This window comes from Budorcas taxicolor, chromosome 13, assembly GCF_023091745.1.
Source record: "Budorcas taxicolor isolate Tak-1 chromosome 13, Takin1.1, whole genome shotgun sequence".
Classification (NCBI taxonomy): Eukaryota; Metazoa; Chordata; class Mammalia; order Artiodactyla; family Bovidae; genus Budorcas; species Budorcas taxicolor.
In genome coordinates, this window is record NC_068922.1 from 16,425,557 (window position 1) to 16,630,482 (window position 204,926).

General features: G+C 42.1%; 6 protein-coding genes across 6 annotated transcripts; 4 read left to right on the forward strand and 2 right to left on the reverse strand.

Moving 5' to 3' along the window:
* Positions 1 to 11,172: 11,172 nt before the first annotated feature.
* Positions 11,173 to 52,878, forward strand: DHTKD1 (dehydrogenase E1 and transketolase domain containing 1). Its single transcript, XM_052651118.1, has 17 exons — positions 11,173 to 11,329; positions 15,728 to 15,883; positions 16,275 to 16,486; positions 17,379 to 17,573; positions 21,930 to 22,199; positions 27,996 to 28,167; positions 29,347 to 29,545; positions 31,147 to 31,459; positions 32,756 to 32,840; positions 33,346 to 33,485; positions 35,765 to 35,915; positions 37,798 to 37,904; positions 40,298 to 40,462; positions 47,358 to 47,440; positions 48,112 to 48,281; positions 50,100 to 50,185; positions 51,271 to 52,878. Exons 1-17 carry the CDS (start codon positions 11,173 to 11,175, stop codon positions 51,373 to 51,375), a joined length of 2,766 nt encoding a protein of 921 aa, XP_052507078.1. The 3' UTR covers positions 51,376 to 52,878.
* Positions 33,850 to 35,066, forward strand: LOC128058627 (actin-related protein 2/3 complex subunit 2). The gene has a single exon (XM_052651120.1). It carries the CDS (start codon positions 33,918 to 33,920, stop codon positions 34,818 to 34,820), a length of 903 nt encoding a protein of 300 aa, XP_052507080.1. The 5' UTR covers positions 33,850 to 33,917; the 3' UTR covers positions 34,821 to 35,066.
* LOC128058629 (60S ribosomal protein L30-like) lies at positions 38,626 to 38,994 on the reverse strand. Its single transcript, XM_052651121.1, has one exon. The coding sequence runs from the start codon at positions 38,992 to 38,994 to the stop codon at positions 38,647 to 38,649; it is 348 nt and encodes a 115-aa protein (XP_052507081.1). The 3' UTR covers positions 38,626 to 38,646.
* A 1,247-nt stretch (positions 52,879 to 54,125) lies between the features above and the next one.
* On the forward strand, positions 54,126 to 77,402 carry SEC61A2 (SEC61 translocon subunit alpha 2). Its single transcript, XM_052651119.1, has 12 exons — positions 54,126 to 54,207; positions 56,248 to 56,315; positions 57,599 to 57,664; positions 60,779 to 60,857; positions 64,044 to 64,175; positions 64,298 to 64,407; positions 68,229 to 68,382; positions 69,351 to 69,511; positions 69,827 to 70,024; positions 73,323 to 73,514; positions 73,960 to 74,036; positions 76,320 to 77,402. The coding sequence occupies exons 1-12, from the start codon at positions 54,201 to 54,203 to the stop codon at positions 76,504 to 76,506; spliced, it is 1,431 nt and encodes a 476-aa protein (XP_052507079.1). The 5' UTR covers positions 54,126 to 54,200; the 3' UTR covers positions 76,507 to 77,402.
* A 2,306-nt stretch (positions 77,403 to 79,708) lies between these two features.
* NUDT5 (nudix hydrolase 5) lies at positions 79,709 to 100,298 on the reverse strand. Its single transcript, XM_052651074.1, has 10 exons — positions 100,178 to 100,298; positions 93,486 to 93,590; positions 92,045 to 92,112; positions 86,804 to 86,853; positions 85,410 to 85,517; positions 83,783 to 83,878; positions 83,128 to 83,229; positions 81,678 to 81,686; positions 81,489 to 81,542; positions 79,709 to 79,897 (listed from the first exon to the last, which is right to left on the reverse strand). The coding sequence occupies exons 2-10, from the start codon at positions 93,543 to 93,545 to the stop codon at positions 79,788 to 79,790; spliced, it is 657 nt and encodes a 218-aa protein (XP_052507034.1). The 5' UTR covers positions 93,546 to 93,590; positions 100,178 to 100,298; the 3' UTR covers positions 79,709 to 79,787.
* A 364-nt stretch (positions 100,299 to 100,662) lies between these two features.
* Positions 100,663 to 145,494, forward strand: CDC123 (cell division cycle 123). The gene is made up of 13 exons (XM_052650942.1): positions 100,663 to 100,798; positions 105,409 to 105,480; positions 109,620 to 109,677; positions 110,120 to 110,152; positions 115,988 to 116,083; positions 118,308 to 118,414; positions 127,596 to 127,644; positions 128,008 to 128,083; positions 129,480 to 129,602; positions 130,516 to 130,544; positions 138,431 to 138,559; positions 144,101 to 144,238; positions 145,256 to 145,494. The coding sequence occupies exons 1-13, from the start codon at positions 100,725 to 100,727 to the stop codon at positions 145,280 to 145,282; spliced, it is 1,011 nt and encodes a 336-aa protein (XP_052506902.1). The 5' UTR covers positions 100,663 to 100,724; the 3' UTR covers positions 145,283 to 145,494.
* The last annotated feature ends 59,432 nt before the right edge of the window (positions 145,495 to 204,926 follow it).

Genomic DNA, 204,926 nt, shown 5'->3' on the forward strand with positions numbered 1-204,926 from the left:
AAAATAACCCTTATATACAGTTTATACAGGTAATATACCTTATATTAGTTTCATTGGTTACTTCATGTATTTGCCTTCCTACGGTTTTCCGCCCCAGAAGTTCACCCCTTTTTTTCTCTAGTCACCCTTTGTTAAAATGATATCTAACCTTCTGAGTCTAACTGCTTCATTGGGCTTTCACTTCTTTTTCGTGTAGCCCCATTCATGCAAAATTAAAAGCATCAGTTAAATTTATATACTTTTCCCCTGTGTTAATCTGTTGTCAGTTTAGTTCATACACCCCAGGTACTGAATCTAAAAGGGTAGAGAGAAAAAATTTTCCTTTCCAAAAAACATTTTCTTGGAAGAGAGAGAAAAACCTGTGTACTTATGCAGGAATGTGTAGGATTAAACTAGAGTGAAAAGAACAGAATATTTTAAAGACTGAGATTTCATTTTCAGGTGGCTCAGCAGTAAAAGAATCTGCCGGCCAATGCAGGAGATGTGGGTTCAATCCTTGGGTTGGGAAGATCCCCTGGAGGAGAAAATGACAACTGACTCCAGTATTCTTGCCTGGAGAATCCCAGTGACAGAGAAGCCTGGCTGGCTACAGTCCATAGGATCACAAAGAGTTCACTTCAGTTCAGTTCAGTTGCTCAGCCGTGTCCGACTCTTTGCGACCCCATGAATCTCAGCGCGCCAGGCCTCCCTGTTCACCACCATCTCCCGGAGTTCACTCAGACTCACATCCATCGAGTCCATGATGCCATCCAGCCGTCTCATCCTCTGTCGTCCCCTTCTCCTCCTGCCCCCAATCCCTCCCAGCATCAGAGTCTTTTCCAATGAGTCAACTCTTTGCATGAGGTGGCCAAAGTACCGGAGCTTCAGCTTTAGCATCATTCCTTCCAAAGAAATCCCAGGGTTGATCTCCTTCAGAATGGACTGGTTGGATCTCCTTGCAGTCCAAGGGACTCTCAAGAGTCTTCTCCAACACCACAGTTCAAAAGCATCAATTCTTCGGTGTGCAGCCTCCTTCACAGTCCAACTCTCACATCCATACATGACCACAGGAAAAACCATAGCCTTGACTAGATGGACCTTAGTCGGCAAAGTAATGTCTCTGCTTTTGAATGTACTATCTAGGTTGGTCATAACTTTTCTTCCAAGGAGTAAGCGTCTTTTAATTTCATGGCTGCAGTCACCATCTGCAGTGATTTTGGAGCCCCCAAAAATAAAGTCTGACACTGTTTCTGCTGTTTCCCCATCTATTTCCCATGAAGTGATGGGACCAGATGCCATGATCTTTGTTTTCTGAATGTTGAGCTTTAAGCAAAGAGTTGGACAAAACTAAAGCATTCAGGCAACAACAATAGCAAGTCTTAACAATCCAAACATAGGATTCCATTTCCCTTTATGTGATTTCCATTAAGAGTAATTCAGATTTTTAACACTGGGTGGTTAAAAACTTGAATTACTTTTGAATGGATAAATGGAGAGATAGACACTTCTTTCTTTTCTTTTTTTTTGAAGCAAGGAATACAACTTTATTTGGAAAGCTAGGCATCTTAGAAGATGGCAGGCTAGTGCCCCAGCGTATCATCTTATCTGAGTCTGAATGCCAGTTTCTTTTGTAGACAGAGAAGAGTAGGTGAGAAAGGTGAAAGTGAAAGTGATGTCACTCAGTCGTGTCCGACTCTTTGCGATCCCACGGACTGTAGCCTACCAGGCTCCTTTGTCCATGGGATTTTCCAGGCAAGGGTACTGGAGTGGGACACCTCTTTCTTAATGTGTATCAGGCATTTATCCACCTAATGTTTCTATTTGGTAGATACTGTTTTTCTTGTTTTTAAAAATGAGGAAACTAGGACTTAACATAGTTTAATAATGTGCCCAGTATGATACAGCTACTAAATAGAACCTCCATTCTGGACCATCTGATTCCAAAGTTCACAGTCTTATTTAATATTTCCTCTTTTTCTAGAGTGTTTTCTCTACCTTATACAACTGTGTACAATACCATACACAGGTTAATACAGATGGCTGTTTTACACAATCAGAATATAGAATAAGAAAAGACATAATTTTATAATTCTGTCCTAACAAGACCAACCAACACATAGACTAAAACAAGAATCTCTGCCTGGGTCAGTCCACAGTGTCAATAAATCCATATCCATGAAAGCAAAATGCAAAGGGAAGAGAACTGGGTTTGGTCTTCAGTTCAGTTCGGTCGCTCAGTCGTGTCCAGCTCTTTGCGACCCCATGAACTGCAGCATGCCAGGCCTCCCTGTCCATCACCAACTCCCGGAGTCATGTCCATCGAGTCGGTGATGCCATCCAACCATCTCATCCTCTGACGTCCCCTTCTCCTCCTGCCCTCAATCCTTCCCAGCATCAGGGTCTTTTCAAATGAGTTAGCTCATCCCATCAGGTGGCCAAAGTTTTGGAGTTTCAGCTTCAACATCAGTCCTTCCAGTGAACACCCAGGACTGATCTCCTTTAGGATGGATCTGGTCTTAGAGCCCTGCTAATGTCCATGGAACTAGGGCGAGTCATTTGTAACTTGTCTGTGACTCAGATACTTCATTTTAAAAATGAGTACATTAGACTTTATGATCCCTAACTTCATTATTTTAACTTAATTTTGGCAACGCACTTTGTCACAGCTTCCAAGTATTTAAGCATTCAAAAGAAAAGTGGCTACCTTCCTATACCAGGACAATATCGTCACATTGAGAAATATAGCTGGAAAGAAACAAAGGTATTACTCAGGGAGTCCTCTGGCATCACCTCAATTCTTGTGCCAGTTGCTAAGGGGAAGGGAAAGGAGTGAGTGTCATTTCTAGCTTATTTTTCTTCTGGAAGTTTCTACACTTTAGACAGGATACCGTATACATTATACTCACCTACATTTTCCCCACAGAAGCTGTAGAAACAGCCATTCCATTGTGTTTTACCCTCTTTCTTCCAGTTGAAGGGAAGACTCGTTTAAATAGGGATGTCACTTTGTATTAATGTTCTTATACCCAAGATTTAATATCAGTTTAATGATAATAATAAGCTAGTCATCGAAACATGTATATCACAATATGTAAAATAGATGACCAGTGCAAGTTCGATGCATGAAGCAGGGCACTCAAAGCTGGTGCTCTGGGACAACCCAGAGGGATGGGGTGGGGAGGGAAGTGGGAAGGGGAGGTTCAGGATGAGGGACACATGGGCACCAGTGGCTGATTCATGTTGACATATGGCAAAAACCACCACAATATTGTAAAGTAATTAGCATCTAATTAAAGAAATTAATTGAAAAAACAAGAAGCTAGTAACTATAGTTCTTTGAAATGATATGGTATGTTTTATCATCAGAACTGTTTATGTAGCATCTAGAAGAGGAAATGGCAACCCACTCCAGTATTCTTGCCTGTACAATCCCATGGACAGAGGAACCTGGTGAGCTACAGTCCATTGGGTCATAAAGAGTCAGACATGACTAAGTGACTAATAGACACAACTATAGTTCTAATTCTTTGGGCAGAGTGTCACAGCAGCCTGTGCAAGAGTTATTTGAGAGATTACATGATTGGTAGGCCAAGGAAAAACACTGCGTATACTGGAGTCAAAGCTTCCTAAAAATGGTCATGTGGGTACAGTGTTACTGCTGCTGCAAAGTTGCTTCAGTCGTGTCTGACTCTGCGACGTCATAGACAGCAGCCCACCAGGCTCCCCCATCCCTGGGATTCTCCAGGCAAGAACACTGAAGTGGGTTGCCATTTCCTTCTCCAATGCATGAAAGTGAAAAGTGAAAGTGAAGCCGCTCAGTCATGTCTGACTCTTCGCAACCCCATGGACTACAGCCCACCAGGCTCCTCCATCCATGGGATTTTCCAGGCAAGAGTGCTGGAGTGGGTTGCCATTGCCGTCTCCAGTGGGTACAGTAGGTGACCTCTAAAATGGTTCTCAAGATCCCTTTCTCCTGATCGTCATGCCCTTGTGTAACGTTCTCCCTCTGAGTGTAGACTGCATTTAGTGACTAACTTCTAGTGAGTATAATAATACAGCAGAGGTGACAGGATGTTACAACTAATATTAGTTTTCAAAAATACTGTGATTCATCTCCCCCATCCTACTGTACTCCCACCCCTGCCCACTCCCTAAGAGCAGTTGGCTGCCATGTTGAAAGCTACCCTTGGAGAGACCCACAGGGCAGAGAATCAAGGAAGGCTTCTGGCCAACAGCCAGTGAAGGACTCAGCCCTGCCAACAAATAAATGAATGGAATGAAAGTTGACTGTCCCCTGCTTGAGATTTCAGGTGAGATCATAATCTCAGCCTGACTGCAACCTTGGAGCAGTCTTGAGCCTGAGGTCCTGAGCCAAGCTGTGTTTGGAACACTGACCTACAAAAACCACAAGGTGATACAGGTTTGTTGTTTCAAGCCATTTGGTTGTGAGGTAATGTCTTATGCAACAATAGATGGCCAGTAGGATACTAAGCATTATTATTTTAACATTACATTTTGTTTTTGTTTTGGCCATGCTCTGCAGCATGCGAGATCTTAATTCCTCGAATTGAAATCAGGAACCCTTCAGTGGAAGCCCCAAGTCCTAATCACTGGAGAGCCAGGGAATTCCCATGTTTTATACGTATAGTTAAACAAATATATTTTCTAAGTATGACATATTTCAGACTTTAAATCTGGCCTTAAGTCTTCCTTTTCATAAACACTTCTTTTAACTCCATTGATTCCTGAATTAACCACGCAATTTGTTTTCATTCATTCATGCGTGCATGTATCCATCTAATTTTTCTTTTTTTTGAGATTTGTTTTTTAAGAGCAGTTTTAACTTCACAGCAAATTGAGAGGAAGGTACAAAGATTTCTCATATACTCCCTTCGCCCACATTTGCACAACCTCCCCCACTTCCAACATCCCTATCTCATTGTTGTTTTAATTTGCAATTCCCAAATGAGATATGTTATGGAACATCTTCTCATATGCTAATTTGCCATCTATTTATCTTCTTTGGTGAGTTGTCTGTTAGGGTCTTTGGCCCATTTTGTTTTCTTATTGCTGTGTTTAAGAGCTCTTTATACATTTTGGATACTAATTCTTTATCAGATATGTCTTTTTTTTTGAAAGACAAATACCATATGATATCACTGATACATGGAATCTAAAATATGACACAAATGAATTTGTCTATGAAACAGAAATAGACAGACTCACAGACAAAGAGAACAGACTTATGATTGCCAAGGTGGAGGGGTAGGGGAAGGAAGGATTGGGAGCTTCAGATTAGGGGATGAAAACTATTATGTATAGAAAAGATAAACAACAAGGTCCTATTGTGCAGCACAGGGAACTTATATTCAATATCCTATGATAAATCCTAATGGAAGAGAATGTGTATATATCTATAACTGAATCACTTTGCTGTACTGCATACATTAACACAACATTATATATCAACTATACTTCAGTAAAATTTTTTAAAATATGTCTCTTTTTTAAGGTTATATTTTAGGGCATATAAATATTTAATATATTAAATATATAATATATATTTAAGGTTCACAGCAAAATTGAGGGGAAGGTACAGAGGTTTCCTAATGTACTCTGAAGCACTACACATGCACAGCCTCCCCCACTGTCAACGTCTCTCATCCTAGTTATACATTTGTTGTGGCTGATGAACCTATACTGACACATCTTAATTACCCAAAGTTTATCATTTACATTAGAGTTAATCCATAGTGCTATACATTCTGTGGGTTTAAACAGATGTATAAAGACATTTATCCATCATTATGGTCAGATCCATCTTTTGCAAATATCTTCCACCCATTTGTGGCTTGTCTTATTCTCTGGACAATGTCATGCATCCAATTTTCAAAGTGTTACTATGAATCAATCACTGTATTGGAAATAAAATATAAAAATGAATAAAGCACTATTTCTGGCCTCAATGAAGATAGGCAGAAACTGATAGTGACAAAATTGCATGAGAGATCCACTATTATTCTAGCCCATTTCATTGTCCATGTAGAAGAGTCTGTCCTGTATCCTTACTTCTTTGGATCTTAACTGTAGCTTTGCTAGTTTTAACCTTCATCTCACTTCAGTGTCATAAACAACTCCATCATCTCAATCGCTTTCTTTCTTTAATAATGACAATAATAATAGTAGTAGCTAATACTTATTGAGCATCTTCTTTGTTCTAATCACTTAACTTGTGTGTTTTACATAAATGTTTAAATATTTTACAGGTAACTATATAGACTAAGAGTTTAAGGAATCTGCCTAAGGCCTATATAGTGAAGGGGATCAGGGCATGCTACCCCAAATACTCTATTTGGCATATTCATTATTTTAAGCTGAAGGCAATTGAGAAACTGGCTTCCCCCTTTCTACCTAAAAGTAGGCACAAATTTCCCTTTGTAAAAATGACATAGAGTTCCATTTGTAAAGATGACATGTTTCCTGACTCCCATACTAGTAAGAGGAGAATGATTCTTACCAGCAGAGATGAATTGCGTCTGCATAAGAAACCATACCAAATGCTAACCCTTCTCTACCATACCTTTCCTAGTCACTTTTCACAGTATACCATTCCTAGGAGCTCAAAACTTTTTCCTTTGCCTAGTGTCTTCTTCATAATATTGTATATTACTCTTTGTTAAAATGGTATATGAGGCCCAAAGTCTAGTCACCCCTTCAGATTTTCATTCCTTTCTCTTAAGCCCTCATGCATGAAAAATATTAACACCAGTAAATGTATGCTGTAATTTCCCCAGTGGTACAGTGGCTGAGACTCCATGCTTGCAATGCAGAGGGCATGGGCTCAATTCCTGGCTGGCGTACTAAAATTCCACATGCTGCTTGATCACACACACCAAAAAGGAAAGAAATATATGCCTTTTCTTATTTTAATCTGTCTTTTCTCAGTTTAATTCACAGTCGCCCAAAGCAGAACATGAATGGATAGAAGATAAATTTTCTTCTCTCCTACGTAATAAGTGGCAGGGCCTGGATTCAAATCCTGGTTTCTCTGACCCAGATCTCATATCACTATACCTATTCTTTATCTTTTGAAAACATATTAGTTCTGATAGAAAAGCATTATACAATTTTATACTGGAACCCACGTCTAAGAGTGCATTGCATTATTGTCTTCAATTTAAGGACTGGTGGGTAGAAACTGAAGATTGTATTTTAAAATGTATTACTTTATTACAAGGTTTGTTAAGGATAGAGGTTTTGGGGACTTCTCTGCTGGTCTAGTGGCTAAGACTCCAAACTCCCAATGCAGGGGCCCTGGTCAGGGAACTAGATCCCACATGCCACAACTAAGACATGGTGTAGTCAAATAAACTAAAAGAAAAAATAAAGAATGGAGGTTTTAGAAGGACAGATCTCTAAAATGAATAATGTTTTTATAATATAACAAGCACCATAGCGATAAGGAAGAGAATGGATAGTATTAATGTCAAGGCTAAAAATATGGATGTAGGTCCTATCTCTGTTGCTTATTAGTTGTATGTGCCTGGGATTTATCAACCCTCAAACATGCAAAATAAAGTTGCTGTTACCCACCTTAAAGAGTTTTCTGAGCTCTAGACCCATGAGTCCAACTATGTACCAGGTGTCTACACTCAGCAGTCTCACAAACATTGAGTATCAGAATGTCCAAAACAGAATTAATCCTGCCTCACAGCCTTCTGTTTGTCTTGTGCACCTTTATCTGTTAATGGCATCACCAACCACATAGTGGCTCAAGTCAGAAGCCAAGAGGTCTTGTCTCCCCACCTCCCCACTTAGTTTTCATATCCAATCACTGTAACCTATGTTCTTCTTCTTTCATTAACTCATACTCAAAACTTTTTACTCAGCACCTACTGGTGAATTACTGGATGTTTGATCTCACGTGGCTTGTGGGATCTTTGTTCCCCGACCAGGGATTGAACCCACACCCTAGCACCAAGTCCTAACCTTAGCACTGAATCCTAACCACTGGACCACCAGGGAGCTCCCCATATCAGCAGTTTAGATGGGACCTGTGGGTCACCAGTAAATTAGGTGCTGGGGACAGAGCAATGCAGTAGACAGACATAATCGCACAGTCTTGTCATTTACAATTTAGTGGGAGAACCACCCACAAAGGAGGCACATCATATTTATATTTAGCTTACATTAATTTAATCAAGTATGTAATTATGCATGGGAAGGTAGAGATAGAATCATTGTAATGCTCTAAGTGGGTAAAAATCTAGATTCCCACAATTATGATACATCTGGTACTCAAGAAATGTTTTTCAAAATTGTATAATAAAATAAGGAAATTTATGGAGTACTATGAGGGCATACAGTAGGAAGAACTAATTTACCCACGATGGCCAGGAACACTTTTTTTTTTCCCCAGAAAGTAACTCTGGGGCCAGTGGAGGAGGATAGGAATCTTCCGGGTGTATGTGTTATTGGGGATAGGATGGGGTCAGGAGGAAGAGCCTTCCTGGCAGAGGGAATAGGTTGTGTGAAAACCATGAAGTAGGAAAAGTACGGATGTCTGAGGAACCAAAAATAGTATTGCTGGTGCACAGTGAGAACCACAGAAAGTGTGGTTCTAATTAAGGGTGAAAGAAGAAGCAGGCAAACCACACAGACTAGAGTTTGCAAACACAAGCAGCTATAGGGTCCAGACAAGCAGACCACATAAAGGTAAGAGATGTGGGGACTGAAAACTGGCACCCACACACCCCATCTAGAGAGACCAGCAACCACTCAGCTCACGCTGATCACCATCATGGAGGACAGTGAGTGCAGTGTGGTCAAATCTCTAAGAAAAACCACAAATCAGAACTTTAATATGCAATCTTCCACATTTTTAATAAAAGCATCCAATTTAAAAAATTAAGACTTTCTGATGGCAAACAAAGCATATATTAGCAGTTTATTTTTTTATTTTTGGCCATCCCACGTGGCTTGTGGGATCTTCATCCCTCGACCAGGGATTGAATCCGCACCATAGCACAGAGTCCGAACCTTAGCACTGAGTCCTAACCGCTGGACTGCCAGGGAATTCTCCATATAAGCAGTTTAGATGGGACCTGTGTGGGTCACCAGTTTGCAGAATGATCATATTTTAACATCATAGTACGTCACAGACAACAGCATATCACGGACTCATAATGATGCACAAAAGTAAAAACGTCTGGTAGGCAGCATTCCATTTGTGTGGATCCTGGGTTCAGAAGAGAGGTTATACTGGTGATTTGTATTCGGTGTCATTCCTTTTTTATTGTTAATTAAAGTCATGAGTGTGAATGAAATTTTAAAGGAGAAAAGGTTTGTGTGTGAATGCCTGGCACATTGAAGTTTCTGGCTGGTTGTCCTTATGGCAACTCAAAAAACCCAAATACCTGTTCTCTCAGTTTCTTGACCCCACCTCTGAAAACACTCTCCCCACTCCACTTTAGCCAACAAGCTTCCTGGTCAGTATCAACATTTGCATTACCACTACAATGACCACTTTAAACATTTTGTTTGCTGTCTGCAACCTTCTGTTCCAGCTGAGATTCTCAGCTAACTCCCGATTTACCTAGTCTTCAACCTCATTGGAACTGCCAACCCACTGGCCCTTTCATTTTACCATCTACCCATTCTTATATTTAATAGCGTTTTTTAAATGTTAGGTTAAAGCCCATGTTTTATTATTTCAATCGTCCTCTAACCAATATCTTAAATGTCTTTGCATCTTGGCCTTTCTATTCCATCTGCCTGCAAAACTTCAGCCCTGAATGAAACCAGTTATCACCCTTCTGACCTCAGTACCAAGGCAGGAGAAAATCACAAAGCAGCAGAAAGTGCTTTCTCTCTATATTCATGGCCACCGAACTCAACGGGGTGAACTTCAAAACTTTAAAGACAATATTCTACCTTTACTACTCTCCTCGATAACAATTTCATACTATCTTCACCTTTGCACTCCCATTTCTCAATACACACCCAATTTGCCAGCCCCTTGGAATCACTTGCAATGCCTTGCAACCTCTTCTCGGCTTCTGGGCTCATGCTTCCCCTCTCTCCTTGGTGGGCTCCTCTCCTTACACATTTGAGTAACTCGTCAGTCTTCAGGATTCTGTTCTAGTGAGCCTTCCTGGAGGTTTCCCTGGCACACCTGTCTATGCTTGCAGGGCACCTGCACACACTTGGATTACCGTGTGTCTCAAGTTGTGTTTTGAGTTCAGTCTGCAACTGGACTGGAACCTGATTAGGGGCAGACACTGTATTTTATTAATCTCTGTAACCCAGCAGAGGGCTCTGTCTGTACAGTGGAAATATATCTTAGGCTCACATGTGTAATGTTCTTAGGAGTATGGGGGTGCAGCTGCTCAGGTAACTGGAAGAATGGATGACCAACTGGGAAGCATTCAGACCTCCCAATATTGGTAAAATTAAAGGTGAGTCGTGGAATAAAATAGTTTGGGAAACTGTGTCAGAGAGAGACCAACCAAGAATCTCAATTATCTAAAATCTTCCAAGTCCAGTTTTTTCTTCACTCCTATCGCTCTTGCACAGGCTCCTTCTCCCCTGTTTGAACCTGTCCTCCTCAATGTTTTTTACAAAAATACAAACAGAGATGAGATATTGATTTTCTGGCTCCTTCCTATGAACTTGGTCTGAGTCCCAGCCACCTTTCATGCAGTCTGTCGCTAATTTTTCCTTTCTGTGGGAGACTGCATGGTGCGTGTAAGTCTGCTTTGGAGCTTCCAGGACAGGGGTGGTGGGTGATCACTCCCGGAGGGAGACTGCAGCATACACAGATATATCCAGCATACACAGCTTTGTTACAGAAAGCCTGTACGCTCCCCTCAGCACTCCTCCTTTTCCCAAATGCAGGACTTTCCTCAGCCTCTAGGGCCTCGCGAGTGTCGCTGGATGCCAGCCGCGCGGCTTGGCTCGCAAAGAGTCGGACACGACCGAGCGACTGAACTGAGCTGATCTGGATTGGCTCCAGTGGCCGGGCCCTGGCCAATCAGGAGTGGGGGTGTTGTCTAGGGGGCGGGTTTTTCCCCTTGCCTCCCTCCTAAGGCCTCTCACCTCCCCCACGGTGGGTCCGCGCCGGAGCGACCTCCCTGCGGCCGCGGCCCCTGGACATCCCGCCTAGATCTCTGGGCCCCGGGGGCCTAGTGGGATATGGCCTGGGCCGCTGTGGCAGCAGCAAGACTGGACCTCCGCCGGGCCGCTCCGGTCTTCCTCCGGCGCGGCTACCAGACAGAGAGGGGTGTCTATGGCTACCGGCCGAGGAAGCCCGAGAGCCGGGAGCCCGAAGGCGGCCTGGCGCGCCCCCCAGGTCAGGATGGGATCTGGGCCGGTGGGCGTGGCGGCTGGGGAGGCAGGGGGTCTTATTTCTGGGCCCGGGGTGGGTGCTTTTGAGGGTTGGGACTTCTGGGGGCCTCAGTGTGCGAGCAGGCGGGTGGAGAGGAAGGAGAGGCCAGGGAGCAGAGAGGGACAGGCCTGTGTCTTGTCAGGGTCTGGGTCACAGAATGGTTCTGTGAACTCTTGTCTTTTCCATTGCTTGGTCGTAAAACGTGTGAGAACTTAGCTGTTTGCGGAGGCGGGGCTGCGGGAAAAGTTCTAAGACAGCCCAGCTCCTGAAGTTCACCCAAGGATACACGTTTTCCAGGGCTGTCTCCAAAGCCGGTGTGAGGGGGATCTTTGGGGATCGCGATGGTGAATAGGGTGAAGAGGGCGTTGGTGTTCTTGGACCTCAGCATGGTATTCCATTCGTCTCTTCTGTCTAGCCTCTTTAGGAGTTTAAAACTCTTTGCTGAATTCAGAACTATGCTACTCGGGTTTTAATGGATTAGGAGACGCGAATATCAGTTTTTGGAGGATCAGTTGCATCCTCATGTACAAGAGACCAATTTTGAGTATTTGGTTTATGCTCCAAAATTATTGTATGTTTATTCATCCTCACAGAATAGAAGATGAACACAGATTGGTCGTTAGAGGAAGGTCACTTGGCATTTTAAATTTTATTTGTTATTACTATTTGCTGTGCCATGTGGCTTATGAGATCTTAGTTCCCTGACCAAGGATTGAACCCTGGCCCTGGACAGTGAGAGTCTGAAGTCCTAACCACTGGACCACCAAGGAGGTCCAATTTGATATCTTTGGTCCAGTTATTGGATTAACAATTAGGATCCCTGCATCATCTAAACACCTGACCTTGGAGTAGTAGATCACATACTGAAATCTCAATATTGTGTTCTTGATCTCAGGAGACATTCAGAATAAAACTGATTTCTCTTTCTTGAGTGCAACAGGTTTCTTTAGGAACAGCATTTTGGTCAGCTAGATGTCTAATCCCTTGAGAGTAAGACTATATCTTATTTCACTTGACAAATGGAGTGTCTAATTTTGCATGTCAGTTTCCCTCAAACTGAAGTGTGTGTTCAGATCACTCTGAATGATGTTTAAAAGGCTAGTTCCCAGGCTGCCCTCCCTTGCCTCACCCTCACCCCAGTTCTCTTTCAGTGGCCTGAGATGAAGTCCAGGAATTTGTATTTCTGTGTCACACTAAGTGATTTTCTAGCAGGAGGTCTGTGGCCACTATGGCCAAACATCGTTATAGTCAATAAGGGATGTATCTATCAGTCGTGTCCGACTCTTTGCAACCCCGTGGACTGTAGCCCACCAGGCTCCTCCGTCCATGGGATTCTCCAGGCAAGAATACTGGAGTGGGTTGCCATTTCCAGGGGATCTTCCCAACCCAGGGATTGAACCCGGGTCTCCCACATTGCAGGCAGATACTTTAACCTCTGAGCCACCAGGGAAGCCCATATATAAGATGTGTTTGTCCAATAGAGCTTGGTCACATGTCTGTACATCCTTGCAGGGGAGATTGGAAAGCATAGTCTGTCTTCAGGGTGGCCACCTTCCAGCTAAAAGTTATTTTGAAAGAGAAGAGGAAAATAGATGTTGGAAAATAACTAGTATCACCACACTCAACCCGTTTGGCCATTTAAATACTCTAAAGTTTTCTTCCCACACAGAGAATGTATTCACAAACCCTAGTGAAAATGAACACAAGGCAGCTCCCACATCCAAGGTACACAGAGAAATGGGAGGAAGTGTAGTCCAGGTTATGGTGCCTTCCTCCTCCTCCTCCTCCATATGTTTATCTTGGCCAAGCAAGTATCAAGGCCAACATAGGATGAATACCTCATTTACTAAGGTTTTCACTGTAGTAAGCCTTCAAAGAGATCTTGAATTTGCTTCTGGTGACCTTTTTGCATGGCAGTGATTTCAGGAGTTAAAATTTGACCCATGATATGTGTCCTTTGTAGTTGGCTATTAGTGAAAGAGCTTGTACCTTAACCTCTGTAAACCTCAGCTGCCAAGTAAGCTTGAGTTCTATTTACCAACAATCCTAAATTGGGAATTTTGACATAGAATCATCATTAACTTTTTGGTCTATTTCCTTTATACATATGAAATATATATGCAAATGAAGAGTCATATATGAAGTATGTAGGGGCTAATATGCTAGATACACTGTCATAAAAACATATGGGTATAATACACACATTTTAACACAGCTCAGGTTCATATGATATATAGTGTCTTTTAGTCTTTTTTCTTCTAAACAAATTGGCACATCCAATAAGCATTCTCCTACAACATTATCTGATGATGATTTTTGGCCAGTGGGGATTAGTCATCAGCACCGTGGCATGTCCCTCAGATGACTGGGGTTTGTAGAGAGTTAGAGGGAAAGATCAGTGAGGAATGAGGAGCTGTTGACTCCACCCACCCTACTGGAGGGGCGTGGGTGTGGGTAATGAGTAATTGCACCATTTACTGGTGTCCTCAGGGGAAAACAGATTCCTGTGAAGACAGGAACAGAAGGAACGTTTAGGGAAGAGGTGAAAAACATAGGGAGGTCTGTTAATCACAGAACGGATGGAATTGTAGACGTCATAGTGGAAGGATCTAGGAGGTAGAGAGGGAGGAGATACGGGGTTGGGTCTGGAGGAAATGGCAATCCACTCCAGTATTCTTGCCTGGAAAATTCCATGGACAGAGGAGCCCGGCGGGCTACAGTCCATGGGGTCCAAAAGAGTCAGACACGACCAAGCACAGCAGCAGCAGCAGCAGAAGAAACCAGAGCAGTAAAATGAAGAGTGGGAGAAAACAGATGGTGAGGATGGGTGAAGGGTGTGCCCCAAAGTGGGAGGGTAAGGGGCCTCTCTCTCTTCAAGAATAGTAGGTGCTGTGTGTTCTTCGGGGTGAACGGCATCCTTTTGCGCCAGCTCCCCTATCCATGTTGTAGACTATAACTAAAAGCTTGGATTTTCAGTGAGAAACTGAAGCAGTGATCTCTTAACTAGATGTGGTTTGCTAAAGAGAATGTTTTCACAAGAGGGCTAGTAGGGACTTCCCTGGTCATCCAGGGGTTAAGACTCTATGCTTCTAATGGAGGGGGCCCAGGTTTGCTCCTGGATCAGGGACCTAAGATCCCACATGTGGTGCAGGTGTGGTCAAAACATAAATATATATATATATATATTTATTTATTTGTATTTATTTTTTACCTCTGCTGGGCCTTAGCTGCTCTGTGCAGGCTTTCCCTGGTTTCCGAGAGCAGGGGCTACTGCCTACTTGGAGTGCTCGGCCTTCTCACTGTGGTGGCTTTTCTAGTTGCAGGGCACAGGCTCTAGGCGAGAGGGCTCCGGTAGTTGCAGCGCTCAGGCTCAGTAGTTGTGGCAGAGGGGCTTAGCTGCTGCGAGGCATAAGGAATCTTCCTATACCAGGAATCAAACCCGCGTCCCCTGCATTGGCAGGCAAATTCTTATCCACTGTGCCACCAGGAAGTCCAATAATAATTAATTTTTTTTAAGAGGGCTAGTAAACTGTGGTGAGAATGGTGATGATAACCCTGTATATTTACCATTAACTTAATTCCACTCAGGATGTAATTTTATAGATGATATTGGAGGTTGTGGTCTTGAAGGATTTTCTTCCTAATTTTAGAAGGGCTTTCATGTGCAAAAGGGAAGAAAAGTAGCTTTTGGCTCAATATAAAATCATCTAAGATTTAAAAAAATCATCTAAGATAAAATTAGATTCATTGAAATATAGTGATTTCCCCTTTAAGAAGAGGTTGGAGAATTACTCATTTAAGGCTACAAATATGTTTTTTTTCTTTTTTATTATGTAGTAATAAGATCATTTCTAAGGTCTTTTTCCTCGTCTATGATTTCATGAGTCTATAAAATGTGTATCTGGAGGACGTGAGGAAGGAAATGTAACATTGGTTTTGCAGTTTAAACTGTCTCTGTTTTTTTTTATGTACAATATAAAAAATTCAAATAATAATTAAGAGGACTATAATTATCCATAATTAAAATTATAGCATTTAACAGTTATTTTCAATTTGAGGTGTTTTCTTTTAAAATCTGTCCATGTGCATAGTTATTTCCACAAATGTGCACCCATAATTCTGGTTCTTTCAGGTTATTTTTTCAGTAACTTTTGCTCTCAGGAGATAAATTTAAGGAAATAAGTGTGTTTTCCAGGATTCTGCTAGTTTTTAATCCTGAAAGCCACTGGCAGCTGTGGTGGGTAGGAATCGCATGTTAAAAATGTCCAAAGCCGCAAAGGCTTCTTTGAAAACTGATTTTGTGATTTGTGGGCATTTCCTAAACTGTATTGTTCTATTGTTGTCGTTTTTCCACTCAATCAGTGGACCATGGCCTTGCCAGGTTGGTGACGGTGTATTGTGAGCATGGGCATAAAGCTGCCAAAATCAACCCGCTCTTCACTGGTCAAGCCCTGCAGGACAATGTGCCTGAAATCCAAGCCCTGGTGCAGACTCTGCAGGGACCCTTTAATACCACAGGTAAAGGTCATCAGCTGTCAACTGTCCGTGTGTCAGTTAACTGCCAGTGAGGCGGGACTCCTTTCTCCGTTCTTGAAGAACTGCAGTCATGCCTGCTGGAGCTGAGGCTTCCATGGGTGTGAGGAGACAGCAAGGGGCACATTCAGACACTGTCTGGAAGAGTGGTGTTGAGGTTCTAGAATTGTCTTCCAACAGGGCCCATATCCTCTGTGTTCAAATCATATACACAAATGGCCATATTTTTAGTTTTGCCTTTAGAAAAATCTGGATAACCATTGATGATGACCCAAGTGATTTAGAATGAAATGCTCTGAATTGAGATAAGGATCTTGGTATGTTTTATATTTGGTTGACTATTCTTTAAAGCGACCCTTTTGATTCCATTTCGTAGGATTATTGAACATGGGGAAGGAGGAGGCCTCTCTTGAGGAAGTTGTCGCCTATCTCAACCAGATCTACTGTGGGCAGGTTTCTATCGAAACCTCTCAGCTTCAGAGCCAGGAGGAGAAAGACTGGTTTGCCAAGCGGTTTGAGGAACTGAAGAAGGAGGCATTTACCACAGAAGAGCGAAAACACCTATCAAAATTAATGCTTGAATCTCAGGTATAAAAGTAGCAGCTAATATCAAAGGAATTGTTCAGCTGTTTTTCTCCAAAGACTTATAAATATTGAAGAGAGGGAGTTAAGACATGAACTCTCTGAATGTAGCCACAATTCCCCCATGGCCTCAACACAACAGACAGTGTAACACACACCACTTTATTCTGAGTAGAAGGAGGTAGATCTCCAACCGCCAGAGCTGTTGGTTCTCTTCATAGTCGATGCTATGTATTTGTCTCTTCATAAAGGACTGCAAAGTCCTTAAGATCTGATTCCTCTTTTAATTACCCGAAGGGATTAATAAAGGAAAAAGGAATATATGTATAGGTATGGCTGAGTTCCTTCACTGTTCACCTGAAACTATCACAATATTGTTACTTGCCTATACTCCAATACAAAGTAAAAAGTTTAAAAAAGATTTTAAAAAGGTAAAATTTTTTAAAAGAGAAAGGAACTATACATGAAGGAGGCTCTCAGTATAGATTAATAGGATTGAATGTCCAGGACTGTGCACAGGACTTGAGCCTATCAATATGACAAGACCCCTGCCCCCAGTAACATGGGTGGATGGCTAGTTTGCAGCCCAGATGAAATACTATAGAGCCCTGAACTAAAACTCAAGTCCTGGAAAAGGCCTGGCTTTCTGAGGGGATTCCTACTGGGGTGAGTTCTTCTAGCACTTGAGTTGTTTCCTCAGTGTGCCCACTGCCGCCTGGTGTCCTCGGCAGGGCTTTCTTGCCAGGCTCTGAGTGACTTCTGTTCATCTCTGGGGTCTGCACTGAATAGACTCTGTTGTAGCTTCTTGAAGCAGTGCAGGGTCTCTTTAAATGTGTTTGGCTTTGACCCAGGTAGTCGGCTCTCCTGTAACTATTGTTTCTGACGTGGTGTTCCACAGGAGTTTGACCACTTTTTGGCCACCAAGTTTGCCACAGTGAAGCGATACGGAGGTGAAGGAGCAGAAAGCATGATGGGATTTTTCTACGAGCTGCTGAAAATGGCGGCTTACAGCGGAGTAACGGATGTTATTATTGGGATGCCCCACAGAGGGAGGCTGAACTTGCTGACAGGCCTTCTGCAGTTCCCTCCAGAGGTAAAAGGCCTTCTGTTTTTCCCACCAGTGATGTGCAATTGACTGAAACAAAGTGAAGCCGGTGGTGATAATCGCTTTTAGAAAACTGACTAATCATATGAGCCATTGGTCCAGGAGACAGCTTCAGTAATTGATGAAAACTGATGCTGTTGGACCTAGTATTTAGGTTGATTTTCCTATATCTCTTTACAGGAAATCTTTCTTCACTCAGGGAAGTTAAAAGTTAGTTTGTCTCCTAAGGATGATGCAAGCAGATAAATTATGTTTTTTGAAGCATGCTTTCCCTATTTCGTAAAAATCAAACAAACACAAAGATTTTATCTGTGCAGTTCGATAAAATTTCATCTTCCAGAAAGTCATTTTTACCTTCTACTTATTTGCAGATTATAGTTAATAGATTGTATGAAACTAATAAAATATTGTTATCTCAAGAGATCCTCCAAAGTGAGTAGTTTATTGGTTATTGGATCTTTCGTATTCTTGTTCAGTCCGACTCAGATGCTCTGTAAATCTCGAAGCGCTTGAGGGTCAGGACACAATATTCAATGACAAGGAACATCAGAGAGACCCAGTCTGATAAGGTTATGTCAATTTATACATGGGTAAACCCCACCACTATTCTTGGCCAGGAGATTAAAAACAATTATAAATGCTAGGTAGTTCCCCGGGGGTTCAGTGGTTAGGACTTGTAGCTTTCACTGCCAGGCTTGGATTCAATCCTGGATCAGAGAACTAAGATCCCACAAGCCATGTGTCACAGGAAAAAACAAACAAAAAATACCACATGTCCCAGAAACTCCACTCCTGGATATATATTTGAAGAAAACAAAAGCACTAATTTGGAAAGATACACGCACCCCAATGTTCTTAGCAATATTACTTATAATTGATGAGATACAGCAACAACCTAAGTGTCCATCAACAGAAAAATAAAGATGTGGCGTACACACATATAATGGAATATAACTCAGACATAAAAAATAATGTAAATTTGCCATTCGGAACAATAGGAATGGACTTGCAAGGTTTTATGCTTAGTGAAGTAAGCCACACAAAGCTAAATACTTCATGTTATCACTTATATGTGAAATCTAAAAAATAAAACAAACTAATGACTATAACAAAAAAGAAACAGATTCACAGATAGAACTAACTAGTGGTTACCCGTGGGGAGAGGGAAAATGGCAAGGGGTAATATAGGGATACGGGATTGAGAGATAGAAATTACTTTGTGAAAAATAAATAAGCTAAAGGCTATATTGTAAAACAGAGAATATAGCCAATATTTTATAGTAACTAAATGAACTAAAATCTCTAAAGTTTTGAATCACTATGTTATATACCTGGAATTTATATAATATTGTAAATCAACTATACCTCTATCCAAAAAATTTTCTTAATTAAAAAAATACACATGATGTCATGTCTAGGGGCCAAGTTTTACCTTTTTTGTTTATACTTCAGTGTTTCTGATGCTAAGAGATCCTTAATAAGCTTTGAAAACTCACCGTAGAAAAGGTAGAATACAACAGAATAAAATGACTGACAGATAGAGGTGTGCTTTGACACCTGCAGAAATTCTTAAACCAAAAATTACATTCCTAAAATATCCCAGACAAAGCAGTTACTCAAAAGCACAGAAATGATTATCAATGACCATACTTGTGAACATTCATTGGATCATAGAAAAAGCAAGAGAGTTCCAGATAAACATCTACTTCTGTATTGACTATACCAAAGCCTTTGACTGTGTGGATCACAACAAACTGGAAAATTCTTAAAGAGATGGGAATACCAGACCACCTGACCTGCCTCCTAAGAAATCTGTATGCAGGTCAGGAAGCAACAGTTAGAACCAGACATGGAACAACAGACTGGTTCCAAATTGGGAAAGAAGTATGTCAAGGCTGTATATTGTCACCCTTCTTATTTAACTTATATGCAGAGTACATCATGTGAAACGCTGGACTGGAGGAAGCACAAGGTGGAATCACGAATTCCAGGAGAAATATCAACCTCAGATATGCAGATGACACCACCCTTACGGCAGAAAGGGAAGAAGAACTAAAGTGCCTCTTGATGAAAGTGAAAGAGGAAAGTGAAAAAGCTGGCTTGAAACTAAACATTCAAAAAACTAAGATCATGGCATCCCGTCCCATCACTTCATGGCAAATAGACAGGGAAACAATGGAAACAGTGTCAGACTTTATTTTGGGGGGCTCCAAAATCACTGCAGGTGGTGACTGCAGCCATGAGATTAAAAGACCCTTGCTCCTTGGAAGAAAAACTATGAGCAACCTAGACAGCATATTAAAAAGCAGAGAAATTAGTTTGCCAACAAAGGTCCATCTAATCAAAGGTATGATTTTTCCAGTAGTCACAGATGGATGTGAGAGTTGGACCATAAAGAAAGCTGAGCACCAAAGAATTGATGCTTTTGAACTGTGGTGTTGGAGAAGACTCTTGAGAGTCCCTTGGACTGCAAGGAGATCAAACCAGTCAATCCTAAAGGAAATCAGTCCTGAATATTCACTGGAAGGACTGATGCTGAAGCTGAAGCTCCAATACTCTGGGTAGCTGATGTGAAGAACTGACTCATTGGTAAAGACTCTGATGCTGAGAAAGATTGAAGGCAGAAAGAGAAGGGGCTGACAGAGGATTAGGTGGTTGGATGGCATCACTGACTCGATGGACACGAATTTGAGCAAGCTCTGGGAGTTGGTGATAGACAGGGAAGACTGGCGTGCTGCAGTCCATGGGTCACTAAGAGTCAGATACAACGAGCGACTGAACTGAACTGAAATGAAGCCTGTGAAAAACACATTTCTTCCTATCCTTTGAGTTTGTATGCTCCTATTTGCAGTGAGGGCAGTAAGAAGCTTTTGGGTCATTTAAACCATTTGGCCAATTGAGCATAACATACTGTCTTTGGTAGATAGTTTGATTTGAGACCCAGCTTTGTAGCCAAGAACCTTTAAACCTTTGTAGCCAAGTAATTTCTCTTGCTCATGCTTTTTTTTTTTTTTTTAATTCTCAAACTCCTAATTTATCCCTCCTCTTCCCCTTTAGTAACCATAAGATTGTTTTCTATGTCTGTGCATCTGTCTCTGTTTTGTAAATAAGTTCTCCTTTTCCTTTTTTGTCTACATTGCGGGATCTTAGTTCCCTGACAAGAGACTGAGCCTAGGCCATGGCAGTGAAAGTGCAGAATCCTAACCACTGGACCACCAGGGATTTCCTGTATCATTTCTTTAGATTGCACACACAAGTCTTTTGTCATTTTCTGTCTGATTTACTTCACTTAGTATGAGAATCTCTAGGTCTATCCATGTTGCTGCAAATGGCATTATTTCATTTTATTTTGTGGCTGAGTAATATTCCATTATATACGTACCATATTTTCTTTATCCATTTATCTATCAAGGGACACTTAGGTTCTTTCCATGTGTTGGCTATTGCAAATAGTGCTGCTGGTGGACACTGGGGTGCTTGTACTAATTAGAGTTTTATATGCCAGATATATGCCCAGGAGTGGATTGCTGGGTTGTATGGCAACTGTATTTTTAGTCTTTTAGCTTGTTCATTTTTAAAATAGATAGTAACACCTATCTCATAGAAAAGTATGAAAATGAGGTGACAGAACGTATGCAGAGAAGTCCTTTGAGAATTGCAAAATATAGTTTCTTTTTTTTAATTTAAAAAATCAATGATTTATTTATCAGTTACTCATCATATTTTGTAAAGAGAACATATTTAGAATCTTTAATAGCACTTTGTTACTTTTCATGTTCAAAATATCCATACATTTTTCACAGTTTTGAAACTAAAATGGTACCAGCACTTACATAGATGCTACAACCTGAGAATCGCAAAATAGTTTCTTAGATGTCACTTGAGCTAAGTAGTGGATGTCATCCTGTGACTAAATGGGATGAAGTTCTTATTTTCCTTTAATTATAAGAATAATTCTTGTTAGCAATTCATGTATTTATATATTTGAATAATTCAATAACTCAAATAATAGCAAGTATTCCTGTTAATAATTTAACAAGAATACTAATTCTTTTGGAAAATGCATTCTAACAGATGCATTTAAGAAAAAAATTTTGCTTATTGCAAGGCAGAGGTATCATACTGTCTGCATCATGCTGGACTTGTCTTAACGTGTTAGAACTTCATTTGATGATGAACATCTCCAAATAGCTCCATGCATTTGGGCAGTTAGAAGTGTGTGCTTATCTTTAAATAATGCGTGTTCACAATATATATACAACATGTGCTGAAGTTTTTTTTTAGATCGTGTGATTTAAATGAACCACCTCTTCCTATTTGTTCTTGTGTGTTCACTCGGCTAAGCTGATGTTCCGTAAAATGCGAGGCTTAAGTGAATTTCCGGAAAACGTCTCAGCCGTTGGCGATGTCCTGTCTCACCTAACATCCTCGGTTGACCTGGACTTCGGTGCGCACCATCCCCTCCATGTGACTATGCTGCCCAACCCCTCGCACCTGGAAGCCGTGAACCCTGTGGCAGTCGGGAAGACTCGGGGGAGGCAGCAGTCCAGGCGGGATGGGGACTACTCCCTGGATGGTTCAGCTCAGCCTGGGGACAAAGTCATCTGCTTACAGGTACTGGGAGCTTCAGGAAGTAAGGTCAGAGGTTGGGAATACTGAGAAGAAAGAATGTCCAGTTTGGTAGTTGTCACGGCAGTCCGAATGGGGGTTGGAAAAGAATTTCCAGAGTACTGCAGAAAGGAGTGAGTTTATTAAGAACAAAGAGCAGAGACAATGTGGGCACTGGGAGCAGGGCTGGCCGGCACCTCCTGGCAGACCAGGGAGAGCCAGTAGGATGCTAGAATAGCCGGCTGGCTCAAGGGAGAGCCAACACTTTTGTGGGTTAGTAGTCAATTTTTATAGCCTCAAGACAAAGCAAATTCCTGCTGGAAGGGTGGTATTAGGTGATTGGTTAGGGCATTCGGTTAGGGTGAGCATGGGGTGGGCATTTTGACCTAATTTGGGGTCAGGAAGCTTGTTGGTGATGATCACGGGGGCTTTTGGCAATGGTTACAAAGGGGCTCAGTCAGCTTCGGAGGTGACCTTGGCTCTGGGTTCAGTGTCTGTGGCCTTGGGATAGGATTCCACAGTCATCATGATTGGAGACAGCACACGTTCCATCTTCCCAAAAGATGAACTTTTGGGAAAAGATTAGGGGGTTGTTTTATAAATTCATAGCAGATGTGAATATCTGCTCACCAGTAATCTCAAGGCAACTGACTGTGTTTTATTTTTTGACTGATATTTAAAAAAATTTTTTAGCTAATTAAAAATATATTTATTTCTATTTATTTATTTGGCTGTGCTGGGTTTTATTACAGCATGTGGGATCTAGTTCCCTGACCAGGAATCGAACCTGGGCCCCCCAGCTTTGGGAGCACAGAGCCTTAGCCACTGGACCACTAGGGAAGTCCCTAGTTAATTTTTTTTTATTGGAGTATAGTTGATTTACAATGTTGTGTTAGTTTCTGCTGTTTAGCAAAGTGAGTCAGTTACAGAGGTACATATATTTACTTTTTTAAAAGATTCTGTTCTCATATAGATCACTGCAAAGTACTGAATACTTTCCTGTGCTATACAGTAGGTTCTTATTAGTTACCTACTTTATATATAGTGGCGTGTATATGTCAATCCTGATCTCCCAATTTATCCCCTCTTCCCCATCAAGGCAACTGACTTTAGACGAAGGTCTTCACTGTATTTTTCCTTTCTTGAGTTATGAATTAATTAAGGGAGTATGGACTGACATAGCTGCTACTACTAAGAGGACAAATGTCATTACTTCCATGAAACTGTGACCCTCATGGAACCCACACACAGTATCTGTCTATCTAACAAGGCTGCAAGAGTCTGGATGTATTTTGCTTGCTTGTTTGTTTGCTTTAAAATGAAAGTCTTTGGCATTAAGGCGAACAAGACAATTGATTAGTGTACTAATTCCTCTGCCCCCCACCTTTGGTAACTCAACAGGTATATTTTAGAGGTGTAGATTGTGGGTCACGTTTTTCTTCTACAAGTATTCATTTAATATGAAACCTTTAATGCCTAGAGGATAATTAATCCTGGATATCAGTAACTGGGTCTTTACACCCAGTGAAAACAGTTAAATCTACAAGGCAGTAGAATATTTGTCTACATATACAATTAACGGGGGGCTTCCCAGATGGCGCTAGTGGTAAAGAATCTGACTGTCGATGCAGGAGACATGACAGATGCAGGTTTGACCTCTGATTCAGGAAGATGCCCTAGGGGAGGGCATGGCAGCCCACTCCAGTATTCATGCCTGGAGAATCCCATGGACAGAGGAGCCTGGCAGGCTACAGTCCATGGGGTCACAAGAGTCAGACACGACTTAGTGACTAAACCACCACCACCATGGAGTCTTTTCTCTTTTGATTTAAGAAAGGAAATAAAATTAGCGGATGACACATGGCTTTAGCACCAAGAACCCTAAGACCGTGATAAAACGATGCAAGTTATGAACAGACGTTATGTTCTTAGCAGTGCCTCTTCTGTGAGTCACCCATCTCTCTTCCTTGCTTTATGGGTCTCCTTTTACATCATTCACATCATTACCACACACAAGGCCCATCAGCCAGGAGGCCAAAGAGAGGAGTTTTCAGATGCCTGGAACCCCATGACCCTGTGTGGGCCAGCGTGTGGCTGAGGGCTGGACCTGACAGTGTAGTCCGTTGAGAAATGGCAAGGGTTCTGGAACCATGAAAAGCTGAGTTCAGATCCTGGCTTTCAGCCTTCCAGCTTGCCCTTCAGGCTTCCCAGTTGGCGCTAGTGGTAAAGAACCCACCTGCCAATGCAGGAGACATAAGAGACTTGGGTTGGGAAGATCCTTTGGAGGAGGGCTTGGCAATCCACTTTAGGATTCTTGCCTGGAGAATCCCATGGACAGCGGAGCCTGGTGGGCAAGGCCCATAGGGTCACAAAGAGTTAGACACGACTGAAGTGATTTAGACTTCCCTGGTGGCTCAGACGGTTAAGCGTCTACAGCTTGGCCTTCTTGCTTGATTCTGTCCCATCAGTTCCCTGGATCTCAGAGGTCAATGGAAGTGTGTTACATTTCCAGAGTGTTCTGAGGGTTAAACGAGAACTCAGTAAGTTCCTTAACCCAGGGGATGGGTTTGGCAAGGTGAGGAAATTAGTAGAAAAAATGGAGGCATCACAGAAGGTCTAGTCCTAGCCTTGTGAAATGCATACTCTTTCTGAACCTTGATTTTCTCACCTGTAAAAGGAACAGTAGAAATTCCTTTCCCTGGCCCCCCACACATGGTAGATGAATGGGTTAATAGAGATAATGTTTATAGTGTTGAGGAGGTAATGTAAGGGTGTTATTACTGTTCTTGGATACTCCAAAATGTCATTCATCTCTGTAGAACCCTATCTACAGGAAGGTGTGGGCTGGAGAGCTCATCAAGGAAAGCAGGGATTCCTTTCTTAACCAAAATGTTCTACTTGTATATACAAATTACTCTTCTAAGGATATTTTCACTCTCATTAAAAAAATTACCTTCCAAGGATTCTTTCTTCATTCATATTTAAGTCTTTTATTTCTGCTAATTAATTAGGGCCACAGTGGTTACCATATCAGATTAATTACAATGGACTGGTTCAAAATTGGGAAAGGAGTATGTCAAGGTTGTATATTGCCACCCTGCATATTTAACTTATATGCAGAGTACATCTTGTGAAATGCCAGGCTGGATAACTTGCAAGCTGGAATCAAGATTGCTGGGAGAAATATCAACAACCTCAGGTATGCAGATGATAACCACTTTAATGGCAGAAAGTGAAGAGGATCTAAAATGCCTCTTGATGAAGATGAAAGAGGAGAGAGAAAAATCTGGCTTAAAACTCAACATTAAAAAAACAAAGATCATGGCATCTGGTCCTATCACTTCATGGCAAATAGATGGGAGAAAAAGTGGAAACAGTGTCATATTTCATATTCTTGGGCTCCAGAATTAATGTGGACAGTGACTGCAGTCACAAAATTAAAAGACTTTTGCTCCTTGGAAGAAAAACTACAACAAACCTAGACAGCATATTAAAAAGCAGAGACATCACTTTGCCAACAAAGTTCTGTATAGTCAAAGCTATGGTTTTTCCAGTAGTCATGTATGGATGTCAGAGTTGGACCATAAAGAAGGCTGAACACGGAAGAATTGATATTTTTGAGCTGTGGTGCTGAAGAAGACTCTTGAGAGTCCCTTGGACTGCAAGGAGATCAAACCAGTCATTTCTAAAGGAAATCAACCCTGAATATTGTTTGGAAGGACTGGTGGTGAAGCTGAAACTCCAATACTTCAGCCACGTGATGCAAGGAGCTGACTCATTGGAAAAGACCCTGATGCTGGGAAAGATTGAGGGCAAGAGGAGAAGGGGATGACAGAGAATGAGACAGTTGGATGGCATCACCAAGTCAATGGGCATGAGTTTGAGCAAACTCAGGGAGATAGTGAAGGACAGGGGGTCCTTTGCAGTCCATGGGGTCCCAAAGAGTTGGACACAACTTAGCGACCGAAAAAATTAATTTATTAACTTTTTTTGCCACACCAAGAGGCTTTTGGGATCTTAGCTTCTCCATCAAAGGGATTGAACCCAGGCCTCGGTAATGAAAGTGCTGAGTCCTAACCACTGGACCGCAGGTAATTCCCCGTATCAGGTCATTTTACCCTTTTTTTTCAGATCATGTTAGTCTTTAATTGAGCATTTTGGCTGTTTTTTTTTTTTTAATCAAAACTCCCTTTATTTTTTTTAATTATCGAAGATTATAATTTTACAGTATTGAGAAATATAGAACAAAATATAATTATTGGAAGATAATTGCTCTACAATATTGTATTGGCCTCTGCCACTCAACAACACAAATCAGCAACAGGTGTACATACATACGTTCCCTCCCTCCTGAACCCCCCCGCCCTATCTCCCACACCTCTAGGTTGTCAGAGAACACTGTGTTGAGCTCCCTGTCTTATACAGTAAATTCTCACTTGCTATCTATTTTACATATGGTAATGTATATGTTTCCATGCTATTCTCTCCAATTATCCCTTATTTTTTACTTAATAAATTTTTAATTAAAATACATTTATTATATAACATCACATAAGATTTATGTGTACAACATACACCTTATTGATATAATAGCCTTCTATATAGCATGAAGTCAGTGGCACTCATACTTTCCCCTAAGATCTCCAATTCCCCCACTATTTGCTTTCAATTTTTCAAAAAAAAATTGACTCCCCTTTCTATCACCTTCCATTTCCCAGTTTTTTAAAATTTATTTATTGAAGTGTAGTTGATTTACAGTATTGTGTTAATTTCTGCCATGTAGCAAAGAGAGTTATTTATACACGTATATATACATTCTTTTAAAAATTCTTTTCCATTCTGGTTTATTACAGGATGTTGGATATAGTTCCCTGTGCTCTGCAGTAGAACCTTGTCAGGTCTTGTGCTATCATTATCTAGTAGATTTCAAAAGTTCTGGAAGAAGAGCACATTTCAGAGATTCTCTTATAATAGTATTTTGCCCTTTCCTCAAAGCCTCCTTTCATATGCTCCTCGCCGCCCCCCCCCCACCCCCGCCATGTTTGCTGTCAGTCATTCTCTTTTGTGTTCACAGTGGTGGCCAACACACCCAGTGGGGTGGAGGTGATGTGAGCAACACCCTCTCATTTGGGGGGAAATCTGACTGGGGAAGAGTGAGGGTTCGAAGTTATTTTGTTCCTTGCGTCTTGCAGGCCACTTTCATGATGGCTTTCCTAGAGCTGATTCTCCTGCGTCTCCCATCACCCTACCTTCCCTGGTGCTGCTGTGCACACTATCATGTTGGTGGGGATGCAAGAGGCCATGGGTACAGTTGATGATGTAAGGTGGAAGGAATAGGTCAGTTGGTCGTAGCTGCAAGAGGAAAAGGGCTGATTTAGCATCATTGAGAGCTGCTGTGGGAAGTTCTATGATGAGCAGATTTTTAGGAGGGGAGGGAGCGCTTTTTATAAACAGAGATACAGGGAAGGGCTTCCCTGGTGGCTCAGTGGTAAAGGATCTGCCTGCCAATGCAGGAGACATAGCAGACGCAGGTTCAATCCCTGGGTCGGGAAGATCCCCTGGAGGAGGAAATGGCAACCTACTCCAGTATTCTTGCCTGGGAAATCCCATGGACAGAGGAGCCTGGTGGGCTACAGTCCATGGGGTTGCAAAGAGTCGGTCACAACTGAGCGTGCATGTGGCATGTGGCAACCAGGGAGTGCTGAGAGCATGGTTGTTTTTTATTGCTGTTACTATTAGGTTACTAAACCTAAATGTCTCCACCCCTTACGTTCATTTTCTTCTCTCTCCCCCATGATCTAGGTTCATGGTGATGCTTCTTTCTGTGGTCAAGGGATTGTTCCTGAAACATTTACGCTCTCTAATCTCCCGCATTTCAGAATTGGTGGGAGTGTCCATTTGATTGTCAATAACCAGCTGGGTTACACCACTCCTGCAGAAAGAGGAAGGTCTTCCTTATACTGTAGTGACATCGGTATGTAACCCAGGGTAGAGCTGATGTTGTTGAGTCAAGTAAGAAACTCCTAGAGAAACTTATATTATAGTTCAGTCAGAACAGGGAACCTCACTGCTGGTCCCATTTTAATTTTTGGATCAGATATGATCAGCAGTCTCCAACAGTGTTGTTAATACTCCTTTCAAAGTCCGAGTGTGATCTTTCAATCCCAGGAAATAAGAGTAGAACTTAGAGGGTCCCATCTCAAATTGCTGATGTATCCAGTTGAATGATCTGGTAAAATCCAGAGATCAACACAGTTAGTACAACCGGAGTAATTGTCTTTAGATATTCAGAGTACCCAAGACCATAGTCGAAAAGGATGTGTTCAACCAATAAATCTGGCCAAAGGGTCTGGTTGGAAATCAGATGTGAAGAAGCAAAGGCATCCTATTTTAACCTGTAGAAACTGACAATATTAAAAGAAACACAGGGCTTCTTATTATTCATTCCCTATTTCATAGAATTGAGAGAACTGTCAGACGGTGAAAACTGTACTGTTTTTACATCCAGACCCTGGCCTGGTTGCCATTTGGGACTATCTATGTGAATTTTTTGTGATTAGTTAGAGATTTTGAAAATTCATTCTCAACCAACTCTTTGAAGAAATCCTTTTTTTCCCCTTAGGCTACATCTTTTAAAGACCTTTTTATCTCAGGAGGAAAGATAATAGTCATAATGATAATAACACACACACACATCCGTTATTAGGTACCAGGCTGTTAAGCACTTTATATGCATTAACTTACTGATGCTTTAGGACATCACTGGGAGATGGGAGCATTATTCCAGTGTCCCAGATTAGGAGACTGGAATTCATGACTTCACCAGGATCACACAGACACAAAAACTCTCTCTTGTCAGCTGGCCTCCAAAGTGCCGGTTCTTTCTTTTTTTTTTTTTTGGTGGTGGGTGGGGAGGTGTTGCACTGTGTGACTTGCAGGATCTCAGTTCCCTGACCAGGTTGAAACCTGGCCTTGGCAGTGAAAGCCCAGAATCCTAACCACTAGGCTTCCAAGGAACTCCCAAAGTGCGGGTTCTTAACACCCAAGCCAAACTACCCCTACAATGTGGGCTGTCTCCCCAGGAGGGCAACAGGATTTGGGGGTAGGTTCTTGGGGTGACTGGCTGGCTTCATTTCTGTCTTCTCTGCCTCAGGGAAGCTGGTGGGCTGCGCCATCATCCACGTCAATGGAGACAGCCCAGAGGAAGTGGTGCGGGCCGCGCAACTGGCGTTCGAATACCAGCGCCAGTTCCGGAAAGACGTGATTGTTGACTTGTTGTGCTACAGGCAGTGGGGCCACAATGAGCTGGACGAGCCCTTCTTCACCAACCCGGGCATGTACCAGATCATCAGGTACGAGGCTGAACCATCATGTGCCCTCTCCCCTACAGTGCTCACATTAGTATTTGTATTAGACTCACTTCAGGAAGGTGACCAGCTTTCCCAGTGTGCCCGGGACATGACAGTCTCAGTGCTCAAAATGGGACAGCCCTGGGCACACTGGGATGATTACCCTGCGGTCACAGGAAAGCTCCCCATGTTTTTCTAACTCTACATGTCTCCTCAGTGAAGAGACAAAGGGAATCTTAACAGCCTCACTTAGCAGGTGGGAGGACTGAACAGCCAGCTCTTGAGATTTCCTTTTTAGATGCTAGAAAGTAAAATAGATCCCTCTTTCCTGCTTAATTTCCTCATAGACATAAAGCAGAGCCTTTCTGGTCATAGGTGGCAGACTGCTCTTGGAGGAACAAATCTGGGTTCTCCATTGAGCTTTTTTTTTTTAAGCCACCCAGTTTTCTTTTTTCCTTTTTTTCTTTTCTTTTGGCTGCACTGTTCTTTCTTGCAACCCACAGGCTTTTCTTGTTGCAGCACAAGGGCTCTCTAGTTTCCCCATGGCATGTTGAATCTTAGTTCCTAGACCAGGGATCAAACCCATGTCCCCTGCATTGGAAGGCGGATTCTCAACCACTGAACCACTGAGGAAGTCCTTCCATTTAGCTTTAAGACCCCATTTTTAAGAATATGTCCTATCTACCTTTCACTTTTTTTAAGGATTACGGTGGTCAATGTGACCAGACTCTGTCATGTGAAATATTATGGGAATGCAGAGCAGCAGCATGGTTATTTCTATTTTTGTAAAATCCAGATGCAGAATAGTTACAGGCTTCTTCAAGCAACCTGAAACAGGTGTTGGCAAATTTGGTTCAAACTTTTTAAAGTAAAAGAATGCAGAATAAGTAGATAATGTAGGTCAGCCTCATAAATAACTGTCCAGAATTAACAATTGGTAAAAAACAAACAAACAAACAAACAAAAACTCCTCTACTCATTATTTCTGCCTGACTGTAGACAGAAGCTTATAAAGATAAACTTGTTTTCTCTAGATTGCCTGGAACAGGTGGTTACACACCATTACCTTTAAAAAACAAAGTTATTGGTGTGAAAGTCACATGACATAAAATAGACCTTTTTTTTTTGGCTGCTTGGCATGGCATATGGGATCTTAGTTCCCTTACACCCCCTGCAGTCGAAGTGTGGAGTCTTGGTCACTGGACTGACACGGAATTCCTTAAATGGACCATTTTTTTTTAACCTTTTTATTTTATATAGGTGTATAGCCAATTAATAATGTTAGTTTCATGTGCACAGCAAAAGGACTCAGTCATATATATATATGTATCCATTCTTCCCCAAACTCCCGTCCCATCCAGGCTGCCACATAACATTGAGCAGAATTCCATGTGCTATACAGTAGGTTAAAATGGACCATTTTAAAGTGAACGATTCAGTGTGAATTGTATTAATACAAGCACCTCCTCTGTTTAGTCCCAAAACATTTCCTACATACGTTTTTATAGCAATGACACTTCAGAATACCTTTGATAATAACTGTGTCTGTCTCTTCTTGATTTTTACAAACATAATTGATTTTTGTTTCCCTCCTCCTTGGACAGAGCGCGGAAGAGCATCCCTGATACGTATGCAGAGTACCTTATTGCCAACGGACTCACAACCCAGGAGGAGGTGTCAGAAATCAAAGCCTCCTACTATGTGAAGTTAAATGGCCATTTGACTAATGTGGCCCACTACAGGCCCCCTGCCACAAGCCTGCAGGCCCACTGGCAAGGCTTGGTTCAGCCGGAAGCTTGTATTACCTCCTGGAACACAGGTGTGCCCCTTGACCTCCTGCGGTTTATTGGCAAGAAGTCTGTGGAGGTGCCTGAGGAGCTCCAGATGCACAGTCACCTTCTGAAGATGCATGTGCAGGTAGGGAGCCCAGACACCCCCAGGCACTGTTTGTCCATCTCTCACAGTCGAGGAATTGCCATTGGTCTGGTCTTGTTGTTTGGCTGATGCTCTTGGCAGATATTTAATGTGAGTCATTAGTTTCTACAAACTGATCCTAGCTGAGTTTTGGTACAGACTGTCAATTAACTCAGATTTTGTCTACCTCTAACTTCTATTTTTCCTCCACTTATTTGTTCATTCATTCATAATGTCTAGGGACTTCCCTGGCGGTCCAATGTGCCAAAGTCTAATTTGCCTTCCAATGCAGGGGGGTAGGGGTTCCCTCTTTGGTCAGAGAGCTAAGGTCCCACAAATCTCACGGCCAAAAAACCAGAATATAAACAACAGAAGCAATATTATAACAAATTCAATAAAGACTTAAAAAATTGTCCACATAAAAAAAATTTTAAAAACCCAAACATGTCTTATACATCATATGTACAGTTACTGCATGCCCATTATTAAAAACACAGCCACACAGGAATGCCCATTTTGGTTTTTCTGAGCAGAAGACACTTTCATCTTGGGTAGGCAGGGGGATGGCTTAAATAAAATGAATAAAAATCAATACACATAGTCCCCAAAAGCAACATTTGGATCTTTAAACACATTGAGGTTTTACCTATTGTCTTGTGTTAAGCATAAATTGACATACACTGCTCTGGTTTGCCTGCAACTTAGTGGTTTCCTGGAACATGGAACTTCCAGCTCTAAAACTGGGAAAGCAAGGAAATATAGGCCTTCATCTTTCTTGAACTTGGATGAAGGCATGATGAACTCTGGATTAGTTTTAAAACACTAGCTTGGTTTGTAAGTTTCTATTATAGGTATGCTGCTGCTGCTGCTAAGTCATTTCAGTCATGTCCGACTCTGTGTGACCCCATAGACGGCAGCCCACCAGGCTCCCTGTCCCTGGGATTCTCCAGGCAAGAACACTGGAGTGGGTATAGAGACCATGAAAACAATCTGTGTACTCGCCATCCGACTGAAAGAGTAGAATATTGCTTATACCATACACCCTACTCTCCCCACTCTGCCAACTCCCTGCTACCTCCTCTCATCCATCCGCCAGGTTAACCACTCACCTGAGTGCCTGTTTGTTTTGCCTGCTTTCAAACATCATATACTTGCTGTCATTAACCTTCTGCACTTCCTGTTGTATTTAATACTACATTTTGGAGACTTAGCCATTGTTGCATTACATTTTTTGAACTCAGTGTGAAAAAGGATGTGAGCTCTTAAAAAAGTTTCTTTTCCCCTCCCTTTCAATTTTAGTCTCGAGTGGAGAAAGTGATGGATGGAACAAAGTTAGACTGGGCCACGGCAGAAGCTCTTGCGTTAGGCTCATTGCTGGCTGAAGGTACGACTTTTCTGTATAGCTGCACAACGGATAGGGGATGCATTATATGACATCTCTTATTCGTAATGCCTGCAGTTTTGAGTTACAGCTACCTTGTCTCGTTTTTATTGACTAGAGAGGTTCTCGGACGTGGTGACTCTTCTTACCTGAATACACTGTTTAATCTTAGTATCTAAGTCACGTTGATAACCTTTATCAGCAAATAGACTATGGAAACACAGGATTCAGGGCTGACTGTATTGGAAAGATATTTTCCCTAGTAATTGTAGGCCAAATGATGACTCTTCATTCTTAAACAATTCACTTTGACTACAGAGTTGTTTTTTTTTTTGACTACAGAGTTTTGAATATAGGACAGGTACATTTTAAGAAGGATAATCTATTAACTTAAGGGTGATTCTCAGGATGAGCTGGTGTATAAGAATTCAGGGTCATCAGGCCTTATTATGACTTAGGTTATTCATGGGAATCTGGATTTTTCTTTCTCCCTTCTTGCTTGCTTAAGGTTTTAATGTCCGTCTGAGTGGTCAAGATGTGGGCCGTGGAACTTTTAGCCAGAGGCACGCAATGGTTGTTTGCCAGAAGACAGATGACACTTATATCCCCCTGAACCATATGGACCCTAATCAAAAGGGGTTTCTAGAGGTAGGACATTTCGTTATCTAGTGTAACACCCAGGTGGCAATGATTGTAGCTACAGACTTCTTAGCGACAGATGTCGGTAACATCTGGACTTTGGGTTCAGTGCCTTTTGAAATGAGGGGGTGCTGGATGGATAGACAGTGCAGGTCGATCCACTTGGAATGGAAGTAACAGACTAGCAAGTAGGCTAGAGCTGTTTCACTCGGGCTACTTATCTGTATTCAGGTAAATGCCGAATGGATGCTCGTTTTGTCAATCCAAAATTGACAGTATAACCTACTTGTTGCTGAATTCATCAAAACAAAGCAAAGATGTGGATAACAGGCCAACGTTTCTTGACAACTTAAAAAAAAAAAACCAGAGGCTTGTCGGTGAGGCGGCAGCGGCGGCGGCGGCTCGGCAGGCGGGTTCAGGCTTCAGGGGCCAGCCGCCGCCATGATCCTGCTGGAGGTGAACAACCGCATCATCGAGGAGACGCTCGCGCTCAAGTTCGAGAACGCGGCCGCCGGAAACAAACCAGAAGCTGTAGAAGTAACATTTGCAGATTTTGATGGAGTCCTCTATCATATTTCAAATCCTAATGGAGATAAAACAAAAGTGATGGTCAGTATTTCTTTGAAATTCTACAAGGAACTTCAGGCACATGGTGCTGATGAGTTATTAAAGAGGGTGTATGGAAGTTACTTGGTAAATCCAGAATCAGGATACAATGTCTCTTTGCTATACGACCTTGAAAATCTGCCTGCATCCAAGGATTCCATCGTGCATCAGGCTGGCATGTTGAAACGAAACTGTTTTGCCTCTGTCTTTGAGAAATACTTCCAGTTCCAAGAAGAGGGCAAGGAAGGAGAGAACAGGGCAGTTATCCATTATAGGGATGATGAGACCATGTATGTTGAGTCAAAAAAAGACAGAGTCACAGTAGTCTTCAGCACAGTGTTTAAGGATGACGACGATGTGGTCATTGGAAAGGTGTTCATGCAGGAGTTCAAAGAAGGACGCAGAGCCAGCCACACAGCCCCACAGGTCCTCTTCAGCCACCGGGAACCTCCCCTAGAGCTGAAAGATACCGATGCCGCCGTGGGTGACAACATCGGCTACATTACCTTCGTGCTGTTCCCTCGCCATACCAACGCCAGTGCTCGAGACAACACCATCAACCTGATCCACACGTTCCGGGACTACCTGCACTACCACATCAAGTGCTCGAAGGCCTATATTCACACACGTATGCGGGCAAAAACATCAGACTTCCTCAAGGTGCTGAACCGTGCACGCCCAGATGCCGAGAAAAAGGAAATGAAAACAATCACGGGGAAGACGTTTTCATCCCGCTAACTCTTGGGAAAAAGAAGAGGAAGCGGCTGGCAACTGAAGGCTGGAACACTTGCTACTGGATAATCGTAGCTTTTAATGTTGCACCTCTTCAGGTTCTTAAGGGATTCTCCGTTTTGGTTCCATTTTGTACACGTTTGGAAAATAATCTGCAAAAACGAGCTGTGCTTGCAAGGACTTCATGGTTCCCAAGAATTAAAAAAAAAAGAATTCCACTTGATCAACTTAATTCCTTTTCTTTATCTTCCCTCCCTCACTCCCCTTTCCCGCCCCTTCTTTTCCAAGCTGTTTTGCTTTGCAATATGTTACTGGTAATGAGTTGCAGGATAATGCAATCTTAACTTGTTTTCTCTAAGTATTTGAGTTCAAAACTCCTGTATCTAAAGAAATACGGTTGGGGTCATTAATAAAGAAAATCTTTCTATCTTAAAAAAAAAAAAAAAAAAAAAAAAAAAACCAACCACTTCCATAAGCTTCTTTTATTCCCTAGGACTTAGCAGGCTTGATGAATTTATCTATTACCATGTATTTCCAGTCATTGAGTTAGATTCATTAGAGTCAAGAGCAGAGCCTGGGTCTTTTCATTTTTGTTTCTCTAACAACTAGCGTGGTACCTGGCACATGAAGTTTATTGAATTATCCTTTAAGGTACACTTAGTGGCGTATCATCTTTTTTCCCTACTCTAGCGATTTGTCTGAGAGCATGGGGTTTACTGATATTCAGTATTTTTAAAAAATACACTTGTCGAAAGCAAGATACCAGGAAATTACTTAAAGGACATGTAACTCAAATTTTCTTTAAATTAGTCTAAAATCCCCACCTTGATCAGTTATCTAGATTGGTGATCTAGATGCTGAAACGTCTAGTATTTCCCCCACCCAATCAATGTCTTTTATTGATTTGTGATTTGATATATGATATCAGTTAACTTTGAATATTGCGCTAGGTCAGCAACAGCCCCCTGTCGGAAGAGGCCGTCCTGGGATTCGAGTATGGGATGAGCATTGAAAGCCCTAACCTGCTGCCCCTCTGGGAGGCTCAGTTTGGCGATTTCTTCAATGGCGCCCAGATCATCTTTGACACGTTCATCTCTGGAGGTTGGTGTCTGGTGGACGAATCACACCAGTTGCATGGGGACAAGCGTATGGAAGGGGGCCATAGCTGTGGCCACAGCATCCCTTGCCCCACTAGCTGAGGGCCCGTCCTGTCATCCACTGGGGCAGAGCAGCTGTCAGACAGTTCAACATGACATTGGGAAGAGCATGTAAGCCTCTGCGAGCAGAAAGGCTGTGTCTCCCGGGGAGCGTGCTTGGCTCTAGGGAGTGGTGCCTATACTTGCTTATACTCCTAAGAGGTCTGATTTTCGGGTCTGCTTTTGGTGTGTGTTGAGGAACAAGCAGGCAGCGGTGACACAGTGAGGACTTGTGATCAGAATGAATGTGTGTGTGTCAGTTGCTCATTCATGTCTGACTCTTGTGACCCCATGGACCCCCTACCAGGCTCCTCTGTCCATGGGATTCTCCAGGCAAGAAAACTGGAGTGGGTTGCCATTCCCTTCTCCAGGAGATCTTCTCAACCCAGGGATTGAATCTGGGTCTCCTGCATTGCAGGTGGACTCTTTACTATCTGAGCCATCAGGGAAGCCTGATTAGAATGAATGACAGTCTTGAAAAGCTGCTCCCCACAGCCCAGGGTCACACAAGTATCTCAGAGTTGGAAGTTGTGCATCTTACTAGGTTTAATCATCACTTACAAAAGCAGTGCCTGCTCACTGTAGAAATTCCAAGTATATAAAGTACAAGTCTGAGTCTCCCCCGAGACCCTCCCCCGATTTTCTGGGGGGAACCACCTATGGATTTTGTGTGCACACCTCAGACCCTTCTCGTGGTTGCTTCTCTGTAACTTTGTGGTCCTGAGGAAGAAAGGAGGCTTGAGGAGACTGGACTTGCCATGTCCAGAGACTCTTCTAAACAGTCTCCTTCTCTTGATTTGGATCTCAGATTCTAGGGCTCAGTAGTTGTGACACATGGGCTTAGTTGCCCTGAGGCATGTGGAATCTTCCTGGACCAGGGATTGCACCCTTGTCCTCTGCATTGGAAGGGGGATTGTTAACCACTGGACTATAGAGAAAGTCACTACGTTTTTTTTTACCTGGAAACCTGCATCAAGCAAGTCCATCCATAGCATTTTTCAAATGGCATTTGCACACTTCTCGTCTCTGTGTCACATTTTGGTACTTCTTGCAATATTTTAAGCTTTTGCATTATTAGTATATCTGGGATGGTGATTTGTGATCAGTGATCTTTGATGTCACTATTGTGAAAAGACATTGCTGAAGGCTCAGATGATGGTTAGCAGTTTTAGGCAAGAAAGTTTCTTTTAATTAAGGTATGTGCATGGTTTTTCAGTCACAGTGCTCTTTCACATTTGCTAGACTGTGGTACAGTGTAAACACAAATTTTACACACAGTGGGAAACTAAACAATTCATGTGGCTCACTTTATTGCAGAGTCCTGGACTGGAACCTGCAATATCTTGGAGGTTTGTATTTTCCTCCTAAAGAGAAAGCACGTGCAATGAAAATGGTTTTGAGGGGGTCCAGCAGCAATGGCACCCCACTCCAGTACTCTTGCCTGGAGAATCCTATGGACGGAGGAGCCTGCTAGGCTGTAGTCCACGGGGTCGCTGAGTCGGGCACAACTGAGCAACTTCACTTTCACTTTTCACTTTCATGCATTGGAGAAGGAAATGGCAACCCAGTCCAGTATTCTTGCCTGGAGAATCCCAGGGACAGAGGAGCCTGGTGGGCTGCTGTCTATGGGGTCGCACAGAGTCAGACAGGACTGACATGATTTAGCAGCAGCAGCAGTGGCGGTGGCGGCGGCGGCGGTGGCAAACTAGCAGGTGTCTTTCTGCCCAGTCACCTAGGGTGGTCTGGCACCTGCGTTGCAGGTTCTCACGCCCACCGCTGCTTTACAGGCGAGGCCAAGTGGCTCCTCCAGAGCGGCATCGTGGTCCTCCTTCCCCACGGGTATGACGGGGCTGGACCGGAGCACTCATCTTGTCGAATAGAGCGTTTCTTGCAGGTATGTCCACTGCCTTCTAGATTCCAAGGAGAGTTTTCCCTGCTTCCTAGGTGCTCTGAAATAGAACTGTCTCCTGCAGACACTCCTGAATGTGAACCTTGGACTGTAAGACATCGTAGTATTTTAATGAAATAGATCTAATGCAATGTCAGTCAATATTTCTTGGAAATACAATGCTTCAGGCATGTTAGTATCATGGTTTCATGGCAGTTAAAGTTCTTCTTATGTGGCAAATATCAGTAGTTTCTGAGTCAAGCTGATCATTGGAATCATCTAAGGAGCCTTTTATAAACAGAGATACAGGGACCAAGGGCTTCCCAGGTGGCTCAGTGGTAAAGAATCTTCCTGCCAATGCAGGAGTCATAAGAGATGAAGCTTCTGTCCCTAAGCTGGGAAGATCCCCTGGAAGGGGAAATGGCAGCCCACTCCAGCATTCTTGCCTGGAGAATCCCATGGACAGAGCTGCCTGGTCGGCTACAGTCCATGGGGTCGCAAAGAGCCAGATGTGACTGAGGGACTGAGCACACTCGCAGGCACTAGGACCAAGCCGAGATCCGAGTAGTGATAGTATTTTCATAAAATGATTCATGACCATTAAAAATGTGAAGTAACAACCCAGAGATTACCATTATCTTTTGGTAAGAATCGTTACCAATGCCACTTAGTGCATATTACTTCCTAATTTTTTTTTGTTTTTAAAACAAGCTCTGGCCAGTTTTATTAAAGAAAAATTGTACATGATTTACTTTTCACCAGTCTGGTCTGGCATGCTTCTAGTAATATCAGAATCACCTGGATCAATGATAGCCAGTGTGCATACTCTGTAGTATTTTCCACATGCTGTGCCCAATTCAATATTATTGCCACTGTAGTGATGGACACCAGTTTTGGCCAACATGGCGTAATACTCTTTTTCAGATTTCCTCAAGGCTGGGCAGTTGTTGGCGAGGATGACCAGTTTCGCTTTGCCTTGTCTGATCATTTTCAGAGTCTGTTTGTACCCCAGCACGTACTTTCCGCTTTTCATAACCAGCTGGAGCCTAGAGTTGATCGACTCCAGTGACTTTTTCGTCTTCTTTGCGGCCACCATCTTCTTGCCTTAGATGCGGGACGCCCCCAACCAAGAGCAGCCGCCAAGATGGCCGGGGAGCGAGAAAGGAAAACCTAATATTTTATTATAAAAAATTTCAAGCGTAAAGAAAAGGTGGAAAAATTTTACGGAGAATATTCACATGCCCATTTGCTACATTCTGCCATTAATATCTTATTTTAATGTTTTATCATGTATCTAGTCATCTGTCATTCCTCTATCTATCTGTAAATCCATGTAATTTTTGCATGTGTTTGAAAGTAAACAAAGACGTCAGTACACATCGCCCTAAGTATGTGCATATCAGCAATTATCTTAGCATGCATGCAGATAAAATATAGATAAAGGTGATAGATTACTAGACAGGTAGATAAAACAGTAGATGGATAAATGCATATAACTGTTTGGTTGGTGAAGACAGATAAATAATTTCATAAAAATTAGATTGCAGAAATAAATTACAAGTAAATTAAAAGAATTGAGTGTGAAATACAAAACTGTAATTTTTCAAAAAAGTTTAGGAAATGAGTACGCAAAAGATACAATTTGGGAGTCATCAGTTTTGTTGTTGTTTTGGGGCATGCAGCCCGGCTTGTAGGATCTTAGTTCCCTGACCAGAGATCAAACCCAGGTCCTAGCAGTGAAAGCACCAAGTACTAACTGATAAACTGCCAGGGAATTCCTCTCCACTGCTTCTTGACTGCAGTTAGAAGACATGCCTCCACTTTCTGTCTCAGCAGTCTTCTGAGAGTTCATTCCTCTTCCTCAGTGTTTCAACCTTGTTAGCTGTTTTTATTCTTGTCTGTAAAAAAATTATCCTTGCATTTATTTCATCAGGCGAGTGAGATTCAGACAGTTCATCCTTCTAACATATTCCCCCCACAGGCATCAAAGTCTGTATTTTTCAAAAAGTCCCTTCCAGATGCTTCTTTTTTAAACTTTAATTATTTTTGGCCACACAGCTTGTGGGATATTAGTTCCCCAACCAGGGATTGAACCTGTGCCCTAGACAGTGAAAGTCTTAACCACTGGACCATCAGGGAATTCCCCCTCTTCAGATGCTTGTTGCAGTCCGCCATGTTTGGAAAGAACCACGTTAGAACACAGACTCGGCAGATGGGAGCCATCAGGTCTCTCCTGGTGAATTCTTCACAGGTCATACATTTACCTTCTGGTCTTCTGTGAGAAAGAGACACATCTCTCCATCTCGTGGAGATACCCAGTTCCCCTTAGCATAGCCTGTGCCCTTAGGATGGAGTGAGCTGACTCGACTGTTGGCTCCTTCCTCTCACTTCCCTCCCAGATGTGTGACAGCACAGAGGAGGGTGTGGATGGGGACACTGTGAACATGTGCGTGGCTCACCCCACCACGCCCGCCCAGTACTTCCACCTGCTCCGGAGACAGATGATTCGGAACTTCAGGAAGCCCCTCATCCTTGCTTCTCCGAAGACACTGCTCAGACTTCCCGTAAGTAGAAAAAGCTGAAGGCTGGTTTGTCAGTCTTTCTCCTCTGGCCATATTTTCCCCTGCATTTCCCTCTCTTTTGTACAGCTGGTTACAGTTCTAAATAATAGAAATGTCTCTTTAGTTTTAGTTGGCTATGCTGCTATGTCTCTCTTTTTTTTACCTTTTCAAGAATAACTAGAAATCCAGGTCGCTTGCAGTTTCATTGTTGTGAAGGACAGGCATAGCAGATATTATCACCCTGGAATCCCAGCCTGAGCAGAAATAATCTTTTAGAAAACATTTCAAAGTCCAAATGGTGTCAGCACTGCTACGTTTATAGTTGCAAGTTGGGAATTCAAAGTACTTTGATGAAAACAAGTGGTTTTATTCATTGACTTTGTGTATGTGTGTGTGTGTGTGTGTGTGTGTGTGTGTGTGTGTGTGTAGCAGAGTTTTATTAAAGTGAAAAGGGACAGAGAAAGGTTCTGACATAGACATCAGAATGGGGATGGAGAGTGCCCCCTTACTGACTTTTATTTAGACTTTTTTGGTGAAATGATTTATTACAGGTAGACTCCCTTTTGAACATTGTAACAATATAGCTCTTCTACTCCCTGGCTTCACAAGGGTACATTTTCTCTTGATTTACTCTAAGTGTTAAGCACAAAGGGGTTTTTAAATCACACAAATATGCTAGTTTTCAAGCGGCAGAATTCAGGATAATAAGTACTTTTAAACATGTATTTATGCCATCTGCTATCATTTTTTTCAGGTTTGTATGAGAGTCTGAATTAGAATTAAGTGTTCCTGTTTATTGGGATGCCACTGGTGAGGTGGACTATGTCGTTCAGGACTTGGCTGTACGAGACTGTTGTGTGCTTCTCACCAAGGTCAGAGAGTGTGTGTTTGGAAGTGACGGGTGTTGAGAGAAGCTACCAGGGATTTGGCTTCACGGTTGTCATTTTTGGCGGTTTCCAGCATTTGGAGGGGAGCGAGGTGACCCTGGCTCTTACTGTTGGTTGTGGGCACTGGAGCTCTCCCGGAGTGAGCACCCGCTTACATGTGGCACTCCAGGCACCTCATCTGTCCCAGCCCGGCCTCAGGGGTCCGAAATGAGGGAATGCTTCTCAGCTTCTTTCACCAATGGCAGCAGTTCATTTGTTTGGTCTACTTGTTTTGTTTTGGTTTTTTTCTCCTTTTATTTATTTATTTATTTTTTAAATTTTTTTAATTTTAAAATCTTTAATTCTTACATGTGTTCCCAAACATGAACCCCCCTCCCACCTCCCTCCCCATAACATCTCTGTGGGTCATCCCCATGCACCAGCCCCAAGCATGCTGTATCCTGCGTCAGACATAGACTAGCGATTCAATTCTTACATGATAGTATACATGACAGAATGCCATTCTCCCAAATCATCCCACCCTCTCCCTCTCCCTCTGAGTCCAAAAGTCCGTTATACACAGCTGTGTCTTTTTTCCTGTCTTGCATACAGGGTCGTCATTGCCATCTTTCTAAATTCCATATATATGTGTTAGTATACTGTATTGGTGTTTTTCTTTCTGGCTTACTTCACTCTGTATAATCGGCTCCAGTTTCATCCATCTCATCAGAACTGATTCAAATGAATTCTTTTTAACGGCTGAGTAATACTCCATTGTGTATACGTACCACAGCTTTCTTATCCATTCATCTGCTGATGGACATCTAGGTTGTTTCCATGTCCTGGCTATTATAAACAGTGCTGCGATGAACATTGGGGTACATGTGTCTCTTTCCATTCTGGTTTCCTCGGTGTGTATGCCCAGCAGTGGGATTGCTGGGTCATAAGGCAGTTCTATTTGCAATTTTTTAAGGAATCTCCACACTGTTCTCCGTAGTGGCTGTACTAGTTTGCATTCCCACCAACAGTGTAGGAGGGTTCCCTTTTCTCCACACCCTCTCCAGCATTTATTGCTTGCAGATTTTTGGATCGCAGCCATTCTGACTGGTGTGAAGTGGTACCTCATTGTGGTTTTGATTTGCATTTCTCTGATAATGAGTGATGTTGAGCATCTTTTCATGTGTTTGTTAGCCATCCATAAGTCTTCTTTTTTTTTTTCTTTTGCTGTCTTTTTTTTTAAATTTTATTTTATTTATTTATTTATTTTGATTTTTTTTTTTAATTTTAAAATCTTTAATTCTTACATGTGTTCCCAAACATGAACCCCCCCTCCCACCTCCCTCCCCATAACATCTCTGTGGGTCATCCCCATGCACCAGCCCCAAGCATGCTGTATCCTGCGTCAGACATAGACTAGCGATTCAATTCTTACATGATAGTATACATGATAGAATGCCATTCTCCCAAATCATCCCACCCTCTCCCTCTCCCTCTGAGTCCAAAAGTCCGTTATACACAGCTGTGTCTTTTTTCCTGTCTTGCATACAGGGTCGTCATTGCCATCTTTCTAAATTCCATATATATGTGTTAGTATACTGTATTGGTGTTTTTCTTTCTGGCTTACTTCACTCTGTATAATCGGCTCCAGTTTCATCCATCTCATCAGAACTGATTCAAATGAATTCTTTTTAACGGCTGAGTAATACTCCATTGTGTATATGTACCACAGCTTTCTTATCCATTCATCTGCTGATGGACATCTAGGTTGTTTCCATGTCCTGGCTATTATAAACAGTGCTGCGATGAACATTGGGGTACATGTGTCTCTTTCAATTCTGGTTTCCTCGGTGTGTATGCCCAGCAGTGGGATTGCTGGGTCATAAGGGAGTTCTATTTGCAATTTTTTAAGGAATCTCCACACTGTTCTCCATAGTGGCTGTACTAGTTTGCATTCCCACCAACAGTGTAGGAGGGTTCCCTTTTCTCCACACCTCTCCAGCATTTATTGCTTGCAGATTTTTGGATCGCAGCCATTCTGACTGGTGTGAAGTGGTACCTCATTGTGGTTTTGATTTGCATTTCTCTGATAATGAGTGATGTTGAGCATCTTTTCATGTGTTTGTTAGCCATCCGTATGTCTTCTTTGGAGAAATGTCTATTTAGTTCTTTGGCCCATTTTTTGATTGGGTCGTTTATTTTTCTGGAATTGAGCTGCATAAGTTGCTTGTATATTTTTGAGATTAGTTGTTTGTCAGTTGCTTCATTTGCTATTATTTTCTCCCATTCAGAAGGCTGTCTTTCACCTTGCTGATATTTTCCTTTGTTGTGCAGAAGCTTTTAATTTTAATTAGATCCCATTTGTTTATTTTTGCTTTTATTTCCAGAATTCTGGGAGGTGGATCATAGAGGATCCTGCTGTGATTTATGTCTGAGAGTGTTTTTCCTATGTTCTCCTCTAGGAGTTTTATAGTTTCTGGTCTTACATTTAGATCTTTAATCCATTTTGAGTTTATTTTTGTGTGCGGTGTTAGAAAGTGATCTAGTTTCATTCTTTTACAGGTGGTTGACCAGTTTTCCCAGCACCACTTGTTAAAGAGATTGTCGTTACTCCATTGTATATTCTTGCCTCCTTTGTCAAAGATAAGGTGTCCATATGTGTGTGGATTTATCTCTGGGCTTTCTATTTTGTTCCGTTGATCTATATTTCTGTCTTTGTGCCAGTACCATACTGTTTTGATGACTGTAGCTTTGTAGTAGAGCCTGAAGTCAGGTAAGTTGATTCCTCCAGTTCCATTCTTCTTTCTCAAGATTGCTTTGGCAATTCGAGGTTTTTTGTATTTCCATACAAATCTTGAAATTATTTGTTCTAGTTCTGTGAAAAATATGGCTGGTACCTTGATAGGGATTGCATTGAATTTGTAAATTGCTTTGGGTAGTATACTCATTTTCACTATATTGATTCTTCCGGTCCATGAACATGGTATATTTCTCCATCTATTAGCGTCCTCTTTGATTTCTTTCATCAGTGTTTTATAGTTTTCTATATATAGGTCTTTAGTTTCTTTGGGTAGATATATTCCTAAGTATTTTATTCTTTTCGTTGCAATGGTGAATGGAATTGTTTCCTTAATTTCTTTTTCTACTTTCTCATTATTGGTGTATAGGAATGCAAGGGATTTCTGAGTGTTGATTTTATATCCTGCAACTTTACTATATTCATTGATGAGCTCTAGTAATTTTCTGGTGGAGTCTTTAGGGTTTTCCATGTAGAGGATCATGTCATCTGCAAACAGTGAGAGTTTTACTTCTTCTTTTCCATTTTGCATTCCTTTTATTTCTTTTTCTGCTCTGATTGCTGTGGCCAAAACTTCCAGAACTATGTTGAATAGTAGCGGTGAAAGTGGACACCCTTGTCTTGTTCCTGACTTTAGGGGAAATGCTTTCAATTTTTCACCATTGAGGATAATGTTTGCTGTGGGTTTGTCATATATAGCTTTTATTATGTTGAGGTATGTTCCTTCTATTCCTGCTTTCTGGAGAGTTTTTATCATAAATGGATGTTGAATTTTGTCAAAGGCCTTCTCTGCATCTATTGAGATAATCATATGGTTTTTATTTTTCAATTTGTTAATGTGGTGAATTACATTGATTGATTTGCGGATATTGAAGAATCCTTGCATCCCTGGGATAAAGCCCACTTGGTCATGGTGTATGATCTTTTTAATGTGTTGTTGAATTCTGATTGCTAGAATTTTGTTGAGGATTTTTGCATCTATGTTCATCAGTGATATTGGCCTGTAGTTTTCTTTTTTTGTGACATCTTTGTCAGGTTTTGGTATTAGGGTGATGGTGGCCTCATAGAATGAGTTTGGAAGTTTACCTTCCTCTGCAATTTTCTGGAAGAGTTTGAGTAGGATAGGTGTTAGCTCTTCTCGAAATTTTTGGTAGAATTCAGCTGTGAAGCCATCTACCTGGGATTTTGTTTGCTGGAAGATGGTCTACTTGTTCTCTCTGTGAACAACCCTGTGTGTTTTGAGGTGGCTTAAGGAACATCATGGAACATTTGAGAAAAGTGAATGCAATCCCTTTCTTTCTTCCATTTTTTGCTTGTTTTTTTGGCCATTACATGTGGCATGCAGGATCTTAGTTCCCTGACCAGGCATTGAAACTGAGCCCCCTGCTTTGGAATCACGTGGTCTTAACCACCAGACCGCCAGGGAAGTCCCTTTATGCGGTCTTTCTGATGGGGCTCTCTTGACAGTGATATTTTGAAATATCAATGTGAAAGGGGCCAAGTCAAAATGTAAAGTTACTATAGTTTATTTCTAAGAATCATATACATCTGGGATTCTTGAACCCAACTTTCATTGTATCCTTAAGGTTGTCATCTGCTCCCTCCATCATACCTAAAAGGAGACTAATGATATTAAATACATATATATATGTATGTATATATGTTACTAGGTATTGAGTGAACAGTTAAAAGTTTTACTGAGAATTTCTTTTGCTGTTTGAAATTGAGAATAAGAGTTCATTTTCTGGCCCTAATGCTCCACCCCTCTCCCCAAGTCTAATATACAATTTATTAAACAAATAAGTGAAGCCTTCCTTGGGGAACTTAAAAAATACCAACAGCTATTCTATAGATTTTCAAATGAAAAACTATGGTTATTAAGTCATCAAATATCTTCATTAGACATGTAAGTCCTTTTGTTAGTGGAAAGTCAGCACTACCAGTACTGAATTCTGATTTCTTCCTGAAAATTGATACAGTGATCTAGCAGAATATACACAGCCAACCCTCACCATGGATGGCCTACTCAGAGGTGACTTGCCATGTGGCAGACATGACTCAGAGGTACACCCGCCAAGTGGTACCAAAACCCCACCCCAGTTTGGTACCTGACTCTGAACTCCAGCTCCTTTTGATTTCTGCTATAGGAAGTGGGGACTGACGAAGGACTCTGGTTCAGAAAGGAGAAAGATTGCCTCCTGCTATGTAGTCAGAGTGTCCCCTTTAGGGTTTCCCAGGTGATGCTAGTGGTAAAGAACCCACTTGCCAAGGACGGAGACTTAAGAGACTTGGGTTCAGTCCCTGGGTCAGGAAGATCCCCTGGAGGAGGGCATGGCAACCCACTCCACTGTTCTTGCCTGGAGAATCCCATGGACAGAGGAGCCTAGTGGGCTACAGTCCATAGGGTCACAGAGTTGGACACTACTGAGGCACTTAGCAATAGCTAATATTATGTTTTTAGATTATATCACAATATTCCAGCGTTTATATGGCTGTCCTCAATGACCTTGACTAAATGTCATACTCAGCTGGGACTAGACTATAAGGAAACTAACTTAGATGACAGCAGAAAAGATCAAATCCTTCACCTTGGGCTTCATCAGTTTTCTACTTTAAGTTCTTTACAAGTATTTATTTTGGGGCTGTACCACAAAATATTTATTTTGGGATCTTGGTTCCCTGGCCAGGGATTGAAACCCAGGCCCTTGGCACTGAAAGTGCTGAGTCCTAACCACAGGACCGCCAGGCAATTCCCAACAAGTATATATTGAAATTGAGCTTAGTAATAAAATTTCTTCTCACAATATTCTTATATTGTTCTGATTGATGGTTATGTTTATAAATTATCATCAAAATCCTAAAGACAGAAATAATTGCACTACCTTAGCTATGCTGGCTTACAATACAAATTCTATATAATGTTGCTTCTGATTCCCACAGATTAAGGCAGATTTTTAATTGATAATCCAGTTGAGTCATCAAACAGAAATTCTAATCGTTAAAATTTTATCATGGCACCAGACAAAAGGTAATAGTCTGTAACCTCAGAGAAACAATTTTATCCTGAAGTATGCAGAACAGATACTTCTGAGAAAGATACTATGTTTATCAGTACATATGTTTACTTATAGGGAGAGAATTTTGACACTAGTCCTTTGAAAGATCCCTTGTAAGTAAAAGCATCTTTAGCTCCTGTCCATTGGTTTATAGATTTGTGTCTTTTTCTCCCCTTCCTTAGGCAGCTGTATCAACTCTTCAGGAAATGGCACCGGGAACAACATTCCAACCTGTTATTGGAGATTCATCTGTGGATCCAAAAAAGTAATCTGAAGTGGAGCTCTATTTTCATACTCTGCAGTAGATTTGTGAAGAGTGGGAGAACTCGTTCATGTTAAGTGAACCAAGAGACCCTAATCTCTATTCTGAAACGTATAAGTCCTTTAAGTCTATGGTGTAGGAGTTAGAATATGCACAGAAGAGTGAAGTTTGGAGTGCTGCTGCTGCTGCTGCTAAGTCACTTCAGTCGTGTCCGACTCTGTGCGACCCCATAGACAGCAGCCAATCAGGCTCCCCTGTCCCTGGGATTCTCCAGGCAAGAACACTGGAGTGGGTGTTATTAAAAAAGGTTTCCCACTACATACCATGACTGAAACCCACTACAGCGCCTCCACTGCTTCAGAGGCAAAGCATTTCAATCTCTGTGGTCCCTCCTTTCTTCTGCTACAATTCTTACCTTTAAAAAAAAAAATTAATTAATTATTAAAAAAATTTTATTTTGGCTTCTCAGGTCTTAGTTGCAGCACATGGGATCTTTAGTTGCGGCAGGTGAACTCTTAGTTGCAAAGTGTGAGACCTAGTTCCCTGGCCAGGGGTGGAACCTGGTCCCCTGCATGGGGAGATGGAGTCTCTGCACTGGACCACCAGGGCAATCCCTACAATTCTTATTTTAAGATATTTCTCCCCCACCCAATTGTCCCTTTCCTGCCCAACAGGGTTAAGAGTCTGGTGTTGTGCTGTGGCAAACATTTCTATGCCCTGATGAAGCAAAGAGAATCTTTGGAGGCCAGGAAGCATGACTTTGCCATCATCCGAATAGAAGAACTCTGTCCTTTTCCACTGGATTCGCTGCAGCAAGAGATGAGCAAATACAAACACGTTAGAGGTAAAATAAGATATCTGAAATGTATTTGGAATATCTCAAATGAAAAGCTGCTACAGGGGAAGTGAGAGTTACTAGAAAGTTGACTCTCATGGAATCTGGAGATGTGAGAATAGTTCAGCTAAAGCCACTGTCTGCTTGTCTTTTCTGGTGTCCCTTTCAGTCTCCCTCCCTCTCATATATGACATCTAATTTCTTGAGTTTGGAGGAATGTGATACTATCAATGCTACACTATCATTTATGATAAATCCAGTATGATTGTAAAAGATAAGCCTTTTCAGCAAGTGGGGCTGGAATAATTGGATATCTATATGCACCTAATACAGAAATTAACTCAAAGTAGATCACAGACCCAAATGTAAAGCTGTAAAATTTCTAGAAGAAAATGGATGAAAATTTTTGTGAACTTGGGTTAGGCAAAAAGTTCTTAGATATAATACGAAAAGAATGTTCCAGAAAAGAAAAACTGGATTTTACCAAAATGAAAAATTTCTGCACTGTGAAAGGCACTGCAAAGAATATAAAAAAGACAAGCTGAAAGCTAGGAGAAAATATTTTTAAATATTATACATATCTGACAAAGGAATATCCAGAATGTTTAAAGAGCTCTGAAAACTCAACAGTGAGAAAACGTATAATCCAGTTTTTCAAAAGGTGCAAAAGAATTGCAGTGGCATTTTACCAAAGAACCACATGGCAAGTAACCATATCAAAGGATCCTCAACATAATCAGTGATAGAGAAATGCAAATTAAGCTAAAGTGAGATATGACTACATACCAATTCAAATGACTAAAATGGAAACAAAACAATATGAAGGACTGATAAGGATGCAGGGAAACTGGTCCCCTCAGTCACTGCTGGTGGGGACACAGACTGGTCCAGTCACTCTGGAAAACAGTTTGTCAGTTTCACATGCAGTTACACACAGAGGTACTGTACCACCCCGCAGTCCCACTCCTAGGTATTTACCCAAGAGAAAGGAAAAATCCATGTATGAATGTTGATAGCATCTCTATTCATAATTGCCCCAAACTGGAAATGATTCGAACATCCTTCAACTGGTGAATGAAGATACAATCTCTTTGTGCATCCCTACAATATCTTAATCCTCAGCAATGAAAGAGAGTGAACTATTGCAGTTGGCAAAATCACCAATGGATTTTTGTAATTCATGGAAGCCAGACCCAAAAGGCTGGCTGTGTGATTCCATTTATCTGCTTGATCTGGAAAAGGCAGAACTTTGTGGATAGAGAAAAGATCAGTGATTGCTAGAGGCTAGGGGTGGGAGGAAGAGTTGAGTATAAGGGACAGAATGAGGGGATATTTGGGATTGAGAGCATTGTTCTGTATCATGGTGGTGATGGTGATGGATATATGACTATGCATTTCTCAAAAAAAAAAAGATAACACTGTGCCATATTAGAAAGGTATGTATTGAGGATATATGTGTGTGTTTGTATGTATGTGCATATGGCTCAGATGGTAAAGCGTCTGCCTGGAATGTGGGAGATCCAGGTTCAATCCCTGGGTCAGGAAGATCCCCTGGAGAAGGAAATGGCAACCCACTCCAGTATTCTAGCCTGGAAAATCCCACGGATGGAGCCTGATAGGCTACAGTCCATGGGGTCACACAGAGTCGGACACGACTGAAGTGACTTAGCAGCAGCAGCAGCAGCAGCATATATATACATATATAGATAGCATGTATGGTATGTGTATGTATGTGCACACACACATACATATTGTGTGTTTTTGTGTGTGTAGTATGTTGTATATACATTTACTTGCTGTACTGAGATGAAATTTCTTCTTTTATAGATGTTATCTGGAGTCAGGAGGAGCCTCAGAACATGGGTCCTTGGTTTTTTGTTTCTCCAAGGTTTGAGAAGCAACTGGCCTGCAAGGTAAAAGCTCTTCCTTGCAGTGTTTTGTGTGTGTCCCATTTCCTCTGGAGTGCCAACAAATAGGTTTATCCCCTATTATCAGTCCAAAGTTCTATAAAGATAAACTAAAATATAAAATCTAGTTTTAGGCTCCTCTTTCAGACTAAACTTCTGAGTGTTCAGCAAGTTGTGTATGTGTACCTACTAGTATTATGTTAAAAAAACAAAACAAAAACACTGATTATACTCAAAAAGGTAGAAGACCTACCTGTTGGCTACCTTTCCCATTAGCCTACTCAGCAGCATTCTTGTCGCAAAGATTAGTAACCAAGCCCCAGGGGAGGAGAGCCATGAGCTGGCTTGTTTTACAATAACACTTATTCCAGGCCCACCTGCAAGGCTGGTAAATATCAAAGGCCAAGTTCTTAGTTATGTTTTAGGAAGATAAACACAAGAGAAGAACAATCATGCTTGCTTCTGTTTGTCTTTCTATTCTGCTTTGTTTAGAACTCAAGTCACTTGATATCAGCTTCAGTTCAGTTCAGTCGCTCAGTCGTGTCCCATTCCTTGCAACCCCATGAACTGCAGCACGCCAGGCCTCCCTGTCCATCACCAACTCCCAGAGTTTACCCAAACTCATGTCCATTGAGTCAGTGATGCCATCCAACCATCTTATCCTCTGTCGTCCCCTTCTCCTCCTGCCCTCAATCTTTCTCAGCATCAGGATCTTTTCAAATGAGTCAGCTCTTGGCATCAGGTGGCCAAAGTATTGGAGTTTCAGCTTCAACATCAGGTATCAGCTTACCAGGCTCCAATCATTTTCACCTGTGAATAGTTCTAAATTAGAAAACCCTACAGCTAAAACCAAGTAACAGTTACTTAAGAACAGGACAAATTCCTGAATGTGTCTCACCTTATGCCTGGAATTTAGTTTTCAGTTGTGACACAGATCTCCCTGTAATCTAGTTTATGTCATTCACTACTTTCTAAAAGGGTGATTTATGGTTAAACAGCTTAAGAGAAATACATTCGTGTCCCTGGGCGAGCTAAGCAGAGGTATGATTGATTTCAAATGTCATTTTATTTCTTTTCTGTTTCCACAATAGCTCCTTCTTGTGAGCCGACCCGCGTTGCCAGTACCGGCTGTGGGAATCGGCACCGTTCACCTACAGCAGCATGAAGAAATCCTTACCAAGACCTTCACCCCATGACGTCCTTTGAAGAAATACTACTTCCTTGTAAGAAAACTGCCATGAAAAGAAAGGCTTGTCTCCTCCAATCGCTAGGTACCATGAAAAGATTGTATTCCTGGAAGACGTTGAGATTGATGAGGGTGGAGGAGAGGTGAATCTAGAATACATGGCACAGCCAAAGGAATTGTTCTTTGAGACATGAATCCCACAAGTCGCTTTCCTCCTTAATGTACCATAATGTTATATTGTTTTAGATCAGAGTGAGTTGTAGAACTGGGTCCTGATCTAGATGTCTTTAGACTCTCCTCTTTCTGATTAACTGTATGTACCCAGGAAAAGTTCTTGAACAGGAATTTATTGTTTCAAGAATCCCATGGACAGAGGAGCCTGGGGGGCTACAGTCCATAGGGTCACAAAGAGTCTGACACAACTGAAGTGACTTGCAATTTTCTTTTTTGGGGTTGATCAGGTCACTCTTTATTGAAACACAACACACCTGCCAGGGGAAGTCCAAGGACATCTCTGGAACAGGGGGAGACCCCAACAGTTCCTTATACACGTACACCCAGGCATATAGTGTGAGCCAGGGTCCCACTGCTGTGTTTCCTCCAGATTTTCTTACTGCGTGTCACTTTCATGAATCTTCCCTTCTTTATTCAAAGTCCTTGAGTACCTATATTTTAATTTTATGTCATCTCTGGTGCTGCTTTCCAGCCACTGTGAAAAATGTTTTATCAAACACTATAGCAAAACTGTATTATTCCTGATTTGTGTTCTTCAGGATCACGATTTTACCCATTATCCTTAAGTATTGGTCCTATTAAATATAAATCTCTGGGTGTAGGATCCTTAGCACATTATTATTGAATTGTAGCTACAGTGAAATTGATTGGTGGTCTACTTTGCCATAGTATCTTTTTTGTCCCCCTTAACTATTCTTGCCGCAATACCTTAATATTTTTAATAAACGCTGGGCGGTGTCTGATATGGGGATTTCAGCCACTGGTTGATCAGCCTCGCCTCTAAAAGTCCCTGCTGTCATATGATGTTTATTTGTGGCACTTAAGGATCACTTTGATGGCAGGAACTTCCCAGTGTTAGGTGCTTCGGGGACTTCTAGAGATCACCAATCTATTCCCTTATTCGGAAATTAGGCTTAGTACTGGAGAGTATAACTAAACATCAGCAAACTTCCTAGCTTTATATGGCTTGGTGCTGCAGAAACTACCATATACCATTCTTGTGCCATAATACTGTTTTTTCAGAAATGGGAGAATACCCGAGGCCCTGGAATACCCTCTCCACCTTTACTGGCAACTGTCAGTGTCTTTTAGAACCAATGTATAGGTTGTTCTGGCCGCAGCAGTAGATTAGTGATTCACATCGTAAATCATAAATCATGTAACTTAGTACCATGAATGTCAACCAATAAAATCACAAGGATCTATTTAATGAGAATGGTTATCAATGTTGTATATTAAACTCGAAAAAAAATAAAAGCACAGGGTCATCTTTTTTTCAGATCTCTTGATTTCTTGAGTTAAAATATTTCAAAAGTCTAAGCACAAAATTAGATGGAAGACTAGAGTTTTTTAAATTTAGATCTCTCCAAATGTCTAACCTTACACCTCCCAGGTCTGTTTCTTGTTAATCTTCAAGTTGAGCCATGAGATATATCTTCTGTATCTTAGCCTTCTTACTCTCAGTCATCACTGCAACATGCATCATTATTTTGAATTACCTTTCAGGAAGGGACTGTTAGTTCTCCATAGCAAGTTGCCAAACCAGTTAATTTTGGAAGACTTTTTATTAAAGTATATTACTTTAGCGTTGATCCCCTGCATCTTCTCTGACTCATATGAAGAACCAGCTATAATGGACCAAAAATAAGAAATGATCCTGTAAGAGTAAAAAGGTGTTTCCTCAATCCTCAATACTCAAGACAGCTGTTTATTGAACACCTGTTGCAATATGGCGTTTTTCTTGACATTAGAAACACGTGCAAGTTAAAGATAATCCGTGTTGCTCATTGTCCTCGTTAAGAAGTAGGAGGAACTAAAGTTTGGGTTAGTAGACTGCTAAGATTATATGCTTTCCCTTACACTATGCTGTCCACGAAGGGACAAAAGAGACCAGACAAGGCAGACAGGGATTTGGGTCGGGGGGAGGGGGCGCGCTGTCCAGTGGTTAAAACTCGGCATTCCAAGGCAGAGGGCGATGTTCCATCTATGGTTGGGGAACTGAGATCCCTCAAGCTGCTCAGGAAGGCCATAGTAGAGAGTGAAAAGTTCACAAGCTATTAACTACAGACAAATTTCTGAAAACGTCCCAGCAGTTCCAGTAAGATGGAAGCAGAATTAAGTTTGTTTGGGTCATGCATGCGGGCTCTGGAGGCATCTCGGCTCCAGTCCTGGGGCTCGAACCCGTCCTGCGCTCCTGGGGCGGTCGCTCGGGTTGTGTCCTGACTCTAACCCCCGGGCCTCCTGGGGGTCGAGGTCAAGGAGACAGCCCTTGCTGTACCCTGCGCTCGGAGAAGTGCTCACAGCGTAAAGACTGGGCAGCCCTGGCCGCATAGAGGGTCCCACCTCCTGGGCTCCGCAGAAGGACGCCGGCGGTGGCCATGGCAACGAGGCGGACGTCATCTGCGCAGGCGGCCTAAAGCCAGGCTGTCGTCAGAGGGTGGGGCCTGGCGGGGCGACAACGCGGGTCACGTGGGAAGGGGTGGAGCCTGCGCGGGGCCGGCCGGAGCGTGTCACGATCGGGCGCCGAGTCGCGAGCCGCGGGACCCTAGCGAAGGCCGCGCCGAGGCCGCCGGGCCCCGCCGGGCCGCCCCAGCCGCCGCCATGGGCAGTGAGTAGCGGTGGTAGGCCCTTCCCGAGGCGCGGGCCCCTACGGGCCGCAAGCAGGGGGCCGGGCTCCGGTCCGGGGTCGCCTAGCCTGTGGGCCGGGGAGGCGAGGGCCGCTGCGGAGGGCGCGGGCAGGGGGCCTCAGCCGAGGCTCCTCCAGCCGTGCGAGGCCTAGCTCGGGCCGGCTGCGGGGCTAGGACCGGGAGGCCTGGGTCTGCGCATCTCCGTGGGTGGCGTGGAGCGGAGGACAGCGCGGGGAGGCCGTTGGTTTTGGGGGCGGGGAGTTAAGGAACCAGGAGACACCTGGACCACTTTTAATTTTTCAAGAGCTTAGGAAACTCATATTTTTATTCCCAAATCACCCTTGGAATATTAGTTGTGATGAATGAAGCTCCCTGCCTTGTTTCATTTTTTAAAAAGTGATGCACGGCATGTATTTTAGGGGAGGAAAGGAAGCGATTGGTGGCCTAGCGTTTTCGTTAAATTTTTCATTCCAGTCATTCTGTAGCGTTTACTGAAAACTCAACGTGTCAGGTCGTGTACGCCTTAGGGACAAGGCCCTAAATAATGGGAATCTTTTGAGGGCCCTCTCCCATACCCTCAACACCATGTATCTTCACAAATATACTGACATAGCTGTTGGGGTGATTGTTAGATGAACGGATTATCGCAAACCCAAGCCGCACGTACACCCCCATTGGCCTGCTAACTAGTGGACATTTGAAAGGAATAGGAGACCCTTGGTCTTGAATTTGCAATATAAAGCATTACATTCTACAACACAGGAAGAGTGAGGTGGCAGACAAAAAAGCATTGCTTGAACATGAATATTCCGACACAGATGACCATAAACCAAGATATCTGGGAGGGTAGCTTAGGTTGAAGTGGGAAGGAAAAGGGTAGGGGGATTCTAGGAAGTTTCCTGATGGGATTGACATTTGTTTTGTAGTAGAGATGAACACTCATAATATTCAGATTTGCTTTCGAAGTCGTCTTAAATGGTACTTGGGTAACAACCTGCTTGTGAGAATTTATGAATTCTTCTGTCAAACATAAGTGGCTGCTGTCACTTTGAGAGATTTTATTAAAAAATGGTAGAGTCAAATCAACCATACTTCAGTAACATAAATTTAGCAACAACAAAAAAGATGTTGTAGTCAACTGTTGGCTAACTGGCTGAAGTGTTAATTGCTCAAGTCAGTTTTAAAACGGTTTCATGATGTTAGTACATAGAATCCTGTGTGTGTAAGGGAAGAATGATCTTAACTAATAATCTAGTTGTGGATTTTTGTGTTTCTGCACATTACAGACATTGGCAGAGAGTGAATGATTATCATCTTCATCCTCCAGTTCTTTGGCAGGACTTGACTTCTCAAATTATAGCCATGCCAGAAGAGAGTGCCTATCCTAAAGTTTGGTCTATCTTACTTTTATACATTATGAGTTGTCCGGGAAAACAGTACTTTCTAATGAAATATAGTCATCATTCTCTGGGCTGAGGATTGAACATACACAAGTACTTTGAGGTTTTCTTATATGGGAGAGCGTCCAAGCAGTGAATAGTGACTTAATGAAATGAAGTAGAGATTGTATACAGTACTTTTAAAAACCTATCTAGGCAATTCCCTGGTGGTCTGGCTAGGACTTGGCACTTTCACTGCTGGGGTGTGATGTTTCTCACTTACGCATTTCAGCATCTTTCAATCCCAAATTGTCAGTCCTGCAGTTTCAGCTCATTTCTTGTACTTGCCTCCTTTTATGGCCTGTTTCCTTCCATAATGCATGTTCTTGTTGGTTGACTGCTTTTGCTCCTTTTGATATAGAGATGCTGACTGAATTACTCCTTTTCTGTATATGTAAAGGGGTGGGATTCAAGCATGAGGAAGCAAATTACTTTGAAATGGAGAGCATTATATTAATTCATTTTGGAGGTGGGAATGGGATGGATTGCCATTAAAAGAACATTTGTATTTGACTCCGCAAAAATAAAAATCTTTTTTAAAACTTTGTAATAGGGGCATTTATTCTTTTTTCTTTTTAACAGTCAAATTTTTAGAAGTTATCAAACCTTTCTGTGCAGTTCTACCAGAAATTCAGAAACCTGAAAGGAAAGTAAGTATAATATTTTTGTAATATAGAGGGTAGCTAAGTGACTTACAGAAGGAAATGGCAACCCACTCCAGTGTTCTTGCCTGGAGAATCCCAGGGACGGGGGAGCCCGGTGGGCTGCCATCTGTGGGGTTGCACAGAGTCGGACACGACTGAAGTGACTTAGCAGCAGTAAGTGACTTACTTTGTTAAACTAGCTACATTGATTTATTTTCCTCAACCTTTTTCTGGTTGTAACTGGAAAAATGCCTGTTCCTTCTCTTCGCAAGAGGCATAAAAGTGAATAAAAGTAGAGTAGACCTTTTAAATCTAGATAGTTTATCTCATGGTTTCAAAAACAACTGTTCTCTAAGTTGTAGCATTTCCAAACCTTATGTTTCTTTGGCCTGTGTGTTAGATAAGATACAGTATTCTCCTGCCTATTATGATCCACCACACTAGAAATGACCCAGTCTTTTGGGTCAGTTTTCATGCATACCAACTGTTTGACATAAATGGATTGCAACTGGGCAGGTGTATACTTCTCATTTCTTGATTCATTCAGTTCAGAGGAAAAAAAATCACGGAAATGCATTCAAAAGATAGGGACTGCATCAATTTGTTCTTCCATCATTGTGGACTTTTGAAAGTAAGGCATTTCAATTCTGGAAATATTGTTAATCCCAAAAGTTCCCAGACGTTTCTCTTTTACTGTACTTTCAATTTCTCATGGAACTAACCAGAATAGGGACTAGAAAGAGATAAGTAAGACTTTTGTTAAACTTACTGTTTTATAATATTCAGAAATATATTTCTTTTTTTAACTTTCTTTGAGGTTATAAAAATAGTTGTTCCCGTTACATGTAAGGTATACTAAGAAACTATAGCTTTTCATAGTCTATGAAATACCAAATAATATTACAGGCAGGAAGACAAATAAATACTGTATGATATCACTTATCACAATAAGTGATGGCTTTGTATAGTATGGTGTTAACTGAAATATGTAAATATTGGATGTGTGTCTTTTTATCCTTTTCAGTTTCAGCTAACGTGGTGCAGTGTATTAAGGCCTGCTTGTATTTAAACTATAACACTTAATTCTCAGATCCAAGTACAGAAAGATGCTTGAGAAGTTTAGCTGTTTGCTTTAGCTGCTACTCACTAGGGTGAGAGTATTTTAAGAGTAAATAATAAGAGCATGTCATGATGGAGAATGTTGGTTAAGCTTTAATATGCATTTTTGATTTTTTTTTACATTTGCTGTTTCTTGATTTTGATTGGTAGTTTTTTATTTTGTTGCACAGATCCAGTTTAGAGAGAAGGTACTATGGACTGCTATAACTCTCTTCATTTTCTTAGTATGTTGTCAGGTATGTAACCAAACTCTGAATAAACGTCTGTACTGTTATTCTCAGGTCTTGGTTGGTTATAATTTGAGAAGCTAATTTTAGTTCAAATAGTAAATACACTGAATTATTTTGAGCATTATCTTTTTAGAAAATTATTTATTGAAGTATAGTTGGTGGCTTAGACTGTAAATCATCTGTCTACAATGCAGGAGACCTGGGTTCAATCCCTGGGTCAGGAAGATCCCCTGGAGAAGGAAATGCCAATCCACTCCAGTACTATTGCTTGGAAAATCCCATGGACAGAGGACCTGGTAGGCTACAGTCCATGGGGTCGCAAAGAGTCGGACACGACTGAGTGACTTCACACACACAGTTGATTAACAGTGTTAGTTGCTGATGTATAGCAGATACTGAATATAGGATATTGAATATAATTCCCTGTGCTATACAGTATTTGTTTACCCACCCAATGTATACTGGTTTGCGTCTGTTAATCCAATACTTCCATGTCATCCCTCTCCCCCAGCCCTTGATAACCACAAGTCTGTTCTCTATGTCTGTGAGTCTGTTTCTGTTTTATAAATACGTTGATTTGTGTTACATTTTAGATTCCACATATAAGTGATATCGTATGGTATCTGCCCTTTCTGACTTACTTCACTTAGTATGATAATCTGTGGGTCCATCCATGCTGCTGCATTCTTTCTAACAGCTGAGTAGTATTCCATTCTCTCTCTGTGTGTACAGCCCATATCTTCTTTTATTCATTCCTCTGTTGGTGGACATTTAGATTGCTTCTTTGTTTCAGCTATTGTACATAGGAGAATCATCATTTCAATCTGAGTTGATAGTGAAATGATACTTCTACTGTGTATTTCTTTTGGTTTCCTAGTGGGTTTGAACATATTTTTTCTTTTTCTCTTAGTTTTCAGTTAATGATCTTTATTCATTTTCTTCTTAATAATAAGTGTTAAACCTTTGACAGGTATCATGCAAATATTTTTCCTTTTTGTTTGCTTTTAATCATGTTGTAAATAGCATGTTTTAATTATAAGTCCTCCAAAGCCAAATCATTGTATTACTTTGCTTCTACTGACCAGCCCTTAAACGTTTTGGGTTGCTCCCATGTCTTGACTATTGTAAACCGTGCCACTATGAACATTGAGGTGAATGTATCTTTTTGAATTAGAATTTTTACCTTTTCTGGATATATACCCAGGAGTAAGATTGCTGGATTATATGTTAGCTCTATTTTCAGTTTTTTGAGGAACCACCTGTTTTCACTTTACATCAAAGTATAGGAAGGTTCCCTTTTCTCCACGGTAAAGATTTTAACTTTTACTTCCTTTACAAATGATATTGAGCAGCTTTCTCATGTACTTACTGAGTATTTGTTCATCTTTTGTAAAGTGTTTTCTCCCCAGATCTTTTTCCTGTTAAAAAAAATTGCATTATTGTCCCATTAGTGAATTATATGCCTTTTAAAATATTTTCTGGATACAAGTCCTTCATCAGACATATGTATTGTGAAGATTTTCTCCAGTATTCTTCTAAATAGTTATCCCTTTTATGTTTTGGTCTATGGTCTGTTCCAAGTTAATTTTTGTGTATGGCATGAGGTAAGGTTAGGGCTCATTTCTTTCTATATGGACAGGCCAGTTGAAAAGGCTATCCTTTCTCCATTGAATTAACCTTGGCATCGTTGTTGAAAATCAGTTAGCCATTTAAGCATGGGTCTGCTTTTGTACTCTCAGTTATATTCCATTGATCATATTCCATCATTATGGTAAACCATAACTTTTGATTACTGTAGCTTTAGACTGAATCCTGTAATTAGGTTGTAAAAGTCACCCAGCTTTGCTCTTTCTTCTCAGAATGATTTTGTCAGTTCTCAGTCACTCATTTGAATTTTAGAATCAGCTTGTCAGTTTCTTTAAGAAAGCCTACTGGGATTATGGTTTTTATTGCTTTGAACTTATTGAATCTTCTAACCCAAGGGTCTGCAAACATTTTTTCTGTAAAAGGCCAGGTGGTAAATAGTTTGAGCTTTACAGCTAGAACCCAAGAAAACCCAACCTAACTTGGAAGAAGTAAGAAACCTAACTTGAGTTATATTTCTTGAAGTGTCACATTTCTCACGACTTTTCCTGCCCTTAATTAATTTACGTATTTTATGTTATTTATTATTGTTTTTTTTTTTTTAATGGATTTACAGAGTTGCCAAGCTGTACCTTTCTGTCTTTCTCATGCTTAGGGATTTCTGTCCAGGACTGGTGATTCTTTCCACTGAATCTCCAACAGGTTTATTTTCCCTTCCCAGATGCAGTTTAAGGGTTTGGGGTCTGTTGTTCTCCATAGTGTTTTTTAGCTTGAGAGAATGGAGGGAGGTGAGATCAGCTGAGAGAACTGCCGTAAATGCCACCTGGACTCTGCTCTCTCACTAGACTTTTGTTAGTGTCTTCTTGTGAGGGTCCTCTACCCAGCAGATGCTATTAGCAGCCCCTTCAAGTTGGGACAACCAAAATTGCCTTCTTAGACAATTCCCAGATATCCCCTGGGGGACTAAGTTGCCCCAGGTTGAGAACCACTCTTTTCTACTTATTACCACAACATAAAAAACATCCTGATCCTGATACAAGCTTCATAGTATAATTAAAAAATTTTTTTTTCATAGTATAATTTTTAATGGCTGCATTCTACTGTGTATATTGTCTTCAGTCTTCTATTTGGAGCATGGCCTTGGCTGTCATTGGTACCCATAGCTTTGCAAAATTATTCTGTGACTTGGTAGTTATATCCTATACTTTAATGATAAAGAACATTTTCTTTAATTGCAAAAACATGAAATTTATCATCTTAACCATTTTACGTGTGCAGTTCAGTAATGTTGCATATATTCAGATTGTGTGTAGCACATCTCCATACTGATAAGGAGTATTTACCGGTGAAAAGTACTGATTTCCATTGTTTATATTTTCCCTAAAAAACTATACATTTAAAGTATTCTTGTTTGGTTAGAGAACTTGAGAAGTAGTGTTTTTTTTTAAGTATTGCAAGTATTGAGTGAATGCATTATTAAGTTCAAACTTAATTTGTATAATACATTTTCATGAACTATTTTATGTAATCCTATAGATACCACTGTTTGGAATCATGTCATCAGATTCTGCAGATCCTTTCTACTGGATGAGAGTTATTCTTGCATCCAACAGAGGTATGTGCTGCTTTTCTTTTGCCTTCATACTAGTGAGATGGTCTTATATTTTTATTGAATATTAGTATTTCTTCTATGAGTGGACTTGTTATAAATCATAGGAAATGACTGAGTGGTTTAAACATAAAACTGAAATTCATTGGAAGGATACTAGTTGTTTTTGAAATCCAAAGAGGAGGTAGAATAGCTTAGCGTTGGGGAGAGAGAACCAGGCAGTCTTCAGATCTCAGCATCAGGGGCTAGCTGGGAATCTTGTCTTTGTGATTTAGCTTCAACAGCTCCTGGGTTCTTCGGTTCTCAGTTCATAATTCCAGGTTACCACGGTTTACACCTGACCCAGCCAGCCTTGTTTAGAGTTTCAGGATTACTTAGTACAGATTTGGGTGCTGGGATTTCCTCCTATGTTGGTATTTTCCTGAGAAAAGAACATTACTGGGAGTGGCTGTTCCATTTATCTCTTTTTTATTTTTTATTTTTATTTTTGGAAGGGATGTCTATATTCTCTGTATTGTACAATACATCCTTGAGCCTGTCTTCCGCTCTGTAATTTTCAACCTCCCACTCCTCAACTCCTTTATTGTGCTCCCTCCCCCGAGCCCTACCCTCTAGTTTGTTCTCCATATCTGTGGAGAACAAACAGTATCTCAGTATCTCCATAACTGAGACTGCTTCAGTTCAGTTCAGTTCAGTTCAGTCACTCAGTCGTGTCTGACTCTTTGAGACCCCATGGACTGCAGCACTTCAGGCCTCCCTGTCCATCACCAACTCCCGGAGTTTACTAAAACTCATGTCCATTGAGTCATTGATGCCATCCAGCCATCTCATCCTCTGTCATCCCTTTCTCCTACCGCCTTCAATCTTTCTCAGCATCAGGCTCTTTTTAAATGAGTCAGTTCTTTGAATCAGGTGGCCAGAGTACTGGAGTTTCAATTTCAGCATCTGTCCTTCCAATGAATATTCAGGACTGATCTCCTTTAGGAAGGACTGGTTGGATCTCCCTGCAGTCCAAGGGACTCTCAAGAGTCTTCTCCAGCACCACAGTTCAAAAGCATCAGTTCTTCTGCGCTCAGCTTTCTGTATAGTCCAACTCTCACATTCATCCATGACTACTGGAAAAACCATAGCTTTGACTAGATGGACCTCTGTTGGCAAAGTAATGTCTCTGGCTTTTTAATATGCTGTCCAGGTTGGTCATAACTTTTCTTCCTAAGAGCAAGTGTCTTTTAATTTCATGGCTGCAGTCACCATCTGCAGTGATTTTGCAGTGAGACTGCTTATTTTGTTATATTTACTAGTTTGTTGTATTTTTTAAATTGCGCATGTAAGTGATACCATATGGTATTTGTTTCTCTGGTTGACTTATTTTACTGTTGTTATTTGTTCATTTTAAAATCCATTTGTGAGAATTCTTTGCCTCTTAAAGATTTGAGCTCTTTATTACTTGTGTTTGAATATTTTTCTTTTAACTATATCCTGTCTTTGGCCACATGGATGTTTCACAGTTGTAGCTAATCATATCATCCATCTTTTTCCTTGTGGTTTTTAGGTATTTTGTCATGCTTTGAAAGGCTTTTTCTTTTCCAAGATTATGAACATATTCACTCCAAGTACTTGTGCTTTTTACCTTTTATGGTTAAATTTTTAAATGTCTGGCCTTTATTTTGTTGAAAGTCATGAGATAGGGAATATAGGCTTAATTTTCTATACATGTCTAGTCATTTGCCAAGGTCCATTTATTCTTCTTTTTCCTACTGAGTTGAAGTGCCATATTTCCTAAATGAAATGTTCATTAAGTTTGATTGGATTAATTTTTGGACTAGATCTGTTTGCAGTTTAAATTTTGGTGATTTGATGTAAAAAGACATCTACCCACCTGCCTACTAGCTTTAACAATGACATGTTTTTATCTCTACCATTAAAGAAGTATTTGAAAAACACATGAAGTCCATTTAAGATGAAATCTTTCTCATATTAAAGGTACCTTTTCAGCATTTATAAAAGTCAGGAATTAAGGTTGTGATGTGACAGAATGACCAATGGAAACATGGTCTTGGCTATATGGAATGATTAGTTTTGCATATTATCTTACACGCTTGGTGTATTTGGTTTTCTTTCTTTTTTTGTTTTTTTGCTAAAAGTGTAATGCTTATTTTCTACAATGAAAAATTTTAGAAAATAGAGGCAAAAAAAAGAATAAAAATTACCCATAAACCCACTGAGTAAAAATAACAATAAAAACATCTTTAAAAAATTTATTTTATTCAAAAATAGTTGATTTACAATGTGTTAATTTCTGCTGTACAACAAAGTGATTCACTTATACATTTGCATACTTTTTTTATATATTTCTTTCCATGATGGTTTATAATAGGATACTGAGTATAGTTCCTTGTGCTGCACAGGAGGACCTTGGCGTTTTACCTTTTCTATATAGTAGTTTTCATCTGCTAATCCAACCTCCCAGTCAATCCCTCCCACCCCTCTCCCCCTTGGCAACCACAGGTCTGTTCTCTATGTCTGTGACTCTGTTTTGTAGATAAGTTCATTAATAGTACAAACATCTTGATAGCCAAACTAACAGGAGATGATTTTCTATTTAAATAGTCAATCAAACTGTACATGCTGTTTTTGAGTACTTTTTCCTATCCAGTATGTCATTAACATTTTTATGCCATTAAATATTCTACAACATTGATTTTGATGACTTTTTATATAATTTTAGATTTTGAATTGAAAGAGACACAACTATTCTTAAGTATCATTTCTTACTAATTTGGTATTTAATTTTTGGACTTAGTATATAATTTTAAAATTCTGCATTAAAATGTTTAGTGTAAATTTTAAGAACAGTGATTTTGGACAAAAATCTTGGACTATTTCTTTCAAATGGTTTCTTTCACAATTTAAGTTTAGAATTTACAGAACTTTACATTTTTGTGGTATTTATAGTAATTTTGAGTCAATGTGTTGTGAGATTGTGTTAATAAATGAGGTTTTTTTTAGCAATGTTTAAGGAATGACAATTTTCTTGTAAACTTTTAAGCATGTATTTCAGTAGACATAATTTTAAGGACTGGGCCACTTCTAAACTAATCTCTATTGGGTATGTGCTATGTGTGCTAAGTTGCTTGGTTGTATCCGTTGGGTATAGTAAAGATTATTTACTTCTTTCCCCTTCATTTACAGGAACTTTAATGGAATTGGGTATCTCCCCAATTGTAACATCTGGTTTGATCATGCAGTTGTTAGCTGGAGCCAAAATCATTGAAGTTGGAGATACACCCAAAGACAGAGCCTTGTTCAATGGAGCCCAGAAATGTGAGCATCAGTACAACTAAAAAGTCTTTCCCAAATTTGAGAATTTTGTGGTAAAGGTGTTTTTCTGGTCTTTCTTTATCTTTGGTTGTAAGTATGTCCTCCTTTCCCCCCATTTTTGTCAGTATTTGGTATGATCATCACCATTGGGCAAGCCATTGTGTATGTCATGACGGGCATGTATGGGGATCCTGCTGAAATGGGTGCTGGAATCTGTCTCCTTATCATCATTCAGGTAAGAAATCCAATGTTTCATACAGAGATAACAAAAACAGTTTTCTTTTGTAACAGTTCTTTAGATGACTAATATAGTCATTTTCTTCCTTTTGAATTATTTTACTTAATTACATTTTGATTATTGAAGTGACATATAAGTTATATTGATGTAAAAAATTAAAATTTATTGCAATCAAGTGTAGACATGTAATAAAAGAATTATGGATCTGTCAGCCGTATTTCACTGATCCTAAGATGCACCTTTTGATGTCTCTGAAATCAGGATGTTCTCTTAGCCCTGATGGTCTCTTAGCAGTGCCGTCAGCCAGGCGGTCGTTGGGACGGCCACTGCCTGCATGTGTATGTCAGCTTGGCCATAGCTGTTTGTATCGTCCTTACATCACTGGGTTACGTACATTGTTGATAAAACACGATGTTGGGTTTACTTGCTTTTTAAAATGTCTTGCAACAATCTGCTGTGATTTGTTACTGAACAGTTACTGTATATAAACAGGCACAGAAAGAGCAAGCTAGATGATAAACATCTAAGTCTAAACTTTTTTATAAGCAGACAATAAAAATTCTTTATAACAGGTTATTGTCATAGTTTAACTGTAGTATTTTTTCCTTTCTTAGTGGCACATAATAATGTTACAAATAATAATATCTTGTAATCAGTGAAATACCATATAAGCACACATGTATATATCCTGTGGGTTTTTTAAATGGATATGTTGGAATAGAATTTTTAAAGGCCAGCATCATTTTTCCTCCACTGAGAATCTTAAAATGTGTAAAGTTTGAAAGATATTTGAGGACTCCATTTCTCTAATGCAGTCCTTAAAAATCCTTTGGAGAAGTTACCCAGGAATGCATTGTTACTTAAGTTATCTAATAGTATTTACTGTATTTTGAAAAGAAGCTTGTGTAAGTTAAACACTGAACATCTAGGGTCCTAGTTATCTAGGAAATGCCTCTTGTTCACTCTATGAAATTAGGATTAATTTAGGCAAAAATTTTTTTAGTAGTCAAAAAGATCAAGATCAGAAAAATAGTTTAAAACTAAAACACTCTTTTACTAGTGTGTGTATGCATGTATGTATATATGTATTGAGAAATGTCACCATTTTCAACTGGCATGGTTAACCATCTTTTTTAATAGGAAATCTTACATGAGAAGCAAATCATAGTAAGAAGATTGTATAGTGAGTATGAATTAGACCAAGGAGAAAGGGATTGTTAAGGTATTTATATGTTATTCATTAACACATATCATAGGGCTTTTCTAAATGAAGTGGAAATATTTTGTCTTTTTCAGGGGAGGCATTTTTAATGGACTGTAAGGTAGTTTTCTGAGCCCCTAGTGAGTTCCCATTTGGAACAAGGTACATTTCTTTAAAGGATAGCTTTGTCATTATTTCTTCATTTAAAAAACACCTTGAGTGGCAAACTTAAAACCCCTGGGAATTAGAGGAAGAAGTGTTGCAATAGATGGGGAGAGAAGGTCCTCTGGAAACTGGTTTTAGTATCTTTCAGTACTTCAGCGGAAGGATGCTGAAACACCAGTTCTTGCCTTTTTTTGTTTCTTGATAGCATTTGCTTTATGACCATAGTTAGAATAACCCTGCTTTTTAAAAGACACTCAGAATTGGCATCTGTCTAGCTCTTAGAACATTATACATCAGTAAAACTTTTTTAGTGTTTCAGTAAGGGCATATTTATATTCTTAAGGAACTTCAGCTGACCACTTCTAGGGTAAAGTATTGACTTCTTGAATAGTGAGTTTTGAATTTGAATTGATAGAGAAAATGGAGTTATTTTAATTTTTCAGTACCAGAAATCAAGGAGGAGTTAAATTTCTGGAACAAAGCAAGTAAAGTGGGTATATACTAAGTTGTTTACATAAATTCAGGTGCACAAATATTTGTCTTGTGGTTAATTCTTCTAGTGTTAATGTATAGAGAAATTTTTCATGTTTGATGGTACATATGGGTAGTGACCCATTGCCTCTTTTTAAGGCATTGCTAACATTGAAAATGAGTGGATTCACTGAAGAGATATGATTGGATCAGTGTGTTTTCACCTAGAGATTTTGAAAACTGTTTGCATGCTGTTATGTAAGGTATTTCTCACCTTAATTATTATTGTTTCGTTCACATGGTCAGTGTTTTTCCACTATTGAGTTTTGGGATCTAAATAGGGGGTCTTGAATACAGTTTTCAAAAAGAATAGACAGTATCAGTGTGCATGGGACAGAGTAGAGGTAAGTATTATTTTGTCCAAACTGAGTTGTGTGTGTGCACACGCACGCATGAACAAGGCTGAGATGTGTTATTTTTATACACACTTTAGAGGTTCATATGTACTGAACACTCTAGAAAAGCATGCAGTTAGTATTCAGGTTTTTAATCACTGTTCCAATCAATGAGATGCTTTCAATTCTGATTTCTCATTCCCTTCTCATAGGCATGCATGCTTTTTTTTTTTTTTAACCATCATTTATCTTACTCTTTCAGTTACAGAAACCATTTCTCGTTTATTTTCCTATAATTCCTTTGTCCAGTTAGAGAAGCATGAGTTTGATTTTTACTGGATATATACAGATCACCCTCCTGTCTGACGGGCATGGGTTGTGAACAGGGTTTTGAAGAATTACTGCTGTTTCAGAGCTGCCTGTGTGGCTTTAGGCAGATGGTTTAATCAGAAACCCATGATAGCACTTTCTGGTTAGCCAGTGGTTTGTGGACCACTATCGTGCTCCATGCGGGGTGGGCTTCTGTATTTCTGATGAGGAGTATGTACCTGTTACATAATCGTGGTCAAAGTAAAATCTCAGTAGTTAAGTGCTAGCTTGTCTTTAATCTGGTCAGATTGGTAAACTTGGTTTTCAAACAGTAAATGATTCGTGAGCTCTCTTAGAAGTTTTGAGAGTTTTACCTTTTTTACAGTCCATTGAAATTCAAACTGAAAGACTGTAAGTAGACAAATTAGGCTCTGTACAGCCATTGAAATGACAACTCAGAAAAAGAGAAAACAGAGAAAATGTAAGGTAAGCATACTTCCAGCGGTGTACTGGGAGGGAGTCATTTGACCACAGAGGTCACTTGCAAAGCTATGGATTATTTCTGATTGGTACATACTTTTACTGAAGTGTCTTCTCCAAGAGGAAAATTAAGAATGTTCAATTTCACAAAAAGTTAGTATGCTCTCATTTTTTAAAAAAATTATAAGCTTAACCTGGTGAACCCTTAATTGTCTCAGATTTACATTTTGTCATTGTATGTATGCATTTTTACATTGTTATAATCTGTGGACATATTCATGGTCTACTTTTCAATTCCTTCTGTGTATATTTTATATTACATATAATACACATATAAAATATATAATACTTAAAAAATGTATCAGCATAGTTCACATGCTCTTCCTTTAATGGCCTGTAATATCACATCTTGTTATCGTAACATACTTCATTTGGTTTTTCTCTTCCTTGAAACTATTTGGAATGCTCTCAGTTTCTTGCTGTCATAAACACTACAACTGTGAACATTTTTGTTTCAGGGTACTCCTCAATAGGCTTTATTTAAACATTGTAGAGAAATATAAATATACTTTAAAAGTCAAAATGTCAGCTTTATAATGTGACAACATTTCCAATCCTCTGATTTGCCGAACTGGCTTCCAGTGAGGGTTGAAAGATGCAGAGAGTCGTAATAGTGATACTGCAGTAGCTAGGTTGTAATGTTGAAAATGCCTGTACTTTGAAAGTAGTCCATGGTGTTCACTGCCCCTTTCTGAATTTATTCTTGCTTCTGCTTACTTGCATTTCTTTCCCCACAGTTGTTTGTTGCTGGTTTGATTGTGCTGCTGTTAGATGAGCTGCTACAGAAGGGTTACGGCTTGGGGTCTGGGATTTCCCTCTTTATTGCCACCAACATCTGTGAAACCATTGTCTGGAAGGCCTTTAGTCCCACTACCATTAACACTGGCCGAGGTACAATGCACAGGGACACAACTGCATGGGTTTGGCTGGATGTGTGCTGAGAGGAGCACAAGGTGGGGGAGCAGGTGGACCTCCGATGCCCTGCTTTGCTGTCCCGGGCAGCAGTGGATGGCAGTGCCAAAGTGAATAAGCGGAGATTGGTGGAGTATGAAGTATTACTCCAGAAAGAATATCGAAATGTTAGCCTCTGCTCGTTTAAAAATTAAGTGATTGCAAACACTTAAAAAATCTAATTGTCTAAGCCATTGCTCCAGAAGTCATTGATTTTGACTGATTTCAGCACTTGGAGCGGATACAAAGGTAGTGGAATGAGATTTTTCAGATGGGTAAAGAAACGTCATTTATTGTGTCATCAGAGAGCACGAGTGCTTTTGCTGCTGTTCTCCCTGGCTTTATAATAGCACCTACATTTTGAAATACTTAATTGACTTTCACCTCACCCACCTGCACTTCTCTGAAATGCCATCCAAGATTTGTAATGGTTGACATCTGACCTGACCCCAGCCTTCAGACAGGCAATAGCAGTGATGGCTTATTAATGTACTTGGTAAAGGGAGCTTGAAGGCCACCCTGGTAGGGGAATGTTGATCTTTTCATTCTGACATCTGTTTGCTGCTTCGCTGCTGCTTTTCCCCGTCTCCATCCCCCTCCCCCAAAGTAAAGGCGAGGCCAACCATTATGAACTAAACATTTGCTTTGGTTTATTCTTCTTTTGACTGTTTTCATCAAGAATAGTCTCTTGAGAAAACTTCAAATTTACACTAGCAAAAGGAACATTTGCCTCAGAGATGTCAGTATTTTTTAGAAGCTCCACACATGGCTGTATCATCAAGTAAACTTAGTTGAATTATTTTGACTGCTGTTTTCTGCCCTGTATTGGAGCTTCAGGGTTGCTTGTTTTGACTTTGGGACAACTTTCGGTGATGAGGCTCCAGCTGATTTCTGTCTTGATTCATCAGGTACGGAGTTTGAGGGCGCAGTCATAGCGCTCTTTCATTTACTGGCCACCAGGACAGACAAAGTCCGAGCCCTGAGGGAGGCTTTCTATCGTCAGAATTTGCCCAATCTCATGAACCTCATTGCCACAGTTTTCGTGTTTGCTGTTGTTATATATTTTCAGGTAAGTATACCATCTTTGTTGAAGTAAGTGGGGTGTGGATTTTTATTCTGCTCTTACAAGAAGAGCATGCCATTTGAATATTAGTAGCTAACAAGTCAGCATTTCAAATCTAGTTAGGCAACTAGAGTTCCGTTGTTCAGTAGATGCTGAGCTGCAAAGTATCCGTGGTTATGAAGTAGAGAAGGATTTCTATTTCTGTGTGTGTGTGTGGAAGAGAGAGTTTGCTAGCACCATCTGTGCAGATTTCCTCCTGTGACTGTCCGGATTTGTGCTGTGTGCAGTCTCTCTGACTCACTCCTGAGCTTCCTTTTTCAGGGATTCCGTGTGGACCTGCCCATCAAGTCAGCCCGCTACCGCGGGCAGTACAGCAGCTACCCCATCAAGCTCTTCTACACGTCCAACATCCCCATCATCCTGCAGTCCGCCCTGGTGTCCAACCTGTATGTGATTTCCCAGATGCTCTCAGTTCGATTCAGCGGCAACTTTCTAGTAAATTTACTAGGACAGTGGGCCGTGAGTATTTCATTGTTTATTCTAAGTATTCAGATTTATTGTAATTTGCATTTCATGCTTATATTTTTACCTGAAAGAGGTAAGCCATAATTGAAGCACTTGCTGTAACATTTTCAGGTTCATTTATCTATAGCACAGTTTATCATTTATTTGGAAGTTGTAAACTTGTAAGCATTGTGAAACTAAGACTGGAAAACAATACTTTGTATTATTGTACATCTAAGATTATGCCAAAGCTTTGATTGTGTGGATCACAATGAACTGTGGAAAATTCTGAAAGAGATGGAAATACCAGACCACCTAACCTGCCTCTTGAGAAATCTGTATGCAGGTCAGGAAGCAACAGTTAGAACTGGACATGGAACAACAGACTGGTTCCAGATAGGAAAAGGAGTACGTCAAGGCTGTATATTGTCACCCTGCTTATTTAACTTACATGCAGAGTACATCATGAGAAATGCTGGGCTGGAAGAAACACAAGCTGGAATCAAGATTGCCGGGAGAAATACCAATAACCTCAGATATGCAGATGACACCACCCTTATGGCAGAAAGTGAAGAGGAGTTAAAAAGCCTCTTGATGAAAGTGAAAGTGGAGAGTGAAAAAGTTGGCTTAAAGCTCAACATTCAGAAAATGAAGATCATGGCATCCGGTCCCATCACTTCATGGGAAATAGACGGGGAAACAGTGTCAGACTTTATTTTGGGGGGCTCCAAGGTCACTGCAGATGGTGACTGCAGCCATGAAATTAAAAGATGCTTACTCCTTGGAAGAAAAGTTATGACCAACCTAGATAGTATATTCAAAAGCAGAGACATTACTTTGCCAACTAACGTCCGTCTAGTCAAGGCTATGGTTTTTCCTGTGGTCACGTATGGATGTGAGAGTTGGACTGTGAAGAAGGCTGAGAGCCGAAGAATCGATGCTTTTGAACTGTGGTGTTGGAGAAGACTCTTGAGAGTCCCTTGGACTGCAAGGAGATCCAACCAGTCCATTCTGAAGGAGATCAGCCCTGGGATTTCTTTGGAAGGAATGATGCTAAAGCTGAAACTCCAGTACTTCGGCCACCTCATGAGAAGAGTTGACTCATTGGAAAAGACTCTGATGCTGGGAGGGATTGGGGGCAGGAGGAGAAGGGGACAACAGAGGATGAGATGGCTGGATGGCATCACGGACTCGATGGACGTGAGTCTGAGTGAACTCCGGGAGTTGGTGATGAACATGGAGGCCTGGCGTGCTGCAACTCATGGGGTCGCAAGGAGTCGGACATGACTGAGCGACTGAACTGAAGAAGCAATTTTACATCTCATTTAAGTGACCTTTTAGGTTAAGATTACAGTTGCTCTTATGGAAATGATTCCCTGTTTTGTAATCTTACTCCACTCCTGTCTCGAATAATGTTTTTTTCAAAGAAACAATTTGCTGATTATATGGGAGTCTGAAATCATCCTCTCCTGCCTCCCCTGTGGTTTTTCATATTCCAAACGGCAGTAAACTAGTCTGTGATGAGCTGGAGAAAGGTATGTAATTACTAGTGAAGAAAGAACAGAGTTGCTAGAAATGGAATCCAGTAAATTCTGCCTTCCTCTTCATCATAGCTCCTTCTGAAGTACTCCAGCCACATTGTGATCAAGATGTGAGTTATTGTAGATTGAATTTTGACTAGTTAAAATTTTCAACTGACCAAGGAGTGTTTTTCCCTCCTAGAACTGTAGAATTAGAGATGAGTAAGATCCTTTATTGTTTTCAGTGTGTGTAATTCTAGAATTTGTATTCCCCTGAAGAATTATATTTTTTAAGTCATTCCTGAAGTATGGTGCTTATTCTGTGCATTTGTCTTAATGTGCTACTTTTGTATTATAAGTTGTAGTGACATAACTTTCTGCTTTTGCTGAAAGCTATTTTTTAAAATATAAAATTTAATAGGATGAGACTGTAACTTGAATGCCAGTTGAAAGAAGTAGGATTGCCTTTACCCATAATACAGTTGACCCTTAAACAGCATGGGTTTGGGCTTCAAGCGTCTACTTAGACTCAGATTTTTTTCAGTAATAAATGCTTCAGTACTGCACCATCTGCAGCAGGCTGAATCCTGTGATGCAGAGGAGCTGTGTACACAGAAGAGTAACCATAACTTATACATGGATTTTGCCTGCGTGGAGGGTCAGTGCCACAACCCCTGCAACTGTTCAAGGGTCAACTAGACTCCCCACTCATTTTACAGAAATTGGATTACCTGTGGTGGGGGAAAGGGCTGTCCCTCCCCTTAAGAGTTGATGTGCGTAGTAAGTAACTTCAGTCATGTCTGATTCTGGTGACCCTATGGACTGTAGCCTGCTTGGCTCCTCTGTCCATGGGATTCTTCAGGAAAGAATCCTGGAGTGGGTTGCCTGGCCCTTCTCCAGATCTTCCCGACCAAGGATTGAACGCATGTCTTATTATGTCTCCTGCTTTGCAGGAGGGGTCTTTACCACTAGCGCCACCTAGGATAAACTTTGGCAGTAATTACTACTATGATAATTTCACAGTAATAAATCTATACAACTCCACTCAGTTGTATAGATTGTGTTGTGATCTCAATGAGATTTTCTTTAAAGAGAATTATTGGGAAGTTTGTCTATAAACAGGGCAGTTGATTTGGAGTTAGTGATTCTTGGGGCATAGTAAAGGAATCATTTGGAAATTGTAATTTCAGGAACATTTTAATCATTGCATCCAAAAATTGCTTTCCCACCCTGTATGCCCAGGACTTTCATTTAATGTAAACAAATATATGCTAATCCCATTTCTTTGACTGTAAGAATTCATAAATGTGTGAATAACAAAATTCAATTACAGATATTTATTAAAAGAATTCTTTATAATAAATATCATAGAGTTTAGGTAGCGATGTGTTAGTCTTGTGTTAATATTTCAGTTGATTCCATTCTTCGTAGTGAAGTGAAGAAATGTGTGTGTACTCTTACGTAATTCAGAAAATTTCATATTCTAAATGTCAGAGATTGATGTAAATGTAACCATATTCGTGTCTTCAGGAAGAGAAGGAAGTCTTCTCATAGTTGTATTACAATGTTTCTTAAGAATTGCTCTTTCCTTAGTATATTCACAATGTTTTTATGTAATAGACACTATATAATTTTGTTAAGACTGAAGATATTTTAGATACAAAAGTAAATCCTTAAGTTACATAGAATCATAAATTGTAGGTGCTTTGAGCTTAAGACATTGTTATACTTTCTGAGGAGTTTGAAAAGTCACAGAAATGTGACCATTTATGCTTGTTATCCTTGTTCTGTAGGATGTCAGTGGGGGAGGACCTGCTCGTTCTTACCCAGTGGGGGGCCTTTGTTACTACCTTTCTCCTCCTGAGTCCATGGGCGCCATATTTGAGGACCCTGTCCATGTGGTTGTCTATATCATCTTCATGTTGGGATCATGTGCATTCTTTTCTAAGACGTGGATAGAGGTGTCTGGTTCCTCAGCCAAAGATGTAAGTATTTGGTTTATTTGAAAATGAAAAAAATTCATAATTTTTAGGTGTCAAATGATAATAGATAAACTTACTTTTGTAATTTAAACTCTTAATTCATACATTCTTCATGAGGTAATATCACTCCTAAGGAGTTAAAAACTAGTTCCTGGAAAGTGAAAAATTCTTAGATTTTTACAATGGTTTGTGACCTTCTAAAGCTCAACCCTGCCCAACAGAGTCTTATTCCTTAGTTCCCTTTATGGAGGTGACAAAAAGCAGATTGGGAAACCTCAGCTTAAGATACACATAACGTGCTTGTGCGGCACCGTAGCCAGGGAACGATGTTATGACAGTACCTACTTCAGCCTTCTTATAGTTTACTTGTTAGTATATGGAAATCACGTCTTATAGAACCTGGTAGTAAAATAGAGTTTGATTTTAAAAATTGTTTTTCTCTTCACAGGTAGCTAAACAGCTTAAAGAACAACAGATGGTAATGAGGGGCCACAGAGACACCTCCATGGTTCATGAGCTTAATAGGTAAGGAACCTATGTTCAAACCAGTGTTTGATAGGCCGTGGGGCAGGGAGGGTATTACATACAGTGCACATGGACTTGGTTTTTTAATCTAGCTTCCATTTGCTGTCAGATATTAGTTTTTAAGTTCATATTTGAAGCATTTTTCTTCTGCTTACCACAAAAGAATCAAAATTTAACACAAAATTGAATTATTCTCCACATCAAAATTGACACCTAAATTACTGTTTTAATTGAAATTGTGTTCCCTTCACTACTCACCCTTTGTTAAATGCTGTAGGTCAGAGGTTCCCATTGTTGATTGGCTGCACTAAAAATCACCTGGGAGCTGTTAAAGATTATTGCTATCCCACCTGTACAAGTTGAGATTTATTTTGTCTGCAGTGGGTCCCAGGCATCAGTTTTTTATTTTTTGATAACTTTTTTGAGATATAATTCACATATCCTGTAATGTAGTCATTTGAAGTATATGGTTTAGTGGGTTGTTTTTTTTAGTATACTTTGAGTGTGTAATGATTACAATTTTAGAAACATTTCCATCACCCAGAAAGAAACCTTGTACCCATTTAGTTATTCCCCATTTCTGCCCAGCCCTCCCAACTCTCAGCCTCAGGCGTTTTCTTTATTTTCAATGGATTTGCCTGTTCTAGACATTTCATATAAAGGAAGTTATATGTGATCCTTTGTGAGTATCTTCTTTCACTTAGTGTAGTATTTTCAGGGTTCATCCTTTGTGAATAATATTCCCTTGTATAGCTCTAACTGTGTTCAGTCTATCCAGTTGATAGAAATTTTGTTTCCACTTTTTGGCTGTCACGAATGATGCTGTTGTGAACATACTTGTACAGGTTTTGTGTGGATGTATGTTTTCATTTTGCTGAGTGGAATTGTTGGGTCATGTAGCAACTGTGTGTTGAACGTGTTGAGATACTGCCAGACTCTTTCAGAGCGGCTGCCCCATTCTCCATCCCACCCCCCAACTCTGAGCCTGTCCTCACCAGCACTAATTCTTACTTTGATGTTAGCCACCTCATGGGTATGAGTGTTATCTCATAGGGGTGTTCCTTTTTCATTGTGGTTTTGATTTGCTTCTCCCTGATGAGTAATGATGTTCAGCATCTTTTCATGTGTTAATTAGCCATTTGAGTATGTACTTTGGAGAAATGTCTCTTCCATCTTTTTGCATATTTAAAAATTGTAATTGGGTTATCTTTTGTTTCTGGGTTTGTAAGATTAAAAAAATTTATTTTGGATGTTTCTTGTCAGGTATATGATTTGCAGACATTTTGTTCCAGTCTATGGGTCATCTTCCCACTTTCTTGATGGCATCCTCTGATGCACAAGTTTTTAATTTTGATCAAGTTCAGTTTTTCTATTTCTGCTTTGTGTTGCTATTGGTGTTGTAGCTAAGAAACCAAGGTCACAAAAATTTATCCTCTTACGTTGGTATCTGTGACCACTCTGAGCCAATTTTTGTGCTTGGTGTGAGAAAGGGGTTCAGATTCCTTCTTCTCCATGTAGATAGCCACATGTTCCAGAAGTGCTTGTTGAAAAGGCATTGGTATTTTATTTATTTAGAATATAGACTGGATATAGAGAATGGTAAAGTGAGCCTCTGGGTCTCAGCTGCATCCAGCTTTAGTTGTTAGCATTCTCCCATTCTTGTTTCCTCTACCATCTTCCCCATCCCCCCCCTTTTTTTTTTCCTGTCTGGAGTATTTTAAATACAATCTCATTATATTTTGTTTGCTTTCTAAATTTTTGGCTGCACCCCAGGGCTTGTGGGACCATAATTCCTCCACCAGGGATCAAACCCACGTCCCTGCATTGGAAGACAAAAGTCTTAATTGTTGGACCACTGGGGAAGTCCCACAGTCCCATTATTTTTAACAGTTCTCCAGGTGATTCCAACATGTTGCCAAGGTTGAATTACTGTTAAAGAGGATCATCCAAATCTTATCACATAAATTTGCTACTTAGGAAAACATTTTTAAATTCACTGCTTATCTAAGAGAGGGAGCTAAAAGGTTACCCACTTACAAACAATACTAAATATTCCACTACTGAAGTGACAGTTGAGGATTCTCCTCTTCTGGCATGAAAATCATGTATTGCCTTTCTTGGCTGTTAACTGGTTTCTTGAAATGAGTCCAATCATGCCCTTCATCAGTTTTCATCAGCACGTTAACTGGGTGCCCCCAGATGAGCCGTCAGTACTACGGACAGTTCCCTTTAGTTGAATCACTCTTCCGCCGCTCCGCCTGACTCAGGGTTTTTGTCTTCCAGGTACATCCCCACAGCAGCTGCATTTGGGGGCTTATGCATCGGCGCCCTGTCGGTGTTGGCCGACTTCCTCGGGGCCATTGGCTCTGGCACTGGAATTCTGCTTGCAGTCACTATTATTTATCAGTATTTTGAAATATTTGTTAAGGAACAGGCTGAAGTTGGCGGGATGGGTGCTTTGTTTTTCTAAGTGTTCCAATATTTCTTTTTGTGTGTGTGAAAGGAAAAATATTTGGACGCATTGTTTTTGTCAGATAATGCTGGCTCCCCTTTCCTTCTCTCACAGTTTGTTTTCAAGTGCTGACTGCCCCATTCCTGAAATGGGCACGGAGCTAAGCCTGTGTGCAGCGTTAGTACCAGCTGCCTTAACACTGAAGTTTACATTACTCATTAAAATACATACATGCAGTGTTGCCTGTGATGCTGGAAACCAGTGTACCCGCCTTGCCATGTTCAGTCGTGACGGTGAGATGGTGACGTGGATCAGTTTTGCACACGACATTCAAAACACTCAGTTTCCCCCCACTTGTTTAAAAATAAATGTAGTTCAAATTGCCACTTTCCAGTATTTTTGAGCTTATTTAACGAGTTCTGGAGCATTTATATCTAATCTATATTTTAGATATAATTACTTTTTATACTTTTTTAACTCATAGTATCCACATTCCCACCCTCCCCTGTTTTATTTGTTCCTCTGCAAAGCGGCCACTCCGTCCAGGGGGGGCAGAATCAAGCTTTCAGTCCCATGTGTCACCAGAAACAACTGCTCAGTTCCTCTTGTTTTCCACTCCTTTCTCCTCCTAGGGACAGCACAGCCAGTGCTGTTTTGCAGTATTGGCTATGCCTTTGAATTCCAACAGGTCACTTGACAATACCCTTCAAGATAATATGCCCCCATTTTTTTTTTTCTTAAATTCCTAAAGCAAACATCAAATTCTCAAGCAATGTCTGTAGTTCAGTGGAGGGGTGAACGACAAGTAATTCATGCTAGGGATTTGTGTATGTTGTTGTACTTTACAGCAGCAACATGGGTGTAAACAGTAGACAATAAAATTTTATTTAATAAAACTTTCAGTTGTGTTGGAAAAATAAAAGTCTGATATTAAAAGATTTCTAAGATTACTTGCATAGATCCATTGTATTCATACAAAATTCATCCTGAGGTACCTATTGCAAATGTATTAGTTGAATCCTAAAAATATGGAGAGACAGTGACCAACAAAATAGCACTGAGTTTTGGGACTGACATTTGGAAAGAACAGGGAAAAAATGTTCTCAGTGTCCCAGTCTCTATTTGAAGCAGCAGTTTTTCTTACAAGTAATTCATTTTTATTGTGCTTTTTAAATTGTCCAAAAAGATCAAACTTAATTTTTCAAGGATGTCTTTCTCATTAGTATGGTTTTCTGTCAATGGCTGACTTTCTTAGTAGGTACAGGAAGTTTATCTCCTGTAGCTGAGGATCACAAAGCCAACTAACTAATTTTAGGAGCAGGGAGGCAGAGAAGATACAGGCGGATAGAACAGTAGGTATGTCCATTGGAAAGCATCTCCTGGGGGCCTTGGACCACTGTTACCATGGAAATAAGACTCAGTGTTACAGTTGTTTATCCCCAGAGAAGGTGGAAATACTGCTTTTAATCTAAACTTTCAACTTTACCATAGGGCCAGCCAGTGAAAACAGACCGCCACTTCTCAAACCGACCAAATTTCCAAAGCATAGCCTTTGATATGGAGAACATAAACTGCATTAGGGCTATCCCTTCTAAACTGTGCCCTTAAGAAAAGGGAAAGGCGCGAAGGACAGGTGGGTTACAAGTCTCTCCCCTGCACCAGCATTTTAGAGTAGCTGTATCAGTGCCATGGGAGTGGTCTTGCAAGAGTTGGCCTGTTTGGAGACGGCTCTGTGCTTGGGCCTGCATATTTTCTGTATCCCTCAGCGCCTCCTGATTTTGAAGGAGTAACGGCAAGAGCCTTGAGTCCTCAAGGGACAGGACTACAGTCTCTGGAGAATCATGATGCCCATGATTAAAAATAAGGACTTTTTTTTAAAGGCAGTGGGGGAAAGCTACCATTAGAGCAACTAGTTGGGCCTGAATCTTCACAGTATTCAAAACAGAGGAGACGATACATAAAGTTCACTGGTTCCACAATTCTTGCCATTCTTGTTTAGGACATACAATATAAACATCTAATTTTGCTCATAAAAATACCTCTAGGTTAGACAGTGAACCTGCAGACAAACTATATCCTGGCATTTTTGTCATTAGTCCCCTGATTTTATATGGTTATGAGGGGCCTGGCTGACCTCTGGGTCCAGGGCTGGAGACGAGATTCAGGGGTAGCCAATGAGAACCACCCAGAGAATTGTGCACCTAGCGGGCAGTAATGCTGGAGCCAAGCTCGAGAGGCAAGAAGATGGCCAGTGACACTGGTGGACCTTGAGGGTGTTGGGGGGCAGGACGCGAGCCAGAAACAATCCCCCGTATTTTCCTTTAAAGAGCATACATACTTGCTAACCATGCTGGCTACACACCTGGTTCAACACCAAGTGAAAGAAACAAGTTGCTCAGTCGTGTCCAAGTCTTTGCAGCCCCAAGGACTGTAGCGCACCAGGCTCCTCTGTCCATGGAATTCTCCAGGCAACAATACTGGGGTGGGTTTGCCATTTCCTTCTCCAGGAGATTTTCCCAACCCAGGGACTGAACCTGGGTCTCCGGCATTGCAGGCAGATTCTTTACCATCTGAGCCACCAAGACAGTGCCTCCAATCATGTAAATCTAGGGATCCTAGGGATATGGTATTTAGAAACTAAGTACTTTTTGAGGTGAGGATAAGAAATGAGATTCTAAAGTATACACACATGCTTGAGTAGGGCCCTGCATTTTCATTAATGAATCGACCATTTTTCACTATATAAGAGCTGGTCAACCGCCAGCAGGTAGGTGGCTCTTACAGACGTCCAAGTGGAAACATCACAAATGTTATTCCTATCTCCTCTGCTATGCAGATTAATTCCATATAGTAGATAATTCAGTCAGAAGAGGCCAAGAAAGTCCCTATACAGATGTGGCTTAAAAAAAAAAAACTGACAACTTATATGGTTACTTGCATACATAGTTTTTAGTAGGGACTGGGAAGAAATGACCTAATTTGGATATTCAGGGCTATTTCCTATGTATCTCCTGGATTAGATTAGAAAAGCAATACCTGAGGTTTCTTTTTTTTTAAAGCTGGATTTAACATACCAGCATTCTGTATTCTTCTCTGTTAATATGAAGTGGAATCTAGCATTTAAATGATGGCTACAGCTTACCTGTAATTACAATTCCATACCACCACATGCATTCTGTGTTGTTTTATTTTAAGAAAAAGCTAATTTCAAATCTCCATTAGAACTAAGCTGATTATGAAGTCTCAGTGAAGGAGGCCTGGTGTCCTGTTTACAAAAGGACGGCTACTGTCCTTCGGCCTTAAAACTTCAGGAAGGGCACCTCAAACGGCTTCGTGTTTGCGTGTTTCAATGCCAGAGCGTAGGAATAGACTCTGGCGTCCACCATCAGATGTTCTTCAGCTATCAGAGCTAGAGGAGGTGAAGAGCATAAGTCAGATAACCAAGTCGAAAACGGATAATACCCCTTACCAGTCAGCCAGCGTTCACTGAGCAGTCACTGTGTGCCGTTCCTGTGCTAGGTGCTGGTGGTAACGGTGATGAACAAGACACTTTCTGCCTTCAGGGATCTTACTCTAGCGGAAGAATACAGCATAAAGCAGGATTATGTCTCCAGCATGAGACAAGAACAAGGAAGAGTTGGAACAAGAAAAAAGACAGAAAAGCACATAAGCCAGGTGATGATTTTAATGTGAAAACAGCGAAGGTTTTAAGTTTACAGATCCATCCATCACCTCGTGGATGGCTCACTGCAGGGTTCTGCTGCTTTAAACCACCCAGCGATGATGACTCACGCCTCCTCTCCACTGTCAGGGACACACGTGTTCCACGTGGAGGTGAAGCTGTGTATTCAGAGGGACTGGAGTGAGGTCTCGGAATCAGACCTCAAGGGGCTTTCGTGAGGACTTCTGTTTTACTCAGATGGCAATCTGCCCCTTGTTTCCCAGCCACTTGCTCAGCAACAAGCTCAGCGACCGTCTGACCCTCAAAGACAGGGTTCCGTCCTGCTCATCTGTGCCAGCTGGAGGTGGGGTGGGGGTGGAGGAACGCTGAAAACTATCCTCATAGCAAACTGAGCTCCAAAGGCCTTCTTGCCCACTTTCCAAAAGTAACTTGTTGAATATGAATAAAGAATGATTACTATATTGTGATGCTAGTAAAGCTGGCTAGTAAAGGGGCTTTCTTTGCCCCTCCCACTTCTATATCTATAGATTCCTCTCCACCATCCTCAATATTCCGCCCCCACAAGGCTGGAAGGGAAGTTAGCTGGAAAGAAGAGGAAGGAATTTTTTAAAAGGGATATTATTCTAATATAAAAAAAGAAAACATAATAGACCATAACCTTCCAGCATCTGTGTGGCAACATTATCCCGTTTAGTTTTACTCCTGGCTTCTCAGAGGCAGGGGCTGTCTCACTGTTCCCATTTAATGAGAAAAGCTAAGGGACTTGTTCCAAGTTGTAACTAATACACAGTCAGCTGAGCCTCAACCCAGTCTGACCTGTGGGCCTCAGAGCTGTGCTGCCCGTGACGGTGGCCATGACTCTGACTTGACGTGGAATGTTTTGTTATTTTCAAATGCTCTGCCACCCAGAAAGGAGACCTCACAGGTCACCTGCAGTTTTATAACAGTTTCTAGGTATTTCATGAGGAAGAACAAGGGAACAATTACGTTTAGTACCCCATTTGTTGGGGTTGCTGCTAAGTCGCTTCAGTCGTGTCTGACTGTGTGTGACCCCACAGACGGCAGCCCACCAGGCTCCCCCGTCCCTGGGATTCTCCAGGCAAGAACACTGGAGTGGGTTGCCATTTCCTTTTCTAATGCATGAAAGTGAAAAGTGAAGTCGCTCAGTCGTGTCCTACTCTTTGCGACCGCATGGACTGCAGCCCACCAGGGGATTTTCCAGGCAAAAGTACTGGAGTGGGGTGCCATCACCTTCTCCTTCGTTGGGGTTAGGGGTGGGAAAAACAGAGAAAGTCAGGTGATAATCAAGAGTGCTTACCCTCAAGTCTATTCAGCAGGTCATTCTTTGGTAAGGAAATTACTTCCACAAATTCTAAACAAACAAAGTACAAGTGAAAACAGAGCCAGACACCAGGTGAGCCCACCCGAGCAACTCACGATGATGCCTCAGCCACTCCCGCCGCAAGATGCGGCGCACAAGGTCAGCCCCCGGGGTGTGACGACGTACCTCCATCTCCTGAAAACACACAGTAGAGGACATTTCAGCAAGGCCCAGAGTGGTCAAACACTGCATGGCTTTTGTGCAAGACATGACAAGGCTACAAGCGTTCAACAGAAACCTGGGTCTCTACTAATTTCATTTATAAACATGGTTAAAAGAAAAAAAATCCCAACAGTACAATGTTATTCTTCTCCAAATCAAATGTTTTAATAGCCAAGTTTAAAGCATATTCTGTGAGATATATATACACATTTGTATATGTATTTTTAAACTGTTAAAACATATATAACATAAAACTTACCAATTTGACCATTTTTGAAGGTACCAATTCAGTGGCATTGAACACACTCACATTGCTGTGCAATCATGAGAACATTTTCATCATCCAGTAAAGAAAGGTGGTGCCCACTGAATAAGAATTCCCCATCCCCCACTCCTCGGTGACCTCGATTCCACCTTCTGTCTCTATGAAATAGGTAGGTATCATAATATACAGGTATCTCCTATCAGTGGGATCACACAATATTTGCCCTCCTGTGTCCAGCTTAATTTCACTGAGCACAATGCTTTCAAGCTTCATGTATCAGCCTGCTTCACTGCTTTCTGGCTGAATAATATTCCACTGTTAGAATGGGCCACGTTTTGTTTACCCCTCTGTTAATGGACACTTGGGTTGTTTCCACCTTTTGGGTATTGTGAGTGATGCTGAATCACGTATCTACTGGAGCCCCTGCATGTGATTCTTCTGGGGATTTACCTAGGGGTGGAATTGCTGGGTCACAGGCTAATTCCATGTGTAACTCTCTGAGGAACTGCCAAACTCTTCCTCAGCATGTTACATCTGCTGGTTTGAAAATTGAGCACTTGAAATTAGCTGCGATGGGAATCTGGCAACACTGAGGAACTGAAAGGGCTGGGAAGTGGAAGACCTCCACTCTGACACATGAAGTATGGTGCAGTCTGTATCATCACCACCCTCCACGGGGCCGGGACAGCACATGGAAATGACAGGCATTATGGCCTCTGAATCCAAGCCTGCTGAGAAACATGGGGCAAAGAATTTCCCCAAAGCGTCACTAAACACGGAACTCAATAAGGAATAGGTAATATGGTGCTGTGCCATAGCATTCCTCCATTCTTACAGTATAGCTGGGAGACAGAAATCAGAGTGATTCTGAAAATTTTCACTGTTTACTATTTAACGTCCATAGCTCTTAAGTGGGAATAAACACCATACAGAAAACATGAAATACATAATTTAACATTTTATATAAAGCATAAAAATCAAGGACATGCTGTGAGAAAAGTGTTAAATATACAAGATTAGAAAAATAGCCAAGTGTGCCGACAAAGCATCTGTGAAAAGACCATTATTCTGTTAATAGAAGTCAAACTAGTAGTATGTTAAGATACCAGTGCAGCGCAACCACTGTCAACGCAGCCAGTCCACACGTACCTGGCTTTGGCTTAGGCCTTACATTTTCAGCGTCATCTCCGTTGATAGTGACGGTCACAATGTGTGCAGTACAGTTTGACAAGCCTGGATCCATGCACACAGCTGGGGAGAGAGGCAGCGGGTCACCTTTCCGGACTCTAGTGAGATGTCATTCATCACTGAACTGTCTGGAGGAACAGTCAGCTTGTGACTCATCGTTAACATGGAAGTCACACAAGAGAACTAGTTTCTCCTATTTGCTTAGTACACACGCTGCTGTCAGGCTGCAAACCATGTGTGTAATCAGTACTCATTTTCCCCCGAGTTCCTGAGGAAGTTTGATAAGTCTGAGGAGTTAGAGATAAAATCCTTTCACCACATCAAGAAAGTCCCTCACTAACAAGTGTGGCATGTGGGTGAGACAAGTAATACAGCTTAGAATGAACCCTGAAAGGCACCCTAATTTTTCTCCAATTTCCGGTCATTTTTTTTTCAGCTGTGCTCTCATGGTGGGGATGGGGAAGCAATTCACTTACAGATGACTAGCCTTCATCTAGGCTGTCTGCAGGGAATTAGAAACCATCTGAATTCCCAACATAAAGAACAGCCAAAGAATCAATCCTTTCACACCCAGAACAACCGATCATTTGGCTGGTTTTGTGGCAGTAGCACGAACCTGGAGAGCATTCAGCAATATCGCCCTTGTAGCCAGTTTCTTCCTCGAGCTCTCGAAGAGCAGCTGCTTCTGGGCTTTCGTTGTCATCGATGAGACCTGCAAGTCCCAGGCACGTGAGAGGCGGGACAGGGAACCCCCTGCTGCTGAGCTACGTGCCAAGAACCAAGAGGTCTGGGAAAAGTGGGCGTGCAGATAAAACTGCCTCAGGTTCTGATCCATTATAGAAAAACTAAAGGCAGAAGAATACTCTGGGCAGATTTAGTAAGTTCTGCTTCTCGTGTTTAGCCCTGGATGCTTCCGTGAGCACCTCAGCATCAACGCTGCGGTACAGCATGACCTCCTGCGCCAGCGGACTCAGCTAGTGTGGCCGGTGCGGGTTCTGGACGAGTCACATGACCACAGTGCAGGCACGGGGACAGTGTTACCCATCTTGCTTTCCTCCCTCAGAGCCACGTGGAGGCCCTGTAGGGAATCACCAGTTGTAAATGTCTCCTGGGCAGGAGAAGATGGGAAAGGAGGGAAGCAAAGGCCAGGGGTTGGCGTGCGGGAAGATGAAGGTATCACTAGTTCACTGTGAGGACGACAGCAGCATAGCAAGCCCTTTTTTCTGAAAGGAATTCTAAAAATGCCAAGAAAAAGTGAACATGGGTTAGTCAATTACTTTTTTCTTTTTTAAACTAAAATGGCGTATCTGTTCTATTTTTGGCTGCACTGGGTCTTCACTGCAGCACGTGGGCTTTCTCTACTTGCAGCAGTTGGGGGCTACTCTAGCTGTGGTTCGAGGGCTTCTCACTGCAGGGGCTTCTCCTGCTGCCAGCTCCCAGGCTCTAGAGCGCAGACTTCAGAAGAGCTGGCGCCTGGGCTTAGCTGCTCCACAGCACGTGGGATCTTCCTGGACCAGGGCCTAAACCCCTGTCCCCTGCACCGGCAGGTGGATTCTTAACCAGTGGGCCACCAGGGAAAGTCCCTCAATTACTTTTAAAGTTCTTTCTTCAGTGAAATGGCAAGGAAGTGAGAAAGAAAATAAACCTGTTACTTAATGTGTTATGAGATGCACTGCAAATATAGAACTTAAACCACTAACAAGAAACGAGACCTCATCTCTTCAGACGGAAACAACCCAATGAAGACCTAAAATATGTACTGCATTCAATTTTAGATACATTCTCTTAACGAATGAAAAAATACTCGAGGTGAAATTAAGACAATTTCCTTGGCCTGCTTAGGTATGGGAGGATCACGGTATCTTTTCCATTCAGTTTTTAAAGAGCTGGGCGTAGTTACTGCATAAATTTGCCAGAGGCAGATTGCAGGTGATGGAAAATGAAATACTTTTGACAAATTAAGGAAAAGCAATGACCCAAAAGAGGCTAGAAAGAATGAGAAAGCATGTTGCTACAAGGAGGGCAGGTGGCCTGGAAAAGTGAGCTGTGACACCTCCATGGATTTGCAGATCACTGGGGTGTGGCCTGGAGGCACTTCAGTGCATCAGTGGTTTCGTTTTACTTGAAACCACATGGACAGATGAAAAGCTGTTAAATATTTAAACACCACTGTCCTCAGGCTCTGCCTGGGCTTAGTCCCACTGTCCCCCAGGGGTGATTCTCTGCCCAGTGTTGTTACTCACCTGCGGGGAATTCTAGGCAGTAGCCCCCCATTGGGGGTCGGAACTGCTTCACCAGAATGATGCATTCGTAGTGAAGGGTTCTCTGCAACACAGGGATGATTGCCACACCTGCCAGCAGGAAATAAAACCAGGGAAACCCCAGTGGAAGGTCAGCAATGCCAGTGACTTTTGTTTAGAGCAGTCTAACTGAAAGCCCACCTTTTAAGAAACACTGCAGCTGAAGTCTTTCTTGTATTTGCCGTTAGTAATAGGAAGTTAATTTAAGCTATAATATTGGCAGTTAACTTTGGAAGTTATTCTCATTAAGAAAAACAAGAAAAAAGAATGATACTTCCATGTTGTTTAATTTTCTTTTTTATAAAATAAAACTTTATTTTATAAAATAAAAGATTTTTATTGTCATGATTTCTTTAAAATAAAATCACAACTAGAAGTAAACATTTAGCCCAGGGTCCTAGACAAAATTTCAGTCTCCATGAACCTCTGTGGAGACCATTTCTCACCTAGCTGCAGCCAGGCGGCCACTGAAGTTATGTTGATCTGTGCTCTTAGATTTCCTTTAAGCAATAAAGAGAGTAAGTTCCATTGTTCATGGTATATGCCAGCTACACTGAGCTTTATTGTTTTAGGATAAAAGAAAGGCCTTTTCTCCTAAGTTATTTGGCCTTCACACCAAACCAAACTCAAAGGCCACTGGATTCTGGAAAACACAACTGCTCAGGAGGACCATTCAGCTCCTCTCACTTTCCCAGCATGAAAACACAGCAGCTGCAGCAGCTACTCTGTCTGCTTCTAGGAAAACCAGAACACAGAACAAAGTGGAAAAATGAGAAAGACCTATTGCCCAACTTCCCCTAGACCAGAGGTGGTTTTCAGGACTGTTTCTGGGATATTTGTAGCCAAAGCATTCATGCCTGGAAGGGAAGGTGGACTGAAAGAATAGTCTTTCCCTAACTCCTTGCCTCATTTCCTCAAAGCAAGTGGTCACTACTATAAAGCACACAGCAGTGCCAAGTAAGATTTCCAAACTAAAGGCTCTCACCTAGATGCTCTGTCCAGAACACAAGGGCATTTCTAGACGTTGTAACACATCTCGACATGGTGTGTGGTTTCAAATTACACTGACTTTTGTTTGGCTCTGAGTAGGATTACATCTTCCCTCCAGAAACACTGTTCTGAGCCTACCTAACAGGAACCAGAAGTTACTTCTAAAAAAAGCTCGATTTAGTTATACAGTGTTGCAAACAGAACACCAGAGTTAAGGATGAAAGATCATATGTGAAGACAACCCTGCTCTTAAGTCATGGTTATAGTAAGAAACCATCCTACCCCCAGCGCCCACACTCGTGTAGGGACTTGCTTTGGGGAAAGTTCTAACAGGTCTGCACTCATACCGTCAGCCGACTGGCCTTTCCTGGTTGTCCGCTTCACGGTCTCCCACGTTCTGTTCGGGCAGAAAAGAAAAGTCGAAAGCATTAGTGCTGAAGAGGAGACTGTTCTTAGGTCTTGTGTGTGTAACCGCACCTTACAAGTTCGAAGCATGCACGTGTGCTGAGGATAATGGCCAAGAACACCACACAGTAAAGAGTGGTATTGAAAAAAGAGCCAACTGTGCTTTCCCACAGCTTCAAAAATTACCGAGGAAATCCACTGCTGACCACATCTAACCCTCTGCCTCTGAATGGAGGGCCTGCTCGTCACTTGAGCTGCCTTTCCAATCAGCTCGCAAGTCATTTACTTGAAACACTTCAGTTTGGATCACGGATCTGCGGTGAGTAGCACAGCTGGTGATCAAGCTTTGAAGGCCACAAAGCAGTCAGTGCCAATCCCGCCCCTGTGCCAATTCCAAAGGACACTCTGCGTCATGCGAACCACTGAGACAGTTATGTACAGGGGAGATTTTAACACCAGTGACCCTGAACACTCAATTTAAGAAATTTACTATTTACTAACTGAGGAATTAATCCTCTTAGGTAAGTGTTCTGCTTTGCATCTGTGAGATACCATCTAAGAGGAAAACGTTCCCCAGAAGAACAAGCGGGGTGAGGGGTTCCTGGTCCCCTCTTAGGGTCTTATTCCTGACCAGCTATTTGTCTCAGGGAACCTGGTACTGACAACCCCGTTACTCGCACAATCCTGCTGTTTAAAGGGGGTTGGGGAACTTCTTCCTCACTCTCAAGCCTTCAATAGAGAAAAGCAGCAGTTAGAGATGGGGGTAAGGAAGCAAACAATTCTGGATTTAAAAGGAGGAAGACCTCCAAGTAGGCCCAGGGGGAGAAAGGCGTCCACACCTGATGTCGGTCTCCCTACAGCGAGAGTGAGTATAAGAGCTGCTCCTCAGAGTAACCCTCATACCTTCTATCCGGTTGTCCTTAAGGCGTGGACCTTGCCACATTTCTATGAAAAAATGTCAGATATTTAATCCAGTTTAAAAAAAAAAAAAAACTTCCTGTAAATTAGATCTTTTAGTATTGTACCCAAGTTCTAAAGGAGAAATATGTCAAAATGAACGGGTGACAATCAACAGGACCACCATGACAACTCACAGCTGCCAACATTCCTGTTAGTAGCAAGAAGCCAACCAACAAGCCGTTCTGAGCAGTCAGTGATACAGATCGCAAAAGACAGAACACCTGTTGGCCCAGTCCTCTCTCGGTCTCTTAGGGTTAGTCCTAAAGACTGAAGAAGATAGCTGGGAGAAGCACTGAAGGTCCCATCCCAAACACTAGGAACAAGGGAAGCAGAGAGAGGAGCGTCATTATAGTGGTTAAGATGAGGTAAATGAGCAGTACGGAGCCACAAAATAGATATGTATTTATTAGAAATCCTAGAACAAGGGCGGAGAAGGTGACGGCACCCCACTCCATTGTTCTTGCCTGAAGAATCCCAGGGACGGGGGAGCCTGGTGGGCTGCCGTCTATGGGGTCACACAGAGTTGGACACGACTGAAGCGACTTAGCAGCAGTACAAGAATGTCCCTGAGAGCTCCAGTCATCTCAGAGGGACTCGGAGAGGAGAGCTGTCCACCTAATTGAGTTAGAAACTCCGTGTCTCCACTTGGTCACTAGGTGACCCCACAGTCGCGACCTCTTGGTGACTGTTTTCTCACCTGTAAAGCCAGGGAACTGAGAGTGTGTTGTCTCAACAGTCTCTGGTAGCTTTAGAATTCTGATTCTGGTTGACTTGTTGCTGAGTCGCTAGGTTGTATCCGACTCTTCTGTGACCCCATGGACTGTAGCCCACTAGGCTCCTCTGTCCATGGGATTTTCCAGGCAAGAACACTGGAGTTGATTGCTGTTTCCTTCTCTGGCGGATCTTCTTGACCCTGGAATCGAACCCACGTCTCCTGCACCGGCAGGCAGATTCTTTACCAGAGCACCTGGGAAGCCCTCCAGTTGAGTTACTGTTTCTAATATTTGTTATAGGAAAGCCTGATTCATTTTCTTCCCTCTAGGCAACCAACTCCAAGAGGTAGGCCGGACACCAAAGAGTGAGCTCAGCTCTGTCCTGAATGCCGACAAAGAGGCATAAAATCAACAGCTCTCCCCAGATCAATTCCATACCCTCGTCCATGAAAGAGTGGGACAAAGAATTCTCTAGCTGCAGTTTTATTTTGTACATGCAGTATTTTATAAATGTATAAATCATAGTCTGCTTTAAGCGCTCTGAAGCCTGACAATCAGGTATGAGATATTAATGTCTCACACGAGAGCTTCTGGAGGCCACAGGGAGCCCTGTGCATGGACGGATGGGAGGAATGTGGTGTCAATAGGCTCATGGTGTGGAGTTTGGAGACCCCAGAGCCCACACGTCCTGCTGGAGGACAGTCTCCGGAGGTTGAGACCAAATTGTGAGTACTTGGAAACAGGTCCCATGTGATTCTGAAGCACATCCCTGATGAAGTGAGGATGGGGAGCAGGTGCAGAGCTGGGGGGGGGGGTGACGATCATCACGTACCCTTCACACTGGCCAGTGTCAAGGGCTCTATTTTGTGCCATAAGCTTAACTCAACAAGAAACAGAACCAAGCTGATCCAGATAGGCTGGGCTCTGAGCTCTGGCTGCGTTTTCACAAGTGTAAATGCACCTGTCATGTCACTGAGGCCTGGACCTTGCGGCATCTCTGGCCTAGTCCTGCACAGCCGGCTCACTGCTCTGTGGATGGGGCGAGCTGCGACCAGCTTTCTCACCTTGGGTTGGACCGTGCTATGGACATCTTAATGTTCCCCACAGCTCTCCAACACTGGACCTTGTTACTATTCTTTGCTACTTTAGTACTATAGCTAAAAGTTATTAAAACCACCAGCAAGTCCACGTACTTTAACACTTGCTGGGAGCCAGCATGGGGAATCCCGCCCGTGGCAAAGGTCATGAGAAAAAGGGCCTGACAAACGCAAAGGCAGGATCAGGCCTCAGGGGTCCCCCTGGATTTTCTGCAGCATCTACCCCCAAAACCAGAGTCTGCCTGCTTTACTGTGTTATGCTTCCCACCTACTCTTCTAACATTACAGGGGGGCTGTCCCCCCACCACCTTTTTCTGGAAAAAGTTACTTTAGAGCTTTTAGATAGTAAGTATCCTGGGCATAATAAGACTGTTTCAATCCAAAAACCCCTCTGATGGCTTTCTAGCCTGCCTGACGGGTTTGTCAGGACTCTTACAGCTGCACATGTGATTGTTCGCGGCCTCCTGACCGCTAGAGGCACAGGAAGCTTAAAACATCCTAGGAATGTAGGGGTTCCGAGGAGTCAAAATCATTAGAATAGAACTGATTAAGGGTTTCACTGTTGAGCCAATACTTGCTGCCAAGTTTTCGTATCTTTTATTTGTAGATATAGTTGGTATGTAGGAAAAAACAGGCAGTAGCCCTGGCATTAGCAACATTAGATCTCTGAGTCAAGTACTTTCTTTGTTATAACCCACTGCACCTTTGTTCTACAGGAATGTAACTTTACTTAGTACTTTGAGGGTGATGCAGATTAAAGAAAAAACACTTCAAGGGAAAATGAGTTTTCTGGTTGATAAGACATCTAGGAAAAGAGCCATAAAAATGTTAACAGGCCCCCATGGCCAGAAGATGATGTAAAACCACCTGAGACCTTTTGTATACGGAAAGATATGCAAAAAGAAAGCCTAGTCTCAATAAAGGTCAGGGCTGCTGCCCCTGCCTAACTCTGCATATTCCATTATTTCTTTATGTACAATTTGGGGTATATAAGCTGCTTTTGAAAATAAAGTTGTGGGTCTGGCACCAATGCTTGGCTCTCCCATGTCATAGTTTTCTCCCTTTTCAGGCTTAATTCCTGTCTGGAACACAGAGGCTCTCCGTGTCTACTTATTTGCCCTGGCTTCTAAGACCCACGCGAGAGGGAGCCCAAGGCGGGGTACCCTCTGCTATTCAAGCGGGCACTGGTGGCCTACGTATACGGTGCAAGCCCCTTGTCTCGGAGCTTTATTGGTCTCCTGTGTAAACCAAGGAATACAGCCTCTTTTCCTCTTTTCTCCTCTATTTTCTCTCCTCTACACTCTCACTACACTATTCTTCCCTTATCTCTCTATATCTCTAAATAAATAAATCTCTCCTCGCCGACTCCGTGCCCGCTTTGAATTATCCTGGATCCACCGGGCCTGGACCCTGGCAAACACTGATGAGAGATGTATTTATTACCTTACAAAGAAATTCTGTATTTTCATTTGATCACTTAGAAAACAGTTTTTATATTAATGAATTTATATCATATAACCTGGATACTAAATTAAGCAAAGTTTTCCTACTTTCTCATTCTCCTTTTTCTATTTCACTAAGTAAATGTTTCTTTTAACACATTTTTCTCGATAGATATTTAAAAAAATGCTGAATAGCAAAGTTGGAAAAAAGACCAGTCACATAGCTGCCATTAATATTTTGCTACAGTTTTCTTTCTAACCTTTTCTTACACATTATTTGGCAGAGTTTAAAAAGCATTAAAAAAAGCATATATCCAAAGCTTATGAACTTTTCTCATACTACCAGGTTGTCTTCATGATCTGCTTTGGAGATGGCTGTACAGTTTTTAACCAAGTAAATATACTGTAATAATCATTTTTCTCTTTTTAAGATGTTTAGATGTTATTTTTAAGATGTTCAATCTGTCCTTTAAAATAATTATGATGGAAATTTTTTCATGCACAGATCTGACAGCAAATAATTTTCTTAGCACAGTATCAAGACACCACAGGGGCCAGACTCTAGGAACTCCCTCTCCACTCCCACATTTCTTTATGGCAATTGGTATTTGCTTTACAAAACTTTCCCCCCTCAACTTACCTTTCCACGAACAAGTATAAGCCTGCACATTTTATCCCAAACCCAGCAGTGTTTTCTCTTACATTCTAATTCAGAAATGAAAAAACTGGTTTAAGAGAAGGAAATAACCCGTACTGTTATTATTCTGCTGCTTTATTAGCTGAAATTAGGCTTGGCCCAAAAGTTTTAGGTTCACCCTAATCTACTTGAGAATGGTATTAAAACAGCTCAACTAGATGCTTTAAGACAGAGCTTACAGTGAGGAAAAGATCAACGTTCATGCCAAACACTAAATAGAGACCCCAAGAGCCCAAATCCTAAGCATTTTACAAAAAGAAAAAAATTAGTTTACCTTGTTTTACCAGTAGGATCTCGGTAAGTTGTTTTTTCAAGTTTGACCCATTTTCCTTCTGAAATTAACTAAAAGGAAATCAGACAGTAAGTTGGGAAACTTTCAAACCGAGCTGTTTTTAATTTGTTTTATCCTTTCAAATTTTTTGTGGCTCTCAATGATGATGTTTCTCCCCTCAAAATCTGTGTCCAAGTTTTCAGTTCAAAGTAGTATAAGCTGTTTTTCTGATGGTAGACCCGCTGTTCTGTGGAATTTTGGAGGTAGGACTGAGAACTGCAAAGAGAACTCACGAATTCTGGGGTGGGGGCAGGTCTGAGGAGGAAGGGGTTTTCTGGGATGCTCCTAACCTTCTCTCCTCCAACCTGGGCCCAGTCACACAGGTGTGCTTCAGGCTGTGAAACTCAGTGGCATCTGACTGCCAACGACTACACAGCAAGCCGACTCTAGGGACGCCGTGGCCAACAAGCACATCCCCCATAGTGACAAGGGTTCACCAGCCAGCCGGAAGGGCACCCAGCATCATGAGACACCGAGGAGGCTAGGCGGCCAGGGCTGCCTTACCTACAGACCACACTAAGTGAGTGCAAAGGCTCCCTGTGGACATGAAGCAAGTGGCCTTTTCCTAAGTATTCTATCTTTCACTTGTCGCCAGCAGCAACCTAATAATTATTCAGCAGATCTGTTCACAGACAACACAGAAATACTTTTAAATCAAAAAGAATTCCAGAAAGGTGTCAAGCTCAGAGTTTCAAAGATGAAGGATTTAAAGTTTGTCCTCTGCAATGGTTCTTGCAGGAAGAGACTTTTTAAAAGGTAAACTGGATAACGTGCAAGACGTATTCAATATGTTAGTTGTGGAATTTAGACAACTAACAACTGGGGTTTTTCTTGTCCCTAAGCATGCATAATGAGGCCACAAATAGCTAACCTATGTGATATTTAGGACAAAATGTCTAAGCCTTAAAATTCATCTATGATTTATTCTTCTATCCAGGGAAGCTTTCAATGAAAACTCAATCAACAAGGTCCTACTGTACAGCACAGGTAATTATAGTCAACATCCTGGGATAAACCATATGAAAATATATGAAAAAGATGTGTGTGTACATATATATATTTAACTGAATCACTCTGCCATATAGCAGAAATTCACCCAACACTATAAATCAACTATATTTAAAAAGATAAGTAAAAATTGAGAGTTTTAAAAATCAACAGTTGAAACCCACTTTAAAAACAGCCTCAATTTCACTGATACACACAATGAAGAGACACCACTGCTACCACACAAGAGTGAAGTGTTCCTGAGTCCTTAAAAGGAGCAGGGAATCTGTTTAAAAACTACCCTGAAGAATTGAAAACAATCATTTGAAACTGCAAATTCCTTTTAAACTCAGCTTTATGTGGCGAAGGGGAAGGGAAGTAAGAAGACAATGTATACCTCCTCTGAAATAATAGACTGTTCGGTATTTCGAGAAGAACCTGCTGTTTCTTGTTCCATTTTCACACTAGTTGATCTTTACAGTCCACAGGCAAGAACGTCACGCTGTAAGAGAAGGAAACTGGTTTAGGCTACATTAGTTTTTCTGAATTACACATATGTCCACAGGTCACTGGTCAAAGTATTTACTTAAATGGGGGAAAAACCGGGGTCATCAAAGCTGCATTCCTCTGCTGAAGGTGGGGGAGAGCTGCCAGCTGCCCCAAGGTGGAGATGGAACAGGAAACGCAAGGCCTCGGGAACAGCCAGGAAAGAACAGAAAGCGGCCCAGTGAGACCAGCCCACAGCCTGCCGTGCCTGAGGTCTTCAGAAGACACTTTCCAAGGAGAAACAGAACAAAGATTGTTCGTCATGCCCCATGCCCGCCCCTCAACTGCCATCCCTTATCAACCCTTTACAGTGAGACTTTGTATAATATGGGCTGGCTCCTTCTCTTTCCCATTTATCTCTGTGTTAAATGTATATACCATTTTAATTGAAAACTGCATAGTTCAGTGGCCCATCCAAAGTTTCCACGTGCATCAAAGTCACAGCTGCACAAAAGGAGTTAACCAGAAGCACAATCTGTTAGCAGAGAGCCCCGTCCAGGTGGCTGTGGGCTACGGCTTCTGTTGTCTCTCTTGCGCATCCCCTCAATTCCTGTATCCTGAATGTCTGGAAATCTTTTTTCTACCCCCAAAGTTGATTGACAACCTGGCTGCAGATACAATTACAGGCTGAAAATCATTTTTGGAGACTCTGCTCAGTGTCTTGCTTCTGAGAAGCAAGCTAGCTGCTGAGAAATCTGGAGTCACTGATCCTGGATCCTCTTCAATGTGACCCCGTGTTCCTCCTCTGGAACCCACAGTTGTTGATGTCCAGTGATGCTGATGTCACTTGTAGAGGATTCCAGCGGGTCCTTTCAACCTGGAAACTTCATTCTGTGCTTCCTTTTATTTTTAAATCTTCATTTATTTGACTTTGCTGGGCCTTAGTTGCGGCATGTGGGATCTAGTTCCGTAACCAGGGATGGAACCTGGGCCGCCTGGATTGGGAGCATGGCGCCTTAACCACCAGACCACCAGGAACTTCGCCATTCTGTGCTTCCTTAGCTGAGTACTTCACTGATAATCTCCTCTCTGTTTTCTCTGTTCTCTCTTTCAGGAAATAATACTTAGCTGTTGGACTTCCTGAACTGATCCTGTCTCAGTAACAAAGTAGTAAGCTACATGCATGCTGAGATATTTAGAGACCGTCCCACATATTAATTCTATGAATACAGCAGAAGAAAACAGGCAGCTGTTCCTTTGAAAGTAACCCAGATGGTAATTATTAGGTGAACTTTTAACTGGCATTGATTTAGATCAAACAGTTCACATTATTATAGACAATTAAAGTGGCAGGCTGCCTTGGATGGAAACGTACCACAAGTTAGTTACTACTTGTCTGCACCTGAGTGCTCCACACCCCGAGGAGAGAACTTTATCCACCGAGATTTTTATCTTCTCGATTTCCATTCCCTTCTATTTATAACATATATACCAGAGAAGGAAAACTCCCCCCCCTTTTAGTTCTGACACTTAAGAGAAAGTGACTCTCAGGCAACCAAGCAATTCCATTCAGCGCACAACAAAGTCTGTCTTGAATGGTACAAAACATTTGGATTAAGTCAAAATGTTCACCTCCTTTTAAAGTGACTCTGACCCAAGCTTCTTAAAAGTAGAGAAATGTAGTCCTCAGAGGTACAAGCACCACCAGAAGGGCAGACAGGAAGAGCCAGACAAACTAATTTTCTCTATGAAAAGATTCTCAGTCTGGATCCCCAGCAGACAAAATGGTCAGGGACACATAATTTAGAAAAGCACAGAGGTCCTCCCCTGACCCCCACGTGAGTATCTTTAGGGCAAAAGGCATCATCTAGTTCCTTCAGATTTACAGGGAACTTCAAGGTATTTGCGTTATTTGCTGAGGCCCCTTATGTGTCTCTTTACAGCTGCCCTCAGATCTGCAGAGACTGTTGATGAGCCAAAAAACTAAAAAAGCCCTATTCTCATCCACTGCTCGTCTAACCAAGTTAGCTAGATTCAAGTACAAAATAGTCCCAGCAGCAATCAAAAATCAACCCTTGATCAGCAAATGCTAGGAAAAAAGCTAGAAGCAGTTGTTTCAAACGGATTGTATTTTTAAATGTTTAAGCTAGAATCTGAGGTCTAGAAAAACAAAAAACAAGCTCCTGACATAAATTACAAAAAAAGAAAGAAAAAAAGTGGCTAACGGGGCTGGGTAATTACCTGGAATGCAATCAGCCCCAAGGGGAAACAGCTATTTGTGGCAATCTATTGACTGTGTTTAAAAAAAAAAAGGGGGGGGATTTAAGAGTGGTTTCAGAAAAATACTCTCTACTGCTCAACTCCCAAAATGTCCATGATTATGAAACCACCTCAAAAATATTACTGAAACAAAAAGAGTATTACTCTCAGCACCATTTCAGTCAGAGCCAGAAGCTGAATGGTGCAGTGTGGGGCTGGTCACCACAAACACAGATTTGCAGAAACCAGTCAGCGTTCTATGCTTGGCTGCACCTCAGGCTCCATCACACAGCCAGAGAGCTTTCCTAAGGGACTCCGTGCTATTTCGAGATTTAAAAGTTTAATTCAAACTGTATCCACTTCATTAGCTAGAACTGAAGGTCATCTACACTCTGCCAGTAGGTGTATGTTATACATAAAAAAACACAAAAACTTCCTTGTAGCATGGACACAGGAGCCTGGCGGGCTACAGTCCATGGGGTCGCAAGGAGTGGGGTATACAGCTGAGCGATTAGGCACACAGTACACCTAATGTTGAGTGTTCTAATTCACATAATATGTTTTCACCTACTCTGGTTAAAGAGGTGACGGTCTATGATGTGCCAGATGTATGATTTTTCCAGGGCACAAAAACTGAGGGAAAATGTCACAGGATTCTTAGAACTCCTGTACAGTGGCGGGCAGCAGCGTCAAACTAGCTCTGTGAACCTGGACAGTTCAAAAGTTCAAGTGTACTGCAAGTACAAAGTGACCACGATTCCTGCCCCAGGGGACACTACACTTGAGCACACAAACAGCCATAAAGGCAAATGCCTGCCAGAAAGATAATGTGATGCCAGGGTGTTTTAAAGGAGGCACAAGTCACATCTACTCGGGAGGCGGGGGAAATAGTAAAGACTTTTAAAAAAGGTGACTGTTAAAAGGCAGTTTGATACTAAGCTATGATCTAGAGACTAAGAAGGCCGGGAAAGCACTCTGAGAGGAGGGATCCACATGAACAAAAAGCAGAGATACTGGCTGGGGGAAGGGTTGAAAATTTACAGCAAGCTCTGTGGCTCTCAACCTTTCCCTCCCCACTTCCTCCCAAAAGAAAGCCAAAAGCAATCCCTTGTGTAAGGGATGGTGTTAACATTTATAAACACATTTCCAAGGGCTTTGGCTGGACACCCACCCTTTCCCCACATTTGCTGACAAACAAAGCACTCAGCAACCCCAACTGGCACACCACAGACTCCTGTTGCTGCGCGTGTTCCTCCTGGGGTCGGGAGAGAGAGAAAGGACCACCTTTTTACTACAGGTGGATTACCAAGCTAAGTAAGAGTAAGATTCAAGCAGTCAAACTGAGATTCTCAGAAGCCAGACTGTAGAGTATGCACCCAGGCTCCTCATCATTCAATTATCACCATACCCGGGTCCCTGCAGTTTGCTGAGGTTGCAAAGTGAAACAAAAAATCAGAGCAAGAAATCACACACTGGTTAAGCTCCCCTAGCTAATAGCTGAATATTGTAAATACCATCTAGACTCAATCAGGCAGTTTTATAAAGAAATCAATAAGGCAACTTGAAAGAAATTAAGTCGGAGATCAATTTTTGCAAAAAATTACTTTGTGTTGATAGATATATCTAAGATTCCATTCTAAGTTCTTTCAGAATAATTACAGAAAAACCACTTGATTTATAATGAACAAAATATCATTAATGTAGTTACATTTAATATTCTTGGTTATAATTATAAAACTTCAAAATTCTTAGCTTTTTAAAGGATTATATATATGTTGTTGTAGGTCACTAAGCCATACCTGATTCTCTGTGACCTCATGGACTGCAGCACAAGGACGGCTTCCCCATCCTTCACCATCTCCTGGAGTTTGCTCAGATTCATAACCTTTGAGTCAGTGATGCTATCTGACCATCTTATTCTTTGCCGTCCTCTTCTCCCTTGGCCTTCAATCTTTCCTAGCATCAGGGTCTCTTCTAATGAGTCAGCGCTTCGCATCAGGTGGCGAAAGTATTGAAACTTCAGCATCAGTCCTTCCAATGAATATTCAGGGTTGATCTCCTTGCCATCCAAGGGACCATCAGTACTTTTATATGTATGTATGTGTTGCATCGCAGGGCAATCAGGGATTCCGACCAGGGATCCAACCTGTGCGCCCTGCCATGGAGTCTTAACCACTGAACCACCAGGGAAGTCCCTGAAAATAACATTTTGATCAGTACTTCTTTTGTACTATCTATGGTAAAATTTTGGTATCCACCTCAGATCAATTTGCTTTAAGTGAGTTCTTTGCTGACAACGATTATCCTTACATGAAGAAAACTTCCTGTAGTTATTTTGACCATACAGGAAAGCCACTGAAAGTATTCTTTCGTTTTTCAGCAGGTGAGGGGTTGGATGGGCAGGAAAGGAACTAACATTTTGCTGAAATTATACTACTTGACGATTTTTGATCATTTATCAGGTGATTTACAATCATTACATTTAGTTCTGGTTAAGCAAGAGTGAACTGACTGTACTTACTCTTGGGAAAGTTAACTGGTTATAGTCATATGGCAGTAAGACCAGTGAAGGACCTCTCATAATAGCCCAGAAAAGAGAGAACACAGGTTTGGACTACAGTGGAGCAATAGTGAGCAAACAGATTAATTGCTTGCAGAATTAGACTGCAGAATAAGACTTTTTGCTTTTCTTACAACAGTTTCTGCGGATGCCAAAGCTAATTCTAAGAAGAAGAGGATCTTAGAGGAAACTGGGAGAAAGGGGTGGCGCAAGTTCAAATTTGGACACACTGAGTTTGAGGTGCTGGTAGGATATTCAAGTGGAGAAAACCAGCAGGCGGTTGGAAATACTAACCTACAACACGAGTCATGTTATGGATTCAGAGAAGGAAATGTTTTTTCATTATTTCATTTGGAATTAGTCAATAACCCTCCCCCCATCACTTTGCCTACTTTGCAACTGAAGAACAAAGGTGGGTCAGTAAGCAAGTGCAATTTTAAGCAGATATCCAAAATGTGCACCTTAGGCAAAGGTGCCTGGGGACAAGGACAAGGTAGGCAACTCTAAGAAGCAAGGTGAAGGTGAAAGTTGCCCGGTCGCGCCTGACTCTTCGTGATTCCACGGACTGTAGTCTGCCAGCCTCCTCTGTCCACAGAATTCTTCAAGCAAGAATACTGGAGTGGCTTGCTATTACCTTCTCCAGGTGATCTTCCCCATCCAGGGCTCAAACCTGAGTCTTATGCATTGGCAGGCAGGTTCTTTACCGTCTGAGTCACCAAGGAAGCCGGTAAGAAGTAAGGTTAGGTTTAAAAGGTGTTTCTCAGCACCTCGTTAAATTTTTTAAAGTACTCTACATTTTGGTCGCCTTTTGATACTCTCTTGCGGAAGGATAAGAACACAGACGATAAGGTGATAGGGGAGGAAGAGGAGGAAAAAAGAATGATATTACAAATTCGACTAGTATTCCTTACGGTCTTATGAATCCAGCACGGTTTGGATACGAATACAATCGGGCTGTGTTTTTGCAAGCTGCTACGTTTAAGAGGATGGAATAAATGAACTTGACGCTCAAAAGCGACACCTCACCTCACCTCACCCCTCCTTTCGTCTGTCCTCCAAATTTACCTCCTCTTACAACTTGGACTGCAAGGAGATCCAACCAGTCCATTCCAAAGGAGATCAGCCCCGGGATTTCTTTGGAAGGAATGATGCTGAAGCTGAAACTCCAGTACTTTGGCCACCTCATGCGAAGAGTTGACTCACTGGAAAAGACTCTGATGCTGGGAGGGACTGGGGGCAGGAGGAGAAGGGGACAACAGAGGATGAGATGGCTGGATGGCATCACTGACTCGATGGACGTGAGTCTGAGTGAACTCCCGGAGTTGGTGATGGACAGGGAGGCCTGGCGTGCTGCGATTCATGGGGTCGCAAAGAGTCGGACACGACTGAACGACTGAACTGACTGACTGACTGACAACTTCCAAAGTCTGACTCCCGGGATCGCAGAGACGGGGCTCTTTCCCTCTCGTTCATAGCCTTCCCCACGAGCCAAGCGGGGGCCGTGACTCCCTCTGCAGATGCCTCCACCGCAGCACTCACACTCACACCTCACTGTGATGTTTGCAGTTTTCCGGACTCCTAGGAGCCCAGCTCTTCCACCCTAGTCCCTGGTTTGCCTCTGAACTTGCCCCCCTCCCCCAACCCCGCCTCTTTCCCCGCCTCGCGGACGCAAACCGGGTCCGCAGCCCGGTACGAGCGCGCGGCTGTCCGCAGGCTCCAGGTGTGCGCCCCCCGTCTCCCGCCAGGAACCCCTGCACGTGACTGACCCGCGCCCAGTTACCTACTCCCTGGCGTGCGGCGAAGGGATGCGGACTCCTTTAGGAAGGGGGAGGAAAGGAGAAAGCACGTGTCCGAGGAAACGAGGCTCAGGAGGTGCAGCTCTACTGCAGGAGTCGCAGCCGCACCTCGCGGCCAAATGAGACGGAGGATGCGCGCTCGGCCCCTCGCGGCACCCGTAGCAGCCCCCGCCGGTGACCTTGCCGCAGAAGATTGCCTTCCGGGGCAGAGCCGCCGCTAGGCGACAAGCGGTGCGTTTCGCGATTTACAACCCTCTTCAGAACTCTTCCAGAATTCCTCTCCCGCGGCCAGCACTTTGTGTTTGTGTGTACACTAAAAGCACGCCCAAGGTTCTTTTTCTCTGCCGCGTGTGTGTAGTACACTAAAAGCACGCCCCAAGTTTCTTTTTCTCCGCTCCTTCCGCCCTGCCTCACAGACCGGAAGTGTCCTTAACCAAACCAGCTCGGCGGGCACTTCCGGGACGGGAGACCAGGGTTCCGGGAAGGTGCAGGGAGGAGAGGGAAAGGCGGCGGCGGCGGCGGCGGCGGCTGGAGAATGAAGAAGGAGCATGTGTTGCACTGTCAGTTCTCCGCGTGGTACCCGCTGTTCCGAAGCCTCACTATCAAGAGGTGAGACTGGAGGTTACGCCGGAGCAGTGGGCAAAAGGGGACTGCAACATTTGGGGCGAATCCCAGCTCCATCAGAAACAAAACAAAAAACTGCAGGCCCGGATGGGAACACCAGGGCCAGATTTCGACTTCCCAGTGGTCTTTTAGAGTCGGGAGAGGAATGAAGTCGATCCGTGTTTGCCGTGCGTCGTGTTGTGCGTCAGGGAGGGTGCTGGACAGGTAGGAGGGCCACGTCGTGGCTCAGTGAAGGTCAGAGGCGGGCTGAGGAGCAGGTGAAGCTAGTTCAGGCTTGGGAGTTCACCATTCCTGCCTTTAGAATTGCCAGTGGGGTAAGGTGTTCAGCGAACTGGGTGGTCTGGACTTTGCCTATTGACTGACCCTCCAGGGGGTGGGGCGTGGGGGCTTAATAGCTTTTGGTCCCTGTCAAATGAGAATAGTGAGACCCAGCCTCAAATTCTATTGTCAAGCTCCAGTATGATAGTGTTAGTGGAAAGCATCAGTAGAGTATACTGATGCGAAGAGCCAGCTCCTTGGAAAAAGACCCTGATGCTGGGAAGGAGTGAAGGTAAAAGGAGAAAAGGGCTGCAGAGGATGAGATGGTTCGATAGCATCACTGACTCAATGGCATGAGTTTGAGCAAAGTCCAGGAGACAGTGAAGGACAGGGAGGCCTGGCATGCTGCAGTCCATAGGGTCGCACAGTCAGATACGACTTAGTGATTGAACAACAACAGCAAATGTATTGTTAGGGAAGGAAGCCATCTGGAAGAGGAGTGGAACAGTATTTGTTTTCTAGTTCTCTGGCCCACAACAAGGAATCCATGCCCTGCTTGCAGGGCAAGCAGAGGATTAACTGTTTTCATCCTTCACCCGGTCATTCAAGGTAATGTAGGCAAGGCAGCTAGGAGAACATCCCAAAATGTTCAAAAGCAGTTGTGACATCTGGAGTGTGATGCAAGGGTAATCTTTCCCATGCTAAGGTGAATAGCTCAAAGAACTGCGTATCTGTGGGGAGGACTTTCTGTCTTTTGCCCTGTTCCCCTTTGGCCCTAGATTACTACTAATTAGATAGCAACCCTTCCTTCCTTTTTATTTTGGGTGGGGAGTGTGAATACAGAGAGGGAAACTTCAGATCCTGAGTATTTGGAAGAACATAAGGAGGTTATTCATAAGATAGTTCTTTTCCATCCTGTTATTCATACATGAAATGGGCTCCCAAGTTATCCAGGGTGTGATGGAGGTTAGAGCAGCTCGAAGGAAGATAAGCTTTGCATTTGAAGATGGTTGGAGTAGCACTAAAACAAGGAAGAACTTACACAGCAGCAGCGGACGTTATCTTCCTACATGATGTGCCAATCCTCCATTATCTTGCATAATTGAAGTAGGCTTAGGGTCTGAGATGATGCTAGAGTTATTTGTGTCATGGTGTGACAGAAGGTACTTTTGTGAACCGGTCAGACATTTTCACACAGAGTTCACTCAGAAGTGTCTTGTATTTTGTGTGCAGACACCTTTTGTCAACTCAAGGAAATTTTTCTTTGCTTCAGCAGTGAAGTATAATGGTCAAGAATTGGACTCTAGGGTCAAGACCATCTGTCTGCCTTGGGAATTTTGGTTCCATCAGCATCTTGTGAAAATGGCTTAATCTCTGTAAGCCCTGTCTGGAAAATTGAGAAAATAATAGCATTGTCATGAGAGTTAAATGAGATAAAGCATTAAAAATGCTTGGCACTCTTTTTGACATAAACACACAAAAAGCTGCTTGTTTTTAATGTGTTTGATTTAACCAGAGCTTAAAATAGTTTTAGTTCACTTAAAATATGTGCCATTCATATGAAGCTGGGAGTGAAAAGTAAACCAAGGAGGGGGATTTTCTTACCAGTTCACAACTGAGCTGTGTTGCCTGAGAGTATTCTGTGTCTTTGCACTGTAACTCTGGTCTACTTAGTTCTGTGTAACATCACGGGGACGCAACACATGGTACGGTGTCCCTCTACGGCCCAGGTCATTCTGGTGGAGTGGAGTTAGGTTTGTCATTGTCATTGTCAACTTTAATGCCAAGAGACCATGGACTCAGCCTTATTATTTGGCGTTTATTAATCATGGTTCAGAAATGATTATGCAGGTAAAAATACAGAATTTTTTTTTTGACACGTCCTAGAACTTTGACTCAGGACTTCCCTGGTGGTTCAGACAATAAAGCATCAGCCTGCAATGCAGAAGACCCAGGTTCGATCCCTGGGTTGGGAAGATCCCCTGGAGAAGGAAATAGCAACCCACTCCAGTACTCTTGCCTGGAAAATCCTGTGGAAGGAGGAACCTCGTAGGCTACAGTCCATAGGGTCTCTAAGAGTCGGACATGACTGAGTGACTTCACTTTCACTTTCACTTTACAAATAAGTAGCTAGGTGACTTTGGGTCATCCACTCTACCTTTCTAAGTGTTTCTTTCCTCAAACATGAAAGTTATGAATAATCTCCTAAAGGCTCTTGTAACCTCCATTCCATTAGAGTAATTTGTCTGTGTGTATAGAATTATATCGACTTGATGGAATAGGTCATTACATTTCTTACATCTTTCAGTTGGGCCTCGTGGATTCTTTTTTCTTTTAAAATTTTATGTATTTATGTATTTCTGGCTGTGTTCGGTCTTTGTTCCTGCGCCAGCTTTTCTCTAGCTGCAGTGCGCGGGCTTCTCATTGTGGTGGCTTCTCGTGTTGCAGAGCACGGACGCTAGAGTGCCTGGGCCTCCCAGGCGCCAGAGTGTGGGCTCAGTAGTTGTGGCGCTGGGGCCTAGTTGCTCCACAGCCTATGGGATCTTTGTAGACCAAGGATCGAATCCCTGTCTCCTGCACTGGCAGGTGGATTCTTTACCACTGAGCCACCAGGGAAGCCCCAGCCCTTGTGTATTCTTGGCTGCATAGTGAATTTTAGTGACAAAAAAAATTTAAATTAACAGTTGGGTTAAGTATGCCGGGCCATGGCTTGTTTATGGCCTCAGTTGCTCAGGCTCGGTTCCTTTTTCTTGCGAGTTTTGGTGGCGTTTGGTACGTCTGTGCTTGGTGCAGCGCTTACGTTACTTGAGGTTTTTTTTTTTTTTTTCCCTTTTGTAGCTTTTCCCACTCCTAGACATTGAGTTCTTAACTAAGTCATCTAGGATTCCTCAACTAACGTGACATAATTCAGGGTCACATCATTAGGGTGACTTTGGAACTGTGACCGCAGGACGCAGGGACTCACGAGAACTGTCAGTGTTGGCTCATACCTATAAGAGCCGTAGACCCTCCAGAAAGGACAGATATGCAGAGAATTCACAGTGGAATCAAACAGTACGTAGATGTTTTGAACCCAGTCAAGGGGTGATGCAACCCGGAGGGAATGAGACCTGAGAATTAGTTCTCCGACCAGGGATTGAGCCCAAGTCCATGACAGTGAAAGCCCAAGTCTTAGCTATTGGACAGCCAGGAAATTCCCTAGAGTTATGAAAATTTAAAGCAACTTTTAAGTTTCAAAGGCTCACTTGAAATTGGTTAAAATTTAGCAGCTTTACAAATAGAATAGTAAGATTTGTTAGTTGAATTTAAAAGCCTGAAGAAGTAGGCTTTTGAATGTGAAATTGTAACTTTGAGAAATCAGATGTTAATTTCTAAAACTGAAGTAGCCCATGAGGAATCTTTCCTGTGTAATCTTTCCAAAACCGTCTGTAATGTTACAGAAAACTTAATAAATAAATGAAGCGTACTATTATGAGTCGATGGTTCCTCTGAACGTACGTAGGCCGCCATCGTTTTGAGTTTTTAGAAAATACATGCCTCACAAGCAAAGTAAGAACGTTATTTTAGGTATCTGTGCCAGAATTTTTCGATGATTTATCATTGCAAAGTAAAAAAACCAAATTATCCCATCCGTTTTTCAAGTGATATGAAGTATGGCTTTGCCATCCCTTAATTATGATCGTCTGAAAACAGTTCACCTGAAGCATGCCCAGGTAAGCAGCCGTGTACTCTAGAGATGAGGTGAACAGAATGCCGTCATAGTACATCCCTGCGTACTGTGAATTTTCGACCTTACACTTCCATTGCCAACCAGAGGTGCCCGGATCTTAAGCCTGCTTCCACCCTGTATCTTAGAAGGTGGTCAGGTGCTGTTGATCTTCTGATTCGTTTGGTCATTTCCTGTGTTGCTGCAAATACCTGCGGGCCTCCATTTTCTTAAAGGCACATAACCCTTGTACTCACAATTCTTTTGAGCTTGTTGCCTTCATACTGTGATTTCAGTCTAGTTCTTTGGATTTGGCTGTTTTCGGGATTTTTTTTGGTTTGGTTTGGTTTTTGTTGTTGTTGCTGTTTTTTTTTTTTTTTTTTACCTCAGAGTCAATAAGGGTAATTACATGCACCTAATTTAGTTTATTGAAACATTTATTCATATTATTCTAATTTCTAGTCTGCTGTTGCCAAATGTCCATTATTAACATTTCCCACTTCATATTAAAATAAAGGGAGCAAGTAATTCAGAAATTGAGTTTGGAACTTTTTCTCTCTGCTTGTGGTTGGTCTTTTAAAATGATGCCTTTTTTTTGGTATGTGCATTTTTTTTTTTTTTTTTTTTTTAGTGTCATTCTTCCACTTCCTCAGAATGTGAAGGATTATTTACTCGATGATGGAACTCTGGTGGTTTCAGGAAGGTAAGGCATGTCAGAAAAATGTTCTTTAAATTTTAGCATAAGGAAATGTAATGATTCAACCTCAACAGTTAACGTGTAAAGTAAGTACATTAGCTTTGGCCCCATTCTCTCCTTTTTTTCTTTCTAGTTACAATTATGTGCTGATCTTTGTCCTTCCTATATTCCTTGTTAATTCTCAGTTGATAAGATTTTCAAAATTGAACACATCCTCTGCGAATAATTACAATCTGTAAAATCGAGTAATTCCTTCCTTCTCTTCCTGTAGAAAATGGGTATGGTAACTATTCCTCTTGTTCAAGCAGTTCTTCTGTATATAAAGGAAAGTACCATGCTTCAGTCTTTTTAGTACAAACTTGAAAAAGTTTAAGAATCATGTACTTTAATGACATTCCTATTTTTTCATTCAGATCTCCGCTCAGAAGTCATGTTATCTAAGTGTTCATCCTTCACTTTCCTTTGTAAAGTAGCTTAATGGTAACCCTTGCTGATGTCATTCTGTTTTATGGAGTTCTAGGTTGGATATAATTTTCTCTTAGAATTATTAAAAAAAATTTTTATCAAGCTAAAATACACATAAAATTTACCACATTAACCATTTTTAAGTGTACAGTTCAGTGGTATTGAGAGCAGTTATAATGTTGCAGCCATCACCGTGATCCATCTACAGAACTCTTGTTATCTTGTAAAACTGAAACTCTGTACCCTCTGAACACTAACTCCCCAACCCGCCTTCCACCAGCTCTTGATAACCAACATTCTGCTTTTGGTGCCAGTGATTTTGACTACTGTACGTGCCTCACATAAGGGGGATCAAGCAGTAGCTAGCTTTATTGCGCGTAGCATAATGTCCCCCAGGTTCATCCGAGTTCAGCACGTGTGAGAATCCTTGTTAAGGCTTAAATACCACTCCATTGTATGGTTTACCGCATTTTGGTGCATCTGTTTTTTTCTCCTGACCTCACTTAATTTTTCTGCATAACTCTTATTTCCCTCCATCATTCCTTTAGTCATTCTATTATAATGCAGTCTTCATGAGAACAGAGACGTGGGCAACTGTGTTCCCAGCCCTTGGAACAGTGCCTGATATATAACAGGTGCTTGACAAACATTTCTTAGGTAAATGAACTCAGAAGTATAATTAGAATTGTGTGTGTTTTATGGTAACACTAATTTTACCATTTTGTTGTTTAGTCACTGAGTCGCATCCGACTCTTTTGTGACGCCCTGGACTGTAGCCTGCCAGGCTCCTCTGTCCATGGGATTTCCCAGGTAAGAATACTGGAGTAGGTTGCGTTTCCTTCTCCAGGGGATCTTCCTGACCAGGAATCGAACCCATGTCTCCTGCGTTGGCAGGTGGATTCTCAACCACTGAGCCACCAGGGAAGCCCGGCTTTACCATATATATTATATATCTACATATATTTTTTTTGGTCTGATGGATCTTCTGTGTAGCTTCCTGGATTATAATTCTGTTTCTGGTATTCTCAACCTGGTAATAACCTGAAAATTAATAGTTTAGAGCCTCACTGATGTGGAATAATTGCAGGATAAAGCAACAGAATAGATAGGCGAGTCTCAACTTTGGGATATTTACAGACATAACTTTATTATTTTCCAATGTAGAACACATAATAAGCCTACAAAATGGGAGTGTAAAGAAAACGCCTCCTGACAATAGAAAGTGCTGAGCAGATGTCAGTGCTCTGAGCATGTGGAAGAGCTCCTACAGTGTATTTCATTGGCCAGACGTGTCTTCTCTCTCTCTGGAGAGTCCTTGGTTTCTGACCCAGGCGTCTACTGTCTTCTGCCAGATTCCATGGCACCATGGCAGGCTACTTGTTAGCTTGCAAGTGGGGTGAAATCTCGGAGCCTCGCTAATGCTCAACACTGGGCGAGTCTTCTGCTGGTCCTTCTGAGGTTACTCAGTTGAGGTCAGCTACTGCTCCTATAGTCGTTCGGTGGCTCGACCTAACTGGATGGTTTTAGGATGGCCTCACTCCTGTCTGGCAGTGAATGCTGCCTGTCAGCTGAGCTTCTCTTTCCATGTGATTTCTCATTCTCAAACTCCACTCCATTATGTGGTGGAAGCAGCATTCCAAAAATGAGGGCAAGGAAGCTGTAAAGACTTTGACACCAAGGCTTAGATCACATGGTGTCCCTTGTGCTGCGTTGTTGGTCCCAGTGAGTCTTGAAGCCAGTTTGGATTAAAAGGGTGGGGAAATAAATGCTGTTTCTTGATGGGAAGGGTGGCAGGGTCACACCACAAATGGCGTGTCAAGATGGGGAGAGCTGTGGCCGTCTGTGTACATCATCTAAGGCTCTTGTTGTTTTCCCCATTCGCTGTTGCGTGTACTTGCTGTGGGCTCTTTCATTCTAGAGACGTATGTTTCTTGGTTTTAGAACTTTTAGAAATATTGTATCTTTGATCATTTCCTCTTATTCTTTTGCTTCTCTTTCTTTCTTTATAGATGTTAGAACTGCCGGGTTAATTCTCTGAATTTTGTCATTTCTCCTCTGTTGTCTCTTTGTCATCCTAGTTCTATTTTATGGAAAGTTTCCCTGATCTTGCCACTCATTCTATTGAGCTTTTAAATTTCAGCTACCATGTTTTTCCTTTTATACGAGTTCAGTCTTGTCCTTTCTCATGAATGCAATATCTTCTTTTATCTTTGAAGATATTTGTGATTTTTAAAAATATTTTTCATCTGTTTCTTTTACTGTCTTTATTCTGTCCGTGTACTTTTCCTCCTTTTAATTAAAAAACTCTTTTCTCATCTTGGAGCCTTTTATAGGTCTTCTAATGATTGTAGGCCTTTATTCATATTTAAGAGTGAGGGACACACACACATAAACTTTGTGTACTAGTGTGGGGCTTGTTGACTACGAGTGCCAGCAATCAACAGGAATTAATGGCAGATTCCCAGATGGCAATTATCTGTAAGTCTTTCCTCTGGGATTGCCTAGCATCTACAGAGACAAGTCCTCTAATCTGTCTATATCAGGGAACAGGGAAGGAAGAAGGGGACTAGAGGTGTCACTCTGAATGTGACTTCCACTTGTAACTGTTGTTTTGTGGCATTTCACCCCCGCATTCATTTGGGGCATTATGCACCTTACCCTCTGGTCCATGGAGGGGGAGTTGCTGGGGTGTGCCGGGTGAGGAAGACTGGACGCGTCTTCTTGCTCCTGTATGTTCTGTACACGCATCACCCCTTTCAGAGTGGAGCTGTGGGCCCATCATGTATGATAGCTCCAGGGGCAGCCTGTTGCTCACTGGGTTACCCCCTCACCGGCTTTCTCTTTTCCAGACTTCTGTTGCCTCTTTGCAAGTGTCTCTCTTTGGTCCTTTTTGCCCTTGTGATATTTTAAATCTCTTTAGTAGCATTTCAAGAGGGAACCTAGGGATGGGTAAGTGTCCGTGATTAACCAGAAGCCTCATCTTTCCTTTCTCTCGTAGTTGCTTGGTATAGAGCCTCTGCTGGTTTCTGTTCTGGTTAGTGCTGATTTTTTGATGCTGTGATCGAGTTCTTTGTAGCCAGTGGTTTGTGGCTGAGTGCTGAGAAGGGGCAGGGGCAGGGGCTGAGGTCTTTCAGCCTCTCTGCTTTGCCCCCAGGGGTGAGGATTGGCTGCTAGCGGCCCTTTTCAGCCCCTGCTTCGCTCACTGACTCTTTCTGAGACAGCGTGTCTGACCATGTCTTTCTCTCCCCCGTGCCCTCCAGCAGTGCCAGTCCCGACCCAGGGTGATTCCTGCCAGCAGCCTGCACGCACTGTCTTCACTGTTAACAGAAGATGCCTGGCTGTGCCCACAGGGTGTCCATCAGCTGCCCGAAACTACTTCCCCCACAGCTCCTGCTGTGTCTCCCTGGTCTTGGGCAGCACTTTCTCCTGTCGAGATTCAGAGCTGGTTCTTAGTGTCCTCCAGGGCAGAGTTTGAGATTTTCTTTCCCCTGTTGCTAGTGATTTCTGAGAAGAAGACAGGACATTTTTATTCTACCGTCTCTTATTGAACGTTCACTGTTGTTAATTTCAGGTTGGTTTTTATTAGTTTCTTCTTAAATGTATATGAACACTCAGCACACCTGTAATCATGACTGCCTGGCACCAAGGCTTTCTCATGCTCAGTTTTTATGTTCTTCCAGGGAAGACCCACCTGCACGTTCTCAGCCAGACAGTGATGATGAAGCCGAAGAAATACAGGTTGGTTCAAAATACTATGGGGCTTCCCTGGTTGTGCAGAGGTTAAAGTGTCTGCCTGCAATGTGGGAGACCTGGGTTCAATCCCTGGGTTGGGAAGATCCCCTGGAGAAAGAAATGGCAACCCACTTCAGTATTCTTGCCTGGAGAATCCCATGGACAGAGGAGCTTGGTGGGCTACAGTCCACGGGTTGCAAAGAGTCGGACACGACTGAGTGACTTCCTGTTCCATAGACTGTCCTAATTGAAATGGTTCTGGCTTAGAGATCTTAACGTACATTCAGTAAAGTCAGAAATTCCATGGAAACCTCACTTGGACATGTACTTTGTGTGCAGGAAAAGCTGCCTCCGGTGTGTGTGTCGGTTTTAGATGGAGCACTGCTGTTTGGAAGCCAGGAACACTGTCCACATTTAACATTCTCTTTCTGTCCTCCTTCCCCTGCAGTGGTCGGACGACGAGAACACGGCCACGCTTACGGTAAGAGCAGCGCGGTCTCAGGACCGCCCGGTGCCGTCCCACGAGGCGCTTCTGGGTTTCAACGCAGATCACTCTCAACTCCCATTTAGTCACCATTTCAAGCTTTTATTTATTATTTTGAAAAATAACTTAAATCACTCTTCTTAAGCAAACTTCAATAGCAAAATTAATAACGTGTGTATTTATCAGACTCTGCTTAGTTCTGAAAACGACACAGTGATGTCATGGTAGGAATGAACGGATGAACGAACCCAGGGCCCTGATTATGGTGTCTAAGTACTGGTTTCCACTAAAAGGAGCTGAAGCTCCCTGGAGAAATTCAGGACTGGGGGTGGGAAGGTAAAGAGGAGCCTGTAGGAATTTGTGCCAGAGAGGAAGAAGGATGCGGACATGATGCAGAGGACCCAGCCAGCTCGATGGGCTCCCACTGGCCACATATGTGAACATCATAACAAAACAATGACAATAATGGACTAGCATTCGACTCTACGGTCCTATACTGACATAAACAAATGCTTAAATTCAACAAACGAAACAGAAGAGAAAGCCTTTCTCTATAGTAGAAAATTCGACACCAGCTAATAATTGAGAAGGAACGATAGAAATCAGCATTTACAGCCATCCTAGTAATCATGGAACTGATGTTAAAGCTTGTGGGTGACTATTCAATAAGGGTATTTGAGTCTTCTCAAAGTATGGCCACCAAAATTACTTGAAAGAAAGTGAAAGTATTAGTCACTCAGTCGTGTCTGACTCTTTAAGACCTCATGGACCGTAGTGCACCAGGCTCCTCTGCCCATGGAATTCTCCAGGCACGAATCTGGAGTGGGTTGCCATTCCGTTCTCTAGGGGATCTTCCCGACCCAGGGATTAAACCCTGGTCTCCTTCATTGGCAGATTCTTTACCAGAATCTTTACCATCTCAGATTCTTTGCCATGTGAGCCACCAGGGAAACCAAAGTTACTTAACTGGTTACAAAGAGAAAAATAGCATCTTCCGGTGGAAAGACCTGTCGGCAATATGAGCAAAGTCAACCTTGTCGGCGATGGGGCACACCTGCCTTGCCTGCGTCCTGCATGAGGCTCAGAGGGACACCTCACCTGCCGGCAGTGCACAGCCTGAGTCCAGCCATGAGGAAATGGCCAGCAAACCCAGCGTTCTGGAAATCACACGGAGTGACTGCCCCAGGCTCTTTCAGATGGTCAGGGTCATGAAAGATAAGAGCAGCAGAGAGAGGAAATGTTACAGATGAAAGGAGATGAAAGAGACAGGACAAGTTAATGCAATGCATGATTCTAGACTGGGTCCTAGGCCAGAAGAAAATAGCCCATTTTTCTTCTGCTGTAAAAGACATTATCAGGACAGTGAGCACAAACTGAATAAGATCCATAGATGAAATAGTGATGTTATATCTGTGTTAGCTCCCTGATTTTGATAATTTGCCTAGCTTACATTAAAAAAAGAAAAAGTGACTGCTTTTTAGGAAATACATGTTGAAGTACTGTGTGTAAAGGGGCATCATGACTTCTGCTTACTATGGAAGGTATATGTGTTTTACACACGCTCCAGCATAGCTGTGTATGGAAAGGGGGTTGCAGAGAGAGAATGATAAAGCAGTGCGGTAAAATGCCTGCATGAAGAGCGTATAGAAAATTTTGGTTAAATGCTTCTTGTAAATGCTTCTGAAAGTCTGAAATTATTTCAAAATGGAAAATTAATTTAAAAGTGATTGGGTTTCACCAGGCCAAACTAGATGTTGTTGGTCAGGGGAGCTTTCAGGGCAGAAGAGCACACACCCAGTGGTAATAATAGTCCAGTAGTGTAGCTACAGAGAAGCCCAATTTAAAATGCAGTCAAATAATCAAGATGGGTAAATTTCAAAGACACGACAGTGAATTTCAAAGGGCAGGTTGCGAAAAGTATACATATCAAATAACAGCCATCACGTTAACATTTTTAAATATTTTGTATCATAGGCAGACACACGCACGTAAGTGTAGAATCATGACTAGAAGATTGCGACAGCCTTGTAATGCTGGCTGCCTGTGGCAAGAAGAAAGGACTAGGGAGGAGAGCAAGGAGGTTAGGAGTTTCTTGAGGATCTGTGATGTTCTTTCCTTAAGAAATTTAAAGGTCTGGATCAAGTATGTCAAATTGTTGAATGTATGGATCAGGGTATATATTTTTTATATGTTTAAAACATTTATTTGATGATTAAAAATTTTTAAAGAAATACTCTTTCTGAATGAGTATGGTAGGGCTGTGGTGGGTAAAGTAGGAAAGATAAGTGAGTTTGGATCATAAAAGTCCACGGATGTGAGTTAAAGTGCAGATTTCATCCCACTTAAAACATGAACCTTTTCTTAGACATGGAGAAGGCAATGGCAACCCTCTCCAGCACTCTTGCCTAGAAAATCCAACGGATGGAGGAGCCTGGTAGGCTGCAGTCCATGGGGTCGCTAAGAGTCGGACACAAATGAACGACTTCACTTTCACTTTTCACTTTCATGCATTGGAGAAGGAAATGGCAACCCACTCCAGTGTTCTTGCCTGGAGAATCCCAGGGACGGGGGAACCTGGTGGGCTGCTGTCTATGGGGTCACTAAGAGTCGGACACGACTGAAGCGACTTAGCAGCAGCAGCAGTTTCTTAGACCACTAAGGAGTTAGGTGTATTTAAAATCAACTCATTGTGCTATGGAGCTTAAAAGAATCCTATTACTAGCTAAATCTGTTAAAAAATCATTTTCAGGAAAGGATGGAATCATGACTTAACACACGTGAAGGCTTTAACTCACGAGGGAACCAGGCAGACGTTTTAACTGGCTCAAAAGAGAACCCAAAGGACACACATTTATAGATTAGGAATATGTAAATATGTATTGTATTTACATAAAAAAATGAATACATAAATAAGGCAAAGCTGGTTATGTATCCCTCGAGGGGGGACAAGACACCTGGGTTTCTGCCAGACAGAGTAGAAATTTCATGTCTGTAAGAAATACTGTTTTCACTTACCTGTTATTTACCAAGTTGTAAACCATCTCGCAGACCCGGCTAGAATCAGGTAACCTAGAAAAGTGCTGTATGTATACAATACATAGTCGGCCACTGAAGCACAAATTTTTCTGTGTAATACATAAACTTTTTGTTATTTAAATTTATTTTAGGATCTTTGTTGCAGGATTTCTTAAAGTTCTTAAGAAAATTCTTAAAGTTGAATAATTTGAGAATTTGAGGGAATTTATCAACTCTTTTAAAATGTAATACAGAATAGCCAGTATTTTATAATAACTACAGTGAAGTGAAACCTCTAAAAAATTGTGAATTACTATATTGTATACCTATAACTTATAAAGAAAAGATGTAATACAGAAATATAAAGCAGTCCTTATATGTGAAGTTCAATGGGATAGGAAAATGAAATTGTTTTGTCTTTGAAGATCAAATCCCTCATGTTTTAATATTTTTGTAACTGTCATTTATTGAAAATATAGCTAATGCAGGTCTTAAATGAGTGTGTTTATAGATGAAGCTGGTTTGGTTGCCAAAGCAGCCACTTCAGGGGACTCTAAAGAAATTACTGCCTTAACAGAAAGCATAATTTCTTTTGCCGGGGAGAGGAGAATGGAAGATAAAGAAGCTCAAGAGTGTTACTTGTTTTGAAAGCCTCTCTGAAAGGCATTTATTTCACGTATCTTACTCCTTGGAAGAAAAGTTATGACCAACCTAGACAGTATATTCAAAAGCAGAGACATTACTTTGCCGACTAAGGTCCGTCTAGTCAAGGCTATGGTTTTTCCAGTAGTCATGTATGGATGTGAGAGTTGGACTGTGAAGAAAGCTGAGCGCCGAAGAATCGATGCTTTTGAACTGTGGTCTTGGAGAAGACTCTTGAGAGTCCCTTGGACTGCAAGGAGATCCAACCAGTCCATCCTAAAGGAGATCAGCCCTGGGTGTTCTTTGGAAGGAATGATGCTAAAGCTGAAACTCCAGTACTTTGGCCATCTCATGCGAAGAGTTGACTCATTGGAAAAGACTGATGCTGGGAGGGATTGAGGGCAGGAGGAGAAGGGGACGACAGAGGATGAGATGGTTGGATGGCATCACGGACTCGATGGACGGGAGTCTGAGTGAACTCCAGGAGATGGTGATGGATAGGGAGGCCTGGCGTGCTGCGATTCATTGGGTCGCAAAGAGTCGGACATGACTGAGCAACTGAACTGAACTGAACTGAAGCTGAAGAAGACAAGCAGAAAATGGAGATGGTGGCACGCTGTCTAATTAAGTAACTAAAAGACACTTCTGACCTCCGGAGGTCAGGTATATCTGCAGCAGTCACCTGCATCTGCAGCAGAAAGAAAGGAAGTACAACCTCCCCGTTTTTTTAACTTTTATGTTTTGGTCTGTTTCTCAGCCTTGAGTCACAGTTTTTTTTTGTTATAACTGGGCTAGATCTTGGGAATCAGCATAAGCCTTTTTTTTTTTTGGTGTTTCTTTATTTAGGATGACTGAATAACAAGTCATCCTAAAACTTCATGACTTGAAGCAATAATCATTAAAAATTTTTAAAAGGTTCTCCTCCATTTAGTTATTATAAAAAATGCCTTTTCCCTCATGTTGTACAATAATATATCCTTGTAGTCTTACACTCAATAGTTTGTACCTCCCACTCCTTTAGCTTATTCTGAAGTGAAGTGAAAGTGAAAGTTAGTTGCACAGTCATGTCCGACTCTTCGGGATCCCAGGAACTGTACTCCACCAGGCTCCTCTGTCCATGGAATTCTCCAGGCAAGAATACTGGAGTGGGTTGCCATTTCCTTCTCCGGGGGATCTTCCCAACCCAGAGATCGAACCCCGGTCTCCTGTATTGCAGGCAGATTCTTTACCAGCTGAGCTACTAGAGAAGCCCATTAGCTTGTTGTAGACCTATTCTAGTTTTTTTCCCACTTAGGGAAGAGCTTGTCATGATGGGACTTTCAGTACTAGCAGTTGCCCACTAGGGGGCAGCAGATATAAAGGGCTAAAACTGACCGCAACGCATCCGTGTTTTTTTGTATTCTTGCTCTCCTGCAGGCCCCACTTGTATCTTTCTCCCCTTTCTGTCCCCGTGCTCCTGATGGTGACAGAAGACTCGAGGAAGAGCAGAATCGTAATGATGTTTACGTCCCATCACCTCTGTATTTCTGCTTATTTCCTGGTTGAAACAGCACAATGTTTTGGTTACTTGCTGATATAATCATTTTTAAATCAACCAAAAAAGAAAGAACATTTTAATTTCACCAAGGTCCTATTTTTGAGTTTTGTTTATATTAAAACCTGTCTGGAAATAGCCATGTTTAAATGCAGTTAGCCACATGATTTATTTCTCATTTTTGAAGCCTTTTGGGGGTATGTTCTTTTCCTGCAAATGGAAAGGCTTCTGGTCCTTTAAATATGAGGTATTACTTCTGAGAATTGAAATCGGTGCACAGGTGATATTCCATCATCTCTTTTCATTTAATAGGCACTGGTTTTATGTCGGTGTTAAGAGAACCATTCATTCCTTTTCTCACATCCCCAGGTGCCTTGAAATATTAACAGTCTCCTTAGCTTTGTGGGGCTTGATTGTTTTGGAAAACGTCATCTGAGCACTTGTTATTCTTTTCCCTTCCTGACGAATGTTATCTGATCATTGATTTTATTTGGCTGAGTTCAGAAATTCTGATAGTAATTTGTTTTCTAAATTATTTTCAATACCCTGAAGTGTTGACCTTTGTGAGTTTTTTATCTTGTTTTCTATATTTATCGTGCTGATACTGACTTGCCCAAATGATTTCTTCCTTCTCTCTGTAGGCACCAGAATTTCCTGAGTTTACCACGAAAGTCCAGGAAGCGATCAATTCCCTGGGGGGCAGTGTATTTCCTAAGCTTAACTGGAGTGCCCCAAGGGTAGGAGCACGTCTGTAAATCTCTCACTGTGTGAATATTGTCTTGTGATTCCATTTCATTTTATATCCCCACGGAAGGTCTAATTATATTCCTAATTCTAGGGAAAATATCATGGAATTTATTTTTGTTTTCCTCCTGTTATTTATTTTCCTGATTTGGCAATGCATTTATTTCCTTGGGTCTGTGAAATACTTTGTATTTTGCCAACTGACAATTTCAGCCTGTTGTGTTGCTTATTACACTAGAAATCTCAGAAAATGTTCCTCTGCCCTTTTCAAAACTTCAGCTCTTCAGTTTGACAGAGAAACTTTTCTCTATTGAAAAATAATAAAAATTAGAACGTTGTGGGATCTAGAAATAGAACGGTTTGACAAATCAACTGACGTTTTCTTAAATTGTGTTTTATTGCTTCAACATTGCATTGATAAGATTTTTTAATTTAAGATCTAGGGAAATGCATCATTTTTTCTATTCCAGTAGAAAACAGTTTAATGTCAGCAAAGCTCATTGAAGGATTCAAGACTTTTCTGCATTTTCGAAAACTATCTTTGTGTGCTTTCATCATTTCTTATTCTAACATGAATGATACATTGTACTTAATCTTTTATTTTTACTTATTGAAATTAGTGACATATATACATAGTTTAAATTTCTGAATGCTCGCTATAAAAATCAGCCGGTCCTGACACTGTTTCCCACTGCTCGGAGGCAACTGTGTTCATATATTTTAGTACCATCTTTTGTTATTTTCCTCAATAACTCTATTCTTACATCTTAAGCGTTTCTGCTTTAGGACAGAAAGGTTCAGTACTTTTTCATCTCTTATTCTCACTACTTCCTGTTGCAGTTCACTGTCCTCAGATAGGAATAGCATACCTCGATTACATCAGTATTCACTGTGCTTTGTTGCTCAGTCATGTCTGACTCTTTGTGACCCCATGGACTGTAGCCTACCAGGCTCCTCCGTCCATGGAACTTTCCAGGCAAGAATACTGGAGTGTGTTGCCGTTTGCTTCCCCAGGAGATCTTCCCAAGCCAGGGATCGAACCCTCACCTCCTGCATTGGCAGATGAATTCCTTACCACTGAGCCACCAGGGAAGCCAGTTTTCAAATGCATTTTTGCAAACACTGCATACACATCTGTAAACTGTGTGTTGCTTATGTTTTCTTGTTCAACATTTTGTCTTCCTTAGAGTTAATAATTGTCGTATTTATTCAGCTGCATGGTTTTCTGTATATATACTGTTGTTTCAGTGGAGTTAAATCTGTGTGTTCAGTATATCATCTTTAAACAAAAGTTCATCATCTTTTTTCATTGGGAAATTTAAAGAAGTTATTATTTAAAAAATTATTAGAACTCATTTTTAGTTTATCTATGAGGAGTAAATTGGGTCATTCTTGACTGCTGATCTTTGACGGCTTGAGGCTTTCCAGTTAAGATGGGTAGATTATTTGTGATTTTAAGTTATTCCTTTGTTCATTTTTTTTTTTTTTTTTATTGAGTGCCAGCTATTTACTACCGCTTCCTTTCATGCAGTGTGGATAACTGGACATTTTTGTTTTGCAATCACCAGTTTTCTCAATACATTACTGCCCTGTGTCTGATCTATGGGAGAAGTATGTTTCTTAAAATAACTTACTCTGTCATTTTTAGGCTTGTTTCACTGAGGTTTGTGTCTCCTCTGTCTGCTGTTCTTACTTTTTTTTCCTTTGGTTCCTACGTTTGAGACTTGCACCATTCAGAATATGTCATCTTCTCTCTCCCAGCTTTGATGGACATGGGTCTTAAATGCTGCAGTCATCAAACTTCAGTGTTTCAGCTGTCTCTCCCCAGAAACAGAGAGAAACGCTCTCTGTTTTCTTAGTAGCTGATCAGGCTGTTTCTTTCCACCTGGATCTTCTTGCTGAAGTGTCGGCGTTTCTGATGTCTCTCTATCCCCTTCTTTCATCATCAGTGAGGAGGACACGGGGCAGTGTCTTGGGCCTAAGCTGCAAGATGAGGACCTGAACATCTCAGTTCAAAACTGAGTATCTGTCATGCAACAGTGACCTGATTGTTTGTTTAAAAGTGTCACTTGACAGTATAGCTAAAATTTCTTACCTGATTTTTTTCTTCAAACCCTTGAAGTTACATGCATTATTGATTCTGGATATAGGCTATGAACTTCATTCATAGCAGCTAACTTGGAATGTATACTAAGCAGCACGTGCTTTATTCTTTAGGACGCCTACTGGATAGCAATGAATAGTTCTCTGAAATGTAAAACCCTCAGCGACATCTTCCTACTGTTCAAGAGCTCCGATTTCATCACTCGTGACTTCACCCAACCGTAAGTGTGTCTCTCGTTCTCTTACATCAGTAGTTTTCAGTGCTTGTGAGTTGAGCTGCAGATGAAATTCCTTTAGTTCTAGTGCTGTTGTACACAACAGATCCACATAACAAGGCTGTTTCATTTTCTGAAATGATCTACTGAAGCAAAACTTTCTTTTCTGTTGACAGCAAACGGTATACAGTGAATATCCCTAGATACCAAGGGCTTTCTGAATTCTGCCCAGTAAATATGTTGGTAATTTTTTTCTTATTATAAGGCCAATATATGCTTATCATAGAAAACTAAAAGCAGGAACTATAGCTAAACAAAAACAGGAAGTAAGCGGATTCATGATCTCAGCACAGTTGGTTTTATATACTTCCAGAATTCTGTCTGTGCATAGGTATAGTACGGATACACCTGTCTCTAACTGTATTCCAGTTTTTTACAACACAAATGGGATCATATAATTCATATTGCTTACTAGGCTGCTTTTGCACTCATTCAGTTCAGTTCAGTTCAGTTCAGTCGTTCAGTCGTGTCCGACTCTTTGCAAACCCATGAATCGCAGCACACCAGGCCTCCCTGTCCATCACCAACTCCCGGAGTCCACCCAAACCCATGTCCACTGAGTCAATGATGCCATCCAACCATCTCATCCTCCGTCGTCCCCTTCTCCTCCTGCCCTCAATCCCTCCCAGCATCAGAGTCTTTTCCAATGAGTCAGCTCTTCGCATGAGGTGGCCAAAGTACTGGAGTTTCAGCTTTAGCATCATTCCTTCCAAAGAACACCCAGGGCTGATCTCCTTTAGGATGGACTGATTGGATCTCCTTGCAGTCCAAGGGAATCTCAAGAGTCTTCTCCAACACCACAGTTCAAAAGCATCAATTCTTCGGCGCTCAGCTTTCTTCACAGTCCAACTCTCACATCCATACATGACTACTGGAAAAACCATAGCCTTGACTAGACGGATCTTAGTTGGCAAAGTAATGTCTCTGCTTTTGAATATGCTGTCTAGGTTGGTCATAACTTTTCTTCCAAGGAGTAAGCGTCTTTTAATCTCATGGCTGCAGTCACCATCTGCAGTGATTTTGGAGCCCCCCAAAATAAAGTCTGACACTGTTTCCACTGTTTCCCCATCTATTTCCCATGAAGTGATGGGACCAGATGCCATGATCTTCGTTTTCTGAATGTTGAGCTTTAAGCCAACTTTTTCACTCTCCTCTCTCACTTTCATCAAGAGACTTTTTAGTTCCTCTTCACTTTCTGCCATAAGGGTGGTGTCATCTGCATATCTGAGGTTACTGATATTTCTCCCAGCAGTCTTGATTCCAGCTTGTCCTTCTTCCGGTCCAGCATTTCTCATGAGGTACTCTGCATATAAGTTAAATAATCAGGGTGACAGTATACAGCCTTGACTTACTCCTTTTCCTATTTGGAACCAGTCTGTTGTTCCATGTCCAGTTCTAACTGTTGCTTCCTGACCTGCATATAGGTTTCTAAGAGGCAAGTCAGGTGGTCTGGTATTCCCATCTCTTTCAGAATTTTCCACAGTTGATTGTGATCCACACAGTCAAAGGCTTTGGCATAGTCAAGAAAGCAGAAATAGATGTTTTTCTGGACCTCTTGCTTTTTCGATGATCCAAAATCTTTATGTCATTAAATAGTAAATGTATCATTACTTTAAACTTGCTTCAGAGTATTCCACTGGACAGCTATAGCATCATTTATTTCACTGGTTCTCTCTTCTTATATACAGTCCTGCAGTGAGTATCCTTGAGCTAAATCTTGGTGTGCTTTTCTGATTTTTTCCTTGGGATAAATTCTTGGACACGGCAAATTCCCTGGTGATCCAGTGGTTAAGACTCTGTGCTATCACTGCCAAGGGTTGAGGTTCAGTCCCTGGTCAGGGAATTAAAATCCCACAAGGCACGTGCTGCAGCCAAAAGGAAAAAATTCCTAGACATGAACTTTATTTTCTCCCCTCTGTCAGTTACTCTGTAGCTAATCTTCATTGGAGGCAGATTGGACACCTGCACTGCTGAGCTGTAGCTGATCTCTTCATACTTCTGTTCTGTCCTCTAATAGCGGTTATTCTAGATTTCTTGTCCTACCTCATTTTAAACCCCAAATCTCAACTAAACTAATCTTTAATCTCTAAGATAAAGCATATCAGAAAATCTAGAAACTAAGTAGATAGACAGGTGAAAAATATTGTGTATGCCTGCCATATCTTCCCTAGTTCAGTTTGCTAATTCATCCCCTGTTAGCCTCAAATCTTTTTTTGAAGAGGAGCCTGGCTTGAAAAAAATACATTCCCTATGAGTCAGTTGTGCGTCGTCTCTTTTACGCCTGGTTCTGAAGCTCAGGCGTGTGGTTTTAGTACTACGTTAAAGAGAGCGAAGTTAGGTAATAGTAAGCGAGTATGATCGTATTGCCAATTTATTGTAAAAGGAGTTTAGCTGTATTGATTTTTCTGTTTCATTTACAGAAAAAACTTTATGTTGTTGTGATATTTAGGTGTCAACCTTTTATGGTTGTGTTGGCACAGGTGTGATAAAGAAATGACTGACTGGTATTTCAGTCAAATAAGCCCAAAACAAATAAACCCAAACAAACTCAAAAACTGGTTTGTTTTAGGGGTGATGGGCAGCATTTTCATTCTGAAAGATACCCTCTGTTTAGAAGATGTTGTGGCTTTCAGGTTTTTTTTGCCATTGTAGAGCTTTTTGTCATCAAATGCTTTTGTAAAGAGGCCTTGGAATATATTGCATCAGAAATACCCTGTACCTGTTAATTCACTGGATATGGATTTTTACACACGTTTGCTATTAGTTTCAATGAATATATATATAAGGACATCATTTCCTTTCCACAGGATATAAACCATTTTTAATGCTCTGTGGCCAATGGTGTTTAAAACCGTCTTTGCAGTCCAGTGACCTGCTGGCTTCCCTTAGCACACCTCTCCTTTTATCTTAGGTGAATTTAGCTATGATTCCAGTGAAGGGTAGAAATACCAGTCAGTCATTTTGCATTTTATGCTTTTTGACTTTTGCATGGGGAATAGGTTAAATCAGCAGGTGCATTTGAGGCCCTGTGTTTGGAGTGTTTGTCCGCAGAATACCATCCTTCTCCCTGTATAAATAGTTTGGGTTGGCAGGACAGATACCAAGTGCTGAACTTTCAGACAGGCAGTACTTCCAGAAATCTTTGTCAGTCGTCACTTATGTAACAATTCGTAAGTCTTATCAGTCTTGAAAAATCCCTATTGATTGGGTCAATATGGATGATCTTTGATCATAGAGGTCTTTCCAGACCCCTTAAAAATTAAAGAGTATGATCTTTAAGTAGGACAGGATCTTGTCAGTGATTTAATTTGACCCTTTCATCATTTAGAAAGTTGAGGCCCAAAACTGTTCAGTAATTTATCCCTATAGTTAATAGAACCAAAACCAGAATGTAATTTCAGTAATGTCATTCTAAATGTTCTCTGTTTTCATTTGATGAAGTTATAAATTCCTTCTTTTCTAAAATACTTCAAAGTAAAATATTATAGAGTGTAAGAAGGAATATTATAGTATATAATTATATGTGTAGAATTATATAACATTATGAAAATTATGTAACATTACACTCTTTGGGAGCTTGCTTCAACAGAAGAAACAAGGATGTCATAGTTAAATTTACAGGTTAACAGAAAGCCAACCAGAAAGAGTTCTCACACAGGGTTCTTAACAAATACATTATTTAACAGGGAGTCTGGAGATGGACTATTTCTAAGGGCTGTCGGCAGCTCATCAGGGCCAGCAGGGACCAGGCTCTTTCAGTCTTTCCCTCTGTCACCCTTGGCTTACTGGCTTGATGTTTGGGTTCATCACCCAACATCATAGAATGGTTACAAGTTAGCTGCTGTTCTGTACATATGGTATGAAGATGACAGTATCTTAATCGAAAATAGGAGGGGTGGTTCCGTTGCCTCTCGTTCTTCTCTGTGAGCAAGTAAAGCAGTCTGGAACCTTCCCTGAGACTTCCTGATAGCTCACGGTCACATAGTTACTCAGCCTCATCCAGTCGTTGGCAGAGGGAACAGAGATGCTGTGACTGGTTTAGAACAGAGGCTCTCCAGCTTCAGCTTGGATCAGAGTCATCTGGAGAATTTGGTAAAACACAGCTTCCTGGTTCCTACCTCCCAAGTTTCCAATTCACTAGGCTGGGCTTAGGGCCCTAGAATGTAATTTCTGACATGTTCTCAGGTGACGCTGGTGCTGCAGGTGCGGGCCCGCAGCTCAAGGACTTTGTGCTTAGCTGTACACGTGCACCCCAGGGTGCCAGAGGACCACATGTCTTCAGCTGAACACCGCAGTTCAGTTAGCAAGGATGAAGGTTGGGACCAGCTAGAGGGTAGACGACTAGGACTGCTGTCACCATTGTAATTTGACATGGAATAGTAAGTACACTCTTACTTTTCCTGTCAGTCAAATGGTTATTGTGTACAAGAAGCTTTGAAAAGTGGAAGTTGAAATGTGACACAGCGTCATCTCTCTGCATTGTACTTGCTGAGTGAATTATTTGCCCAGATAAACATTCTTTGTGATAAGGCTTGTTGAGTCAGAAAGCTGCTTTCACTAATTATTTTATTGATGGGGGTGTCACTTCAGTAGACCGAGGCAAGAAAGAAAAATCTGGTATTCAGTTGGAATGTAGAAGAAAGGGCTGAGTGAGTGAAAAAATTAATCCATTAATTGTTTCTCTGAGAAGGTCATGCATGACTAAGGAACGTAGAGTTACTAGAGGTCAGCAAAGTTCACTTAGTAATTTAAGCTCAGTTTTAATCAGCATAATTTTTATACATTTTGTTCTTAAGATTATTGGAACTGGTTATTAACCCTAAAATTCAGCAGCAAATAGTTTCAGGAGTAAAACTTTCTGCCTAAGTTAGACTTAACAGAACCTATACCTTATAATTTTTTTAGGCCCATTTATTTAGGTGACAGCATATTAAAAAGCAGAGACATTACTTTGTCAACAAAGGTCCGTCTAGTCAAGGTTGTGGTTTTTCCAGTAGTCATGTGTAGATGTGAGAGTTGGACTGTGAAGAAGGCTGAGAGCTGAAGAAGTGATGCTTTGAACTGTGGTGTTGGAGAAGACTCTTGAGAGTCCCTTGGACTGCAAGGAGATCCAACCAGTCCAACCTAAAGGAGGTCAGTCCTGGGTGTTCATGGGAAGGACTGATGTTGAAGCTGAAACTCCAATACTTTGGCCACCTGATGTGAAAAGTTGACTCATTTGAAAAGACCCTGATGCTGGGAAAGATTGAGGGCAGGAGGAGAAGGGGACGACAGAGGGTGAGATGGTTGGATGGCATCACCGACTCAATGGACATGAATTTGGATAAACCCTGGGAGTTGGTGATGGATAGGGAGGCCTGGCGTGCTGCAGTTTATGGGGTCACAAAGTCGGACACGACTGACTGAATGACTGAACTGAACTGATTTAGGTGACAGTTTTTCCACTTTATATCACTTTAATTTTATTGTATTTTTTAAATTTAAGTGTAGCTGATTTACAATGTGTTAGATTGTTACAATTTTAGATAGCATATTTTATCTCTTTTTGAAGAAGAATTTATGATAATTCGAATGAACACACCCAGTCTCCCTTAATTCAGTAAGATTTTTTGTCTTTGCTTTTCCACCACCAGTGAGACCTAAAGAAATGGAATCTCTGTACCTAAACTCTTATTTTGGATCCTGACGAGCAGTAAAATCTTTAGCACTACCACTTTGGTGCTTAATTTTCCGTGGGTGCTGTGTTTTTCTCTTTTATTTGTGTCCTTGGCATAATTTTTTTTTTTCTGATATTAAAGGGTTGTTTTCTGTGACGTATAACGTTGTAATCTTCCAGTGCTTTAGGGAAGCTTATGAATGAGGATTGTGCCCTAGTAAAATAACTAGGCGGTCTTCCACTTTAAAATATTCATGATTTTGTGTACTGCCAACCCATAAAAGTTTAATGATGATGTCTTCTCTTATAAAAATAATCAAATTTTGATCTCAGCCAGTGGATTTAGGCAATACCTGAGTTGTCTAGAGTCAGTTCACATAGTTACTGTTCTCCCAGCTGACTGATTCTATGATGTCTCTTTCTTTCCTTCCTGCCACATTGACTGGCCCGCTCTAGAGAACTCACAGCATTTGACTAGTGTAACTGCAGAGCACTAGAGACAAAAGGAGTTCTTAAAAACAACCAGAGAGCAAAGGCAGATTTTGCAGAGAAACAGCAGTAGAACTGTCAGCAGATTTCTCGAGAGGAATCTTGTTTCATCAGTTCTTTCCCTGAGGCCCTGAGTCCTGGCGGGTGGAGATGAAAGTAGAACACGTGCCTGCGTGGTTTCTCCTTTCTATGGGACACTCGTCAGTCTGGACCCGGACTGATTTCGGGTCTAACTTGAGAAATTCTGTAACAGTTGCCCAGATTCCAAAGTGATCACAAATGATTGCATGTTTTTTCACAATTCAGACAAATTTTCCAAGTGTTATTTAAATGTATTGGTTAACACAGTGGAAGTGTTAGGTATATGACATATTTCTTGCTTTTGCTCACAAATTTATAACATGTTATATAATTTTACATTATCTGCTGAGTTGGGATTTGAGAATTTATACTAGTTCTTACCATGACTTTTAAATTATGTTCATAGGACAAAAGCTAGAGTAGATGGAACAATTCAGTATTTTTTCTCTGTAACTTGCTTTCCTTGATCAGTGCCTTGCTGCTATTTTTGGGATCCTGCCTTGTTGTTTTTTTTTTTTTGCAAATGTGAAACTTATTTTTGGAAATGAGAGAATCAGGGTTTTTTTCCCTGTATTATAGATGCGAGTGTTTGGATCGTCTGTGTTCTTGGTTTAGTTAATTAGGGAATAATACAGATATTGTTATATTTGGTATGATTGAAGACATTTTATTGTTTTTGTTAGGATACTCATGCTAGGATTGTTTCTTCTGTATTTCTGTTTGTATTGTTTCTTCTAGGAGTCTCAGTGTAGTAAGCAGCCTTGCTTGATTTAAGGATTTCTTTCCTTTTTTCATTGGGACCTGTAATTTTTAGACTGATAATTTGTGTAAGGATTGTAAACATTCAGGTGTTGCTAATACTCCACCTTAATGCATTTTTACTTTTTAAACCTACTTCTTCCAGAATATAAAAGGAATTTAGATATTCATATGCAATATTTTTTGCAGTTTTTCATATGAGCTCCTGAAAATGTTATTTTTGACCTTCACATTCGGTCTTAAATTAGATGGCTGCACGCTTACCTCTCCTTTCAGAAATTGTACTTGGCCATCTGGTTAATCATCTTAATAAGAAAAAGCCTTGTACAGTAATCTCATGCAAACATATGTTCTCATGTCTACCTTCTGAAACTAGTCAAGGTTTTTAAATAATGTTAAATGTTAAACCAATCACCACTTAAAAAATTTGTTACAGGATTGTAGGATGCAAACCTGTATTGAAATGTTAACTTATTTTAAAGTAACAAATGAGGATTAACCAAAGGTTAAAATTAATATTGTAGGGAAATAGAAGCATTAAAAAATTTAGATAATGAAGACTTGTGTTTTGAAAGTGTTTGTTTTGGTTTTCTTATAGAATTTTAAAAACAGGTATATTATAGAAAGTTAATTTGTATGTGTGTGTGTTAGTAACTCAGTTGTGTCCAACTCTTTGCAACCCTGTGAACTGCGGCCTACCAGGCTCCTCTCTGTCCATGGTATCCAGGCAAGAATACTGGAGTGGGTTGCCATTCCGTTCTCCAGGGGATCTTCCCAACCCAGGGGTCGAACCTGGGTTTCCCACATTGCAGGCAGATTGTTTACCTCCTGAGCCACCTTAGATAACCTTAATCCTACCTGTTCTTTATAAAGTAATGTATTAAGTACTAGTCTCTGTCATTAGATTTATAAAAACCGTCAACATGGTTAAAATCACATTTCAGAAATTAAAATGGTAGGATTTCCCTGGTGGTACAGTGGCTAAGACTCTGCACCCCCAATGCAGGGGGCCCAGGTTTGATCCCTGATCAGAAAACTAGATCCCACATGCCATAGCTAAGAGGTCGTATGCCACAACTAAAGATTCTGCTTGCTTCAAGTGAAAGATCCCACGTGCTGCAATTCTAAGACCTGGCACAGCCAAATAAATAAATAATAAAAAATTTTAGAACAATTAAAATGGTAGTAAGGGCTTTCCAGTTGGCTCAGTGGTAAAGAGTCCACCTGCCAATGCAGGAGATGCGGGTTCGATCCCTGGCTTGGGAAGATGCCCTGGAGAAGGAAATGACAACTCAGCCGCAGTATTCTTGCCTGGGAAATCCTGTGGATAGAGGAACCTGGCCAGCTACAGTTCATGAGGTAACAAAGAGTCAGACATGACTTAGCAACCAAATTGCTAAACATCCCTCCCCCAGGCTCTCTGCACCACTGCCACTGTGATATTCCTAAAGCCTGAGTTTTGAAATTCTTGGTCTGCTTGTTAGGTTCTCCTCACCAGACTAACCTCCTAAAGGACAAGGGACTCGCCTCATTTTAATGTTTCCAGTACCTTACCAGCCCCTGGCATATGTGGGCATTTAATAAAGAATATAAAAAATTGTCCATGAAACTGAGGATTGTTAGAAGAAGAAGCAATATGTTTACTGGAGGAATGTTTTTTACATGGGATGTGGGAAAAGGATTAGATGAATGTTGTGTGGCTTTAGGTGGCAGAGTTAATATCAGCAGAGAACTAGGTTCTGGTTCTAGTTAATGTAGCAAAGAACACAATGAGAAATAAACCACAGTGCCTTCACACTCTCATTTGGAGTCAGGAGTTAAGACAGTTTGCATTATGGTCCTGACTTGGTCACTCACTGTGCTCTTTTTTGGGTTTTAGCTTTTTCCTTTTTTTTTTCTAACAGAAAAGCAGAGATTATAGTAGCTCATATAGTGGTTTTGAGGACAAATGAAATAACAATTCAGGGTGCTTAGGCTAATGCCTGACATTGAATGGTGCTTTATAAATGTTCATTGAATTTGAATTAATCTCCTAATTCATGTTTTTCGTAAAACCTTACTCTCCCTTTAAATATATATGCTATGTTTGCATAAAGTGACACCATAAAATAAAGATTTAATTGCCTTTCTTTCCCCTCAAAGATTTATTCATTGTACTGATGATTCTCCAGATCCATGTATGGAATATGAGGTAAGAATCTTTTCTTTAAAATCTTGATAAAACTGATATGAATTATAGGGTAACTTATGGCCCAGCAGTAATAAGATTTGACTTCATCATTTTTTGAGTTGTATGTTATGTCAGAACTCCCAAAATGATAAATAAATGATAAAGATGCGTTTTGTCATGAAGAGTTTTAACAGTTCTGTTAGACTAATAATAGATCATAGCTCTGTTCTCTACATTTCATGTCAAGAATGTTTTATGCCTTCTTTAAATTAAAAAAAAAACACACTTGATAATGGCAGTTGTTAAGACACAGTCTCCACATAAAATTGTTTATCAGACTAGTAAATATCCTCGTTTTATATTGCTTATATTTTTTCTTTGCAGCTTGTTCTTCGAAAATGGTGTGAATTAATTCCTGGGGCCGAGTTCCGATGTTTTGTCAAGGAAAATAAGCTTATTGGTGAGGTTTTCTTTCTTTCTTTTAAACCTTTTAAACCTTTAATTGTTAAAAGACAAGCATTTGATGGAAATAGATTGCTTAGTAATTAAGTCAAGGGTAGCAATCAGTTTTTATCTCAGATGCTGCCTCTAGCCAATGGGCACTGACTCTGGAATGCTGTGTTGACAAGGGTCCTAGGGCCAGATTCTGTTTCCACAGAAGACAGTCTCGATGAATCATGTCTGTCTGGATTCCAGCAGTGAAAGCAGTGGCCTGTGTTGATCCCACTTAGGATACGTGTACCTGCTTTCTCTCTGGGGCTGTTCTAAGTGCTATTCACAGTACATGGCTGATTTTAATTGTCGTAAAAAGCCCAGTTTTTGAACCTTTACTTATATTACTGAAGCAGTGTTTATTATCCTAGCAAGAGAATACATGCGAACAAAGAAGGGCATTACTGTAAAAGCCACCCATTTTCTTTGCTCTCAGGCTATCATTTTGTCTGCTGTGATCTATTCAAGTTAAATATTGAAGCTACTTTGCCCTTATTTTGTCTAAGCACATTTTCCATGAGGTAAAATTGACCTTCAACCAAGAAGAGTGTGATTTGAACAGAGTCAGATCCACACTGTTTATTTATTGAATAAGATGTCAACGTTTAACTTGCCTGCTGTACCCTGGGCCTGTTTGGATTTAATGTATCGTTATGTATCCCTGAAGGAAACACCAAAATCCTAAGTGCACCTGAGGAAGAGGTACTCAGCTGGAGGCGTTTCATGAGAGTAGAGAGCTTTCTCCTAGGCCTAGGGCAGATTGAAGGAGCCCTTAGAGTGCTCCCTTCAGTGTGTTTTGAATAATGTCAGCAAGTCACTCTGAAGAGAGGAATGTTTACTTTTCCGTGGTTTGAAACATAGAGCTTGTGAAGGAAGGATAGCATGTATGAACAAGGAAATTGCTGCTTCTAGATGCTTCTGTGAAATGCAGTATGAAAATGGAAGACGTGTGGTGAGGGCTATTTCACATGTTTCCAAAGAAAGCGAAAAGAAGGCCAGTTTTTAGACAGGCCATAGGAAAAATCAAAGAAGCAGCAGTTAGACTATGTGGGTAGGTTTAAATTTTCTTCTTTCATTTTTTACATGGTAAACATTTTTATAACTTTGAATTCTTGCCGTTGTACTAAATAACTGCCGTTTCTGAAGTAAGCATGGCACTATGGCATTTTAGGGCTCACCTGGCCTTATGAACCTTTACAACTGATAAGCTTTATATAAAATGCTGACTATTGGGTGATTCCATTCATCTGATTGGTCTTCTGATCTACTTTAATGGTTCCCTAAAAAGGAGGTTTAAAATCACATTTTGGTGTTTTTGAAAAGAATATTGTGTAATAACAGAATATAAAATATTTTCTCATCAGGTATTTCTCAGAGGGACTACACACAATATTATGATCATATTTCTAAACAAAAAGAAGAGATTTGCAGATGCATACAAGATTTTTTCAAGAAACACATACAGTATAAATTCTTAGATGAAGATTGTGAGTACATTTTTATTGACCTAGTGAAATGAAATGCATGTTACTGGACCTCATTTCATGGTGGTATATATTTTAAAACTGGACTCGCACTGTGTTTTTAAGCATTTTACTATATTATGATAGTACTGATGGGTTTGCATGTTAATTTTGCCTTATTTAACCAGAATCCCCTTTTAAGACTGAGATAATTTCTCTGTCCTGTCATTTGAGGTATTTTCTACACATTTCAAAGGGTCTGTCTACAGAGAACCAAACTCTTCTGTTATTAGGACTAAATTAGCTAGTTGACTGATCTGCCTTTCTAGACTTTTTTTTTATTTGAGTGATCAGACAGCACCAGTTGCAAAGTAATCACTTGTGTTTTAAAGAACTGAAAGTATATTGGGTATGAGACAGAGTGTCCATGTGTTGTCAGATTATATCTGCCGTGGTTACCGTTTTTCTACTCGCCAAGCCTGGTACCTGTGGCAGATTTGACTTCAAAAAGGATGACTTGTGCCCTGAGCACGCTGAGGTTGTGTGCTTTCCTAGTGCAGGTTTTACCCATTTTATTCTCCATCAGATGGTACATGGTCTCCTTTCACTGTGACAGACCACCTGCCTCTAATGGTGAATTGGTTGAGACAATGTTGGTGTTTGGTTTGAATTTTTATTCATACATGTTTTTGAATTTTTAAATATAAGGGATTATGGCTGAGGACAGAGAAAAGGAAAGCAAAATTACATTAAGAAAACATTGCAGGTTGCCTTTTTATGTTTGAAGTTTTGAGATGTAGAAGCATGAAGTCCTCAAAGCCAAATATATTCTGCTGTTTGAGTAACTTATGATAAAATGCATTTTAATTATCAAAAGGAGGCTTTGATCATGCACATAGTAGTTCATTACTAACTCTGAGTTTTTTATCCTTTGCAGTTGTATTCGATATATACAGAGACAGTAGGGTAAGTAAACTTGATATTTGATATACTCTAAATACATAGGCATTCTCTATGTGAAGGGCTCACTGCTCAAAAGTTTTCCCAAGGCAACTAAGGTGATTGAAATTCACAGTGGTCAAGACTGTCCCCTTAAAATATCCTTAACACTAGGAGATGTGATATCTCCCATCATTACATGTCACAAGTTCAGGAGCTAATTAAAAGATGCTTACTCCTTGGAAGAAAAGTTATGACCAACCTAGACAGCATATTCAAAAGCAGAGACATTACTTTGCCGACTAAGGTCTGTCTAGTCAAGACTATGGTTTTTCCAGTAGTCATGTATGGATGTGAGAGTTGGACTGTGAAGAAGGCTGAGTGCCGAAGAATTGATGCTTTTGAACTGTGGTGTTGGAGAAGACGCTTGAGAGTCCCTTGGACTGCAAGGAGATCCAACCAGTCCATCCTAAAGGAGATCAGCCCTGGGTGTTCTTTGGAAGGAATGATGCTAAAGCTGAAACTCCAGTACTTTGGCCACCTCATGCGAAGAGTTGACTCATTGGAAAAGACTGTGATGCTGGGAGGGATTGAGGGCAGGAGGAGAAGGGGACGACAGAGGATGAGATGGCTGGATGGCATCACTAACTCGATGGATATGAGTCTGAGTGAACTCTGAGAGTTGGTGATGGACAGGAAGGCCTGGCGTGCTGCCATCCATGGGGTCGCAAAGAGTTGGACACGACTGAGCAACTGAACTGAACTGAAGGCCACCCTGTGTCCCCCTCCTTTCCTCTTTTGTCGGGAGTCTGGGCCTGCTTAAAACAGTTCAGTTTTCACATTTCATTGTGGCCAGGAACTTGTCATTGGCTATTTAGATAATTATTTTTGGTTACCTGAAAGGCCCTTAGCATGATTTGAGTCTGGTGGCTCAGACAGTAAAGAATCTGCCTGCATTGCAGGAGACCTTGGTTCAATCCCTGGGTTGGGAAGATCCCCTGGAGAAGGGAATGGCAACCCACTCTGGTATTCTTGCCTGGAGAATCCCATGGACAGAGGAGCTTGATGGGCTGTAGTCCATGGGTCGCAAGGAGTCAGACACAGCTGAGCGACTAACACTTTCACTTTCTTTCATGAAGATGAAGAATTGAGTAGTTTGTATTTATTTTGTAATCTTAAAGTGATGGAAACTTCTGTAATGAATAGCAAAAACCGGACCTAATGAATCCTGCAGCAGAGATTTCACTATCAAGACACGCAATCATTTCAGAGAGATTTGTGCCACGAGTTGTCCTGTGATAGTGCTTTAACAGCTTAGCTCTTAACAGGACAGCAGGTGTGTTTTCTAAATATGTGACCCATATATTTCCTCAGCATCCCTCAAATTCTTTTCCTTCCCTCTCCACACTTGTATCACCTCATCGTAGTGATGCTTGTGATACCTTTCAGTCATTTCTTGGACTAAAGGATGGGGCCCATATGTTCATGACCCAAGGTAACTGTTAACCATTCACTCACCTCTTTCAAGCCAAAGGTATCACTTACTCTGTTTTCACCTGTCTGTCTTGAAGGTTGGTGGCATCTGTTAAGAATTAGAAAGGGGAGCTATTAAAAAAGAGAAAGAAAGAGGACCTATAAATTGACATGTGGTACAAAAGAGGGATGGTACTTGCCAGAGTTGGAAGCAAACCTTAGAGAAAGGATGGGGAGCTGGCAGGGTGGAGTGGACAGGAACCTGAGCTGCTGGGCGCCCAGGACTCAGGGCCAGTCTCAGCTTCTAACAGCCAGATGCCAGCCACGTCCAGTCACTCACAGACCACAGTTTATCCAGTCTGCCAGCTGTTAGATGCTGTGCTTCTAACAAGCACTTCCATCCGGGTGATCTCAAGACCATCAAGGAGCTTACCTTTGAGACTAAAGCGTTCCAGGATTGGCCTGGATCCAATCAGTGAGGGAGGAAACTGAGCCCATTGTCCTGAATGTGCAGTTCAGAAGAGCTTGACTCTTACTTAATTCATTCTGGATCTCAGGGTGTCTCAGCACTTCCCCAGCACATGTCCAGGTCTGCTGTGGTTCAGTAGGGCCAGCAGGTCAGTGCAGACGTGTGACTTGGTGAGACAGTTATATGAGTGTCTTAAGTGAAGTGGGACATGGATGTAAGTAATTACGGCTGTGATCTGACAGCACCGAAAGCAATTGCGTGCTTTTAAAGTGGGAACCAGGCCAGTGTAAACATCTTGACGGTCTCTGAGAAGAGATGCCGGCCGTGATGTGAAGTTCATTTGCTTTCAATCAATGGCACTTGAGTCACCGTCTCAGACACTGTCTGGAATGCAGGATTTATGGCTATTCTTGGGAGAAAACTAACTCTTTTTATGGTGATCTCTGATCTGAAGTACAAGTAGAGTGTGCCTGGGGTTGGCTCCCCTGCACGTCTGTCAGAACAGTTGCTGGGCAGGTGGACTCGGTGCCAAGAGAGTCTAACCGCTCTACGCGTCAGAGCCGTGGCTCCTGCCCCTATGCGGGAGGTCTGGGATGAGGCCTTGGAATGTGTATTTTAAGAAGCTCCACAAGTGCTGATAATGCATAACTAGAATTTAGAGTAACTACTTTAGATATTTGAAAAACGATTTGGGTCCCCTTATGTATTCCTTTCCGTTATGGTTATTTTCTTGTTATTTTGTTGCTTTTGGGATAAATATGATGTAGAGTGTTTGATATTGTTCAGAATGAATCTGCAGTCTAGTCACTTTTTTGCTTCTGTTTTATGTATGATTGAGAAAGAAAGTACAATATCTAACGTGCAAAGTATTCTGTAGACATTCGTTAGATTAAGCTTGTTAATGCTATTGCTTTGAAAATATACATGGAAGGTCTGATTCTAACCCTTCCACCTCTGCAATCTAGGTTAATTTCTTATGTATCCTTCCAGTATTTCTTGATGCAAAAACAAGCAGCATACTTCTCCCCCATCTTTCTTTACACAGGAGTTCAGTTAAGTTTAGTCGCTCGGTGGTGTCCGACTCTCCATGACCCCATGGACTATAGCATGCCAGGTTTCTCTGTCCATCACCAGCACCCAGAGCCTGCTCAAACTCATGTCCATTGAGTCAGTGATGCCATCCAACCATCTCATCCTCTGTTGTCCCCTTCTCCTCCTGCCTTCAATCTTTCCCAACATCAGGGTCTTTTCCAGTGAGTCAGTTCTTGCATCAGGTAGCCAAAGTATTGGAGCTTCAGTTTCAGCATCAGTCCCTCCAGTGAATATTCATGACTGATTTCCTTTAGGATGGACTGGTTGGACCTCCTTGCAGTCCAAGGGACTCTCAAGAGACTTCTCCAACACCACAGTTCAAAAGCATCAATTCTTCAGCACTCAGCTTTCTTTATAGTCCAACTCTCACATCCATACATGACTACTAGAAACCACAGCTTTGACTAGATGGACCTTTGTTGGCAAAGTAATATCGGCTTTTTAATATGTGGTCATAGCTTTTCTTCCAAGGAGCAAGTGTCTTTTAATTTCATGGCTGCAGTCACCATCTGCAGTGATTCTGGAGCCCAAAAAAATAAAGTCTGACACTGTTTCCATTGTTTCCCCATCTATTTGCCATGAACTGATGGGACTGGATGCCATGATCTTCATTTTTTGAATGTTGAGTTTTAAGCCAGCTTTTTCACTTTCATCAAGAGGCTCTTTAGGTCTTCTTTGCTTTCTGCCATAAGGGTGGTGTCATCTGCATACCTGAGGTTTTTGATATTTCTCCCAGCAATCTTGATTCCAGCTTGTGCTTCATCCAGCCCAGCATTTCTCGTGATGTACTCTGCATATAAGTTATACAGGGAGACAATATACAGCCTTGACGTACTCCTTTTCCTATTTGGAACCAGTCTGTTGTTCCATTTCTGGTTCTAACCGTTGCTTCCTGACCTGCATACAGATTTCTCAGGAGGCAGGTAACGTGGTCTGTCTGGTATTCCCATCTCTTGAAGAATTTTCCACAGTTTGTTGTGATCCACACAGTCAGAGGCTTTGGCATAGTCAATAAAGCAGAAGTAGATGTTTTTCTGGAATTCTTTTGCTTTTTCAATGATCCAACGGATATTGGCAATTTGATCTCTGGTTCTTCTGCCTTTTCTCTTTTTTTAATATAAATTTATTTATTTTAATTGGAGGCTAATTACTTTACAATATTGTATTGGTTTTGCCATACATCAATATGAATCCGCCACGGGTGTACACGTGTTCCCCATCCTGAACCCCCCCCCCCGCCGCCCGCCTCACCTCCCTCCCCGTACCATCCCTCTGGGTCATCCCAGTGCACCAGCCCCAAGCATCCTGTATCATGCATCGAACCTGGACTGGTGATTTGTTTCATATATGATATTGTACATGTTTCAATGCCATTCTTCCAAATCATCCCACCCTCTCCCTCTCCCACAGAGTCCAAAAGACTGTTCTGTACATCTGTGTCTCTTTCGCTGTCTTGCATACAGGGTTATCGTTACCATCCTTCTAAATTCTCTATATATGCGTTAGTATACTGTATTGGTGGGAATGCAAACTAGTACAGCAACTATGGAGAACCGTGTGGAGATTTCTTTAAAAACTGGAAATAGAACTGCCTTATGACCCAGCAATCCCACTACTGGGCATACATACTGAGGAAACCAGAATTGAAAGAGACACGCGTACCCCAATGTTCATCCCAGCACTGTTTATAATAGCCAGGACATGGAAGCAACCTAGATGTCCATCAGCAGATGAATGGATAAGAAAGCTGTGGTACATATACACAGTGGAGTATTACTCAGCCATTAAAAAGAATACATTTGAATCAGTTCTAATGAGGTGGATGAAACTGGAGCCTATTATACAGAGTGAAGTAAGCCAGAAAGAAAAACACCAATACAGTATCCTCTGTCTTTTCTAAATCCAGCTTGAACATCTGGAAGTTCACGGTTCACGTACTGTTGAAGCCTAACGTGGAGAATTTTGAGCATTACTTTACTAGTGTGTGAGATGAGTGCAATTGTGCGGTAGTTTGAGCATTCTTTGGCATTGTCTTTCTTTGGGATTGGAATGAAAACTGACCTTTTCCAGTTCTGTGGCCACTGCTGAGTTTTCCAAATTTGCTGGCATATTGAGTGCAGCACTTTCACAGCATCATCTTTCAGAATTTGAAATAGCTCAACTGGAATTCCATCACCTCCGCTAGCTTTGTTTACTAACACACGGGTCAGCATATGATAAAGCACTTGCATCTTGCTTTTTACACCCCTTAAAAGCAGTGTGTCTTAGAGAACTTCCTGGTTTCTTAAGGACACAGGATTTGATTATGTGGATGTGCTGTATGGTTTGATGAGTCGTTTCCCGGTGGATGAATGCTTAGCTTGTTTCTAGTCTTTTACGCACCGTGCTGCAGTGAACGTGTACTGGTGTACACGTGTGTATACGTGTCCTGGTCTGGACAGAACTCTTTCAGAGAGCAAACTCTCTGTTACTGACCTTTATGCCCCCATGAGTAGCACGGTGTTTGGTGTGTAGAGTTTTATTTAGGTGGATGGTGGGGAAGTCAGGGTAGGTCAGTTGGTAGATACTAGGAAGGTCGGTGTGACCACTCCTACCTGATAAGTTGCCTAAAAACAGAGTTTCTCAGGATGTCTTGTTCCTGAGGTGTGACATAAAAAACATGTTATGGGTGTAAAAACCTCATCCTGATGGTTTTATGCCTGATTCCAGCTGGTCTGTTTTTCTTTAAACTAGAGGATGACTTCCAAACTACAGAACACATTCTGCCAGCTGTCAGTCCTAACAGCGGTGATTTTCTTTTTTTTACAGTGTGGCATACTTCTAGTTTATAGAGCTCAATATTCTGATGCTAACAGATGCAATAGTTTTTTTCCTTTTTTCTTTTGATAAAGAGATGATTTTACTGGTTATAAAAATTCAAGTTGAAAGGATTCAAAGTTTAGAAAATACTCATTTTGTTAAAATAACATACAGCTTATTACAGACATCTGAGTAATCAGCAAAAAAAGCAAAGCTGCTGTCCTACCAAGGAATGGGTTGACGGCGGACATGGTTTCACACAGTCAGAGAAGCGAGGAGGAGCAGGCACCAAATTGAAGTGAGAATATAACTCAAGTGGCAAGAAGGAATTGCAGGCAGGATTGCTGCTAGGGATTGTGTGAACCAGGAAACGTGGCCAAATGGTGCATGGTGGAAACTTCCCGTAGTGGTTCTTTGCCACGTCGAGCTTTCTAGTTTGCAGCCAGTCCTAATAAAATGCTTTGTCTTTATTAAACTTTTCTTTGAAGACAGATGAGAAGCAATGCTAGATATTGCTGGCTCAGCAGTCTAGCTCCTTAGGCATTTGTCATTTTACACACGCATGTCTGCCCAAGACACAATTGGCTACATATTTACAGAAAAAAACTATCAACAAAAGGGTGCAATTATGTTGAGTGTCTCAGTGAGAAAAGTCAAGAGAAGCAAAAATAAAAGTTGCAAGGAAACATTTACATTTATCTAGTAAATGTCACATACACCCCCATGGTCAAATGTGTTGGTGTTAATTTCCTGGCAGGATTTCACAGGCTCCCCAGCTCCTTTATGTCAGCACTTTGCCACTTGCAAATTCGATCTGGCTGGGCCAGAGGTGTTCCTTCCCTGAGGCTGGAATCTGTCACACTGGCCATCACTGCTCTCAGAAGAGGAGAAGATGGTAGTTTCTTAGAAAGGTTGATTTGTTTTTATTTTGCATCTGCCTTTCATGTGCTGTCAAGCTCTGTCATGCAGAGAAAACAGTTATTATTGGCTTGGCCCTAAAACTTGTTGAGGTTTGTCTGTAAGAGGGTATGGAAAACCCAAACAGACTTTCTGGCCAATCCAGTACATTGAAATGAAAGACAGCTGAGCATTTTCTTATGTCTTTGCTCAGTCATGTTCGATTCTCCTGCGACCCTTTGGACTATAGCCTGCCAGGCCTCTCTGTCCATGGGATTCTCCAGGCAAGAATTCTGGAGTGTGTTGCCATGCCTTCCTCCCGGGATCTTCCCCACCCAGGGACTGAACCTGAGTCTCCACTGTGGTGAAGTGTTTCCTGCATTGCAGGCAGATTCTTCACCTGCCGAGCCACTGGGGAAGCCCTTTCTTACATCTTCAGTAAGTTTTAAAAAATTCAAGCCTTTGTAGCAGGCTCTCAGAGGTGGGGGCTGGTCTGAGAACTGCTGGCCTCCTCCTGGAAGATCATTAAAGAACCCGTGAGAGCATTACCGTGATGCTGCTTTTGGTGGGACTACTTTGTGAGATTTCCCTTCTGCCTGCTTGAGTTTTATTACTTACGACATTATTCCATACAATTTTAAGTAAACAGACTTTGAGAAAATATACTGGCAGTATTAAACATGATGAGGCTGTTCAAGGATCTTACATAAGGTTGTAAGAGGCCCCACTGCCACCATTGCCCCCCGGAATTTGTATATTTCATATAAAAAGTAAAAATAGATCATTGGCATTTAACTAGCCTTATTCTTTGTAATCCATGAACCACGATATACACCTGAATAATTTCAGAATCTTCAGAGCAAAACAAAGAATTTTCTTCCACTGCTTGCTTCGGTTTTTGATGTAAAATTGATTGAAAGCAGAAGTCGGCATGCATGTCTTTGTCAGGCTTTCTTTTCCTGTCTCCTCTCTGCGTTCTCAGGTGGACTTCTGGGGCTCTGTGCCCGCTCTACTTAGACAGGCAGCCCTTCACAGATGGGGCCTGGAGAAACTACCTTTTCAAATCAGTGATATGATTTTTAAGATGAAATGAGATGATTTTGGGTAAAACAAGATCATCTTCCTGATAAGCCAGCTTACAGTCTTGATTTTATCCTTACTGGGCTTTCTCTCTGTTCTGCAGGGGAAGGTGTGGCTGATTGATTTTAATCCATTTGGTGAAGTCACAGATTCACTGCTGTTTACTTGGGATGAACTGTTATCTGGAACAAACCTAAAGGGTGACTTCAGTGAAGGAGAAGCTCTGGAGCAGGTAAGAAGATCAGAGAGGTCCCCAGGAAACTTGTCAGTGCCCTGAGGAATTGCCTCCTGGTTCCCAGGCACCCGACACAGATTAACTCTGTGATCCTTGCCCGCAGTGGTGGTCCAGAAGGGGGTGTGTGCTTTGTGATTTATTCACTTCATCATTCACTATGGATGGAGGTTCGTGACATTGTACAGGAGGCAGTGATCAAAACAATCCCCAAGAAAAAGAAATGCAAAAAGGCGAAATGGTTGTCTGAGGAGGCCTTACAAATAGCTGAGAAAAGAAGAGAAGCTAAAGGCAAAGGAGAAAAGGAAAGATAGACCCATTTGAATCCAGAGTTCCGAAGAATAGCAAGGAGAGATAAGAAAGCCTTCCTCAGTGATCAGTGCAAAGAAATAAAGGAAAACAATAGAATGGGAAAGACTAGAGATCTCTTCAAGAAAATTAGAGATACCAAGGGAACATTTCATGCAAAGATGGGCACAATAAAGGACAGGAATGGTATGGAAGATATTAAGAAGAGGTAGCAAGAATACAGAGAAGAACTATACAAAAAGTTCTTCATGACCCAGATAACCATGATGGTGTGATCACTCACCCAGAGCCAGACATCTGGAGTACAAAGTCAAGTGGGCCTTAGGAAGCATCACTATGAACAAAGCTATTGGAGGTGATGGAATTCCAATTGAAATGTTTCAAATCTTAAAAGATGATGCTCTGAAAGTGCTTCAGTCAATATGGCAGCAAATTTTGAAAACTCAGCAGTGGCCACAGGACTGGAAAAGGTCCGTCTTCATTCCAATCCCAAAGAAAGGCAATGCCAAAGAATGTTCAAACTACTGCACAATTGCACTCATCTCACACGCTAGCAAAGTAATGCTCAAAATTCTCCAAACCAGGCTTCAACAGTTAAGTGAACTGTGAACTTCCAGATGTTCAAACTGGATTTAGAAAAGGCAGAGGAACCAGAGATCAAATTGCCAACATCCGTTTGATCATTGAAAAAGCAAGAGAATTCAAGAAAAACATCTACGTCTGCTTTATTGACTATGCCAAAGCCTTTGACTGTGTAGATCACAAAAAACTGTGGAAAATTCTTCAAGAGATGGCACTACCAGACCACCTTACCTGCCTCCTGAGAAATCTGTATGCAGATCAAGAAGCAACAGTTAGAACCAGACATGAAACAACCGACTGGTTCCAAATTGGGAAAGGAATACATCAAGGTTATGTATTGTCACCCTACTTATTTAACTTATATGCATCATGCGAAATGCTGGGCTGGATGAAGCACAAGCTGAAATCAAGATTGCTGGGAGAAATATCAGTAACCTCAGATATGCAGATGACACCACCTTTATGGCAGAAAGCAAAGAAGAACTAAAGATTTAGCCTCTTGATGAAAGTGAAAGAGAAAAGTGAAAAAGCTGGCTTAAAACTCAACATTCAAAAAATGAAGATCATGGCATCCAGTCTTATCAATTCATGGCAAATTGATGGGGAAACAATGGAAACAGTGACAGACTTTATTTTTTTGGGCTCCAGAATCACTGCAGATGGTGACTGCAGCCATGAAATTAAAAGACACTTGCTCCTTGGAAGAAAAGCTATGAGCAACCTAGACAGTGTATTAAAACGCAGAGACATTACTTTGCTGACAAAAGTCTATCTATCTAGTCAAAGCTGTGGTTTTTCTAGTAGTTGTGTATGGATGTGAGAGTTGGACTAGAAAGAAAGCTGAGCACTGAAGAATTGATGCTTTTGAACTGTGGTGTTGGAGAAGACTCTTGAGAGTCCCTTGGACTGCAAGGAGATCCAACCAGTCCATCCTAAAGGAAATCAGTCCTGAATATTCATTGGAAAGACTGATGCTGAAGCTGAAGCTCCAGTACTTTGGCCACCTGTTGTGAAGAACTGACGGACTCCTTGGAAAAAACCCTGATGTTGGGAAAGATTGAAGGCAGGAGGAGAAGGGGATGACAGAGGATAAGATGGTTGGATGGCATCAGCAACTCGAAGGACATGAGTTTGAGCAGCCTCTGGGTGTTGGTGACACTGCCGTCCATGGGGTCACGAAGAGTCAGACACGACTGAGTGACTGAACTGACTAACTGACACTTCGTCTAAGGAAGTAATAGCCGGATAGGATCTTTTCTAGTTACTTTTCTTTTTCTTGGCTCCTGTTTCCTCCCCACCTGAAGAGAGTCCTGGTTGTGGGTCAGGTCACGTGTCTGTTTATTCTGGTCCAGCCCTGGGCTGCTGCACGTGGACAGAGGGATGTTGCCCGGCTGTGTGGACAGGGGCTTGTCCAATCAGAACCCCTGGCTTCCCCAGGGCTTTGACCACAGGCTCTGTCGTCCTACCAGCGTCCCCTTCCGCTGGCCACAGTGGCTGTTCCACGCCCTCCATGCTCTTGGGAGCTTCTGCCCATCACTCTTGCCCTCCTCAGCGGGTACTTTCACAGCTCCCTTCACAGGAAGAGAGAATCATCGCTGAGAATTTGCTCCCTTTAACTGCCATCAAACCTACAGACTCACTGCATCCTTCCTCCAAGTCCTGTGTCTGCCCTGCGTCTCACCAGATTGCCGGGGCTGCCAGTGCCTTCTTTCCTTTCTCCAGTCTCTTTCTTTTTCTTTTTTTTGCAAGCTCCAATCTCTTTATTTTCTCTGAAAGTAGTTCACCATGTTTTGACGCCTTCAGTCTTAGTAGCAAGGCCTCCCTCAGGTCCGTCTCCATCCAGCTGCTCTCTCCTTTCTCCTCATGTTCATGGCCACCCCTTCTTTAGACAACTGTATATTGCTCTTTTCAGCCTATAAAAGTGATACGTGCCCGCTTTTAAAGGAAATTCTAAAATCACCCATGATCCTGGCTCCTTGAGAACCGCTGTTATATTTTGGTGCATAACCTGCTTGCACACATAAACATGAGCCTTTTTAAAGTAAATGGGAGAACACTGCATCTGTAGTCCTTGTCTGCTGGGTTCTTCATTTCATATTCTCATGGGTGTTTTCTGTCTTCTACAAAATAGTTTTATCTTCATATGATCATTTAAAAATGATCTCTCAGAGAGAGAGAATTAGAAAGAAGTAACACTTGAAATCCTGCCACCTAGAAATGGCCGCCCCAGCACCATTAAGGTTTCCTGGGCATTTTTTGTATATATTCAAATGCACAGACTCCCATTATTTCGGAAGTGGGGTCCCACCGATCCCTCTCCTTCTGTCAGGTTACAGTGCCAGGTACAACTAAGGTTTGTTGAATTAATGAATGAAGGGATCTTAACAAAATCACTGCAGATGGTGATTGCAGCCATGAAATTAAAAGACGCTTACTCCTTGGAAGAAAAGTTATGACCAACCTAGATAGCATATTCAAAAGCAGAGACATTACTTTGCCAACTAACGTCCGTCTAGTCACGGCTATGGTTTTTCCTGTGGTCATGTATGGATGTGAGAGTTGGACTGTGAAGAAGGCTGAGCACTGAAGAATTGATGCTTTTGAACTGTGGTGTTGGAGAAGACTCTTGAGAGTCCCTTGGATTGCAAGGAGATCCAATCAGTCCATTCTGAAGGAGATCAGCCCTGGGATTTCTTTGGAGGGAATGATGCTAAAGCTGAAACTCCAGTACTTTGGCCACCTCATGCAAAGAGTTGACTCATTGGAAAAGACTCTGATGCTGGGAGGGGTTGGGGGCAGGAGAAGGGGACGACAGAGGATGAGATGGCTGGATGGCATGACTGACTCGATGGACGCGAGTCTGAGTGAACTCCGGGAGTTGGTGATGGACAAGGACACCTGGCGTGCTGCGATTCATGGGGTCACAAAGAGTCGGACACGACTGAGCAACTGAACTGAACTGAACTGATCCCTGCTGGCATCTTAAGAGTTGTGGGCTGTTAAAATCTGAGTATCAGGGAAGAAGAATGCAAATTATTTGGCCCAAGGTTGTTTTTAAATATGAGGAACAGAGTTATTGTATAGAAACAGTTGTATAAGATTCACTGTATGATCCGAATTCATTCATTTATCCATTCAGCCTGCCTTCCTTTCCTTTTTTCCTTCCTTCCCTCCTTCCTTTCTTCTTAATGTAAACAATCTTATGCTGGAGGTTAGGGATGACAAAAGAGCAACAGGAACTGGCTCCTGCCTTTCTCAGCACCCCTTCCTGCCTGTCCTCCAGTGCACAGAGACCTGCCTGCCTTCCATTTCTCAAAGCTGCAGAGCCCTGCCTGGCCTTCAGGTCTTTGCACTGGTTGTTTCCACTGCGTCCAAAGCTGAGTTTGCTCCAGATCTCATGAGGCTGCTTTCATCATACTTTTCAGTTCTCAGCCCAGATGTCCCCTGCTTAAGCAAGGTCCCACCCCCCCACCCCTCCAGCCCACCCTCAAGAGGAATCTTCATGGTTCTCCTTTTACCATAGCTCCTTGCTGTCCTGTTTTTATAACTTTTTACTCTGTGGAATGATCTTGTTTATTTATTTGCTTGCTCAGTGGCTCCCTACCCTCTTGTTTTCCAGTTTTTCTCCCTTCCCCAGAACAATGTCCAGCAGACAGTAGATATTTCGTGTGTGTGTGTGTGTATTAATCGCTCAGTTGTGTCCTTCTCTTTGTGACCCCATCGACTGTGACCCACCAGACTCCTCTGTCCATGGAATTCTCCAGTCAAGAATACTGGAGTGGGTAGCCATTCTCTTCTCCAGGGGATCTTCCCGACCTAGGGATCAAGCCTGAGTCTCCTGCATGCAGGCAGATTCTTTACTGTCTGAACCATGGCTGGGCTCTCTGTCATAAGGTATGGCCTGCTTTCTAGGGCTTCACTGTCCTGTTCCAGCCAGGTTCCCAGCGTGTCTCCACCTGCTGGACACCACCCATCCCTCACCTCAGTATCTGCCACCCATGAAGCCCAAACCCATGGCCTCTGACTCTGGAACCCTTTTCAGCGCCAGGGATATGTGAACATTCCATGCAAGACCTAAGCACGCGCAATAAAGAATGTGAAGACTTGTTAAATATGACCCTTGAATTTACAGTTTTACATTGGTGCTGAGAGAAATCTGTGAGTGAGTACATGAGGTGACGTGAGAGAAGTGCAACAGTGTTAGGGGTTTGGGGCTCTCCTTTGCCCTCACTGTTGGCTTTATTCTCTTAAGCCAGTAGTTTCCTGCAGTGCACCTGTGGAAAGTGTCAGAGTTTATAAAGCATGCTGGCCTGTGTGGGCCTGCCTGAGGCAGCCTCAAGCCTGGAGAGAGCCCCCCACCCCCAGCCCTTCACAGCTACAGCAGCTATGCAGCCACCACTCGGGTACCACCCAGCCCTGCCCGCCAACGTCTCTTGTCTTCAGATACCTTAGATGTGTATTTTCTTGTGAACGTGTTTTTTTTTAAAAAAAGACTTGGTGCTTTCTTTCACTTAGGAATCTTGATTTTCTTTCCTCCCTAGTACAGAAGAGGAGTTGAAAATTCTATACCAGGATCTTTTTCAGTTTGAAGAATTGACTTAAAAAAACTTTCTCACCAACTTCTGCTCCTCCTTTTTTTTCTTCATGAAGGATGCTCCTGCCTTCCGTTGTACCAACAGTGAAGTCACAGTCCAGCCGAGTCCCTACCTGAGCTACCGGCTGCCCAAGGACTTTGTGGACCTGTCGACGGGTGAAGACGCTCACAAACTCATCGATTTTCTTAAACTGGTAACATTTATGTGTATTTAGTATGCTGGCCATCTCCACTTTCGAATTGATTCTTTAATATTTCATTTTTAGTCATATTCCACGTGGACTTCTATATGATGATTGGGAATTAAAGGGGCAGAATTACTTGAGTGAGGTCATTTCATAATGATATACAGCAAGTACACTGAAAAAATAATTTATTGATAAAAATGATAGAAAATACTTTTACATGTGTATGTTTGTGAGTACATGCTCCTGGGGCTTCCCAGGTGGCACTAGTGATAAAGAAGCCGCTTGCCAATGCAGGAGCCGCAAGAGACGCCAGTTCGATCCCTGGGTGGAAAAAGTCTCCTGGAGAAGGACATAGCAACCCCCTCCAGTATTCTTGCCTGGAAAATCTTATGGACAGAGGAGCCTGGCGGGCTACAGTCCATAGGGTGGCAAAGAGTCGGACACAGTTGAAGTGACCTAGCACAGCACACAGTACAATACATGCTTTTGAGTAATTTTCTTAACACTTGTAATCTTGAGGAAAGTATATATAATTGACCCTCAAACAGTCAGGGAAAAATCCACATATAGTTTATAGTGAGCACTTCACATTCATGGTTCTTTATCTGCGGATTTAACCAGCAGTGGGTCCTCCGTACCGTAGTATTTACTACTGAAAAAAATCTGCATGAAAATGGCCTGTGCAGTTCAGACCCTTGTTGTTTCAGGGTCAACTGGCCTGAGAGCAAATAAGATCTCTGCCATGGGTACTCTGGGGTGAATGTGAGTATTTATGTTTCTTTGTAGGAGTATTTGTGCATAAAGAAGAAAAAGGAGAAAATTTTCAAATGTCTTGAGGATAATGTGCCCAGAAGCCAAAATTATAAACTAATGAACTACTTAAGGCATATTTCTCCACTGATAATTTTCAACCACATCTTTTGCCAGCGGCCTCTAGGAAATTATACTTGCTGACAGAAAAAGCAGTCTTAGCTGAACAAATTAGAATGTGCTGTTGTAATGTATCTTTGTTTCCTGTGACAGAAAAGGAATCAGCAAGAGGATGACTGATCAGCGTGCTAGAGCTCCAGGCCAAGTCACAGAGGAAACCACAGCTACTTCTGAAGGCCAGGAAGAGTCCACAAGCTCCTGTTAACCCGGTTGGGGGGGTGGGGGCCGTGGACGTCACTAGCTTTTTATGTTCATGTATAAAGCTGAGGTAAATGGAGAGACTTTGCTACTTGTAAAAATAACACAATAAATAGAGCTTAAACAGGAAACTATCCTGTTCTGATGATAAAATGCTTTCTATGAAATACCTTGTTCTTTGGCTCAGTCTATTTAGAGGTATCTCTGTTTCTTGTGGCTATTTTTTTTAACACCTGTCACTGTAGCTGGGCAAGTTTATCTTTGTTATCCAGCTCCTTCTTAATCATTACTTTTCCACTGGAAAAAATAGAACCCTATGTAATATAACACAGCCGTGTGCAACCCTTAGTACATGGCCATTGCTGCAGGAGGTAAGGAGCCCCCACCCTGTTACCAGGCAGCAGGTTCTATAAGACTGTTTATGGTCGGTCAGCCATTGATTGGTGCCACAATGACCCCTCCCCCAAGAGAGCAACTGTCAGCGAGCAACCGGCAGTGGTCCTGCTCAGCCATTGGTCCATGCTGGAGTGGGCCCCTCCCCCAAATGAGCAACTGTCAGCAACCGTTAGTGGTCCTGCTCAGCCACTGGTCCATGCTGGAGTGGGCCCCTCCCCCAACTGAGCAACTGTCAGTGAGCGACTGTTAGGGGTTCAGCTCAGCTAATGATTGGCAGCGTGGTGATCATCAGGTGGAGAGTAAGGTAAGAGGTGAATCCTGGCCTTCTTCCTTGGAGCTCTCCAGCTCACCTGGCCTCCAGCAAGCAGGTGAACTGATAGCCCAGGGAACAGGCCGGGCCTTGTCGTGCAGGTTCCAGAGCCCTCATCAAGGCTGCTCACTGGCTGGGCCCAGGCCTTGAGGCAGCAGCAACCCTCTCCCCAATTCCTGCCTCTACGACCTCATGGCAGCAGCCCTCTGTACGGGTCACTGTCTGAGGAACCTACTCTCCTTCCCCTGCTATAGGGTGGTCTGAGGGCTGGTTGGGCCGTGGGTGGCCGGCTCCCTCAGGAATGGTGGTTGGATAGGATCTGGAGACCTGGCCCTGAGGGAGCTGCCAGCTGAGATCTCCTTTCAGCCAGGACTGGATCTGAGGGTGACAGTTGTGCCTGGGGACCATATCCTTTCTTGTCAGAACCAAGAAGATTATTTGTTTGGTGGAGGTTTACATTAGCATTGTTCCCTGACTATGACCGTGGTCCAGTGGCTGAGACTCTGAGCTCCTAATGCAGGGGTCCAGAGTTTGATCCCTGGTCAGGGTACTAGATCCCATATGCCACAACTAAGACCTGGCACAGTCAATTAATTTTTAAAAAAGAGAATCTGCTACCAAGACATTGGCAACAGCTCACCCGCCCCTCTCCTCTTTCCTAGAAAAGGCTTTACAGAGGGTTCTTAAGGAGTTCGGAGTTTTGGGGAGCTTGAGCCACCCGTCTCCTTGCGCAGCCCTTTAGTAAGCCTTTCTCTCCTCCAGACTCTGACGTTTTGGTGGTGGTTGGCCTCTGCAGCAGGCACACGGGCTAGTATTTCGGAAACACATCACTATAGAAAATGTTTTTCCTGCTTTGAGGATTTTCATGTAGTTTTTCTATCAGTTAAGCTTTGGTTTGGGTACAGTTAAAATGCAGACTTCTCAAACAGCCACGAAAATTTTAGTACAGTACAGCCACCTTGATATATATTAGTAAAACTATCACAGATTTATTTATAATTCGGCCTTTTAAACAATTGCTGGAATTTTGGGGGAGGTATTTTAGATTCAGTTTTTTAGGATGCCAATTTTGTAGTGATTCTTCAGTGTCTGGACTGATGATTTATCAGTGACATCTGATTTACTCAGCACTTACGAAATGCTCTTTATGTGTTACTTTGTGTCATGGAGCAATTTAAGGAAATAGATGTTCCACTTCCCATGGTAACTAATGTATCAAAGAATATTTTATTAGTTGGAGGTGTATTTCTCAGCATCAGAGAGCGTGTGAGTGCTCCCATGGAAAGACACAGAAATGGGGCAAAACCACTTCCTGTGTAATTAAGACAGGTTACCTGTCTTACCTGTCATGATGGAAGATACATTTCTTGTTAGGTTATCTCAAACTCTAGCTTGCTGTGTGGTTTCTCTGTTAAAATCATTTGATGTTAGTGTTTTAAGTAGAAAGATCAAGTTTGTCAAATGCCATTTCTGAGGCCAACTGAGGTATAAGTGCTTCAAAAATATTTTTGTTTTTTAAACTGCTTATCGGCATCTGTTAACTCACAATTGAGGGATTTATTCCTGTGAGTTGGTTTCAGCTGAGCTCTGAAGCCGGCTTTGTCAAGATGGCACCTGACCATTCAAAAAAAGGAAATACATTTTATACCAATTGAAAAAGTTCAAACTATATATAAGAAAAAAGACTCAACCAAAATTTAGCAAATAGTTTATAAAAGGTGCAATACTCAGTGTAAAACTCATTAAACTTTTACTTTAATGTTCCTGAGGATATGATTGAAGGCATAATTTTCTGTGTAAAGTATGATTTGTGGCTGCTTCCCTGGCAGGCCAGTGGTTAAGATTCCATGCTGCCAGGGCAGGGGGCTTGGGTTCAATCCCTCGTCAGGGAACTAAGATCACACGTGGCACTCGAGTGGCCAAAAACCTGAAACATAAAAACTTAAAAAATGTGGTTTGGTACATAGTTTTTGTGGTGTGTTTAATTTTAGTTGACTATCCTGATGTTAATATTACACATAGGATAACATTCAGGAAATATTGTAAATTCAGATGTCATTGATGCCTGCCTAAATGTTAGTTTCGATTTATCCTTTTATTCTGTTGGCATTATCTAATGTTCTTTCTTTGAGGTACCTCAGGTTTGCACTTGAATTTAGAGAATAAATTCCTTAGTGTGATTCCTTAGTGTGGTACTGAAATCCTGCCTTTGGAAGAAAAGACGCTACAGCTGTTGACTCTGGCAGGTTGAGATAAACATGTTCACTTTGTCCTACAGGCAGTGGCAGGTAGCACAGGCCTCCTAAATCGCTGACTTTGCCAAGAGACCTGTTTAAGGCCATGTCATTGTGATTTGCATTTTTTGAGTTCATAAATCCTTCCTGCCCGCTCAGCCCTTCCCCTTTCTGGCAGTTGAGGATCATGTTTGTTAAAAAGCAAACAAAGCTTGTGTGTGTGACTGAATTTTCCAGCTTAAGTTTGTTTTCTTCCCTGTAAATTGGGAGGATAATAATCCTAAACTCCATTAATTGAACTGACCCATGTAAAGATGTTCATGTAGCATGTTGTATGCTTAGGCGGTTAGTAAGAAACAGTAGCTGTTACTACCATTCTGCTTTGCAGACCTCTGTAGATTAAAGGAAAGTTCTTAACAGAACCAAGAAAATTTTGAGTGGGAAGTGTTACTTCAGAAATCATTCAGTCCAGTTTCTTTTCCTTTTTCCCTCCCTCCCTTTCCTCTTTCGTCCTTCTTCTTCTTCTTTTTTTTTTTTTTTTAGCAGAAAACTGCTCAGAATTAAGACCTGCCCAGAATTGTAGCAGAATCAGTACCACAAAGGAACCTCTAGTCTAAGGATGTCTTCTAAGAATTTTTAGCCACATGTTTTTTGTAGATGTTTCAGTCAGGACAAATTATTATTTTAATGGTAAAAATTTCCCCCAAATTGTCTTTTAAACATAAGTAGGTACAGATGCATTTCATACATTTGTGTGCAGGGGAATTAAAAAAAATAGAAACACAGAAATTAAATGAAGAAATAACTATCTTTGAAAGATTTAATTCAATTTCCTTTTTGTATTAACTAGGTTGATGTTGAAAGGTGACTTAGCCATCTTTACACATTTTTAAAGAAAATTCCTATTTAACTGTTTTATTCATGTGCTGTCTTGGCTCATAGAAAACAGTTTCAGTAAGTGTGCTGAGAAAACAGTGATAAGCTCAGCTTCTATAGGCAGTGCAGCTCTATTATGTATACCATTAAGAAGGAGTTTGAGGAATGGCAATATGGCTCAGTAGTAAAGAATCCGCCTGCCAATGCAGGAGACACGAGAGACATGGGTTCCATCCCTGGGTCGGGAAGATTCTCTGGCATAGGAAATGGCAGCCCACTCCAGTATTCTTGCCTAGAAAATTCCATGGACAGAGGAACCTGGTGGGCTACAGTCCAGTGTGGTGCTAAGTCACTTAAGTCGTGTCCGACTCTTTGTGACCCTGTGGACTGTAGCCCCCCAGGCTCCTCTCTCCATGGGGTTTTCCAGGCAAGAATACTGGAGTGGGGTGCCATTTCCTTTTCCAGGAAATTCCTTTTCCATGATCTTCCGGACTCAGGACTCAAACCCACATCTCTTAATCTCCTGCATTGGCAGGCGGGTTTTTTGTTTTTGTTTTTAAACAGCTAGTGCCACCTGGGCTGCAGTCCATGGGTTACAAAGAGTCAGACATGACTGAGCATGCACTCACATGCATACCTCAACAAAAAAGCAGTTGAAGCAGCAATTAAATGCCCCATGTTATGAGACTGGGCCGTGAGTCTGGCCTTAGTTACCTGAAGAGAGAAAGTATTTTAAAAATTCTTTTTTTTTAAACCAGAGAAAACCAAAATAAAATGACACTCCTAAATACATCTAGACACAAAAACTAACAGAGGTGGAACAATAAAGTCAGGATGCTGAGACAGCGACTCGTTCATCTGGCAGATGTTTATTGGGTTCAGGACAGTGTTAGGTGCCGTGTGTACCTCTTGGATGTCCTGCCTTCTGAGACCTAACAGGACACCAGGGTAGACACGAATAAAGAAGCAGGGTCTGATGACTTGCAGCACCTCAGAGACCACTGTGGGTGCAGGAAGAGCAGGCAGGGCCTTGTGCAGGTGAGACACTGGGATTTCATTCTCAGGTAAGGCCAGAGGCCATCGGGAGGTTTAAGCAAAGGAGAGATGTCATTTAATTTAGAGCTTTGAAGTGTTATTCTGGCTTCTGTGCGGGAAGCGGAGCAGGCAGGGGGTGATGACTCTGGTGGTCAGGGTGGCCTCCATCACAGGGCATGGTGCTGGGGAGGAGGCATTGTGAGGACATGAGGTGCAAAGATGGGGGATACAGCCAAGGGGAAGCCCTGATGGATGTAGGGCCTGAAGGAAAAGGAGGTTGTGGAGCTGCTGGGTGGAGGTGAGGCAGTTTTCTAAGAATGAGAAAGAAAGAGGAGCCGGTTTAGGGAGGAAAATTGAAATTTTGGCCTTGGACATGAAGCTTTGAGATTCCAGTGACTTACGAAGTGAAGATACCTAGAGACAATTGGATTTAAGAATTAGAGATTGGGGGAGTCTCTGGTGGTCCAGTGGTTAGGGCTTAGTGCTTCCACTGCCCTGGATCTGGGGTTCTATGCCTGGTTGGGGAACTAAGATCCAAAAAGCAGCATAGCGCATTAAGACAGAAACAAGTACCAGAAAACAATTAGAACTTAGGGGGGACTTCCCTGGTGGTCCAGCAGTTAACAATCACCTCAACACATGCAGGGGATGGAGGTTTGACCCATGGTCGGTGACCTAAGATCCCATGTGACACAGGGTAACTAAGCCTGTGTGCCACAACCAGACAAGCCCAGCTGCCACAGTGAAAGAAGCTTGCATGCCACAGTGAAGACCCAGCACAGTCAGAATAATAATAAAAAAAACCTGCGTGGAACAGTAGGAACAGATCAAAAGAGCTGGAAAACCAGGAAGGAAAGCCTGAAGATGGCCTTATGTCCAGATTGGAACTGGTCAAACAGGAGTGAACGTCGACATTTTAGGAATCAGCAAACTACAATGGACTGGAATGGGTGAATTTAACTCAGATGACCGTTATATCTACTACTGTGGGCAAGAATCCCTTAGAAGAAATGGAGTAGCCATCACAGTCAACAAAAGAGTCTGAAATGCAGTATTTGGATGCAATATAAAAAAAGAAAGAATGATCTCTCTTCGTTTGCAAGGCAAACCATTTAATATCACAGTAATCCAAGTCTATGCCCTGACCAGTAATGCTGAAGAAGCTGAAATTGAATGGTTCTATGAAGACCTACCAGATCTTCTAGAATTAACACCCAAAAAAGATGTCCTTTTCATTAAGGGAACTGGAATGCGAAGGTAGGAAGTCAGGAAATGCCTGGAGTAACAGGCAAATTTGGCCTTGGAGTACAGAATGAAGCAGGGCAAAGGCTAACAGAGTTTTGCCAAGAGAACACACTGCTCATAGCAAATACCCTCTTCCAACAACACAAGAGAAGACTCTACACATGGACATCACCAGATGGTCAATACCAAAATCAAATTGATTATATTCTTTGCAGCCAAAGATGAAGCTCTATACAGTCAGCAAAAACAAGACTGGGGGCTGACTGTGGCTCAGATCATGAAGTCCTTATTGCCAAATTCAGACTTAAATTGAAGAAAGTAGGGAAACCACTAGACCATTCAGATATGACCTAAATCAAATCCCTTATGATTATACAGTGGAAGTGACAAATAGATTTGAGGGATTAGATCTGATAGACAGAGTGCCTGGAAGAACTATGGACGAAGGTTCATGACATTGTACAGGAGACAGGGATCAAGACCATCCCCAAGAAAAAGAAATGCAAAAAAGCAAAATGGCTGGCTGAGGAGGCCTTACAAATAGCTGTGAAAAGAAGAAAAGCGAAAAGCAAAGGAGAAAAGGAAAGATAAACCCATTTGAATGCAGAGTTCCAGAGAATAGCAAGGAGAGGTAAGAAAGCCTTCCTCAGCGATCAAAGCAAAGATATAGAGGAAAACAACAGAATGGGAAAGACTAGAGATCTCTTCAAGAAAATTAGAGATACCAAGGAACATTTCATGCAAAGATGGGCAAATAAAGGACAGAAATAGTATGAACCTAATAGAAGCAGAAGATATTAAGAAGAGGTGGCAAGAATACACAGAAGAACTGTACAAAAAAGATCTTAAGGACCCAGATAACCACGATGGTGTGATCACTCACCCAGAGCCAGACATCCTGGAGTACGAAGTCAAGTGGCCCTTAGAAAGCATCACTACCAACAAAGCTAGTGGAGGTGATGGAATTCCAGTTGAGCTTTTCAAATCCTGAAAGATAATGCTGTGAAAGTGTTGCACTCAATGTGCCAGCAAATTTGGAAAAGTCAGCAGCGGCCACAGGACTGGAAAAGGTCAGTTTTCATTCCAATCCCAAAGAAAGGCAATGCCAAAGAATGCTCAAACTACTGCACAATTGTACTCATCTCACACAGTAGCAAAGTAATGCTCAAAATTCTCCAAGCCAGGCTTCAACAGTTGTATGAACCATGAACTTCCAGATGTTCAAGCTGGATTTAGAAAAGGCAAGGGAACTGGAGATCAAATTGCCAACATCTGTTGGATTATCAAAAAAGCAAGAGAGTTTCAGAAAAACATCTACATCTGCTTTATTGACTATGCCAAAGCCTTTGACTGTGTAGATCACAACAAACGTGGAAAATTCTGAAAGAGATGGGAATACCAGACCACCTGACCTTTCTCCTGAGAAATCTGTATGGTAGGTGAAGAAGCAACAGTTAGAACCGGACACAGAACGACAGACTGGTTCCAAATAGAGAAAGGAGTACGTCAAGGCTGTATATTGTCACCCTGCTTATTTAACTTCTATGCAGAGTACATCATGAGAAATGCTGGGCTGGATGAAGCACAGCTGGAATCAAGATTGCTAGGAGAAATATCAATAACCTCAGATATGCAGATGACACTACCCTTATGGCAGAAAGCAAAGAAGAACTAAAAAGCCTCTTGATGAAAGTGAAAAAGCTGGCTTAAAAGTCAACATTCAGAAAACTAAGATCATGGCATCTGGTCCCCTCACTTCATGGCAAATAGATGGGGAAACAGTGGAAACAGTGATAGACTTCATTCTTTGGAGCTTCAAAATCACTGCACATTGTGACTGCAGCCATGAAATTGACGCTTGCTCTTTGGAAGAAATGTTATGACCAACCTGGACAGCATATTAAAAAGCAGAGACATTACTTTGCCAACAAAAGTCCATCTAATCAAAGCTACTGTTTTACCAGTGGTCAAGTATGGATGTGAGAGTGGGACTATAAAGAATGCTGAGCGCTGAAGAACTGATGCTTTTGAACTATGGTGTTGGAGAAGACTCTTGAGAGTCCCTTGGACTGGATCCAACCAGTCCATCCTAAAGGAGATCAGTCCTGAATATTCATTGGAACGACTGATGATGAAGCTGAAACTCCAATACTTTGGCCACCTGCTTCGAAGGACTGACTCACTGAAAAAGACCCTAATGCTCATGGGAAAGATTGAAGGCTAGAGGAGAAGACGACAACAGAGGATGAGATGGTTGGATGGCATCACCACCTCGATGGACATGAGTTTGAGTAAACTCAGGGAGTTGGTAATGGACATGGAGGCCTAGCATGCTGCAGTCCATAGGTCGCAAAGAGTTGGACACGACTGAGCGACTGAACTGAACTGAACGTGGGAAACTGATAAGAAATTTAATAAGACAACAAAGAAGTTCTTACATGTTACAGGCTGAAATCCTTTAATTCATTGGAAGACTTAATGTTGGCTTTTAAAATCCTTTTATTTATTTGTGTATCTGTTTATTTCTGACTGCACTGGGTCTCTGTTGCTTTGCTCGAGGGGCTAGTCTCTAGTTGCAGTGTATGGGCTTCTCACTGTGGTGGCTTCTCTTGTTGAGCACAGGTCTAAAGCACACGGGCTCAGTAACTGTGGTGCACAGGCTTTGTTGCTCTGAGGCATGTGGAAACTTCTTGGACCAGGGATCCAACCCATGTCCCCTGCCTTGGCAGGTAGATTATTAACCACTGCACTGCCAGGGAAGTCCTCTAACATGGGCTTTTAATGTGAATCTAGACTGGTTACTCTTACTGATTTTTATGTATAAAATATAAACCTCTTTTTGCACAACAGAATTAATATTTAGCAACATAATTATTTTGAGATTCTTTAATTGATCATTATTTAATTTTGTTAAACTCTCAGAATGAATTAAGGTGACAAACTGTGTTTTCTGCATCACTAATTCTCTTGACTATTAGATACTCATATTTATTGTGGAGTTCTTAGGTGGATTGTCTCACCATATATTTATGAACTTTTAATCAAGGTAAGACTTAAACTGAATTTCTCCTACTAGTTACAAGTGGCATCCCTCTGCAAAAAAAAAAAAAAAAAAAAATCTGTAAAATTTCAGGACTAATTTTGGAACAAGGCAGGCAGCCATGGGGTCAGCTACTCATTCATATTGTATGGACAGTTAATCATTGGGGAACCTGAGTATCAATAACCTTCAAAGTAAGCATGAAGAGAAATGGATTTCTTTGAGAATCTGGTGAAAGATAAGGGCTCACTTGAGGAAAAACTTTACAGTTTCAAGTGTTTGTAGACCACAGATTAAGATCCCTGTGCTCAAGTCTTATGGGATCAGATTAGAAGTCAAAGCTTCTGCAGTTTTAAGAATGGAACCATTTCACAGTGTGTGGCATGCTCAGAGAAGTAACATATACAACAGCTTCACTTTTAACTCAAGTTGTTTCCAACAGTGGGGTTTCTGTAATTAATTCATTTATAGGATATTCCCCTCACATTGTCAGCTCTCAAAGTAAACTGAATTAGAAGTCCACCAGAGAAGCAGAACTAGTATGAGATATGTACATGCATATATGTGTGTATATAAAATCACCCTACTACATATTTATGTGTCTCTGTACACATCATACACACTTGGGTGTGTGCATGTCAATAAGGGATTTATTACATGGGATTGATTTGTTCAGTAAAGGGGGTCTGGCTGCAGAAGTCTGAAGCCTTAGGGCAAGCTGGGACTCCAGGCATGGGAAGAAGCTCTTGTCCACAGGTAGAATTTAGTGTCTTTGTCTTGGGGAAGCCTCAGCCCTTATTTTAAAGCCCTCCCCCTCCCTTGCAGCTGAGGAAGTCAGGCCCACCAGGATACTCTCCCTTAGAATTAACAGATGGGGACTTTGCGTCACATCTGCAAAATTCCCTCGCAGCAGGACCTAAGTCAGCGTGTGAATACCTGACGATGGACCCCTGCTATGCTGACACAGCAGGAGCCACTACAGGTGGAGAAGAAGGTCCCCTGGGATTCCAGAAGTTGGTTCTGGTGATGGATTATAATCTGTTTCAAGAGCAACTTGAATCATTCCACTTGTTTTAAAAAGAGTAAACTGATTATTCACCAGAATTGGTGTTGTCCCTGAAAGTGGGTGCTTTAGGGACGACTGTACACTTATTTTTATTATGTTTCCTTCACTCCAAAATCTTTTCTTGAATCTTCTTGGAAGTGCCTTCTGATCCATTTATAAGCCGCAGAAGAAAATCTGTTTTACAATCTATAGATTGTTTTATAATCTATCTATCCTATTTTGTTTAATACCTTGTTTTCTGAAGAAACCAACACACACTTTCCTATCACTTTTCTTTCTTATTCGTCAAACTTGATTCAGAATTCTTCCAAAATTCAGATGTCGGCTTTAAGAAGCCTTAGTCCATTTTATGTGCCACTAGGACATGAGTCTTCCTGAAGCACAGTTTAGTCATTCTAACACTTAAAGTCACTCAGAGGTCTTCATTTCTTAGAAGCTGAAGTGCTGACGTCTGCGGTGGGCATTCAAATCTCGGAGCAGCTGACCCAGCCTGTCTCTACAGCCCAGCTCCATCCCCACCAGCACATACTATGCTCCTGCTCACCTTGGCCTCTTGAGGGAGCTGACCTTGATCACTTGAGGGAGCCCAGGATATCTGTGTCTTCCTCTCCTGTTCCTTTGGCTTTGTATCATCCCCCTCACCCTCGCTCACCCCCCCATCGCATCTTCTGGTTGTTAAAAGCCGGCCTGGCTCAAGTGGCACAGAGTTCCTTCTGTGCCAGGATTTTCATAGCACTCAGTGTTACTGTTCCTTTTATGTTTGGAACTTGGTGCTGTAGGTTGTTGGAACTGTAATCTGTCTGCTAACTGTGACTTTAGGCAAGACTGGTGTCCTAGCTTTGTTCTCCCAGTGCTTGGTGTGGTGCCCTCTTGGGGTGGGGTGAATGAATATGATTTGCATCAGGGATGGCCTTGTGATGTAGAAGAGACCCAAAATGAGTCTCCTGAGTGGCTTCCCTGGTGGTCCAGTGGCTAAGACTTCACACTCCCAATGCAGTGGACCCGGGTTTGATCCCTGGTCAGGGAACTAGATTCAATATGCCACAACTAAAGATCCTGCATGCCACAATTATAAGACTCTTAATTTAAAAAATTAATTAAATATTTGTCTTAAAGGAATCCCCCAAACACTTTTCAGCACGGGCAGTATCACCAAAACTAATGCATCACTCTCAGCATCAACAATTTGACTAACACAGCACTCAGTTACATATGCTAATCTGTCCCTTCTAGTCACATTATGGAACCGCTACTCAAGAAGGTTATTAAGGAGCTCTTGTCTTTCTTTAACTCAATCAAACCATCCACAGCTTGTGGCTATCTTATTGGACAACCTTTTGTGATGGAACATGTAGATGCCTCTCAACTGAGAATAAACTCCAACTAATTACTGCTGCTTGCTTGTTTTAAAAATGTCCTATGAAACTCAGTCTGTTCTGCCTGCCTGCCTTTCATCTTTCAGACATACCTCCTTTCTCCTGCCCCTTCCCAGCACAGCAAGCCCAGTCTCCGACCCAGGCAGGCACAGACAGGGCCACTGCTTCCCTTACATGTCCTAATCACTCTGAATGGTTTGTTTCCATTTTGTGTTTAAGTGGAAAACGTGGCTCTTCTGTTGTCGTCGCAAGTTAGCATGGCCTAGAGGCTTCTTGGGCTTCCCAGGTGGCGCTAGTGGTGAAGAACACTCCTGCCAATGTATGAGACATAAAAGATACGGGTTCAATCCCTGGGTTGGGAGGATCCCCTGGAGGAGGGCATGGCAACCCACTCCAGTATTCTTGCCTGGAGAATTCCACGGACAGAGGAGCCTGGTGGACTAGTCCATATGGTTGCAAAGAGCTGGACATGACTAGAACGACTTAACACACAGAGAGGCTTCTCACAGGGACCCAGAGCCAGGTAACCTGTGTTACAGTTGGCTTTATCCTGGGCACAGTATTGCATCCCTCTGGGCCCATGTTTCCTCATCTGTAAAACAGAGATGGCAATATTATCTGTGTCACAGGGCTGCTGCCAAAAGTCAATGTAGGACAGCTCCTGGCATCATTGTAAATGCTCGGTAAATATAAGCTCTTACCTCCTATGTGTGATTTCAGTGAACTGTCTGCCTCTGTGATAAAACAGTTTTCTGCTTCCTGCTTCCTTCTGTATTAATGGAGAGGGTTCTAATGGCAGACCCCTCTGTGTTTATTTTCCCCATCCTACCTGCATACCTGGACTTGGCTCTGCCACAGCATTGTCTGAAGTGAAACCAACATTCACCCTAAGACTTGCTCCTCCTGCCTGAGATACAGTTTGTGCCTTTCCAGTACAGACCCACTCCACTTGACCAGGGACAGGGAGGGAGCAGCCTGAAGACTGAAAATAAATCCAATATATCAGAAATGTTTCAAAAACAATTCTATTAAAGCAATAAATTAGGGACTGAAAGGAAAAAATGCATCCATTAAGGAGACACAAGAAATGACCAAGCTGGTAATGAAAAAATTATAGAATAGGGAATGTCAAATATTTGATGTAAATTACCTGATTTTAATTCTACAGCTAGATAAATTAAGCAATAATTCTTCCTATTTTACAGAATATGAATTTGCAGCTCAGATAACTTGCTCTAGGTAACAAACAGTAAATTAGAAAAGTCGGACTCAAACTCAGATTTGTCCAAGTCCAAAGCCTACAGTCTTTACCCTAGATATCATTCAACTTCAAAATCCACAGAAAAACAGCCTGAAATCTATGTGGGTTTATGTGGACTGTATTCAGTTAACCTGTGGTGCTTTCAATTTTCCCTACAAGTAAAATATATATATAGCCATCTCAGAAAATTCTGGTGGAGACCTATTTTCGTGAACTGGAGACCAAATACACGAACAAACTTGGAAGCACAGAAAATAAAACTTGGAATTTCCTTCCTACTTCAAGAACAGGTTTCTTTCATCGTCCCATTTCAAGAGGTAATGATGCTCACCATTTGATCATCCACCCACTGAAGTCAGTCATGTTGGTTTACTTTTGTTCCAGAGTGGAATTCTGAGAGGCCATCCATTCCTTCCTGTGGTCCATGAGACGCTGCTAGAGAGTGTGTGCACCTACTCCAGGCTCCCCTGAGCATCCCCTGATCTATGATGGCTCTTCAGATCAGTGACGATGCTCACAGGCTCCATGTGTGTGTGCTTATCCAGTGCCCTCAGTTGAGCTTTTGGCTTAATGGGGTTCCTTTGGCTACAGCAAGAGCTAAGCCACTTGACTGGGCTTTGTGCCCTCACATTCTTGCTCTATGCACACTCTGAATAGGTCACTCAACTTTCATTACACTTGGAGGAAAGTAACTACAAATCTGAAAAAAAAAAAAACCTTGAAAAACTGAAAGCTGATGTGTTGATGGGCGGGTACACTTTTATTGCTCTTCTCCATCCTGAAGTGTAATAACCCACAAAGCATCTTTGAAGGAAGGGGCACCAGGAGCATTACGGTGTTTTAGAAGTTTCTCCTGTGTTTGAGTCGTAGGCTGTCACATTTATTTCCTCTGATTTCCTCTTCTCCTGATTCTTTAATTCCTTAGTTTAGGTTTTTGAAGCCCTGGATGGGTAGGAGGCAATAGTCTCTGGCCTTGAGGAGATTTACAATCCAGTGGTGAAATACACACACACAAACAGAATGTCTAAGATAGGTGAATACACATATGTGTTGACAGGCAAACAACAATAAAGAGGCGCCTTGATTTATAGCTGGTTTTGTAACATGTAAAACAGTTTTATTTTTATAGGAATTTTATGTTAAAAGTTGCTTTAGTATAATTTATTGAATTTAGAAGAACAAGACTATACAATTAAAAAAATCCATTTTGTGCCATTAGGCAAATACCTGTCCTTCAGATGATTGGTGCTAAACCTGGTTTGTTGCGTGTCTGTTTTATTTAATGCCAGACAGCTTCATCCATACCAGGGTGACAATCGAGAGATGAGAGAAGGGGGTTTGTTGAGGGGATTGTACTTGCTGCATCAGACTTCCCTGACTCAGACGTGAGTGATTATTGTTGACATTGGGAGAAGCAAGGCACAGGAGAGGATTTTGTGTGTGACAAAACTCTGAAACACAGTAATCTTAAGGTAGACCAGTGTGTAAAGCCATGGAAAGGCTTGGCTCTTGATTTTACGCCCTGCATTTCTTCCTTTTTTGCAATTCACAGGGTGTCTCTCTGTGAAGAAGTTCAGCCAATGATTTCTCTGAGCAGGCGAAGGCACGTCTTCCTTTTGATGACAAAATTTCTTGAAAAGGAATAAGCCAGTCCCTAATCTCATTGAATTCTTTCCAGTCACATCATTGCAAAACATTGGGCTAACAGGCATGGTTCTTTCTTTACTTCCCTCCCCAGGCCCTGGTCCCGAACGAGAACGGGGGAACAGGAAAAAAAAGTACAGATGTTATGTGCATATGTGTTTGTACGTACACAAGTTACAGGCGTTAGTTTGAAACTGATTTGCTTTGATAAGGGAGGCAATACTTGAACTTGGTATAAGGAAGAGGGCCAGTAACACAAGAGAAGAATTATCAAACACAGAAGACCACAGCTTGAGGGATGGCTGGAGACAGCCCAGCCTCTGTGGAAACCCCTTTGTGGAGTTATCAAGTGTGATAAATGGAACCGGAGCTCAGCCAGAACACTGGAGTGTTTTTCTCCAAACTGTCATCCCAGACTCACAATAGTTGTTAGATGAATGGTAGGTCTTCTCTTTTTCTCTCTTACACTCTTCACTTCTCCCCCTCTTTTCCTTGTGAGAAGTCATCTTGTTCAGCACAGTTTATATGCAGGGCCCTGTGTTTAGGTCTGAGAAACAGGACAGGATCAGATCCAGAATCACTCTCATTCTTTTAGGAAGAATTGACAGCCAATTATTTCATGTCTATGAATTGCTCGGAGAAATAACATCAAGTAACATTATCGCTGTGAGGGCTGTTTGTTTTGAGCCTGGTAAAAGGCGTTGATCCCTGGGTCTGATGGAAGCCCACACTTCCACAGCCAGAATTTATATCTGTTTCTCTCACACATGAGTGAAGCAGAGCCTCCTTTATGCATGTTAGTGATGTTGGGGGCACTGCAGTTTTTAGTTATTTTTTAAAAAGTGGTTGCTTAAAGAAAGAAGATATTGGATAGAGAGACAGGAAAGAAGAAGGGATGGAGAAACATTCTCAGATACTCCTGACAGGCATCTGACATACACTGGGAGAGGTTTAGAGTTCGAGAAATAAATGGAGTAGGAAGAGAGACAGTATTTTAACCAGACAATTTATAATCCAGGGGAGAAGGGTCCCAGGCACCTCTGACAATGAGTTAGTAGGTGTGAGACATGGAAGGTATAAGCATGTCAGCTGTCTGCTTCTCATCACCATGTGCTGTCAGAAGTTGTCTGCTTTGAAATAAAGATGAGAATCCCTGGGATGAGCCTTAAAAAAGGAGAGAGAAAGACCATGGGATATCGTATGCTCACTTCTGATTTTGGATGCAAAGCAAAGTTGTGCAAAATTTGAACAATGGGAAATAATGCAGTCAGTTAAGGTTTATTTGCAAGCAACAAAAACTAATTCTGGTTAACTACCTCTGGAAAGGCGATGTAGTGGAAGGGTAATTATCAGCAAGGCTGAGTAAACAGGCTATGGAGAGGACAGAGACCTCAGCAATTTCACAGACCTGGTGGGCACTGTCACCAGGACTCGGCCACAAAAGTTCTGGCTTCTGAGCTGGTTACTCTACTCGACACCAAGAATCCAGGAGAGTCTGGTTGGCCCAGCTTAGGTAAAAAGGGCACTTGCTGCTAGTTTGAACTACATGAACTCCAACTTTGTAGAAATTCAAAAGAGGAGGGGGATGGAAGGCACAGTGGTCCAGGAAGGCCTCCAGAAAGAGGAGAGGTTGAATATAATGAACAGTCCTGATGTCTAAATAGTAGTTTGACATGTTAGCTGGAGTGGGCAGGGCACTCTGACAGACAGTCCCAACCAGACCACATGCCCTGCGAGGGGAAAGTTCTCCAAAAGGAAACCGAAGAACCAGCAAAGGGAGTGAATGCTGAATGATGAAAACAACAGATGTCTCTTACAGTGGGTGAGCCAGAGAGAGAAGGAAAAGAGGATGCAGGATGGAGAGGTTCTGCAGAGATGCTTCGAACCCTTGCTAGGCGTTCAGTATGTTTCCCAGAGGGCTCTGTCATGCGAGAAGCCCCAATTCCTGCTCATCTCTTCCATGTTAATTTCTCTTCTCCATTATGTTTATTTTCATATCTGGATGTCTACTTAGGTGTTACGATTCTACCTCATTTAACTCTAGCCAACCGAAGTATATGGAGCAGCTGTTACACATAAGACATCATGCTATGTGTGAATAAATAAGATGTTATCCCTGACTTTAGAAGGTTAAAATTTCATAGACAAGCTTATGATCTAGACAAATTCATGCTCTTTATTCCATGGCAACAATTTCTTATATTCATTTATTTTTTGTTAATAGCATATTTCTAGACTATAAGCTTTGAGACCTTGGAATCGTTTATAGCACACCCTTTACTTTAATCTCCTTAACATATATCTCTTACCAGTTAGTTCATCCATTTAGCAGTCCTCCCAGTCCTTCCTTCCCAATCTTTATACTATTCCTACGTGGCTGTTTCAGTGTCATAGCTTGGCAAAGTCCTCATTATCTTACACCTATTTTTCTGTAATAACCAACTAGCTGAGCTTGCTGACTTGGTTTCTACATCCCTCCTGTCTTTCCTGTCTGTACACAGGTTCTACAAGCCTTACACTCTGTTCTTTAACTTCTAAGTCAAATCCACAGTTCTAGCCCATCAGTCTTCTCAGGTCAGTTCAGTTCAGCTGCTCAGTCGTGTCCAACACTTTGCGACCTGATGGACTGCAGCACACCAGGCTTCCTGTCCATCACCAACTCCTGGAGCTTGCTCAGACTCATGTTCATTGAGTTGCTGATGCCATCCAATCATCTCATCCTCTGTCATTCCCTTCTTCTCCTGCCTTCAATCTTTCCCATCATCAGGATCTTTTCCAAGGAGTCAGTTCTTGGCATCAGGTGGTCAAAGTATGGGAGCTTCAGTTTCAGCATCAGTTCTTCCAAGGAATATTCAGCACTGATTTCCTTTAGGATTGACTGGTTCATTTCCTGGAAGTCCAAGGGACTGTCAAGAGTCTTCTCCAACACCACAGGTCAAAAGCATAAATTCTTCAGCACTCAGCTTTTTTTATGGCCCAACTCTCACATCCATACATGACTACTGGAAAAACCATAGCTTTGACTAGATGGACCTTTGTGGCAAAGTAATGTCTATGTTTTTAATATGCTGTCTATGTTTGTCATAACTTTTCTTCCAAAGAGCAAGCATCTTTTAATTTCATGGCTGCAGTCACCATCTGCAGTGATTTTGGAGCCCAAGAAAATAAAGTCTGTCATTGTTTCTATTGTTTTCCCATCACTTTGCCATGAATTGATGGGACTGGATGCCATGATCTTGGTTTTTTGAATGTTGAGTTTCAAACCGGCCTTTTCATTCTCCTCTTTCACTTTCATCAGGAAGTTCTTCAGTTCCTCTTTGCTTTCTGCCATAAGGGTGGTGTCATCTGCATATCTAAGGTTATTGATATTTCTCCTGGCAGTCTTGATTCCAGCTGTGCTTCATCCATCCCGGCATTTCTCATGACATACTCTAATTAGAAGTTAAATAAGCAGGGTGACAATAAACAGCCTTGATGTACTCCTTTCCCAATTTCGAACCAGTCTGTTGTTCCATGTCTGGTTCTAACTGTTGCTCCTTGACCTGTATACAGATTTCTCAGGAGACAGGTCAGGTGGTCTGGTATTCCCGTCTCTTGAAGAATTTTCCACAGTTTGTTGTGATCCACACAGTCAAAGGCTTTGGCATAGTCAATAAAGTAGAAGTAAATGTTTTTTGGAATTCTCTTGCTTTTTCAATGATCCAGTAGATGTTGGCAATTTGATCTCTGGTTCCTGTCAGTCAGTCTTCTCACTGTCCTTCAAATACACCAGGTTAATGGCAACCCACTCCAGTGTTCTTGCCTGGAGAATCCCAGAGACGGGGGAGCCTGGTGGGCTGCCGTCGTTGGGGTCGCACAGAGTCAGACACGACTGAAGCGACTTAGCAGCAGCAGCAGCAGCAGCAGCATCTTACTTTCATGTCCCACACTTCTCTTCCTCCTCCTCACCTGGAAAAGTTCTCTTCAATCTCATCCATTCATTGAAACCAGTAGCTCTCAGCCCTGGTTACACATTCCCATCACCTGGAGAGGGTTATGTTTTTTCCTTTCTTTTTAAAATTACCAATGGAGAGGAACCAGCTAGATCATGAGACTGAAGTAGCCTGCCAGGCTCTTCTTGTCCTTGGGATTTCCCAGGCAAGAATAGTGGCGTGGGGAGCCATTCCCTTCCCTGGGGGATCTTCTCCATCCAGGGACTGAACCTGGGTCTCCTGCCTCACAGGCAGATCCTTTACCATCTGAGCCACCAGGGAAGCCCGTTAAAGTCTACACTGGTTATTTAAACTTCAGGCCTCATGCAAGTGTGCATAAACCAGTCCTGCTCCCAGGGCCCTCCTCGAGGGCAGGGAAAAAGAGGCTCAGACAATTAGTAAGCGTTTGCAGATAATGAAATATAAAACAGATGGAGATGAATCCAGGAATGTGTCAAATGACTGTAAGGGAGCAGTGAAGTGCAAAGAGACTTTCCATGGGTGGAATTGCCTCCTCCCTGAATCTCTTACGTGAAGGCCCTAATCCCCAGGACCTCAGGATGGAACTAAACTTGGAGGTAGTGCCTCTAAAGAGGTCATCAAGTTAAAATGAGGCACTTGTGTTACCCTAAACCAATTCTTATAAGAAGAGATTTGGCACACAGAGGAAAGACCGTGGAAAGACACAGCAAGAGCATCTGTGAGCCAAGGAAAGAGGCCGCCGCTGCTGCTGCTGCTAAGTCGCTTCAGTCGTGTCCAACTCTGTGCAATCCCATAGACAGCAGCCCACCAGGCTCCCCCGTCCCTGGGATTCTCCAGGCAAGAACACTGGAGTGGGTTGCCATTTCCTTCTCCAATGCATGAAAGTGAAAAGTGAAAGTGAAGTCGCTCAGTCGTGTCCAACTCTTAGCGACCCCGTGGACTTCAGCCTACCAGGCTTCTCCATCCATGGGATTTTCCAGGCAAGAGTACTGGAGTGGGGTGCCATTGCCTTCTCTGAAAGAGGCCTCAGGAGAAACCAAACTGCCAATACCTTGGTCTTGGATTTCCAGCCTCCAGCACTGTCAGAAAGTTGGTTTCCATTGTTTAAGTCCTGCAGCCCGCGCTACTTTCATTATGACAGCCCTAGCAACCTCACGTATGAAGTAAAGGTGTGGGCAAATGAAAATTCCGAGTTTGGATAATGTCACCTAAATTATACTTAGGAGTTCTGAGCTGTCAAATATTGCTGTTAACAGAGTCAGAGACCACCATGGGGGATAGCTTGATGCACTCACTGCTAATTGCTGGGGCATCATCACAGAAGGTTTTAGAAACACTCAAAAGCACACTTGCACACAAAGACAGAAACACCTAACCTGGGCCCCCTCCTGGAGGGGACATCCCTGGCAGTCCAGTGGCTAAGACGATGCCTTCCAGTGCAGGTCGTGTGGGTTCAATTCCTGGTTGGAGAGTTTAGATTCCACATGCCTCTTGGCCAAAAACCCAAAACATAAAACAGAAACGATGCTGTGACAAATTCAATAAAGACTTTAAAAAATAGTCCACATCAAAAAGTCTTTAAAAAACAAACAACAGGCAAACTCCTGGGGAACTTTTTAAAAAATCATCAAGTCTGAGTCGCATTCCCCAGGTGTGTGTGTGCTTGTGCTCAGTCGAGTCTGACTCTATGTGACCCCGTGGGCTGTAGCCCGCCAGGCTCCTCTGTCCATGGGATTTCCCGGGCAAGAATACTGGAGCGGGTTGCCATTCCCTCTTCCAGGGGATCTTCCTGACCCAAGGATGGAACCCTAGTCTCCTGCATTGGCAGGCGAAATCTTTTCCACTGAGTCATCTGGGAAGCCCCTCGTTCCCCAGGATTCTGATTTAACTGGTACAAGGTAAGGCCTGGGGACAAAGAGGGGTTAAAACCTACTCAAGGCTATTTTAGTATGCTACCTGGTGGCAAACCATTGAATACAATTTTTATTATCAAACAAAAGTACTGATAGTAATTTATCAGGAGAGAGTATCTTTGGGGGTTTATATTGTAAAATTTGTATAATGAAAAATGTCTTTATATTTTAGCAGTTTTACAGCAAATGCAAGGATAGTCTTTATATGGCCATTTCTTATATTGACCTTTGACCAAAAAATCAAAGACATATCAAAATAGAATTTTGAAGGGCTTTCTGTGGAAGGCTTAAGTAGGTAAGTTTCTGATGACAGAACTTGACAGAGGGATTGGAGTTTGTATTTCCTAGAAATGTGAATGGACACATCTGTCTTTGCAAATCTACTTCAAATATCAACCATTAGAGGAAAGTTCAAGGTAAGGACTAGTAAAGAACGTGTGATAAAAATACTCTGTTTAGCTGAGTGAAGAGACATGGTTAAGCTTTATGTGCCAGATGATATTATTCATTTGCAAAATCCTACCTGTCAACTTATGTTCTGTTTTACATCAATTACAATTGAGATTTGATTTCTCAAAAGAACATTCTTGGGACTTCCCTGGTTGTCCAGTGGTTAAGACTCCATGCTTCCCGGGGGAGGGTGGGGGCAGGTAATTGGATCTCTGGTCAGGGAAGGTGCACCTGAAAAGAAAAGAGAGAACAGTCTTGACCACTCTGATTTTCAAAATGTTTTGATATAGATTTTACAAAAATACAAGTAGCATAGGATTTACTATGAGATTAGTTTAGTCCTTAGATAACTGTTGGGTTTGAAATTGAAGGCTGATGATGTATCAGTCCATGCTAGGCATAATTATTTAGTAATTTTCAAGCACTTGCAATAGTGGTTAACACACTTAACACATAGTAGGTTTCCAGGCCTGTTTTAATCACTTTCTCTTCAGTTCAGTTCAGTTCAGTCGCTCAGTCGTGTCCGACTCTTTGTGGCTCCATGAATCGCAGCACGCCAGGCCTCCCTGTCCATCACCATCTCCCGGAGTTCACTCAAACTCACATCCATCGAGTCCGTGATGCCATCCAGCCATCTCATCCTCTGTCGTCCCCTTCTCCTCCTGCCCCCAGTCCCTCCCACCATCAGAGTCTTTTCCAATGAGTCAACTCTTCCCATGAGGTGGCCAAAGTACTGGAGTTTCAGCTTTAGCATCATTCCTTCCCAAGAAATCCCAGGGCTGATCTCCTTCAGAATGGACTGGTTGGATCTCCTTGCAGTCCAAGGGACTCTCAAGACTCTTCTCCAACACCACAGTTCAAAAGCATCAATTCTTCGGCGCTCAGCCTTCTTCACAGTCCAACTCTCACATCCATACATGACCACTGGAAAAACCATAGCCTTGACTAGATGGACCTTAGTCGGCAAAGTAATGTCTCTGCTTTTCAATATACTATCTAGGTTGCTCATAACTTTTCTTCCAAGGAGTAAGCGTCTTTTAATTTCATGGCTGCAGTCACCATCTGCAGTGATTTTGGAGCACCCCAAAATAAAGTCTGACACTGTTCCCACTGTTTCCCCATCTATTTCCCATGAAGTGATGGGACCGGATGCCATGATCTTTGTTTTCTGAATGTTGAGCTTTAAGCCAACTTTTTTGCTCTCCTCTTTCACTTTCGTCAAGAGGGTTTTTAGCTCCTCTTCACTTTCTGCCATAAGGGTGGTGTCATCTGCATATCTGAGGTTATTGATATTTCTCCCGGCAATCTTGATTCCAGCTTGTGTTTCTTCCAGTCCAGCGTTTCTCATGATGTACTCTGCATATAAGTTAAATTAATCTTCTTGGCAACATGCAAGGGAGATACATTACCCTCCCATTTTAAAGATAAGAACACTGAAGCATAAAGAGGTTAAGTAATTGTCTCAAGGATTCCCAATTAGTAAGCGGAAGTTGTAGGCTTTGAATCCAGATATTATGTCTCCAGAGTCTTTGAACCAATTTCCTACCTCATATACACAGGACACTGGGAGCCACTGTAGGTGAATATAAGAATAATCATAATGCATTTGCTGACCTTGGAGAAACACAGCACATGCAACTATACCTGGAAGAATGGGGAAGGCTTGTGTAGATGGCATATGGAAGTAGGCAACCTGAATCATGCAGACCCAGATACCAGGCATTTCTGCAGCTCTTCTTTTGTGCGTGAAGTTTCAAGTTTCCCTCCGGTATAATTTCTCAGTCTGAAGAACTTCCTTTAGCAGTCCTTTTAGTTTTTCTTCATCTGAGAATGTCTGCCTTCATTCCTGAGGGATATTTTCATGAGTATGAAATTTTGGATTAAGAGTTCTCTCCTTTCACAACTTTGAAGATGTCCTTCTATCTTCTGTCCTCCGTTGTCCCTGAGATGAACTATGCAGTAATTCCAATCATTGTTCTCTGATAGGTAAGGTGGTTTTCACTAGCTGCTTTTGAAAATGTTTTCCTTTCCCTTTTTTTTTTTGGCTTTCAGCAGTTTGGATTTCAGCCTCTGTGCGTGCTTCTCTTTGTATCTATTCTGTTTGTGATTCACTGAGTTTCTTGAGTCTGCAACTTTATATGTTTCACCAAATTTGGGGAATTTGGGGACATTATTTTTTCAAAGATATTTTCTGTATCTATCTCTCCTCTTCCTCTGGAGTTCAATGACACAGATATCAAAAGTTCAGTTATTGTTTTATGGCTTGTGTGCTTTTGTTCATTTTTAAGAAAACATCTTTTATCTCTGTTCTTCAGGTTGGATATTTTTCTCCTGAAGTTCATAGACTCTTGGTCATCCTCTCCATAATCTTTCCTGAACATATTCTTTCATATCTGTGGACATGTGCACAAGAAACTTCTATAGACAGACCACTTATATTATCTGTGCCCTCTCTTTGTATTCCTTGGTGTGTCTTTCCATCAGAGTGGAGTTTGAGGTTTGGGTGGACGAAGTAGGGAGGCCACAGAGAAGGAACTTCCCAAAGCATGCTCAGCCCCAGTGGCCTTGACCTTAACAAGAGCCAGTTCTCCCTCCCAAGAGGCTTCTCTGCCACCAGACCAGGAGGAAATGTGCTATACATGGTTGGCTGCAGGGAGTTGAGAAAGGAGTAACTGTCACCTCATGGAAAATTCACCCCTTAGAAAAACATTTGCATTGCTGCTGTTTTCCCTTTTTCTTTCCTTAGAGTTTGTTATTCAAGATGGCCCCAGGATACTGGATATTCTCTTTGGGGGGGATGAAGGCGGGAGAGTAGCAAGCAGAATCCTTCTAAAGGAGCAGAGTCCTTACATTTTCCCTCTTATGGTGTGCCATCTGTCATCTGTTTCCACTGCAACTACTCCACCTGAAACTGAGTTGTGACTTAATCCCTGACCCGATGAGGGTGGCAGCAAGGGTCCCGCCTGCCGTTAAAGGAGGGGCATTTGGAGATGGGGGCAGCTGGGATCCTCAGAGTGTCAAGAGTCCCTCCCAGGTGCAATGGTGCCCTCTCATCCATGCCTGCTCATCCTCCCCCTCCCCACCCCTCACCGTCCTCCTGCGCGGCTGTCTCCCTCCTCTCCCAGAATGACTTTGTAAGTGCTACTTTCAACTCCTCTCTAGGGCCTTGCAGCTATTTCTATGACTTCTTCCAAATCTGTTTTCCCTTCCTCAGCTTGCCTCCCACTGCCTAATTATGCCCTAGGCATCTCTCCTTCCATCTGTATCTGTATCTTCTCAGATCTCTTCCTTTCCTTCCAGGTTAGTGCATCACAAACATGTCCTTGGAGTATTTTGGTGACAGAAAGAGAAGGAAACAGATCGCTGCAATCCGCCCTTGGTCACCATGGTACCCCTACTCCCCTTAGTCACAGGTGTTCATTTTCTTTTCCTTTTAACATTTTATGTTGGCTGCTAAGACCAGCAAAAAAAGAACATTTCTCAGTTCAAACTCTTAATCTCTCCCCTCCATGAGTGAGCAGTTAAATTGGATAGGGAGGACAGGAAGGAGAGCTGCAAAATCCTCAAACCATTGGTCCAGACACTCTCCCGTCTCCTGTTTTCTCCTTTGTTCCACTTTAAGACGGTCACCAAAATGATTTCTGCTCCTGGGCTCCTGTGGCTTCCTCTGATGGTCCTCCCTTCCTGGAATCTGAGGGCCAGCTTCCAACCACACTGCTTTTAATCTCCATTTTCTCCAACCACATCCTCCTTCGGACTCTCACCTGGCCGATGGCATTGTCTGTGGCTTTCTCCGTCCTGCCTTTCATGTTATGTCCAGCACCTGGCTTCCAGAGAACTGAGTTAGACGCCCTCCTGACCTCAACAGCATTTTCAGGCACCTCCACCTCCCAAATTCTTGCAAGCTAATTGTGATAATTCTCACCCGGCCCTGCTTATTTCTTCCAGGAGAGGGACTTCCCACCACAACAATGCAAGTTTATTGAAGGATAGCCTCTGTCAGCCAGGCTGACTGTACAGATTTAGCCACAATGAGCATGTATGTGACCACGCCTGCCCCATAACAATGAACAGTCAATAAACATTTGTTTAATCTTAATCTGAACAAAATAACTCAGAGTTTGGACAAGAGAGAATTGTTTTTTTTTAATTTATTGTAAATTGAAATATAGTTGATTGACAATGTGTTGGTTTTAGGTATGCTGCTGCTGCTGCTAAGTCACTTCAGTCGTGTCCGACTCTGTGCGACCCCAGAGATGGCAGCCCACCAGGCCTCCCCGTCCCTGGGATTCTCCAGGCAACAACACTGGAGTGGGTTGCCATTTCCTTCCCCAATGCATGAAAGCGAAAAGTGAAAGTGAAGTCGCTCAGTCGTGTCCGACCCTAAGCGACCCCATGGACTGCAGCCCACCAGTTTTAGGTATACTGTACAGTGAAGTGATTTAGTTCTGTGTATACATTCTTTTTCAGATTTTTTCCATTCTCAATTATTACAAGATACTGAGTATGTTTCCTTGTGCTATACAATAGGTCCTTATTGTTTATCTATTTTATATATTATAGTGCTATATGTTACATGTAGTGTTATATGTTAATCTCAGACTCCTAATTTATCCCTCCCCACCTCTTTCTTCTTTGGTAACCATAAGTTTATTTTTTATGTCTGTGAGTCTATTTCTGCTCCATAAACAACTTCATTTACATCACTTTTTTAGACTCCACATATAAGTGGTGTCATGATTTTTTTTTTCTCTGTCTGACTTTATTTAAGTATGACAATCTCTAGTTCTATCTATATTGCTGTAAATGGTAATATTTCATTATTTTTCATGGCTGAGTGGCATTTCATTATATAAATCTATACATATACACCAATTCAATGAACATGAGCTTGGGCAAACTCCGGGAGATGGTGAGGGACGGGGAAGCCTGGCATGCTGCAGTCCGTGGGGTTGCAAAGAGTCAGACATGACTTGGTGATTGAGCAACAACAACAATATATGTGTGTGTGTATATATATGTCTATATATATACATATCGCATCTTCTTTATCCATTTACCTGTTGATGTATACTTAGGTTGCTTCCACATCTCTTAGCTATGGGAAATAGTGCTGCTGTATATAAATATTGGGGGGTGTGGATTTTTTGATTAGAGTTTTCCTCTTTTCTGGATATATGCCCAGGAGTGGGACTGCTGGTTCCTATGGTAACTCTATTTTTAGTTTCTTAAGGAACCTGTATACTGTTCTCCGTAGTGGCATCAGAGAGAATTCTGATTTAACTTTTTAAAAATGCAGTCAACAAAGTATTTATTTCATGGCCAATATGTTTCAGACATTGGGGGGTCTTCTGATATTCATTACAAAGGATATGTCATCAGTTAACAGGTCAAGAGCAGTCACTGAGTGCCCTCTGTAAACTTGGCACTGTGATATCACCATGTTACCTTAAGTGCAGGACTTGAGAAGATTTTGGGAGCAGAGGTAGCCTACAGGCTGGTGAGTTTGGGGTGGGGGGTGGGCGACAGTGTTTGCTGTAAGGCTGGGCTAGCAACATAAAGAATCCTGACTGTGGCCTGGAGCTTTTCTAGTCCTCAACTTGACGGGGCTGGCTGTCTTGCTCAGGTATTTTCCCATGAGAGCTCAGTCACAGATTTGCAACTGATTTCTTCACCACACAAATGCAGAACTTCACTCCTAACTCATGTGGGTTCACTAGCTAAGCAAAGCTCTGAGATCTTCAGCAAAGGCCACAAGCCTAGAAATTCAGGGACCTGGGTTTTGGCTCTGGTTCTGCAGGTGCACATTCAATCATGTGAAGTTTTCATACACGAACAGGATGCATGGTTGATATGTAAATTTTAGGGAGACCGCTGGTTAACCCTTTCTCGAGGTGAAAAGGAAAACAGAAGAATATAGACTCATGTGCTCAGGCCCTTACGTTCCTTTCAGGCTGTTTGAAACCAATCCATCAATGATCGTATCTGGAAAAATTCCCTTATCTTTGAAATTGCCTGGAAATGAGGTTGTACAATGGAATCACCCGAACCTTGGGATGAAGTTTTTTTTCTCAAATAAAGAAAGGTAATTGTCATTAAAAAATAATTTTCTGTGAAACAAATGTCTTCCTCAAAAATTTTCCTTGATTTTGTTTATTATTATGTATTTAGTTTTCATTAGACTGTAATTGATTGACAATGCTATGTTAGTTTCAAGTATACAACAAAGTGATTCCGTTCTCCCTATATATGTGTACACACGCACACACACACACACACACACATATATTTTTTCAGATTCTTTCCCATTTTAAGTTGTTATAAGATATTGAATCTGGTTCCCTGTGCTATACAGTAGGTCACTGTTGTTTATCTATTTTTTATATAGTAGTGTGTATCTGTTTCCTGAATTTTACAGTCGCTGACTTTGGGGTGGGGAAATCTCAATCAGTATTTATTCACTCTTAGATCCAATGGAAAATGTATCCTGAACTCCTTTGTATCATTAGGAAGTAGAAGCTCAATCTGTTTAAATTTATCAAAAAGAGTGTAAATACTGCACATCACAAAATTAATAAAATGGAAAAAATGGGCTTCCTCTTTCTCTCAAGTCGCTAAATGGATTCACCACAAGATGGTGCCATGCAAGTGCTCCTTGACGAGATGGTTGTTAACGTGTGTGCTGTGCCTCCTGCAGGAGGCCCTTGTGCTTCCCAGCTGTGGCATACGGCCCATCTGAGAGTGCTGGTCACACAGAGGCGACTGCCTGTCTTGCTGTGTGAGTTTTCAGTGACTAAGGCCTTCCCCTTGTTCTTCATATGAGCTTGACCTTGCGACAAGTTTTCTGGTAACATGCCATTGCCATGGTACCAAGCCCACAGTTGCTTACGTATTTCGAGGAGAAGGCCGCTCAGTTAGGTGGGTCTCTGAAAGCGCTTAATTTTTTCCCTCAGCTCCTGATGAAAAGGAAGGTCATGTCCTGGTTCCTTTCTCTATCGTGCTCTGTTATGGATTTCTGTAAGCAGCAAACGCTTGTGTGTGTGTGTGTGTGTGTGTGTGTGAGTCACTCAGTTATGTCTGCCTCTTTGTGACCCCATGGACATAGGCTGCCAGACTCCTCTGTCCATGGAATTTTCCAGGTAAGAACGTTGCAGTGGGTTGCCATTTCCTCATCCAGGGAATCTTCCCAACCTCAGGATCAAACCCGGGTCTCCTGCACTACAGGCAGATTCTTCACCATCTGGGCCACCAGGGTGTTCTTAATTTATCAGTAGGAGATATGCAGCCGGTCAAGGAAAGTCTGCAGTGCTGTGGTTCTCATTTCTGAGAACACGAGGATGAATCTGAAATCCAAGGCCGAGTGATGGCCACTTCACACGTGAAGGCAAACCTGATATCATCTCTGTTGGATGTTTAAACCCTGGATAACTGGATGATTTGGAAATTAAAGGAATGCGATCTTCACATGGAGAGATAGTCACAGAAAAGAAAGTGGCCTTCTTTATGTGTGTGGAGAGAATGAAGTGCAGGGCATGTGCCTTTTCTGTTAAATAGTACTGCCCTGTTGCCATGTAGCCAGGTAAATATTTGCAAGGCGCCTACGGCCTCTCTGGATTTGGGGCATGTGTCTACTGGGCGTGAAACAAACTCTGTGGGAAACAAGCCTCTCAGCCCTTATCTCCCTCTTGTGGTAGAGTTCACCAAGGGTGATATAACCTCCAGAGGGAAAAGAATCCTCCTGGTTCTTACCTTCTCTCTCAGCTGGCACCAGGGTGTCTGGAGGCCAAGACGAGTGGGTCCTTTGCAGGGGCCCCGAAGAGAGGAGGTAGGCCCAGAGATTCATCTTCTCAATACTGGTTCCTAGAGTTGTAGTATTTCCTCAGGGCTTCTGTTCAAAAGGCATTGAGGGGTAGACCAGTTAGCTTATATGGTTCTTCAGTCATTCAGTCGTGTCTGAGTCTCCGCGACCCCATGAATCGCAGCACGCCAGGCCTCCCTGTCCATCACCAACTCCCGGAGTTCACTCAGACTCACGTCCATCGAGTCCGTGATGCCATCCAGCCATCTCATCCTCTGTCGTCCCCTTCTCCTCCTGCCCCCAATCCCTCCCAGCATCAGAGTCTTTTCCAATGAGTCAACTCTTCGCGTGAGGTGGCCCAAGTGGCATCAATTGCTAAGAGACATTAATATATCATGGGAAAGTGGTGAGATAGAAAGTCATATTTTTCAGAATTGTTCTGAGGTAGGATATTCTAAGGGGTAGGAAGAACAAGTTGTTCAATAAGTTGTTTAAGTGAAGTTAATATCCCCAACCCCAGGGACTTCCCTGGTGGTCCAGTGGTTAAGAATCCACCTTTCAGTGCAAGTGACATGGGTTCAAACCCTGGTTGAGGCACTAAGATCCCGCATGCTGAGGGACAACTGAGCCCTCAAGACACAACTAAAGACGCTGCACGCTGAAACTAAAACCTGATGCAGCCAGATAAATAAAACAAATCTTAAAAAAAGATGATCCCACCTGGCCCTCGAGGCAGTGCTAGAGTAACAACAGCAAGCTGCCTAACTGCCTTCCAAAGGAGGAACTTGTTTGCTAAGTGGGAGACACAGTGTGGGGTCCACTTTTAGGGACAAAAGAGGAGAGTCTGAGTTATCAAATACTTTCTCTCTCCCTGCATCCCCCAATCAACAAGCCCTTATAATCATCAAATAAATTTCTACAGACTGTAGATTTATAGGAGTGCCTAGGTATAAGCCTGTTAAAGCACCAAATATCTTTCCCCTGCCCAGGTGAGAGTGTCACTGGGAGGACTCCTCAAAGAAGGCATTTAAGGACTTCCCTGGTGGTCCAAGTGGCTCAGACTCCAAGTTTCCAATGCAGCGTGCCTGGGTTTGATCCCTAGTCAGGCTGGCATATACTGATGCAATGAACAAGAACTTGGGCAAACTCCAGGGGATGGTGAGGGACAGGGAGGCCTGGTGTGCTGCAGTCCATGTGGTAACAAAGAGTCAGACGTGACTGGGCAACTGAACAACAACAACAAAACAACAGCAACAGGGAACTAGATCCCATGTGCCACAACTAAGAATTTGCATGTTGCAACTAATGATTCCAAGTGCTGCAAATATGACCCAGCCAAATAAGAAAGTGAATATTAAAAAAAAGAAGAGATTCATGTCAAAGGGTTATTATCCACGTGCCCACTGGGTCAGGACCTCAGAATTTCACATCTGCCTTGTGTCTCAGACAAACATCTCAAGACAATAATGATAGTTATATATCCCATTTTTCAAGAACTGCCTGGTTTTGAATATTCTGTCCATTCAGTTCAGGTAAGTATATTTTAACTTGACACTCAAGTCTTATGTCCTGACTTTGGCCTCAGAAAATCAGCCATCAGTGACAGACTCAAGAACTATGAACTCGGTCGCCCTTCCTTTCTTGCAGTAGGAAATCCCCTACAGATGGTCAGAGGTGGACCGCTTGGAACACTGCCTGGCCAGGGGCTGGACACTGCTTGAGTCAGCCCCAGTGGAGCACTATTGTGGGTGTGTCAGTGAATGAGTCACTGAGGAGGAAGACGAGACGGATCGAAGGCCAGGCTCAGTGGAGATACTTTTTGTGTTTTTAGAGAGCTTTGAGTTACTCAGGAAGAACCCTATCAAAGTGTGAATGGACCTATGGAGACAGAAGTTCAGTCTTTTCTTGCTATAATTTCACTGCTTCACAGAAGGCTCTCTGAATTTTCAGCCTAATGGCACACATCCTGGGTTCTATCCCATTTCTTTCCCTTTATTAAATTTCTCTCTCTCTCTCTCTCTCTCTTTTTGCCAGTGTAGTTTCTGAGTGATCTCTTCATGGTGGAGACATGGGCAACTACCTTCTGAGTTCACACATGCATGCCCAAGAGTGTCTTTTTGTCCCTTCACATCTGACTGACAATTTGAGTGGGCAGAGAACTCTAAATTCAAAGCCATTCCCCATAAACAGTTTGAACACTTTGCTTCATCTTCTAGCATAATTAAGTTTTAAAAATTTAAACAAGATTTTTCTTTCAAGCTGTTTCCTTCAGCCATCAAGCCTCTCCACCTCTATTAACTTCTGCTTCTTAGGCAAAGCATTTCCTCATAACCAGGGTGGGGTCAGAACTCTTGGTCAGGACTCCCCATGAGAATGCATCTGTCTCCAGAGGATCAAACACTTAAACACTCAGGGTGAAGAGCTATTAATCTTCAGTGCCAGAGGCTGGAAGTGGGCCTTTTATGGAATTTGTGACTCATCATCCAAGAGCCTAAAAGATTAATTTGCTCCTGTTGGGCCCTGATTGCACAGGCTGAACATCAAGCGAACATCTGAAATGTAGAATCTAGACACTGGAAACCACCTATTTCTGACTGATATCATGATACACAACATCTGTTCGGTGAATTGTCAACTTCCAGGTCTGACAAACTGTCTGCCTTTTTTGGGCAGGGGGGACTGCAGCATGTGGGATCTTATTTCCCTGACCAAGGTTCAAACCCGAAGCCCCTGAATTGGAAGCACAGAATCTTAACCACTGGATCACCAGGAAAGTCCCCCATCTGCCATTTTGCTAAGTCACAGGGTAATAGGTGGCTGGGACACTTAGGGACAGGAGTAATTCATGTTCTTAGCAAGAGGTGTTAGCTGGCAACAGTTCCCTCTGCATAACTGATGAATTATGAAATAACCTCAGGGAGAACCTTACCAAAAGTGGGATGGACAGCTTTACAAATCCGTGAGCTCCTCCTAAGAGATATTCTGAGTGGAGAGGGTGTAAATTGGATACAAGAGCCTACTGGGTGGTTGGAACGCATAGCCTGTAAGTTCTTTTAAATCACGGGAATTTGTCTGCGGTGCTTAGTGTGCCTGGCGCACAGTAGATGCCAATAAATGCTAAATAAAATGTCTGTGGAGTTCATCATGCCTGAGCTGCCAAGGTGACTGATGTCCATGTCTTCATTTGCTGTAGTAAGTCCATAGTAAGCAGGTTGTAGTTTGGATCTACGTTGTGGCATGTGGGGTCTTTAGTTGTGGCCTGTGAACTCTTACTTGAGACATGTGGGATCTAGTTCACTGACCAGGGCTGGATCCTGCATTGGGAGCATAGACTCTTAGCCACTGGACCACCAGGGAAGTCCCAGTACATTGCAATTTGCAACTACTATGAGCTATGTATATTGAAATATTAATAGAAGAGTCCCTGTTCTTGACAAACAGTGAGTGGAGCTTGAACTGGGGACTCAGTTTTGGTCTTAAGCACTCTCTTGCTTTAAGTGTTTATGGCCCTACCCCAAACTTGGTATTGTGTAGACAGAAGCAACACGCAGGACACCAAGCAGTTAAACAGCAAAGCCCCACTTAATCATCTGGATTAGGGCTTTTGAACACTAGAAAAGAGGCTTTCAGGCAGCACTTGACCTGGAAAACACAGCTTTTTTCGTCCGTCAGAGTCAAAGGAGACCCGCCACGCTTGTGTGCTTGCTCGCTTTGTGGGTGAGGGACGGAATCTGTAAAGGGGGACAGTAGAGACATAGTGCCCATCTACTGAGTTGAGAAAGTGAGAAAGGATGGAGCCTTTCAGATAGGATTCAGAGAGGCTGCCCACGTAAGCATCACAAAGTGAACTCCAAGAGGAGACAGGCCTGAGGGGCCAGCTGACAGCCAAGGGCAATGAGCGAGGAAGGGACCCAGCAGCCCAGGCCGACCGCCCTCGCCTCTCCTGGTTTCTGAGTCAAAAACTGGTCTGATAGAGGATATTTCCTTTTTTGTGAAGTCATTTTTATGTACCAAAATACTATTACAGGTATATCAGTTCAGTTCAGTCACTCAGTCATGTCCGACTCTTTGTGACCCCATGAATTGCAGCACGCCAGGCCTCCCTGTCCATCATCAACTCCCAGAGTCCACCCAAACCCATGTCCACTGAGTCAGTGGTGCCATCCAGCCATCTCATCCTCTGTTGTCCCCTTCTCCTCCTGCCCCCAATCCCTCCCAGCATCAGAGTCTTTTCCAATGAGTCAGCTCTTCGTATGAGGTAGCCAAAGTACTGGAGTTTCAGCTTTAGCATCATTCCTTCCAAAGAAAACCCAGGGCTGATCTCCTTCAGGATGGACTGGTTGGATCTCCTTGCAGTCCAAGGAACTCTCAAGAGTCTTCTCCAACACCACAGTTCAAAAACATCAATTCTTCGGCGCTCAGCTTTCTTCCCAGTCCAACTCTCACATCCATACACGACCACTGGAAAAACCATAGCCTTGACTAGACGGACCTTTGTTGGCAGAGTAATGTCTCTGCTTTCGAATATGCTATCTAGGTTGGTCATAACTTTTCTTCCAAGGAGTAAGTGTCTTTTAATTTCATGGCTGCAGTCACCATCTGCAGTGATTTTGGAGCCCCAAAAAATAAAGTCTGGCACTGTTTCCACTGTTTCCCCATCTATTTCCCATGAAGTGATGGGACCAGATGCCATGATCTTCATTTTCTGAATGTTGAGCTTTATAGGAAGATGCAAAAGAAAACAATGCATCCATAATCTTATCATGACTTTTTCAAGTCGGTTTAATACCTTCCAGGCTCCCTGCAGGCACATATAGTTTATTAGAGAGGGATGGTTTATGATGGTCGTAGTGCAAATGTGATGTGTGTAATTGGATTATTTTTCCCAACTGAGTGTATCATATGCATATTTTATCCGAAGTTTCGTTTCACACTTTTAGCTTCTTGAGGTTAAATGGTATTTTGTCAAGGAAAATAATATCTAACATGTGTTATGTTTATTATATGCTAAACTGAGTACCCTGAGCTTTCAAATTTATCTTGTTTATTTCCCACAGCTACAGGATGGTAGGTGATATTATTTACCTGTTTTTTTTCAGATGAGGAGTTTGGGAGAGAGTTAGCGTGGTAACTCTTGGTAGCACCGCCCATGAGTGGGGTTTGGTTCAGATATGATTCCAGGGCAGTTCTCTTGCTAGTTGGACATTTAAATTGCTTCCTTTTGTTTTCTTTTGTTATTATAGCTCAACCTGCAATGAACAACTTTATCCACAGACCATCTGCAATATAATATGGTTGACTCTGAAGGGGAGTCAAAGAATATGGACACTTTGATGCCTTGTGCCAAAATAACTCTGAAAAACTATCCCACTTTAGAGTATATAAGCCATACACACATATATATTCTTTATCCATCTACCTATAAACTTATATCCTTGCCAGCATTAGTAATGTTAATTTAAAATTTTGTTTCACTAATTTGGTAGCAAAATGAAAAGTTAGTGTAGGGAGTTTGGGGGAGAATGGGTACATGTGTATGTATGGCTGAGTCCCTTCGCTGTTCACCTGAGACTGTCACAACACTGTTTGTTAATTGGCTATACCCCAGTACAAAGTTAAAAGTTTAAAAAAAAATCTAGGATTTTTTCTTTTCCATCATGGTTTATTACAGGATATTGAATATAGTTTCCTATGCTGTACAGTAGGACCTTATTTTTCACCTATTCTGTGTATAATAGCATGCATCTACTAATCCCAAACCCCCAATCCATCCCTCCCCATCTCCCCCTCTTCAAAATTTAGTATTTGAACTTCTTTTATTATTTGAACAATTAAACATTACCTCATGTATTTGTCCAATGACTATAGTTCTTTGAGTCACAGGTTTATGTACTTTTTCCATTTATCCATTGGAGACATTTTTAAAAATCAATTAATATGGACTGTTCTTATAGTAATAAAGATATAAGCCCTTTGTCAGATTTGGTGGAAATATTTTTCCTGGTCTGTTTGCACTTTGTTTTTTTCATTTTGACATGTTTTCAAAAGTTTGTCTAGTGAGACATAGCCATTTCTAACTATTTAATGTAATATACTGCTTCTAGACAAAGTACCCTCTTCCAAACTCTTCTCCAGATACTTCAAAAATAAATTTTAATTCATTTGCCTGTAATCTTTCTGTGTAGTTAACACTATTGGGGATTTACATTGATTTTTGGTGGGATTAGATGTCTTACACTCTCCAAGGTGTTTTACAACAAGCAAACAGACAAAGATCCATATCCCACTCCACCTCTCATTCCCTCCCTAGCCCCCTACCCCAGCTACTCCCCTTTCTCCATCCTTTCCAGTTTAGAATCCATCCCAGCTACAACAACATACTTCTCTCTCTCCTTCAATGACCTATGTTTTCATTTCTGTTGACCGAATTCCTAGGGGTAGAATTGGTGGGTTATACGGCAGGTGCATGTTTAACCTTAAAAACTGGATTTAGGTAACTGCTTAGTTGTTATCCAAAGTGGTTGTGCCATTTAAACTCTCACTAACACTGCAAGAGAATTCTAATTGCTTTACCTTCTTGCCAACATTTAATATGGTCAGTCGTAGTGTGTCATTCTGGTTTTAATTTCCATTTTCCTCTGACTAATGATTTTGAGCACCTTTCTATATGCTTGGTAGCAATCTGTAGAGCATCTTTTGTAACATGTCTGTTAAAATTTTTGTCCATTTAAAAACTGGGTTGTTTGTCTTTTTATTTTTGTTTTGTAGAAGTACTTTATATATTCTGGACATAAGACCCCTGTCAGATGTATATATTGTGCATTTCTCACAGCCTATGGCTTGCATTTTCAATTTTCTTAAATTGTGTCTTCTGAACAAAAATGTTTTAAATTTTGATTATTGCCAGTCAATCTTTTCTATCATGATTTTTGTGTGCTAAGAAACTGTTGCCTACTTCAAGGTCATCTATATATATATGTATCCTCCTATGTTTTCTTCTAGGAGTCTTAAAATTTTAGCTTTTGGTTCTAAGGTTCAGCTCAAATAAAATGTCTGCATGTGGTATGAGGCAGGGTCAAGGTATATTCTTTTTCATATGGATACTCAGTAGTTCTAGCAAGATGTGTTGAAATGAATTTCCCCACTGAATTACTTGGGCACCTTTGTTGCAAATCAATAGATTGCATTTTACACACAAACACACACAATTTCTGGACTCCCTATTCTTTTCCATGGATGTATTTGTTTATCTTTGTATTTGCCCCAATACCACACTGTCTTGTAGCTTTACAGCAGTAAGACTTGAAGTTGGGTAGTAGTGTAACCCTTTTGAGTCAGTACATTTTTTCCTGTATCTGTTCTTGTCTGGTAACTTTTCTTTGCTCTGAGTGTTTTGGCAGAAAGTTGAGTTTCATATAGGTTATTGGTAGCAGAACTTCTCCTTTCCTCTCTCTCTCTCTTTTTTTTTTACATTAATAAGTCAACTGGGGGACTTCCCTGGTGGTGCAATGGTTAAGAATCCATCTGGCAATGCAGGGGACATGAGCTCGATTCCTGATTGGGAAACTAAGATCCCACATGCCTTGGAGCAGCTAAGCCCGCGTGCCACAACTATGGAGCATGTGATCCATAACTAGAGAATCTGTGTACCACAATGGAGGATGCTGCCTGATGCAACGAAGAGTCCACGTGCCATAACTATGACCCGACGCAGCAAAAAAAAAGTCAGTGATTTTCAGAAGTTGTAAAATCTGGGTTTTAATCCCATTCCTGCTATTTGTTAGCTCCAAGATCTTGGACAAGTTACATAACTTTTCTGAACCTCAAAACTTTCCTCATTTAATATGAAGTTTAGAATAGGTGTTTTCCAGCTCTAAGATTAGGAGATTTTATGATTATAAGGTGTTATTGTTCCTCAGACTCAAGCACAGGAATTTTTGACTCTTTCACTTCAAAGTCCTGCTGTCTGAGTCCCCCCTTTACTTTCGAGCAGTTTTGCCTGGGTGATTTCCCTTGCTAATGCAACCAGACAGCTGCCGTTAACCCTCTCAGAAGGACTTCATTTTTGTGGTCCTTTTTATTACCCTGTCTCAGGAGGAAGGTATCTTTGAACTAGAAAGAGCATTTGTGCAAAGTAGCATGGGTGGAGAAATCACGTGGCAGAGCCACTTAGTAGCACGAGAAAGGCCTCACCAGTGCCAAGTTTTGACTCCATCTGAGACCTACTGAATCAGAAAGGCTGGGGGGGTGGGGGGGTGGGGGGGTGGGGGGGTGGGGCCCAGCACTGTGTGTGTCACCAGCTTGGCAGGTCCAGGTGATGACAGTGCTCACTCAAGACAGAGAGGCACTGGTGTGGAGTGTGCCACACATGACAGGCTCAGAGTAGGGGAGAGGACGCACCAGTCAAACCACAGGGGAGTGTTCTGCTTTCATGCTGAAAATCAGAATTCCTGTGGTCAGGACTCCAAGCTTCTACTGCAAGGGGCACAAGTTTGATCCCTGGTCTGGGGACAGATCCCAAAGCCCACATGGTGTGTTGCCTGGCCAAAAAAAGCAAACCAAACAATACTGGAAAGTGGTCACTCAAACAAGAAAGCGGAATTTCTTTGGATGGTATTTGGGCTATTTTCAAAAGTGGAAGATGGAACCAAATGGCATAGAAGTGAGACTAGGATTTTCTCAAGATCATTTCACTCCAGACCAAGCAGCTTCTTTGGTTCTCTGAAGGTCAAAATGCCTCAAGACAGCCACCTTGCAATCACACCAGCTTCAGTATGCATAGAGATTTGGTGTTGGTTATTCACATTAGGAGTTCATATTTATCCCCTAGCCTCTCATGGAGCCCACTGCCTCAGTGGTGGCCTGAGTGTGGTCACTACACCTCCAGGAGGCTGGTTGAGCAGTCTGGAAAGTTTGGCTGACCTGGTTTGGAGCACATAGCATGAATGTTGGGAGAACACGAGGCCCAGCAAAAAATGGAGGTATTTCTCTAGTCAGAGGAAAATAGAGCCAACTTCTGTCAAGCAATTGCAAACATACATGGATTTTTTAAAAAGCAAAGCTTGTAAATGGTTAAAGTAAAAAGAGTCATTATATTTTAGATGGTTTGAAACCACAGTAGGTTTGGTAATACAAGGAGTGTGGGCTTGTCCAGGAGAGAGAGAACACACTCTCATATGTTTACTGGCTTCCTAGGGATTACTGGGCTTAAAAAGTCTTGTTGAGAAATTTTTTCTACCTGGTGGAGCATTGCTTTCATTGCATTGATCTCTTGCTCATCACCTCGCTCCTGCCTGCCACGTGAAGCCTGCCTTTTTTTGGTTACAGCCTCAGGTCTGGGCTCTTTCCCAGACTCAACCTCCTTTCTTAGTTTGGCCCAATCCCACCTTTCTAACCTCATACCAGAATTCCTACCAACACCAGCGGTGTCTCCTCCAGGAAGTCTTTCACCTCACACCACCCTCTTGCTCACCACCATGCCCTTGCTCAGCCTGTTTGCCTTCCTACAGTGCCTTTCTCTTCCCTGAGTCAAACTGTTCATCCTTCTTGATCTAGAACCTCCTAATTCACACTAGACTCTTGTTTCTCCAGCTCCAATGTTTGTAGGCTCTACTACTAATTTCGAGGCTAAATAGACACTGCCTTGTGGTTTTTACTGTGATTGGCTCTCTAGCTGGTTCCTTCCATGGAAGGAAGCTTAAAGTCAACCTCCTTTGGATTCGCCATGAGAACAGGTTTGGGGCTAGTCGCAGGGAAAACAAACATATTGCATCGCTGTTTGCTAGAGTAGAGATCTGGTGCTTTCCGTATTTATGAACTGAAATGGGTTCTCAGCTGTGTTCCAGGGAACACCAGCTGACTATGATGTTCATGGTTCCGTCCACCATATTTATGACCTCTACCATCTTAGATTCTAGTGCTCACCCCCGGGGGCAGCAGCTCCTTCCTGCTACCAGTGTGGTTCTCAGTTAAAGACAACTGCGCAAACAGGACAGGAGAAGGGCGTATTTATTATTCTTGCTCTTTAAATTTCAATGCTTTGTCCATTGAGGGCAGTATGTAAAGAAACATGAGGAATAAGTTAATTAAAACATGCTGAAAGGGGAGGAAAGAAGATCCACAAAGAGGAGGGTGTTAAGGAGAGTTTGGCATTCTGAGAGCACTCAGTTTTTCTCTCTTGCCATTTGCAGTCTGTCGGGGTCGCAGCTGTGGTCCATTACTGACTGTCCTGTGCTTTCAGCTGACCATTCAGGTAACAGCACCTCTCTTGGACACCAATGACGCTGGAACGCTCTTGCCATTATAGAAGGTGCAGGGCAGATGGATGAGACACTTATAGTAAAAATATGGGTAACTCTTACTCTTTTGCCAGGTGCATTCCAGGCTTTTTTGTCCCATGAATATATATATACAAACATGAAAACTTTTAAGAGTGGTATCACAATAAATGTGATATGAAGTTTTTCACAGTTTCTTTATTTTGATCCTACTTTCACATAATTAATCGTCTACATCTTCATTTTTAGCAGCTAATAATAATTCCTTAGTCTGGAGGTACCATAATGTTTTAACCTTTTTTAAAAAAAATATTTAGGATTGTAATTTTTTTTTATAAATAAAGCTTTAATGAACATGCTTTACATACAGATGTCTTTGGGTACTAGTGTGATGATTTTCTTAGGATAACACCTCACAAGCCAACTTACTAGGTCAGAGTATGCATTCTATTAAGACTTGTCCTACAAATTGCCAAAATGCTCTAAGTGTCCATTCCTAAGATCCTTGCTAACAGTAAAGAAACTTTTCATGTTTTCAATCTGATACATTCTTACTGTATCTGACACATTCTTACTTTGATACAAGCTAGTGTTTTTATAGCAGTAATAACTACAGAATAGCCAGGCATTAGTTTGCACTCCCAAGAGAGAAAAATGTGTAGGTCTCACCCCCCTGGAGACAGTGTAGAAGGCTGCAAAACTTTGGGAATCAGGTCTGACTTGTGCTTCGTGCCCTTAAGACCAGCTTCTTCATAAGAGATGCTCTGGCTGTAATGAAGCCGCCAGTCACATTTTACCCACATCCCAGACTCCTACTCTGTAGCATTTTGTTTCTACCTGTCCATTCTGCTCCTCACTTTCTTCACACCCCAAACTCTGCATTTCACATCCTTTCCCTCTACAAACCTACATTCAGGAAAAGATCAGGTATCAATCAGTCCCACCTAATATAAATTGAAATCAACAAGCCTGTTCTTTCTAGGCGCTTGCTTTTAAAATTTATCCCTAATAGTGCAAAAACAGCATTGTTCTTAATGAAATAAATATATGAACTGAAAGGTTGATTTTTTTCTATTTTGTTTTAGCAACCCGTACAAAGCAATTACATAGAGTCTGTCTAAGTAGAATTAAGATGCACCTGACTGCCTGGGGAACTGCAACCTTCCACACAGATCATTGCCCAAGTTAATGCTGGGCAAGGGATAAGAAAGGGTTTCCTAGGGGTGCTAGAGGTAAAGAACATGCCTGCCAATGCAGGAGATGTTAAGAGGCAGTTTTGATCCCTGGGTTGAGAAGATCCCTTGGAGAAGGAAATGGCAACCCACTCTAGTATTCTTGCCTGGAGAATCCCATGGACAGAGGAGTCTGTTGGGCTACAGTCTGTAGGTTTGCACAGAGTTGGAGATGACTGAAGCAACTTAACATGCACACATGCAAAGGACAAGAGAGAGAGGGACCATGTGGGAAGGATGAGTGAGTTTCCTTGCCATGGGTTTCAGAAAAGTGACATGACTGCTCTGTGTGTTTCAGACCCATTCCTCAGTCTGTGCTGGTGGTCCACTGGTAAACTAGCTCTCCGAGGGGCATAATGCATTTGCTGATTTCCACAGCAGATTTCAAGCTACTAAACAGTTTAACTGGCGCATCATTTTCCTGACTATTTAACAATCATCTTCATAATGAAAGTCTCAATGGTTGCTCTTACAATTGGATCTTCTTTTAAAGCTGCATTCAGGGGCCACCCCTCTCTCCTGTGTTTATTATCATGCACACACTGGAGGAATTGCCTCTTGATACTATATACATGTTAGACGCCCCATGAAATCATTTTGTGATTGCGGCAGTGGACTGCTAACACCTGTCTGAGATGTGAGGTTGCATCATCTCTTCTGTATTTGATGGTTAATGACGCTGGGCTGTATCTAGATGCTCACTGGGGTTTTAGGTTCACAGTTCTTTGATGAGAAAAAAGGGGGGTCCTGCTACTTTAGGAGCAGTAGCTTTTCTTTAAGAAAGAGAATATATTTCAGACCCCTTAATTTTCACAGCACTGTGTCAGTTCTGGCGCCACATAACTGACAAATAGGGAACTCTTTCTGTCTAGCAATGAAGACAATATGAAAGAAAATTCTTGCGAGGTCACAGACACACACCCTTTCTAGATCACAGTATCTCACAGTTTGGTGGCATGACCGCCATCAAGGGCGTTTCCACAGTGTTGACTTCTGGCCCTCTGCTCTCAGTAATCTGATCCAGTAGGTCTGGGTCCATCCAAGAATCCACATTTTATTACCAGTTCAGCTGAATGTGCTGCTGATTCTGGGGTGGTGGGGACACACTTGGAGGCCCTGGTCTTGCCTCCTCTGACTCTCACCATTCTGCTAAATTTGGTTGTCAGACATGACTATGTTCAGACCTATAGAGTCCTCCTCACTCAGCTGCAAATTGATATTCCATACCCGTGGCTTTTATCAAATGCCTTGTGGCTCAGATGGTAAAGAATCTGCCTGCAATATGGGAGACCCAAGTTCAATTCCTGTATTGGGAAGTTCCCCTGGAGTAGGCAATGGCAACACATCCAGCATTCTTGTCTAGAGAATTCCATGGACAGAAGAGCCTGGGAGGCTACAGTCCATGGGGTTGCAGAGTTGGACATGACTGAGCAACTCACACAAGAACCAGCCATATGAAATGTATGTTTTTGCTCATATTTACATTTAATAATCTATTTCTTTCAGAGTTTAATTTTCATGGGGAAAAACTCTTCTTTATTATCTGAAGAGGGAGCCATCACATTTATTTAGCCCCTAAGATGTCAGAATGAACCAAGTTTAGCGTTTAATAACAATACGGATGTGAGTTGGACTGTGAAGGAGGCTGAGTGCCGAAGAATTGATGCTTTTGAACTGTGGTGTTGGAGAAGACTCTTGAGAGTCCCTTGGACTGCAAGGAGATCCAACCAGTCCATTCTGAAGGAGACCAACCTTGAGATTTCTTTGGAAGGAATGATGCTGAAGCTAAAACTCCAGTACTTTGGCCACCTCATGTGAAGAGTGATTCACTGGAAAAGACACTGACCCTGGGAGGGATTGGGGGGGAGGAGAAGGGGACGACAGAGGATGAGATGGCTGGATGGCATCACCAACTCAATGGACGTGAGTCTGAGTGAACTCCGGGAGTTGGTGATGGACAGGGAGGCCTGGCGTGCTGCGATTCATGGGGTCACAAAGAGTCGAACACGGCTGAGCGACTGAACTGAACTGAACTGACTGAACAATACTTGCCCACCCCTGGTTCCTGGGATTGCAACTGCCTTTTTCTCCATAGTTTCTGGTGTCTTGGCTTTTTTTCTAAGGTGCCTTAAGTCCTTTATGGAAGTACACAACAACGCAAAAAAAAAAAAAAAAAAGATGAAACAGAGAGCAATTTGTTAGATATCATTATACTAACAAGAGACATAATTTTTCTCTAGGTTCATCCAAAGCTGTAGACTAATAAAGGACTTCAAAACACAGTTTTCCCATGATTTCTTTTCTCTCTTTCTTTATGGACTATAGTTGCTTTATCACGTTCTGTTAGTTTCTGCTGCACAGTGAAGTGGATCAGCTAAATGTATATATGTGTCCCCTCCCTCCTGGGCCTGCCTCCCACCCCACCCCCCATCGCGCCCTCCTAAGTGACCACAGAGCACTGAGCTGAGCTCCCTGTGCTCCACAGCAGCCTCTCACCAGCTATTTATTTCCCCCACGGATGTATATACGTCAGTGCTCTTTCCTCAATTCATCCCACACCCCCTTTCCTCTGCTGTGTCCACACGTCCACTCTCTACGCCTGTATCTCTATTCTTGTCCTGCAAAGAAGGTCAACTGTACGATATTTTTGGATTCCACATATATACGTGAATAAATGTTATTTGTTTTTCTCTTTCTGACGTACTTCACTCTGCATGCCAGCCCATCGTTTCTTTTGTCTTCTAACTTCAGGTTCCTTTCCCTCCTACCTTCACCAGCATAGGGCTGACCGTGCCACCACTAGTCATCAACGCGACCATGGAGTGAAGGCTTGTGTTCCCCCACATTCATAGGCGGAAGCTGTAACTCATCCCATGATGGTATTTGGAGGTGCAACCTGTGGGAGGTAATTAGATTAGGCCATGAAGGGGGCTTAGACTGGGTTAGAAGGAGGTTAGATGAGGTCATAAATGTGGGCCCCTCCTGATGCAGTTAGTGGCCTCACAAGAGGAGGAAGGCATGGGTGCTGGGTGGTGGGAGGGAAGAAAGAGAGAAAGAGAGAGACCTCTACCTGCACACACCCAGGAAAGATCATGAGAGGACATAGCGAGAAGGCAGTCATCTGCAAGCCAGAAGAGATTTCATGCAGGACCTAAGTGGCCCCCACCTTGATCTTGGCCTTCCCAGCTTCTAGAACTGTGGAAAGTGCAGGTCTGTTGTTTAAGCTGCCCAGTCAATGGTATTTAGTGATGCCAACCTGAGCTAAAACAAACAGTGTCTGTGGGTGCCTGCTGTGTACCCAGTACCCTGTTTTGGCTGCTCTTTTTCTGACAAGGGGAAACATAGGGCAGATTTCTAAAACTGGGCAAGTCTAACTTTTACACGCACAGGGGACTGGTCTCTATGGCTTTTTCTGACACAGTTTCCTGGGTTTATAAACGTCCCAGGAGAAAGTGAGATCCTTCCTCACACTGAAGAGAAGAGCTGCCAAATCCTGCCCATCACCATGCTCTCACTGTGGTGGGCAAGCTCCTCTGTAGACCCCTAGCAAGACACCGTGAGTCCGAGGAGTTCTGTGAAATGCTGCCTGTCACACTAGTGTGGCCACAGCTCTCAGCTACTTCCCAGTGAAGAATCTTTTTCAATTTTGAGTCATCCAGGGTTTCTCAGCCAATTTGAGCATAGCTCCCTTTTAATTTTTACTTTTTGAACAGTAAAATTAACAGTTAACGTTAACACCTCACTTTTGAAAAAGTGAAAGTGTTAGTTGCTCAGTTGTTTCCAGGTTCTTGTGTCCTTGGGATTTTCCAGGCAGGAATACTCGAGAGGGTTGCCATTCCCTTCTCCAGGGACAGTGCCTGGAGCACTGTTTGAACAATGCCTGTTAGAAATCAGCCAAGGGCTGTGTTCAATCACAGCGCTCTCTGCCGAGCGCCAGGAATGGCCCTCCACTCTCAGAGGTGCACACAGCTGGTATGTTGGTTTTACACACCAACACTGATGTCAGCTTCCTGTCTGTCTTCCGTGAAAGAGACAGCTTCACCACTGAAAAAGATGCTTGTTTTGTTTTTAAGTCAAATAGAGATGATTCTAGAACTGTAAGACAAATTATAACAAGGCTATCTATAGTATAAGGCCAGAGTGGTGTACTGGTGGGAGATGTCATTAAAAAAAAGGTTGGAAGGAAATATTAGAGATCTGAAAGTCTGGGAAAGGAGAGTTGGGAAATGGGGATTTGTTGTTTAATGCGTATAGAGTTTCAGTCCTGCAAGTTGAAAAATTTCTGGAGAGTTGTTGTTCTGCAATGTGATCATATCTCACTTTACTGAACTGCGCACGTAACAATGGTCAATTTCATATTATGTATTTTTGTAGTTTTTCTTTTGGAAACCACATTACAAAAGAAAAAAGTCTGAGAAAGGTAAGCAAGGAAGGATGGGGGAGAGGAACACATACCTGGAAAGTAAATGCTTAAAATGAAGCGTTAGATTTACCTGTATCCAGAATATAACCGTACCAACAGCGTCTCTCTCTCTCTCTCATTTATGTTTCTTCTCTGTGTCCTGTTTTCTCTCATCATTTTGATCTATAGAAACTGCTGGAAGAATAGACAAAACTAAGGTGGCCAGATAGCCATGAGGTCATAGCCATTTTGGCCACTCCTTATCCAGGAGACTGAGGGCTACCTGCTGTTTTTTTGCTGCTAGTCCTCAAAATATCTCAAGTAGTTTGAGGATTTGTGATTCCTCCAATGCTAAGTCACTGCTTCAGGCCCAAGGTTAAGGATGGGGGAAGAATTAATTCATTTGTTTCACATGTTGGGTCAGAGCCAGGTCTTTGTTTACGCTGAATTGCCCTTTCGATTCAGAAGTTCTGCCAGAAAACCCTGTGGCAATGCCATCCGATGTGAGAGTGGAACAATTAACTGGAAACAAGTTCTTCTGTACCATTTCTAGACTCCACCAGTCAGAATGAGAAGGGGTCCTCTCCTCCGCGTGAGACTGAAAACACTAGGTGAGACTTGAGCCAAAGGCAATAATAATTCATCCTATGATAACTAACATTTCACATCATATTTGACATTTTAGAATCCCTTCTGTTTAAATCATCTCATGTGGTCCCGAAAAAACCATGAGAGCATCCCCCATTGGATTCAGAAAGGATACGTGCTTGCTCAGAACACTTAGTAATCTGTTTTAAGTTGCAGAAACAGTGGTGGAGTAAAGGTTTGAACACTGTGCTTTCAACCATCCAGGGCAGGAAGTGGCTTGGTGGCCGCAGACCCTATAAAACTGTATTGGTAAAATCAAGGAGAAGTTTGCTTATGGAATGGACCCACATATAAACGCTTCTTGAGTTCTGACTTCTTGCTTGACCTCACTAACCTGTCATGCTTAGCTGTTTTCAAGGGTCTCACCAGGCCACGTGGGCTACTAACCACAACTCAGTTGTAAGTGTGGTTGAGATCCTGGAGGATTTCTGTAATAAGCATGAATAAGCATTCATTTTCCCAGAATGAGGGTCAGCACAGGGGGAGTGCTTCTTTTTGGTTCCAGCCTGCAAAGTCATGCCCTGCACGCTGCCGACAATCTACCGAGAGTGCCTCCCAGGCCCCAGGGTGGAAAGTTGACGACGCAGAGGATGCGGACGGGCTTTAACCTGTGAACCGGTTTAGCTACACGGGGACTATGGTGAGAAGCAGCTGGGCTTATAGTCATTCTGGTGATGGAGCTTTTCTGTGTGCGGACAAAAATCCCTCAAAGGTGGCTCTGCTCTCAGTCTGGGGGGCAAAGAGCAAGCTGCAGTGACAAGGCGTGGCCATACGGCTCATCACCCACGACTTCAGTCTCTTCCACCACTGGGTATGTCCTCTTAACTTATTCTTGCCCTAGTGGGAAAGGGAGAGGTCGATTTCAACCCAAACCCTGTTCTGGTGAGAGTGACCTTAGGTGATAAACGTAATGACCACAAACCACAGATCCTTTTAATCTGTCACCATCCTCTTTTTCACTCTCTTATGTGTCCCCCCAGCACATTATACATGTCACAGTAAGCTAAAGATGGCATGCCTGTGTCCTGCCAAAATTTATATGTTAAAACCTACCCCCCAATGATGCTGTTAGAAGACGGGGTCCTCCCCAGGTGATGAAGTCATGAGGGTGGAGCTCCCATGATGGAATTAGTGCCCTTATAAGACACCCCAGAGGTCTCTCTGCCCCTCTACCATGTAAGGACACAGCAAGAAGACGGCCATCTATGAACCAGGAAGTGTGTCCTCACCAGACACAGAATCTACTGGAGCCCTGGTCGTGAACTTCTAGCCTCCCGAACTGTGAGAAGTGAGTTTCTGTTGTTAAGCTGCCCAGTCCATGTTATTCTATTATAATAGCCAATGTCATGCTGGTTCTCATTTTTGTTCTTTGCTCTTAATGTTCCCTCTGCCTGGAATTTTGCTACCCCAAACCCCACCTGTAGAATTGTCACTTACCTTTTAAGACTCATTCAAAAGGTCTTACCCTTTTGCACTCCCACAGAACCTGGCATATACTCATATTACAGAACTGATCCAAATTCCACATGATTATTTTCCCAGCTCATCATCGGGGGACTATTTGTCAGCCTGCTAGTACACTTCCTGCACACAGTGGGTACTCAGTCCTATCGGCTGCATGGAGTTGATAACATACAGCTTAGGGCTTGTGATGAACGCTCCAATGGAACCATAGTATCAGACACATGTCCTAAGAGAGGCAGTCATTTATGTCCATAGTGTCCCATCAGGACCCCTCCTTCACTGCCCTTGAAGAGTAAGTAGCCAAGTCACTTTCAGAGGAGGGGTCTTAATAAGTACCATGTGCTCTAGAATGTTCCAGTGCTATCAGGTTTAGTGACGAAGAGGGCCACACCTGTATACACCAGGAAGTAGAAAGCACCAGGCTGAACTAGGGTAGCCTACCGTCTCCAGGCACAGCTCCTTCAGGACATTTCTGCCCTCCCACAGGAGCACTACTCTCTTCAGAAGTTTCCAAACTGCAAACCTTGAACTTGGTCTGCCTCAGACTTCATCAATGGATGTTCAGCTTCCAGAGAGAAATTTCACTGCTTGGAGACACCAGGAGGAAATGCGGACTTCAAAAGTCAGCAGCAGGATCAGCTCCCTTCAGTGTTCAGAGGTCGTCACAGAAGGCTGGAGAAAGTTGATAAGCGAAGAAGTGGTCTCATTTCAGACACCTGAGCATCCTTCAGACAGATATTGACTTAAGGTGAGGAGAAGAGAAATTATCCTGATATTATTTTATTTCTTTCTCTCATGGTATTAACCTCACGTCATTACCAAGAAAGCTGGTGCAGTCCACCCACTAGAACACGCTGCAGGATGACTCCTTTGCTGCTAAATCTTCAGCATTTAGTGTGATCCCTTGCCCATAATAAAGACTCAATAAATGTTGAGTAGATAAATGGATGAATTATCTACTCAACAATCCAACCAAACAACATGCCCAGGGGATCCATTTCGACAACTGCTTGAAGGATCAAAACAGACACAATTTTAAGCCAAGTAAGCCTCCTGTTTGGGCTTCCCAGGTGGCGCTAGTGGTAAAGAGCCCAATTGCCCATGCAGGAGATGTAAGAGATGTGGGTTTGATCCCTGGGTCGGGAAGATCCCTTGAGGGAGGGCACGGCAGCCTATTCCAGTATTCTTGCCTAGAGAATCCCATGGACAGAGAAGCCTGGCGGGCTACCATCCATGGGGTCACAAACAGTCGGAAATGACTGAAGTGACTTAGCACGCATGCAGGCCTCCTGTTTGCTTTATTAGTAAGACTAATGCTAGGAAATTTTTAAAATTTAAAATTATTTTACTGTTTTTATTAGAATAATTAGGATCCCAAGTACAGAATCTAGATTCTTGAGGGCAAGGATTAGTCCTTACTTTGCCCCTTCCTCACCCAAAGGCTATGAAGTGATTTGATGAGTAACCTTGAGATGTTGACTATGTAAAATACAAAATTTTAAAAGAAGATTTTTCTTTTATTGTATATTAAATTAGTTAATTTAACATAGAATATTTTGCCAATAGAAATGATCCTAAATGAACTTGGTACATATTTGATATGCTCTTTTTACTGAAAAGCAAAAACTTTTTTATACATAGTATCACACATAGGACTTTTGGTGCACTTATGCCTGCAAAACTGGTTGTAGTTTTTGTAAAGTGTATCAAAGAACAGATAATTTCTTTTTTATTTGATTTTTCCTTCATTTGGTAACTTTTTGTTTTGTATTGGAATATAGCTGATTAGCAAGGTTGTGCTAGTTTTGGGCACACAGCAGAGAGACTCAGCCACACATACACATGTATCCGTTCTCCCCCAAACTCCCCTCATATTCAGGTTGACACATAACATTGAGCAGAGTTCCCTGTGCTATACAGTAGGTCCTTGTTGGTTATCCATTTCAAATATAGCATCCCAAACTCTCTAACTGTACCTTCCTCCCTCCCTGCAGGTAACCATAAGTTCAGAACACTGAATTTCTTATTAAGAAAAAACAACACCCTGCAAGAGGTAGATTTTATCATCTAACATATGGAAATCTGCCTCGAGAAAATTCTCCAATTTATGAGGAGGTGTTCTGACTGAGTGCCAGGGTCCTTCTCTGACAAATGTTCTTATAATATTAAGTAGGAAAAAAGTTTCCTGACTTGAGTTTAATATGATTCTCAAGGACTTAAAGATGTTTTCTTTGCAACCATGGCAATGAACAAAACTGGAAACTATTAAAAAGCAAAGTAAACCTCGAGAAGCATAATACTATATTCACGAAGAGAACAATATTTCCATTTGTCAGCATTTGAATCCCCTCAGAATCCCCTCTGTAGTTTTGAGACTAGAACCCCCACAGCAAAATCATTAACTCTGGAGAATCTTTGACTAGCCAGGGCACCTCTGTTTCTAAGCAGAACTTGACTTTGAGGTAAGTAGTTTTGGCCAGCGAAGAAGATTGTACCTCTGTCCCAGGGTGACGACATTTCAATGAATCATAATATTTACAGCCAATAAACTTCCCAGCACTCCAAGTGCTCAGCATTGGTCTGTGTTCAAGAAATATTGTTAACTTAGGTAATCCAACTGTCCTGTGTGACACCAAATAGCTAGGAATTTTACTTTCTTAACTTTTTGGATTTCAACCAGCTGATGATGCATTCATCTCAATGAATCTGCTGGTCCTTTGTCTTTATCCTCTCTCAGCTTTGATCAGTGGAATTCTTGCTGACACTAAACCCCAAGGGCATGGCTGAGCCTGGTTCTCCTGCTTCCCCTCCAGTTGACAGGACTCCTCCTGTACACTCAGATGCCCTTGCCCATCTCTCCATCCAACTCCATTCAACTTTTCTTGGTTGAACTTCCCAGCCCTGATTGCTTAAAAAACATCATGGTGAACACCCATAGGTGTCCCTTTGCACCTCTCTCCTAGCATTGGTTCAGTATTCACCAGACTTATGTCTTGTCATTTAATATAATCAGTTCAGCTCAGTCACTCAGTCGTGTCCGACTCTTTGCGACCCCATGAATTGCAGCACGCCTGGCCTCCCTGTCCATCACCAACTCCCGGAGTTCACCCAAACTCACGTCCATCGAGTGAGTGATGCCATCCAGCCATCTCATCCTCGGTCGTCCCCTTCTCCTCCTGCCCCCAATCCCTCCCAGCATCAGAGTCTTTTCCAATGAGTCAGCTCTTCGCGTGAGGTGGCCAAAGTACTGGAGTTTCAGCTTTAGCATCATTCCTTCCAAAGAAATCCCAGGACTGGTCTCCTTTAGAATGACTATTCCCCTGAAAATGCCTGTGAAACGAAAGCTTCTTCCTTCCTAAATTGTCTTCAGAAGTAGAAGTAGACTAAGTTTTCATAAGCATAAATAATTTTCAGTGTCCATTTCCCATCTGACACCTCACAGTTCACCCCACCCGTGCCCTTGGCAGAGTTCCCATTGCTTTTGGCACTGAAAAGGGAACAAGGAATTAATGAGACAGAGTGGCAGTGTGCAGAGAATTTTCTAGAAAAGAAGAGGGCAAAACAGACCCCTTCCCCAGAGATGCTGCCTACATGCTCTGGGGAATGAACATTTCTCAGAGAGAGAAAGGATGGTCACTGAGGCTCAGATTTTCAGCCTTTTTCTCCTATAGTGCTGTGGAGATTGTTGGCTTTTTTTCTTAGCATGAAAACTGTTGAGGAACGTTCTTCTTACAGACTACTCATATTTTGGGGGTAGGACACTGGAAGTGAAGCAGTGGAAAGAGATGTCATGGTGGGAAAAAGAATGAGCTCTGTGGTGTTCGATGAGTTCCTTTGTCGTTCTGGGTCCCAGTTTCCTCATGAACAGACTAGAGGTGATAGTGATAATTATCTTAAAGCCCTGTTGGGGGGAGTAAGAGATGCTGCATGTAAAGCTCTTTGCACCCTGTCTGGAACATACTAGGTGCTCAGTGAATAGCTCCCTTGGGAGCTGGTTCCCCTCAGTTGTTTCTCGTTGCCACGGGGCTCTTGTGCAATTCATTACTTTATCAGAGGTTGCAATCCCCCGCTGTGCCTGGGACTTGTATTCTGAGACTTCATAGCCTTCACAGTAAAGGTAATGACAGCTTTAGTGTTAATTGAACACCTATTATTATCAGGTATGACCTAAATATTTTATAAGTAAGTGTTTACTCACTTCATTCTTGCAACTATGCAACCAGACAGAAGTATTATTATTTCTAATACTAAGAGAAAGGAATATTATTTATACTTTAATACAAGTTTATATATTTGTAAAATATAAATATAATTACTTCCTGTGCCTGAGAAGCTGAGGCATAGGGATGTTTTTATTTTGCTGCCTAGCTGTTGCAACTAAGAGAGTAGGCCACTGGCCTTGGGGGATCAGACTATGGGGTGTCCCTTCAGTGACACCTTTAGCTGTGGAGTCTTCCATGGAGTTGATCAGGAAAAAAAAGTTAACAACTATTTGTAATACTTTTTTTTGAGGAAAGTGTGTTTTGAGTTCCAACAGCTAACGTATCCATGAATGTTTGGAACGATGTTCCTTTGTCAAGTCTGGGCTGCTGGAGGTGGGGTGGGGAAGGGGGCCCCTGGCTGTCTGTCTGTGCTGAGCTATGCTGAAAGGTGGTCATGTCCACCCTCAGCCAGAGCTTTAACTCAAATGTTCATTTTCCACACATCTGGGTGTCATTCCTCTAAGTCCGTGGGTCTGGCTGGCTTCCAGCGATGACTTTGTGCTTTTGGACAATCCACCTGGACTGGCCTAGTTTCCGTAGCTCCCTACACAGAACCCTCCAGAGACAGCCAGGCTGTTTCAAGGGCCAGCTCCCATGGAGGAGGTCTCATTTTACAGGATGGCTCACTGGGTTATCAAATATTTTAACTATAACCTGCAAGAAGACAGTTTCTAGGCTCTTTTCACATGCTGGCAGCAGGGTGGTGGACCAACCATCTTCTCTATTCTGTTGCTTTTCTGTTTAGTGCCAGTTGTGAAGGAATTCTTTATTGTTGATGATTATAATAGCTCTATTTCATGAGTCTCTTCTGTGTCCTGGGAAGTTGGCCCAGCTTCTTATGTACATACATTCTCCCTAATTTCACAGATGAGGAAAGGGGGGCTCAGAGAAGTTCAGTCACAGGCAGAGCTGTGTTTTGTCCAGTGCCAAAGCCCATTTGCCTAACCACTCAGATCTCTTGCCTATTGCTGCCTTGTAGTCTTTACAAGGCAGAGTAAAGAGGGGGTGCCTGTAGGGCTAATCCAAACGACAAGAAACTTAAAAAATTCCCGTTTGCTTCTGTAATCCATTATTCATGGGATTTATTTGTCTTCTTTAGGCTAATATTGAAAATTAATTGCATTTTGTGAGTGTATTGCAGTCCAGGGTGTGGAAGGATGAGACTGCAGCTTGGGAGCCTGAGAATCAGGGGAAAAAAACAGGTTGAGGTTAAAAATTAGCCTCGTGGTACCAATAAACAATAGCTGTAGGTAACTAAGGTTGGCTGGCTCTGTGCCCACGTTTTATGGTGCGTTATAAAATGATGAATTTCAAACTGCAATGCAGGTTCTTTTTCTTTTAGATTTACAGAAAAACATTTAAAAATACTTTATTGGAGTATAGTTGCTTTACAATGTTGTTAGTTTCTGCTGCACAGCAAAGTGAATCAGCTATACGTATACATATATTGCCTCTTTTTTGGATTCCTTTTGAGAAGATAGTACAGAGAATTGCTGTATACCTGCATCCAGTTGCCATGTTAATATCTTACATGACTATGGTGCATTTGTTAAAATTAATGAACCAATATTGACACATGTGATGCAGTTTCGTTAAGTTCAGACACTTCTAATTTGGAATTCACGATGACTGGGCAGCAGCTGAGTTGAAGATTTCCTGTGTTTCCTTAGCCAGACAATCTCTTTGAAGATCGTACACATGACTAAGAGAAATGAGGAGCTGGGCTGTTCAAGGTAAATTGATTTTGGTGAGTCTTTGGTGCCTTAGAACCATTTCTTTCTAGATGACAATAAATATTAAGTACATGTTTTATTCCCAGTTTACTAAAGTGGTCCCCATAAAGCCCTCCATTAGCGAATATTATTCCCTCTATTAGGCAACCTTCTATTAGTTGTCATTCTTTTCTAGAAAATTTGGGGTTTAAGTTGGTCTCAGATTGTGAGTAGTCTTCCTTTGGATTTCATGAAGTTTGACTTCTGTCTGAAAATGTCCATTTCTGCACCCACAGTGTTTTGGTCAATATTTGGTTTGCAGCTCTGTCATGTACACACTTATCATGAGTACAGAGCAGAGAGGAAATCATTGTGCATGAAGGAAAACCAATTAGTTATCATAGAAAGGAGTTAGTTGCCTCACTCAGGATTCTTTTTTTTTCTCATGGCCATTTTTGGAAAAGACAAGCTTTCCTAGATTCATGTAATTTTAGGGCTAACAGGGAGCTTAGATATGGCAAATCCCTTCATTGTCAGACAGTCCTTAGGAACACCATTTCCTTGAAAACACAGCCCAAGAAAATGAGAAGAAAATCGGAGGCAGTGTGGGTCTGACTTCCCAGATCCACGAAGTGCTTGTATTTAATGATGCCTCTGCTTGCTCAGGCCTATCTCTCCCTGTAATCCATTCCTATTTACCCACCTTCAGAAAAAAAATGCAAGGCTGCCTGTCTAGCTCCGAGAAGACAAGCTTGGGATGCTGGTCATCACACATACCTTTTTTTTGACATTATTTTTAGCTAGTTGGATAGATACATAGAAGAATTACATGGATATTCAGAGCATGTAAAAATTTTCCAAATGGCTAAGATTTATGAGTTTAACTCTTATTGACTGCTATTGATCACAGTTCATTGCTGACAGTATCTTGAATGTCACAATTCATTCATTTATTCAAGAAGCATGTACTAATCGACTGTCGGATGCCATCCGTTGATAGCAGAGCAATTAATAAATCACAGACCTTGTCCTTCAGGAGCTCACAGCCCAGAAGGTGAGGTAGATTGACTTATCTCTAAGAGGATGAATACCTTGACTGCTTTCTCGTGATGGGGCTAGGTTATACTGAGCACAGCCCACCCAGAGTTAGCTTGTGAACCAGGCTAGCTGAGTTGAGGGTTTCAAGAAAGTCTCAGAATGTGGGGAGAATCAGTGACCGGGGCCTCATTGGTACCATGTTCTGGTCCAGTAGGCTGGTTGGACTCTGCAGTGGTGTGATTCATGATGACAGCAAAGGCTACAAGTTTTTATACCTGAATGAAGCAGTCTTATATAAATTATTGACAGTTGATCCTACCCTGAGGGTGCTGTATTGATGGTTCAGTTCAGTTCAGTTCAGTCGCTCAGTCGTGTCCGACTCTTTGCGACCCCATGAATCACAGCACGCCAGGCCTCCCTGTCCATCACCAACTCCCGGAGTTCACTCAGACTCACGTCCATAGAGTCAGTGATGCCATCCAGTCATCTCATCCTCTGTCGTCCCCTTCTCCTCCTGCCCCCAATCCCTCCCAGCATCAGGGTCTTTTCCAATGAGTCAACTCTTTGCATGAGGTGGCCAAAGTACTGGAGTTACAGTTTTAGCATCAGTCCCTCCAATGAACACCCAGGACTGATCTCCTTCAGAATGGACTGGTTGGATCTCCTTGCAGTCCAAGGGACTCCCAAGAGTCTTCTCCAAAACCATAGTTCAAAAGCATCAGTTCTTCAGCGCTCAGCTTTCTTCACAGTCCTACTCTCACATCCATACATGACCACTGGAGAAACCATAGCCTTGACTAGACGGACCTTAGTCGTCAAAGTAATGTCTCTGCTTTTGAATATACTATCTAGGTTGGTCATAACTTTTCTTCCAAGGAGTAAGTGTCTTTTAATTTCATGGCTGCAGTCACCATCTGCAGTGATTTTGGACCCCCCAAAAATAAAGTCTGACACTGTTTCCACCATTTCCCCATCTATTTCCCATGAAGTGATGGGACCAGATGCCATGATCTTCATTTTCTGAATGTTGAGCTTTAAGCCAACTTGATGGTAGGTACCTATTATTTATTAACCTGCTTTTGAGAAGAATTTGAGTACCAGAAGACCAAGTTCAGTGTACAGCCAATGATTCTTGCATCACTTCTAAAAAGAGCAGAGTAAGTGAATTCAATTCTGTTTCTATGAATTCTCATCCCAAGAGATTTCTGTTCAGGAAGGCAGAGCTCAGAGAATCATAACTTTCTACCTCTGAGACTTGACTTTCTTTATAGATTCAGGTTTCCTTGTGGTCAACAGACCCCTTCTAAATTTAGAAAAGTAAAAGTAACCTTATTTTCAAATTTCACTATGATTTTGTTTTGATCTTTCCAATTCAGTAAGTGTTCCATTTTAAAAACCAGACCATGCTTTTTACTTCATTTTTCCCCAAAGAAAAGGCACACAATTACAAGATCTTTTTTTAGGTTTAGTCCAGCCATCCCTTTCATTTGTTTTTTATATAACTATTTGTCTTTTACATGAGTAACTAGCAGAAAAGAAGTGCAAGAAATGGATTATCTTTATTTCCATTTCATTTCTCTCATGTGTATACTTATATAAATCTTAGAATTATTATTGTTTATAAAAGTATACACATGAAAGATCTCTGAAACAGCAAAAGGTTCTATATGCTTATTATAAGATTATAGTAGTTAAAGTAGTGTGTTATTGGCATAGATAGTAAAACACAGATGACTAGAACAGAGAAGACAGCTATGAAGCTGATCTCATTCAGAATGCATAAGGGTATATGACAAAGGAGTTTATAAGTCATTCCTAAAGATATTTACTTATTGAATTTATTTAATGAATTATTTGATAAGTAATGGTAGAGAAACAAACTATCTGGAAAATGTATCAACTTGCATAATTTTCACCATTGGCACTAAAGGCATATCAAAATAAATTTCAGATGGATTGAGAGTGAAATGTAAAAGTCAAGCCATAAGAAATCCAAAAGACAACTGAATACAGTACAGGTTTATTAGAAAATAAAGGTACACATTAATGAAAAATATTAAAACTTCAGACTCATAATTAGCAAAAATAATTCTTCAGAGGCAATTCTGTGATTCCATTTTTCATTTATCAAATTAAAAAGTAATATTTAGCTCTAGGGTATATCTGTAGGAAAACAAGCCCTTTCACATACTCCTGATGAAAGTGTAAATTGGTAAAATCTTTTTTAAAAGCAATTTGTCAGTATATATTCAGAGTTCTCAAAATATTTATACCCTTTGCTCTGGTAATTTCATACTGGGAAGTAATCAGAGAAGTGCAGACTGATATTTATATACAGGAATGTTCTCAGAGGCATTATTTATATTAATGAAAAATAGGAGATGACTTAGAAGTTGAACAGAGAACAATCATTAGTCTCATGTGGTACACCAAGGAAAGGAATATCACGCAGTTGGTAAACATTTCTTGTCTTCCAAGAATATTCACTGACATGAGAAAAGTCTCATAAAACGATGTTTAGTGAAAAATAGACATTCATCCTATTTCTGAGAGAAAATTATGTTTAGAAATAAAATAGGAAACACGAAAAATATTAACAGTGGTTGTTGCTGGTTGACAGAATGACAGCTTTTGGTTTTGCTCTCCCCTGGACTTTCTAATAGACCTGTATTAGTGAATGCAGAGCATGTCTGGGAATCGAGTGGGAATAAGCCGCAGGGTTTGTCTTCAGTAAATGGAAGAGCACTGCGCACAGGCACTTGTATTTATTGTGCTCTACAACCGAGCCACACAACCGAGAGGCTTTCACCTAGAGTTCACATCCCTTCCGGATAGGTTCCCTGCCTTCTTTTCATTACTCTTTGTCCCCAGCATCCCTCTAGCCCTCCAGAACCCAGACCTCCTGGTCTTCCAAGCCCTGCTCACCACCTGGAATTTTCTTTGCGCTGATCTCTGCACATCAAGGGTCCCTGGGGGTCACTCGTACCCCACGAACATCTTTCCAGGTATTTCCCTGTGACCTGACATTCTCTGTGGGTCTGCTTCTGCAACTTGATTACAAATACCCACAGTGCAGCCCTGTGTACCTCTAGTACAAGACGGAGGGTTAGCACACAGTAGGTGCTCAGTCAGCCTTGCAGACTATCTCCTTCCTAATCTAATTTTGGTAATACAGTCCACCATTGATTTGGAAAACGTTTACTGGGGGGCATGTCTCCCCTCCACCTGGCTCTCAAAATGAGGACATTTAGAGACCCATGGACCATCTGTGAGCCAAACGAGCATCCCAAATGGAAGGTCTACAAACTGATTTGTAGATGGAGCAGATGTTGGTCCCCACCCTTTCCTCCCATTCGTGTGGCTGTTCACAGACCTCTGTGCTATAAGGAATCACCTTCTATATGAAGTCCAGACTGTCACTTAGGATCTCCTCTCTTTTTAACCTCCCAAAGAGAGATAGTTATAAAGCTTAAGGACGTCTTTTGTTGATCTTTTAAAAGAAATGAAGTTACCCTTTGTCTTAGTGACTGGAGTTTTAGGGAGAGCGGGGTCTGATGTACAGGGCCAGAACCCAGCTGTGTTTATGCTGGAAATCAGGCCTGGAAAGAAAAATGGTGCCAGGAGCCTATGGCAACAATGCACAGGCAAGAAGTCACAGTCTCACAGGCCAACAAGGCTGGATGGGCAGCTGGTGCAGATTCTGGTCTGGGTGTGAATTTAGCAGCCGTGGGTGGACAGCTGAGCTGGCTTCACCGTGGAGGCTGTAGACCTTTCAGTTTCCTGAGCTGTCACATGCTGAAGCCCTTGCAGGGACCTTAGCAATTTTCTAGTTAAAATTTTTATTTATTTTTCTTAGAGAGGTCACTCCAAATTACACAAGCTTCAGGCCCCACGATACCTGGCTCCGTGTCTGGTAGAACTCCTCTGGCTGGAGAGCCTTACGTAAATAGTCAGGGCTATTCAGCTCCAAGTGATGAGAGCTAATTGGAAGTTTTGCTAGAGCTTCTGATTCTTCAAGGGCAGCAAGAAATCCAGGTTTTTGTATGACATCTCTTACATTTTAGATGTTGGCAACTTAAAAAACAAAAAGCAAGCTTTCTCTGGCCAAAACAAATGTTATATAGAGGCTTGATTGAGCCCATGGGCCACCAGACTGTACTTTCTGGTATTTGGAGTCAGAAGGAATGACAGAACTGCCAGATGCCAGGAATGGTTCTATGGCAGGTACGCCTGCCCTCCTGGTCCTCTGCCTATTAAGAACAGGTCAGACCAGGTCTAAACCAGCAAGCTTTGCTCTTTTCTATGGCCGCAGCCAACAGCCAGACATTGCCTAAGTGTCTGCCACCGGTCACAGGGCAGGGAGCTGACTGAGGGTGTGGATGGATGAATGGGTGTAAATTCATCCTTACAACTGGCGAAGCCAGCTGAAACATGTGGTCCATAAACAGTGATATGGCAGCAAAGTCACCTTGTGAATGTCCAAAGACAGTGAGGATAGCTATTATACTTCCCTGGAGACTAATGGGTCTTGGAGGGGAGTAAGGAATTGCTCTGTGCTCCTTTGCAGGGTGGCAGCCAGTTATTTCAGGAAAGATTTACATCATTGCTTAAATGGAAAGCAAGTCACTTCTTTGGATCCCCCGATCCTCCAGAGATTATGCAGTCCAGCATTCCAAAACTGCAGACTTTCTCCAGTGTGAACACTCTGCAGTCTCAATAGTGCCCCTCTCTAATAATGAAATGAATTACTTCTGGGTACCACTTCCTGTGCAGCGCCTGGATGCTCTTAGCTCCTGATGTGACAGGGACATCAGATGGGGCTGCGGGCTGGAACTGGGGGCAGAACACGGCAGTTGGAGCATTAGGAGAGAGAGAGACCAGGCTGATGAGGACGAGGACGGCCCATGACAGCCCTGTGGGCGTCCCTGTGCTGTCAGCTCGGATGGGTGATAAAGCTGCTTCCAGTGGTTGCATTTTGATTGCTAATTAGCTTATTGTGGGATCTGCTTTGCCACAGAGTGGCTTTGGGGACTACAGCTCGGTGTTCAATTAATCTATTGTGGTGACTAAGCTTGTCAAATGTGGGGCCAGAGCCAGAGGGATCTGTTGTCTAAACTACACCTCTCCTGATTCTGAGAAACAGAGTGCGGGGAGGCAGGAGACCACGAGGAAAGGGGGAATTGTGAAATATTTACTTCTACTGGCACATTGGGAACCACTCTCTCGTGCACGGGCTTCTTCCGGGAAAAGGTCTTAGGGAATTGGCTGTGGGCAGTTTTGATCCACACACCTCATGACTATCTGGAGGTTTCTCTGGGAGTCAAGGTTCCTGATGCTGGCTTGGTAGGATTGCCTCACATGGTGTACAATTTCATTCACTCACACATTAACATATGACTTCCTCTTGTTATCCAGGCTCTGTTCAGGTGCTGGAAAAATAAGAGGAGAAATACAGTCCCCGGTGTTTGGAGCACCCGTAAAGGATAGTGTAAAAACAAAACCACTGCCTCCCTGATCATCACACCTAGTGCTGAATCCTTGTTATCTTGGCATTTATGGGATCATTGGATCACATAGGTAACTGGCCATAGAGAGGAGGAGGAAATATTTTTGTTCTCATCTTGTTCCTGTCTGGCCCTGCTGATACTTTTGGTTTTATGTGAGTTACAGATTCACTCTTTTGAGCCTGCCAGTTTAAATAGTGTGTTTCATTTTAATTACTACCAACTAGATGTAGCATTTTTAAGAGTGTTCTAGAAATCAGTAGTGTTTCTGCTTATGCAGAAAGAGGGCCACTTTAAGATTGAAGACTGGCCACCTACCCACCCAGGGGGAGTGGGTGGGACAGGGGAAGAGCAGCTTGGGCCTCGATGGAAAAGGGGCTTCATGAAGTGGGGAGACAGCCAAACTTGCATCAGGTGGTGGAGGTTCAGA

Bases quoted from the DNA above. Each gene is read 5' to 3' on its own strand.
- DHTKD1 (XM_052651118.1), top strand. From the start codon at position 11,173: ATGGCCTGGGCCGCTGTGGCAGCAGCAAGACTGGACCTCCGCCGGGCC. The intron at 22,200-27,995 runs GTACTGGGAGCT...CCCATGATCTAG, and splicing joins ACAAAGTCATCTGCTTACAG to GTTCATGGTGATGCTTCTTT. The intron at 33,486-35,764 runs GTAGGACATTTC...ATATTGCGCTAG, and splicing joins ATCAAAAGGGGTTTCTAGAG to GTCAGCAACAGCCCCCTGTC.
- LOC128058627 (XM_052651120.1), top strand. From the start codon at position 33,918: ATGATCCTGCTGGAGGTGAACAACCGCATCATCGAGGAGACGCTCGCG.
- LOC128058629 (XM_052651121.1), bottom strand. From the start codon at position 38,994: ATGGTGGCCGCAAAGAAGACGAAAAAGTCACTGGAGTCGATCAACTCT.
- SEC61A2 (XM_052651119.1), top strand. The intron at 57,665-60,778 runs GTATGTAACCAA...GTAATCCTATAG, and splicing joins TTTTCTTAGTATGTTGTCAG to ATACCACTGTTTGGAATCAT. The intron at 69,512-69,826 runs GTAAGTATACCA...TTCCTTTTTCAG, and splicing joins CTGTTGTTATATATTTTCAG to GGATTCCGTGTGGACCTGCC.
- NUDT5 (XM_052651074.1), bottom strand. From the start codon at position 93,545: ATGGAACAAGAAACAGCAGGTTCTTCTCGAAATACCGAACAGTCTATT. The intron at 83,879-85,409 runs GTGAGTAACAAC...TGGGACTTGCAG, and splicing joins CTGCCTAGAATTCCCCGCAG to GTCTCATCGATGACAACGAA. The intron at 83,230-83,782 runs GTTCGTGCTACT...CTCTCTCCCCAG, and splicing joins TATTGCTGAATGCTCTCCAG to CTGTGTGCATGGATCCAGGC.
- CDC123 (XM_052650942.1), top strand. From the start codon at position 100,725: ATGAAGAAGGAGCATGTGTTGCACTGTCAGTTCTCCGCGTGGTACCCG. The intron at 116,084-118,307 runs GTAGGAGCACGT...TTTATTCTTTAG, and splicing joins TTAACTGGAGTGCCCCAAGG to GACGCCTACTGGATAGCAAT. The intron at 129,603-130,515 runs GTGAGTACATTT...TATCCTTTGCAG, and splicing joins TAAATTCTTAGATGAAGATT to TTGTATTCGATATATACAGA.